This window comes from Dermochelys coriacea, chromosome 8, assembly GCF_009764565.3.
Source record: "Dermochelys coriacea isolate rDerCor1 chromosome 8, rDerCor1.pri.v4, whole genome shotgun sequence".
Classification (NCBI taxonomy): domain Eukaryota; kingdom Metazoa; phylum Chordata; order Testudines; family Dermochelyidae; genus Dermochelys; species Dermochelys coriacea.
In genome coordinates, this window is record NC_050075.1 from 33,916,701 (window position 1) to 34,205,058 (window position 288,358).

The 288,358-nt window shown below is 42.8% G+C and overlaps 2 protein-coding genes and 1 long non-coding RNA gene across 10 annotated transcripts; all 3 read right to left on the bottom strand.

The window, feature by feature from the left end:
- Positions 1-60,242: 60,242 nt before the first annotated feature.
- FBXW11 (F-box and WD repeat domain containing 11) lies at positions 60,243-181,947 on the bottom strand. 8 transcript variants are annotated; one of them, XM_038412875.2, is made up of 15 exons: positions 181,705-181,848; positions 171,604-171,683; positions 161,013-161,114; positions 123,387-123,449; positions 120,498-120,723; positions 99,303-99,489; positions 95,272-95,362; positions 79,887-80,024; positions 79,136-79,254; positions 77,848-78,097; positions 76,478-76,596; positions 75,661-75,771; positions 74,519-74,597; positions 72,748-72,936; positions 60,243-62,784 (listed from the first exon to the last, which is right to left on the bottom strand). In XM_038412875.2, the coding sequence occupies exons 3-14, from the start codon at positions 161,061-161,063 to the stop codon at positions 72,775-72,777; spliced, it is 1,596 nt and encodes a 531-aa protein (XP_038268803.1). In that variant the 5' UTR covers positions 161,064-161,114; positions 171,604-171,683; positions 181,705-181,848; the 3' UTR covers positions 60,243-62,784; positions 72,748-72,774. The 8 variants fall into 8 exon arrangements, 6 of the variants coding, with proteins under 6 accessions (XP_038268803.1, XP_038268802.1, XP_038268807.1 ...); XM_038412874.2 differs by lacking the exon at positions 171,604-171,683 and having other exon boundaries at positions 181,705-181,859; XM_038412879.2 differs by lacking the exon at positions 161,013-161,114.
- Positions 181,948-221,281: 39,334 nt separating this feature from the next.
- Positions 221,282-260,523, bottom strand: ETF1 (eukaryotic translation termination factor 1). Its single transcript, XM_043490487.1, has 11 exons — positions 260,381-260,523; positions 260,176-260,295; positions 237,466-237,641; positions 236,185-236,324; positions 231,917-232,055; positions 230,600-230,790; positions 229,908-230,037; positions 228,443-228,598; positions 227,752-227,816; positions 226,112-226,259; positions 221,282-223,413 (listed from the first exon to the last, which is right to left on the bottom strand). Exons 2-11 carry the CDS (start codon positions 260,259-260,261, stop codon positions 223,331-223,333), a joined length of 1,314 nt encoding a protein of 437 aa, XP_043346422.1. The 5' UTR covers positions 260,262-260,295; positions 260,381-260,523; the 3' UTR covers positions 221,282-223,330.
- A 22,981-nt stretch (positions 260,524-283,504) lies between these two features.
- LOC119860378 lies at positions 283,505-286,990 on the bottom strand. Its single transcript, XR_005294517.1, has 4 exons — positions 286,782-286,990; positions 285,715-285,811; positions 284,638-284,764; positions 283,505-284,419 (listed from the first exon to the last, which is right to left on the bottom strand). It is a non-coding gene; the product is annotated as an uncharacterized LOC119860378 (long non-coding RNA).
- Between the last annotated feature and the right edge of the window lie 1,368 nt (positions 286,991-288,358).

A 288,358-nucleotide genomic window follows, 5' to 3' on the forward strand; every position in this document is an offset into this window, starting at 1 on the left:
GAGCTACACTTGCCTTATTGACAACATTCAGAAGGATCTGATGACAGGAATGGAAGTACCCAAGGCAAAATCCTAAAGGACAAGAGTAGAACTGGTTGCAAAAAGATAAGGAATATTTCAATTGTTAAAAATCAACAAACATTAACATTTTTTGTTTTGATTGAACTTTTCCGTTAAATTTCTCTTTTCTTCTAAGAAAAGTTTCAAATCTAATTTAAAAAAAAATTTGTTTTACTGGAGGAGGGAAAAAAACTTCTCTCACTTTCCTTTTTTCCACTAGGGGAAAAAAAGGGGGAGAGGTTTTATTACCCACAGAAATGGAACACCACATTTTTGAAACAATCTGAAAAAAATGGAAGTCATTCATTTTGAAATTTTTCATCATAAAATGGTAAATTTTGACCAAAAGACAAAAATATTCAGTTTGAATCATTTTCCCATAGAAAAAACTTTGGCCAAATTTTTTCAACCAGCTCTAGAAGACAGTACAAATAGTTGCCCGATATTAAGGACAAAGCTGGGGAGGGGGAATTGTGACAACAGTGGTAGAAATAGGAAGTAAGTATCTGGGTTGCAAAGGGATACCTTCTCAGACAGATCCAGTTGTCTGCTGGAGCCATGTTGGGATAGAACAGAAGCTTCTCCTATTCGTGCTGGTGCTTTTCCTATTCGTGGACTGTGGGGGCCAATGCAGGGATACAGAATCACCAGGACACTGGGCTACCACAGCCATGCAGGCTCCCACCTTCAACCTGCCCCCTGCTCACTCTGTCCTGCCTGATAGTACCTCCTTTTTAGCAGAGCTCCTACAGAGGGAGCCAGAGATGGCAGAACCAGCTGTGCACCCGGTGTATTGGCTCCATGTGCCAGGGCTATTCCCCAGACAGTGGGGTTTTGTGGGCTCTGTAATCCTTTTGTGGCAGCTAGCTGATGCAACAGGGCCATAGGGCAAGAATTGGGCTCCCAGTGTTAAAAAGGGTTGGGATACTGACCCAGCCCAGGATTTTCCAAAGGCCTAATGGAATTAGGCACCTAAACCACATTGAAAACCAGTGGGATTTGAGAACCTAGCTTCTTCAGTCTCCTTTAATAAGTGGGGAAGTGGGATACTAGGAGGAAACACAAGGAGGAGGATGCAACAGGGGTGACATCCTAATGCATACTGAAAAAGTAGGGCAACTGGCTAGTTATCTTAGGTGCCTGTACACGAACGCAAGCAGCCTGGGAAACAAGCAGAAAGAATTGGAATAGTCAAGGAACTGTGATGTGATTGGAACAACAGAGACTTGGTGGGGTAACTGACATGACTGGAGCACTGTCATTGATGGGTATAAACTGTTCAGGAAGGACTGGTGGGGGAGAAAAGGTGGAGGAGTTGCACTGTATGTAAAAGAGCAGTATGATTGCTCAGAACTCTAGTATGAAACTGGAGAAAAGCCTATTCAGAGTCTTTGGGTTAAGCTTAGAGGTGAGAGTAACAAGGGTGATGTCATGGCGGGTGTCTTCTACAGACCACCAAACCAGGAGGATGAGGTAGACAAGGCTTTCTTCGGACAACTCACAGAAGTTGCCAGATCACAGGCCCAGGTTCTCATTGGAGACTTCAATCACCCTGACATCTGCTGGGAGAGCAATACAGCAGTGCACAGACAATCCAGGAAGTTTTTGGAGAGTGTTGAGGACAACTTCCTGGTGCAAGTGCTGGAGGAAGAAACTAGGGGCCATACTCCTCTTGACCTGCTGCTCACAAACAGGGAAGAATTGGTAGGGGAAGTAGAACTAGGTGGCAACCTGAGCAGCAGTAATCATAAGATGGTCGAGTTCAGGATCCTGACAAAAGGAAGAAAGGATAGCAGCAGAATACAGACCCTGGACTTCAGAAAAGCAGACTTTGACTCCCTCAGGGAACTGATGGGCAGGATCCCCTGGGAGGCTAATATGAGGGGGAAAGGAGTCCAGGAGAGCTGATTTTATTTTAAAAAAGCCTTATTGAGGGCTCAGGAACAAACCATCCCAATGTGCGGAAAGAAAAGCAAATGTGGTTGGTGACCAACGTGGATTAACAGTGAAATCTTTTGTGATCTTAAACACAAAAAGGAAGTTTACAAGAAGTGGAAACTTGGACAGATGACTAGGGAGGCCTATAAAAATATTGCTCGAGTATTCAGGGGTATAATCAGGAAGGCCAAAGCACAACTGGAGTTGCGGCTAGCAAGGGATGTGAAGGGTAACAAGAAGGGTTTCTACAGGTATGTTAGCGACAAGAAGGTGATCAGGGAAAGTGTGGGACCCTTACTGAATGAGGGAGGCAACCTAGTGACAGATGATGTGGAAAAAGCTGAAGTACTCAGTGCTTTTTTTTGCCTCGGTCTTCACAGACAAGGTCAGCTCCCAGACTGCTGCACTGGGCAGCACAGTATGGGGAGGAGGTGAGCAGCCTCCAGTGGTGAAAGAACAGGTTAAGGACTATTTAGAAAAGCTGGACATGCACAAGTCCCTGGGTCCAGATCTAATGCATCCAAGGGTGCTGAGGGAGTTGGCTGATGTGATTGCAGAGCCATTGGCCATTATCTTTGAAAACTCATGGTGATTGGGGGAGGTTCCAGACAATTGTAAAAAGGCTAATGTAGTGCCCATCTTTAAAAAAGATAAGAAGAAGAATCCAGGGAACTACAGAACAGTCAGCCTCACCTCAGTCCCTGGAAAAATCATGGAGAAGGTCCTCAAGGAATCCATTTTGAAACACCTGGAGGAGAGGAAGGTGATCAGGAACAGTCAACATGGATTCACCAAGGACAAGTCATGCCTGACCGACCTGATTGCCTTCTATGATGAGATAATTGGCTCCGTGGATATGAGGAAAGCAGTGGATGTGATATACCTTGACTTTAGCAAAGTTTTTGATTTGGTATCCCACAGTATATTTGCCAGCAAGTTAAAAAAGTATGGATTGGATGAATGGACTATAAGGTGGATAGAAAGCTGGCTAGATCGTCAGGCTCAATAGGTAGTGATCAACGGCTCAATGTCTAGTTGGCAGCCAGTGTCAAGCGGAGTGTCCCAGGGGTTGGTCCTGGGGCTGGTTTTTTCAACATCTTCATTAATGATCTGGATGATGGGATGGATTGCACCCTCAGAAAGTTCATGGATGACGCTAAGCTGTGGGGGGAGAGGTAGCTATGCTGGAGGGTAGGGATAGAATCCAGAGTGACCTAGACAAATTGGAGGATTGGGCCAAAAGAAATCTGATGAGACTCAACAAGGACAAGTGCAGAGTCCTGCATTTAGGACGGAAGAATCCCATGCACCCCTACAGGCTAGGGACCGACTGGCTAAGTGGCAGTTCTGCAGAAAAGGACCTGAGGATTGCAGTGGCCAAGAAGCTGGATATGAGTCAACAGTGTGTCTTTGTTGCTGAGAAGGCTAACGGTATATTGAGCTGCATTAGTAGCAGCATTGCCAGCAGATTGAGAGAAGTGATTATTCCCCTCTATTCGGCACTGGTGAGGCCACATCTGGAGTATTGTATCCAGTTTTGTGCCCCCCGCTACAGAAAGAATGTGGATAAATTGGAGAGAGTCCAGCAGAGGGCAATGAAAATTATTAGGGGGCTGGGACACATGACTTATGAGGAAAGGCTGAGGGAACTGGGGTTATTTAGTCTGCAGAAGAGAAGAGTGAGGGGGGATTTGATAGCAGCCTTCAACTACCTGAAGAGGGGTTCCAAAGAGGATGGAGTTAGGCTATTCTCAGTGGTGCAGATGATATAACAAGGAGCAATGGTCTCAAGCTGCAGTGATGGAGGCCTAGGTTGGATATTAGGAAAAACTATTTCATGAGGAGGGTGGTGAAGCACTGGAATGGGTTACCTAGGCAGGTGATGGAATCTCCATCCTTAGAGGTTTTTAAAGCCTAGCTTAACAAAGCCCTGGCTGGGATGATTTAGTTGGGGTTGGTCCTGCTTTGAGCAGGGGATTAGACTAGATGACCTGCTGAGGTCTCTTCCAACCCTAATTTTCTATGATGAATCTATGATTCTTTGAACATCCCCTTCCCATAAGGCCTGAATGGAGTATTTAAATGCCTAGGATTCTCCACTGCCTTGCATCATATATAGTCATGTTTTATACCCACCATGCACTCTCTTTGCATGGTGTAAATGACTGCACAATGCAGGGCCAAATCAAGCCTGGGTTGTCCAAATGGCAGGAATTCCATTCAGGCATGATAAGCTAAAACGGCCCACTCTGTGTTAGCAAGACAACCCCGGATGGGCTGGCATTAACTAAATGAGGGGATCAACCCACTTACTCAATATCAGAGCCAGGTGGCCAAAAGCATGGGAGGGGAGTGATTTCTGAGTTACAAGCCAAGCATGTGTTCTTACCATGGGGCTTGAATGTGTTTGGAGAAGATTTAAGACTCTCAGAGTCTTGGGACACTTTGAACAGAAAACACCCTGCTCTTGGCTGGAGGTGCTGAGACACAAAGCTGCTCTTGTTGGAGTTCTGAAAATAGTTCTGCACCTGTTATTTGCTGCAGCTTTGCCAACAAAAACGCCTGTTGGAGGGTGTAAATAACTTGTCAATAAAATAGACGAGGAACAAAGGGTCTGTCTCCACTCCTGTCTCTCCTGTCAAGGAAATAGCCCAGTCTAAGAATCCAAACCCTTGCTGACCACTCAGAAGCCAAGACAATGTGTTACTGAGACAGTGTGTTAAAAAGCAGAGAGTAAAAGAAACCAGACACACCATCAAAAAACATGCAAAAAAATGTGTTCCCATTACTTCTTCTATGTTAAAAAAAAATCTGGTGTCTATTTAAAAAATGAACTAAACCTGAATGTAACTGAATGACTGAAAAGGACAAGTAAGTGACAGTGGGTACATCACCCCACCTCTATGAGCCTCTCCTGTCTGTTGCCTGTCTTGTTTATTAGAATGTCAGCTCTTTGGGGCAGGGACTGTTTCTCACTCTGTCTGTACAGCACCTAACACAATGGAAACCTAATCTGAGTTGGGGCCTCCCGGCACCACTATGATGCACATAATACGACGATAAAGGGCATCTAATATTATAGACAAGACTTTCAAAATGACTAGTGATTTCAGGTGTGTCCTTTTGGGAGCGCTCAGCTTGAAATGCCATAAAGGGGTCTGGTTTTCTCAGGGCAGGCGATGGACATCTTCTGGAAATCAGGCCCCTTGTAGTGTGTCTCAGGTTGGGCAACCAGAAAAACTGAGGCTCCAAAAATCAGTAGGCAAACTTGGCCTGTGGTTTTGAAGCAGGGACAGGAAAGTCAGGCCTGTGTTTAATACAAGAACAGAGTTAAAAGGGCTATGGTTGGAATAGATATGGTGTGATGGGAGACAAAGAACAAAGATGCTCACAACATTTTTTGGGGTGATAGGTTTAAAAACAAGAAGGGTGTGAGCTGGTGCGGAGAGGTGTGTGGGAGCTGAAGGAGCAAAGCCCAGATAGCAGAAGGTGGTTATCTGTGGAATAGAATCCCAAAGACAGCAATGGAAGCTGTGATTGTACATCATGGGGAAGGTTTGCAAAAGTGCTCAGTGTTGACCTAACTCTGCTCCTCCTACTGAAGTGTCCCATTGACTTTTAATGGTAGCAGAGTGAGGTCAGTTTGCGGAAGCCCATCCACAATAGATGAAAAGACAGACTGAAAATGCTGGAGAGAGAACACAGAGCACAAATGCTAGCCAGCTAGCCCTTGAAGCATTCCAGAGACATGGCGATGTAAAGGGCTAACATAAAGCCAACTCCTCCTGTCTCTTCATCCATCACTCTGAATAGCTCCTACTTCTGTTGTTTAAGGGGAAGCAGACGTTCTTACTACACAGCACCTCAACACACATTGAGCCCAAGGATGAATACCTGGCCATACATTTCACATGCAAAAGATCACTTGCACAACTTTTTGTTGAGTTGGCATAATCTACCAACCAGATTTGAAAAGGGGTCTTATTAATGAGTTAGGGTTACCCATCAGCTAAAAAAACAAGGATGGCTGCAGGGGTGGGAAGTGATGCAGTTTTTCTATATTACATATTGTTTAAACGTTATCGGGCATCCAATTTAAAAAAAATCATAAAAATTACAAAAAGGTCCATAATTTAAAGAAAGTCTGATTTTGACTGAAATTGCCAAAAGTCTGGTACAAACAGTATGAGCTTGTCTGTACCATGTTCCAGTGTGGTCACGTGAATTATGCTAGATGAGATTGCATAAATGTAGCAGAAGCCAGACTTCTTGGACGAGAAGCCAGATATATATCATGCCCTAGTTGGTAGTCAGGAAGCAGTACACTGGACTGCCAGACCTGCCAGTGGCATCTGGCATGAGATGGCCATTGAGTAATCTCTCAACAAGGACTGTGGGAAGCATCAAAAGCATCTTTGCACAAAAGATAAGGCTCTGACCAAACATTAACTGACTGCACATTTTAAGGCAGCTGTAACAGCAATGATAAAACAAATATATGGGATGCACCCTTCAACAACAGATCTCTGCAAAGAAGCTACCACAATGTAGATGGCTGCAGAGGAAACTGCTGTCCAAGATATTATAAAAGTTGTGACTGAAAGAATAGCAAATCCTCTGAGCATTGAACCTAGAATGAGCCCAGACAAGACAGCACTTGTGAACATTGTAATGTCTGTTGGGGCCCCCGCCTGAAATTTCAGAAAGTTTGTGCATGATCAGAGAGAATAGCACATAAGAAATGAAGCAGTAGGTTGCAAATCTTTGATCCTATAAAAAGGCTTAATCTCAAATAATTTGGTAATCGCAACAAAACTGTTGAACAAAAGAAGCAGCAGACAGCACAAGCTGTAACTATTGGTCATGAGATATTCAACAAGCTGACAATTATTGTCCAGTCCAGATGTTGATAACCAGAGTTTGATGAAATATGAGCTGGCACCTGTCCACTTTCCCTCTTCAACTTGGATGGATCTCTAAGACAGACCCAAAAGAGCAACATGCTGTCTTACCTGGAGAAAAAAATCTGTCAACTGTTGAGTTACCAGCATCTGATGAGCCAACATTATTGACCTCACAATGCATCTGCAGATGGTGTGCGCTGAAACTGTCAAGTGCAAAACTTTGGGGACGCTGTCTGATCAGCTGCTGAACATTAGCCTTGGTCTAAAATGACAAAATATACCTGTTGGTGGTGACAATTATGCAAATGAAGAATCAATCAAATCTGCTGAGAGAGCCCACAGGGGGAATGTCCAAATACAAGAAGTTCAGAACCCCACTTCATTACCAAAGGAAAACTTAAAGACAAGATCAGCTTCAAAGAATAAATCAAACATTGCCAAATTTCTCCCAAGTGACTGGATTGTGAAGTGTAAACTGACATTATCACCTGGTCATGAAGTATACCTTGATGGAGGGTTTAACAACATTGCACGAGCAGTGAAGGTAGTGCCTGGCAAACATTCTTCAGTACCAGACCTCGAGGAAGATCACGAGGCAGCAGAGTCATGCATGTTGCTCATTCAGAGCAAACGCTTGGAGTAAACAGGGTACTAATGTGGAACTTGGACTCAGATGTTACATCTATGTGCCCAAGATATTGCTCTATTCTTGGAATAGATTAATTCTATTTCAAAACTTGGCACTGGCCAAAAGAGAAGAGATTCATTCCCATGCACAGAGTAGCTATGGAGCTGGGAACAAAGTGTCTCATTCTGCCAAACATTCATGCGGTCAGTGGATGTGACTCTACTTCAGCTTTCAGTGGCATGAGGAAAAAAAAGAGATGGATGAAGATAAAAGCTGAGAATCCCTAGCTCACGGAGGGTTTGAAAGGTCTTGGAAGCAATGCATCTCAGATAGAGGAAGGGACAGAGCAGTCTGGTATTTTTATTGTACTCTGGTAAGAAACTGTGGATAATGCGCACTACAAGTTGTTTTCTAAAAAGAAAATCAGTGAGAAACTGCCACCAACAATGGGCTCCTTAGGGGAACATCTGAAACGTGCAAATCTACAGTTGTACATATGGAATCATGCAACTATTCAGCATCTTCAAATGTCCATTGTCAACAATGGTTGGCTGATAGTAGCATGGGACAGCTTGGGCCTCACATGATGGTGCTGCCACTACTCCAGAAACCATCCTCACTTTTGTGCAGGATGGCTGTGAGAATACCCAGGCAACAAGGAGATGCAAATGCCACAGGGAAGATTTGGTATGAGCGCTGATGCCTGCAGCTGTGGCAGTGTGGCAACAGAGCATTGAACACGTCAGTCACAGATTCAGAGGGGGAGGAGAAATGTTTCAATCATCTGCAAATTACTGTGTCTATTTTTGTGAGTAAATATAGCTTGAAGGGGTTGCTGCATTAGACATTCAGTAGCTCAGTTATATGTAGGAGGTTACATAAGAGTACGTGGTTATAATTTGTAATTCACACGATATATTCATACGAGACATTTTATGGTCCTTCTGCTAAGAGTTATTACTGTTGTAAAAGCAGCTTACATGTATTGTCATAGTTCTCAGTGATAGTAAGACGATAATTATGGTTGTACCATGTGTGCAACTTATGTTTCCAGCCAAACAGCATCAAAAAGATGTTCTATAATTGGGGAGTAAGGGTCTTACTACCAGTATAACTTCATAAAAATTGCAGACAGAGAAAGTTTTCAAATCAGTCCATTGTACAAATAATGACAAATATTTTGATGTGTTACATCAGGGGTGGGCAAACTTTTTGGATCGAGGGCCACATCTGGGTATGGAAATTGTATGGCGGCCCATGAATGCTCACGAAATTGGGATTGGGATGGAGGGGGTGAGGGTTCTGGCTGGGGGTGCAAGCTCTGGAGTGGGGCCAAAAATTAGGAGTTCAGGGTGAGGGATGGGGCTCCGGGCTGGGGCAAGAATTGGAGTGCGGGGGTGGTGAGGCCTCTGGGGTGGAGCTGGGGATAAGGAGTTTGGGGTGCAGGAGGGTACTCCAGGCTGGAACTGAGGGGTTTGGAGTGGGGGGGGCTCCAGGCTGGGGCAGGGAATTGGGACATGGGGGAGAGGGGGTGCGTGAGGGCTCTGGCTGGAAGGTGCAGGTTCTGGCATGGGGCTGGGATGAGGGGTTTGGGGTGCAGGATGGTGCTCCGAGCTGGGATCAAGGGGTTCAGAGGATGGAAGGGGGCTCTGGGCTGAGACAGAGGATTAGGGTGCGGGAGGGGCTCAGGGGTGCAGGCTCTGGGTGGTGCTTACCTCAAGCAGCTCTTGGAAGCAGTGGCACATCCCCCCTCTGGCTCCTACACCGAGGCACGACCAGTTCCTGCCCAATGGGAGCTGCAGGGATGGCGCTTGGGGCGGGGACAGTATGTGAAGCCCTCTGGGTGCCCCTACACATAGGAGCCGGAGGGGGGACATGCCGCTGCTTTCAGGAGCCATGCGGAGTTGCAGCACACAGAGAGCCCCCAACCCCGCTCACCAGCAGAAGCTCGAGGGCCAGATTAAATCAGCTGGCGAGACAGATATGGCCCGTAGTTTCCCCATCCCTGTGTTACATGGTACAAACAAGCTCACATTGTTGTGTGACTACACTCTTTTGCTTGATCCAAAGGCAAAAAAGGATGGGGAAAATGCATAATATCTATCACCTGGGGATAAATATTTCCCAAACTGTACTACTTTAAGTACATAGTTGCATTATCATTGTATTTAGAAGCTTCCTGACAATGTTGGTCAGAGTTGAACTATATTTCTATGAGTTATGGTCCTTTTATTGATTTTATGATTTTTTCAAATTGGATGCCCGATAATGTTTAAACATTACATGATACAGAAAACTTGCACCACTTCCCATGTCTACATCCACCCTTGTCAAGACCATTAGATATGTGCCTAACATGGGGTAGCAATGAAATTTTTCTAGCTGATTGGTCACCCCTTAGTTCCCAAAATGGGTCTGGGCTGGCAGACTAGCATCTTTAAAGGGAAATCTCATTAGGAGTCCTGTCTCCTTCAGTGCACTGGCTAAGAAAGAGCATGGCCCAGTCAATTTCTGCACTGGAACGTTTCATGTGCAATAAATTTAAAATGCACTCGTAGGTGCAGGAGCTTCCAAACTGTGGAGATGGTGGTGGAAGAAGTAAAACTCCCACCAAGTCTCACGTGAATGTGTGTTTTCACTAACATTCCTGTTGGAAGTCTTCACACAACGAGCTGGGTCACTGATTTCATAGAATCATAGAATCATAGAATATCAGGGTTGGAAGGGACCCCAGAAGGTCATCTAGTCCAACCCCCTGCTCAAAGCAGGACCAAGTCCCAGTTAAATCATCCCAGCTAGGGCTTTGTCAAGCCTGACCTTAAAAACCTCTAAGGAAGGAGATTCTACCACCTCCCTAGGTAACGCATTCCAGTGTTTCACCACCCTCTTAGTGAAAAAGTTTTTCCTAATATCCAATCTAAACCTCCCCCATTGCAACTTGAGACCATTACTCCTCGTTCTGTCATCTGCTACCATTGAGAACAGTCTAGAGCCATCCTCTTTGAAACCCCCTTTCAGGTAGTTGAAAGCAGCTATCAAATCCCCCCTCATTCTTCTCTTCTGCAGACTAAACAATCCCAGCTCCCTCAGCCTCTCCTCATAAGTCATGTGCTCTAGACCCCTAATCATTTTCGTTGCCCTTCGTTGTACTCTTTCCAATTTATCCACATCCTTCCTGTAGTGTGGGGCCCAAAACTGGACACAGTACTCCAGATGAGGCCTCACCAGTGTCGAATAGAGGGGAACGATCACGTCCCTCGATCTGCTCGCTATGCCCCTACTTATACAACCCAAAATGCCATTGGCCTTCTTGGCAACAAGGGCACACTGCTGACTCATATCCAGCTTCTCGTCCACTGTCACCCCTAGGTCCTTTTCCGCAGAACTGCTGCCGAGCCATTCGGTCCCTAGTCTGTAGCGGTGCATTGGATTCTTCCATCCTAAGTGCAGGACCCTGCATTTATCCTTATTGAACCTCATTAGATTTCTTTTGGCCCAATCCTCCAATTTGTCTAGGTCCTTCTGTATCCTATCCCTCCCCTCCAGCGTATCTACCACTCCTCCCAGTTTAGTATCATCCGCAAATTTGCTGAGAGTGCAATCCACACCATCCTCCAGATCATTTATGAAGATATTGAACAAAACGGGCCCCAGGACCGACCCCTGGGGCACTCCACTTGACACCGGCTGCCAACTAGACATGGAGCCATTGATCACTACCCGTTGAGCCCGACAATCTAGCAGCTTTCACTGCTGTTTCAGTTATCCAGTCATACAGGAAAAAATACCACCCATCTTAAGTCATTAATAGCACACTCCGAATGACCAACAGCAAATAGTCAAAAGCTAATCAAAGCAAACCGTTCATCCACAGCCTATAGGCTGAAACAGTTTCACCTGGAGTATTCAGATAATTCCAGACAACATATTCACACAAATTGGAGTGTTTGCAGGAAACCAACTAACTGTAAAAAGGTCTAAATTTGTCAAATAAATGCTGTATTACAATTTCAAACACTTTAGCCAGCTCCACTCACAGCAAAAATTAGAATCTTAAATCTAGAAGAACATGGTGTGGGTGTATTGAAATATATAGATAACTAGCAACAGACATTCACAAGAAAACTATTAGTCTCTGAGGAGCTAGTGGACCCACAAGCCACCAGCAGAAATTTAGATCAGTTCTTTGGAATCTACACTATTGGGCAGAGTTCCAAGTACTCGGCATCCACAATTAGGCCAGATTGTCAAAAGCACTCAGCAGAACCCAGCATATATGGCTCTTTTGAAAATTCAGCCACTTATTTTGGTTCCTAGATGGGAGCTGAGCTCTGTTGAAAACCTGGCCCTAACCACTCGAAAATGACGAACTGGCTTTGGACCCAGCATTGTCTCTCTGTGGGCATAAGATGCAAGAGAAAAATGAAACTGTGAGGGCAAAAGAGATCCTGTCCAAGAACAACAGTCAGAAACTGATGTTCTGCTAACTTGCTTTCTAACTGGGCCTCCCTCCCAGTTCACCCCAAGCAGCACATGGCCTGAACTGCTGATGGATCAGCACCAGCCCACATATAGCTGTAAACAGATCCTATACAATGGTATTTCATTTTGTATTTTTCAGCTTGCCAGCAGATATATATATGCCGTGTGTCTGTGCGCGTGAGAGAGAATTTAACCCTGGAATAATAACTGCAACACTGCCCATATTATTTGTATTATGGTAGCACCTAGAGTCTCCAGTCAGGATCAGTGCCCAATTGTGGCATAGACAATTGACTTGCCTATGGTCACGCAGCAGATTGATCGCCAAACTGGACACTCCTGACTCTGAGCCCAGTGTCCAAATCTGCTAGACCATACTGCCTCTCATAACTGAAAAAGTGTACAACTCTCATGACAGGAGGGATACCTTCCCCATCACCTTCAGTTCTTCTCCATCATTGTGTTTACTACCCCACCATTTCTAGTATCACCTGCTGTCAGGACAGCCGGGTGACCTGCCATGGCTAGAGCAGCAGGGACAGTCTGTCAGAACTGCCAGGCAGCTGGGCATATCTGCAACCAGATAGTGACATTGAGCAGACTGGAGTGGCTGTGTTCATTAGGAGCTCATATACCTGCCGTGGGGTCACCCGGTTAGACCCTTGTTTGTGGGCTAGCTGAACCCTTAGGACTCACAGGGAATTACTTCACTTGGTTCATCGGGCTCAGAACACTAAGCCTCAGGGATGATGCAGACTGTAAAGCCAGAAGGGAACATTGTGATCATCGAGTCTGATCTCCTGCACATCGCAGGCCACAGAACCTCACCCACCCACTCCTGTAACCTTTGGCTGATCTACTGACGTTCTCAAATCATGATTTAACAACTTCAAGTTACAGAGAAATTGCTATTTACAGTAGTTCAAACCTGCAAGTGACCCGTGCCCCAGGCTGCAGAGGAAGGCAAAAAACAAACAAACAAACAAACCAGGGACTCTGCCAATCTGACCCGGGGGAAAATTCATTCCCAACCCCAAATATGACGATCAGTTGGACCCTGAGCATGGGGGAAAGACCCACCAGGCAAATACTGGGAATGAATTCTCTGTAGTAACTCAGATATTTGTTGCTAGCAGTTGCAGATCAGCTACATACCATCGAGGGCAGTTCCATCATACCTTCTCCTCCATAAACTTATCAAGCTCAATCTTGAAGCCAGTTAGGTTTTTTGCCCCTTGAAAGGCTGTTCCAGAACTTCACACCTCTGATGGTTAGAAGAAACCTTCATCTAATTTCAAGCCTAAACTTGCTCATGGCCAGTTTATATCCATTTGTTCCTGTGTCCACATTGGTGCTTAACTGAAATAAATCCTCTCCCTCCCTAGTATTTCTCTTTCTGATGTATTTATAGCGAGCAATCATATCTCCCCTCAGCCTTCATTTGGTTAGGCTAAATACGTCAAGCTCTTTGAGTCTCCTTTCATAAAGTAGATTTTCCATTCCTCTGATCACCCTAGCCTAGTAACCCTTCTCTGTACCTGTTCCAGTTTGAATTCCTCTTTCTTAAACATTGGAGATAAGAATTGCATACAGTATTCTAGATGAGGTTTCACCAGTGCCTTGTCTAATGGTACTAACACTTCCCTGTTTCTACTGCAAATACCTCGCCTGATACATCCTAGGACTGCATTCGCCTTTTTCATGGACATATCACATCCAGGTCAGAACGCTCACCACACCTCGAAATTTGATCACAGTTCATTTTACACCAAAGAAACACTCCGACAAAGCAAGACTCAGTAAAAGACTTCCATTCATATGCAACAGGCCAATCACGCAAGGGAAGACAAGGGAGCCCAAGCAGTCAGGGACACAGACGCAGAAAGGAGAATGAAACTGGCACAAAACTTCCAGAGTAACAAAGGCCAGACACTAGGTGAAACAGGCAGAGGTAAGAAATTAAAGATTTATCAGCACTGAACCACACCTCTCTGCTGCTTTCCAGAGGTATCGTTGCTGGAGAAATGGGGCTACTGTAAGGTTTACTGGCTATATACACAGTTTAAATTCATTTTCCTCATTTCATTCATACAAAGTCATTCTGCAGACATGTGGGGCCTAGCTGAGAATGATGCAGCCAGATCTTTGCTGGGCTCATTCAATGGCATTGCGTGGCATTCTGTCCACCGGCCATGTTAACCAATGCCCCATCTCATATGAAATACACCATCTCTGCTGCAAGTGCTCAAGCATGCTAGGTTAACATTTGCTCACCATGAGTATTACTGACATATCAGGGTACAGTCGAAACCAGTGCGGGGGCTGTGTCACTTCTGCCCTGCAACCTTGGTAAACAATGCCTTGCTAAAGTAGTTCCCACCTGGGCTGCTCACAAATAGCCTTCCAGCGTCCAAGCCACACCCCGAGTGTCAGTGTGTAACTGCAGCCTGCCACCTACACCCTGACTCTCACCAGCCTGGGTTGTATTGCAGGGTGACCCCAACACACATCCCTGTCTCAGATTTTCCCTCTGCAATGTATGTCCTGTACTGCCCAGCCCTCTCCTAGACAGTACAAATATATTAAGTCCATTATTCCTTTAAGGGAATACTATGCTGATTATTACCTTAAATAATTATTCAGACACTTCAATTTAAACACACTGGATTATATAAATGAGCAAAACAAGTTTACTAACTACAAAGAGATACATTTTAAGTGAGTACAAGCAATGAGATACAAAAGTCAGAAATGGTTACAAGAAAAACAAAGATATGTTTACTAATGCCTAACAAACTATAATACATTCAATCAGTTTCTCGCCACATTCTCCAGCCGATTACTGACCAAATTCTCAGATCAGGACCCCATCACCAGAGCCCAACGAATATGTCCTTTGTCTCTTTAGGTACAGTGAATGCGATGGTCAGGGAGTGGGGGAGGGGATGCCTTGGGGTGTTTGTCCCTCATTTTTAGTTTCACTCCGCCTCTGGAAAAACATTTCCAGCTGGGCACTAGGAGACGAAGGGTCTGTGTGGAAGAAGGTTCCCTGCTGGCTTTCTCTCACCTGTTTGTGCTACCTTTGTTTCCCTTCCTACTTGCTGACTTTGTTTACTGCTTAAATGCCAATTAAGACAAGCACATATTTCTTTATTTAGGACAGACCTGTTTGCCAACTTCTGCCTGGGCAGGGCTGTGGGGCTTGGAACATTTGTTAACAGCAGCATACAGGGGGAACTTAAAACTTCACATGCAATGTTGCCACACATTTTATCAGGACAACACTGACCAGCAAATTTGAGTTTTTAGATGATACTTTACAAGGCATACTTTGTACAAGAATTATTACAATCGTGTGTAGGGTGTGAATACAGGGATGTATTCTGGCATAAGTGAAATTCACACTCATATTTACTCCCTGTGAACACACAAAAGAGGCACACGCCTGGACAAGACTTGAACCTGCAAACACCCTGCTGAGTTGATGCAATTAACCCAGCGGGACTACTCACCTGAGTCACATTTTTCACATGCTTAAAGTTTGGAGACGTTGGCCCAGAATTTGAATGACTGCTCCTGAATACTCGTCTCCTGCATCCTCCCAGAGTGGTACTTTCCACATCATCAACTAAAATAATTTAGTACAAGGAGAAATATAGAAAAACCTGGCCAAGAAGTGGTATTGGGAGGGTTGTGCATGTGGATGCTGTTATGCAATTTCCCATTTTGCAGACCCAAGCAGTTTGAATTCTTTAGAAGCAGCATCCAATGTTCCTTGGTGCTTCTCTTACCCACACTCTTAATGCCACGCTTGTTGTAATTTGCATCCGCAGAGATTTACTAGACCCTGTACGTGGGGGGAAAACTAACACACTTCTTTGCCCTTGACAATGATTTCGAAGAGAAAGCTAATCCACGCTCCACCTAGTCCTTGCCATGAACCTGATTTGTTCTTCCTTTGTTCCAATTTTCTTTCCAATCCTTGTTAAGAGAGCCCTCCTGGAAGTTTATTGCCTTACCATGCTCCATGAAACGTGATCGTATTGGAGCATGGTTGGACATTTGCTGCCTTTCTGCCCAGTTCAGTGTTCTTAGCCATTCCATGCAGCAAGCACAGGCCAGTGGTACCATGCCAGAGGGATATTGTTTTACAGAGCAGTAAGCAGAGTGACAGCAAAAAGGAGACCTTTCTCTGAACCCAAGCGTAATGAACCTCTGGCTGTATCTCTATAGTAACAAGGGATCTCTGTTGGGATGGGGGACAGATCCACAATGGGGCTGCAGCACTGTACCTTAAACCCAGCAAACAACAGAGGCCAAAACCACCTATCAGAATCCCTTATGAAAACATTCTGTATAAAGAACAGATACTTCAGACACCGGGCTCCAGGCTGGCATGCTGGCTAACCACATGCCTGGCCTCAAAAACTCAGGAACTCAGCCCTTTCCATGCCAATCACCTTCCTTTACAATTCCTGGCTCACAAGTGGAAGTGCCCGGTGGAGAGCCCTGCTTTCTCAGGCCTTTCCCCAGCCTGCTTCTCTGAGAATCAGTCCTTTAAATTTGGCAGACACAAGCAATTGCAGCCTTAAAGTACCCATTTGGCAACTGCCTGCTGCTTTCCCCTGCTTTTCTAGCTGGCAAATATTCCTGTTGTGACCCTCGGTTTTTTTCTGCTCATTGAGGAGATGACACAGCCTCCCAGGGCTCCTCAGCACCAGCCCCCATCACCTGAGCTAGGGGAGCTACTCTTTGAGCTCAGAAAACAGGCTCTTTACCTCACTGGGGAGCCCAAGGCCCATGCACTAACCTGTGTATTCTGCAGGCCCTTCACTGTGGGGTTTCCTCTTATTTCACTCGCTCGCAAAGGTATCATGTCCGGGAGACACTCCATCTGGCTAAGAGTTGCTATGACTCAACCAGTCACTTCAGAGCAGTGCCCGCGGGTCTCACACCCTTCCACAATACTCCGAGGACCGGGCATCCCAGCGAGGAGCAAAGCTTGGGAACTGGGGGAGCGCTCACCAGCATGTAATAGACCATCGGGTTGGCTGCCGAGCCACTGAGCAGTGCCAGGCCAGTTGTGCCAGGCTATTCCTGGGGAGAGCGAGGGGAGGGTTTGTGCGTGGGGCTGACCAAGGGGCAGGAGAGGCAGGGGTGGGAGAGGTAGCTTGGGAAGATACCACAGAAGGGGTATTTTTGCTTCCATGGTCGATGAGTGCAGGTCGAACACATTAATGCAAAAAAGTGCCCGGCTGCCTGGAGTGGGGGAGTCCCCCTCAGGTGCCAGCCCCTGCCAGCCCCATTCAGGAGCAGCTGGGAGAACGGCTGGAGGAAGCTATCCCTAGCAGGAGCGAGAGGGATGCTGGCCGGAGCAGGGAATCAAGGTGCTGGCTGCCGGTTGTGAGCATCCCCTTTTGGGCTGCCCTGGGTGGCTGTGAGGGAGGGAAGCCTTCTGCGGCTAGAGGCTCCCTAAGCTCAGGAAGGGCCAGTCACGCTCCAAGTCGGCTCTTGCCCCCGGCCCTGCGGGGAAGCGGCAGGGCCGCCCTCACCCGCACGCAAAGCACGCAGCGGCGCGGGGCACCGAATTTCCTCGTGCCCCGCGCCCCCGTTCCCGCCCCCGCCAGACTGTAGCCAGGCCCGACCCTGCACCCACCGCGTGGTAAGTGGAGCGACCCGGCCCCAGGCTGCTCCGCGAGTGCTGGGGGGAGGAGGGGGACGGTTCCCCACTTCCCCCCCCCAAGTCTGGGAGCTAGGGGAGCAGAGCAGCCTGGGGCCCCAGGCCTCCGTGGGGGACGGAGGCTGGCCCCTTCCTGCGGGCTGGCTCCCCTGGCTTGGGGGGAAAGGCGGAGCCGCCCCCTCCCCCAGCACTCGCCGGCGGGGAGTCGGGGGAGCGGAGCAGGCTGGGGCCGGGTCACTCCCCTTCCCGCAGGAAGGGGCCCGCCCCCAATGGGGGGCTGCCTAGGGCACCACAATGGCTAGGAAGGGCCCTGGGGAGCGGCTCCGAGGCCTGGCTCACGGGGGGCTGCTGCTGCAGGGGAAGCGGCCCTTGATTTCTGCTCCGCAGGGAGAGCCCGACTCCGACAGCTCAGCACATTTCCAACGCAGAGTCACACGCCCCTATGCCTCTCAAGACCGCTGCCTCGCAGGGGTACAAGCGGCGCCTGGGCCACAGGATATCCCCCCTCAGGGCACGTTGGTCCCACCACATGAGAAGATTGCTCGGGGAGTGGGCAGCAGGAGGGGATGGGGAAGAGCTGTCAGCTGAGTCTGCACTAGGCAGTGCTGGGGGAGGAAAGCCTGAACAAAAAGCCAAGGAAGGAGAAGAGACAGCCAGCCTGGCACGAGAGGAAGATGATCTTGGCAGGAGCAGAGATGTGGAGGCAAGAGAGGGAGCCAAGCACAGAGCAGAGTTCATGCCATGAGGAGGAGCGAGGAAAGGGCAGATTCTGCATCTGTGATAGAGGACACCACCAGGGGGAATTAGAGAGCCCGGCAAGAAGCGTCAGAAAGGACCCCAGGGAGCGACTTCAGGGAACTGTTCCCCACAGCCATATAAAGGATGCAGAAAATGCTCCTGAATCTGCCAACAGCAACATCACCAGTGCAGACCACAGCACCTATTCCCTTCCTGAGGCTTCAGCTCGCGGATGGGGAGTCGGGTTACTTACACAAGGATACCTCCCAATTGCTCTTGGCCCAGGACAATTATGTGCTCTCTCCCCCGGAGGACTGTCATTGCATAACGCAGCCCCCCAGCATTGCAGCTAAGTTGGGGACAACACCATCACCCATATAGCAATGTCCTGCTAGCCCAAAATATGGCTCTTCCCACACTCCCAGCAATTCCTGCATCCAGCTCCAAAAAGTGAATGTAAAAAAATGGTAGGGTGTGGGGCCCGGGATATTGTTTGTCCAGGTTTTTACAGGTAAAACAGGCTCCATTTGCAGTAAAAGTTTCTTTTCTAACTGCCAAACCAACAACCCCAAGGTGGGTTCAGGCAGTGAACCAGGGCTCTTCCATGCATCAAATATCATACAGGTTTCACAGGCCAAATTAGACCCACAGGGATGCCTGTACAACTCCATTGCCATCACGTTGTGCCCTCCGGGATACATGTACAACCCCATTGCCTCCACATTGTGCCTCTAAGGATGCCTATGCAACCCCATTGCCTTTACATTATGCCCCTAGGGATGCCTGTGCAACCCCATGGCCTCCACATTGTGCCCTCAGGGATGCCTGTACAATTCTGTTGCCTGCAGTGGACTTGCCCAAGTGTGAGTGAGTGGAATGTAGTGAACAATTCTTTTGCTGTATGAAATGGAACAGAATCTGCCTCGCTTTAGGGAAGAAATTCAGCATGGGCCTACACCTCCTCAGTTTCATAAAGTTCCTTCTGGGAATATCCCCAGCCCATACATAGGACAGTTGTGCCTGTCCCAGCAGGAAGTATTCTGGGGAGGGAGGAGGGGTCATTGGCACCAGGGCCCATGCTACGGTAACTCTCAGAGAGGCTCTGAGCAGGGCTGGGAGCCAAGCTGGCCCCAGTGGCTTCAGGGCAGAAGAGGTGCATGGTGTCCCTCTCAGTCCCCGCACAGGGTTGAATTCAGGCCTCAGTCTTAAATGCACTGGCTCTGCAGGGCTACCAGGACTGAAAAGAAGAGCAAATGGGATTTCTGTCACTAAAGTGACAAGTCTGTCTGAATACATCCACCAAGAGTGTGCAGGTTCGATTGTGAATGCGCTAGCACATACACACATGCCCTGAGCCGATCTGACTGTGAATGTGAATACACACAGAGGACAGTTCTGACTGTGAATGTACACATATAGGACAGGTCTGATTGTAAATATGAGTGCACATGCACAGAGGGAAGGTCTGACTGTGAATTCACACACACGTACACACACAGAGGGCCAGTCTGGTTATGAACACATACACACGTGTGCATGTACGTGCACGCATGCACACAAGGGCAGGTTGGCTAAGTAAGAAAATGCCTTTTTGCGTCTTCACTTTTTAGAACACAACCGCATTTTAAACCGTAACCTCCATACAATATAAGGTGAATTGAATCCAGTCATGATAGTCCATAAGTCACTTTTAGGATTGAAAAAGGCTAGATTTAGTATCTGTCTGAAGATAAGGTTTTTTAAAATTTGAATAAAATCCCTTTCAGTCCATATATTGGAGAAGATGAGACTCTTTTCCAGTTCAAAATCTCTCCAGATGCACTTTCCTCTTGCATTTGAGCATCCAGATGGTCTTGTAGGAAGATTGACAGGCTAGCTTAATACAACATCATAGCTCAGATGACCAAAAGTCATTGAACTCTAAGTCCCACAACAGCAGCACTTCAGATATGCTGCATGTAGAGCGTAGAACGTTCATTACCATACACAAATGCAAACACTCTACATATACAAGGGGCACAAGCTGCAGCCGCTGTGGAAGCCATGATTTAATATCTTGGGGTTTGTGCAATTAAAATTTCAACCCTGATCTTGTATTAATACATGTGCAGAGGCCAGCTGGGTTTGATAAGGCTGATTAGAAGGGAACATTCTGAGAGATCTCAGGTCTCTTAGAAATACAATTTCAGTCTAATTCAATAAGCACATATTGGCATGGCAAACTGTGCAAGTGCTGGCAATGTATAACCTCAGTATCAGTCATCATCTGTCAGTAAGGTCCACCCAGGACAGGGGTATGCTCTATGTTTGAGCCAGTGTCCGCATCAGCAGTGTCTAATTCTGATCCACTGGCAGGTTGCTATAGAGTATCACTTAGTGTACTTAATCCTGGCTCAGAAGAGGAGGATGGACTAAATGACCTCTTCAGGTCCCAGCTATCCCTCCATTTCTATTTTCCATAGTGTGGTGCCATCTCTCACAGGGCCAGGCAGCTTTTCCCCATTGTTTTTTTTTTTTTAATGAGACCCCTTGTATGGTTTCTGACAGAGTCTTCAAGCTTGCTTCCACTTTTCTTAATCCAATGTCTGGAATACAGAGGTGCCTCTCTGTCTCAATCTCTCCTTGGCTGTGTTACCTGCCCAATCTCCCATCTCTGGCTTTAGTCTCTAGGTTGTAATTCTACAAACCCTAGCACTTCTTGATATCAGTGAGATGCTCGCTTGCTTGTTCTCACACACAGACATACACACAAACAGACACTACAAATAGCATATCATCTATACTAAGAAGACACAAAATCATAGATTCATAGATACTAAGGTCAGAAGGGACCATTCTGATCATGTAGTCTGACCTGCACAACGCAGGCCACAGAATCTCACCCACCCACTCCTACGAAAAACCTCACCTATGTCTGAGCTATTGAAGTCCTCAAATCGTGGTTTAAAGACTTCATGGAGCAGAGAATCCTCCCTCAAGTGACCCGTGCCCAATGGTACAGTGGAAGGCGATAAACCTCCAAGGCCTCTTCCAATCTGCCCTGGAGGAAAATTCCTTCCTGACCCCAAATATGGCGATCAGCTAAACCCTGAGCATATGGGCAAGATTCACCAGCCAGATACTACAGAAAATTCTTTCCTGGGTAACTCAGATCCCATCCATCTAATATCCCATCTCGGGGGATTAGCCCTATTTACCCTGAATATTTAAAGATCAATTAATTACCAAAATCACATTATCCCATCATACCATCTCCTCCATAAACTTATCGAGTAGAATCTTAAAGCCAGATGGATCTTTTGCCCCCACTGCTTCCCTTGGAAGGCTATTCCAAAACTTCACTCCTCTGATGGTTAGAAACCTTCATCTAATTTCAAGTCTAAACTTCCTGGTGGCCAGTTTATACCCATTTGTTCTTGTGTCCACATTGGTGCTGAGCTTAAATAATTCCTCTCCCTCTCCTATATTTATCCCTCTGATATATTTATAGAGAGCAATCATATCTCCCCTCAACCTTCTTTTAGTTAGGCTAAACAAGCCAAGCTCCTTAAGTCTCCTTTCATAAGACAAGTTTTCCATTCCTTGGATCATCCTAGTAGCCCTTCTCTGTACCTGCTCCAGTTTGAATTCATCCTTTTTAAACATGGGAGACCAGAACTGCACACAGTATTCCAGGTGAGGTCTCACTAGTGCCTTGTATAATGGTACTAAAACCTCCTTATCCCTACTGGAAATGCCTCTCCTGATGCATCCCAAAACCGCATAGCTTTTTTCACAGCCATATCACATTGGCAGCTTATAGTCATCCTATGATCAACCAATACTCCAAGGTCCTTCTCCTCTACCGTTACTTCTAATTGATGCGTCCCCAGCTTATAACTAAAATTCTTGTTATTAAGCCCTAAATGCATAACCTTACACTTCTCACTATTAAATTTCATCCTATTACTATTACTCCAGTTTACAAGATCATCCAGATCCTCCTGTATAATATCGCGATCCTTCTCTGAATTGGCAATACCTCCCAGCTTTGTATCATCTGCAGACTTAGCACACACCCACTTTTTGTGCCAAGGTCAGTAATAAAAAGATTAAATAAGATTGGTCCCAAAAATGATCCCTGAGGAACTACACTAGTAACCTCCCTCCAGTCTGACAGTTCGCCTTTCAGTAGGACCCTTTGTAGTCTCCCCTTTAACCAATTCCTTATCCACCTTTTGATGTTCATATAGATCCCCATCTTCTCCAATTTAACTAATAATTCCCCATGTGGCACGGGATCAAATGCCTTACTGAAATCTAGGTAAATTAGATCCACTGTGTTTCCTTTGTCTAAAAAATCTGTTACTTTCTCAAAGAAGAAGATCAGGTTGGTTTGGCACGATCTACCTTTTGTAAAACCATGTTGTATTTTGTCCCATTTACCATTGACTTCAATGTCCTTAACTAATTTCTCCTTCAAAATTTTTTCCAGGACCTTGCATACTGTAGATGTCAAACTAACTGGCCTGTAGTTACCCGGATCACTTTTTTTTCCTTTCTTAAAAATAGGAACTATATTAGCAATTCTCCAATCATACAGTACAACTCCTGAGCTTACAGATTCATTAAAAATTCTTGCTAATGGGCTTGCAATTTCAGGTGCCAATTCCTTTAATATTCTTGGATGAAGATTATCCGGGCCCCCCAATTTAGTCCCATTAAGCTGTTTGAGTTTCGCTTCTACCTCTGATATGGTAATATCTACCTCCATATCCTCATTCCCATTTGTCATGCTACCATTATCCCCAAGATCCTCTTTAGCCTTATTAAAGACTGAGGCAAAGTATTTGTTTAGATATTGGGCCATGCCTAAATTATCTTTAACCTCCACTCCATCCTCAGTGTTTAGCGGCCCCACTTCTTTTTTATATGGCTATAGAACCTTTTACTATTGGTTTTAATTCCCTTTGCAAGGTCCAACTCTACTCAACTTTTAGCCTGTCTAAGGTAGCTTTCCTTGCTGATCCCTCCCATCTTCCACTCCCTGTATGCTTTCAGCTTCTTTTTAATCACCTCTCTAAGATGCTTGCTCATCCAGCTTGGTCTACAACTCCTGCCTATGAATTTTTTCCCCTTTCTTGGGATACAGGCTTCCGATAGCTTCTGCTGCTTTGATTTAAAGTAATCCTAGGCCTCCTCTACCTTTAGATCCATAAATTCTTCAGTCCAATCCACTTCCCTAACTAATTTCCTTAATTTTTGAAAGTCAGCCCTTTTGAAATCAAAGACCCTAGTTGCAGATTTATTTTTGTTAATCCTTCCATTCAGTTTGAACTGAATTAGCTCATGATCACTTAAACCAAGATTATCCCCTACAACCATTTCTTCTATGAGGTCCTCCCTACTCACCAAAACCAAATCTAAAATGGCATCCCCTCTAGTCGGTTCAGCAACTACTTGATGAAGGAATCCATTAGCTATCCCATCTAGGAAAATCTGAGCCCTATTATTATTACTAGCACTGGTCCTCCAGTCTATATCTGGGAAGTTAAAGTCTCCCATGATCACGCAGTTTCCATTAGTATTTACTTTATTAAAGACATTAAAAAGGGCTCTATCCATATCCAAATTAGATCCTGGCGGTCTATAGCACACCCCAAGCACTATTGTAGGAGAGGCTCTAGTAGTTATCTTCCCCAATGTAATTTTTGCCCAGACGGACTCTGTCTTATCCATTGCATCGCTTCTTATTTCTTTACATTCTACCTCATCATTGATATACAATGCTACTCCACCACCTCTACCTTTATTTCTGTCTTTCCTAAACAGCACATACCCTTCAATACCTGTAGTCCAGTCATGACTACTATTCCACCATGTTTCTGTTATCCCTATAATAGCTGGTTTCACTTCCTGCACCAGTAGCTCTAGTTCCTCCATTTTGTTACCTAGGCTCCTCGCATTGGTGTATAAACATCTTAATTTTTGCTGTTTGGCCTCGCTCACATTTTGTACCCTATTAGGTACAGTCATTCTACAGCCAGTATAACCTATTAGACTGGTATCCATACTTCCCTTGCTCCTTATATACATTCTCCTACCCACGGCTGTATCCTTTTTTTCTTCATCTTCTTCCCTCTCAATGCTAAAATCTGGCGTGGAGATTACCTGGACATCTCCCAACCATCTCCCCCAAATTCCTAGTTTAAAACTCTTTATCAGTTGTGCCAGCCTCCATCCTAGAACTCTATTTCCTTCTCTACTCAGATGAAGTCCATCCCGAGAGAACGGTTCTCTGTCCATGAATGCCTCCCGGTGGCCGTACATCCCAAATTCCTCCTTATAGCACCACTGCCTAAGCCATCTGTTGACAGTCATAATCTTGTCACACCTTTGTTGCCCTTCTCTAGTAATAGGCAGAATCCCACTAAAGATCACTTGATTTCCTTAAGCGTCTTCCTCAGCCTAGCATAGTCTCCCTTAATACTTTCCAGCGAGAATCTAGCCGTATCATTTGTTCCCACATGAAGGATAATCATGTGACCATCACTGTATTTCAATCAAGTTCTTCCCCATCTCAGACTGAAATATGCAGGTAACCTTGTTATCCTACTTAGGGCATTAATCTGTCATTAACAATGTCTAGACACCTGTTAGAATGACAGCTCTTTTCACAAACTTTTATTCAGCTCGTCTCATGCAGAATTTGCCAGCGCAAAAGATGCACCGACTTCAACCAGTGACTGACTCGCCTTGTCCTGTTGCCCTAAAATGATCACCATAAAGGAAAGATTTATTATTAGTGTAAGGAAAATGGGTGGCCTTGGGGTTAATGCACTAGACTGGGACTCAGGAGATCTGGGAGTCATTCCTGGCTCTGCCATGGGATAGTCCCAGTGAGACCAAGGACAAGTCACTTAATTTCTCTGTGCCTTGTTTCCTGTCTTGTCTGTTTAGATCATAAGCTGTTCAGACTAGGAACCATCTGTGTGGGTTTGTACAGCACCTGGCACAATGCTTGTTGCATTATTTTTAACACAGTTTGGCATTTGGGGTTTTGCTCAAATTAAACCAGAAGATCAAGCTAATCCAAGCTTGAAAGAAAGCATCTTCTATTTGTCAATGGGTGCTGTGAAAAAATCAAGTAAAAGCCAGCCGGAAGTCTTGAGAGCAGGGAAAATTAGATTTGACCCAAGCAAAATAATTTATTAATTGGTAACTAGCAGCATTTTATTTGACATTAACTACAACTCAAATCTAGCTAGTAGGAAATGGCAGCCTTCCGTTAAAAGATGGAGGGATTTTATATAACACTAAACTACTCTGGAAGCATTTGTTTCATTTCTGATGGAGAGTTTCACCTATAAGAAGCCTACGCTGGTACGTGTTTAAAAAAATATTTCCATATGCTAGAGGAATGTGCACGGCTTGCCAAAGAAAGTGGTTGTTACAACAGCAGGCCAAGGCCTGTTTTTAAAGGAAAAACTGTTGCAGAAACTAGGTATGCACAGAGGTGCACTAAAGCAACACTAACTGCAGTGACCTTCAGATGACCTCACCCTCCTCATATTACAAAAATGAAAAGGGAGTTAGAAAATCTGAGGCTAATTAAACCTTTTTCTTTTTTTTTTTCCTGGAGACATGATGAAATTTCCTGAAACAAAAACTTTAGCAAATTCTATAAAATACTTCTAACTTTGGTGGAAAAATAAATGATTGCCTTTTTATCTCCTCATTCCTGAGGTGCAAAGCTGGCCCACTTCTGTTTGTGCAGATGGACTGGAGGGAAAACACCCAAGGAAGAACCGAGGGGCGAGATTCTTGGCACAAGCCATTAAGTGTGAAGTTATTCTCGGGGCTGCCTGTTTGTTTTTGCAGCAGGAATCATTAAGATGATCTGGAAAGCTGCTGTCTGGGAAAACGTGTGAAGGAAGGATTGTGTGTCCTGAAATGTGATTCGGGAGGAAAGCACTGTTTGTCAGGGGTGGGATCCCTGGGACTGACAGAATGAAAATGGCTTCTACAATGACCGTGCTCAGAACACACCTGGGTCGCTTCAACAGATCTTCACCTCTTAGAACTTCAGCTGATCTAGTTTAGAACTATCTCTTAGAATATTCGTCCAGTCCTTGAGGCAGGGATCAGTTGTTGCACAGAAAAGCATGGGTTCTCACTTCATCCCCTCCTCGATATGCCAGTCTACAGCTGCTGTCCAATAGGATGAATAATCATTACATTAAGGCACAGCTTTCTCAGCTGTGCATCAACGGAGCCACGGCCAATCAAGCCCTACAGCCAATTACTGGTATTTCTTTTATATAATGGATCTGATCCCACAACACCTTTTTGTGCAGAATTCTCCTTGATGTCAAGGCAAGCTCCTCAGAAGCACAGAATGGGGCCCAAGGAGGTGTTATTTGCTGTAACTAGCCATGATCTGACATCTCATTATTTGTAACTCCAATTCAGTGCACACGTACATTTGTGCACACATGCAATCAATCTAAAATAGCATGTGCTATACATTCTTGTGAGCAGCAGACTGGAAAATCAGAACGTGCATACAGTGCTGTTTGTCTGACAAAACAAATATTTAGGATGGGTACAATGAGCCCAGATGGCCTGTTCGAAGGAAGCAGCTGAATTCTCAGTTCAGCTCCCAGTGTCATGTGTTCACATATCGCAGTCACTGCTTTCTCTTCACTAATGGCATCAGCACACAGACTGCTCACCCTTACCCATTCAGGTCAGGGAAAGGCATACAGGCAGGGAATTCTCTGTGATGTTATTTCGTATAAAGGATAAAATAACTGCTTGTCGAGAAAAAGGCCATTGAAAAATTCAAGGCCTGCTTCTGATCTCAGAGTAGCCTAAGTAGAGATTGGTCAGGGTAAAACCAGTCTGAAATCAGCTTGACACCATGGGCTAATGAAGAGCTAGTTTGCAGCAAGATTCAAAATTCTCTTTACACATCCTGTTATCTACCATTTCCCCATGGCGCACACTGATGGGCTCCACTATGTCCCACACTAAATAGGCGAAAGGACATTGCCTATCCCTCTTTGGGTTCAAGTCTGTGGTCTCTGTCTAGCCTGCTTCTGCCCAGCACCGGCCACAAAAGCGTCCTCACCCCCAGCCAGCTATTGCATGTGCCAATGATACCTCCCCAGGGAGCTGGGCTGGCAGCAGCCTAGCTTGGGATGACCATATGTGATCGCACGGACAGCTGCACCTCTTGGCTCGTCTGCAGAGGCAGATTGATTTATTTTTATAACACAGGAGAAGTCTAAACTGAGAGAAGGATTCTGCAGTGATGCAAGCAGAGTAGATATGAATTCTCTCTTTCTACATTGCCGTCACCCTGCATGGATTCTCCAGTCAATACAGGCTCAGGATGGTGCAGTTGAAACCAGGCGGGGTCTCCACTGGGTTAGTTTTCTTAGCGATACACAGAAAAACTATGATACCGAATGTATAATTTGGACGGGCTCTGTCAGGAATGAGGACTTGCAGCTGTGCCTGCCCAGTCTCCAGGAAGCTTATGAGCATGGCCGAGCCACAGCAGGGCCGCCAGATTGACCACTACTCCTGACTGGCCAAGGAAGTCAGCAAGCCTGCCTTTAAGCCCAACAACCATCACCAAGCTCTGGCTGCTCAATGCACACTCCTACAGCTGCGATTGCTCCAGTGCCTGCCTTGTTCCCAGCCTCGCTCCAGCACTGCTCCTGCCCTGACAGTCTGCTGCAGCCCTACTGGATTCCTGACTCTGGCTCCAACCCCTTGGCTCCAGTTACTGGCTTTCTGACTCCTACCACTAGACCTGACTGCCCAAATCCCAATTCACAACAGGCTCTAGAGACTGGCGATCCAGTTCAGAGAAAATAAAGCAACTTCTCACTGCCAGCACCAAACCTTCCCCCAGAAAACAAATTCAACCTGGGCCTAATGGAAAGGTTCAAAAAGAGTTCAACCAACTTATTTCCCCCAGCTTGTCTACATTTGTACAGCGTGGCTAGGTGCCCCACTCCTCTGTGAAAGTCTCTCTCACCCCCTTGAGTGTTCTCCAAGTGCCTACACGTTCACTAAAGCAACCGTGGAGTTGGGAAGATTGCTCTCCACCCTTCCCTTACATAGAGAAGCCCACTCTATTGGGGCTAAGGCAGTTACAGGAAAAGAACTGATGTAAAGAGACAGGTCCTTGCATTTCGCTGACCGTAGAGCTTGTCCCAGTGAATCTACTGAAATGGCATTCCACAACCATAGACCAGATGGCAAGACAGCACAGTCCCCCTGAGCTGGTGCACCTCACCTCAGACACAATTAGTTCCAGCATCTTTAATGAACACAGCTGCCATGGCTGACCATGGTCATGGAAAGAGAAGCTGTCACTGAGAGCTGAGACCATGGGCGGTGGGTATCAAAGGCAGGGGGAGGCTGAGCCTACCTACACTGCCTGCATGGCCCTGCCCACAATCCACCCCAGACCCTCACCTGCTTCCCACCATGTTCTGCTGCAACTCTTCCTTCCCATGTGGTCAGGGCCCCGGGCCAGTGGTGCCCAAACCGAGGGAGTCATAGTCCAGTTGGGCGGGGACACAAGCTGGGGGCTGCTTGGGCCCCCTGCACCACGGGCAAGTAGAGGGTGCACCGTGGCTCCCCACAGCTGCTCACCTGGCTCTTATCATGGCTGGGCTGTGGCTCTGCCCCCCAGCCAGAGCCGGGTTGGAGAGAGCTGAGCGGGCAGCTATGGGGAGTCTGGGTCCCTCCATCAGCCCTGGGTGGGGAGCCTGGGACAAGGGAGGGGGTGCTTTCACCTCCACCTCAGTTGCTCCCCACACACACTTTTGGGAGGGCTCTGGTACCCTTGCCCTGGGCTGGGGCTAGTGGTGGTCAGCCTGCAGCCAGGGACTCTCCGGCCACCCGGCGCTCCAGGGTGGGTGGGGGACTGTGCTGCCCACCCGCCTGCCACACTCAGCTACCTGCCCCCCTGCTGCTCCAGAGGTCGGGCTGAAGGCCATGCTGCCTGTCCACCTGCCTTACTCGGGATGGGGTGGGGTCCCAGACAGACCAGGGCTAGTGTCCCTAAGCCCATGGTTCACTCACCGCCCATGGCTGATACACAGTTTATTGTGGGCCGTGAAGTCCAGATCAGCCCTTTACATTGGAGTCAGCATTGGCTAGGGAGTCAGTGCAGTAAGCAGAGCTCCACAGCGATGTGCTTGCATCACCCTCTGTAGCTCAGATTGGGGTGATGAGGCACTGCAAGCAGGACAGTTTTAGACAGACAGAAATTGGTCTGTGGAACCATCTGGAACTTCTTCATGGTAGTCAGTCACCTTCACCCCCAGGAAGAGCTCTGGGCAAGTCACACTTAGAATTAGAAAGCTTGAGGGTCCTCATGGTCAGTTCTCCCTGGGCCAGGAAATGTGCAGTCCCTGAGCCAGCTGCTGATGAAAAAGGCATTTCTGCAAAGCAAATGTTTACCACACGCTCACTATGGAGAATGCACTCCCGCTTCTTCATACCTCAGTTGTGCCCACCAGATTCCATCTCATTCTCATGATCCATTGCTCCCTTCATTTTGTTTTTGCTCTGATTTTTGATCATCAGCTCCTTGGGCCAGTTGCCCTGGACCAAATTCAGAGGGGATGCAAATGGTGGGGAAAGTCACTTATGGGTGAGTGTCTATTGATGCATGTTACACTCAATGGGGCAGTAGCAACAAGCAGCTGGGCTGCAAGGATTAACAAATATAGGTGATCTGCTTTGATGTACTTGAATCAGCCCAACACTCAATGTTCAGAAGCTCACCTATCCAGCAAAGCATGAGACCATCACCATAGTATCGAGGCTACACAAACAAAAACAATAGAAGTTTTCTGTCCACAGAACAGAAGGCAGAATGGCAACAGCATCCTGACCAGTTCCCTGGATCTTGCTTCCTAACTCCTGACTCAGTGCATTCCCATTCAAGAGAGAAATGTTTGCAGTTCAGGCCAAATCCTGGTGGTTTGGACTTTTCCCTTCACTTCTTAATCATCATGGTGTTTGCTCTATGCTGCAACAAGGGTGTGTCCCCTGGCCTGGAGTGCATGCTGAGAACCACCACGGGTGTGTGCACATCGGGAAGAGGTGGTTAGAATGTGTTTGAATATAACTGGCCAAACCAATCCAAAGGATCTGGGATCAATAGTGCACATTTCCAGCAATCCCAACCCCTCCCCTCAACCGGTTTTCCCCATCCCAAGTCTAAAGAACTGCTGAAGTACAGACAATCAGTCTGCAGGATGAAATGCGCATACACACATGCCAAACTAATCAGAGACTCACCATACTTAGAGACAAGAAAGACATGCTAGGTCATCTAGCACATCCACTGACTAGTGCATTCATTGCACTTATATCAGAACCCACGCACAACAAGATCCTGCATTTTAAACTGGATTCCCCCACCCCCAGGGATAGAGTGTTTTTACAGTGGTGACATTACATTAGGAAAATGATCAACGGGCAGTGGTCAACCTCCAGAATTTTTCAGAGGCCTCTGTAAATAAATATCACCGCCGTATTCAGTGTTCCCTGTCATAAGGAGAGAGCCTACTCAGCAATGTTAGTTAGTTAGCAAAGAGAAAATGAAGACACGTGTACCTCTGTGTACACAGATTATAAGGCCAAAAGAGTCCACTGTGATCATCTCACCTGACCTCCTGGATAGCACAGGCCTGAATTAATTCCTGCTTGAACACGAATGGAAGGAGGAGAGAATATATACTTAACACCTTGGAGAGCCAGGCTGTGAACTTCCATGAATTGACTGAATCTATTCAAGAAAACTGGTTAAAATGTTTCCAACAGAACTTTATTCCATTGGACAATGCTGATTATAGAAATCGCTGAGATTTCAACTTTTTACCGTATTTGACTACAGCTAGAGAGATTAAGGCAGATATACTTTCTTTCTGGGGGAGCTATGGCAAGCAGCAGGGGAGTTTATCACAAAAGTAACAATGACAACATTTCTCAAAGACAGTACGCTGCTTGCACAATGCTCACAATGGCTTCTTTCCCACTTCTTTTAAATCCCAACTCACTCATTTGGAAGAGGGACTGAATTACTCTAACTTTTTAAAGACAGGCAGCCCTCAAGTATATTCCCCTTTGTAGCATCTGATGAACTGGCATGAATGAGGGGTTCAAGGACTTCCAAATTAAATCAGACATTTCTTGCCATGGAGAGCAATAGAAAGCAACCAGCCACCCGCATTTGAGAACCTACACATTCCCCATGGTTTGAAACAGTAGCAAGCGATGCAAGCTAGAGAGGAGCTAACTGAAGCACAAGTTGTTGGGCTGAATGTAGGACTCACTGAGTGAAATTCCATGACCTGTGATATGCAGCTCAGACTGCAGGCAGATTGCAATGATCCCTCTTGGCCTTAATATCTATTAAATCTAAAGCACTCCACTGTGAAGAGGCACTCAGATCTGGCCCCACCAGATCCCACTTTGGCCTTTTGCTCTTCCTATCCAATTCTTTCAACTGAGAAAGCTTCGTTCATTATCAAATCTCAAAAGCAGGAGAGAGCATGTTTACATTCAGTTCCACCATAATGAGTAGTTCCAGCTCCTTTCTCAACAGAATAATTATAGAAGGAATTCACTTTTCTTATGAGCACTATGTTCCCACAAATTAAAATAAATACCCCAAGCTTTCTCAAAAAAAATTAAAATCTAAAACTGTGGAAAAAATAGACAAGAGATACAGACGTCTCATTTTATTTGTGCTACACTTTGCCAAGAAAAAGATGAAACTGCAATTCTTCTAAGAGTTCAGACAAGAAAAGCTGTTTCCACTAAGAAACTTCATCTGAAACCTGTCTGAAGATAAAAGGCCACCCAGTTAGTGAGCAGATTTACCGTACTGGCTACTGCAAGGGATGAGAAGATAGTTTATGGAGTTTGGCAGGCAAGCCACCTTGTTTGCACTGCTGAATGAAAGGGAAATTATTAATAGATTGATACATTTCACATGAACATGCTGGAGCTAAGGAACTTCACCACCTACTAGAAGAATCTATAAACAAGTAGTGGGAACATGTTTTACAGCTTGTTCAAGTCCGGAAGGGAAAATCTTCTACATTCTCAGTCTTCTTCCCCTCATTGGCAAGGTCAGCCAATTCTTGCAGTCACTGCTATGGATGGGACCCTAAGATGAGCACCAAGGATAAGCTTCCAATTATACACATCACTTTCATTTCTCCTTCAAAATTACTGATCATTGGTCTTCCAGTGGACATATGTCTGAATTCTTGGCACCGAGAACCTGAACTCTCACTTAAAGAAGCTCTTTAAAGGTGAACTGAAAAGTTGATACAAAGCAAAGTAAGGCACACTGGAAAATATAATCCCAAGTATACATATAAAACAATGGGGTCTAAATTAGCTGTTACCACTCGAGAGAGATGTTGGAGTCATTGTGGATAGTTCTCTGAAAACATCCACTCAATGTGCAGCAGCAGTCAAAAAAGCTACCAGAATGTTGGGAATTATCAAGAAAGGGATAGATAATAAGACAGAATATCATATTGGCTCTATATAAATCCATGGTACGCCCACATCTTGAATACTGTGTGCAGATGTGGTGAGCCCATCTTTAAAAAGATGTATTGGAATTGGAAGAGATTCAGAAAAGGGCAACAAAAATTATTAGGGTGTGAAACGGCTTCCTTATAAGGAAAGATTAAAAAGACTGGGACTTTTCAACTTGGAAAAGAGACAACTAAGGGGGGGATCTGATAGAGGTCTGTAAAATCATGATTGGTGTGGAGACAGTAGATAAGGAAGTGTTATTTACTCCTTCTCATAACACAAGAACTAGGAGGTCACAAAATGAAATTAATAGGCAGCAGGTTTAAAACAAACAAAAGGAAGCATTTCTTCACACAAAGCACAGTCAACCTATGCTCCTTGCCAGAGGATGTTGTGAAGGCCAAGAATATACCAGGGTTCAAAAAAGAACAGGGTGGGTAAAAATCAATGATTTTGGGGGAAAAAAATTGATTTTTTGATTTAAATCGGATTTTTTTGATAAAAATTTTTTTGAGGAAAAAACCCTATCTAAGGTAGTTTTAATTAAGAAATTATAGCTCAAAGATATCTCATCATGGAATAGGAATTATAAATTCTAATTCTATAGTATGAGACAACATATTCATGTAATGTTTAAGAAATGTTTTGTAAATGAGTTCCAATAGTTCATGGATTAGGGACCCAATCTTCTGGGATTCCAGGGACTTCTGTATATATTATTTAGGTTAATCTTTCTATCTAACCAATGGGACTCAGTGCTTAGTCTAACAAGAAGATACCCTCAGAGATGCTTAGTTTTGCAGTTCTCAAACTGGATTTGTATCTGGAGAGATAACATGCTTGTTAATAGCAAAAATATTTTTAAACAAATAAATATATAGAGTTGAGAAATAACAGACCTCCACCCTATTGTTCCTCTGCAAATTTGTGTACACAGAGTCAATCCCTTACCTCACTCTAAAAGTGCAAAGTCTCAGAAAGTTAAATGTATAGAAGAAGATTGTTGGGGGCGGAATAGATCTGGACAAGGAGAAGAAGTGTGGAGATAAATGTGAGAAGGGAGGGACAGGCAGTAGAAACAAAAGTGAAACTGTTTGAGCAGCATATTCCAGAAGTCTTGAGGTCTTTCTGAGTGTAGTCTTCATTGATTTGAGATCTCCCATACCATTCTCTCACTTGAAAGGAAAATCTATAATGGCATCAGGCTGTAAAAGAAACCCAGTTTGGGAACAGTTTAATGAAGTTCCTCTGCCTGTGGGTAAGACAGACATCTGTGAAAAACGCAAACAGTGCAATAAAAAAATGCAAGCCCTGGTTGCCCAAATGAAACATCAGGAGAAGTGTTCCTTCTCGGGAGGAAGCTGCGTTGAAGGTGATGAAAAGAACATGTCTGAACATACAGGATCTTCAGGTTTGTAAACTTTTTTATTACATACTGCTTTCTTAAGAACTGCCTGTCTTCCTTCTGGACTATTCTCAAATTCTCATGTTTGAAGAAAAAATATAGTTGTTACTCTCTGGTACTATCATTTTAAATGCAGCTGTGATAAATAAACAGCTGAAATAGGCAGATCTTCTTCCTTTTACAATTTCACCTTTAAAGTAGTACCGAGTGTCAGTGAATGCAATGAGTAATACTAAATGAGCAGTAGGGTAATAATAATTAAATAACTGCATTGACTTGTTATGTTTAGGAGAATCCATCCTCAACATATAGGATTCGGAAGACTATCCACCTTCAAGATCACCATCGTTTTCTATAGTGTTTCAGTCACATCATGTATGTCACATAGCCACAGTATATCACCTGTAGCAAAAAGGAAAACAAATCTCCATCATCCAGAAACAACTATAGATAAGTTTGTGATAAGAACCAGAAGATTACAAAAAGAGGTAACTGATGAAAAAATTGCCCGGTTTGTTTATGCAACAAACTCTCCTTTCTGTATGATTGAGAACCCATGCTTCATTAACATGGTTCAGTCATTAAGACCAGGATACAGTCCACCCATCAGAGCAGATGTCGCAGGCAATTGCTGGATAAAGTGTATGAAAAAGAAATTGAGCAGCGTGCAAAAGGTCTCAAGGGTAAAATTGTTAACCCGAGTCTTGATGGGTGGAGCAATGTCCACAATGATCCTGTTGTATGTGCTTGTGTGACAACAGAAGAGGGGAATGTCTTCCTTACAGAAACAATTGATACATCAGGAAATGCACACACAGCAGAATACTTACAAGAAGGAGCAAAAAAAGCTATAAGAAACTGTGAAAAAAAATTAAAATGTCTAGTATGCAGCTTGGTTACAAACAACGCTGCAAATGTATCCAAGATGAAAATAAATTTAGAAGAGAGTCCCAAGCTAATAACATACGGTTGCAATGCTCATTTGATGCACCTCCTTCAGACTTCAGTGTTCCAGAAACAAAGGCTAATGTTGAAATTGCAAAATACTTCTGTAACAACCACTTTGCAGCAGCTGCTCTGAAAAAAGTGGGAGGAACCAAGCTAACTCTCCCACAAGATGTGCGATGGAACTCAGTAGTAGATTGTTTTGAGCACTAGATCAAGAACTGGCCTAATCTGACAGTTTGTTAACAAAATCGTGAAAAAAATAGATGGCACTGTGACAGGCAAAGTTCTTGACATTCGGCTTAAGAAAAATGTTGAACACATGCTGAGTACCCCGAAGCCTATTTCTGTAGCCTTGTACAAAATGCAGGGAAATCGCTGTTTTATTGCTGACACTGTTGAAATCTGGAAGGAACTGAGTGAGATCCTAAAAAGAGAAGTGTGCAATGAGAGTTAAATTACAAGCATTAAAAAAAAAAAATCCAAACGGGAGAAGCACTATCTCCAGCTCATTTTCTTGCAAATATTCTCAATACTCGGTACCAGAGTCAAGCCTTAACTGCTGAAGAAGAGGAGCTGGTTAGGACATGGACATCCAGCAATCATCCCTCCATAACGTCAGCTATAATAAACTTCAGAGCTAAGGGTGAACCTTTCAAGAAATATATGTTTGCTGATGTTGTAAAGAAAGTCACACCAGTGAACTGATAGAAGTCACTTAAGCACTTGTATTCAGATACTGTTGAAGCGATAATCTCACTTTAAACAGCAGTAGGTTCTTTTGCCCATGTAGAAAGAATATTTTCTTCCTTTGAGCTAATTCATTCCAAATTGAGAAATCGTTTGGGACCTGAAAAAGCAGGAAAGCTTGTTTTTCTTTTCCAGATTATGAACAAACAGGAAAATGAAGGTGAAGACGACTGAGTTAGCTGCAGAAGCCAATATATTAAGTTTCTCATGTTGACCTGGCTGACAGTCAATTTAATTTTTGTTTTGTTTTTTTTAAATTTCATTTAACTATTTTAGTTCAAAACAATTTTAACAAAAACAAACCTGATTTTAAAAAACGAATGTTTAAATTCAAAAATTCATATGCTTGTTTTGTTAAAATATTATGTTTGCTGTTGAAGAAAAAAATCCGGAATACATAATGTTATTTTAGTTAAATAAAACAATTTAAATGTCTGTATGGTGATGCTGTCCTCCTAATACAGCATGGCAAGGAAATCCTCCATATATTAATTATTAACCTGTTGAATTGGAGATATTTATTAAGTCACTGGGAGGTGAACTATCTGCTTCAATTACCTTTGGTAAATGAAATAACGAAACAATCATTCATTTTCCGATATAGCTGTAAAACTAATCTGAAAAGTTTTATGTAATCACTTTAAAAATTTATGGTGTGTACCTTCTAAAAATGAAACATCTCTCTGAGTTGTGAAGAATATATATTAAGGTTATAACAACCAACAAGAAGGAATGTAGAAATCCATAATTAAATTGAGTCTTCCTGAAATCCACCCTGAAAAAGAACTAGATTCATCAATGGCTATTAAGCAGGATGGGCAGGGATGGTGTCCCTAGCCTCTCTTTTCCAGAAGCTGGTAATGGGCTACAGGGGATGGGCTGGTAATGGGCTACACTTGATGATTACCTGTTCTGTTAATTCCCTCTGGGGCACCTGGCATTGGCCACTGTCTGAAGATAGGATACTGGGCTAGATGGATGTTTGGTCTGATCCAGTATGGCCATTCTTATGTTGATGTTGCATAGGACATTGATTTTGGCAAGCTGAACCTGTGACTGATAGATCTAAAAAGCATTAACTTCTACTGCTTGAGCTAAATACCCAGACTCTTTACTTTCAAGGCTGTAGCAGATTTAAAAATCTCTAAGTACTCTAGCCAATAGAGGGAGACAAAGCCACATTTGGTTCAGAATACAGGATGTTTTTAGGATTTTTGCTCATACATTATTTTTATTGTTTAAAGGGATCTGATGAATTGGGGGGAAGTTTTGAGGAAGAATTTCCAAGTGTCTGAAGTGCAGGGTGCACAGAATCAGAGAGAAGATTCCAGGTTTGGAGACAACATGGAGACACTTGTAGGAGAATAGAATTAAGGGTCATAGAAGGAGGTTGAATACCCAGAGTATAAGGTCCAAACAGGAAGTTGGGAAGAGACCAGTGCTAAGACGCATGCAAAGCTGTGCAGAGCCTTGGCTGCCATTGGTAACTCCTCCTCATTTTGGTTCGTAGTCACTTATCAAGTTCAATATTCCTGTCTCTCCAATTCTTTGTCATCTCTTATAAATCGCTACGTATGAATGGGTCAATACAATAAAATAGTGATATGAACTCATATACTCTGCCCATCAGCTGAATGAAGAATGAATCATTGAGCATGCAGAGGTGCTGGAGGAAGTGCTTGCAAGTACTGTCGGAAGAGATCCTGGATAGGATGAATAGTAGAGCCTGGCAAAATTCCTGTCACTCAGGAAATTCCAATATTTTGACTTTTTGTCCCAAACTGGGACAAAGTTGAAATATAGTTGAAATATTGAACTCTTCTGCAGAACCGTAAGCTCTGAAAAAATTTGATTCCATTTCATTTTGGCTTAGTTCAACATTAATCTGTGTCCCCTTGAGCTGCCACAAAGCCCCATGGGAGGTGTAGTTCAATTGCCTGAAGCCTTCATTTTCTTATGAGTGAGGCTCCTCAGCAGACAACATCTCCCAAAATGCACTGTGGTCACGACTCCCAGAAAGGAGACTGTGGTGCATCATGGGAGATGTAGTCCAAGCAGGGAGTCCAGGTCATAGAGGAGAATGGGGCATGAGACAGCAGAGGAATCACAGTCCAAAGCAAAATATTCCATTTTGATTTTTATCAACAGTCGAAGTTTTTGGCAAAACTGAAATTTTCCTGCAGAACATTTTGATATTGTGAAAACTGCATTTGCCATTGAAAAAAATTGACAGAAAATTCCCCACCAGGCAGTAGCCTTTATGTCCAGTCATTCTGTACGAACTTGCTGCAATACCCTCCAGCAAAGTAGGGACCAGAGCATTCCTGTTCTGGAGCTACGCTGGCTTTTCTCAGCCAAGCTGCACTTCCCTGGGTGTTTTCCATTATATCCCTGAAATAGTTTCTAAAGCTTTCCCCACATCTCTTATAAAACTAACTGGCCTGTAATTTCCTGTTGGGAATCTGGCCCCTTTTTCAGAATAGTGTCATTATGTCAGCCACTTAGCCACGCTTCAGAGTAAGCTCTTAAAGAGTGTGGATTTATGAGAATATGCCTGTCCAACTGTCACTCCTTCCCCTTAGCACTCCTGCCTGTATCAGACAAAGCGATTTTCCTTGCCCAGTTGTCAAGAGTCCCCAGTGGGGTAACAGTCAATACCTACACTGTGCTTCCTTCCCAGACCTGAAGAGCTCTACAAAGCTCAAAACTTTGTACCTTCCACCTACAGAACTTGGTGCAGTAGAAGACCTTCACTCACCCACCTTGTCTCTTTCATATCCTGGGACCAGCATGGCTACAGCAAAAGTTCCGACAATTCCTACATTGTCCTCTTCCACCCACAGCAAGCAAGCCACAAAATTCATGTTAATACCCATCCTCTGCACCCCCGAGACCTGGAATGGTTGTCTCTTGTTGCTCACCCTTACCACTTAGACTGGAGACGATCGAACTCTTCATTTCCAGTATTATTTGTTATAGATTAAGTTCTTTTGGGGGCTTGCAATTTCTTCATAAACTGATCCTGCTTTTCTTCAGTCACATTGACTACTTGTAGGTAGCTTCCAGGGATTTAGAAGAATAGTTCTCAGAACATTGGTCTCTTCACAAATTGTTTGCTTTGACACACTGCCAGCCATCACTTAACTCACTTGGTATTGCTTCTGTTCCCTAAATGGATGTCAGAAACATTTTAAAACAGGCAAATAAAATGGCAAGTCACACACTCTCCAGTATAAATTGTTTCAGAGCAATAATTGTGTTTGCCAAGTATTTGTGAGACAAAAGCTAAGTTAAGATACTATATGATGAAGAAAGGCGAACAATCAAGGGGGCGCATGGCAGAAAGGGTTACAAGTTATAGCAGCAGTAAGCTGTCGATTTGCCTGGTGAGGGACATGTCCTGATGGGTTTGGAACAGTATCATGATGGGGAAGATAAGTGTTCAAAGGCTATGTGGAATACGTGTGTATTGATGAGGAACTTGGAGATGAGTGGAGATGACTGGGGTTCTCTAGAGCCTGAGGAGAAAAGACCGTTACCTTTTCCGTAACTGGTGTTCTTCGAGATGTGTTGCTTATGTCTCTTCCACAATAGGTGTGCGTGCTTGCCACATGCACCGGTGCCAGAAGTTTTTCCCCTAGCAGTACCCGTAGGGGAGCGCCCCTGGTGTGGCACCTCAATGGCACAGTATAAGGGGCGCTGCGTGCTCCCCCCACCTTCAGTTCCTTCTTGCCAGACAACTCCAACAGAGTAAGGAGGGCGGAATGTGGAATAAACATGAGTAACACATCTAGAAGAACACCAGTTACAGAAGAGGTAACAGTCTTTTCTTCTTGGAGCGATTGCTCATGTGTATTCCACAATAGGTGATTCCAAGCTATATCTGTTGGAGGTGGGTAGGAGTTCACAAAATCTCAAGATGGAGTACAGCTCTGACAAACCCGGCATCCTCCCTGGTCTGGGAGATGATCGCATAATGCGAGGTGAATGTGTGAACTGAAGATCATGTGGCAGCCTTCCAAATATCCTGAATGGGGACATGGGCCAAAAAGGCAGCCAACAAGACCTGTGCCCTAGTCGAGTGTGCCCTCATAATTGGTGATGGAGGGAGTCCCACCAGGTCATAACAGGTACAGATGCATGAGGTGATCCAGTTGGAGAGCCACTGAGTGGAGATCAGCCGACCTTTCATGGGCTTGACAGAGGCGATGAACAGCTGCAAGGACTTCCTGAATGATTTAGTCCACTCCAGGTAAAAAGCCAGAGCCTGTCTCACATCCAGCGTGTGGCGGCGGTGCTCCTCACTGGACGCATGGGGCTTGGGGCAGAGGACCGGCAGAAAAATGTCCTGACCCATGTGATAGGCAGAGACCACTTTTTGGAGGAATGAAGGGTGTGAGCGGAGCTGGACCTTATCTTTATGAAACACTGTGTATGGGGGCTTGGAGGACAGGGCCCTGAGTTCCAAGACCCACCTAGCCGATGTGATCACAACCAGGAAGTCCACCTTCCACGAGAGCTCTGACCAGGAGCACATGGCTAGCGGCTCAAACAGGGGCCCCGAGAGTCAGGCCATCATCAGGTTTAGGTCCCACTGTGGGACTGGGGGCCTAACATACAGGAAGAAATGATCCAACCCGTTAAGGAATTGGCTGGTCATAGCATGGGAGAATACCGTTTGGTCTTACACCAGGAGATGGAAGGCCAATATGGCCTCCAGGTGCACCTTGACTGACGAGGGTGCCAGGCCCTGGGCTCTAAGGTGAAGGAGGTAGTCCAGAATAAGATGGATTGGGGTGGCCACTGGGGAAACTCCCCACTCGTCCGCCCATCTGGAAAAATGAGACCACTTTGCCAAGTATGCTCGGCGTGTGGAGGTCGCCTGCTTTCTAGGACAACACGCTGAACTCCTTCTGAGCACATCCTTTCCTCCCTACCTAACCATTGAGCAGCCACGCCATGAGGTGGAGAGCCGCTAGGTTGGGTGGAGGAGGTGGCCCAGGTCCTGGGAGAGCAAGTCCAGGCGGGATGGCAATGACCATGGCAGGGCAACCTCTAGGTGAAGAGACCACTCGTGCTGAGAGGAGAAGTCCCTGCTTAAGCAATCCGTCCGCGCATTCCGGGTGCCCAGCAGATGGAAGGCCTGTAGGCAGATGTCGTGGGCTATACAAAAGTCCCACAGCCTGAGGGCTTCGCAGCAGAGGTCAGAGGATCTGGCTCCGCCTTGCCTGTTGTTGTAGAACATCAAAGCCGTGTTGTCCATGAGGACCCTGACCACCCGGCCCTTCAGGTGCGAGCAGAAGGCCACACGCCACCCATACCGCCGTGAGCTCCTTGACGTTTATGTGGAGGGTCAGATCCTGGGCTGACCACAGACCTTGGGTCTGAACATTCCCCACATGGGCCCCCCATCCTAGGTCTGATGCGTTGGACCAGTTCCAGCGACGGGGCTCTGCCCCTGAATGGGACCCCTTGAAGCATATTTCTTGGGGAGGACCACCACCTTAGGGAGGTGATCACTGGCTTGGGCATTGTGAGGACTTTGTCCATCCTGTCCCTGGCCTAGAAGAATTCCGAGGCCAACCAGAGCTGAACGGGCCTCATCCGGAGTCTGGCATGACAGACCACATACCTGCATGGCGATGTGTGACCCAAGAGCTGGAGGCACACTCTGGCTGTTGTCACCGGAAACCTCGTGACCGTATCGATGAGCCCCTTCAAGGTCTCAAACGTGTCCAGTGGTAGGGAGGCCCTGGCTGACGAGGCACCCAGGACTGCCACGATAAATTCTATGCATTGTACCGGGACTAACTTGGACTTGGTGTTATTTACCAACATGCCCAAAGTGGTGCATGTGGACGGAAGGAGTGCCACGTAATCCCGCACCTGCGACTGGGAGCTGCCCTTGACCAGCCAGGGGAAGATCTGGACCCCCCCGGCATCTTAGGTAGGCCGCCACCACTGACATACATTTCGTGAATACCCAGGGGGCAGTGGACAGACCAAACAGGAGGACCGTAAATTGGTAGTGTTCCTGCCCCACCATGAAACGGAGGAAAAGTCTGTGCCCCTCAAATAAATGAATGTGGAAGTACGCATCCTGCAGATCGAGGGCACCATACCAGTCCCCGGGATCCAGTGAGGGAATGATGGAGGCTAGGGAGACCATGTGGAACTTGAGCTTCACTATGTACTGGTTCAGGCATCACAGGTCCAAGATGGGCCTGAGCCCCCCTTTGGCCTTCGGGATAAGAAAATAGCAGGAGCAGTACCCTTTGCCTTTGAACTCCCCCGGTACCGCTTCCACCACTCTTAGGCCCAGGAGCCACCCCACCTCCTGCTTGAGCAGAGCTTCGTGTGAGGGGTCCCCCAGGAGGGATGGGGCAGGGGATGGTTGGGCAGGGAGGAAGTAAACTGGAGGGTGTAGCCCCGGGAGATGGTGTTGAGGACTCATCGGTCCGAGGTTCCTCTGGGAGGAAAGCACGCAACCGATTGGAGAAGGGAAGCTTTATTGAGGGTGGATCCTTGATGATAAATGGCAGGGCCAAGGATGTACGTCCCACCAACTCCTTCCTCGGGGGTCTGGAGAGGGAGGCCAATCATCCTTCTGAGGCTCCAGCCACCAATCAAGTCCCCACTGGGGCTGAGTCAGGGGCCACGGCACCCACTGGTACCATTGGGCCGGCCACAGGGCCGGGTGCCGCTGCACCTGCTGGAGAATCAGATGTCCTGAATGGGGACATGGGCCAAATGGGGACATGGGCCAAATGTCCTGAATGGGGACATGGGCCAAAAAGGCAGCTGACAAGGCCTGTGCCCTAGTCGAGTGTGCCCTCATAATTGGTGACAGAGGGAGTCCCACCAGGTCATAACAGGTACAGACGCACAAGGTGATCCACCTGTGGCACCAGCAGAGCCGACTGCTCAGCCTGGCTGGCACACCCCATTGATGGATGACTATGAAGTGAGGCTGGGCTGACATACAACCTGCCGCTGTCCCTGCACTAGGAGAAGCGACTGCACCAGGAGGACCAGTACCGTCAGTAACAGCTGCTCCATGATCGGCTCTGGCGGGCGGACTGGCAATCGACACCCAGGGCTGCAGAGGCGGGGCCCTGGAGCAGGACGACGAATGGGAATGTTGTCGATGTTCATGTCAGGACTAGCTGTGATAGCCCCTCCTAGGCGAGGACCTTAGGTGTCATCTGCTTCAGTCCCACCAGTGTTCGCTCCTCGAGGCAGAGCGGTGCCGAGAGTCCTGATCAGGCGGAACCCAACCAGACAGCATGGTGAGTGTCGAGGGTGATCCATGTGGACTTTGCCCTGAACTGTCGCTGGGTGGCGAACAGCGTTGGGAACGTTCCCTCGACCGAGACCAGTACCAAGCCATGGGCGACTGTGGAGATCCCAGCGGTGGCTTGCCTCTGGCGCGCGGGACCAACATCAGCAGTGCTCCTGATACCAGCATGGACATAACATCCCTGGCTGCCTGCAAGGCCTCCGGCATGGAGGGCATCCAGACATCTGGGGAGGCCTGCTCCAAATGGGCCAGGCTACTCCACTCGACTTGAGTTGGAGGCCGAGAGGCCAGTGGGGATCGAGGGCTGCCTGACATGGGTCTAGCCTCTGTCCCAGGTAAACTTCGGTGCCACGGCAAAGAAGGCCTCTTCCTAGCCTCCTTGGTGCATCCCGTGGACAGGGAGTGGTGGTGACTAGTTGATGGCACCGAAGGATCACTGCGCACTGACACTGCGGTGCCTGGTGCAGACTCAGAGCAGCGCGCCAGAGCCAGGGTCAACACTAACTCCATCAGAATAGCCTGGAGCCTAATGTCCTTTCTCTCTTAGTCCAAGGCTTAAATGACTTTCAAATCTTGCTGAGATGGGTTTCCCCCAAACAGCATAAACAGTCCACGTGCAGATCACTCACTGGCAAGTGTCTACAAGCGTCACACTACTTAAAACCCGAGGTACGGGGCATGCCCCAGCCCAGGCACTCTCACGAAAATAAACTAACTAAACAACTAACTAACTATAGGTACCAACAATGAACAAACAAGCAGTTCTGGGGACGAGCTACAGCAAGGCTGGAGCAGAGTAGTTCCGACGAACCTTCGCTTGCAGCAAGAAGGAACTGAGGGTGGGGGGAGCGTGCAAAGCCCCTTATACCGCACCATGGAGGCGCCACTGCAGGGGTTGCTAGGGGCACTCCCCTACAGGTACTGCTAGGGGAAAAACTTCCGGCACCGGTGCACATGGTGAGCATGAACACCTATTGTGGAATACACATGAGCAATCACTCAAAGAAGAATTAAAGCCTCTTACTTCCCCTCCAAGCACCTCAGCAAGTCAACAGGCCAAAAATCCCTTCAGCCAGTGACAATTCCAGTCCCTTGGCTCATATCTGACTGTCTCCTCAGGTTCTAGCGAGATTGGGTACAAGCTACCTATTCCCTAAGTGGTTCAGGGATTGGGAATGCAGCCTTTACACCACAGGTCTCTTGGTCCTTGTCAATCAGCTGCTGAATGTTCAGATCTGTTACCAGCTTCTTTATACACCTCCCACTCTGGAGCTTTGATTGGCTCAGCTCTCACATAGTGAATGTGTAGAACCTGCAGGACTGCTTGCGTTTAATGGAAACTTTCTGTGTAGCTTGAGGAAAGGTACTCAGCATATCTTGTAACGGCCACAACCCTCCTAGAAGTCTCTGGGCCCTTTTTACTATGTTGCCTCAACCTGCTCTCTACTTGCACATGTGCTGGGTAATAGAAGATTCAACTACATTCCATGTCTCCTCCCTACTGCTTCTCTCCTTTTCTTTCATCTTAAAAACAAATTCAATGCTGCATAACATCATGTGGGTTATATCACCACGCAGCCTCCAAATGGTATTGGCCACTCTTGATTTCAACAAACAGAGTGCAGTAGCACACTCAAATCTAGAGCTAAAGGACACTGCATCCCGTTCTCAGGCCCTGCACTGCAGTTCCCCAGGAAGTCTTGCTCTTACCTTAACTTTATTCAGCTTCAGAGCCACCCCTTCATTTATTTTTGAAAATCCCAGTGATGCCTCTGAACACACATCATGGGCGTGATTGTCAAGAGGATTAGAGAGAGACCATCCTGCCCAGGTACAAGACTATGTTTTGACATCATACAGTCACCATGGCATCTCCACTAATATGCTAATTGCAAGACCAGTGGCTAATGAAGAGATGTGCCTCCAGTTTCTGCGAACACCACAGCAGAGCCCTCCTTTGCCTCACCTCTGGGACATTTTATAAATTATGTTTTAATTCTAATGTGCAGCTGTGAAGCACCTAGTTCTGGAAGAGCCCTACTGTTCTCCTCTCCCACGCCCCTGTACCAGGAGGTTCTTTTATGAGGTACCAAACTAAGTCTGTTTCCTCACCCCATGTAGCAATGGAACACATGTGTCAATGTGAACACACTTACCCTGGTTTAAATATACTGCTTGGCTGTTTCTCATAAACGTTCCTTGTGCCCAGAGTGACACAATACCTTGTGTCCAAACGATGCCATACTGCAATCTTCTCCTCCAAGAATCTGTTGTCTGGGCCACTTCTTCCTCAGCACGGACATCCAGCCTAGTAACACAACAATCTTAAAGGGAGGAACATGTAATAGTAGAGAGATCATTTTGACAGACAGCACCATGCATTACTTCTAATGAACCCACAAGAGTCACCCTTCATCAAGCAGCTCACTATGTACCATTTTGGTTCTGAAACACATACTATTGTTAGAGGTTGGGATACACCTCAGAGAAGCTGGTGGGTAGTTTAATGTGCTAGAAACAGTTGAGCTCCTTTAAGGAATAATTGCGGTCTCCAATCCAAACCAAAAGATGCAGGTCACTGCCCAAAACAAAGGCACAAACAAAGGCTTGCCTACACTTAAAATGCTATGGCCGCACAGCTATGCCGATGCTGCTGTAGCACTTCAGTGTGGACACTACCCACACCAATGGAAGGGGTTTCTCCCATCAGCATAGGTAATTCATCTCCCCAAGAGATGATAGATAAGTCTATGGAAGAATTTGTCCGTCAACCTAACGCTATCTACATGGGGACTTAGGTCCTCTTAACAACAGCCGACATAGTTAAACTGACCTAATTTTCTAGTATAGACCTGGCCTTTGTGTGAAAGAGGCTTGGAAAAGTGAGCAAAGAAACTCTCCAGTTTGATGCTTCCTGTGTTCAGGGAAACAGGACTTAGTACATTTTTTATAAATAAAACTGCATCAAAGGTACACCTTCCTTCCTCACAATTTTTCCTCCCAACTGGAACCACCCCTCCTTTCCCCACCCACCCGCCCACCCACACTTCCAACTTTGTGGCTGGCTGCTCGGGTCAAAAGAGGAAACACTTTACTCTGGGGTTTCTTACCTGGTTGGCATAAGGAGGAAGACCATGCATGCCAGTGTTCTCTCTACTCCTGGCCCACTCTTAGCATTCTGATTTCCGTGTTTCAACTACTTCGTGCCTGAACAAGGGATCCAGAAGATTGTAGCCCAACAGAAACAACTGAGGTGAACTCAAACAGCATTTGCCCCCTAATGTGAACCAATTGCAACAGGAATGAGATAAAGCTATGTTGACAAATACATGAAGAGCAACATACAGAGAAAGAGCATAGAGCAGCCTGGACACAGCAGCTTGAGTTTCACACTTAGCGCCGCAAATCTGCGCTGCTTTCTTCCAAACCTCCTTCATTGTCTATGGCTGCAGCCTCCTCCTGTTTGCAGTATGAATGAAGGGCAGCTGGCTGAACTGGAATCCAGAGCACATGCTGGCAGGGAAAGAGGAAAGCACTTTGAAGAACCTGCCACCTGCATCAAGGCCATTTGCACCTGCAGCGTTCATGGTTTCTGGATAAACAGATAGGCATTGTCCCCAGAAGTGTTCTTATGCCAGCCCAGGAGAAAGCACCCCTCCTGCTACAGTCAGACTTGGTCATAGTGATCTGCCCATTCACGATCTCCAGGCTCCATCACTAATACACTGTACCTAGGAATTAAAACCTTTGAAAAACAATCTCCAGTTGGTTCAGAACCCAGCAGTTGGCTTGCTGAGTAGGACAGCATGCCAAGACCACATCACCCCAGTATTCTGCTCTCTTCACTGGCTTCCTGTGGAATACCGGATCAGAGTCCAGGTTTCAGTCCTCATCTGCCAAGCTCTCCATGGGTTTTGCCCAAGTCACCCAAAGGACTGCCTCACTCACTGTGATCACAGCCTCCCACGATAGTCACAACCTGCCAGCCAGGAGAGAGGTAGGCTTGCGCAAGCAGGAGGCAGAACTGTGTAGGCACAAATGAACTCAGAGTAATGACTGATAAAAAACAGACTACAACCCCTGCCTAGATATTCTCTTATTACTAACACATTCCAAAACTTTTACACTCTGTGTACAGGAGTTAAGGGAGTTCACATTTGCAAGTTACTGAAGGAAATTTGCTCTCAGTCTGACCCTATACATTTTCCTCTCGTCACAGCATTTCCAGAGCTAGGAGTAAAAGGACTGATCTCTGTTTACAAAGGGGGATAGGTTGACAGATAAAAGGAAAGTCCCATAGATCCTTTCAGCACAGGAAGATTATGTAATATTTCCTGTAAGCTTGTTTGCACACTTTTCTATGCAATTTAGGGAGGAAAAGACAAATAGGTTGTTCCAGATGCTTCCTTAATATAGTTCATGAAATGACTGAGATGTGCTTTGTGACTTTAAGCAGTGTTTGTTCATGAAAGATGGCAACCGCTTCTGAAGCCAGTTTGCTGTATCCGATCTACTTCAATTGGATTAAGGAACAGTTTTTATTTTTACCGTATGATATTTGCCTCTGATATGCTGGTTTGGTATGAATGTATGGTGAAAGCCGGATAAAGAATTGATTGATGCCTAAACAATTTTTCTATTCAAGAGTATCTGATATGAACAAAGAAGAAAGGAAGAATGAAAAAAATCATCAAGTTATGGCCAAATCTTGCAGTATTTACTCCAGCTGAACTCCCACCAATGTCCATGTGATTTTTGTCTGCATAGTTGGGAAGTGCAGTTCCGTTAAATATAAATGGGATATCCAGGAAAAGAGACAAGTCAGCAAAGGGTTAACACATCTAAATGGGAAATGGTTAGCTGTAAATTTCTCTTCTCAAATAGCACATTTGGCTAGCAAGGCCTGCTAGGGAGAGGAAGGTCAGAAGAGCTAAGAAGCAGGTAGAACCTTTGGGTACTGTCTGCTTACACATAGTGAGAATGGTACTTGCATGGTTGAGACACATTAAATAAATATTAACACAACGGCCTATGCACTAACATCTGTCACATTCTGGGGTGCAATCCAGATGAGCATTGGGTTGTGTCACCACCTGCCCTTTAGTTCTGGGTGTCTTAAATGCACTGTGGCTGTGGCTCACAGCCTGAACACAGATGGCCTGTAGCTACACATGCATTGAGTGTGTGTATTTAGCAGCACTGAGTCAGCAACTCTGATTCTAACTCTTGACTTGTTACATGCCATTCAAACTCTGGCATACACCAGGTCTGGTTACATCTGGCAAGAGGACCCCAGCGCTCTTACAGTCCCAGATTTTTCCCACACAGTCTGCCCTGATGTGTCCTGCCCTCTCCTGGAACACTCAGAGAAATAAGGTTTGTTTGCACATCTAAAGCAGTGGTTCCCAACCTTTTCTCTGCCACGGCACACCATAATACCTTTAATTATTTTGAGGCATGCCACCATATTGTCTCCAAATGACCTCACACCCTCTTACTGCCTCAATTTAAGCTGTTTACCACCCTTGCCATTCACAATTAATGACTTTGGTTTATCATCAACTAACAATATTATTATGTATCAAGACTTATGGTATTATCTTTTCCTCTTTGAGGCACCACTTCTTTTGTATGGCTTTGGAAGTGAGCAACATCAGATACCAAACTTCACGTCAGGGATCCAAGCCTAGCACTATCTGACATAGAATGGAACTCTGAAATGCTGCCCTGAATTCGATGAACAGAGCAGCGCTGCACATCGTGACTCACAGGCGGATGAAGGACTGCAACGTATATTTAAAAAATTAAAAAACAAAAAAAAACCCTGCAATGAAACATCTGAGCTTGTCTTGATGCTCAGAGTCATTTAATCCTGGGAAGAAATGCTGATAGCGCTACTCTGAGCTCTCACTCCACCATCCTCAGACACTGTTTGTTCTTGATGTAATTCAGGCTTGAAAAAACTTAACTCGCACAGGAATGTTGTTGAAAGGAGCAACAGAATGGAGAAAACATGGTCAGAGATTACAGGATATTTGTCTGCCACCTTCAACCCAAAAGAGTCCAACAGCATATCATCAAAGCTTTATTTTCAAAGTGTGGTCCATCCTTAATTCAACAAGCTGGCCTGGAGCAGTTATTATAACTTCTTAACGCTTTGCATTGCAGAGAAACTCCAGTTGAAATCTATATTAATTGAAGGAAAATATGCACTGAATTTTTCTCCAGATTTTTTAAGTTCTCAGAAATGATTTTGACCAAAATACTGCTGGCAGGATCTGCTGCATTTGCCAACGGGCCATTTCTATTGTTCCTTTTGCTACTTTTTCATATCAGAGAGGTAATTTAGACCTAAACCCATGCAGTTTATCTGTGCTAGTGAGAACATGCTCACTTCTATCTTTTATTTTCCTGTTCATGTCATTGATGTAGCAGAATATGTCAGCAAGGTAAGCAAGCTTTCCTCACCATGTCATATCAGCGATCAAGTCTATGTACACGATTTCTCCAAAGTTAGGAACATTTTGATCTCCTCTCTCAGCTCATATAAGCATGAGAGAACTTTTCCATGGGAAAGCCAGCACACTTCAGGGTGCAAAAGTAAACTCTGGTGCTCCGTTTCCTTACACAGAAAGGAGAAAAGGCGTGATTTTAAGGGCCACGATTTTATAAAGTTCCATCTAACATCTTTACTGCTCCATCTAATACTAAAGACAGTTTTTCTGGCAATGTTTTGGCAATAAGAGCTTCACGGTGCAGCAAACAGTGGGTCACCAACACATCTGGGTTTTGTTCACTGACCTTGCTTATAAACCCCTTCACTTAACCAGTCGTGGAGGCTGCCCCATCAATGCAAACAGCGAAGTTCTCCTTCCTCAAGGTAGGCTGTTGTCACACTGAAAATTTCCTCTCCAGTCATAAGACCTGGCAGTTCTTTACAAAACAAAAAATTGTCTTTGAAACTGTCTCCAACGTACCTGTCATTAGCCAAGAGTTGAGCCTGGCCACTGATATCCGTTGATTCATCAAGCTGCAATGCAAATTTTCTGCTTGATTTTAATTTTTCTCGATGCACCATCACTTGACATGTCATCAATTAGCTGACTTATGTTATCTGAAAGGGGAACTTTTTCAATTTCTTTGCCTCCACATACACCTAATGTTACTCTCAATTCCTTTGCATGCTGGTAAAATTCACATCTGCTATCATATGTGGCTTTTTTGCCTTTGCTACAAGCTCAGCAACCACATAGTTGCTTCCAGTGCTTTGTAAGAAACAAATAGACTATCATCAATTGCACTTCTGAAGAGATAAAATGCCCAGGTTACCACTTTAACTGGAGTTAAAAATAACTAAGTCAAACACAGCACTGGCTTGGTATAGATTAAAAGTAAAAAACAAAAGAAGGTAGAATTTTAAGTGAGTTCAAGTATAAGGGATAGATTTTGAAATGGTTACAAGTAAGTGAAAAATGCTTTCTGGTGGCTAAGACTTAACAAAAAAAGCTACAGCCTTGGTTCAAAGCAGTTTCCTTACCAATCTACCTCCGAGCAAGATGGCTGATGCTCTGGTCAGGATCTGTCACAAAGTCAAAAGTACTAGATTTGTTTTCTTATGAGAGAGATATTTTGTAGCTTTTTGCCCCTCTCTTTATAGTTCAGTGAATCATTGAAATGGATTCTTCTGAAGGCTATCCCCCAAAGAAAGTTAATTCAAGCTGGGAAGAAGGCCACATGGAGTCTCCCCATGAAGGACGTCTCATGCTAGCTTCTTCCCTTGCAGGTATTTGCTAAAATGCAAACTGGTCTGTTTCCTGCAATATCGTCCCCTGGTTGGCTTGATGATCCTATTCACCTTCTATGAAAATATATTCCCATTGTCTCTAAATGTATCTTGGAAATACCTTCAAGGTGGCACAATCACGTTCTTTTGACTAGAGTGGGTTAATTTTAGCCCTGTCTGGCAGACACACTAAGAACCTAACTTTCAGTATATTCCTAATTTGAATTTGCACTGTACATATACCACACAATCGTATGAATGATCAGTAGGATACGAGTTTTTTATTAATGTCTTACATGACACCTTTTAGAACACATTATGGCATTAGAGAGTTGGGATACACCAGGGGTTCTCAAACTAGGGGTCGGGACCTCTCATTAGGTCGTGAGGTAATTACATGGGGGGGGTCGCAAGCTGTCAGCCTCCACCCCAAACCCTGCTTTGCTTTCAGCATTTATAATGGTGTTAAATATATAAAAAAGTGTTTTTAATGTATGGGGGGGGTCATGCTCAGAGGCTAGCTGTGTGAAAGGGGTCACCAGCACAAAAGTCTGAGAACCCCTGGGATACACTCAAGTGGTAAGGCCTGAAACTCATGACCACATATCAGTAAGCCCCTGCTCTTTTCCACTGGAATGCTGTCAGGGTCCCAACCACCCTTTCCTGAACTCTCTCTAGAGATTGTCCAGACATAAGGGTGGGCCCTGGGTAGCCAGAAATGGTGAGAATGGATTTGCTACTTTTGCCACATCTGCCAACACAATATTAGTACAATTACCGGTAGGCAGTAGACAACTACACGCATGAGGTGAAAAGGTTTCTAACTGGTTATATTCTTGTCACCTCATGGTTCCAAGCACAGTACTGGAAAATAGTCCAGTTTGTCTCAGTGGTCCACCAAGACGTGGTCTCTTTCCATATAGCAAGTAGTAGTAGAGTTTGTTGAGTGTGCCTTCATCCCCACTCCCTCAACATTGAATGCTTCAGCAAAACAATTTGCAATTCCTCCAACAATGAAGTCTCAAATCAATTCCTTCCCTTCATACTCTGCGAGTGTTGGCAACAAAATTACATTCCTTTTCCTCTCTCTGCATTTCTGCAGTGCTCTCTTACATCTATTTCATGCCCCTAGTCTGTAGTGAGCCAGATTTGTGCAGAAGGGTATGGATCTGGTGCCCTGGGAAAGATATCAGATGACACCTTCAGCTGAAATGTCCAGAGCACCCTCATGACTCCATTGTCCAGGTAGTCCACGCAGCACTGCTTGGACTGACATTGCACCTAGCTGAGATAACCCACTGACGTGACTGATATTGGAAAAGGGGTTTTTTTTAATGGTGAAAGAAAAGCAGGACAGAATTGGAGATGAGCAGCATGGTTGTGTCCAGTGGAAAAACATTTAAAGGCAGCGAAGCAGAAAGGGAGATTTGTGAAGAAAAATACACTGTGGTAGTGATGTGGGGGAGATAACTCAGTGAAGACGAAGAACAAAAGTGCTCTGTTCTGCACCTGCCAAGACAAGGAGATGCTCTAGCTCAGTAGTTCCCAAACTGTGGCTGGCAAACCCAAATGGGGTTGTACCACCAGCAGATGGGGTCACAGCAATCCCTAATGTGGAGGATGCCATTTTGCTCTACAAAATGGCTTCCTCCACACAGTGTGACCCTGCACTCAGCATACGTATGAGATCACACTGCGCAGAGGACACCATTTTGTCCTGCATTTGGTGTGACCTCACATGTGGTGCGTGCAAGGTCATGTTGCGCAGAGGATGCCATTTCGCTATTCAAAATGGAGCCCTCCATGCCGTCTAGGGTTCTGACAGAAAAGATTAAATTAAAAAATCTGACCATCTACACGACCAACCTCTTTGGAGAGTTGCTGTTTTTCTAGCTATTGCACATGCTTATGCAGCTGCATTTTGCTTTGAATAACTTGTTTATGTGGACACACACATTTGTGCCTAAGCAGATGTTCCTACCCTGACTCTGCCTTTCCAACATGCTAGTTACACTTCTTTATTTTTGGTTATTTCTCAGCACACTCAGTGCCAAAATATCCAAGACATGTTAGCATAAGGACTCTGAGCAAGCAGCTCTCATTCCATATTCCATGCCTCCATGTGTCACCTTCACAAGACAAACAGAGCTCCAATAAAGCAAGACCTGCAGCACCATCACGGTTCTAGGGGAGGGAGTCTCAAGTGCCTTGCCCGTCCCTTATTGTCAAACAAACGTGTTGAGGGAGGAGAGGGGCTGGTATGGAAAAGGTTGTGAAGCACCTATTTAAGGGTATAAGGAGGATTATAATTAAATATGAGAGACTCAACAGTTTCTTACAGAACATTACAGAGAACCAATGCTGGCTCAAAAGCCAATTTGCTGCTGCATATAAAATGTAGACCCTAATTCTCTACAAAACCTTGTTTATTTGCAGGGTCATGTCTATACTATAGAATTCTAGAAACAATCCACCCCAGTGCTACCATTTGTTCAGTGGGACTTCCCAGAAGACACATATGGTGCAAGGAAGCTAGTGAATTCTCCATCACTTGAAATGTTTAAATCAAGACAGATGTGCTTGTAAAAAAAACCAGCTACCTACCCTTTGTAACTGTTTTACTTTGAGATGTGTTGCTCATGTCCATTCCATTCTAGGTGTGTGCATGCCCACGTGCACAGCTGTCGGAGACTTTTGCCATAGCAGTATCCATAGGGTCAGCTGTGGTGCCCTCTTGAACGCTGTGCTCATGTGTCGGTATATTAGAAGCCATCGACCCTACGCCCTCTCAGTTCCTTCTTGCTGGCAACTCCAACAGAGGGGTCAGAGGGCAGGTAATGGAATAGACATGAGCAGCACATCCCAAAGAACAACACAGTTATGAAAGATAGGTAACCGTTTTTTCTTCAAGTGCTTGCTCATGTACACTCCATTCTAGCTGACTCACAAGTATCAACAGAGGTGGTCTCAGAATTCAGAGTTTAGTGGCTTGTAGTATTGCCCTACTGAAACCAGCATTGTCCCTGCTGGGTAAGTGCATAATGAGATGTAAAAGTGCGGACAGATGACCAGCTGGCCACTCTACAAATGTTCTGGATAGGCACTTGGGCCAGAAAAGCTGCCTTAGAGGCCTGCACCGTGATCAAGTGGGGACAATCACTGGGGGTAACACCTTCACCTGGTCATAGCAGAAGCAAATGCAGGTGGTGATCCAAGAAAAAATTATTTGAGTGAACACCGGATGATCTTTCATCCTGTCGGCCATCGTGACAAACAATTATGTCGACTTGCGGAATGGCTTGGTCCTTTCAATGTAGAAGGCTAGTGCCCTCCTGACATCTAGGGAATGCAGCCTACACACCTCCTCTGACTTACGTGGCTTTGGGGCAAAGAAAGGTAAGAAAATGTCCTCATTTGTATGAAACAGAGACCACACTGGGCAGAAAAGTTGGGTGCGGCCGCAGCTTGACCTTGTCTTTGTAAAAGACCGGACACAGGGCAGTTCCAAGGTGAGCACCCTAATCTCAGAGACCCGGCGAGTGGATGTTACCGTGACCAGCAAAGCGACCTTCCAGGACAGAAGAAAGAGAGAGCAAGAAGCCAGAGACTCGACAGCACCAGATTCAGGTCCCACAGAGGAACAGGGTTCTTGACATGCTGGTAGAGGTGCTCAAGGCCCTTGAGGAACCTGGCCATCATATCCTGGGCAAAAATGGACACCCTCAAGTGGCGGATGGAAGGCCAAATAGCAGCCAAGTGGACCTTGATAGATGAAAGGGACAGGCCTTGGAGCTTGAGATGCAGTAGGTAGTCCAGGATTAACTGCAGTGAGGCCCGCTCAGGCCAAATGCCTTTATCCGAGGTCCAGCAGGTGAACCGCTTCCATTTGGCCAGATAAATCACTCTGGTGGAGGGCTTTCTGCTGACCAACAGGACCTGTTCGACATCAGCCAAGCACTGCTGCTCGTGCTCATTCAACCATGCAGCAGCCAGTCCATCAGGTGCAGCATTGCCAGGTTCAGATGCAGAAGACTGCCATGGTTTTGGAACAGCAGGTCCAGCCAGAGCTGGAGCTGTAACGGTGCAGCCACCGAGAAATCCAGCACTGTGCCAAACCAGTGCTGGTGCAGCCAAGCCGGTGCTATGAGGATCACACCTTCTCCCTGTCCTGCTTGATCTTCGTGAGGACTCTGAATTAATAGTACTGGAGGGAAGGCATAAAACAGAGCCCCCAACCATGGGAGCAGAAAAGCGTCTGACAGAGAGCCTCTGTTAATCTCCTGAATTGAGCAGAAAAAGTGGCATTTCCTGTTCTGTCTGGACGCAAATAGGTCCACTTGGGGAGTTCCCTACTTGTGGATGATGAAGCTGACCACTTCCGGATGGAAGGACCACTCATGACAAGATGAGAAGGCGCATGATCAGCTTGTCCTTAGATGCCGGGGTCTTAGCCAAGTCTGCTGCCTGGTGCGGCGCCTGTTGACCTACTCATTCTTTAGCTGCCAGGGCCGCTTCATGCAATGAGGGCCCTGGGAGAGACCGGGGACCCCTCCACTCCCTGGAGTTGGATCCCTGGTCAGGCTGGGGCGGGTGAGGGTCTGACCTCAGCAGTACCCCCGTGAAGCTCTGGGGCAGGCACATGGCCTGACATCAGTCCTTTGCCCAAAGCCCTTTTTCCTTCTGGTGCCAGGGAGCTCCTCTTCTTTTGCTGCTTCTTAGACACCGGCGAGGGGGAACAGTATCAGGCAGAGCCCGGTGCCAGTGGTACACTCCACACCAAAGCTGAAGTGCTCAGCATGGGGTCCACGTGGGAGAGCTCCCATGGAGGACAAAGCACAGCCTCCATAAGGCGGGCCCTCAACTGGATATCCTGCTCCTTTTGGATTCTAGGTCGAAAGCTTTTAGATTCGACACTTGTCCTTTCTATGGGATTCTCCCCAAATACTTCAAGCAGCTGTCGTGGGGGTCACGGATGTCAAGCATGGTTTGAAGCTGGGAGAGCAGGGCATGCCCCACTCCAGGACGAAGTCCCAGTCGGGATTCTAACTACCAACTAACCTAACACTTAACTTAATGGCTGGCTAAGTACCTACAAACTATATACAAAGAAGATAAAGGCTGTAAAGAACTGCTAATGCTCTTGCGATCAGCAAGACAAGGTGCTCCAACCAACCATCATGGGCGATAAGAAGGATCTGAGAAGGCGTAGGGTCGGCGGAGCCTAACATACTGATGCATGAGTGCAGCATTCAAGGGGGCACCACAGCTGACCCTATAGATACCACTAAGGCAAACGTCTCCAACTGTGCATGTGGGCACACGCACGCGCGTGCGTACACACACACACACACACCCCTAGAATGGGATTGACTTGTGCAAGCACTTGAAGAAAAATATAGCTCAAACAGAAGTTATGGGCAAAATTACTGGGTGATTACTCAGTGAATCCGTGGCCTATGGGATGCAGGTATGTGATCTCACTGGTCTTTTCTGGCCTCAAAATTTATGAATTTATATGAACACTTGAGATCTTCCATGTACATATGCAACACTAGATCAATTTATTAGACCTAGAAGAGTTTGAGGAGGCAGCCCTGGCTGTGGGTTCCCCCTCTGAAATGTATCATCTCCCAAAATCCCACATGCAAATGTAGCCTGAGTGCTGGTTTTAGTTTATTTAGTTCTGATAAGAAAGGGGGTCACATTAAATACATTGATCAAATTCTATACAAAGACCTGATGTTGTTTTAGCACAGATCAAACTGATGGGTTAGGGACAGGGCCATGCAGGAAGGATTATCAGGCAGGCACTGAGTAATTTACCTCTTCCTACTTTATAATAAATATTCATACACAACTTGCCCTGAACATCTCACTGGATCCCCAGCTCCTCTCCCACACGAAAATAAGCACTATAAATGACCTCCAGACGTGATGGATCTTTTCTTTTGTCTTTGGTCTCAAACGAGCTTCCCCGGGAAATGGACAACATTCTGGTCACTACATTTATACCCTTAAAAAAAAAACCCCTAATCGGGAGACCTGACCTATTTAAATCTTCATTGCCACAGTAAGAGAGGTTCATCAAAATCTCTTAAATTGAAATAAAACTTAGTAAAGATCCTTGTCCTAGCACCTTGCTGGGATGTGCACTATTAACTAGCTCAAAATTACATTTGTAAAGTAGCCAACCTCAGTTTGTGGTGACTTGAAATGAGATTTATGGGAATTAAACTGAAATGAACAATTGGAGCATCCGTCACTAACGCCAAATATTCTTTGTTTGATATTATAATTGGAAACCTACAGTTCTAATTCACAACCCTATTAGAGTAGACCGGGATAGGCAACCTATGGCACACGTGCCAAGGTGGCACACGAGCTGATTTTCAGTGGCACTCACACTGCCCGGGTCCTGGCCACTGGTCTGTGGGGGCTCTGCATTTTAAGTTATTTTTAAATGAAGCTTCTTAAACATTTTAAAAACCTTATTTACTTTACATACAACAATAATTTAGTTATATATTAAAGACTTACAGAAAGAAACCTAAAAACGTTAAAATGTATTACTGGCACGCAAAACCTTAAATTAAGTGAATAAATGAAGACTTGGCACACCACTTCTGAAAGGTTGCCGACCCCTGGACTAGACACTGAGGGCACTATGTTTTCACCTGCAAGTTTCAAAAATCTCTTGGGTTGCAATACAATTTTAATATAATTCACATAAACACAGCACCTTTCATCTCTAAATGCTTTACAAACTATGTACATACACTGCCTCTGAAAGCAGCCAACTCCAGGGTGTCTGTCTGCTGATGAGCAGATAAATTAATGCACAGCACACTCAAGGTAGAAAAGAAAATGTTGATCAAGGAGATCAGGGAAAGCCCCTTGGTCTTCAGGCATCAGATCATTAATATGTACACACAGCAGATGGGACGTTGTTTTCAAGATTAAACCCACACCATCATCCCAGAGCTCTCACAGTAAACCCTTCTTTTCCCCTGTGGAACAATGGTGTTTCTTACACTGGACTAATCAGGAGCTCTGAAAAAACCTTCCAGCAATGAACAAATGGATCTAACAACCACCTAGTTATGAAAACAGATCAACATTTGAGACTTGTTTTTTTCCAGAGGTTATCAAGGGGCAACTATACACAGTGCCCAGTAACACTGAAATTTGACAAAGGAACAAGTAGGGTAGAAGTGGAGGAGGAAGAATTGAGTCCATGTCTACTATGAAGTGTGTGTTTGAATAGACAAGGCTATCTCAGACCTTGACACTGGATTATGTTCAGTCTCCTTTCCACCCATTTCCAGATGTTCCTAATTTTTGACGGCAGGATGCCCTGTGCTTTGAGTCTGATATTTTGGGCCACTATTGCTGCATCATGCATAGCACAACATATCACTCTCAATTATGGTAAGAAAAAGGAGTCAAGAGGAATCCTGAGATCATACAAGAGTGTGAGTATGTCAAGCAAAGATGATGTCTTGACTAATTTAGTACAAAATTCCACTGGGAACAAGGCAGAAATATCTGATGTTATTTTGTATCATAAATAGTGCTGACTGCTGAGAAAATCAAAGGCCAACCTAGTAAGAACCAGATATAAAACTTTTTGAAGAAGTTTAGTCTGAGTACATCTAGACCTAGAAAGTCTTACATTCTAGGATTTTTTAAAAACAAAACAAAACAAGAAATCTCACATGCTTAAAAGGCTTAGTCAGGTAAAGTGACTCATTGTGCCTTTCAGACTGATTTAGAAAAAGTAGTGTTTTGTAACCTTTTACTGAGAACCTCTAATTTAAAATGTGTTAAAAACATTCAAAATTATATACATAGGGATCACTTCCCTTTCATTGAAACACATCCGTATTCAGAGTGAAAGTCAAGAGTTATTTTGAACATTATCCAACAGTCACCAGGATGGGACATGAAGAATAAAGTTACCCAACTGAAGTTATAGGGGGAAATTTAGGGAGATGGTATGTAATTAGCAAAACTGGGATCTAGCCAGGACACTAGTTTTAGGAAAAGGTTCATGGTACCTTTAATAACCACTGAGGTTATGACTTCTTTTCCGTCTTACCCCAAAAATGGCACCACCCGCAAAAAAGTGATCCCCAGTACCAAGTGCAAGTATAGGTAGGAAGCTTGTACAGTATTATGCCAACTGCACAGATACCTCTGTCAGTGATGAATTAACTAACACCCAATATTGACCAGCCATACAGGTTAAATTTCCAACTTCCACAACTTTGTATATAATTGCTTCCAGGTGTCTCTTCTCTCCCCACACCTTCTCACTCACATCAAACCGCATAGCCAATTTACAAGGTTCACAGCAGGACAAGGCTTCTGTGTTGTTTTTGGTCACAGTGCCACCACAATTGGACATTGTGAATTAGCAGCAAGCAAACTCCTCTCTCTCTCTCTCTACTGATGTCACAGCTTAAGTAGAATGTGGTACAGATTAGAGTCCCTGATTGTCACCAGCATCACCAACTGCTTGGAGAACCCCTCAGAACTCAGTTGACAATTTTGTCAATGCATGAGGCAGAGCAGAATCTTACTAAAGCAGGTATGTTGAGTCACTTTTCTGATCATTAGCACACTTGAAGCGCTGCTTGTGAAACAGTCTGGGCAAGGAACAAACATGTTGAGCTCAGTAAGACGCTGATCTGTAGCTAGTAAACAACTCAAAGGAATTAAGACAAACATTTTATAAAAGTTTTAATACATTCCAGGCCATGCAGTTATGCCTCCCCTCATACGCATGTTTCAAATTCTAAAGTATTTGGCCTTCGGTCTTATGCGTCATACCACTCCCAAGCCAGCACTGAATTACTACACATCATTATATTATTGGTTAGAAGCACTGAAGTGCTAGAAAAGTTTTTATAACATAATACAATAAAGTATAGGAACATTGTATTAAGAGCATTAGCTTTGAATTAGCATTTGAAGGAATGTACATTAAGCTTGGATTAACTAATGCATAATACTGACATTGGGTTAGATGACATTACTTAGCAATTTATTGGACAAATGAAGTTCAATTTTTTTATTAAGCACATTCCACGGTACAAAGCTTTAGATCATGAACAATATCTGTACAATTTAACAGTTTCAATCAGCTGTTCATACACAAACTTTCCAAACGGGTCATTGGCAAACATAATTACAAGTTAGAATTAGACTATCCCAGTGCTTTGAAACATTAATATAGCAGTAATGTACAATTGCTCAAATATGGTTAGCAAAACAAAGTCCAGAGTGCAGCCAGGAGTCCCAGGAGCCAAGTTCCTTGGGTGCCAATCACAAAGTCCACTGCTATGTTACACAAAGCACAATCAAAGAAGGTGAGACTGCATGTTCAAATACCATTATCTCCCAAGGAAAAACATGAATTTAATCTTACACATGCATAAAAAAGGACTCCATTCTTCATAAACAAATAGATTTTTCTTCAGGGCTGCAACTGATGTCTTTTTTTAAAAACAGTTTAATATTAAAGCTATTAGATGAAAAGGGTAAAGTAAGCCACTTTCACAAACTACTGTCAAGCTTACCAAAAGGTGATCTTACAGACGCTTATCAAAGCATGATATCTTCTGTACTTCACGAGGTTTGATGATCTCAAAGAAATAAATATCTTTGTAGTAACAAGTTAAAGGGAATTCCCTAACAAACACTGATCCCAATAGCTCTCTCTCAATGGAATAGAGGACTAACTGTAAGTTGCACTTTTCTAACATTTCAGTAACATCTGATGTGCACTTCATTCTGAATTTGCCTGACAAAGGTGGATGACATCTAACCATGGCTGTTGCACTGGAAGTTTAGTATTAAATCACTGGTCATCTAAAGTGTTACCGACATTCTTTAACTCCCCTTAACCAAAAAAGGGAAAATCTGAAACCGAAAAGTGCTGCCAATAGAAAACGAAATACACAACAAATGATAGAGAAATCACTGTCTACCTCTGTGACAACATATTTCTCCCCCAGGACAATAGGTACATCTTACACACACTTGGTTTTAGTGCATTTTCAAACTAAGCATTAAAAGAAAACTACTGAAAACTGTAGTCATACATGGCAACTTAATAGGACAACACTATAAAGATGGCATTTATCAGGGTCTTGCTTTCACAAAGAAAAATATGATTAAATAAATGTGACTGTATAAATTAGAGACAGGAGAACCATGACAACGTAAGAAGGAACTAAGACATTGCCTAATAAGGACATGCTAACAAAGAGAAATATTGACCATGGCATCACAACAAGGTCATAGTGTAACAGCTATTGGTAAGTGATCTTAAATTCAACTTTAAGTCTAGTCATCATAGTACTTCCTTGAAGGGGCCTCTACCCCACCTCAATTGTTACAAGTTACGTATTTAAATAAATTTAACTTTAGCTGATGGCATTTTTTCCATTGAGCAGCCAAACTAATGCTATGGAAGGACATCTGTAGGCATGTGTGGCAATCTACCAATTTAAAAAAAAAAAAAAAAAAAGAAAGAAAGATGTTTTGTAAATACTGCGGCACAAAATATAAGATACAGAACATAAATTAAACTTTTTTTAATTTTTAAAAAGTTTAGAAATTACATTTTAAAATATGTAGTTCCCATTAAAAAAATCCTAATGAATACTGAAAATTCCTTTTGCAGAGAAATATTTCTAGGTAATTCATATTAATCCCTTCAGTGCCAGTAGTTAGAATGTCCTGCTGCCAAGTGCTAACACATTTTGTATTAGTGTGTAGTGTCAGGAGATCCTGACTTCTAGCACCCGGAGGTTAAACTGTTACGTACATTGTATCTACATGCTTATACAGTATTTGAAATTATGAGGCAAGCACACATGGGAAGATTTTGTTATACCAAACATTAGGAAGAGTAGGACGGTTGTATTACAGGGCAGTTAAAAGAAAAAAAGACGGTGCTATACAACTAGTTTAGATAATCTAGCCTGATTTACAGGTAATGTTTAAATTAAAAGAAATTATTGGTGCAGAAACAAGTAAACTGTAATCCAAAAATATTACTGATAGATTCAGAAATATTTCTAATAGTCCAACATACACCCCTATCAAACAAAACAGGCTCTGAATTTGTCATGAAGTCTAAAGGAGCATGGTGACTTTGAAAGCAAAACTCTGTACATTCTGGGTATGTGTTTGGCACCCAAATTTCACTGGAGAATATTTTTCTTTAAAGTCAGACAAAAGTGCAAAGCAATATAAATTAGGCCAAGTCCTTTCTTGACTTCTGATTTATTTCTGGAAAACAAGCCATCATAGTTCAGTTTATATGGACAATTTACACATGAAGCTTTGGATTTTTCACTGCAGTGAAGGGCAGGCTTCTGATTTTCATCTACTTGAAGTCACTGAATTTATAGTAAATTCCTTAGAGAAGACCACTGGGGATTGAAGGGGAGCAGGAAAGATTAAGAGAGATACAGAATTGCGCTGTTTTGCATCTACACAGCATCTATAACCAATTCTGACTTTAGCTGTGAATCAACATCTTCAGGCATGTAGTAGCCAGATATCCAGTAGTTCAAGATTGTGGAACCCTGAAAAAGATAAAGACAAGCTGAAACAATGGAAACTATAATCAGGCCAAATATAATCTATTTGTAGACATGTCAGAAGTTATTTGGTATCCACCACAGAACACCCCCCCTAGGCACTCTGAGCACACATGAAGGCATTAGCCTGCTAAAATAAAGTGTCTAAATATGCCAATCATTATAGCACAGACTCCTTAGAACAAAAGTGTTAAAGGGACCAGGGTTCCTTTAGAATGACACGATCAGTACAGGGTACGTCTACACTGCAATTAGACACCCACAGGTGGCCCATTGATCAGGGTCTCAAATGCCTACATCGCAATTAAAGAGACCCTTAGCCTGAGCCCTGCAAGCCAGAGTCAGCTGGCATGGGCCAGACAGGTGTCTAATTGCAGAGCAGACATAACCTTAGAGGCTCAAGAGGTGACAATACCACCACTATAGAGCATCATTTTAATTCTATTGATTGTGGAACCTGGACCATACTTTAAATCAGATTTGTAAACGGATTGGGATTTGCACCCTTTTAAGCTTTTGAAAATTCAGCCCGATAAACATAGCAACTTTGAATTAAACTGACCTTTTCCTTACATGTGATATAAAACAAAAGTCTTTGCTAGGTCTTTAGGGATAGACTGGCAGTGGAGGAGGAGGAGGAGGAAGTGTAGTAATTGGCACCACAGGCCTCGTTCAAGGTTGAAACTTACCTTATGGAATTTCAACCTACTCTTAACACACCTCGGGAAACAACCCTCTTCTCCATACCACACAACACTATACAGAAGTCACCTAAATATTATCCATTTTCATTAAAAATATACATAGGTTATATCTGGTTGGATTGAATTTTTAATCATAGGTCTAAATAGTGCACTGGGAAAATTGGCTTGTGAAACCATTCACTTTTTTTTTAAAATCAATCTAACCATGTAAATTATCCTTTATTCTATTTTAATAGGACTATTAAGTTCAGTTACTTGTTATATTTATACATGAAAATGAGACTTAATGATCTTGAGAAATGAGCCCACAAATCAGATAATTAGAATATTTCCCCAAGAGCTACCTTTTCACACAGTTATATGATTACACTGTTTGATTAAGTAGCTTTTCCAAACTGAAAATTCTTACTGTAATTAAGCTTAAAATAATTAAATCTAAGGTTAAATTTCACTTTCCATTCCCAAAAAACATGCTGCAGACTTTGATGAACTGCTCTATTCATGAGACTTTCATAGCTGAAAGTTTAAAACATCTTTTTCTCCCCAGTGCTTAAATATAAGAATATTAGACTATCATATGGTAACAATTTTTATCATGTTACAATAAACAAAAGGAATTCAACAGAAGGCAATAAAAAACGTTCTTATAACCCCCTGCCAGTGCTGTCAAAAATGATCCACTTTGAAGAGGCATATACATTCGGAGACTTGTAGAAATGGGTTCAAAGCTTCTTTTGAGAACGCAGAGACGTAGAGTGTTTGGGAGCATATACAATTGTTCCATTAAATATAATAAAATACTGGATATTTTACAGTGATATATTTTATGTAGATTTGTTTTTGATTTCTGATTATGAAAAAAATTCAGGAAAATGACACTGTGGTTCCCAAGAAAAAATTACATAACTACCAAGACTAGTCAACTTCAAGGATATGCAGCTTTGCATGTTTTTAGTTCTCTGTGTAATAGGACAAGTCAGACATATAAACTGCTCCAAACTGTGTTAAATGTATGGAATCTGCAGGGAAGTTGCTAACAGTGCCAAAAACATTTCATTTTGCACCAACAAATCTTACCATAATCAAAGTGAGTTTGCAAGTGAGGGGGCAAGAGAAAGAGTGAAAATAAGTCATGAGACTGGTGCACTGCTGACCAAATGGAGTAAAATGCATAGGAGTGGATTGAAATAAACTATACTGGACTTTTAGATGCCTATGTATTTATACTTCTGACTGGCATGAAAAATATGATAGTGCTTCCATGATTGGAAGATAATATAACCCTCCCAATCATATTTCAGCACAACCTTTAAGCCATTCAAAAACTATCTATACCTTGTTGGGGGGAAAATATGTAATTGGTACATGTCAGCTGGTGGATTGTTTTATTTTGTCACTAAGAAAGTGTAGTTTTCCCACCAGGTGGATTGTTCTAAAGGCTTCAATCAATCAGAAAAAAGGAAATTGTTTGGGCAGGGTGTAAAGCACATGGTTAGCATTTGCTGTTTCCCAAATACTGACCCATGAAACCTGTAGTATGAAAGCCCTCCTGTTTATGGCAAATGCAATTCCTTTAGGCTTGATCCATCTCCCATTAAAGCCAATGGTAGTCTGTATCCATTTTAACAGGAGTCTGATCACATCCTTAGAGGCACAACCAGTGGCAACTTTAGGTAGGTCAACACCATCACTGAAGGCACTGCAGTAATATTGCAACAATTCAAACAAATATGAATTTTTAAACACTGTAAACCATAGGTGGGCAGTGCTGAAGGAACTAGCTAATAGGGGCTCTGAAACTGCCCATTCTCCTGGTCAGGCTGACATTCCTTTTAAGCTTGTTGCCGACCTGGTACACAAAATGAATTTATTAGACAGAGAAAACTAATAGTCATTTTCAGACCTCTGGTCTTCTCCTTTAAGGAGAGTATAAACAGCCAATAAGGGAGTTTTATGCATGCCAACCTTTAGCTGTCTTGCAGCACAATTCTTAATTTCTCAAAACTTGTTCGTGTACTTCTACAGTTTCCTTTAGCCAACACTTAACTTTTTCTATATTATAGTGTTTAGATGATTAATATTATTTAGAGTGGAAGTTAACAGAAGATAGATGTACTCAAATTAATGAATGGTGTAGGAAAGGTAAATTAGGCACTCCCATTTAGAGACCGCATAATTAAAGATTGTGTGGGCAACCATAAAACTGACATTTCTTAATTCGAGTGACTGATTTGCAACCTAATTTTTCTAACCTTTTTAAAAAAAATTGGTCATTTCTTTGAGGTTTGTTTTCTTTTTTTAAGGAAAAGAGTAACAATTAATAGCCATGCATTGTCAATGGAGCTTGAACACTGAGCCTTCAGCATTGCAGCACCCACTGCTACCCCTTGAGCTACAGGTCTATAACAGGAAGCAGGAGAAGGCTATTATTCTATAGGGGATAGATTGCTGGCTCCGGGGTGTTGAGGAAGCCCAGCCTACCCTGGCCCTCTTTCTGTCCTTCTCCACTCAGGGGGTTGAGGGAGCTCCAGACCAATCTGGTACCCACAGAGGAAGGGAAATGGGTCACTGGGTTCAGGTGGATGGAAGAAACCAGCCCCTCTCTCTCTTTGGAATGTTCATGAGATCTGTTATTAGTTTAATAGGCTGCCCACATTTTCCTGAGGCATGCAAGTGGGAAGAACTGCAATTTATAATGATTTACATCTCAACAAAAGCAAAATGGAATTTCATGAGGCAAAGAAAAAAGGCATTTCACTAACAAGACGACTACCCCCTAGAAAATATCAAAGGTCTTCTGCAAACTATGAAATAACTTGTGGAACTCATGGTTACAACATATCAAGGCCATGAGCTTACCAAGACTTAAAGCAGAAAAAGACATTCATATGGAATGCAGTGTTGTTGTAGTCGTGTTGGTCCCAGGATATTAGAGAAGCAAGGTGGGTGAGGTAATATTTTTTTATTGGACCAGCTTCTGTTGTGTACCTCAAAAGCTTGTTTTTCTCATCAACAGAAGTTGCTCCAATAAAAGATATTACCTCACCTACCTTGTCTCTCTCATTTATATGGACGAGACTACCCAGTTACATTTGATAGGAAAACACTTTTTAAAAGATAAAACCTCATGATTTCGGGCATAAGCCACACTACTACTAATCACCTCTGGTAAGAAAAAGAATTGCCCTATGGGCAAGCTTACTCCATAACTGTAAAAAGAAAAGGAGTACTTGTGGCACCTTAGAGACTAACAAATTTATTAGAGCATAAGCTTTCGTGAGCTACAGCTCACTTCATCGGATGAAGCGAGCTGTAGCTCACGAAAGCTTATGCTCTAATAAATTTGATAGTCTCTAAGGTGCCACAAGTACTCCTTTTCTTTTTGCGAATACAGACTAACACGGCTGCTACTCTGAAATCCATAACTGTACTCTGTGAGGTGTCTGATCTTCCTGTAAAGCATCTGGTACTGGCCACTGTCAGAGACAGGATACTGGATTGGATGGGCTTCAGGTCTGACCTGGTAAGGCAACCTCTGTTTCCAAGTCTCAACATTCACTGCTATGTATATAGACGTTCCCCGGGTTATGCAAGACCCGACTTACGCAAATTTGCACTGACAGAAAAAGTTCCATAAGCCAGAAATAGCATTTTCAAGTTGCGGAAATATTTGTGTAATGTATGGGTATACGTTTCCAACTTACAGAAAATTCAAGTTACGCAAGGCTTTCCGGAACGGAACGATTGCATAAGTCAGGGGGGTGTCTGTAGTATGAAGTGCAACTGTTGGCAACCACATGACTGACATAAGAAAAATACTCCACTGGTCTAGCAAATGGATCTACAGCAGAGTTTTTACCCAATATACTTAGACAACTAAATATATATTGACTATTGCAGAGAAATGGAAAAGTCAAACTTCATGCGAGTCTCTTCTGATGGCTTCAAACTCTTCTTAACATGATGTATTTTTTCCTTTTGAAAACTTTTTTTTTTTTATTACTTGTGGTTATCACAGGGAATTTTCATTTATGATTAACATTAGTTAAAATGGCATACATCTCAGTTTACTGGAGACTGATGGGCAGTGCTGGCTAGTTCCAGAAACAGAAAGGTAAAAGCCTCAATGAGGAGCACAATCTAATTGAACTCTAAAAGGCTCGTACTTAGTTTCATAGAAAGTTGTGGCCTGTTATGTGCAAGAATACTTTTCCCAATGTTACTATAATTTACAAGCATGCCTCCATTATATAACAGTTTCCACATGAAGCATTTTAAAGTGCTATAGATAATTAAAGCTCACAGCACCCAAAGAAGGTAAAAGTATATAGAAAATCTTGGCGTACAGGTCACTTTATGTTCTCTGACAAAGGGCAGACTTGCTCTGCAAAAAAATCTCTCATCTTCATACTACTAATGTAGAAAGTGGCATTATGTGACATGCCCAAATTCACACAGAGTCAGCAGAACAGCCCAGGAAAGAATCTGAGGCTGGAATATTGAAAAGTGCTTCATGTTGGCCTTACGCTGCTCTCCATTGAAGTAAATGGTTAAACTCACAGCATCATCAGGACAGCTCTGAGCACTTCTGAAAGTCCCAACTCCCAGTCTCCTCAGTCTAGTTACTGGATCTGAGGTTCCTCACACACAGTACGTGGTAAGATTTAGGCTCTGAAAGAATCCTCCCATTTCTAACCAGAAAATGCACAGGTAGGAGGCACAGAATACTTGCCAAAAGTACCTAATAAAAATTCTGATGGACAGTAGTTAAAATTAATGGTAAAAACATGTTATTTTTAAATTGTACAAATTTTTAAATTGTGTGTCATTTTAGAACCTTTGGTTTAACATCACTCAGCACGGTGGATAAAAATCAATTTTTTAAAAAAATTTTAAATAGATTTTTTTAATTTAAATTGGATTTTTTATGATGAAATGCTTTTTGAGGAAAAAATCCTATCTAAAGATAGCTTTAATTAAGATATACCTTTGAGTTATAATGTCTCAACATGGAATAGGGATAATAAATTCTCATTCTATAATATGAGACAATATATTCATGTAATGTTTAAGAAAAGTTTTGTAAGTGAGTTCCAATAGTTCATGGATTAGGGACTCAATCTTATGGGGCTCAAGGGGCTTCTGTATAGATTATTTAGGTTAATCTTTCTATCTAACCAATGGGACTTAGTGCTCAGTCTAGAAGACAACACTGTAGTTCTCAAACTGTGGATTTGTGTCTCCAGAGAACATGCTTGTTAACAGCAAAAATGTTTTTCAATCAATTAAATAAATAAATAAATAAATAAATAATGTGCAGAGGTGAGAAATAACAGACCTCCACCCTATTGTTCCTCTGCAAATTTGTGTACAAAGAGCCAATCCCTTACCTCACTCTAAAAGTGCAAAGTTTCAAAAAGTTCAACGAATAGAAGATTGCTGGGGGTGGAATAGATCTGGACAAGAAGAAGAAGTGTGGAGATAAATGTGAGAAGCGAGGGACAGGCAGTAGAAACAAAAGTGAAACTGTTTGAGCAGCATATTCCAGAAGTCTTGAGGTCTTTCTGAGTGTAGTCTTCATTGATTTGAGATCTCCCATACCATTCTCTCACTTGAAAGGAAAACCTATAATGGCATCAGGCTGTAAAAGAAACCCAGTTTGGGAACAGTTTAATGAAGTTCCTCTGCCTGTGGGTAAGACAGACATCTGTGAAAAACGCAAACAGTGCAATAAAAAAATGCAAGCCCTGGTTGCCCAAATGAAACATCAGGAGAAGTGTTCCTTCTCGGGAGGAAGCTGCGTTGAAGGTGATGAAAAGAACATGTCTGAACATACAGGATCTTCAGGTTTGTAAACTTTTTTATTACATACTGCTTTCTTAAGAACTGCCTGTCTTCCTTCTGGACTATTCTCAAATTCTCATGTTTGAAGAAAAAATATAGTTGTTACTCTCTGGTACTATCATTTTAAATGCAGCTGTGATAAATAAACAGCTGAAATAGGCAGATCTTCTTCCTTTTACAATTTCACCTTTAAAGTAGTACCGAGTGTCAGTGAATGCAATGAGTAATACTAAATGAGCAGTAGGGTAATAATAATTAAATAACTGCATTGACTTGTTATGTTTAGGAGAATCCATCCTCAACATATAGGATTCGGAAGACTATCCACCTTCAAGATCACCATCGTTTTCTATAGTGTTTCAGTCACATCATGTATGTCACATAGCCACAGTATATCACCTGTAGCAAAAAGGAAAACAAATCTCCATCATCCAGAAACAACTATAGATAAGTTTGTGATAAGAACCAGAAGATTACAAAAAGAGGTAACTGATGAAAAAATTGCCCGGTTTGTTTATGCAACAAACTCTCCTTTCTGTATGATTGAGAACCCATGCTTCATTAACATGGTTCAGTCATTAAGACCAGGATACAGTCCACCCATCAGAGCAGATGTCGCAGGCAATTGCTGGATAAAGTGTATGAAAAAGAAATTGAGCAGCGTGCAAAAGGTCTCAAGGGTAAAATTGTTAACCCGAGTCTTGATGGGTGGAGCAATGTCCACAATGATCCTGTTGTATGTGCTTGTGTGACAACAGAAGAGGGGAATGTCTTCCTTACAGAAACAATTGATACATCAGGAAATGCACACACAGCAGAATACTTACAAGAAGGAGCAAAAAAAGCTATAAGAAACTGTGAAAAAAAATTAAAATGTCTAGTATGCAGCTTGGTTACAAACAACGCTGCAAATGTATCCAAGATGAAAATAAATTTAGAAGAGAGTCCCAAGCTAATAACATACGGTTGCAATGCTCATTTGATGCACCTCCTTCAGACTTCAGTGTTCCAGAAACAAAGGCTAATGTTGAAATTGCAAAATACTTCTGTAACAACCACTTTGCAGCAGCTGCTCTGAAAAAAGTGGGAGGAACCAAGCTAACTCTCCCACAAGATGTGCGATGGAACTCAGTAGTAGATTGTTTTGAGCACTAGATCAAGAACTGGCCTAATCTGACAGTTTGTTAACAAAATCGTGAAAAAAATAGATGGCACTGTGACAGGCAAAGTTCTTGACATTCGGCTTAAGAAAAATGTTGAACACATGCTGAGTACCCCGAAGCCTATTTCTGTAGCCTTGTACAAAATGCAGGGAAATCGCTGTTTTATTGCTGACACTGTTGAAATCTGGAAGGAACTGAGTGAGATCCTAAAAAGAGAAGTGTGCAATGAGAGTTAAATTACAAGCATTAAAAAAAAAAATCCAAACGGGAGAAGCACTATCTCCAGCTCATTTTCTTGCAAATATTCTCAATACTCGGTACCAGAGTCAAGCCTTAACTGCTGAAGAAGAGGAGCTGGTTAGGACATGGACATCCAGCAATCATCCCTCCATAACATCAGCTATAATAAACTTCAGAGCTAAGGGTGAACCATTCAAGAAATATATGTTTGCTGATGATGTTGTAAAGAAAGTCACACCAGTGAACTGATAGAAGTCATTTAAGCCCTTGGATTCAGATACCGTTGAAGCAATAATCTCACTTTGAACAGCAGTAGATTCTTTTGCCGGTGTAGAAAAAATTTCTTCCTTTGAACTAATTCATTCCAAATTGAGAAATCGTTTGGGACCTGAAAAAGCAGTAAAGCTCATTTTTCTTTTCCAGATTATGAACAAACAGGAAAATGAAGGTGAAGACGATTGAATTAGCTGCAGAAGCCAATATATTAAGTTTTTCATGTTGACCTGGCTGACATAGTCCATTTAATTTTTGTGTTTTTTTTTAAATTTCATTTAACTATATTAGTTCAAAACAATTTTAACAAAAACAAACCTGATTTTAAAAAACTTGAATGTTTAAGTAAATCAAAAAATTCATATGCTTGTTTTGTTAAAATATTATGTTTGCTGTTGAAGAAAAAAAATCTAGAATACATAATGTTGTTGTTTTAGTTAAATAAAATAATTTAGGTGTCTGTATGGTGATGTTTTCCTCCTAATACAGCATGGCAAGAAAATCGTCCAAATATTAATGATTAACCTGTTGAATTAGAGATAGTTCATCTCCCAATGACTTCATAAATATCTGCTTCAATTACCTTTGGTAAATGAAATATTTTCTGATATAGCTGTGAAACTAATCTAAAGTTTTCAAAATAAATCACTTAAATTTATAGTGTGTACCTTCTAAAAAATGAAATCTACATCTGAGTTGTGAAGAACATATATTAAGGTTATAAGAACCAACAAGAATGCATTAGTGGTCTGGTCTTCACTTGGGGGGATGGGGGAGGAGAGAGAGAGAAATCGATCTAAGGTCTGGTCTACACTGGGGGAGGTGGGGGGAATCAACCTAAGATATGCAACTTCAGCTACGAGAATAGAATAGCGAAGTCGGCATATCTTAGGTCGACTTACCTCACGACCTCACAGTGCGTGGTAGACTGCCGCCACTCCCGTCGACTTCGCTTCCGCCTCTCACCATGGTGGAGTACAGGAGTCGACGGCAGAGCGATCGGGGATCGATTTATCCCGTCTACACTAGACATGATAAATCTATCCGCGATGGATCGATCACTATCCCCCGATCCTGCGGGTAGTGTAGATGTACCTAAGTTACACAACTTCAGCTACATGAATAACGTAGCTGAAGTTGACGTACTTAGATCTACTTATCGCAGTGTCTTCACTGAGGTCAGTTGACAGCTGGCGCTCCCCCGTTGACTCCTCCTGTGCCCCTCACCCTGGTGGAGTACCGGAGTCGACGGGAGAGCGCTCGACAGTCAATTTATCGTGTCTAGACTAGACATGATAAATCAACCCCCGCTGGATCGATCACTGCCATTGATCCTGCAGGTAATGTAGACAAGCCCAGTGATTTAAATCAAATCCACCCTAATTCTCAGTTTGAAATTTATGACAACTGAATATCTTTTTAACCAACCTAGTTGTAAATATGTTGCAAAAATATAGTGATTAGTACATCAACTACCTGATTAGAGGCAGGAGGAACAGCAGTGAAGATGTAGAAAATGCGTTAGATACTATGATGTTTCAGGCTTTAAGAATCAACGCCTGATACCACAACACAAAGGCTTCCTGATCCAAACAGCAGCAGCATCAACAGCAGATACATTGAGAGAACTCAGTGACAGCTGATATATAAATTACTATGACCAGCACCAGGCAAATGTCAGTGAATACACAAGTACAGAATACATTGAATATAAAAGAGTTTACCTTATGAGGCTAGTAAAGTGCAGACTGTTATCTGGAGATGTAAGTGTATGTTCTGGATGGAGAGCGTGTCTCGTTCTGGGCACTGGGTTGCACATTTAAGAAATCCCAAATCAGAATTGTGTCATCATGGGAACTACTAATGATCTGAAATTCATCAAACTGGAGTCTAAACACACGTCCTGAATGTTCCTATAAACAGTAAGAGTTCAGTTAGTAGGCCAGGAGATGGATCATCTTTCACTAATTTCATACTCAAACACTCATTTGGACACAAAATTGAAGATGAGTTTTGACTTGCTGGTCAAGGTTCATACACAGGTCTGAGAAGAATTACTGCTAATTAAATATTGCAGCAAATACAGTGGCTTCAATATAAAGTTTGCATAGGCCATGAATTTACTATGAAGTTGAGAACCAGAGAGAGAAAGGCTGAGAGAACTACAAGTAAGCTGGACAGATTGCCAACTGAGAGTAAGCCACTTAAACAAAAAAAGACTGGCTAGTGCTGACAAGCTGTCAGGGTTTATCTGCTGCACAAAAAGATTTTGTATATTAAACAGTGCTGCTACTTAAAGTATTGTGTAGTCCCCATAAGCCACTTCCTAAGCCATTCCAGGCCCAATTATTTGTAAAAGTTGGCAGTGTTTCAATATGCGCTCTTGAGAAAGAATTTTAAAAGTGGCCCCTCCAGAAACTCTTCAGAGAAACAGCAATACCAAAATGGCACCATGACTTTGCACTAGTACAGGACCCTGCAAAGGTCTGTGCTTGGCTCTGCTGATCCACCATAGTAAGTGATGGCATTGTACCTTTTTAAAACTGTTTAAAGAACTGGCCAAAGTTGCCATACTGATAACCCAGTGACTGGAGTCTGAAGTGAATACATACAGTAATTGAATTATACTCAAAGAGTAAGAGGTCAGTGGAGTCCCCCTGCCCATTCAATACTTGATCTCTATGCCAAGACTGCTGATAAGGGAACCAATTACAGTTTTTGTGCTGCGGGCTCTTCTGCAGGACATAGATAAGCCAAGATCATTTCACATAAGCCATCAAATAGATACCATGTAAGCAATGACTTCTGCTCACTACTGACTCGTACAAGGTTCAAGCTGTGAATCTGGAGATGAAATGCTCTGTATATTCAATGACCAATACAATAAGCTACCCATTTCCCTATTATTGCCATAAATCAAAGCCTTTATTAAATTAAAAAAAAAAAATCTAAGGTAGCCACTTAAAATATGGTAGTAGTCTTTGAAATGACTAGAGTTCCTATGGTAATCGCACCACAAGATCCCCTCCCTTCCTGAATCTATTCTTTCCATTTTTACAATTAGGAGAAAGGGTTAAGGAAGGCTGATAGTATTCCAAATTGTTTCCATTTAACTGAAGTCCATTTATTTAAAGCCAGTGGTACAATATTTATATGATATTACAATACCACCCCAGGAACCACAATGATTTGGATGCAATGTCATATTGATTACATTTTTAGACCATTTGAGAATACCAAGCCAGAAGAGCTTAACATCTCAATTTTTCTTCTATGCTCAGAGTCAACAAGAATTCAGTGCACAATGCAGCATGCCCAATCCTCTTCATTTGTTCCCAGCTTTGGGAACAGAGCAGAAGTTGCAGAATGTGTTAAATTTCTTATGTACCCCAAGACAATGCATTTGCAATAAAATTTAACATTAAAATGTTCACTTTTGCCAAATATAAAATAGTATAATTGTGCAAAACCCCAAATGTATCAATGTTTACATACCACCAATGTTCGCAAGCATAGTGTGCTGGCTGGGGCACGAGGGTCAAGAGCAGCTTGCAAGTCCCAAACTTTAATTTTGCTATAAAATGAAACAAGAGCATAAACAGGATTATTCATTTCTGCATTTGAGGAATATTTTGCATATGAACTTAAAACTGAGAAGACCTCAAAGTCTAGCATACTGCCAATGAAATGCAGGGAGAACAGCCCCTGGGAATCTATTTAGGATTACAGATCCCAGGAGAAGGGTAAAATCAAAATAACCAATTCAAGCTGAAAGGAGTTCCTGACTTGCCTTCAACAGACCTATGCTGTTCACTTGAACTACAATTCAGCCCAATACCAGAGGTGACAAGCTAACAAGGAGAATAAAAGCAATGGGATAATCCATGTCCCTGTACAATTTCCTTGAATTCACTGAATGTTAGGCCATTTTCCTTTACACTTTCCTTTCCTGATGCTCTCATAGCAGCCCCACACCACTATCTTTAAGGCTCTTATCAGAGAACAGGAAATATTACAGCCTCTCTGCTGGACTGTGCTGCTGCAATTTCAAAATTTTGTGAGCTCATATATATTATATATATATATAGGACCTCAGAATACAGTTTCCGTGCTGGTGTCTAGTATAAAGGCAGACAGACCTGTTGGGAAGTAGGGAGTTTCTCAAGGAGTGATGTCTATGGGGAGGAAACAAAGTGAAGTGAAATGTCTATTCATAACAGACACTACTTAAAACAAGCTATTTGCCCATTCTAACTAGCTTGTGCTGTACAGCAAAGCCATATAAACTTGATTAGTAGAATACTTAATTCTGCAGGGACCTAGAACTACCTACCTACCCCTATGAACAGAATTAAAGAGCCCTAAGAACAAGTTACTGGAAGGAGCTGCAGAATAAAACAGAATACATAATATTGAAAGGCTACATTCAGGATATAGGTAGTCTGCGTTATTGAAATCTACAGGAAGTGGGCAACACCCAGGTTACATGTAGATCTGTCATAACCAGATCACTTAGACAGCAGGATGCAAACCAAAAGAGAATCCTCATTATGTGTGTTCGGGATGAGAACTTTCAGAAGTATGCTTTACTAAGAGATACATGAATAACTTTCTCAAAGAATGTTCGAAACACGTACCCATCATAGGCTCCACTAACAATTCTCTTGTTATCAAATCTGATGCATCGAACCAGTTCCTCATGGCCTTCTAGTACTCTTAAACAGGCACCACATTCAATATCCCATAACCTTAAGAAAACAAAAGAAATGGATCTTTGAGAAACTCTCATGTGACACTAGCGCTCCAATCCACTTACTCATGCTGCAATTTCCATTTTAATATAATCTTTATTGGTTCTCTGAAAACTAAAACCATACTACATTGCAAAAAAGGACATCTGAGGCCCCTGTACACAGTCCCAAGAAGGGAGTACACTGCAACTCAGACACATTCCTAGTCAGTCTGCCCCACGGAATTGTATCGATCATTTTCCAAATTAAATGCATTTTAAAAGTAAAGGCTGGAAGCTTGACTATTTCAATATAAATGAATTTTATTGCTGAATCCATCTCCCTTTTTATTCTGCACATAAAGCCATGTGTACCAGAGGTATATGTAGTAACTGAAATAACCTGGTGCTTTAATTGGATCCCCAATTTCTCCAATGATCTTCAGTTCAACAGACTGTATTAAGATTTGTAAATTACATTTTTAGATGCTGACATCAGCCCAACAGTTTGTGAGCTGCACTTGCTCGAGTATGTGTTATATATTACCTGTTCCCTCCTCAGCAAAGGTTGCCTGTTCGAATGCTGACAAGATGTATGAAAAGCAAAAAGATTACTGTGCTATTAAAACGTAGGGCAGGTTCAAGAGACCTAGAAAAAAATCCTTTTACACATTTGCAAGTGCACATTCTCTCCAATATGCTGTTAGCAACTGTCTTCTACCCACCTAATGGTGTTGTCTGATGATCCACTCACAACTAGTCGATCCCTGTACTGAAGACATGCAATGCCACGCTTGTGCCCATTTAGAGTACGAACAAACTCACATGTGCTTGTACTCCAAACCTGTGAAGAACATTAAAAACATTCAATTTTGAGAGAGCTTGAGGTTTTATAAGTTAAACAGAAATTATGTTCAAACTTCATTAAAAAAAATCAGGACTCTGAAGAAGTACTTCGAGGGGAAAGCTGAATGAAAGCTTAGACTGTAAGCTCTTCCGTGGCTAGGACCATGGTGTATTTTGTATTTGTACAATGTGCGTTACAATGGGGCTCCAAACCCAGCTGGGTCCTCCCAACACTGCTATAATACATAAAAATGTTCAAATTGACTAAATCATCATAAATTTAAAATATTAAAAACGTTTAAACTTTTTGTAAAGCAAGCAAGCATTGCTCAAGTAATTTTAGAATTCTGATTGAATTTAAATGTTGGCTGGTTAGTAATCAGATCACAAAACAACAGGCTTCTAGACACAAAAGACTAGTCTGAATATCATTAACCTATTTTTTACCATTGACATGGCCAACAATCTACTGCTTATTGAAGACAAGGCCAGACACACTTGACTGGAGGCTGAGAGAAGAGTGTTTGGGGGTGGAAAGACTAGAATCAATGTTAAATGAATTGTTTAGAATCTTTGTGCATTTTTTTTAAGAAGTTGTAAAGGTTCTGTAAATGGGTCATTTTCCATAACAATACAGTACCTTTGGCAGGTGTCAGACATAACTTTGCCAGAAAAAGCTCTTGGCACAGTTTAAATCAGCTGTGGTTCTAGAGAGGGAAGGATGGAAACATCTTTGTTATATAGTAAGTTTGGGGAACTACGATGATCTGGCGGTCTTCAAACAGCATTTTAATCCCTCAAACATGGCAAAATTTGGTTTAGTTGCAGAGAAGGTATGGTGGGGAAAGGTGGCTGCCTATAAATTTCATGTCTAGAACAGAATTGCTAATTTACAGAAAACACAAATCATTTGGAAAAAAAAGCACAGAAAAGAACCATGTTTAATTTTCTAGCCAATTTCAAGACCTAATCGTGAGTAGAATTTAAGTTTTTTATAACTTTATAACAGAAGCCACAAAAAATGTTACAAATCAAGTTATTTGCATAAAGGCTTTAACATCTAACAGGAAGTGATAGATGAATGATGAAGAAATAGCCACAGAACTGCTCACGTACACATTTGGGAATTGGATTTTAAGCACACATTCAACAACTCTTTTTCTGAAGTGGAATTTTTAAAACTTTTGGGCACACATTTTGATTTGTAGTTTCCTGAGTAAACAGAGCAGGGCTCTTTCTTCTAACTTACTTTAATGGTCCTGTCACCTGATGCAGAGACAATATACTTGTCATCAAAGTCTACAACATTAACAGCAGCACGATGACCAACCAACACACGACGCAAGGTGATATCAGTAGGTGATGCCATATCCCAAACAGCAATGGACCTGTCCTTTGAACATGTCACCATTAAGCCATTACTGAAACGTAGATGAAGCACTGCCTCGTTGTGATGAATCAGTGTGTTCAGAACTTCGCCTGTGTTTACATCCCAAACTCTGGTGAGGGGGGAGAAAAATGAAATTTATCCTGAATTAACTGACATGACTACACACATTACAAACAGGAAATGTTCGCAATGAAGAGTGGTCTGCTAGTCTGAGGGACAGCCCTCCTCAACCATTTTATCTCTCTGGCTGCCCAAAGTTGCTAAGTCTCATGGCTTGCTTCCAGAAGTCATTTTAACAGACAAAGAGGCTTATGTATAAAGGACACAAATCAAGCAAAGGCTGACAGTGGATTACACAGAGGACTGGTAATGAGATACGAATCTTTCACCTATATGAAAGATGCCAGTTCAAGCCCAGGTCAGTAGCAACTGGAAGTTACTGCCATCCCATGGCTGTCCACTAGTTCATGTGAAACGAAGATGTGGTAATCTCCCCTCAATTCTTAGTGCAATGGCATCCACATCACAAGAGAGACCATAAATGGCTCTCTCAGAGATTAAGAACTGATTGGACATGGTGAATGAAGTCTCCTCCAGGCCAACGCAACACAGAACACTCCAAAGAAACCTGCAATGACTTTGACTGTGCTGTACCTGGGGCAAGCATTGCCGTTTCCAGGGCTGTCACTACAACCCCTTTATTAAGCATTAAGATCACATAAAACTTTAAACCTAAGAATACAAGAACGGCCAACGATCCAACATCAGTATGCTATCATCAGTGGTGGTCAGATGTTTCAGAGGAAGATGCAAGAAACCCTAAATTGGGCAATCATGGAATAACCCACCCAACATCAAAGTTTCTTCCTATCCCAGTCAGATGTTGGCTTATGCTATGAATCATGAGGGTTTACAGTCTTTCAAAACTTTTGAAATTCAAATCCTATAAGTATGCAACTCTAAAGCTTGGGGATGCTAGAAAACACTGCATACGGTCTTACGTTGTATCATGTGCCTAGCCTTTAAAGGCACAGTACTATATTTGTTTTGTGGAGTGGTCCTTACACTTTAGTACTTGCAGTGGATTATTTGTTTTGAGTGCCCCTACCCCAGACTTGAGTTCATTATGCTAATACTTGAAGCTCACCTCACTGTAGAGTCCGAAGATCCAGTTACAATGACTCTCTCGTCATACTGCAGGCAGAGAACGGACCCAGTGTGCCCTGTTAATATTTTCAAACATTCCAAGCTTGTTTTATCCCAAATCTGTCAAAAACAAAGATATGGGTCGAAATTTTGGCTTTCACTATTGTGAAGAGAGGACCAGTGGTGGCAAAGAGAATCAATGAGCAATCCAGCATGCACATTCTCCTGCAATTTCCAGGTGTGGGCCTTGACTTCTGTTTTTATGTTCTCCTGCCTTGCCAAGGAGACAAGCACATGCTGGACAGATCTATGAAACTGCCAACCATGAGACAGAAGTTTGTCATTCATAAGGAAACATTTTGTTTCATAGGGAAAGAGCAGAAATTAGCAATAATCCAAACCATTAACAAAATCATAGGATGCAGCCAAGCAACGAGGCACAAGCCATCTGTTTATAGTAAACCTGATTTCATAGAAGGTGTTGATTTTCAATCTGGTCAAAATTGCCATGCGTGGCAATCCACACCATTCATGAGACAAAACACAAGCAGGGATATGTTACCAGCTTCCCCTGCGAGAGCATGCAAAACATGCCATTCTCAGAAAGTGCTGCACAAACACTGTCCCACAAAAAGACAAGAGAGATGGGCCCCAAGGAAACAAGCAGCACATGACAGCCTCCTTTCCAAGTCTAAAGCCAAGACAGAGGCAGTGGCTCATCTCTCTAAATAAAGAGGAAGGAAATATATTACCTTAATGGAGTTATCCCTTAGGCCACTGATGATCTTTTCATCATCATACTGTAAACAGTAGACACCTTTGCTATTTTCAGAGCGACACTGAATTCTTTGCAAGTTGTGTCGTCCACATCGCCAGTTAGATTCTATAGTCTAGAAAGAGGAGGGAAACTATTTATACCAAGTGATGAATAAAGCTGTGTATGTTTGTTAAAACCATGACTTCTTGGACAAAACTATGACTGGGATTTTCACCTGGAGTAAAATTCCTCCATGAACCCTGACATATTTGGTTCTTTTGAGACAATGTACTTTCAATTTCCAATAGCAAATACGTAAAATAGGACTAATTAGAATTATGACTTTTGCTTTTTGTCACGACAAAGCTATAACTTTTCCTCATTGTTACACCCACCAATCTTGCACCAGGATCTCTAATGCTTGACTTAGATATCTTTCTATAATGGGAAAAATTCAGTTTGCTCATTTAATCAATCCCATCATCTGATATCGGTTACAAAGCCTCTGTTTTTATAATTTAGGGACATCACACTACACTCAGTCTCATTTGGGAGAGTGAACAACAATACAAATTTGTTTAAAGTCCAAAATGGAGGTCACATCTGTTTTGAAAACTTCAGCTAATGTGTCAAATAGCAACATATAGCAACTGATGCTGTTTTTCTTAGGAACCAACTTTGTGAAATGTTTTTGTTATATATCTCATTTTAAACCCTGATGAAAACCAAGGGAAAAAAAAATGAAAACATGAAATAGGGACTGTTATAAAAAATGAAAATTAACTATTGGGAAATTGCCTTTAAATTCTTTATCAGATGTTATCCACTATGTGTTCTTCCTAAAATTCGCTTTCAAATATGAAGTAATTCAGCCTCTCACTTTGATTTTGTGGTGTACATTTTGCTGGGGAAATAGAAAATTCAAATCTGGTATATTTTAACAAATAGGCCGTAACCAATTTAACATTAAAAGCAGATTTACATTCCATCTTTTAATCAACTTTATATTGGCAAGAGGACACATGCTGAGCCATTTCAAAGAAATCAGGAATCTTGGTTAGAAGATTTATAATAGTAATCATAAAAGAATCAGTGCAGTGGAACAAAAACAAAATCACAGAACATATGGAATCCCTAGATACATTGGGATATTTCTTATTCTCTGTTAACACAGAAAAACAGATAAATCATATGACAGATTACAATGTTTGAAAGAGAAAAAACACGTGAATGGGAATCGAGCGGTTGATGAATTGAAGATTTGTTCTGGAGATCTTACTTATCGATATCTTGATGCTATGCTCAATTTATAATCTCCGCTCCCCCCTCTAACCTATCAGGGCACTCCTAATAAAGCACCTCATCTCTGAATCAGAGTTCTGAACTACGTTTTGTCCCTCCTTCTGGTTTTCCCCCAGAAGCCTGCAAAACCATCCAAGAACAGAACACTAATTTTTCAAGGACAAATCAAGACAAATTTGATTTCCCAATTAAAAAAAAAAATGTTGCTGTCCAATGGTATCTCATAAGGCACTCTAGGGAGACCTATTTACATACCTATTTACCCCACCAACACTCTTCCTGAAGTGCCAGAAGGGTACAGTTGGTTTACACGAGATGAGATGGTGATAAGCAAAACAGCAAGCTATGCTTTCAAATCATCCACTTTTTTCCTTGTCCTTTGGTGAAATTTACAAGAAAATTAAGGCAGGAAGCCAGTTTTCATTTTCAGATCAGCAATACCTGTCAGCAAATGCTTCCAAGTTTTTCAAACTGTTGGTCAGCAACTTGTATGTTGAGCATTAAATAATTATGTTCTGCTTGTATGTATCGAGTTTTTAACGACCATGCCAGATTTAGCCCTGGGACTCTATTGTAGTGCGCCTGGCAGAGATCAGATTGTGCATTACAATATTTGTTTAGGTTTGTTTGGTTTGGGGTATTTTGCAGGGGAAGAGGTAGCCATTTAATTTTTGGTTTACAATATTTAGCTATGTTTATTTTAAAAGGTAGTATCACCTGCCCACTGCAGGGCAATATCATTTAATGTTCTGGGAAACAGAAGACAAGACATTCATTTTAAGTCAGTCACTGTTTCTATTTAGTTCAATGCTCAAAATTTCACCATTGGAAGCTACTTAATAAGGTTACCATATGTAAATGTTGGCTACAAATGAAGGAAACTGAAATATTATTTATACATTTGTCTGAGCACTATGAAGCAGTAAGTCACGTGCAGGTGTATATTTTAATTCTATGAGTCGATGTCATTTCATTTAGACATTATGTGGTGTGGCTACTGTGGGAAAATATTTCATGTTTTTGAGAACCTGTAAAATCCTCTTACACGGCATAAATTTTCAATATACTGGGAAAGTAGCCACGATACACAGAGAATATACAGCAGCATTATAATTGGCAATAGAGTGGAAACAGATGTGAGTATAGAGAAATAACATTTTAGATGACAAATACAGCTGAGTGGGTGGGCAACTTGGAACACCCTCTACAAAGGAGCATGTTAAATACAGTACTTGCAACCATATAAAAGCTTCTTGCTATATAAAATTTCAGTTACTCAAAGGTGAAGCTGACAAATATTTCACCTGCAACCTCCTTAAGCAGATATTTTAAAATAAATTCTGTGTATGCAAAGTCGGTAGGTATTTGTATGGAAGGCGTTATTACATTTTATGCACTACAGCAAACATTACGGAATTAATGCTACAGAAATCCAAGATTTCTTCACATACAAATTACAAAACCTCTGCCTCTTGTTACCTGTAATTTTTATATGCATCCCCTCAATAAAGCTTCAAATTATAAATAAAACCTCCTCTAAACTCAGTTCCCAGAACTACAAGCCAGACAAACTTAAATGCAGGGAAATACCAGTTTCCTACAGCATATACACACCCACAGTTTCACACACTTCTATAACCAAAGTCAAAAACAGGAGAATCAGTAGCTGAAAGGTTTCAGAGTAGCAGCCGTGTTAGTCTGTATTCGCAAAAAGAAAAGGAGTACCCGTGGCACCTTAGAGACTAACAAATTTATTAGAGCTGAATTATTTATCAGTAGCTGAAAGTAGCTATCAAACACACTGTACCCTCACAGGATAATAAACTAGAGGAAAATATCATCCAACCAGAGCAGATAATTTAAATCAAGGTAATTTGGAATCATTCATTTTAATCATGAAAAAGAATAAATCAAAAAGTTGATTTGGTTTTGTTTCCTAGAAAAGTTATCTCCAAAAGTTACCCAGAAAGGAAGATGGAAATATCTGGGATATGCTAGGAAAGAAGCCAGAACATCTCCCGATGGCATGTGTATGACTGGTCATCTAGAAGAACATGAAAAAAGGGATGTCTGAAAGAATCCATCTGTCGAACAGTACAGAGAGAGAGAAAACTAATAGGTTTTAACAGAGGATATGCGAAGAGCGGCCCAGGATAGACAGGGATGATAGAGCCTTGTTAGTTCTTTAAGCAACGCCTGACTGTAGGGAAAGCCTTCAGATTCAGAAGCGTTCTTTTTCCTGGTTAAGCATGACAATATTTATATTATCCATGGGATGTGTTAAAAATATAGATTATCCACCAGCTAGGTTACTGTTCGTTTGTTTGATAACACACATATTTGACTTCATTATATTTTGACCTGCATATGTCTTATAGTAAAAAGTGCACTTGGTTCACCCTCAGAGGCAGAAGTGAATTTGTATCCCCTGCAGCACAGGTAGGAGTCAGCCACTGGTAAAGGGCATGGGCAGTACCATTTCCACGCTTCCCTGGGGAAACCGTTTTAAGTTCCTTCAGTTTACTTGCTAAAACATTAGTAACAGTTGTAGGGATTTTCCTCCTAAAATATTACAACCTTTTCTAGCAATGGCAGCTGAAAACCTGTCATCCCATCCCTACTCTGAGGCAGGACCAAGTATCCCTAAAACCACCCGACAGGTGTTTGTCAGGTGTTCTTAAAAACCTCCAATGACAGGTTTCCAAAATTTCCCTTGGAAGTCTATTCCAACACTTAACTATCCTTACAGTTAGAAAGTTTTTCCTAATATCTAACCTAATTCTCCTTTGCTGCAAATTAACCATTAATTCTTGTCCTACCTTCAGTGGACATGCAGAACAACTGATCACTGTCTCTTTGTAACAGCCCCAACATATTTGAAGACCTAACAGATCCCCTGGACCCCATAACTTCTTTTTTGAAGACTGAACATGCCCAGTTGTTTTTATTAAACCCATCCTCACAGCTCAGGTTTTTGAAACCTTTGATCCTATTTGTAGCTCTTCTCTGGACTCTCTCCAATTTGTCCACATCTTTCCTAAAGTGTCACACCCAGGCCTGGACACAGTTCTCCAGCTAAGGCTTCACCAGTGCCAAGCAGACTGGGACAATTACCTGTCTTAGATACAACACTCTTGGTAAACCACCCCAGAATTAGCTTCTTTTTTTTTTTGGCAACTGCATGTTGGCTCATATTCAATTTATAATTCACTATAACTCCTTTTCAGCAGTATTATTGACTAGCTAGTTATTCCACATTTTGCATTTGATTTTCCTTCACTTTCCACTTGTCTTTATTGATTTTCATCTTGTTGATTTCAGACCAATTCTCCAATTTGTCACAATCCTTTTGAATTCTAATCCTGTCCTCCAAAGTGCTTGTGACCCCTCCTCCCACCATGGCATCACCTGCAAATTTTATAAGCATACTCTCCACTCCATTAGCCAAGTCATTAATGCAAATATTGACCAGTACTCAACCCAGGAGAGATCCCTGCAAGACACCACTACATACATCCTTCCAGTTTGACAGCAAACCATTGATCATTACTCTGACTATAGTCTTTCAACAAGTTATGCATCCTATCTTACAATAATTTCATCTAGACCACATTTTCCAAGTTTGCTTATCAGAACGTCAAGTGGGACTGTGTAAAAGCCTTACAAAAAAGGTACATCAAATTTACAGCTCCCACGCCCCCCACGAGGCCAGTAACCCTCTCAAAGATGGAAATTAGATTTATTTGGCATGATTTGTATCTTGATAAATCCATGCTGGCATTTGCATATTATCCTATTATCTTCTAGGTGCTTACAAACTGACTAAATTTGTTCCAGTATCTTTCCAGGTATTGAAGTTAGACTGAGTGCTCCATAATTCCCTGGGTCCTCTCTGTTCCCCAAGCCTTAGCGCCATAAGAACCTCGTGGCTGCTGGGAATCTTTCCACTACTCTACCACAGCCTCAATTTTTTGGACCTTATTTCTGTGAGTAGGTCTGGTGTCTCCCTCTCCTGTAGCATTTTCTGTGTAACTGCAGAGTTAAATTTATATGATTCTTGCTGCATCACTGCCCCCAGGATTCTGAAGAGGAAAAGAGAAAATGAGCAGAGTTGTCACTTTCACTCAGCTACTGCTTAGGAAAGGTAGAAGCAGCAGCTATGTCACTGGAGCTGTATGCCTGCAGCCAGAACCATCCCTGGGGTATGGCAAATCAGGGTGGCTGCCCCAGGCCCCATGCTCTGGGGGGTCCGCGTGCTTTGTGAAGAGGTGGACAGGTGAGGAGCCTCCCTACCAACCTCCCCTCCCCCCAGCGCCTCCTGCCCACCGGCGGGCGCCGCAGATCAGCACCTCTCTCTCCCTCCCTCCCTGCACCTACCATCGATCAGCTGTTTCACCACATCGTAAGATGCTGGGGGAGGGGAGAGGAGTGAGGGCGCAGCATGCTCGGGGGAAGGGGCAGAACTGGAGGGAGGAAGAGGCTGAGTGGGAGTCGGGCAGGGCCGGGAAGAGGGGGGCCTTGGGGGAAGGGGTACAGTAAGGGTGGGGCCTAGGCAGAGCCGGGGAGCACCCCTTGCCAGCTAAAAACTTGGCGCCTATGTCCCAGGCCCCACACCTTCCTAGGGATGGCCCTGCCTGCAGCCTCATTAAATGCATGCATCAGGTCACATTCATGAAGTTCTCTTCACAAGCACAAGAGAATTTGTTTAACTTTTAAATATAAGCTTATATTCTGTAGAAATTGATGGCTAAGGGTCTACTCACCAAGAAAGTTCCCACTTTGGAACATGGGTAAACCATTAAGTGAAAATACAAGTGAGACTGTCAAGGAGGAAAGGGAAGGATTAGCTTAGAAAAATGACTGCAACCAATTTGTCCTTTTGAGTAATGAAAAGCTGTTTTATCGTAATAGCCTCCTTCAGTAAAATAAATTGAATACATCTCCACTGGTATAAAAGGTTCAATAGGTAAACCTGGAGAACATAAGATTAAATTAAAAATAAAAAACAGTATGAAATCAGCTAGGTAGGCTGATGACTTTTAGAAGAGCTAGAAACAACTAGCTTAATAAAAAACTTCATTAAGTTACTTAGTAATGTTCCCTAAAACGAATTTCTATTATTCCGTGCTTATGCCCTTATCTAGATGTATCATACATCTAGGTTCAGAATAAGTTTTTTTTAAAGTTTTAATAAGGACATAAAAAGGTCACCTTTGCTGAAAATGTACAAGAAAACATTCACTATGAGTGAATCAAAGGCTTCCTGTCTTGCTTTAATAACCATCTTGGACAGGATAATCAAGATATGCTTTCAAGAACCGTCTGCAGTAAAGCAAGGCTAGCAATTAGGGAGATAATGCTGAAAGCCAAGCTAGATCCGAGTATGACATGTGCCTGGTTTAATTTTGGGTAAATCATGCTTACATTACATATTCAAAGATCAGAAGAGGACAAAACATGGCAAAAGGTAAGAGAGTCTAAAAAATTCACTAAATCAACTCACTAGAACAGTGGAAAAGCTTTACCTTGTGAGTATCAGGACCAAAGTCATTAAATTCTGCAGAATTTAAGACCTAAATATTAAAGCTGTTATCTGAAGGCTTGAAAAAATTACTACAAAACTACAAGATAGAGGGTTACAGCCTGCTAGCCAGAGAGAGATAGTAATATGGGGGACTGCAGAACACCAGCAATGTATTGGTGAGTAGACCTACCCCCAGCCTCTGGAAAGGAGAAGAGTACTAGAAATATCAAAGATGTATACACCTGCACTGAGGTTGAGAAAGAAGTGGGAGGCAGACCTGTTGAAAGTCTCTGGATACAAGGGGTAAAAAAGGGTGATGTCATGGTAGGCGTCTAATATAGACCACCTAACCAGGAAGAAGAAAGGTATGAGGCTTTTTTTTTTTTTTAAACAACTAACAAAACCATTCAAAACACACAACTTGGTGGTTATGGGCCCTGCTATATTATTTTCCCAACAGATATCTGGGTAGTTGAAGTCCCCCCTCACAATCATTCTGGAAAGGCATATTGAGTGGGCTCCCGCAGAGATCTATCCAGGGTCTGGTTCTCTACAATATCTTCATAAATGATTTAGATAATTGCATAGAGAGTACTTATAAAGTCTGCAGATAGATACCAAGCTGGGAGGGGTTGCAAGCACTTTGGAGGGTAGGATTAAAATTAAAAATGATCAGACAAACTGGAGAAATGGTCTGAAATAAACAGAACAAAATTCAATACAGACAAATGCTAAGTACTACACTTAGGAAGGAATAATCAACTGCACAAACACAAAATGGGAAAAAGAAAAGGAGTACTTGTGGCACCTTAGAGACTAACAAATTTTAGTTTTCTTTTTGCGAATACAGACTAACATGGCTGCTACTCTGAAACCTGACAAAATGGGAAATAACTGCCCATAACTGTAGAAAGGATCTGGAGGTTCTAGTGGATCACAAACTAAAGATGAGTCAACAATGTAATACTGTTGCCAAAAAACAAACAAACAAACAAACAAACAAAAACACAACACACCACAGTGAACATCATTCTGGGGCATATTAGCAGCAGTGTTGTAAGCAAGACAGAAGAAGTAATTCTTCCACTCTACTTTGCACTAATAAGGCCTCCACTGCAGTACTGTGTCCAGTTCTTGTCACCACACTTCTGGAAAGATGTGGACAAACTGGAGAAAGTTCAGAGGAGAGTAACAAAAATGATTAAAGGTCGAGAGAACATGACTTATGAGGAAAAACAGAAAAAACTGAATGTAGTCTCAAAAAGATAGCAGTCTTCAAGTATGTTAAAGACTGTTATAAAGAAGAGAGTGATAAATTGTTCTCCTTAACCACTGAGGACAAGACAAGAAATAATGCACTTTAATTGCAGTAAGGAAGATTTAGGTAAGACATTAGGAAAAACTTCCTAACTGTAAAGGTAATTAAGCTCCAGAATAAATTACCTTGTGAGGCTGTGGAACCTCTGTCATGGGAGGTTTAAGAACAAGTTAGTCAAACACCTGTCAGGGATGGTTAGATCGGGGGTGGGCAAACAACGGCCCGCGGGACCATCCTGCCCAGCTCCTGAGCTCCTGGCAGGGGAGGCTCATTCCTGCCCCTCCCCCACTGCCCACCCTCCCCTGCAGCAATGCCGCAGTGCGGCTTGTGCCCGTCCACCTCCCAGGATTTCAAATAAGCCTGTCCTGCTGCTCTGAGCAGCATGGTAAAGATAAGGGTACAGCTAAGGGGGAAGGAGGCCCCGGTGGGCAGTCAGGGGACAGTTGAATGGGGCGGAGGGGGCCGGGGGGGGCAAGTCAGGGACAGGGAGAAGAGGGGGCTGGATAGGCATGGGAGTCCCAGGGGACCTGTCAGGGGGTGGGGGTGTGGATAGGGTCAGGGCAGTCAGGGTTGGATAGGGTGTGGGGTCCCGGGGAGGAATGGTTAGGGATGGGGGGTCCCAGGAGGGGGCTGTCAGGGGACAAGGAGCGGAGGGGGGGTTGGATGGGTTGGGGATTCTGAGGGGCGCAGTCAAGGGGTGGGAAGTGGAAGTGAGAGGCGGCGGAGGCCAGGCTGTTTGGGGAGGTACAGCCTTCCCCACCCGGCCCTCCATACCGTTTCGCAACCCCGATGTGGCTCTCAAGCCAAAAAGTTGGCCCATCCCTGGTCTAGATAATACTTAGTCGTGCCTCAGTGCAGGGTACTGGACTAGTAACCTACTGAGGTCCCTTCCAGTCCTACATTTCTACGAATCTACCTTTTGTTGATCTGTTGTTTACATCACTGAACAGATAGCAGAGGCAATGCAGATTTCACTTTGCTTGGCTATCAGTTTAAAAACTTTTAAATAATTTAAATTACATCCAAATAAAGATAGCTGCTCAAATGATGCAATACTGTCCCTGGTAACGACTGCAAACTGAAAAGACCACAAATTACCTTTTTGAAGAAGCAGATATCAAGGTAAGTATTTCCCAGCAAGGATTCTAGAAACCTTGTATTTAAGAACTCAAATATATGGAAATTAAATCAACATGCCACCTTCCAGACATAAGAAGTCATGCTGTCTTGACAGCAGGGAGAGAAGATCGATAGCTGATTTATTTATTTATTGGTAATGTGATATCTGAGCAACATACTATATATACTCGTTCATTAGCCCGTTCATTTATAAGCCGACCCCCCAAGATGGATAGGTAAAAATAGTAAAAACTTTATGACCCTTTCATAAGCCAACCCTATATTTCAGTGGTTGGTAAACTTTGGCTCCCGGCCCATCAAGGTAAGCCGCTGGTGGGTTGGGACGTTTTGTTTACCTGGAACGTTCGCAGGCACGGAGCCCCTCAGCTCCCAGTGGCTGCAGTTTGCCATTCCCAGCCAATGGGAGCTGCAGGAAGTGGCACCACTTCCCGTAGCTCCCACTGGCTGGGAACAGTGAACCGTGACCACAGGGAACTGAGGGGCTCCATGCCTGCAGACACTCCAGGTAAACAAAAAGACAATGTATTAGATATTCAATTCAATAATTTCATAGAGTTTTAAATCATCAAATTTTGGTGTAGACCTGTTTATAAGCTGACCCCCGCTCTTTGATGCATCACTTTTTTACCAAAAATATTCGGCTTATGAACGAGTAAATATGGTAATTTAATCCCTTCCAGCTCTCCAGGGGAGATTTTTTTTAAAAAAACCCCAACACCTGACAACCCAAGGACAAGGAAAATGGGGAGGGCAAGTGTGAGAGTTACTGCAATGATATATGCATCAATAATAAACAGAACAGCTGACAGTACACAACTATCCAACGAAGATTAACATCACTATTTAATAAGTGATTCTGTGATACCATGAAAATATAAAGTTAGAAATATACTGAACTAGATACTTACGTGGCCACCTTGCTGTTGTCTGAGCACATCCTATGTGCCTAAAAACACACTCAAGCATCCCCCTATTTGTCAACAGTTTCATTTAAGGAAACTTAACTACCCTTTAAAAAACCTGCCACTAACAATAAGCTCTCAAAAGGAATATAACTTGGATGTATACAGCTGGCCAGATTTCTCAACAAATTTTCAATCATCTCACTCCAATACTGTAAATGTTACTACAAAAATGTATTTCCTTTGAAATTACGCAGTAGAGCTTTGGCAAAAAAACAGTAAAGATCTTTCCCCACCTAACCTTAGTAAAGACTCCACTGAAGAGCCTCTTTCCTCTTCATGTTTTGCCTCTTATGTCCAAGATTTTAAAAACTAGCTTGTATTTTTAAAAATATGAACTCCCTTAACTTTTGGAAGAATACATGGAGTCTATTTGATGGCCTGGCCACGTTCTTCCCTAAATTCTTTGGGGGAAAATCTCATTTGATAGTCTCATCATAATTAAGTAGACTAGTTTCCACAGAAGCAAGATGAAGGACCTTCCCATGTATTTCAGGATATGAAGAACATGTACAAATAATCTTCTTGACAGATCATGAGGAATAGATTATATTTGTGCTAATTCTAAAGGGATAAATTGGTCCAGCTTCATAGATCATATGGAAGAGGGGATTTGGTGTTGTGGTATCAAAACTATAAAACTTACCCTACTATTTGGCAATTTGCCTATTATTGTAGTCCATTTAAAACAGTTTATCTGCACCACAATATTTGTGGACTGTTTCCAAGTACAGGGTTAACTGGACCAACTCAGATGATCTCCACACAAACAAATGTTTTTTCCTGTGGAAAGGTAGGGATCACAATGTTTAAAAAGGATGATATTATAGATATCAGGTAGATATTATAGAACAAGGTTTGAAGTAAGAGAGCAACACTGCTTTTAAAAATCAGCAAGGATAGAAAATCCTTCGGACCCTGAATGGCCCCTAAGATGAAGTCTGGTTTTTTTACAGCAGTTTTCTGCATGATCTTTTGAAGAATTCAAGAATGGAGGTGATGAAATTAAATCAGGCCCTGCCCCTCTAACTCCTCCCTTTCGCTAGCAATACCTAAAGAAAAGGGGTCCAAGTGCTGTAGCTGGCTTTTTCTGTTGCAGACTTTCCGATTGAAGGACTGTGTGAACAACTTGTTCTGAGAGTCCACAGGGAGAAAGCCCTTTACTAATCATATCTTACAGAGACATTTATTGGAAGAATTAGAAATGATGGGACCTTAAAAAAGAGAAAAAATTATCCGACCCTTACTACTAGCTCAAGAAATTCAGGGTACTAAAAGCATCGACCCTAATCCAGGATGGAAACATCTGGAACATGGGAACATTTCCCAGGGCTCAGATTGAAAAGAAACATTTGAGCATTGAGAACAAGTTCCAAGTTGCACAACTCCTCAACCCATCTTCATTCTCCCCTCCAAATCAGCAACTTTGCAGGACCAAGACTAGGAAAATTTTGCTGGTATAAGCTGAATGTTTGGGATTCTGGAATTGAGAGTTTGCTTTACAAGGGAGACTTCATATATTTAGAAGTCTGGACAAAGGCATGTCTGTTTCCTGAATATGGACAAGAATTCCAGAGTGAGAGCCTGTAACTGAAAGACCTGGCTCCCTTTGAGTAGTTAGCTTAAGTTTCCTGGACAAATAAAGATGGCATGTTAAGTAAGAGTGAAAAGAAAAGGAGTACTTGTGGCACCTTAGAGACTAACAAATTTATTAGAGCATAAGCTTTCGTGAGCTACGGCTCACTTCATCGGATGCATCCGATGAAGTGAGCTGTAGCTCACGAAAGCTTATGCTCTAATAAATTTGTTAGTCTCTAAGGTGCCACAAGTAGTCCTTTTCTTTTTGCGAATACAGACTAACACGGCTGCTACTCTGAAACCTGTAAGTAAGAGTGAGCATCTGATGTGGCCAACACTCATGTGGGGCTTGGTGGATGGTAGTCATCCCCTTGAATTCACCTGATGTCGCTGACAGCCAGTAAAGAGTACAGACTAGTGTTTTATAAATTTACAGATCTTAAGGTCAGAAAGGACAGTTATGACCATCTAGTCCAGCGGTCCCCAACCTTTCTGTGGCCGAGAGCACATTCATGCCTTCAGAAGAGTGTGGGGGGCAGTGACGCTTGTCAGCAGTATTTCGGTGGTGACGCTTCTCCTCCAGAAGCGCTCCTCAGCGGCAACTTCTGTAAGGTAATACTCCAAATTCAGTGTATAAACGTAAGCACCTGTTGCCAACTATAGAAATACCACCTTCAAAGCCAGATTCTCCTCCATTTCTCTGCCCACTGACATACCAGCTACACCAACAGTTGCCCAATTACCATACACATATGCCCCCCAACACAATGTACCACACCCAACCAACTACTCAGTATAGTTAAGAGACTACAGGAGAGAAACATTACATACCACATATCACTTTCACCAATACTTATTCCAACAGAAGCCTCAGTCACAGACAGCCACCTTATCCCTGTACATTTTACAAGTACTACACAGATTCCAGAGGAACCTCATTTAATGAAAGATGTGACAGGCCAGGACCAGATGTATTTTGAATGGCAGTTATGGGAGAAGAGTTACAGTTCAATAGAAAACTTTGAGTCTACATTTCCAGATTTTGAAACACCTGGCATCTTTGCTTGTTGTGTTGGGGGGTTTTTTTGTTCTGAAGATATAAACTCTCAAAAATATCCATGAAAAAAAATAAAAAATTAAGTACAGTGGGTCTATTAAGGTGGGTTTTTAAGATATTGTTTTGAATTTACAATCTTAAGTTTAATTTTCTCAAAAACTTGTTACAAGAAAATGTCTCCATCAGACTTAGAGATTTCACTGGTATCTCCCCCTCACTTTGTAAGATCACTTAAAACATGGAAGGTTGGATTTTTTTTTTATTATTTTTTTTTTTTTAAATCAGATGTCAGGGGAGGTTTTGGCTTTTTTTTTTTTTTTTTTTGGCTTTTATGGCTGTTCATTTCCTTTCAGTTAGGGTAATCAATTTCAAAAGTTTCATATCTCTAACTCTGGCAAGTAACAAAGATGCACAAAGGATGCAAGTAATAAAGAGAAGGCTAGGAGGATCTGACAAGTCATCTTGCCACAAGTATTTTAAGGTGTATGGCCTGAGATCCCTTGCTGCACATCCTGCATGTAATGCTCCAGAACACTTCCACTATCAAAGGCATTCCGACAAAAATGCCCCATTTATAGTTGTCACTAGGATCAACATAGGAAGAATCAATGTCAAAAACTCGAATATAAAGTAGTCTAATTACTATATCATTTAAGGACAGCCTCAAGCACTTTGTATTTTCACACTGCTTTTGTTGTTTTTTCTTTACTGGGGGGTGGGGGGTGAGCGCGCACAGGCTGTAAAGTGTTTTCCTCCTTATCTGGTGGCTGCAATGGGGTCATCAGAGAGACCTATTCAAAAAGGTTCCTTCCTTTGAAGATACCAATCTTTTTTGAGGAACTCTTTTCCCTTCCTCCTTGGAAGGGTACTCAACAAACAGCCCACTTTCAAATGTGATCTCAGTGTTTACCTCTATCAATACCCCCAATACATTTCAGGGTGTTTTATTGCTTAGAGTACTGGCATAAGATCTACCCTCACTTCTTCCAACTAAGAATCTGTATATCAGCCCAAATCTTAAGATGGCTCCACTTGAATAATCACTTACAGAATTTTTAGGCCCAAATCCTGCTATTTTTCCTACTTACTTGAATAGGAACAGGATGGATCTGGCTCTTACTACTGGAGAAGGGGGCTCCAGCAAGAAATAAAACTGAAGCAATGGAGGGAAGCCTGCTGCCTAAGCCAGGTCCAATCACAGCAAAGCAAGGGTTAACCAATACCAGAAGGATCTTATTTCAGGAAATCAACTTCAACCATGCTGAAAGAACTTGTATGCAGAAAAGAAAAGGATAAAACAAGCTATCTTACTACACAAGTATGTAAAGGTGTATGGTGCACAACCAACAAGTACTAATATCATGGCTCTTTTTGTTTTGCTTAGGCTTTATTTTATGTTCAGATTTATACTTGAAAAAAAATCATTTGAATTGTTAACAGTAGCTTATTAAAATATATATTTGAAAATGAGGGTTACAGTTGATTTGTGGGGCAGCTAAATTTTACAGTCAGGTTGGAGTTTTGAGTAATTTTTTTCATGAAGTGCCAGTCACACAACGTCACATTTGCCATAACAGAATGATTCCATTAGTTCACATCTGCCTTAACCAACAAACACATGTTTCTTCACTAATGAATTTTGGACCAATAACTTTTATGTCCATCACCTGGCTGAAATAAATGCATAACAGTTTTTGGTCTAAGTAACACATTTTTATGGCAGATACATAGCTAACTGGATAAGACTAAGCTTTTCTTCTAGTATGTGAACACCAAGATGACCTTAATCTGTCAAAACATATGCTGAAAAGTAAATGAGCCATAACTTTGAAGCTCTTTTACAAGGTAAGCAAAATATCACATATTGTCAAACAAAAGAAAGTCATTTCTGCCTCATCTTTATGCCTAAAACGCACTTTGTTATAACCATATTGTAGACTCTTACTACAGTCACTCAAGAAAGACGACAAAATTCTGCACTCCTTGTAAGAAAAGCTATATTTGTTATCTTGAGTCTCTTAAAATTAAGGGCGGAAATGAAAATATTAAATAGATCTTGGTATTTGAATGTTTAATATTAGAAGTTTAAATCTGGACTTTTAAAAAAGTTAGGATAATAAATTATATAGAAAATCTGGTTTTACAGTATGCATGTGATTGTCTGGGGGTGAATGAGACTATTAAATATTATAATTCCATTAAGTCAGACTTCACAATTCATTTCTGAAAAGTCCCAAAATCTTTCAGAAAAAGAAACATGCTTCTAATGTTGACATTAACAAGTTACCTTAATATTGTATTTACTCTATCCAATAAATTACTGCACGTTTACCGCATTTTCCTGGCAAATGAGAATTAGTACTAGAAATAGTGTAATCAATAACAAAATACATTTAAAAACCATACTGTTCAGGAATATATATCAGAGTAAAACTATCAGGAAAATGTACTAGCTTGAAAAAGTTATTTGCATTGAAAAAGTTGTGTTAGAAAACATACCTCTATATCCTGTATTATCTTCGGGTATAATGACCTGTAAAATGAATTTGGAGGGCCATCTGTGGGTCTGTTTTTAAACAGGTACTGATCCCTAACAAAGAACAAAAAAAAAAAAAATGTTATATTTTCCAGTATGACATGTTAAACCAAAAATCCCTGCACGATGGATAACTCTGCACTAAGCTACAACTTGGCATATACGTTCTCAAACAATACTTTTGATACCTTAAAGTCACTTAACCCACGCAAAAGACAATGTCTAAAGGGCTATATACCTCAATAACAGCTGTATTTTAACATATTTGAGGTTCAAAAAAGGAAATCATTTTCTTTCATTGTGTTCAGTAAATAGGGATTTGCTATTTTGACAGGCTTTTTTAGATCCCTGGGTTTCCCACCTTTGCCAGGTCTTGAGTCAGAGTCAGCAGTTTCACAGTCATGCTATTATGGAGCGCATTAAAGCAAGATGCTAGAGAGGAACACACTGAGGGACCTCCCCCTCTAGTTTCAGAGACTTGCAAAAGATGGGAAAATCCAGTTTTCCCAAATCTGGAACAAAGTATTACCAAGAAAGAAATGTTTCAGAAAAGGAGTACTTGTGGCACCTTAGAGACTAAAATTTATTTGAGCAAAAGCTTTCGTGAGCTGCAGTTCACTTCATCGGATGAAATGCAGTGGAAAATACAGTGGGGAGATTTTATATATACAGAGAACATGAAACAATGGGTGTTACCATACATACTGTAATGAGAGTGATCAGGTAAGGTGAGCTATTACCAGCAGGAGAGGGAAAAACCTTTTGTAGTGATAATCAAGGTGGGCCATTTCCAGCAGTTGACAAGAACGTGTGAGGAACAATGGGGAAATAGTTTTACTTTGTGTAATGACACATCCACTCCCAATCTTTATTCAAGCCTAAATTAACGGTGTCCAGTTTGCAAATTAATTCCAATTCAGCAGTCTCTTGTTGGAGTCTGTTTTTGAAGTTTTTTTGTTGAAGAATTGCCACTTTTAGGTCTGTAATCGAGTGACCAGAGAGATTGACGTGTTCTCCGACTGGTTTTTGAACGTTATAATTCTTGACATCTGATTTGCATCCATTTATTCTTTTACATAGAGACTGTCCGGTTTGGCCAATGTACATGGCAGAGGGGCACTGCTGGCACATGATGGCATATATCACATTGGTAGATGCGCAGGTGAACGAGCCTCTGATAGTGTGGCTGATGTGGTTAGGTCCTATGATGGTGTCCCTTCAATAGGTATGTGGACACAGTTGGCAACGGGCTTTATTGCAAAGATAGGTTCCTGGGTTAGTGTTTTTGTTGTGTGTGGTTACTGGTGAGTTTTGCTTCAGGTTGGGGGGCTGTCTGTAAGCAAGGACTGGCCTGTCTCCCAAGACCTGTGAGAGTGATGTGTCATCCTTCAGGATAGGTTGTAGATCCTTGATGCACTGGAGAGGTTTTAGTTGGGGCTGAAGGTGATGGCTAGTGGCGTTCTCTTATTTTCTTAGTTGGGCCTATCTTGTAGTAGGTGACTTCTGGGTACTCTTCTGGCTCTGTCAATTGTTTCTTCACTTCAGCAGGTGGGTAATGTAATTTTAATAATGCTTGATAGAGATCTTGTAGGTGTTTGTCTCTGGCTGAGGGATTGGAGCAAATGCGGTTGTATCTAAGAGCCAGGCTGTAGACAATGAATCATGTGGTATGTCCTGGATGGAAGCTGGAGGCATGTAGGTAAGTACAGCGGTCAGTAGGTTTCTAGTATAGGGTGGTGTTTACTGTGCTAATAAGCGATGGTCATATAGTGTCCAGGAAATGGACCACTTGTGTGGATTGGTCTAGGTTTAGATTGATGGTGGGATGGAAATTCTTGAAATCCTGGTGGAATTCCTCAAGGGCTTCTTTTCCATGGGTCCAGATGATGAAGATGTCATCAATGTAGCACAAGTAGAGTAGGGGCATTAGGAGACGAGAGCTGAGGAAGCGTTATTCTAAGTCAGCCATAAAAATGTTGGCATACTATGGGGCCATGTGGGTACCCATAGCAATGCCGCTGATTTGAAGGTATACATTGTCCCCAAATGTCAAATAGTTATGGGTGAGGACAAAGTCACGAAGTTCAGCCACCAGGTTTGCCGTTACATTATCAGGGATACTGTTCCTGATGGCTTGTAGTCCATCTTTGTGTGGAATGTTGGTATAGAGGGCTTCTACATCCATAGTGGCTACAATGGTGTTTTCAGGAATATCACAGATGGATTGTAGTTTCCTCAGGAAGTCAGTGGTGTCTCGAAGATTGCTAGGAGTGCTGGTAGCGTAGGGCCTGAGGAGGGAGTCTACATAGCCAGACAATCCTGCTGTCAGGGTGCCAATGCCTGAGATGATGGGGCGTCCAGGATTCCCAGGTTTATGGATCTTGGGTAGCAGATAGAATACCCCAGGTCGGGGTTCCAGGGGTGTGTCTGTGCGGATTTGTTCTTGTGCTTTTTCAGGGAGTTTCTTGAGCAGATGGTGTAGTTTCTTTTGGTAACCCTCAGTGGGATCAGAGGGTAATGGCTTGTAGAATGTGGTGTTGGAGAGCTGCCTAGCAGCCTCTTGTTCATATTCCGACCTATTCATCATGACAACAGCACCTCCTTTGTCAGCCTTTTTGATTATGATGTCAGAGTTGTTTCTGAGGCTGTGGATGGCATTGTGTTCTGCACGGCTGAGGTTATGGGGCAAGTGATGCTGCTCTTCCACGATTTCAGCCCGTGCATGTCGGCAGAAGCACTCTATGTAGAAGTCCAGTCTGTTGTTTCGACCACATTCTACAAGCCATTACACAACAAACACACTAACCCAGGAACTTATCCTTGCAACAAAGCCCGTTGCCAACTGTGTCCACATACCTATTGAAGGGACACCATCATAGGACCTAACCACATCAGCCACACTATCAGAGGCTCGTTCACCTGCACATCTACCCGTGTGATATATGCCGCAATGCCCCTCTGCCACGTACCAGATAGTCTCTACGTAAAAGGATAAATGGACACAAATCAGACGTCAAGAATTATAACATTCAAAAACCAGTTGGAGAACACTTCAATCTCTCTGGTCACTCGATCACAGACCTAAGAGTGGCTATCCTTCAACAAAAAAACTTCAAAAACAGACTCCAACGAGAGACTGCTGAATTGGAATTAATTTGCAAACTGGATACAATTAACTTAGGCTTGAATAAAGACAGGGAGTGGATGTGTCATTACAAAGTAAAACTATTTCCCCATGTTTATTTTCCCCCTCCACCGCCCACTGTTCCTCACACGTTCATGTCAACTGCTGGAAATGGCCCACCTTGATTATCACTACAAAAGGTTTTTCCCTCTCCTGCTGGTAACAGCTCACCTTTCCTGATCACTCATTACAATCTGTGTGGTAACACCCATTGTTTCATGTTCTCTGTGTATATAAAATCTCCCCACTGTGTTTTCCACTGCATGCATCCAATGAAGCGAGCTGTAGCTCAAATAAATTTGTTCGTCTCTAAGGTGCCACAAGTACTCCTTTTCTTTTTTCAAGAAAGAAATGAAATTTTGAATTCTAATTAGACATTTTGCAAAAGTTTAAGTGGCAATATTTAACTTGACAAAGTACCTAACAAGCATATTGAGTAGCTTTCTGTACTCAGTGTTGCACGTTACAGTTCAGAGGTAATATGGATTAATATGCAAAAAACTGCTACAGTGAAACTTTGCAGAGTAAAATTTACCATAAGAACTCAAAAAGTGAAAAGCAATAGGGTTGGTAGGGAAATGGAGCAAGGTATCTGATGAAAAAGGGAGCAAATTAAATAAGTACAGATTTTTAATATAATTTATGACCCCCTCCCTTCCTAACCACCCCTCACCCTACACTTTTCCATAGATTTCAGAGGACCAACAATACCATAAGTTTACCTTTTGGCAGAACACTGGATTAGGGACACTTGTTACGAATAGCCTACAAAGCTTGGTGAATTAGTTTACATATTGTAGTGGTACTTACCAACCCCTTCTTTCAGAGAGCCCTTTCCACAGTGGATCAGTGCGCACCATTCTCTCAATCAATTTTTTCCATAGCATTCCCTCAGAGATGACTCTCTGCCATTCCTTACACACCAGCTCCGCTGCACAGAGTGATCTGGCATCAAGATAAGAAAGGATATTTTCTGCTATGTGATCTAAGCCTTGCTCTACAAAAAAAAGAATCAAAATGTCAGTCTTGACAGTAAACCACTAAATGATCTCAGCTTGTGTGTACACTCAGGAAAAAGATAACGTGGTTCTACTTAAGGCACTAGAGCAGTACTAACACAAATATTTGTTTTATAAAAAGGCTTAGTTCTGTATCATTATGGATAAATTACCTAACATTGCACAAGAAAATAAAGTGGCATTATGATCTAACAAATCAAACTTGAAAATGAAGTACTAATAACCTGAGAAAAACACTCCAACTGCACTGAAAATGAAGCTTAGGAGTTAGATAAGAAAATACAACTACTAGTAAGGAAGCACTGAATTCAAATTGGCACAAGAAGCAACATTTTGAACAAGTTAATAATTCTTTATCCTCTATTTCTAACATCTTTTGCATAGCAGAATTCCACTGTATGAAAGCTGGGCTATGTGAGTAAACCAGGATTCAGCACGATGCATTAATAGCACAACAATTATTCTGCAGCTCCTGGACTTCAAATCATGGACCTTTTCTGCTCCATGTTAATTCCACCACAGATGTGGGGCAGGAATGCTGAACTCTTTTTCAGAATATTATAGTTTACTAAATGACAAACACAAATGAAACATTTTATATTTCTCTTCCCTTACCATTCTTCCTTTTTATGATTAACTCCTACCCTGGCAATGTAGAGTAAGTGAACACAGTATCTGATCAGATTCCTCTTGAGCAAATGCAGACATATCCTTGTGAGATGGTCAGGAGAAGTATTGGAAAGGATGCTGTAGAGCAGCATTTCTCAACTGTGGCCACCGCGGCCACCAGGGGTTTTTCTTGCGGCTACAGCCTCCTGGGCAATGATTAGGGAGGAGTGGAGAGTGGCAAAGCATTCACCCCTTCCCAGGGGCCACTACTAGGCCCTGCTTGCCTCTGGAGCCACAAACACCAGAGAAGCAGACAGCCAGTGTGACTCAGGCTTCTGGCTTCAGCCCTGAAGCGTTGGGCAGCAGGATCTGGCCATGGGGCTTTGGGTTCCAGCAGCAGAGCTTCAGGCTCCATCCCCCAGTCATGGGGCTTTGGGCTCCGGCCCCAGGCTCAAACCCCCATCACCCATGGCCTCCACTGGCCTCCCCAGCCCTCTATTGCCCCTGGCCCCAGCTGCCTCACTACCCCCCTCTCTATTCAGAGCTTAATTTATCCCCTGGCTTGCCAGGGCTGAGTAAGTCTGCTGTGAAAAGCGATATTAAACATACAAATATCAGTTTTCACAGGAGCAGACTTGCTAGCTAGCAAGTCTAAAAAGAAAACAGCAACCAAAAAAACAAAAACAAAACAAAAAAGAGAAGACTCTGCAAAGCACCTTATTTTGTTTCTATTCTGTTTAGGTCCATAAAGAATAGAGACATCTGTACATTTTTATTATTGAGTCTGAAAAAAACCGTACATAAATTACAATGATTTGGACATATGCATATTTATTTGTTTTTCCGAAAGTAAAATAAATATTTTAGGAAAAATTGTCAAAGCAGCCACCAGAAAGTTGGTGGCTGCACTCTAAGGCCACCAAAAAATTTCTTGTTCGAACCCCTTGTGAGAACAGGGGTTCTCACAAGAGTTCTCTCCTTGTGAGAACACTTTCTAATGTCAAGGTTAAACACATCTCTTCCATTAAGACGTTACCACAACCTGAGAACATGCTGCATGACTACTCCTGAACTTGCTTCAGAAGCTAAGGAGGCTGGACTTGACCTCTGTCTGTCCCTTCCAGCCCTACATTTCTGTGATTCTATAATTTATATAGAAGAATTTGGATAAACCTAATTTGACTTGATAGCTGCAAAATCTGCATCATCATCTTTAGAAAGGGCTTTGTTATTGATTCTGGATTGCATGGATATCATTTAAAACTGCTCAATAGCCATTTCTTCTGCCATTTCCTCTCTTCCCTTTGCCATTCATTAATTTCCACAAAGCTTGCCTAATTAATATGCAGTTCAGTGAAGGACTCTATAAAAACATTCTTAAATAGATCTCTTCTTAAATTAATACTATTTTCTTTGCTCTTCAGCATTGCAAAGTTTAAACTAGGCCATCAAGAGGTACAGTAGCAAGTGAAAGAAATTGTCACCCAGAAGCTTTTACACTTGGCAAAGAAATCCTTGACATATACGATCTGCTACAATTTGACATTCTATCTGCTAAATCTAAGGTATCTATATTGGAATTCTCTGATTAGTGAATTTTTAATATGGCAGAAATCCAGGCTCTTTGAAATGAGTAATGGACCTAATAGTGATTTCCCAGTGGACGAGTCATCGACCTCTCTTAGGAGGCCTTTTCACCAACCCACCAATGATGCTTAAGTGTACATAGTCTTCTGAAAGTAGGATCCTAATTCTTTTAAAGGCTAATCTGAAAATATATCCCTGACCTGCTATCTAAATTGTTTCTACCTTTGTTCAACTGTAAATGAGCTCAATTTGCTTACTAGCTAGTACTCTTGATAGAAATTAATATCTAGAGTAAAGATAAGATGCATAAGGGAATGCCTGCAGCACCCCATATAAATAATCAAATACACTGATGTATTGGAAAAGCATTGGGTACATCTCCACTGACTTCAATGGAGTTGTATGTATCACTGACATTACCCAAAACACCTAAAAGTTTAACATTGTAGTCCAGTTGTTGAATAAAGATTACCTTATCTGATGGGTTCTGTTATGAGGGAACATAGTATAGAACAATGACCTGTATCTGCCTAAGTAGGTGAGCTATATTCTGGACATGTGTGTTTGAACTTTGGTAAGAGATCTACAAGGTGTGTCCAAGCAAACAATAGTCTAAAAATGCAGCCACTGCAATATGCCTCTTCCAGTAATCAGAGCTTTCAAGCTAGAAATTAATGTTCTCAGAATATAATTACATCTGCTGCAGAGTGCATGACAGCAGCAAGTGTAATTAGAAAACAATGACCACCTGGAAGAATGTCTTCTCTCAATTGCTAAATAAATGCATTAACTTCCTTGGTCAAGCCAATATTTGAATAAATGATCTGGAAACTTGGAACTCTAGGGAACAGACTGAGAAATACAGAGCTAAACATATTTTCTTGATACGACTTCTGGCATCTCTTGCAGCCAAAGAAGGGAGCTCTGCCAATGGGCTCTCATTTGGTATAACTTTGCTTTACTTGTGAGTCTCTTGACTCCATTGTCACAAAAATGGCATTGCTAAAGTCTCTCTTTGGCCCGGGAAGTTTAGGTTTGTCAGAATTTAATGGTAAAGGATATGATTTAGTCATGGATTCTGTGACTTTAATGGACCTCAGTGAATTCTTTGGCTTCATCCCCCGCCGGATTGGCTGCAGCCGGGGCTGGAGCTCCCCTCTCCCCAGCAGCTGTGGGCTGACGCCAGAGCTGTATTGTGTGTACTCCCCCTTGGGCCTGGGCCCAGCGCTGTTCTTCCCCTCTTCCCCAATTGCCAGAGCTGTCCCCCCAAGCAGCCAGGGCTGGAGTTGGAGCTATCCTCCCCCCAGCAGCAGCAGGAACTGTCAGTCATGTGTAATTTTCTCCCCCCATCCCCTACCCCAGTGCTTGGGCTCTTGGTCAGGGCTGCCCCGATAGTTATTTTTTAGTAAAAGTCAAGGAGAGGTCGACGGCTTCCATTAACTTTTGTTTATTGCCTGTAACCTGTCCATGACTTTTACTAAAAATAACTGACAAAATCATAACCTTGCTAATGAAGTACCATTTTTGCCATCAGGAGCACTGGCGCAAGCTTATGAATTATCTCTGAAGAGATGATGCTGGAGTAGTATCTGTTCTCTCTCTATAGTTAGAGGTATTTAAATTGTAATATTATGCTGCCTTTATAAAGCCAAGATAAAGAGTGATACCCAGCTCTGGGATTTATGATACAGTAGTTAAGGCAAAATAATTCTCTGGTGACATTCTGTGGATAGTTACCTGTATCCTTGGAGAGAGGATGCTAAGGTTTCTCAACTGGTTCTCAAACTATCAAATTCCTCAACATTGCATTTATTTTTGGTCCAATTAATCTTACCAAAACATTTGAGTTTAACTTAGTCTTAAGAACATGGACTGCTTTTGTGTTTGGTCTAGCTGTAGAGATTTCTTATAAATATTGCTACTAGTGTAAATCATTCAATATTTGCTTTCTGATGACAGGCTCAAGACAATGAACCATGAGCCATTATAATTGTCTTGTATTTAAAAACATCATTCAAATGAATGGAGTAGGATAACTAATTCTGATTTGCCTCTTCTTAATTTACAAAGGGCTTGCCTACACTACCCCTTAAGTCGATGTAACTTTATTGCTCGGGGGAGGAGGTGTCAGCCACTAGGTCAGTAACCCTGTCAAAGAAGGCAATTAGGTTGATTTGGCATGGATGTCAAGAAGAAATCCATGCTGGCTATTCCTTATAACCCTATTAACCTCTAGGCGCTTATAAACTGATTGTTTAATAATTTGTTCCAGTATCTTTCCAGGTATTGAAGTTAGGTTGACCAGTATGTAATTCCCTCGTTCATCTTTGTTCTCCTTTAAAATAGGTACTATGTTTGCCCTGCATAAAATAATAGCTAACACTTCCGAGATCGCTTCAGCTAGTTCCTTAAGTGCTTTGCTGACTTGAATACATGCAACTTATCTATATATTCTTTAACCTTGTCTTTAGCTATTTTGGTTTTAAATTTTTCCCCCGGTTGTTAATATTAATTGTGTTGAGTGTGTGGTAACCTTTTAAGTGAAGACTGATGCAAGAGAGGCATTAAACATCTTAGCCATCTTCATGTCATCAGTTATTAGCTCTCCTTCCCTGCTAAGTAGAGGACCTATACTTGCCTTCATCTTTCTCTTGCTCCTTATGTATTTAAAGAACCTTTTATGTCCCTTGCTAGGTGTAACTCATTTTGTGCTGTAGCCTGATTTTGTCACTATATGTTTGTGCTATTCTTTGTACTCCTCCTCAGCAATTCATCCATCTTTCAACTTTTTGTAGGATTCCTTTTTGATTTTCAGATCATTAAAGAATTCCTGATGCAACCATACTGGCCTTTTACTATTCGTCCTATCTTTCCTATATCACCAAGTTCAAACAAGCACGCCTTTTTCAGTAGGAGGTTCCCAACTTTCGTTGCCTCCAAAATGGCAATTCCCTTTCTGATTATGGATCTTCACTCATCAATTATCAGGACTGCACCAATATCACCAGCTATGTCAGCATATTTAAGCAGACATTTGAGGTGTTCTATATAATATAGCACAATCATTATGGTAAACTTGTTCTTCCAACCTGCACCTGTCCCACTAATTCTAATACATATTGCAATTCTAATTTTCTAAATCCTGCTTTTCTTTAGGACAATTTTGCCAAAAGACCATTCTCTCATTTGATTGTGCTCTTATTTCATTAACTTTTTGCGAAAATTCAATCATGAAGTGGTCATTTTAAAAAAGTTATTTTAAAATAACTGATTTGATATAGTGAAATCAAATGTAGTAATTTGTAGCAAACAGTAAGAACACCTTCACAGGCTAAAAATAAGGAAGGCAATAAAGCTGTACTGACTGGACCATTTTCAGATTTTGATGTTGTGGGAGGTGGAGGAGGAAAGGGGAAAATATACCCGTATCTTAGAAGGGAAACATTTAATATAGTTGTAATATATTTTTTTTGAGATTTCAGTAGAAAACTGCTAGTTAAACATCGCTGCTTAAATTGACTTTTTAACAAGCTCAGATCAATAGCCTTAAGAGTACTTATACAGAACAACTACATCTAGTGTCTAATAAATTAACGCAAGGTCATAGTCTCATTGCAGGATACTAACCATCCCCAACACACAGGACAAGCACATCAACATTAGACAAAGGAAAAATAAAATACTTTTTACATTAGCATTAATAACTCCCAAAGTGAATGGAGCGCTGGATATGGCGATTAATCCTTTTACCCCGATACCGTAACATAGGAATTACTGGGTAAACCACAAGGCTCCCAGGCTCCCATTCCACTGTATCGTTTTCATCTCAAAAGCCTCTATACAGCCCCTGCTCCAGGTTCCACCCACTGACCTCTCCAAACTACTTAGTTTTCTCTACCCCTGTAATTCCACAAAAATAGAGGGTAAAGGTGTTAACACACCTAACAGTGATGGTATTTAGATAAATGGTTATGTAAGCAATGAATCCACAGACAATTAAAAGGTGATATAGTTCTGTTTAGCTGATAATTTAGTTGTATCACACCCTGCGACAACATTAAATACAAAAACTTTGGGATTAACTGTGAAAACTGAAATCTACAGAACATTCTTTGTAATAGACCACAAAGTGCATACATAACCTAGTGTTCTGAAGGAACTAAACAAGTTATAATAATGCAAAAGCACATTAAATTGCTGGACCATCTAGCCTCTAGAAGTCATTTTTAAAATGAGTTAAATGAGTCTGGTGCCCACATAAGTAGTTTTTTACAGCATCAGCAGATCTAAAAATTCTGAATTTGTCAATCCCTACCTCCAAAACTCCAGTTATCTCCCAGTGTAAACTATAGAGATGTTATCTTTCCCTTCTAACATAAGGGTACTTTCTACCAACTGCAGCTTGCAAAAGAACAGAGGCACTGGAGCTGTCTGCAGACTCAGGAAAAAAAGAATGCATCAGTTAAACTAGGTTCACATTGGAAGGTTATCTTCACAACCACAAGAAATAAAACCTTTTTTTAAAATGAAAGCTTAGATGCTGCAAAAGTTGATGCCTGAGAAAGTTTCCTACTTGTCACTGACAAGTGGACTTTCCAAACCCAGGTTAGTGAAGTTTACCACAAAAGCTAAATGCTCCCTTTACCATTACAACCCTCATTCTCAATCACATAGCAATGGTACTGCACTCACCTATGAGAGCAATTACTAACAGGTGAATGAACAGAATATCATGTAAGGCTGTTAAACATGTGTAGGATGCATAGTCCAGGTGATGAATGATTACCAGGTAAGAACCAGAGATTGAAATAAGATACAGGGGACACTACTGGGTTAGTGGTAAAACAGGCACATATTTAAAATTACATTTTTGCCCTGCAGAACACCACTTATCTTGACTTTAATTCTTACAGTCGGGGGAATTTGTAACCAAATCTACATGCAAGCAGGAACAGATAAACATTCGATCAGGAGGGAAAAGGTTAAGAAAAAGATTAACTTATGTCAGTTAACCCAAAAAGGTAAAGGTTTACATAAGTTCCATTTGAACACTGCATTTTTCTTTTTGGGACGCAGGGGTGTTAGTAACTTTATGATTAACCTTAAACAAACATGCATAATTGAAGTTTATCCAGCAATTATTCAACCATATACCTGAAGAAAGGTGAGAGCAGACACACTGCAGACATTGATTTACTTTACATTTTTGAGCAACGCAATCAAGTGCCAGTCTTTCAAACATGGCATGAAATGTATCTTCCTTCAAAATGTCAAACAGAGAAATAATTCCAAATGGAAAAAAGTGACAGGGCAAATATATTACGAAAGTTCATATTAAGTTAGCATAAAAGTTAAATCTTATACATTTATCTGTTACTGCCATCTCCTGGTAATAAACAAAATTATGCTCCCTAAAATAAACTGGAATATTTGCCTTATTTTATGTTCTGTAGAGCTATAGTTAACTGTTTTAGCTACTGAAATAAATTACACTTTAATAGCATGAGCTCATCAAATGCGAAAATGTTTTACTACTAGTCAAATGTACTTATGCTGTCTCGTACATGAAAACACTAAATGTAAGTATTTAATTTTGAAGCCCCTTCCATGGTTAAGGGGCCAGTGCCACTTTTATTATTTTCTCAATGGCACAAACATTGTAAAACTGAGCTTGAACAAATTCAGAGAGCCTTTTTCCAAAAGGAAAAAACACCTTAGTTTTCAAAATCAGTTAAGGCTGTTAAATGACAACAGTGGACTTATCACTCAAAAACAAAGCATATAAAAACCAAAAGCCTCATAGATTTTACACTGCTTACATAATGAAGTATAAAAACTTATCTGAGAAAACTATATATTTAAAGTGTATTAAAAACTGCTGATGTACATTAAAATTAGTTATATCCAAATCTCATATGTAGTACATGCATATGTAATTTATATATAAGAATGAACATACTGGGCCAGATCAATGGTCCATCTGGCCCAGTATCCTGTCTTCCAGCAGTAGCTAGTCCCAGATGATTCAAAGGGAATGAACAGAACAGGACAATTTATTGAGTGATCCATCATCATCCAGTACCAGTTTCTAACAGTCAGAAGTTTAGACTCCCAGAGAATGGGGGTGCGAAAGCATATGCTTTCAGACAAGAGTGTTGGGTTTAAATTTTGAGGTTAAAGATGGAACAGCATTTTGATCATAAGGAAGTTTGTTATGTAGTGATGAAATATGCATTTCCTTGTACTTTATTAGAATACACATTTATGTTCATTATGCAGACAGACATTTGTGAGGTCCTTAGACATTTCTTTCTTTTAATCACTTGGGGTTTTTAAGTGATGTCATATTTATACTATATTTAGCAATTTAAACTTTTTTAAAACAATGTTTTTGGTTTTGCAATTTCTTCTAATTGCATCTTCTTGTGAAAGCAAGACTTAAAAAAAATTAAGTGTGTTGAATAGATCATTAGATTATTAAATCAGAGTGAAGTGAGCTGATGGAACTAGCAGTAGTAAGAAAACCATCTTTCCATCTCTCTTCCATCTCAACATCCATCTCTCTTCATTTTTAATATGTCAACTTGAACGATGAAAACTCATGCCTAGTTTTCAAATAATGAGGATTAAAAATATATGAACCTTTGAACATTGTCACTTATACAAGTCAGTGTCCAAAGCTATCTAATGTTTCAAATTTGGTAGAGTAATGATATTTCGATGGGTAGAAAAAAAACAAAAAATCATAAGCTTCATAAAAAATGTCTCCTTCCTGAAATTTTAAATCTTAATCTCAAAAATGCTTAAATTATTCAAAAAATTTCAACACATTCCACTTGTCAAAGAAATATAAACCCTAAAAATCAGACAGCCTGATATTTTAAATTTTGAACTACAAAGAAAAACCAACAATCAGCCTTTTGATGGAATCTCTGGCTGCAACCTGGGCATGGGTGCACTACCAAGTTGGTGTCATCTTCTGCAACATCTAAGTTTCATTTTAAACAATCAAGTTTCTAGCCATTATAGCTTAGAGAGAACTTTCAATACATGAATTGAATGTGAACCGTTGCAGTGATGTCTCCCCAAGCCCACAATGTTTCCTGTACTGTAAAATGAACACTCAGGGGAAGATGCTGTTGCATGCAGCATGCAATCCTACCACCACTGAAGTCAGAGGCAAAAAACTATTTATCTGAATAGAAGCAGAATCCAAACTATCCATATATTTCTAATATTTTAGTCCAATCATAACTTTAGACAGCAAGAGTCTTCACGAAGATTTGACTATGCAAAAAGTTTGAGGGGTCAACAACAAGTTATTTTGGAGCTAAGATACAAATGTTAGACAACTTTGTAGGAAAAAAATTACTAACTTGTACTTGAAAACATAGTTGGTTAATTTTATTCAGACTTGACACGAATTCTCGTTTGCTTGCCCGAGCAGTTGTGGTACTAATTAGGTCAAAACTATTTTTCAACCCAAAGTTAAAGAAGTTAAAATAAGATGTTAGAATGGAAGTTAGATCCAACCAGCTACCATCTTTCCAGTCGCAGAATTAAGACACTGATGCACATTTCATGATCCACATCCACATCTCAGGTGACAAAGCACACAGCTGCAACTCACCTGAGGTGTATATTAATGGACCAATACCGATAAAACATAGTGGTGTGTCCTATGGATCCACTATGAAATTAAACTAGAAACAATTAAGAGTTTACTGATTTAACTGTCGCTGATGTTACACACAATGAAATTCAATTAAGTCATTAAGAAAAAAATGCTCCTTTTTAAGAAGGGGGAAAGAACTGCAGTATTTCTTTGGTGTTATCAACATACATCAAGTTTCCACTCTGGAAAGCCACCTGTAGAGTGTAATTACCCAGAAATGTTTTGCCCAGTATGCCTTCTTGATTCTTCAATTTTTTTTTTTTTTACAAGTAATTCACATCATAAATATAATGTCCACATTTAGTTATATCAAATCAAACTAAAAATGTGAACATGTGTACTTTATTCAAATGAATTCAGCAGTAACATGTCCAAAGCCTAGCTACTACGACAGGCCCATAACAAGTACCTTGACAGCAAGCAGGAATCTCTCATTCAACTCATATTTTAAAAAACATATGTAGTTCAGATCCAGAATATCATCAAAAGGCTACAAATACACATTTTACACTTCATGTCTGTTTACAGATTTAAAAAACAAACACACTTGGAACTGAAAGAGACCATAAACTAAACGTTTTCCTTAATAAGCTTGTCTAGCATTTATTAGTATACTTTCAGAGAAACAAAACAACATCACCCCCCTCAGAGAATGTTCTGGTAGTTTTATATAGAACAGTGAAAAGGTACAGCTGCTGGTGATTATAGGTACCAGAGGAAGGTTTGGTTTAATTTCAATAATAAATTAAAACAATTAAAATCCACAGAGATTTCAAAGCTCAATGTGTAAATATCACTCTGTATGAAAATGAAACCCAAATGCGGGATGTCAATTCCATGCAACTGACTAAAGCTGGATATGAAACAGTAGCTTAGATCATGAGACTGCACAGAGTTTTGTTATTTTAGAAACAAATTTCAAAGAACTTTGGCAGGATTTTACTTGCTCAATACAGTGTACAACTTTTTTACATACAAAACAGCTGCAGAAGGGACCTTATTTTTCTAGGCAAAGGCAACAAGATATTATTACAAAGGTCGAAGTTGCATGCTAAAAAAATCCATGATTTGCATAAGAACATGCAAAGTATTGTAAAAATTTAACTTTCATTTAATCTTTATTAATTAAGGCACAAAGGTGAAATCAGTTACCTTTTATTTTTAGTTAATGTCTTTTTACTACAAATAATATTTGACATACTAAAAGAAACATGGTCAGCATATTTAGAAGAATCAGAAGCCTTTCTTAATCAGCCTGAAAACTGTAAAAGGCAAGTAACATGGTATTTGCAACAAAACTGATTTGATAGAATATTGCCAGAGACTATCTCCTTTGTGAAGTAGTAAAGATTTGCCTTTAGTTTGAATGATATACCATTTTTCCTTTAATAACAGTACTTACTAACCACAACCTAACCCTGTAAGAACAAACCCTGTAGACTAAACATTCTACCACTGCTTTTTGAAAAGCATACCATAATTATCACTTTTTCCACTGAAGAGAAAGGAAACCAGAGACCGCAAACATTTTCCATTTTCCTAGCATTCGCACAGGTGTAAAATTTAGAATGGACATTACCAAGCAAAGACTACTTAAACTTCCTTTGAAGTCTGAAAAAGGGAGCTTAATTCTTTCAGACAAGTTATTTTCAAAAACAGGTAGTTTGTAAGAGTTATCTTTTAACATAGTTTTAGCCAAATATGGGATTAATTTATAACAGCTCAGAGCAAGCTGCCTGGAACTTTTATATGTAAGTTATTCATGCACTACATAACTATATGTTTTCCTGATATTTCTAAATTTTCATCACTGCAACAGCAGCACCACACATCAATCTCCCTGCCCTAATCACTCTTTACAGAGAAATTCATCAAGGCTTAACACAGTTTAGTTAAGATCCAGAAAGTAATCTAGCAATTTCTAGTTTAACTGCATTATCCTGTAGATAATGCAGATCTTTCAAGAGACAAAAGGTATACATTGTAATTGTACTCTGAAGATATACATCATACAGATCATTCTGTGCACCTGCATACAAATGAAATTTAAGACCACCTCAAAGCACTAAAAACCCACTCTGCATCCAGCAGGGGGGTATGAAGCACCAGCCTCTTCACAACAACGCAACTACAACAAATCTTCAGTTCTACATAAAGGTGGGTGGGAGATGGTTAATCTTTTTGGATGTGTATCTTAAGCAGAACAATTACAAGTAATTGTCTTTTTTCTAAAGACACTCAACAAATAAAGCTCTAATGATCTCTCTATGAAACTACATGCAACATCAATGAGAAACTACAAGCAGTATGAAGTGTAAACAAAGCGTACATACCATGGTTTGTGAAAATAAAGATTTGTGTGGGAGGGAGTTGAAGTATAACTGTAATAAATTTTACACCAGAGTGGATGAAATTTACTTACATTCCCTGGATGAAACAGATTAGATTGTTGCCATAGTTAGGACAGACATGCAAGCATGAGAAAATATCAGCTGGAACTAATGCCACCTGAAGTAGTGTTCATAGCACTCAACAGTTTAGCATAAAGTTGCAGCCTGAAACTCACTGAAAGTTTGTCACTGTATCATCTGGAAAAATGATCTTCCATGTCCAAAAACTGAGTTCACAAGCACAATGGCCAAAAAGTTGCTTCTATAAACTTCATAATGATTCCATCATCCCATTACAGATGGGTTTGTTTAGATTTTTTTTTTAAATTAACTAAACCTTTTGATATATTCATGCAAGGATAAGGGAAGACACGCAGTGAAGGACTCAGTGTAGGTGTAGCAGTGTCGGTCTCAGGATATGAGAGAGACACGATGGGTGAAGTAATATCTTTTATTGGACCAACTTCTGACAGAGACCTGAAGAAGAGCTCTGTGTGATTCCAAAGCTTCTCTCTCTCTCTCACCAACAAAAGTTAATCCAATAAAAGATATTACCTCACTGAGTGAAGGAATCTAACAGGATAAGAGGTGAGGAATGTAATCAAGCAATTTATTCGGGGCAAGTAAAGTTATCTATTCCTTTCCACTCAAATGTGTACATTCTTTTTATAGGCTCCTGTGCAGCAAGAACTCAAGACATCTTCTCAGAAACAAGCCCATCAGCTTTTAGTCTCTCAGAAGCCATGCCAATAGAGAGCGCAATTCCAGGCCGGAATGTAGAAAAGTTCCCCAGTTCTGTGTGATCAAATATGGCTACACATGCATCTTGGTCAGCAGGAGATTAATGAGACTGCAGAATCCTTGTCTTCTGCTCAGCTTAGTCATGACTCTTACAACTTGAAGTAATGAAGCAAATGCTTATAAGCCTCCCTCCCCAGTGGATGGAGATGTTTCTCACCACAGCAGGAGAACCTGTAGTGTGTCACCCATCTGACAATATGGCTCATTTATAAAACATAAAAAGTAGTTTCATGGAAGTTTTGCAACATCTCCTTCCTCTATGGATACCTCCTCGTGAAATGAGAAAATAGGAAAAAAGTTAAATACTCTACCAATTTGAATGTTATTTTTGCTAGCATTCTCCCTCCACTCCTTCAAAGTATTAAGTTCTGTGAACTATCTGAGCCCCCATCTGACCCCTACTGATCTTTCAGTAGTTGTTTGTCAGCCAGTAGTCAATTTATAGATAAGTGAGTGAGTTAAATTCGGAATACTGAGCAGCTCCCAATTAAGAGACTGAAATGGCCACAATGCAGCTTGGCTCCTTAGGGTGAGGGGGCAGTTTAAAATTGCCACTTTCAACCTCTCATTCCTCCAACTCCAGCCACTCACTTCCCCACACATCTTTTCATCCCTATCCATTCAGGGTGAATTATCTTTTATAAATCACAACTGAGAGTTTTTAATTAAACAGTGCAGGCGATGGCCTGCAATCTCTTCCATGCTTTTGCCCATTAAAATATTAAAGAGTGATTTGTGGAAAGTAATCCACATTAGGACACACTGTATTGGTTTAAAAATTCAAATATTGCTTTAGTTTCTTCAGTATTATTTTCTATCTTTCCAGTCTTGTTCAGTGAGGAAGCAGCTAAGTCAGGGATGGGCGAACTACAGCCCGTGGGCTGCATCTGGCCCTCCAGAAGTTTGAATCCAGCACTCGAGCTCCAGCCGGGGAGCGGAATCCGGAGCTTGCCTTGCTCTGTGCGGTTCTTGGAAGCAGTAGCATGTCCCCATTCCAGTTCCTATGCATGGAAGCAGCCAGCTGACCCCCGCCCCCAACACACACATCCCCAAGCGCCATACCAGCAGCTCCCATTGTCTGGCACCGGCAGACGGGGTAGCTCGCAGAGCTGCCTGGCCAGGCCTCTGAGTAGAAGCCAGAGTGGGGACATGCCGCTGTTTCTGGGAGCTACTTGAGGTAAGCACTGCCTGGAGCCTGCACCCCTGACCCCCTCCTGCACCCTAAGCCCCTGCCTCAGCCCTGATACCCCTCCTACCCTCCAAACCCCTCGGTCCCAGCCCAGAGCCCACACCCCTTCCTGCACCCCAATCCCCAAATTCGTGATCATTCCTGGCCCGCCATACAATTTCCATACCGAGATGTGGCCCTTGGGCGAAAAAGTTTGCCCACCCCTGAGCTAAGGAGCTACTGAGACCTGCTCACAGCCTGTGGTAACCAAAGAGTCAACACCCCTTGAGAGAGTTTCAGCCTTCCTACCGGTTCTACTTTTCGCAATTGGCACCAACTTCCCATTTAATAACATTCACTTCCAGATGACTAAAATTTAGTTTTTACAGTAAGCGTTTTGTTAACCCTGCCAACATCCCCAAAAAGTTATACTGAACAGTAACGGCTTATACAGTGTTTCAGTTCAAGAATACCTGAGCAGAAAAGGGAGGAAAAGAAGTTGTAGATAAAAAATTGAAATGGGAGACTGATCACAGGTTCAGGTAGCCTCTGCAGTTAGCAGCTGTAGGATTTTTAATATGACTTCTTAAAAAACTGAAGTGGGAAGAAGTCTATCATTTTGACATTTGCCCACTAAATATAATGGATATAGTGATATATGAGCAACAAGGTCCCAACTGTACCTGCAGCATGGCCCAGACTTCGAACAGCCAACTGAAATTATAGAATCAGAGGACTGGAAGGGACCTCTAAAGGTCATCTAGTCCAGTCCCCTGCACTAGTGGTAGGACTAAGTATTTTCTAGGCCATCCCTGACAGGTATTTGTCTAACCTGCTCTTAAAAATCTTCAATGATGGAGATTCCACAACCTCCCTAGGCAATTTGTTCCAGTGTTTAACCATCCTGACAGTTAGGAAGTTTTTCCTAACATTCAACCTAAACCCCCCTTGCCGCAATTTAAGCCCATTGCGTTTTGTCCTATCCTCAGAGGTTAGGAAGAACAATTTTTCTCCCTCCTCCTTGTAACAATCTTTTATGTACTTGAAAACTCATGTCCCCTCTTTCTTCTCTTTTCCAGCTAAATGTATATGCCTAGTGATTTTCTAATGGCAGTTGGAGCGCAATGAATTTCTACATTCTATTGCTGGACTGATGCAAGACGTCTCCTTGAGCCAACAGCTTTAGAATTTTGAACCTGGAGAATTTCTAACTTGATCACATCCAAGAGCTGGGATAGGTTACGATGGGTATCTTTTCAGAAAACAAATACGGAGTGACAAGTAAGAGGTAAAAACCCTTTGGGGGACTCTGAAAATGTATCCATACGTAACATGATTAACCAAATGTTCTTTACCCTAAGGGTCGCACAGCTTATTTATAATATGTCTGGTAAGTGTTCTAGTATAGATATGTTTTTCAAATGATTAAATCAGAGCCCAAAAGCATCTGGCACAGATGTTAAATTATTGTGTATCTTTGTTTAGCTTATTCTCATCTCTCCACAGCAGCAACATTTTTTCTGGATGCAAAGAATGTTTCTATAAAGCAGGCCATTCACACAACATGAACGGTCAGTTCCATCTTAGGCTCTAACTTTGTTAAATATATTCATTTTAATCCAAACCCTAGTGCAAGAAAACCTTCCCTTGCAAACATGGATGAGAAAAAGGTGCACACTTGCCCTTGTTGATACGCTTAATTTTCAGTGAGCCTTTTGCTACAGCTCTTCTCAGAGACCAAAGGTTTACAAAAGATGCTGTGCACTGCAAACTAGGTTCTGACGATTGAACATGCACATCACAGACCCAGAATAATTTTAATACTTATTTCAAGCCATTCACTCCTTATACTCTGGTATCTAGACACAAGACAAATTGTAATAAACTTCAAGTAATTTCTCTAAGTCTCTTGTGCAATTCTGCCATTTTTAATCTATTTCCTGTACAACTGAAACCAAAATGGCAATGTTTGCAATTGATCTGATTAACTTCTATTATGTAAGTGATTAGAAAGACTAAAAGTTTCAAAGAGGTTTGCACTTACGTTTGACTTGTTGGGGTAAATTAAACTAGATAAAAACAAATATTTTGTATTTATTATTTCGATTCTTAAGTCTACCACAAATTGCAAAAAGTTAAAGACTTTAATGTCTTAAATGACAAGTATTTAGTATAACAACTTCCTATTTTAAAATAATTACAGAAATAAAGGAATTAACGTCTTAAATTCTTACGGAATTAATCTGTCTCCAAGAATGAGGATAAAAATAAAATTTGTCTAAAAGAAGAAGAAACATCATACAATATATGCCCTAACATTGAACAATGCCATACAGTTTATATCTTGCAGATAGTGTTAAAATGGTTTGAATCAATAGCTTTCACATACCACAAGTTCAGGCAGGGCAAGATCTCATAATTGCAGCTCTCTAAGCCAGCGTCCTTACCTCTAACTATAAAGCATAAGGAATAGCAATGTAAAATGTTACAGCTGGAACTCTGCATCAAGAAGAATCTATATTTTAACATACAAAGACTAATTCACATATATGCCCTGATCCTGCAAGTTACAATGCATAAAATGAACGCTTGCGCTCCATGTGTTCCACAAAACTCAGTGAGGATCTTTGTGGATGTAGGGATCTGCTCACACATTGAAATCTGAAGGATTGGGGCTCTAATAAGCAAAAACTAACCAATTTTAAAATGGCAAGTTGTTCTGAATGAATGACTGGATAAGAACCTTCACACAGTGATATGACAATAAAAAAGTATGTTTGCACAGATCCAAGACAAATACCCTATACACAATTTTTAAAATATCTCCAGAAGAGCTGGGTAAAACAAACATCACAATGCTAGGCATTTTCACAATACATAACAGTAAAATAAACTGAGTTTAAGTCATGAATTTTTTTTTTGGATACTTTAATTAGCTGCTATTAATTTAACACAGCTGCTACTCTGAAACCTGTCTTCAATTGCATAGTAAAAACTCTTTACATATAGTAAATACAATTCTACATGACAGTTAAAACAGTCCTAAAAAATTAGGACTAGTTTTTTAAGGGTATGTAGGTATGGTGCCTAAATATCTTTAATAACCAGATCTTTAATGATTAATGGTGTGGATTTTGTCAAGCCTGCCTTTTACAAAGCTAGAGGATTTCAACATTTGGGTCAATATATCTGGGGTGGGTATTCTCTATCATCTATGCCACCTTCAATAGATTTCTTTAAGTGGAGATTACTTCCCCCAGCCCCCGCCATATATATTTACTATAAAAACATTTCTTCTAGTGTTCCCCAATATATATTCTGATCTACTTTCAAAAAGGAAAGTTTGCTAGATTTAAAAGACAATGTTTTCCTGTGCATGACAAAAACTTTGTATAAGAAGCTCATAGTAAATGCAATATACTAAAGTGATTTGATGAAAGGAAGGCCAAATTCAAAGTCAAGAAGGAAAACAACCCTGTTTTTCCCCAATGAAGCTCTCATTGTTTATGCTGTATCTAAAAATGAATACGTAAAACAATGAGATTTTCTCCAATCACACTAAAAAAAAAGCTAAAACCTAGGACAAGCGCAATTTGTACCATAAAGCTGCTTCATTCAATGTCACGTCTGCATTACAGCTGTCAGAAACATCAACAATCATTTTTTGAACAAAAGAGCAACTATGCAAAGCTGATCCCTGTGTGTGTGGAAACACTGAACTCCTTAGAAGAATGTTATCTTCAAACGAACAGGACTTGAAGTTAGCATTTTATTAACATTTTTTAAGGTAATTGCCATCTTTATTTTCTGAAAATGTCATGCATTTTCCAACGGAAGTCTGAATTCAAAGTGTACATTGATTTTCATGCTCACAAGGTCAATATTTGCCTAATAGGAAGATCTTTTTTTACATACATTGTTTTATTGATAGTAAAAGCCTTGGCAGCAAACGTTTTAAATAGTCTTAATACAATTCAACAAACTAACTTACAGGATAACTTTGGCTGCAGCTGACCAGAAAATATAAGCATTGGTATGCCATTTGTGGAAAGGATGGGGAAAATGAGAAATAGAAGGTCAAACATTGGAGGACATATTTTAATGTATTTAATATAATATACAATAAATATAAATGTGTATATGTAAATAAGAGGACTTATATGACTCTTATATGAATAAGTGATCTGGATCATTACAAATCCTGGTAACAGGTATCTAGATTTCACACTGAAGTTCAAAGTAAAGCAGCTGCAAACTCAAACTTGTGTTCAAAAATCCACTTTCTTAACTGAAGACCACTCTGTATAAACGCCTTGACCAGGCAGGCCTGATTTTTAAGTTGCACACTTTTTAAATATCTCCAAGGAAAATATAAAGCAGATACCCACTTTAAAAAAAAAGATACTGGGGCAGGAGATCTACGGTATCTAAAAACCAAGTGGTGTCATTTCTGCAGAAAAAGCTAGGAAATTCACTAAAAAGAAGCAACCCAAAATTAAATCAGATTGAAAAATCTTGTATAAAGCTAACTTCTCATAGTACTGATCTCATCTTTCCCCCTTCCCTTCATATTCTACCTTTTTTCCTTCTGTATTTTTTCTTGTCCGGTTTTTTAATTTCCCTTTTTTTCTTCGCTCCCACTTTGTCCACAACTGCTGAAGCCCAGACCCCCACCTTTCCTGTTGGAATGGCGTCCACTTTAAATATGAGCTGGCATCTCTGGGACAAGTAGAAAATTCTCTCTGCCCAGTGGAAAAAAATGCAGGCAACAGCAGTGTGAAACGGACGTGTACCTGGTTGGTTTCACGACTTTGCTCCCCGTTTGTAAAATGGGCATAATACCTGCTTTTTCATCCCTTTGTCTGTGTTGTCTCAAGACTGCAAATGATTTAGGATAGGGACTGTTTCTTACTGTTGTGTATGTACAATGAGGCACCAATCTCAAATGGGACTGTTAGCCACTACTGTCATACAAAACACCACCACTTTGGTGGTGAACCCTTATATGAAGATTTGAAGTAAGTGAATTATGTATAACTAACTAAGAAAAATACCAACATGAATGTTTATAATCAAAACTAGATTCCATCTCATAATACATCATTGGCTCCTAGCGTCTTTTCTCTTCTCCTTTCCTCTCAGTTTCTATGGTGTCCCTTACTAGGTTTTCAAGTTTCCCAGAGGTGCTGAGATCTTAACAATATTCTGCATGCCTAGAGGGAAGCAGTTACAATTTTAGTTGGGAAAAGGATAGACAGAAGGAAAACAAGAATAGTGCTGTTTGCGTTCTTATACTCATCCAACTCTGACAGATTCACCCTTTCAGCACTCCATCAATTCAATCAGCTGCCTGTCACTATCAGAGTTTCTCAGTAGCTCAAGCCTGTTCGATTCAAACATCAGAAATCATGGTATGTTGTGCTGGTGTCATCTGACAAATAATAAGTACAATGATGTGCATAATCTGGTATTCTAGCTCTTGTTTCTATGACTGCTCAATGCAGAGGACAGAACAAGAGATGGTCAAAGCAAACAAGGGAGAGAGAATATACAAATACGGGAAAACAGGAGAATGTGAAAGGCTAGGAGAGGTGCAAGATTACAAAGAAAGAAAACTGACAGCTGTTAAGTAGAGCAGCTCCTAATGTTATACTAACAAAGCATTTGAAGAAAATTTCTTTGACTGACTGACTTGTGTCACTTTCATCATGACTGCCTGGATTTAAATTAGCAGGCTTTTCCAATAGCTGGGTAGACCAGGTTCTGGATAACTTCTCAATGTTTCATTAGTTACTGGTTAAACTACATCAACTATTCGGGACCCCTCCATCAGGTGGTTTCTTGAATTCCTAAAAGACAACTAGTTTCTCTCATATCCAACATATCCTGCAGTGATTCTATTGTATCTACTTTTTTTATCATCATAAAACACCACATGCTGAATTCATTTTATTTTTTTTTTTTTTTTTTTTTTTTTTTTTTTTTTTTTTTTTAAAGGTAGCTGCCTCTCACTATCAGAAATCAGACCAAAATCCAGGGAACCAACTCCTTGTTGCTCCTGCTCAGGAGACTGAAATATAAGTTGCCTGCCAAGCACAAAAAAAGTCTAAAGCTACAAGGATTATATGCACCTGGAACAGTAGTGCTCCATCCTCTTTGTGGACTTGCATAGAGTATGCATAGGTATGAACAGTCTGTTAACATACAAGATACTGAGGAAAGGAACCAAACTTGAACTGTATAAAAATTTTACAATTAACTTTTTTGATTAAGAGTCAGTAGCAAGAAAGCCCAAATGTCTAGACTAGTTTATCAAAGCAGACAGATTTAAGTTCACTTTTAAAAAAATATTTGAGAAACCTAGGACAAAACAAAAAAATGCAGTATAGGCTTCACAAATTAAAGCCATGCAGGCTAATGGTATTTTCTACTTTAAAGGGTTTGCTATGGAAAAGAAATCTAGGATAAAGTTTGCATTTGAAAAGCAACTTTTACAACAATTCAGATCCAAGTAAAACACAGGCTGTTCTTTAAAACATACTAGTTAAACTATATCTATGTGGAACAATACTGGCATCCAGTGGCCAGTTCAATTAATCACAGAAATGGCTGACAAGTTATTCTCATACGTATTTACTCAACAGGCAAAAATAAAAATATGGTGGCTGTCCAGAAAAATGTACACTATTTATAATTTACATTTATCTATAGCAAAATATACACTTATCTCCCAATTCTTATAGATACATTTGTTACCTGGTAAAGCAGTGATGAAGTCCCGTTGTAACATGGGCTTCAAATAAGAGTTAATATGTCCATGCTGATAGTGACACATTCGTGAAATAAGGTGTTCCACAAATTCAACCTGATCTGATTCAGACCACTGGTCAAAATATTTAATACACAAGTCTTTTTCCTTTTCGTAGTTTCCTTCCGATGGTCGTTTCCTTGAGACTATCACGGATGAAGTTCCATTACTTATCTATTTTTAAAAAAAGATATAAAAGTTAATACTTATGCATGCATAGTCAGGTAAGAGTAATCTGAACTCTGAAAAAGGGGCTGAGAATGCAAGGAAGTGCATCTTAACAGAATGAAATTTTAAAGTCTATAATAAAAGCGATCTATGCAAAAACATTAACTTGGACATTCTGCTTTCATAGATGAGATTACTGAAATTATTTTTTTCTTATATAATTATAAATTATCAATTACACTGAAAAACAAAATCTCTTCCCATTTACAATTATTTAAAGAAACAATGAAGTGCTCATTCAACATAGGGGAAAGACTCTCCTATTCACACCACTACTTTCTACTGCTGTATTCCTTCCACAACTTCTATTGGTTTCAATGGATGTAATTATACAACACAAAACAGGAAAAAGATATGAAGTGCCGATAATGATTAGAAATTAAAAATTGCACTGCCCATTTCTTGCCCCATCATTTAAAACTGACAGGAATTTGTAAATTATATATCCTTTCCTTACGACAGTCCACTCCTGCCACCTGAGAGTGTGCAAATGCCAACACCTAGGACCACGAAATGGGACCTTGGTTTTTAATTTTCCAGTTGGGTGCCATAACAGATATTGCCATGGATGACACACCACTACAGAATACAGATGTTAATTTTTTTCACTCAAGAATAGAAGAAAGAGTTTAAGGCCATACTGCCTACTTCCATGATACTTCTTGGTACCAAACATTCTCAATATTTGGTAAGAATTTCTAACCATCACTGTGCTTACACCACCACCTAGTGTTTGAATCACATAATAAGCACTATTATAGGATGACAAGACATCGTGCAGTTTAGGCAGGAAGTGATAGCAAGAAACAGCTCCACTAAGATCTATAGTATATTGACAGCAGGCTAAGCTTCACTGGTACCCTGAAAATGTGAAACTAGAGCTTCCAGATCTAAAAGTGTTACGCATTAATCCACTATGCTATATGCAGACACTTAGGCCTTATCTACACTGCTGCTTACAGCACTGAAACTTTCTTTGCTCAGAAGTGTGGAAAAAACATCCCCCTGACCGATGCAAGTTTCAGTGTTGTAAAGTGGCAGTGTAGATAGTGCTACAGTGCTGGGAGCCACGCTCCCAGAATTGGTAGCTAGTCCCCTCACTGAGGTGGTTTTATTACAGCGCTGGGAGAGCTGGAGCCCCGACTACACAGCCACATTAAAGCACTTCCACATACCCTTAGATGTGCAAATTGATCCACAGAGCATTTCAAGATACGTCTGCAGAGTTTGTAGCAAAAGCAGGGATACTGCTAATTTCAGTTTGCTCAAGGATTCCTTAAGTTTCCAAAAGCCTCTTGAAACTAAAGAATAAATACCACTTAAATCAGCAGAGTGGTTGTTTCATGCCTTTTTTTGCTGGATGTTGCTCTAGTGTACAAGTTGAGCAAACCTCAAATTTGCAAGACCCCAAATTGCACGGGTAGTAAATACAAGGGAGGACAGAACTAAACAAGTAAGGGATTGCTTGTAACCTCAACTGTCTTCAGGGAAGATCTGATAAACATGGCTACAAACCCCATCCAGAAAGAGAAAATAAAGAGAATAGAATTGAAGAGGAGCATGTAAGCAAGCAGCCACACACATCACAGTCTTCCTCTTCCCTTTACATTTTCACAGAAAAAAAGCATAACTTTCTGCATATGTGGTGTGTGACAAGGTCTGAAAGGTTACGGTTTGAGCAGTGATATCTCAAAAAGCATTTGTTACTGACATTCTCCATTTTATTCATCTACCTCTTCTTTATACATGACAATAGTAACACATACCACACCATCCTTTGGATTATTCCTCTTGTATAGGGAGTAAAGTTCATAGCTAGGGAGATGACTGTTTAAATAGAAAAACATCAGCACACAAGGAGAAGTTGCCCTATAATCTGTGTGTGGTTTTTTTTGTTTTTTTAAAGAACGAGGTTTTATGGACAGGCAATTTTGACTGTTTATTTTACTGGGAAATAAATCCATAGATTTACGGATTGCTGGTCTCTCAGGCCGAGACCATGCGATTGCCTTTACACAAGGTTTCCTCCTTGTTTTAGAGTCAACTCTAGTCAAAGCCGCATTCCTTATAGCAGGTTGAACTTCTCAGGAGAAGATGACCGATTACTATCTGGCAATAAATCGATCAAATTAAATCCAGAGGTTTCCTGGTACTGTGTTTCAGAGCATAAAGGCAGCAAGCTTGGAATACATACTCACCTTCCTCTAGAGAACAATATCTGTTACGTATATTTCACCACAGTCAGTTTTCCTGCAGTGGTAGGACAGTGCTAGACCTTGTTCCTTCCATTTATGGCCATTGCACTGTCTCTCTATTTTATGAATTTGTACTGAAACGTGTGTTTTGATGCTGAAATTATCTCATTTCAAGGCAGAGTGAAGAAAGTTTTAAAAATCTGGAAAGAACAAGTCATGTATAAATTGTCCATCACTGTCATCTTCTATCTGAGGACTCCACTCTGAGCTAAATATACGATGGCATCAAGTCTACTATGTATAAGAGGAACATTCAATTTGCAGGAGCAAGCTCTCTCAAAGGCAGACATATTGAAAATGATGCCAACTATCTATATCTCATTTACTGCCTTCCCTTGTGAACCTCAGTCATACCTGCCATAGGGTATTTTTCTTTGGAGATTCATCTTCATTCTGATCCTCCATTACTGATGTGTTCTAGGAAAAAACAGAAATATTATTTGAATTTTCCTCTGCACGTGTTTAAATTTTGTGGCAATTCCATGCCTGTGCAAACATTTTCAAAAGAACATCTAAAAAAGATAAAATCTTATTTTCCTATCAAACATTACAAGAGATTTCTAGTCACATAAAACCTAGATACTATAAATGTTAAGATTTCCAATGAACTAGAGTATGTTCACTGATTCCATTTACAGTAAAGACAATTCCACTTCTGACCTCTCTTCAGTTTCCATCAACAGGCTCTCATCTAGCCTTTTTAATGATCTCAATGGGGAACAAATCCATTTATGAATTAGAATTAATCTCCCTCAGGTGAACAGGAAAATTGCTGAAGTGATTAAACAAGCAGCTTCTGATGTGAAGTCAAAATACATACATCTAGGGTGAAAAAAATCCAGTCAGTACACCCTCTTATACATGTAATAGGATCATATATTAGACATAAAAGACCTATCAGGAGTGCAAGATTGTTCTCTACAGACTATTTTGTAGCCGATTGCCATTTACAGTTTTTAATGTCCCAAGAGATTTGGCAGCTGCCATTTCCCTTTACTTCTATTTTCCTTAAAGAATTCTGATATCTTTTTCTCTTCCATCTTTACCAGTACATATCTCACTTCAAACTTCTCTTCTCCCTCTTTACCTTTCCACTTTCTCCTGTTTTCTTCCCTTCCCCCCCTTTTTTTTTTAAATGGAAAACCTGACCTCCGCCCTCCCTCAACATCCATCCTCCCCTCAAACTTTCCTTCTCTCAATTCATATCTTCTTTTCTCCACTACCTGCCCACATTCACTCACTCGACTCTGCCTCTAAAACTGAAACAGTCGTGCATTCTCTCCACAAATCACACTCTTGAATCCCAACTTACTCACTGCTTCCCCTCATACTCTTCAATCACTATTCACTGGACTCACCCTACACACCCATTCCCTCTCCTCCCCTCCATCACTCATACCTACAAGAAACTGGCCAATTGATAGGTAAAGGGGCTGTCACGGAAAGCTGTGTATTTTTTTAAAAATGAAAACTATAGATATTTATACACGTGTATATTTTGATGTTATCTCTCTTCCTGTCTCCTTTATATATCACTTGTTCTGTGGAAAAACATGGAATTAAGATGAGTTTTATACCTACTTCCACGTGTATATTTTATCCTGCTTCCCTGCCTTTCTTTTTTTTGGCCGGGGGGAGGGGGCCTTCTTCCATTATGAACTCTCTCTGATAAAAACTGTACACGCAACTGTTTAGGAGCCACTCCCCCTTCCAGGGTACTAGCTATGTTCTAAACACATTTACCACCCTTCGCTCCTGCTCCACACAATTTTTGTCATGTGATAATAGCGAATCATATAATGCAGCTTTATTTCAACACCAAAGGAGGAAGCTTACTAGAAAAATAAAACAGCATCACCCATAAAGCTACACTCACAGACCCCCCTTTTAACTGTAAGCTTCCCTCAAACTTATTTGAGTCCCTCCTGCCTGGCCTGCTGTTACAGAGAAATGGCGTATCCCACTTTTGAAGAATTACATTGTGAATTGCCAGCAAGAGGAATATGCCTAGAAGAAAAAAAGCAAACTCATCTGCTTATGATGTAAGCAGCAGAGATAAATACAGCAAAAAGTGGAGGAGGAGGAGGAGTCCAAATACAAAGGCAGTCCTATTTATATTTGTTTAAAATTTTCATACACTTCAAGGTGACACACATATGTTGAGCACAATTACACTTGAAAAAGCTACACACCTTTGCCTCATGTTTTAAAATTATCATCTCATTTGGATTGTGTTATCTGGTTTTTAAATGCAGCAGCACTGTCACCAATGTAAACACCTCTTTTTATGCATGATTCTATTTGCTACTGCACAGCCATCCAGAAGGAGCACAAATTAATTGACAATAATTACTGGTACTCTGCCCATCCATACCAATAAGTGATACTGGAAGACTAACAAAAGTCCAGTGAGTTGTCAAGGATAACAACACAAAGCCAAAAATATTCATGAAGTGGAAATTTTGCAGGAAGTACAGGTGCAAATGCCTAAGAACTAACAACAATGGAATAAATTAGTTGCATCTGTTAAAAGAAGAGTATATAACATCTCCCTTTAAAGATGAAATATAAATGTAAAAAAAGAACGGTTAGTTTTACATGCTAGCATAGTAAAAAAACTCACTGGTAACGGATCACAAACAACTGAAATGAGAAGTAGATTGAATGCTCTTTTAATCTGAAAAAAGAAAAGGAGTACTTGTGGCACCTTAGAGACTAAAATTTATTAGAGCATAAGCATAAGCTTTCGTGAGCTAAAGCTCACTTCATCGGATGCATCCGATGAAGTGAGCTGTAGCTCACGAAAGCTTATGCTCTAATAAATTTGTTAGTCTCTAAGGTGCCACAAGTACTCCTTTTCTTTTTGCGAATACAGACTAACACGGCTGCTACTCTGAAATCTTTTAATCTGATGACTTGGGGTTGGTGTATTCAGCAGACCAGCCCAGGTGAAAGATAAAATGTTGCCACTCCCCTCAAGAAGTCCAGCATATTTGAATCAGTCTTGTTTCCCCAAATAATTCAATTCTGAGCTGCCATCCCACCTGGACTCGACTCCCACTACTTTCCTGCTTCTTGCTCCCCCCCAATCTCAACGCAAATGGCTCAGAGGTCATTTTTCCTCACTCCCCTTACCACCAAGAAAAATGAGCAGTGACTAAAAGGTTGTTCTGCTCACTTACTCCTTGTCTTCCATAAAATGAACCAATAGCTCCACAGCCCCATTTATTCAAGAAATAAAAAATTATAGTTATAATAAATCTTTGACTGTACACTCCCCAGAGCAGAGACTGTCTTGACACCTGTCTCTTGTATAGTGTGGAGCATGCTGTAAGTGATGTATTTAATTTGCAGATCCTTTTCAAGGACACTGCCATCTTCAAAACAAGATGTATTAGTTTGTAATACAGTCAAAGAAATATAAAGTTGTGTTTCTCTCCCTGGCTTTGTATTTGCACTTGGCTAACATTTAGCCTTTCCCCACTTCAATGGTACACTGCCAGTTTGTTAACTTTTCAGCTTATATACCATAAGAGTTTATCTAGGACAAAAGGGTGTCCTAGGGAGAGTATATTTAATACATGATAGCTGATTACATGGAAATTTCTAGGATTCAACTCAATCAGCTAGCATGTGTTAAAAATAAACAGTGCCTGGTTTATTAGGATAGAGGTTTAGAATGCACTGGCTAATACGTTATATCCATAGAAGTCTGCTATTGGAATGTGTTAACTAATTGGACTAATAGGCAGTGGTAACGATACAACTCAGTTCCTCTGGAATCTAGAGACTATCCCAGTATTAATATATACATAATATTGTCTACGAATCTTTTAAGTTAAATTACTAGAATGCATGTGGAATTGCCACAATATGGAGTTAAAGCGTATACTTACATCCTCTCTCATAATCCTGATCTTCCTTGTCCTGTTCTGACTCCTAGTTTTCCAATCTATCCCTTTTATTCCTATGGTCTTCAATCCTTACAGAAACTTTGTGGAGCCTTGAGACCCTTAGATGGATCCCTAGGCACCTAATGCAGAAACTGCAACAGCATGCAAGTATCCTAGGGCACATCTTGACTGTTTAGGTTCTGAGCTCCACACAGCTAAGCAGTAAGGAACAAACTATACAAATGAACAACAGAGACAGATGAAATGGAAGAGTTATTGAGTTGGAAGGCAAAACTTTGATGTCTCATGGGTGTGGGAACTCCACAGAATATTATATGGAAAGGAAGAGGAGGAACATAAATGAGAAAAAAGGACACGGGAAACATTGAAATGAACATGCTTTAGAAAATTGACAAATTCTATAAAATTTACCATGAAAATTTTAAATACATCCCTTCCCACAAAACTGATAAGTTTTTATTAATTCTATTTAGGTTATCAATAAAATCTACAACTCCTAGATAAGTGGTAAGAATTTTGTACAGGTGGGTTAGACCATTGCCCATCAAGCCAGAAATTCCAACTGTGGGAATAGCAGATGCTTAACAAACTGGTGAAATCCCCATAATGCATGTAACCAATTGAACAATGTTTTGAGTATAGGTGGATACAAGCGTCATTATTAGCCCCATGCAGCAATTAATTTATGCCCTGAAACATGCAATTGAGTGTGCTTGGTATAAACTACAAGAGGATGCCATAAAATTACACAGTTAACCAACTTGAATTTGTTTATACACAAGACAGAAAAAGGGGAATAAAACAGAAAAAGGGGAATAAAACAGAAAAAACAATGCAGATGAAAAGCACAGTAATGAATTATATTATAAACCCAGTATAGCATAAAACTGAATTTTAGTTAAATATAGAACTTTTTGCAAAAAGAAAAGGAGTACTTGTGGCACCTTAGAGACTAACAAATTTATTAGAGCATAAGCTTTCGTGAGCTACAGCTCACTTCATCGGATGCAGGTGCATCCGATGCACATACAGTGCACACAGGACTGTGCACTGTATTGGGCTGTTGCCTGTAGGAATCCTGTGTCATTTGCTGCAGAAGTTAGAAGGTGTAATGTGAACAGAACGGGAGAATGCTGGAAAAGAAAGGATAGTCTTCTGGTTAAGGCACTTAAATTCTACCCTGGGAACTAGATTGTAACCCTGCCTCTGCCACAGCACTTCTGTAAGATGCTGGAAAAGTTATCAATAAAACATTTCACAGGTTCTAATTTAACCTTAGCCTCTGTGCCTCAGGTCTCCATCTGTAAAATGGGGATTATCCCACCTTACTTCAAAGGTCACCTTACCTCTGCATTTCCTAATTTCTAAGCACTCGACTTCACAACTTTAATGTTGGCTTTTTCTAGGAAAATACACAAGGGCAAAATATTTTTTTCAAGCCAGAGATGCAGAGCCCATCACTACAGTTCTGCATACTCATAGCTTCTGCTGTTGTTGCTTTAAGTATAGGAGAACCTGTTCAAATAGCCTAGTGGACTGACAGTTGTGCGAACCACCAACAGTAGGCTGGTTCAAATATTCATTTAGAAGACACTAAGTATCTATGCCAGATGAAAAGTTTATTTCTACAAGATGTTTTGCATTTATAAATTCACTTGCTGATTTAGTATGGTCTTTTATCTTTCAGTTAAAAAAAATCAAGCTCTTTAGGAGTGTTTGATGACCCCAACTCCTAAGATCACAGAAATGAACTCCCTCAGGCACAGGAAAATAGGCCCACATGGCCCTATACATTTGTTTAGATCACTAAAGCACAGGTCTTAATTCAAGTGTATGAAAACAAGGGAAGAGGAAATGCCCTATTTTTTGTTACTATATTTCCTTAAGCTTATGCTCAAATTTGTTAGTCTCTAAAGTGCCACAAGTCCTCCTTTTCTTTTTGTTGTGGATGGGTTAGAGTAAATGGGTTAAGACCAAAGCAGACCGTAAAGAACTTCAAAAAGATCTCACAAAACTAACTGATTGGGCAACAAAATGGCAAATGAAATTTAATGTGGATAAATGTAAAGTAATGCATAAGGGAAAAAAATAACCCCAACTATACATACAATACGATGGGGGCTAATTTTGCTACAACTAATCAGGAAAGAGATCTTGGAGTCATGGATAGTTCTCTGAAAACATCCACGCAACGTGCAGCAGCAGTCAAAAAAGCAAACAGGATGTTAGGAATCATTAAAAAAGGGATAGAGAATAAGACTGAGAATATCTTGTTGCCCTTATATACATCATGGTATGCCCACATCTTGAATACTGCATACAGATGTGGTCTCCTCATCTCAAAAAAGATATATAGGCATTAGAAAAGGTTCAGAGAAAGGCAACTAAAATGATTAGGGGTTTGGAAAAGTTCCCATATGAGGAGAGACTAAAGAAGCTAGGACTTTTCAACTTGGAAAAGAAGAGACTAAGGGGGGATAGGATAGAGGTATATAAAATCAAGTGAATAAGGAAAAGTTATTTACTTGTTCCCATAATTTAAGAACTAGGGGCCACCAAATTAAATTAATGGGCAGCAGGTTTAAAACAAATAAAAGGAAGTTCTTCACACAGCACAGTGTCAACCTGTGGAACTCCTTGCCTGAGGAGGTTGTGAAGGCTAGGACTATAACAGGGTTTAAAAAAAGAGAACTAGATAAATTCATGGAGGTTAAGTCCATTAATGGCTATTAGCTAGGATGGGTAAGGAATAGTGTCCCTAGCCTCTGTTTCTCGGAGGGTGAAGCTGGATGGCAGGAGAGAGATCACTTGATCATTACCTATTAGGTTCACTCCCTCTAGGGCACCTGGCATTGGCCACTGTCGGCAGACAGGATACTGGGCTCGATGGACCTTTGATCTAACACAGTATGGCCGTTCTTATGTTCAAAGTCCATAGATGCCACCTAGCAGAGAAATTCTACTATTGCAGTAGCTCCAACCTCAAGGTTACAAATAGGTAACTACTGGCACGAATGGAGATCTGCCAGTATTTGTTTATACCAATCAATGAAGTGATTCACTTGCTGTCTTGGCAGAAAGAATTTTACTCCTGCATTTAATGGCAGGCTACAGTGGAAGGAAGTGGGCAGAGATTCTCTCTTAGTTGCAGTTAGAGTGGGGAAAAGAGAAAAGGAATTATCCAATTAGCAATAATCAGTAATGAAGTAATAAGGCTATATCTTCAATGCCAAAAAAGGTGTTTTTAAAGCAAAATAACTAATGCACACTAGCTATCTTGCTGTAAAATCCTAGAGGAGATGAGGTGCAGACAGTTTTTACAGCAGACAGTTTTTTTTAGGTTGGGTCAAATGTGGGGGGCGGAGGTGGAGTGCTGACCTCTCCTAGGCCATGCAGCAGTAAAAACTCCCTGAGCCTGTCTCTCCACTACTTTTTTTCAGCACGATAATTAACACTGGTTACTTATCTTGTTGTAAAAAAAAAAACCTACCCTTTTTGGACAGTGAAGACTAAGATAAGACTCCCTCGTTGAGAAGGGGAAAATATAAAGTGTAAAAATAAGTCAATGACAATTGTTTTTAAAATTTTGGTTCTATCCATTCGTTTGTAGTTACTGTTTATACGACACTTTGAAGACAAAAGTACTAAGCTTCGTTAGGTTAATGTCAGGGTGGATTTGATTTAAATCACTAATCAGGAAGACTTGATTTACTCATGGATTTCTACACAAAAGTGCATTCTTGGTGGTTGTTATAACCTTCATACATATTCTTCACAGATAGGAGAACTTCATTAAAATATTCCCAAACTGGGTCTCTCTTACAGCCTGCTGCCATTATAGGTTTTTCCTTCTAATGAGAGAATGGTATGGTAGATCTCAACTCAATGAAGGCTACACTCAAAGACCTCAAGACTTCTGGAATATGCTGCTCAAACAGTTTCACTTTTGATTCTTGTGCATGTCCCTCCCTTCTCACATTTATCTCCAGGTTTCTTCTCCTTGTCCAAATCTATTCCACTCCCAACAATCTTCTATACATTGAAGTTTTAGAGAGAGGTGTACACAAATTTGCAGAGGGACAATAGGGTTGAGGTCTGTTATTTCTCAACTCTATATATTATTTATTTTAAAACATTTTTGCTGTTAACAAGCATGTTATCTCTGGAGACACAAATCCACAGTTTGAGAACTGCAAAACTAAGCATCTCTGATGGTATCTTCTTGACTGAGTACTGAGTCCCATTGGGTAGATAAAAAGATTAACATAAATAATCTATACAGAAGCCCCTGGAACCCGGTAAGATTGGGTCCCTAATCCATGAACTATTGGAACTCACTTACAAAGCTTTTCTTAAACATTACATGAATACATTGTCTCATATTATAGAATTAGAATTTATAATCCCTATTCCATGATGAGATATCTTTGAGCTATAATTTATCTTAATTAAAACCATCTTTAGATAAAATGTTTTTTTGAGGAAAAAAACTATCAAAAAAACCCAATTTAAATAAAAAAAATCATTTTTTTTAAATCATTGATTTTTATCCACCCTGGTTAATATCTTCCACTTAAGTTAGTTGCAAACTTATCCTAAACTGAGATAAGCAAATGCTAAATGGCTTTAAGTGTGCATTAGGGGTTTACACTGGTTTCATTGGATCATATTTTTGTATTTCTTGTTTAATTGGTTAGTTTTTCTCTCACAGTCGAGGTCCAAGTCCTGGGCTAAATAAAGGATACAGTCAGAGTTAAAGATCATTATCAAGTTGTACTGAAATACAGGCTGAGCTCTTCCTCCCTTGCCCCTATATCTCCCAACCCTCTGAGGAATAGCCCCTCTTCCCATACCCCTTCTCTCTCACCCTAATGCTGCATGGCAATATTTAGTCCCAGTGCTGCAATCAGTCCTTTTTGTTTACATTATATTTTAAAATCTTTCCCTCCACTCTTTCCCTTTTCTCTCCCCTCCTCACCACCCACCCCACTCCACCCCGCCAACTCATCACCAAATCAAAGTTATTTTAAACCTCTCTCTATCAGGGGCTAATGAAACCAAATTAGGAAGTGGGAGAGTTGAAAAATCATTTTTTTCCAAGTTATTCTGGGTGATAGAGGAAGATATCCTTCCTCAGAGCAATGAGCAGCAAGAATGTGAGAAGTTTATACTCCTGGGGGAATTCTGTGCCACTGTGTGCGTGCAGAACTCATATCCCCCACAGATTTCTTTACTTCCCTACAGAAAAATTACTCTCCCCAGCAGTGTGGGCATCTTTTCAGGGACCCAGAGCAGACAGCAGAGAGGTAAATCACTGCAGGGGAGTGGGGGACGCCCCCACTGGTGGCACCAACTCTGTAACAGGCTCAGCTGCTAGTCCTGGCTGGGCTAGGGGAGGACAGGACTTGCTCTTCCCCTAAAAGGAGCAGCCAGGTCACATCCACCCCCAGAAACCTCCTGCAGCTGCAGGAAGTTCCGTGCCCTCCCCAACATCGCTCCTCAGCTACAGGGAAAAGGATCACCATGCAGCGAGATGCTCCCCCCTCCACCTAATCCCGCACATCCGGAATCCAACTTGCCGAGCTTTCCTTCCTCCCCCTCCTCCCCCATAACCCTCTCCACCAAGCCCCCTGCACCCGAACGTCCACTCCACTGAGCTTTACCCCTACATCCGGAGACCCGCCCTTCACACAGACACCCCTGCCAAGCCCCACCCCTCGCACTCAGACCCACCCACATCCAGACCCGCACCCAGACAACCCTCCAACAAGCCCCCACACACAAACCCCCACTCTGACTACCTCCACCCTCGCTGCACCTGGACCACCTCAATGAACCCTCCCACACCCAAACTTCCACCCCACTAAGCCTCAATCAGCTGCACTGAGCCCCGCACCCCACCACAGCCCACTCCCCCAGCAGCCTGAGCCCCCCACACCCAGACTCCCCCACTGAGCCCCAGCCATCTTCACCTGGATTCCCCAGCAGAGTCCCATTGCCCCTGCACCTGGAACCCCTCAACGAGTCTCTATGCATCCAGTTCTCTCCCACACATGGCTCCCCACTGAGCTATCCGCACACAGAACCCTCTCATCCCACACCTGGATCCCCCCCCACATTTGGATCCTACTGGGTTGAGCCTGCCTGCCCACACTTGGTGTGCCTGGTGCAGAGGAGCAGTGCCCTGGGGTGTTTCTGGGGAAAGCCTGGTCCTTGCGCTGTGTCAGGATCAGGTGCCACCTCACTGCTGAGTCTGTGCCCCTGGGGAGGGGGGACGACGGACACAGAGGGCGACTGCAGGGTGATCTCCCAACACCAGGCAGCCAGTAGCCTGTGCTCCCCACTGCCATAGAATATTAGGGTTGGAAGGGACATCAGGAGGCCATTTAGTCCAACTCAAAGCAGGACCAATCTCCAATTTTTGCCCCAGATCCCTCAATGGCCCCCTCAAGGATTGAACTCACAACCCTGGGTTTAGCAGGCCAATACTCAAACCACTGAGCTATTCCTCCCTCCCTCTCCATGCTGGAGCCTCTACATTTATTCGTTGACAAATACAATTTGCAGAATTTTCAAATATTGTGTGCAGTTTTTATTTTTTTGGTGCAGAATTTTTAATGCTTTGGCAAAGAATTTCCTCAGGAGTGAATGCCATCCTGTAACACTGGTTGGCAATCTATTCTATTTCAATATAGTTATCAGCTCCTTAACTTTCAGCAATCATACAATTTGTCCCAAAGGCAGGCTATGGAAAAGTTATTCTTCAGACTAGCAATCTGTCTTTCATACCACAAAGGACAAGATGTGTGACACTACAGGGCTCTTTAATCTAACACACAAGGACAAACAAGATCCAATGGCTGGAAATGAAAGCTAGAAAAACAAACTGAAAATAAGGCACAATTTTAATCTTATTTTATGTTTTTTACAGAGTAATTGGCCACTGAAACAGCTAACCAAGGTATAGGATAGATTCTCTGTCACATGACATTTTAAATCAGAACTGGATGTCTTTCTGAAAGCAAATCTCTAATTAAGTGGTTGGTTTTCAACCCTTTTTCATTTGTGGACCACCCTTAAAATATTTCAAATGGAGGTTGTGACACTGCACCCCATATTCTTCATACTGATATTATGATGACATGATGACATAATTATTATGTATTTTATGCAAGATAAGTCATGTGAGATATTGAAAAGGTTATGATTTACTAAATATGATTATCCTACTTGCATGCATGTATCATTTTGCATTTGAAGTTAAGAATATTGTCTATGTATCTATTACAAATGTGTTTACACATAGGGAACACCCACTAGGCAGAATGCACTCAGTCTAGAGAAAACAATAGGCCTTAGAAGAAGCTTATCTCCTGGGCCGGGGGGGGAGGGGGGCTTCATGAGGAGGCTACAAACAGTCCCCAAGTTATGGCTACAGGGACATGTGATCACGTCATCTGGTGCAGGACTCCATCTTGGGATACCAATGTGCTTCCACTGACTGGTGTGGAAACCAAGCTTTGACACAAAGGGTTCCCGCCATATACAAATGCTATTTAAGGAAGAGGAGTGACATCATTGTGGTTCTTCACCGACTTCACATCCGAAGAGACTCTTGGAAACACCTAAGGAACAGAGAGATTGAACTGGGGGATGTGCTGGACCCAGGCTAAAGGGATTTTTAGCCTGTGAATGGAACACCTGGGGATTTTAAGCTGTAAGCAAGTGCTGGCCCCTTAAGAATCTTCAGCCTGCTTGTATCATCATTTAGGGTGAGAATTTGCTATTTATATCCGATCTGTGCAGTATTTTAGGCTTAGCTGGTGTGTTTTGTTTATTTGGTAAGTAATCTGCTTTGATCCGTTTGCGATCCCTTATAATCACTTAACATCTATCTTTTGTCATTAATAAACTTGTTTTTGCTTTGTCTAAAATCAGTGCCTGTCCTCTGGTGTCCATGCCTTGTCATGGTGGGACAGCTTGCTTGCTCTAATTATCCCCAGAGTGTGTTGGTGAGGGCTTTTTGCTCCTAGGAAGTTCAACCGTGCCGGGTTGGTCTGTGGGGGAGGGGCCAGAAAAAAAAACAGACACCCTGGTCCTCCAGGTTGGGAGATGAACACAGGGCTGACAACCCTGTCCCATAAAATAAATAAATAAATAAATAAATAAATAAATAAATAAATGTATGTATGTATGTATGTATGTATGTATGTATGTATGTATGTTAAGGAAACAGCAATGGAGAAATCAACCATGACTGTGTGTGATGGCCTTCAGGAGTCAATGACCTGTACGACTGCCAGTGGTGAAAGCCAAAAGGAAGTCACTGGCATGAAGACTGAAGTGCTCAACACCAAGACAAAAACCAAACTTGGTTTTTGGAACGTACAGACAATGTACGAAGCAGGGAAGCTAGCTCAGGTCACAGCAGAGATGAGACGCTACAGCTTACACATCCTGGGTGTCAGTGAAAGCAGAATGACAGGATAAGGAAGATTAACAGCAGCCTCGGGAGAAACTTTGCTGTTTTCTGGACGGGATGATGGACAACACTAGGAGGGTGTTGCCATCCTTTTGAAGAAGGGAGTGGAGCATTCCTTGCTTGAATGGAAATCCATCAACAGCAGACTCGTAGAGCCTGATTGAAAGGGAAACAGAATATCACCGATGCATCCGATGAAGTGAGCTGTAGCTCACGAAAGCTTATGCTCAAATAGATTTGTTGGTCTCTAAGGTGCCACAAGTACTCCTTTTCTTTTTGCGAATACAGACTAACACGGCTGCTACTCTGAAAAGAATATCACCCTGTTTCAGTGTAACGCTCTGACAAATGACAGTGATGAAGATGTAAAGGACAAATTCTACCCTGCGTTACAGGCCGAGTTAGAGACAGTACCATGCCACGACCTAACTATCGTCATGTGAGACCTGAATGCCAAGGTCGGTAAGGACAACACAAACAACAGAGCAATGGGAAGACACAGGTGTGGCACTATGAATGAAAATAGACAAAGGCTTGTTGATTTCTGTAATATGAATGACCCAGTCATTGGTGGAAGCCTATTTGAACATCATGAAATTCACAAAGCTGACATGGTGTTCTCCGAATGGCAGAGATAAGAACCAGATTGTCATTGGTCATGATATGGTCAAATGGCAACGCTCACTGACAGATGTAAAAGTGAGAAGAGGTGCAGATGTTGGCAGCAACCAACAACTTGTGACAGCCTCCATCAAGCTAAAACTGAGAAGTATGAGTCCACCAAACAAGGAACATAGACATTATGATATTGACAAGCTAAAGTCCCTTGTAATACAGAAAGCCTTCGTTCTGCAGTTAAAGAACAGGTTTCAAGCACTTGCAGACCTTGATGAAGAGGAGGGGAATGCAGATGGAGATCAACAAGAAGTGGGACAAAGTAACAGCAATTTATAAACAGAGCAGTGAAGCCTGTCTATGCTACAGTTAGAAGAGAAGAAAGGAGTCGATTACACCCAGCACATGGAACACCATAGAAACCAGATGAGCCCTTAAGAAAAAAGTTTTTGACACAAAATCCCAGAAGCTAAAGGACAACTACCACGAGCAGTATAGCAAGGCACACCGGGAGGTCAAATGCCTTGTGAGAGCGGACAAATGGCATTATATTGATAACCTGGCAACATAAGCAGAGGATGCAACTGCTTGTGGTGAACAAGGAACCATCTACAAAATGACGCAGCTTATCAGTGGTAAAAGGCAGATGCCAACAAAACTCATGAGGAACAAACAAGGACACCTACTAACAACCGAAAAAACAGGAAATGTGCTGGACAGAGCATTTCAAAGAATTGCTGAACAGGGAGCCACCTAAAAAGAAAGCAAACATCCAGGAGGCAAAAGATGATCTCGATATCAACACTGAAACCCCAACTAAGGAAGACATCATTCAAGCCATCAAATCCTTTAAAAATGGGAAAGCTCCTGCAAGGATAACTTGAATGCAGAATTGTTCAAGCTAAATCCTAAATTAGCAGTATCTATTCTGGCCCCTCTATTTACATTAGTCTAGGAAAGGGAAAAAGTGCCAGATGAGTGGACCAATGGGGTTACAGTGAGAGATACCAAAGAAAGGAACTTTCAGTGATTGTAATAACTGGTGTGGTATCGCACTTTTATCTGTGCCAAGCAAAGTATTGTGTAAGATCACAGTACAGCATATATCAGAGGCAGTTGATAGCATTCTCAGAAAAGAGCAAACTGGTTCTCAGAAAGAGCGAGGATGCACAAACCAGGTCTTCACTCTACAAAACATAATAGAACTGTGCTTAGAATGGCAACAGCAACTCTACATAAATTTCATAGACTTTGAGAAGGCTTTTGACAGTTTTCACAGAACCAGCCTATGGCGCATGGAATTCCTTTCCATATATTCAACATTATCAAAAGCTTCTATTTCAACTTTACATGCAGTGTTGACCACAGTGAGCACAGTTTTGAAGTCAAAACAGGAGTACGTCAGGGGTGTGTCATGTCTACAATCCTCTTCAACTTTGCCATAGACTGGGTAATGCGGCATACAACTGAAGACATGCCAAGAGGCACTAAATGGACACTCTTCTCATCCCTTGAAGACCTGGACTTCACAGATGATGTCGCTCTCCTATCACATACCCAACACCATATACAAGAAAAAAAACTCGACTCAATGCATTCAGCCAGCAAATTTGACTGAAAATCAACTGCAATAAGACAGATATCATGACCTTTAATATTGCCTCACCATCACCAGTACGGATAGAGGATTATGTTCTCACCAATGTAGAAACATACTTGGGCAGCACCATCAGCCAGGACAGTGGAACAAACCAGGACATCCGGAACAAAATCAATAAAGCCAGGAACACCTTCAGGAGCTTAAATACAGTCTGGAAATCATCCAAATACAACACCAAAACCAAACTCAGGATTTATTAGAGCTGCGTACTTTCAACACTACTTTATAGTGCAGAATGCTGGGGAATGAGAAAGTATGACATGTCCAAACTGTCTTCATTCCATACAACCTACCTCAGAAAAATCCTCCCTATCTTTTGGCACAGAACAATCTCAACCAAGATCTATTGACACAGTGCAGCCAAGAGAATCCGAGTACCATCATTGCAAGGAGGCATTGGAGATGGATCGGTCATGTGCTTTGGATGGAAACTGATTCCATCACCATAATAGTAATACAATGGACACCTGAAGGCAAGCAAAAAACGAGCCCACCCGAAAACAACATGGCGAAGAGCTGTGGAAGCTGAGCTGAAAAACCTGGGGCACAGCGGGGGAACCACTGAAAGACTTGCCAGAAAGAGAGAGGAATGTAGGAGCTTCGTCACTGCCCTAAATGCCAGAGGCGTAATAGGAACATGATGATGATGAAGAAAACCAGTGTGGGTGGAAATCATAACTCAGCGCAGAAAGTTCTCTCTCTCCCCACCCCCCCACACATTGAGGGAGGAGGCAAATTTCATGAGCTTACGCTGTACAGTTCCCTGTGCAGAGCAAGATAGTATAATTTTGGGTTTACACTCTGAAGACAGGGATGTGCCTGAGTAGCTGGGAAGTTCCTTAGCTGGAGCCTCCCCATGCAGAGCTGATCACAGCATCTGCATGTAATGGCAGCTGGGTGTATCCCTACCTGTATGTGTGCTGATGGAAGAGCAGGCTGGAGCCTGGAAAAGGGCTTGGCAGGCTGATCACAGCAGTACAGTGGAAAGGGAGCCCAGGCTGGTGGGTCAAGGGGGGCTCAGTGGTACCCCAGTTCCAGGTGGAACCCGTCACAGAAGTGCAGACCCCTTTGGAAATCTTAGTCATAGTCTACGGCCCCCCCAGACCACAGACTGAAAACCACTGCTCTAATTCAACCACAAGCTGTGAGCTCAGTGCACAATGTATTAGGTGATTGTTCTACAGTCCATGTGATGCAGGTCAGACTAAATGATCATAACAGTCCCTTCTGGCCTTAACTATCAATGCTAATGAAGTTGTTTAAAATCTGGCAACATTGCTTAAGATTTTCAGAAATGATTAGTGATTTGGGGTGCCCAACTTGAGACATCTTAACAGGTTCTGCTTTTCAGAAAGTTCTGATGGGCAGTCACCCTCCAAAAATTAGACCTTTTTAGGGAGTATCAAAAGTTGGGCACCCATACATTGACTCAAAATCAACAGGTACTTCAAAATATTGGCCATTATGTTTCTCTGCTATGAAAAAGTAATTTATCTTTTCTGAACTGAGCTCAGCTGAGTTTGGTATCTGCAAGCCCTCTCTTCATCCTAACATACCCAAAGTCAAAGGGATGCGGGCAGGTAATTTTACACATTTTTATATGTTAACAAGTTATCTGTTTAATTTCACTGTGATTTGATATCTGGTAATTAGCACTGTATGTTTTAACTTTGTTTCTAGAATACCAGCTCTTGGCATATATCACTAACAATTTAATATGCGTATTTTATGTAAACATTTAAATTTGCAGATCTGATTCAATATTTAGTAAGCCTGATACCTCACTGTCCATTTCAGAAGTCCTGTAAACAGGTCATTGCATTTTTTTCCATCACTGTCCCTTTTTAGAAGGATTGTTGCAGCCAGCAATAGACTCAAAAAATGCCAAATATAATTTATTAAAAACCTTTTAAAACATACTTGATCATTTCTTGCCATGTGTAAGTTTAAGGTACTGTACTAAGCAACAGGTAAATTTAGTGCTTTAAAAATCTGAGTGGAAAGCTTTCAAATATTGCCCCCAGTTAGTTTCAGATATACTGGAGCAAGAGATCCTTTTAGATGATTAGTGCAGAAATTTACGATAGTAAAAAGGGCACAACTGTGTTTTTTTGTTTTACTTGATTTTTAAAGATGCATCCATAGGCTAGTCATGAACCTCTATTGCTGCGTTCACTTAAACTAAGAAATTCTCAGTAACAGTATTCATTCCATTTCTGGACTGGAAACTTTCACACAAAAGATTACAGATACCTCACTCTCTGTGTCCCACTTAAAGCCACAACAGAAGTAACCTCTAGATTTTGGAGTATGAATTTTAAAAGCTAAAAAACATGCTAACCTGTAAAGTAACATTTTTAATAAGATGCACTTTACTGCTGATGGGCAGCGTGCGGAAGGTTGCCGACCCCTGGACTACAGTAATAGAATGGGTAAATGGCTTTAAACGGGGCAAGATCAACTTGAAAGAAAATTTTTGTTTACTATTGTTTCAAGTGTTAAGACGGAGACTGGAGAAGATGACCAGTCAAGGTCCTTTCCAGTCCCACATTTCTACAATTCTATGATTACTTTAACATTAGACAATTTTTTTTTAGCACTGCGCTTCTTATAGCACTTTATATAGTCAGTTTCCCTATATATTCAGTTAGTTTCTAGCTTGCTAGCATTTTTCACTCAGTAATGAGGGGGAGACAGAGCATTTAAAAAGATAGGGAAACATGGGTATTAAAACCACAGTAGCTGGTTCCAAAAGCAGGTATAGTTCCTGAAATTATTTTTTCATTTAAAAAAAAAAATCAGAGTTCAAATTGACACTGTCCCTTTAAATATCAGATTAAAAATGATCTCCTAATTACTTCCCAAACGAGATCTGTCTGAGTAAGAACTGCAGGATCAAGCCTAACACATTCAATACATAACGGTATTTCAGATATACAAGAACTGGGGTTTAATACACGTGATATTCAGAGTGGCTGGGGTAGAGAGATCCGGGCTCAAACTGCTTGTTTCTATCACATTAATATGGTGTTATCTTGCACAAGGACAATCAGTACTGTACTATATAACTGTAGCAGCTGATGAGTCATCCCTGCACAATTGATTACTGAACCATGAAGACCTGCAAAACTTGTAGACTACATACACTTTGGTATACTGCCCACATGTGACCACAAATTTCCTTTTAAAATGTATTTTTCCATCCCTACCTCTCAAAACAAAGCATTACAGTCTCATGCAGAATCGCCTTATTCCCAAAGGGAAAATTATTTTAAAATCTACCCGATACCCAAGGTTAATTTTTTTAAGCTTAGTTCTAACATTTTTCATAGTGCCTACTACCCAGCTCAAGCTGAAGGTTAAAAAGGCTGATTCAACACAGAAAACTCTTAAATATTAATGGCATCCAGATGTATATGGCCAATCTATGATACTCACTAACAATACTGTACCAGAATCTCAGCAGGTCACATTTGCTTTGCATCAGCAGCTACCACAGCAGTTTCTCTCCAGTAAAACTCTAAGCAATAATTTTCTGTTATCAAATTCATAGACACTCATCGTTTATGTGGCTAAAGCCTGTCACACACACAACATGCATACTTCCAAGAAAAGATATAGATTATTCTCTAATCAGCTATCCAAACAAGACATTTAATCAAACTCACCCTATGAAAGCTTTGCTACTATTGTCTAATGATCGACAGTCAAGCTCTCTCTGGAATTAAATTCCTTAAATATATGGACACCATAAAATTATCTAGAAAGGTTTCCGTAAAAGGATGTGCAACTTAATAATAATAATACTCCATTGTTGCCTAGAATGGAAAAATGTATCACTCCACATAAAATAAAAATGTTTTAAAGCAAAGCATTAGCTTCACAATTGAGTGTAAATACTAACGGTATCGAAGATTAATGGAATATTTAGTTATGAAATTGATTTTCTACCTTCACACATCACGCAACTACATTTCAGAAGGGGAGAGGATAGGACATCGCAATTTACAAAAATCAAAGTTATTTCAAGATTTAGTTCCCTGAATTATTTTTATTGAATTCAACATACTATTCCCAGTTCTCCTGTGTGAAACAAATCTGATAACCTGGCTTCCTGTGGTTTACCTAATTAATTTTTCCATACAATTTCCAATAAACTTTAGAAACAGAAAATACAGGCCTTTTAAGTATTAAGCAAAGCACTATGGTGGAAAACAATTTCTATTAGATGCATGTGGCAATTTAGTTTCAGGAAAGACTTTAAATCCATCAGCTGCATAAAGGATGAATTCAAACTAGTGTAGTAAATGGGACTTGAGTTGTGGATTGCCAATTATGCCTCCTTTCCATAAGCATACTTTTCCTCCTCCTAGTTTCAGGCCCGTTTATATACACACCTATTTAAAATATTGGCTGGAAATTAAAATGCGTTCTGTAGGATTAACTTAAGATACATCTGTCAAAAAAAAGGATTTAAAAATTAAATGTAAGTTTTTAAAACTAGTATTTTATAATAAATGCTTTCTGAATAGCAAGAGGAAGTATGTTTAACAGTTTTCAGCAACCTTTTAATTTCCCTATAAATAAATAAAGAGCAAAGTAGAAATCTGATGGAGAAGTACTAGATTAATTTAAAAACTGATTATACTTATTGGTTGTTAATCAATAAAAGTGGCAAAAGTAACATCAATTTTTGGAGGTGGTTCACGTGGATTTATAGATATACTCTATTACAGAGAAACAACAAGGAGTCCGGCAGCATCTTAAAGACTAACAGATTTATTTGGGCATAAGCTTTTGTGGGTAAAAAAAACACTTCAGGTGCATCTCTTAGAGATTATTTTGCTTTTCAAAAGTCCTCCATATTTTAAGTCTAAATTCTATTAGAACTTCCATACTAAGGCATATCTAAACCAAGGAGGCAGAAAGAACAGGCAGCCCCTCCTACACAATACATAAATCTGTTGAAGCGGAGTGCAGTTCAACATCCTCCTAATACTCTCTTGGAGGCAGAAAGGCAAATAACTAAGTCCTCGAATTTAGGAAATATATTGGTCAGGATCGGGGTAAATATATTTGCAAGCTAAGGGGCCTTGGCTGAAGATGTGAGCAGTGTTTCCTAGGTCCTCTTGGGGGATGTAGGCTGAATCCATGGTTCAGGTTATATGTGAAAATGAGCTTAGTGATCTCATTTTAAACCCCACTTGTCCACAAAACCACCAGTCTGCCAACTGGCAGAAAATACACAATCAAGAATGGTCCAGGATAGAACATATGCGTGCTTAGGAATGCTGTATAAGGAAGATTGAACAGTGGTTGCCTGTATTAAGGTGCTGCTATAAATTCCCCAATTAAACAGGCACAAAATTCACCAAAGTTAAAAAAAAATTATTCCAGATCACTATTAAACAGTTTCTTTTTCCCAATTTATGATGCTCTTAATTTCTGTATACCTACTATCAAAATATTTTTGATCATATTCTTCCATTTTATAAAATTTACAAAAAGCCAGGATCTCTGACGCAGTTTTATTATTATGCCCATGAACAAAATGGTGCTGTAGGGAAGAAAAATACAAATAAGAGAGGAGTACAAGCATATAACTAAGCAAACGACTTGAGTGACAAGAACATACACTACATTCTGGAAAAAAAAACAGGTGAACAAAAGATAATTTAAGTGATTCAGTGTCACATCAAAACTACCACATGTATGCAGTGTCAAAATTTCACTGTAGTATTTAATACTCCTGGATTGAAAAGTCAAAGAAGCGACAGTTTTAACTATATATTCAAGATTGTTTTCTTTACAGACACCCCAGTTGTTCTTCCCAGTTTTCAGGCTCAGATATTTGAACTCTTTTCCTCCACAACCCCTCTCCGTTTCCCTATGAAGCAAAATTGCATCCGCTGATATTTGTTCTTGTTCCTTTCCCCTCCTCCCAGTGATTGGCAGTTTAAATTGGTAATGTAAAGAGATAAGAATCTATAGTTACTTTATCCAACCTTTGGGGTGTACTGTGTATTGGTTTCCCCAGTTTCCAATCAACCAAATTCCAGAATGCAAATCCTTTTTGCTAGTCCTCATTTTAATTTGTTCATTTTAAAAATGTTCTGTTAGAGTAAACAAGTGTGGGAATAGAAGGGGAGAGGGAAGTCTATATAAAGATGCAACAGTATCAAGAGTGAAATATGAATAATGCACAATAAAAAAAACTAGAAACAGTTGGCTGTTCCAAAAATAGGGCCATGTCTCCTATAAATCCCATTTTTCTCTAAAGACATGTTTAGACTTAAGCTTCATGTCCAGCATGGTTCTTTGGATTCTTGTAATAAGGTTAGAGCAAATATTCTTTCAGCGTTTTATGCCTTTTTACGTTAGTCTATTATAGATTTGACAGTTCACTCATTGAGTTGTACCCGTCCATGATATTCCTCTCAGCCACAGCCGTCTGGCCAGTCACCAATGTAAGTATACTTTTGTAATCATGGCTAGTTGGGCATCCAAAACCATAGAAAATTCCTAAAAGACTTTAAAGCCGTGGACTGACAATTTAAGGACAGATGCCAACAGTGGGCGATGTTACAGAGGCTCCTAATTCTACAGAGCCCTTTTTTCAATCTTCCTTGGGTTCAGCTTTAGCTGGTTTTTCTTCATTCAAGTGAAGATTTTTTCTAGGTATTAAAGCTGGGTGACTGGACTCTTTAGATTTAATACAAACTAGATGAAGGAGGCCCACATACTGCAGGCTCTTCAGCCCTAGTCAGCTCATCACATCTCTCATCAGTTTCAGAAAGATGTTGAATTATACGGGTAAAAAGAAAGCACTGAGAGACTCTGGAGATCGATGAACAGTTAGCCTATCTCTGGGTTCAGTCTGAATCATTTCAAGAAGCTTTATGTTTATCACAGAGCTTTTTGGACACAATGGACTCATATGCCACAGAGGTCCAACAAGATGAAGAGGGATACAGTTCTCTTGTCTATGAACAGGAGGATGTTATTTAGATCAACAACTGCTTGTCTGTGCCATGTCCTGATCTGGAGTCTGACACAGATCCAAAATAACAGCTGCTAATAGGTTGCAATCGAGCATTTTTGCCAGCTTCTTCATTAACCAACTTAGAAAAGTTAGCTAGTGACTAACAGTTAGTTAGTGACTTAGTGACTGCAGGGTGGTCTGCAAAAGTCTCATGTTTAATGGCTGGACTGTATATTTAAGAGTGAATGGCAACTTTCATAGGATGTACTGACTACCTGTTAGGAGTTCCAGGTATTATCTATACTCTTACCATTCAGGGATGACAGGGCCAGAAGTAACAGGTGGCTGTCCCAATTGTGTCATTTTTCAGAGTAGCAGCCGTGTTGGTCTGTATTCGCAAAAAAGAAAAGGAGTACTCGTGGCACCTGAGAGACTAACAAATTTATCTGAGCATAAGCTTTCGTGAGCTACAGCTCACTTCATGAAGTGAGCTGTAGCTCACGAAAGCTTATGCTCAAATATAATTGTGTCATTGTTTCAACAACTGCTACGTTTGTGAATACAACAGCTTCTTGGAAGGATTGCTCTTAGCTTATTCTTGATGGACCAGGAGATCATTCCTGATCTGGGGGATGATCTTCTGTGAAATAGGGTTATTCCTTTCAGTAAACGGTGCTGTGCTCTGGGATTGAATATATGCAGCTTGGGTTTACAGAGTGATTTCCAGTTTGGAAGTTTCTGTAGGACATGGCTTTGTCGTCTTTATGGCACTTTTACAGCCATGACAAAGGTATGGAGAAACTGTGTTCAAATATCAGACTGAATTTTTGATGCATTCACTTGAGCTTAATGTCCTGCATGGTTCTTTGGATTCTGGTGATCTTACAGAAATATCCTTCTGGGATTTTATGCGTTTTTCACTCATCTCTTCAACAGATTGTTATATGCTGGAGACAGAGGGTATGATTTTCCCAATTGTGTGCACAACTGTGCATGCAATTACCACAATCATACACAAATGACAAGCTATTTGGATTTGGCTCATTGTCTCACTAGTTTTGTTCTTCAACTAGAATAGGCCTTCAAGTAATAGTTGCTGAACATCTTATAAAATCAGAGAAACTAAATCCATTGTTATTCATTAACAAATATTTTCTGCAATGAGTTCCATGAAATATTCTCAAAGGAAACCACTTAAAATAATTAAACCTTAATTTTCTATGATACAAGCAATATTTAGAATTTAACTTTTCTGTCCAATTAAAATTTCTGTTTAAAAACAGGGCCCCTAGCCCACCCCACATAGTGTTCTGATACTCTAAAGTTGTCAATTAGTATTAATTCTAGATGATCTATATAAATGCATTAACCTCCAACTTTAATCCCGCTACCATGACACAATCCTACAATTAAAGATTCCACAGCCACGTCAAAAGTAGGGAAGATCAGGTCCATTTCTTTAAACTTTACGTATTAGTCATCATTAATAAATCTGTGTGTTCAGTAGCCTAACCCAAGTGCAACACATAATTTTTTCCCCTCAACACAGAAATCATATTCCCTAAAAACACTTGTTAGATTATCTCCTTATTTATTAACTAAATACAAAGACCTTGATTTTAAAAGAGTAGAAACTTTTTCTTTCCTTTATTGGCTTAATTTTTACTCACTGTTTCCTCCTCTACAAGCACCTGACTAGATAAGGAATTCTTTAAAGGGCATTTCTCGGCAGACATGTTCTTCTATTATTTTTATTAGTAGGTCTGACTGCATTAACACGTTTTTCTAAAACTTGCAAACTTACAGCTAGAAAAACACTTAAGAAATCAAAAGGAAAAAACATGAATTTATATAAAGTATTTCTAAGATGCCTATCATGACAGCATCAAACAGTAATGGAATGTGTTGCTTTCAAAGTAACTGCAAAAAGAATATACATGTGAAACTCAATCATTTCCACTCCTCCCGAATATCTATTGAAAATTAAAAATTCTTCAACATGTTCTACAATGGGATTTTATTAACAGTGTACATTAATATCTTTTTCCTTTCACAGAGGCATGTCCTTTGCCCTGCCCCATAAAAAAAAAAAACAAGCTCCCCAGTCCTCCAGACTGGTATCACAGTGACTGGCCAAATCATGTCCACTAGCAGAAGGATCTAGTTACCTCTGCAAGAATTTTAATCCTTGCTATGGACTAAGTAAGCATACACTGGGATGGTAATAGAAGGAGAGCCTGTAAAGGCCACGGAGATACAAGATGGCCCAATGGAGAATTCCTAGATAGTCACTAGAAACAGGATGAGATGCAGATCACGGCCTCTCTTGCACCGAGAAACATATGTACTTGCATTAAGACTGAATGATCATGTCTGTCCAGGCTTCCAGGTGGATAACCGCAAGGGTCTGAATTGGCTTTTATTAGAAAGCAACTATTTTCCAAAGTGTGGATCATATCCCCATTTACACACTTCCCCTTTCCTCAGCCAGGGGAGGTTTAACATCTAACCACTTCTTAGGAAGACCACTAGGGCAGACTTTTATATAGACATTTTGGGATAAGAAATCACCCAAAAGATACAGCCCTGCCCTGAAATGCTTTCTCCTGAAGGCATATGGCAGAAATCAATGGAAGCTAAGATGGGCATGCACGGAAACTATAGACTCCTGTCCAGTGGCCACCAGGATAGTCTGGAGTGTTTCCATCTTGGATTTCAAGGTTTTGGGACATGCTTGTTCAGAAATGTGAGGTAATGAACTGCTCTACTGATCACTAGGGCACTAAAACAGGATGTGATACAGACTACAGCCTATCTTGTGCTGAGGAAACTCATCTATGAAGAATCTGAAGGTGGTGTGAAGGAAGCTGATGCACATCTGATCACTTCTGTGGGGTTTTATTTTTTTAGGATGGAGACAGGAACAAATTTATGTTAAGGATCCTGACCAATTCTATTAAATCTTTTTGGATTGTTTCTAAAACTCACTTGCCTGATGTGGCGAGAAGCCATTTCTTTTCCACGAGGAACAGGTTGTTCTCCCACTTTGTAGTGAAAACTTTGGGAGTCAGACTGTTTAGTCATGAAAGTACTCTGTCCAGAAAATTCACATCTGGAGCAAGCTTCCTCTGCTGTATCAGTTTTATCATACTTGGCTGATAGGTTTCGACAAAAGTTTGTTCAGCTGTCTCTGTTATATTCTATTAGGTTGAGAAAGATCTCTGAACTTACTGAAGGATTCTACCACCAGTTAGTCAAGCAGCTCCCCAAAGACCTCTCTGCTTTAATATACTTGATACAGCTAGGAGTTGAGTGCAGTTGCCTCCTTCCCAGGATCTTAATCACTCATACAGGATAGCGCTACATGGCAAGGCCTTCCCAAGAACTGCAGTGTATCCAGTGAGTTGAGAGAAACTTTGGAACAGACTACCTTTTAAGTCCTTTGAGTTTTCTTAGCTTTACAATGTAGGGCTTTCAAAAAAAGCATCTGTCCATCCAAGAATGGCCCCAGAACAGCAAGCTGACACTATTAATGCTTGTAGGGCCATCAAGGCTACTTCCTACCTTCTCCCAAATGAGCATTCCAGCCTTCTGTCATGCGTTCTTTTGGTAGGACATCTGCCAGTGTGTATGCAGGGTAATGTACGAGTCCAATTTCAAATCCTAAGGGAATTTCTTCTTTCTTTGTTTCATTGCCTTATCTTCCTGCTCCTTCTTGATTTCTCCTGTGGAAGTGATAGACCAGCAATAATCTTCTCGGGCAGAGCAGTCTAAAAATACACCTGCAAACATTCTGTTCTGCATTTCTTCCTTCTCTCATGACAGAGTTGTACTTCCTCTCAAGATAAGTACACATTTTTCCTAGTGCTTTTACTTTTGGTTTTCCTTTCTGTGATCTGCAAAGCAGTTTGTCACAAGAAGGCCGCAAAAGGACAATGATAACCTACTTCGGATTTTATAAATTGCACTCCCCCCTTTGGCTAATGCCTCAGTTTTAGTTATCCCAGTCACACTGTGGAATGCCAAGGTTGAAACAGCATTATACCAGTTTTCTCTGGCAACTGGCCCTGTAATTATTTCTACTATTCTGGGGTGCCTGAATATTCTTTTTCTGGATTTATAAAGGGAGAGAAATGCAAGATACACTAATTTTTCCTTAATGGAGTCGGAGGATTTAGGTGGGTAGTCCTTTAAATCTCTGGTGATCCGACCTCTTCATACACCAGAGAAAAAGATGCCTCTGGATTATTGGGGAGGATCTCAAAAACATGATACCACCACTGAATATGAGGCTAGATCAGATGGTAAGAATCTCCTTCTTCCAGTAAATCTTGATTCAGGCTGGGGAGGGTGTGAATTTGAGCGTCTGGCTGAGAGGATCCTAAGCAATACAGTGACTGGCACACTACTGGTTGAGAGTTGACAGACCTGAAAGGCCTCTTCCACACTAGCTGTCAAGTCTATTGGGCTAGTTTTGCTTTGTAATTTCTTCTTCTTTTGGGGGATGGGACAGGTTTTTGCTGGAACTGAGGACACAGATCTGCTGGAGCTGCAATCAATGGGAGTGGAGCTGCTTATGGTAGTTTGTGTTGCTTTTGAAGAACTACCCATGGATCACTGATCTGTGCTTGAGAAAGTAACTGGGGTACATTTTTCTGTAGAGGCTTCCGTCTTCAGATTCAGTGACATGCCCTTTCTAGGTTGAGAGAAGGTGAAAGCTCTGGGTCTTAGTAGAAAGAAAGTGGACAGAAGCTCATTCTATGAAAGGGGATAAGCTGGAGCAGATCTTTGGTTTATTTTTATTCTTCTGTTTGGCCTGGCACATTGAAAAATGGCTGGTGCAGAAGGGAGAAGTTCAGTGATGTTTCTCAGTAGGGAGTCAAAGAAACAGTCTTGCCCTAGGCACACAATTCTGCACAAAACAGCCCTACATGCAAATAGATGACAAAACAGCTAATTGGTAAATTGGTAAATAAATTTACTAAAAATTTTAAAGAATTCAAAGGCAGCAAAGAGGTCTATATCTGCACACTAACAGCTGCAAAGGCAGCGCAAACTGGAAGGCTGTTTAGAGGGAGACAGCTAAGTCCTTGACAGGACTGGTTTGGCTCTCAAAGCTGCAAGCAGGATGAAGATCCACTGAAAGGCCCTTCGTTCTGCCTGTGCAAGTGTTACTCTTTGTAAATTTACAACTACTTACATCAGGTGAGTTAGGTAGACTTTGTCAAGAAATTTACAAATTAGCAGTTTGACAGGCAACCAAAAACCCCACCACCTAACAAAGGCAATTGCAATTACCACCACTTGTAAGATGGCTGTACAGTGAAGACTACACATCATCTGGAAATGCTCATATTTATATATGAGCAACCTAGCCACATCTTATACCCCAGTGTGCTGTCTCTACCTGCTCCATCTGCATACCATAGAGGGTGATGAATGCAATCTGCTCCATTTGTTACAAATTAGGTGGGATTTTCAGCTGCCTAACGAGTTACTGACGCAGTCCCCTCAAATGGTCAAAATTTGGCCATTGTCCCAGTAAGGATATTTGTAAACTTAAAGAGCATTGGGGAAAACACCGAGATATAAAATGTATACAAGTGTTAATACAAAAGGCTTCCTAACTTTAAAACAAAAATCACAGAACAGCATCTCTGTTCTTTTGGTCAGGAAATATACTGAAAAGGATGCTTTAGTTCATGGTAAGATGCTAGGGCAGGAGGACAACTAGGTACATGGTAAGACAAGTAGAGCAAATAACCACTCTCCTCTACTTAAAAATAAACAGATTTATTTAATTAAAGTCCCAAGTGAAAAGAATCGCAAAATGTTTAAAGAATCACTGGAGGAAGTGCTTTGACAGCACTTAGTATGATCTACTGTCTGAAACCAAGAGCAAAGGAAGAATATGAGCTTGTTAGTCCTACCTTATACATTTGTTTATTAAATGAGTAAACAGAGAGCAGTAGTAAATGGCAATATACCAAATCCAGGGGAGTTGTCTAGTATTTTATCAGAGATCATTGAGAGATCCAAACTTATTTAACATCTTCAGCAACAATTTAAAAGATTGAATGCATGTTAATGAAATCTGTATTAAAAACATGAGGACACCAGAGGCCTACTAAAATCAGAAATACAGGTAAAAAGAAAGACAGAAAGAAAGAGGAGGTTCTGATCAGAATAAGATAAGGAAATCCAGATTTTCGGGCGGGGGGGGAAATCAACAGACAGGTACAGCTGGGAGTAAGAGAACCGGGAAGTAATAATGCTGAAGGACTGGGAAATACTGGACTAATTAGACATGATTTTGCAACCTGATCTATCCAAAAATAGGCCAAAGCAATTTGGGGCCATATAAACAAAGGCATGTCATAGGGCATGGAAGTAAATAGTTTCTATACACAACTCTGGTGATACTGCATCTTCATTACATTTAGTTCTGGTTCTCTCTGTCCCGGAAAGAGGCAGACAAATTAGATGGAGTTCAAAACAAAGGACTAAAAGGAACTGAGGCAGAAAGATTAAGAGAACTACTTAGATCTTGGCTAAACAATTATTATGGGATAGGGATATAGCCAATTTATTTGAAGAGTGTATACTCCAAGAAGGAAGATTTAAGTCAGTACAAGGGAGAAATTAGGAGAAATTCTGAATTTCAACTGAACATAAATAGATATCCTTATAGTGAGATATTAGACTGTTGAACACCCTCTCAAGAGGAATGATGGATGCACTATTGGGCAAAGCACTAGAAAATGTTCTAAAGACGCATGTATCATGTAATTCCACATGCTGTTCCTACAGTTTAACAACTACAATCATAAAATGGTTCTCATAGGAAGACCTGTGATTAAAATAAATTACGATTTCTGAGAAAACTGTAAATTATATTCACTAATTTGCTCCTTATTTCACCTAATGGACTGACAGCTATTATATAACAGTTGTCTCTGCTTCCTTGTGGAAGACCGACAAAGGCAGTGTTTCAAAGATTGGCTGGAAGGGCAATATGTCTGAAATCCAAGCCCTGTATAATCACTATAATCACCAAGACCTTAACTTTTTCCACACTGTTTTGGATAGGACAGCAAATGGAATAAAGCATAAAGCACTGCTATTGGACCAGCATTGTGAGAGGATATACGGAGCTACTGCCTCTTGTTCATGGAGTAGAACCTGTGAATCATGATGGACTGCTTGGATGTGAACAGGTGCATAACTGGGAGCTCAGAATTCCTAGGTTAGCAATTTAAAATGTCACTAGGGAAGGCTCAGGTAGTTCTACCTCCTGCCTACTTAATCATCTATAGAACTGATCTTTTTTTCCATGTGTACAAAAAATCTTTTAGCTCATTTGAGCAGGAAAACTGCTTTCTTGAGCAGACAAGAGGATTTGATGCCCTCATTCATTCAAAGATCATAAGGAAGGATTGCCCATTATCACCAAAAGATGGTGATGTTTCAAGTGATCTTTTAGGGAATGCCAGACAGATGGTCCAAGCTCCAGTGAATCTATATTCCAGGACGCCTCTTGCTAAAGCCAGCAGCCCTGCAGCATAAATTAAGACAAATGAGCTCCCCATTCAAACATGCAGGCCAGGTGTGACCAGATTAGAGTTAAAAGTCCTGACTTGAAAAGGTCCTTCGAAGATCTCAGGAGATAACTGCAGGTAAAATCAAATCTTGCTTTGTGAATGTAAAGAGGTCTGCAAAGATTTCTACTGCCCACTATAGTAAAGATCATCTGTGGACTTTGATCTATGTTAACTTTGCCTATACGCCTCAACAATTATTGGGAGTGGACCACATCCACCCTGACTGAATTGGCCCTGTCAAAACTGGTTCTCCACTTGTAAGGTAACTCCCTTCTCTTCATGTGTCAGTATGTTTATGCCTGCATCTGTAATTTTCACTCCATGCATCTGAAGAAGTGGGTTTTTTACCCATGAAAGCTTATGCCAAAATAAATCTGTCAGTCTTTAAGGTGCCACCGGACTCCTCGTTGTTTTTGGAGGTACAGACTAACACGGCTACCCCTCTGATACTTTCCCTTATATTGAGAGGCGTTAGATATATGTCCTGAGAGACAGCATCCATTCCAGAATTTCAGTCTCTCCATTCTAAATTTTAGTTTCCTGCAATATTTGTTCACTGACTTCAGGACCACAACTGCTCAATTCTGCCAGACTGCCTGGGAACCAAAAGAAAGATGAATAGGTCTCTTGGTAGCATTCCCTTTTCAAGACTGATGAATTTAAACCCATTTGGAAGTATTTATCTGGGAAGAGGGGAAAAATGGAACATGTTTGTTTTGTAGATCTTTGAAATTTTATGGGAAATGGCCAGCAAAGGCTATACATCTCCCATCTTACCAAAAAGGTGAAGGCACAGTTTCTGAATACCAGAAGAATCTGTTCCAGAAAGGCCCCAAGTCCTCTAAATGATGGAGGGCATTACCCACTGTTCTTGTTGCAAAATGGTTGTCTGTTGAAGCTGGGTCTGCCACCTGTCCTGGTCTACTGTCCTCAGGAACAGCACCTATGACCTGTGGAATTTTGAAACATAGCTTAGAAGGGCTGCTTACTTCTGTAAGATCTAAATTCTCCCCTGTTGCCTGGAAAATGGGACAGACCTTCATCTGCCACCTCAAAACACTACTTTGTCAAGGAGTTCCCTGGTAATCCTATCCTCAGCCTATTTAAAAAAACAAAACAAAAACAAAACAAAAAAAACCACATATATTCTACCTGGATGCATGCCTATCAGGTCCTAATCTCAGCGCTGTCTTCTGGCTGCTTCATTAACTGCTCTTGGTCTGGAAGTGAAACAGAGTCTAGGAATAAGTTGGATACAGAAGCAGCAGCTGAGAAAAAAACATCTAAAGCAGTAGTGCCTTCAGGTCTGATTCTTACTGATAGGTAGATGTTTAAATACTTTCCATCTAGGCTCAGATGGAAAACAGGTAGATGCAAGAGAGGCGCTATAGTCACAAAATCTAATAATCTGCCTTTTGAAGAAATAACTGCCTCTACCGAGGCAACAGCTACATCAACTTTAGGAGGGTCATGAAGCTTTGGTTTAGTTTTTGGCCTTCTAATTAAGATTTATATTTGAACATTCTAGTCAGATTTGATTACATCTTCCTGCTATCAATATTAAACAATGATAATCAGCATTTCAATATTAATTCTCACAAAACCCTAAAGATGTGTAAAATGAATGATAATTCTTACCTATCTGCTCGAGGCCATGGAGGAAATCATTAGCAGAATCAAAATTACTACTCACTAGTGCTTGGCTTCTAACTGCATATTCAATCCACCTGATTAAGTTTTTATTTAGATTTGGTTTGTTACTGCTACAAGACTGGTTCTTTATCAACTAGGATCAGAAGATGCCAGGATACGTAATAGTGAGTGATGACATGGATTGAACTTTATGTCCAATTCAATATCTAAACATGAAACTAACTGCCTCTGGCAGTTTTTAATAAGTTTTCCTTCAGTTGTCTGGATGGTCATAGAAACCTATTTCTTAAAACTGCACAACCACAAAAAAGCACTTCAGAAAAGGCGCACAAACTGAGCTGACACAGACCACCAATTATCACTTTCCAACTTGCGATATTAAGCATGGAAGGAGGGTTTGTAGGGAAGCAGCCTGTCTAATGACACCTTAAGGGACTGAGTCAAGAGGACTGGTTTCTGTTCCCCACCTACTACTAACTCACTGTATCTTTAGGCAAGCCACGTAACCTCTCTGTGCCTCAGCTGGTCTGCCTAAAATTGGCTTGATAACATATCTCTAGCTCAAAGGTATATTGTGAGAGTTAATGTTCATACAACTTTGTCAGCCACAAATGAAAGGCTCAGTATTTCATTTTTAACTGAAAGAATATTTGTTATGATTAATATATGAAAAGTTCCATTATTTGTACTGACATTTGGTGTTTGAATAATAGACCCAAATACCACATTATTATTTTGGGAAGCTATTTTTGTTATGAAAGAATACCAAAAGAGAGCTTAGGCAAGTGAATACTAAATTGCACTTTGTTGTTTAACAAAAAAGCAGACTCTCTCTACTTTGTTTTAAGAGTGATAGTGCTGAATCTTCACACTACTAAGTTTTCATTTGCTTTACAAAATACACTATATGTATTAAATACAAAAAGCCAAATTGCTCAGGGCAAGTAGGATGCTTTACCAGGAAAGTACCACCTTCTACAGAATTTAAGAATCCATTTAGCTTTCTAGACCTTACTACTGTGCAGAAAACGTCCAAATGTAAACTGAGTGTAAATCAATATAGTGCCATCTTCCTAGCAATACATCTAAATTTCTCAATTACCCCTGCAGCTGCTCCTAACTTGCTAATGGGCCTTGCCAGTGTTCATGGATATTCAGAACCCCCTTCGACAGCAATGAAACTAACAAGAACTGAGTCAGTTTTATTCTGCTGCTGCTTGGGAAAGCTTTAATAGCAGAGAACATAAAACTGATCTGATATGGCAAACCAATGCTTCATCTAGCCTGTCTCTGACATTGGCCAGTCTCAGAGCTTTAGGGGGAGTATACAAAACAAAGCAATTTTGGGGAGTCTTCCACCAGTCTTCCCCTCCTGACTTTGGCAGTCAGAGGCTTAGAGTCGCCACAAACATGGAATTACATCCCTGACCATCGTGGCTAATTGCCATTGACAGACCTACCCTCTATGTACTATAGTTCTTTTTTGAACCCAACTATAATTTTGGCCATCACAACATCCCATGGTAACGAGTCCCAAAGACTGTACGGCAATTAATGGTAAGGCAGACAATTAACCCACTGTCAGGGGGGAAAACCCAAAAAATAAGGTATGGGGAGGGATACTGTATTGGAGATCCCCTGTTGGAAGGGATAAAATACTGGAGACACTGGAGGCTGATATAAAAGTTGGAGCACCTTAGCAGGATCCACACTGAGTCCCCAGATAAGATACTACCATCCTCCCCTTTCTGGAATATTGGAGAGGCAAGCTGGCTTTTCACATGGGCACTGGCCCCCCTTGGATTCTTTATCTGTTCATGGCTAGTAAGTTTAGCCCTCTGAAGCATCTGTTTAAGTTTCCAAACCTTGTGTTGGCTGCACAGTGAGCATAGGAGTTGGAAGGAATACTGATTGAATAGTTAAGTACTTTTTGTGTTATTTGACCACCTCTTGCTAATCTACAAATATATTTCTTGAAATTTGAATACTTGTGATGTCTTGCTGCTGTTGTACTAGCCCTTGTAAAGTCAGATTTTAAAATAATGAAATAGAAAACTGAGTTACAATTAAATATAGTACACAATATTTTACCCTTTACAATGCAGGAGCATGGCTTTCGAGAAGCATGGCATCAACTTTTTCTCTCCCTGTCTAGGAGGCATCAGGTAAAATTTTCAAGACTAAGATAAATTCCCAAAATTCTGGATGTTCTTACATTAACTACTATGTTATAAAACCAGAAATAGAACTAGCGGCTCAACACAAGTAGGTCAAGTTTACTGATCTCTCATTTAGGTCCTGGATACTGCAATCAGATCCATGCCAGAGGAACAACTGAAGTCCATGGTTTTTTGCACAGGTGCAAGGGTCCACCTGTGTGGATTCAATTCCAGGGTAACACCTCTAGATGGTAAACATTTTGGGTGCACGGACAGTCTATTTTAAGCTTGTAAAGTGGCCAAGAAAATGGGGCCCCAATATTTATAACGAACAAGCAAGTACTTACATAAGGCATTTCTATTATACTCATCTTAATAATAAGCGCCAGATGACAATATTTCACTTAGTAAATGTGACTGAGAATCTCTAAATGATTTTAAATGTATTGAGCAATAGAGTAGCATGGTACAGAATTCAGCTTGCAGAAATGCAAAATAATCCATGTTGGCAAAAAATAATTTTTTTCCATATACACTGATCGATTCAACTTGGAAAATCCACAATGACATACTGAAGATGCTTGACTAGCATGCCACAGCAATTAAAAACAATACATTTGCCTGCATGAAAAAAGCATAGCAAATAGAGGGGAACAATGGTCAGCTCTCATTTGGATAATAATATCCCGTTCACTGGCTTCAGAGGACTTTTGGTCAAATCCTATGGCTGGATTTGAAGAGGGTTTGGTTAATTTTATGAATGCTAATGACATTTCTCATTATGCAAACTAAGGTCAGAGTAAATCTAATCTCAGGATTAATTTTTTAAGCTGATCATACTTTACTCTTGAAGCGTTATACAATTCGAAAAGGTCAGATTCAACGAGGGCTCACTGAAGTCATTCTTCAATCACAAGCCGCTGAGTATTCACTTCTTCCTCATTCTGGTCTATTCTCTCATCAGTGCAGGAGGTTTTTGTGCACATAATACAAATAGGAGTTACCTACGTAACTTTTAAATTCTCCTTCTGAAACTGCAGATAGTCACTGCCCTACTATTATTTGTCCTGTAGGGACACGAAGCATGGCTAGTGCATATACTCCAATTCTTTTTTACCTGAACACTGATTTTTAAAACAACATAGACATCTAGCCTAGAAAAACTGAAGGACAATCAATGTGTCAGCTACATAAGAATGAAGAAAAAAAAGTCAGTTTCACTTTCAGATTCCCAGTGTGGCAGTATTTGGGTTGCAGACATCAGAGGGTAATTACTTCCTTAAAAACAAAATGTCTTTTTTTTGGGATGCATACCACTTGTTGATTTTGTAAAAGCTGGTTTTTCCAGAAATTTGTTGGTTTGAGTCAAATATGAATTGTCAGTGATCCTTAAACAGGACCCTGCCAAATCTTATGCCATTTACAGACCCCACGAAATTATACCACACACTTTCTACACCAACTGTCAAAAGAGTTTATCCAGAACAGAGAGATACCGAGTAAATGCTCAAGCTCACAAGTTGCAACATACAGGACTAATGCCAGGGAGGAATTTCTACAGAGTAGATCTCCAGAGTTGAAACAGGAATCATACACTGTAAAAACATTTCTATCCCTGCATACAGTACTGAACCCACTCTGGCCAACTGCACAATAATCCCATCAGTGGAGATGGAATCTGAACATTCAGACATTATTGGATCTTATTAATGCCATCCGCTAAAACTAACGGATACTTAATACAGCCTGTGTATGTTGCGCTCTGACACTAACATTTCACTGCAGTTACATGTAATGACTATTTGACATGGCAGCTAAAATTAAAACAAACTCAGATGAGAGCTCACAAATATTAAGTATCACAAATTGAGAAAATGTTTAAGGGATTCATGATGTATGTCCAGACATCACAGATTCACTAGCTAGTATCTTGCATACTTATAACATGTCACATCAATGATATCGCACAGATTTCCAGATTCCAATGTGATAATCAATATACAGTATATTTCTTAACGTGCTCCTTTAGTGGTGAACTATAGCATAAAAAGAAACATGGCCAAAGTGAGTGCCCAATATAATGAATATACTGCACACAAGCTAATAGAAATTTAAACTAGAGGAGAATGTGTATCTGTAGAATTTATAGAGCACCATACCATCTAGATGTCAGATGACACTACAAAATGTTATCTAGTAATAGCTGGTTTCAGAGTAGCAGCCGTGTTAGTCTGTATTCGCAAAAAGAAAAGGAGGACTTGTGGCACCTTAGAAACTAAAATTTATTTGAGCATAAGCTTTCGTGAGCTACAGCTCACTTCATCAGATGCATTTGGTTGAAAATACAGTGGGGAGATTTATATCTGTGTGTGTATATATAAATCTCTCCACTGTATTTTCCACCAAATGCATTCGATGAAGTGAGCTGTAGCTCACGAAAGCTTATGCTCAAATAAATTTCTTAGTCTCTAAGGTGCCACAAGTACTCCTTTTCTTTTTCCTAGTAATAGCTCTGATTTTGTATCTCTTTTGTATTTTCACTAGTAATGATATCCACTGGACATCTCATATGTATTCTTGTATTAATATTGTGAATCGCTTTAATAAAAATTCAATTATGGGCAACACCACTTGGCTATGTTGATTTTTTGAACATACTGATTGATGACTGAAGTGTCTGAAGAGCTGATTACAAAGAGGTTGCGATAGCTTTGAAGCTATTTGAGATTCAATGGTAAAGGATGCCTCGCAGGATCTGAACCTTAAGTCTGCTACGAGTGAATGGGTGTAAACCCTGTGTGAAATAACATGCAATTTGAACTTATCAGCTAGGTTGGGCTGTATTTCTGAACGTTTACTTCTGCACCATGTGGGGATCCTTCAATAGTTTCTCCTTGAGATCTGAAGCCCAGCAAACTGATATCTTAAAGGGTCCAGTAAGGTAAGTGTTGCTTTAGACAACCTTCCCATTCTGAAACCCAAACTTCTCAAAGTGGGTCACGAGGGTGGCTGAGAGTTGTGATATCAAAAGGCCTCTCAGAAGCTGGTGAACTAAGGGAAGAGGAGCAGCTCTACCAACTATGAGGAATACTATTTAAAGGTGGTACACAGGCAGCTGCCTCAGCCCCACTGCTCAAAGCAGTCAACCACTTCCTAAACTTATTCACTACCACCTTCTAACAAGCCTTAAAACAACAGTACTAGGCCACAGAACCCACCACTACTTTGCACCACCCAGCAGATTTCATCTCCCTCACCATTGCCTTCCAGCCCCTTCAAAAAACCAACCATGATTTCTTTCTGGGAACCAAATTCCACAATACTTCACAGCCACAACGGATTGTGGGTGTAACTAAAGGACTGTGGTCATGACAAAAACCTGCAGCTGATTTTGGAGTCCCACATGGAAAAACTGAGAACCCCTGCTGTTAAACTCTCATTTTATATAACAGTACAAAAAATATTTCCTCCTACTTCAGGATGTGTCATGGGTATGGGATAAGGTGGAGACTGGCTTGTATTAAAGCCAAATCATGAATACAATAACTCAAGCACCATAACACTATGGACTGGAATTTCCATTTCAGGCAACCTATGGTTAAGTTTTACAATGTTAATCCATCTTGGATTATGCTATCCAACCCTAGACACGTAGCAGGGAAGAAATTCTCTTAATTCTCTTACTTTTACATTGGGTTTATTAGCAGTGCTTTCAAACACAAGTCTTCTGAAAAAGTAATACTTGAGTTTTCCTATTATTGTTTACATTTGTGTTGAGATAGAAGCATTCTGAAACTTCAAAATGAGAACCTCAAATCTACCAGAACTAAAAAAAAAGATGGTTTATTGAAATAAGAGGTCATTTTCAGAAAGATTCTTATTTCATTGAAGGGTGTTCACTTAAATTCAAAACAGAATCTGAACTGCTAAGACTTCTATTCACAAAAACAATTCCTTACGTTCTTAAATTCCTGTGCACATGAAACGGGTTGCACCACTGAACTCTGCTCTTGTTTAATATTTTAAAAATACAGATAGAGGAGAGATGCTGATAGTATATATTTGCACTATTAAACATGTTATGTATTAGTGTATAGTACTTAAGAAAATATTATAGAAATTACTACATATGCTCTGTATTTCTTTTCAAAGTTATGTTTCTTGTGGATTCAAAACATTTCACTCGTACCAAAAATACAAACTACCTTTTTTTTAATTTGCTATTTTGTAAACTTGCTCTGCCCAAACAAACAGAAATTCTCCCCTCATCCAGTCACTGCCTATAAATTAGGCAGGATTGATTTACACAATTTACTAGAAATGAAGAGCAAAGGAATTTAAGATTTATTGGTCTTGCATTTATAGGAGCTCCCATCTTTACCATATTATCTTTTTTTAAATCAAGAACTATATAAATAAATAAGTCAAAACAACTCTAGGACTGTCTGCTAACAAAACTATTCTGTATTCAAACATGCACAATAATGGTAACTTAATGATGTAACCAGGACCACACTAATAAAAATCTCTTCCTCTATATGAAAAATCAAAAATTGTATCATAGGCCATTTAGGACATAAGTAGTTTTTAAAATAATTGGCAAAGCTCATTAAAACAAGTTTTTAAACCAAAAATGAAAAAGCAAAAGGTAACAGGCAACATGCACAACTATACTATTTGTATCACAACTTCAAGCAACAAACAAAAGCTTACCACCCCCGCCCCCCGAAAAAATAATCAAGTTCACACAGAGTTCTCTTGATTCCTACAAAAAGTTAAGTAGAAGATTTCAGAGAAGGATGCACAAAAAACGTTTAGCAGACTTAACAATTTGATTAAACAGAGCCCGGAAGGAGTTTAACAATGTTCACAGTATACGCATAACACATTTACAACAAGAAAGAAGAAAGGCACCTGGAGACATCTGACACTGGGCATGCTCTGCAGGCATCTCAGTGCGCACATGCTCTCTACCAGGTTGGAGCAGCCTAGCCACAAAGACCTTGGCACAGAACACTGCAGGGTGACAAAAAGGAAGGAAGAGAAGAAGCAGTTAGATGCCACAACAAATCACTTAATGCAGGCAACTCATTAGTATGTTAAAGTGGATACGTATTTGTTTACTTCTATGTTAATCAACGATTAGGGGCCAATAGCAAAACTACTGAAGATTCTTTTAAAATATGTTATCCCTCTGTCACATAAAGCCTAACAAGTTGATTTACCCAATGCTCACTCCTAGCACCTACTCGAATATTATAGCCTACGATACACAGTACCAGAATTGTCACAATTCATTTTCAACATATTCTGCTCTTGAATTAGTTCAGAATCTTGCATTCAAGCATTGTTACGGTCAGAAAAGTGACTACATAAAAGTGGCACCTTCTTAATCTGCTTCATGTGTGTACTCAATCATACTTGCTTTAGTATAAATTTTTATGAATTCTTTTTAAATTTTGCATTGTCCTAGGACACAGAACAATGGGCTTGTCTTCACTAGAAAAGGAGGAGTCATTAAAATACAAACTTGAGGCACTGGATTAAACTAACATGTATTACACAAGACTTAAATCAGACTTTAGGTCTACCCATGTGATTATGTCAAACACGACTTGCCCCTGTTTAGACTGGACTGCAAAATCTCCTTTAAACATCATGTTAGTTAATACAACCACTCAAGGTCACGGTCTAATTTGACCACATTTTCTAATAAAAAGAAGCCCAAGAAAAGAGCTGAATTTTATTCTTCCTCAAATATAATTTTTTTTAAACAAAAGTATAAACTGCAGAGCAAAATTCTGCTCTCAGTTATACATGTGCTGCTACTCATTGAATGAATTACTGAGAAAAAAATAGTGTTCCACCATAGGCATAAGTGAGGGAAGATTACTGGTAATGACAAGCCAGAAAGAATGAGCTCAGCTACCAGATTCCAAGTTGATGACACTGGTGGTTAGAAAAGAGACTTTTTATTGCAAACTGGGGCAACATGTGATGTGGAAGTCACACAAAACTTTGGAATCTCATTATGCCATATTTCAGAGAGTCAATTTTCAGGATTTACCAGTACACTTAAGATACAGAAAAAGTAATCAAAAGGATTCAGTTATTCACTACTGAGCAGCAGGTAAACCCAACTCTAAGATTGGCACAGTCCTAATTTTCAATGGCTTTTCACATTCACAGGTGCCCTATTTAGCTTCTATTATAAACACCAAGTCACATTCATTTAAAAACTTGCCAAATTAGTTTGTATATCGAAGTTAAAGCAGCCCATTATGGAGCCACAGATGAAAACCTTTGAAAAGCAGTTATTGTGCCAATATTCAGAAGGGGTATCCAGAGCAAGAGAGGTTAAAACCATATTTTCTTATAAGTTCCCTTATGTTTTTTCATTCAAAATTAAAATTCTTTACACTGTGCTAAAAAATAAAAGTTATAAAGGCCAAAAATTCCATGATTATGGCCAACCTCAGAACTTACTCAAATTTTCTCTTCTACTCTGTGAGCCTGAATGTATTTGGGCTGTGCCTGAAAAGATATGACTGAGTAGATGCATACATCTCATTTACAGATGTAAAACTACAAGTGTTACTACTCCAAAGGCGGCAAAATAATTTTGCTTCCAATACTCAAGCATAATCATATAAATTTGTATTAGTTTTTGGAAAGTTCATATTTAAAATTTGAAAAGAAAAAAAGTGATTTTCACTTACTTACCTACCGAATTTCAAGTCTGGAAACCTATGTACCCCCACCTAAAGCTTCACTTCCCAAACTGTTTTAAGCGATTCATTGACTATAGTAGGGGAAGCTCAAAATCCTAATCTCAGAAAAATATTGGCAAGTGAGTTAAAATTTTCAAAAATAATTTAGAATAAAAATGTGTGATCTTTAAATCTAAACATTCATTCTAATAAAGATGTAGGGTATTAAACTTAACACAAAATTTGCAGCTCACCTGAAACTCCACTCTCTGGTTTAGTGGCTTCTCAAAAAATTCTCAGGTAGCGTGGTGAACTGCACACAACCACAGTTGGCCCATGTCAGCTGGCTCAGGCTGCAGGACTATGTAAGTGCAATGTAGACATTCAGGTTCGGTCTGGAGCTCAGGCCGTCTCCACTCTTGGGAGTCTCAGAGCCTGAGAATCTACACTGCAATTTTATAGCCCCTCAGGGCAAACCCCATGAACCTGAGTTAGCTGATCTGAGCCCTGAGACTCAGTGGAATAGGTTTTTTAATCACAGTGTGGACATATTTAGTGGTTTATATATCTGATCCTATATGAGGGAAAAAATTTAATTCCAAAACTGATTTTTGGCATATACATCCATATATACTTTAATGTCATGAAGCTTGTCACTGTATGTTAGTGACTGAAGCAAGTTCATAAACATCTCAGGTATAGTACAAAGTTTTAAAAAATTTTGGACACTTTAGTCTCAATTTGAAGAAAGTCAGTCCAGTTTCTAGATCAGTTACTACATTTGTGTTTGCAAAATGCTCTAATTAAATGACTGAAAGAGTATGAAGTTTTGGAGAGCCACATGCAATTGATAAACTTTCAAGTTAGTTAAACCATTCGGCAGAAACATTTTTTATTTTCATGCCAAGTTTAAGTTTAAACAAAGACCCTTGGCTATAGCACTATTATGCTTTACTAAACGAGACAGTTTCAAATAGTGCACCTAAGATTTCACAATAAAACAGGAAAATACAAGTGAAATATTTATGCACTTCAGTACAAAGAACAAAAAAGTGTCATTTTTTAATCTGGTGTAATGACCCACTGTCTACAACTGGAGGCACAGAAGACCTATCACAGTCAATGTAATGAACATGAAGTTGTTTTACCTTTTGCTTTCTAGTAAGAATTTGGATCTAAGCTGGTAGTTTCCACATTTTAGCCCAACAGGACCTTAGATAGCTGTGATGATCTAAAACTGATGATCTCAAACCGAAATGGAGAAAGGGAGGACTGAAGAGAAAGATGCATAACGGACAGTAAAAGTGAATTTGGTGGCATTTTCTCAGACCATGTCAGATTTGTCCACCACAGGAAAAAAGGAGAAGTAAACATTTATTTCTGGGGTCAGGAGCAGAGTTCATCTTAGACATACTTAATGCCAACTATTAATTTTCTATTTGGTGACCAGATAATATAGCACTGTATTTATTAAAAACACCTAACAGTTAATTGCACCCCAAAATCTGCAGCAATGAGCCATCTCTACATGAGAGACACTAAACCCAATAGCACGGGTACAGCACTTTAAAACAGGATTATTGGCCACAGTGTGGGGGAAAATTTCCACAGCTGAGTCAACTTAGGTTTCTTACTGCAGAAAATATAGTTTCATACTCCTAGCTACTAGCACAGCAATTCCAAAGCTCCAGAGAGAGCAACAAAACGGGTTAAAAGTATGACAAGACTTACAAGAGAAGAGATTGAAAAAAACTAGGGATACTAGACTGAAAGGAGAACAGTTTGATAGGTCTTCATAGAATAATTTATTACAAAGCAATGCCACAAATTGGTCAGACACATTTATGCTTAGAAGTCACTCAGAGTTAATGGCTGAAAAATGTAATATTCAAGTCAATACTTGACAGCGTATAGGTCCTCTGCATAATTAACTGACAGATGGTCACAATCAAATTGTAAATGCATTTATAAGTGAAACTGATGTGATGACCAACATTTGGAGTTAAGTAGGCTAAGATAAGGCTAATCAAATCTCATGCTTCAAGACATAAAATGACTACCTTTGTGTGGGGTGGTTGGTCAGGAAGTCACACACTCCTAAGTACAGTGTCACACAATTTTCCAGATGAATTATTTTATTTGGGGGTAATAGGGCTTACAGATTGTTCCCTTTTCCTCAATACTATTCTTCAAGTATCAGATATAGATCAGTATCAGAGACAGAAAAATACATTGCTCACCCATTGTTCTGATCTTTCAGAAGTCCCATGTTCCTAAAATAATCTACATTTAGTTCACTCTGATTAAAATCAGTTAACCTCCTATAAACAATAATCAACTAATTTGGTTGTCTGACACCAGAAGGGGCACTTTAAGATCTTAATATTTAATTTTTTTTAATATAAAATTAGGCTACCTGTAGAAGTGTTTGCTGCCCTACGATCCATCACAGCAAACAATAGGATTGGAACATCTCATGATGTCTTGAAAGGTGGGCAGTTAGGACTTCTCAGGTGAGGATTCATGATGTGAAAATTTTCTCTCATTCCATATATACCAGAATTTGTCTGTGGCATCCTTAAAGGGGAGGATGAAAACTGCTTCCCTTGTAAGCTTTGTTGTTTAGGGCACCAACAGTTCTAGAGCAGTTATATGCAAACAGTGTTGCTATTTTGATTTCAGCTATTTTTGTTAAAGAACTCTCCAAGCCAAGAAACCTTTGGATTCAAAAGTCAAAAATTAAAATTCATCTAAAAGTGGAAGATCAAAATGTGTCTGAAACTTTTACAATCATTTGTAACTATCAGACTGTTTATTAACATCCCCCAGGGATAGCTCAAGGAAAACGCTATATTAAAAAAAGTGTCCCCCAAAGTGGAACCAATACTCATTCTGTATCCAACAGTGGTAACATTATACTGCTATAGTTAAGGGTATCAACATTTTTATTATAATTCCTTTTTGTTTAAGATTTTATAAGTATTATAAACTTGGCATTGAAGATCCCAACCTGCGGATGATTCTTTTAAAGTACGCACACTTTAATCAATTAAGCTCTCAAGGTACCAGAGTACAGAAAAATATTTAGGGTTTTGGACATTTGTTTCTATGCCAAAAAGAACAGCTTTGTCTTTAAAAATGAGAATTTGCTGACTTAGTCCAAAATGGACATGATCTTTTGGTATTTTAGAATGACAAAGATAAAGACAACAAATCATATGAGGTTTAAATAGTAGGTAAAGCACACTACCTCATTTTTAGAGGTTTAGGTTTTTTAAGCTATAGGTACCTGAACAGTCTATACACAATCTATCCACATTCTAGAGCTGTCAATTTCTTTTACAGTTTAATATAAGAAAATTAAACCAAAAGTCCATTCAGTTATGTTAAGAGTCACATTTAAAACCAGAGTCTGAAATGTCATCCCTAGCCCACTCTCTTGTGCCAATGAATTAGTCAATCAATAGCTAGTATTCTGGATTTCCCCATATAGAGATCCATATTTGCAACATTAAGCTACAGTAGGAAAAGTTAAGCCTTCGCTTTCCCTTGATTTGTGGATACAAAGAGATGCATGTTATCACAGTCTTCTGTAACTTGGTGAGGTTTAATTTGCTTTGGTTTAACCTCAACACTAGTGGAACTGGAGCTGCCTCGGCTAATCTTTAATGCATATATGTGCATTAGCACTCAGCATTGGAAAAGTAAGACTCGTGGGTTAACTGCTGCTACTTAAAATACTGTTCTAGGTCTGGGATAGAGAGAAGACCTCTTCACTGGTAGTCTACAACGAGTCCTCTTAACAAGGAACACTAAAAAGAAAGCTTTGTCCTAGAGTGAATGAAAACAAGATATGGCCATTTCTGAAAGAAATTCCATGATCACAAGTCGAATTTTAATTTAGGTTTAGACCCCTCTCCACCCCTCCCAAAAAAGCAGAATAAAATCACAGAACAAATTGTAAAGTGATACTGCTATTCAAGGGCCTTCAGTATTTTACACCCAGCAGGGAGTAGTCACCAGCTGCAGTCAATCTCCTTCAGTTAGCTGAGGTATCATCAGACCTTATCTCGCATTTTTACCTTACTTACGTGACTCACTCAATATAGTCATAAGCAGAACTAGTAGGTATTGAAAAGAAGTATTTTGAAGATTTGCATGTGGTGGGAGAGTGCAAATTCTATTAGAAAAGTATGCTTATAAACTGTGTATTCACAAGTAGCAGCTTGGCTTGATAATGATGCATTCTTTTATGCTGTGCACTTAAATACACAAAGTTCAGGATGTCTTATGCAACCTATTTCTATTAAAATGTTCTAAAATCCATGACAATTTATGTCAGACCAACAGTACCTCTTCCTCCTTTAATATCAAAGCCACATGTGCACATGCAATGTAAGCACATAGTCCCCAGAAAGTATTTTTTGGAATAGTGGCATCACATTACCACCTACTCCTAAACAAAATGCAACTGGTATATCCAGTCCTAAGTGTCTACATTCTAAATCGAATGTAGTAAACATGGTATTCAGGCAATATTTCCAAAAACATGTGAGGTACCAAATGCATGTTATGAACAATGTTCCCTCTAATTTTTGACAGGCCATGTGCGCAAAAAATTTCTTCTGTGCAAATTGTTGTGCTTCTGTGCAAATTTTTGTGCACGGTGTTTTGCCATCTGCACGGGGCTTAGGATCTGTGTGCGCGCACACACGCGCACAGCTTAGAGGGAACAGTGGTTATGAAATCAAAGTTCTAGTTCAACTCAGGAAGGGCATTTAGTTACCTTCTCATTTTATTCACAAGTCAAGAAAACTCTCTTTGTACAACAGAGTCAATTTACTTTGCCATTTTAGTACTTGAGATTAACTAAAATACTTCATGACTGAGTTTCTCAGAAGCCAGCGCATACCTACTCTGTTGCAATCAACCAAATTAATCTTAAAGACTTTGTGAAAGTTTGTCATTTCTTTATTGTTTAAAGTGCTAAAAAGATTCAAGAAACTGCTCACTGAGTCTCATCCATGAGATAATAGTCCAGTTAAACCAAATGACAAGCATTCAAAAATCAACCCAGTGATACAACTTTCCAAATGTCATTCAAGATCTGTGTATAATTTCCTTGAACTTTGTGAAGATTCTTACAAAAACATTAATAAGTTAGTTTAAAGTAAGCTAAAAGTAGAAAGTAATTTGATCTATTAGACAAGTTCTCCCTATTACCAAACAGTTCAACACAGGACAATATGAATTCACAGAAGGGTGATCAATACTGCAGTCCCACTTTGTTCCTGAAGATCAAAGTACATATTTGCTACAAAAGGAATATAATTTCAGTGGGGGAAGAGATTTAAGTGCTTTTCCTTGAGTGTAAAAAAAATCTTACTCCATTTTAATTTGTTCATCAGGAAAAGACTCATGAGATGCAATATCTTGTTTTCATAAAGACCCAAGAGGACTACCAGAGAAAACACTAATACAATTACATCAATGTCACTAAGTGGTATTAGCTGAATCTTGAGACAAAGCTGTATTTTCCAACATATATTACATCTAAATTAAACTTACTTTCCTTCACACACAGGAACCCCAACTCTAATAGCGTTCTGAACATTCAAAAAAGTTATGTTCCCTTCTAGACTGGCAAATCAGTTGTGTTACATTAAAATAGTCTTTTTGGAAGGACAAAATGAACTGCAGTACCTTACTCTCTCAGACACCAGAAAGAGTGGTGTCACCTACCTGTCTGGAAACAGTGTATCAGATCTGAAGATAAGATGAAGGGTGGAAAGTGGAAGTGTGGAGTTGTCAGATGACCTAGCAATGGCTTACTGCATAGCAGTTAGGCAATTAGAAAATTGTTTCATAGAATCATAGATTTTAAGGTCAGAAGGGACCATTATGATCATCTAGTCTGACCTCCTGCACAACGCAGGCCACAGAATCTCACCCACCAACTGCTGTAACAAACCCCTAACCTATGTCTGAGCTATTGAAGTCCTCAACTCATGGTTTAAAGACTTCAAGATGCAGAGAATCCATCAGCAAGTGACCCGTGCCCCACACTGCAAAGGAAGGCGAAAAAACCCTATGGCCTCTGCCAATCTGCCCTGGAGGAAGATTCCTTCCCGACCCCAAATATGGCGATCAGCTAAATCCTAAGCATGTGGGCAAGACTCACCAGCCAGACACCCAGGAAAGAATTCTCTGTGTGTGAAAATGGTCTTAAAAGTTATGGTAGAGTTAAAGAGCAGGCTCAGGATCTCTCATCAATGGGCTTGTCTATCTTAGGATTTAAAGGTGTGCTAACATTTGATAGCAAACATGTTCTAACAGTCTTGCAGACAAGGTAGAGCGTATTTAACATTTGCAAAATTGGTTAAATTAAAGCCTCAGTTTAGCACATTATAGCACATAATACTTTCAGGTTTTGAATATTGCAGGAAAAAGTTTAAACACATTGTAATTTTAAAAAGTTGTGAAAGCATTTCCACTGGTGTTGTATTTTATAAACACTTATTTTTAAAGATTTGAATACTGGACAAATCTTAGGTCCTGAACCTTCAACATTTGTATATGTGGTTAACTTTACAAAGCAAGTAGAGCCACTCACTTCAATATGAATAGTCCTTTTTTATCTTTCAAAAATTGAATATAATTTCATACAAATAAATGTGTATTAAAATCCCATAAATTCAAGTGATTAAAGTATTCTTGATTTGCAAGAGTAGCTCATTTTCTGATTCAATTTTTAAATTATTTTAAATGGTTTGCATAAGGCAACCAGAAATGTAGTTTCCCTATTTTGATTTCTTCATTTTTCAAAAACCATGTCAGGTTCATTGCTGAATTTTCATGGTTTTACAAAAAGAACAGACGACTACCAAATATGCCATCAGTAGCATATTCTCCACCAAAAAGAAAAGAAGTATTTGTGGCACCTTAGAGACTAACAAATTTATTTGAGCATAAGCATCCAATGAAGTGAGCTGTAGCTCATGAAAGCTTATGCTCAAATAAATTTGTTAGTCTCCAAGGTGCCACAAGCACTCCTTTTCTTTTTGCGGATACAAACTAACATGGCTGCTACTCTGAAATATTCCCCACTGTAATTCCAGATCTAAGTTCAACCACAGAGGTACATGGGACCCAAAAAATCCACAACATGTGATCTTCTCCAATTTCAAACAGCAGCAAATATTTCTAAAATTCAGGTTAGCCTGAAAGTTTCAATTTGTCCTCCATAGTTCAGAAATTGATAATACAACAGAAAGAAACATACCCAGGACTTCCCTCATCCTAACCAAATAAGATCCAAGGCAGCCAAAATAAAATGAAACCCAAAAGCTGCAGACACCAGTAAGGAAAATCATTAATTTATATTTTAATCTGTTAAACCTAACTACAATTTTTCATATATAAATAAAAGACTACAGACCAAGGAAATGAGTGTATAAGTCAGCAAAACAAGAAACATCACACAAGAGCACAAGACCTAACCACAAAAATTACTTCTATATTAAAAATTGATTACCTTAAGAACTGTTTTAAATACAAGTAATGATTCTCTTCAGAAGAGAATACACAGAGATGCCCAGAAGTATCAAACTTGGATGGCAGTTAAGGTTAAATCAGATGTAAATCTAAAAATACAGGAAATGAGAGATTCCTGAAAAGCTAACAAGGGGTGTGTTGTCCTCAACACGCTGAGTTTAGTGTTACTACCATTAGGAATTATACACTAATCTGTTGCATATGAGAGGACAGAGGATGAAGAGCACTGGAAATATATGGAATACCTTGTCAAGAGAAGTCTATAAAGTTATTTAGGTGAGAATAAAGCTGGATGGCAGCACAAGTAAAAGGCCTAGATAGCCCTCTGCTAACTTAAAACAAGTACCCTTTTTCTGTCCAGCAATCTCCTGTATACTTAAAATAGATCCCCACCTCCCTACTACACACAAATACCTTTGAGGGCTGTTTAAAAAAAAAAAAAAGTAACACTGTAGTATTTTAGAGATCTTTTAATCTCTTTCAGAGAGAAATCTATTGTAGGTCACTTAAACTACAACTGAGCAAAAGCAATTTGTTTATACCAATCTACTGTAAAAACAACAAAAATTGCTCATGAAAGCCAATCATTCGAACTGGCTCATTTGTGTTTTATAAACTAACTACATTCTAAATGTAACTTTTATTAAGAGTTTAAAAATGTCATACAACAAATGCTATCTACACTAGAATTTCTAATTGTGTTTTAGCTCGTCAGTACACGCACAATTAGAAACTGTACTGCAGACAAAAAAATATTTTTTCCTTGTATAAATTAACAATTGTAAATTGTAGAGAACACAATAGTACACAGTTAAAAAAAAACATAGGATAGATAAGCCTTAATTGTTACAAACAAAAATGGTCCTGAAAGTCTGAACTTTTTTAGCCCCTCCAAAAAAGCCAGAGTATTTTTTTTACTCCAGCTGTTTTCTTGTATACTACCTACTTTGAACATCCATGCATGCCTAAATATGGTTTTCTATTTCACCAGGAGATATAAAGTTTATGGATTGTAGTCTATTCTAAAAATGTACCCATGAGTAAAAGTAACTTGCTAAAAAGTTATACATGTATATACAAACGTATTTATTGTTTTTAAACTAAACACACACAGTAAATAGCTAACTTTTTTCATCCTCTAATATTTTCAGGGAGATAATGCAGAAAAAGCAAAATGTTGAACTTTCAGACAAATGCAACTAAGCAGAAGCAGTAAGATATAGTACAGGGTAATTTCTTACCTGAAACTTTGTTTCTGAGCTCCAGATCCACCAATCCAGAATGAATGGGGATTCGAATGGGGTTTCCTTCTCAGACTTGTCTGTCAAAAGAGAGCAGCCAATCATCTTCAGCTTGGTGTACCTACTTCTTTCTTGAACGAAATCCCAATTACGTACTCCTAATGCTGTTAGAAAGACAAGGCAACCTATACAGCTTACCATGACTCCAGTTGCAACTAAATTTAGAGGGGTCACCGGATTGGTGGATCTAAGACAAAGAAACTAATTTACAGAGAAGAAATTGCTCTTTCCCATGCCCTGAATCAACCAATCCAGAACAAGTGCTTTTAGGTCAAAAAAATCTATTTACCAAGATTAAGAGGGATGAGAACAAACTAGAACTCGGAGAATGAAGCATGTGCTAAAGCCTCAACTACCATTTACACCCAGGAAATATGTTTCATTAATTAATAGAAGGTTAATTTACAGGTTTCCAAAACAGACATCGCTTCTTAACCCATGATGCTGGTTCTCTCTCAAAATGTTTTTCTACTAAACTGCCTCCACACACATGCTTTGAACCATTTTACTATAATGATTCTTGACCTTTTTCTGAGTCCCAAAACAAATTAAATTTTTCCTGAGTGCCCCTAGTAAGAGGTAACCTTAACAGCTTTTCTTATCTGAATCATGCCAGAGTTCAGTGTATTTGTAGTATCACTGTCTTTCTGAAAAACTAGTCATAGAAGACTGCAAGGTAAGATAAACCATTCTCTTAATCAAGATAATTATTAGAAAAATTTGTCCTTTATACTGCCAAAATCAAATGACAAAGCCTAAAATCAAAGGCAGTTCATATGCTACCTTTAGGTGTATATTCAGGTTATAAAGTGGGTTTAAGTGCAAACCTATTAGAGAAGAGGTTTTCAAACTGTGATCTGTGAACCACCAGTGGTCCGCGAGCTCCATTCAGGTACTTCCCTCTAAGGTGCGCACCTGGACAGCCACATACAAGAGAATGAAGGGCCACCCACCTAATTAGTGGAGCTGTGCAGGCGTAGCTCCACTAATTAGGTGCCTGGACCCTGGAGAAGACACACATGTAAGGTGAGGTGCTGGCCTTGTGGGAGGGAATAGGGAGTAGGTGGGGGGGGTAGTGGGGTTAGAAGAGGCATGGGGGAATTTGAGATGTGCAGAGAAAGAGGCGACTTTCCCCAGCTCCAGGGCTGCGGCTGCTGGGCAGAGATGGTCCTCCTTCCCAGCCTCAGCTCTGTGGCGGGAGAGAAACCGCCCTCTTTCCCAGCCCCAGCTCAGTGGCTGCCACAGCGGGGGAGAGAGGGAACATCCATCACATTAGAAAGGTAAGACTACTGACATCAAAATATGAGTTGTGTGCTTTTATTTGTAGAACAAAAAAAAAAGTTAATTATTAAGGGGTTTTTTTATATATATAGTGCTTTTATCCAAAGCACTTTATAAATAGTTAGCTAACAGTACAAACAACATTTGGAAAGATCATTAAGTGGTCTGCCGACACTCAGCAATTTTAAAGTGGTCCACACACAAAAAATTTTGAGAACCACTGTATTAGAGGAAGCCTTCAAGAACACAACCACTAGAAGATGAATTCTGCAGATCTCTTATTGAGCCTCTTGCACCACTGACTGTGGATCTGTAACCTAAAGAGACTGAACTCCCTTGGTCCAGATATTGCTTAAAAATGTAAAGTTTCAAAGATAATTTTTTAGAGTATCTATGTATCCTCACATTAGGAAAAGAAAATTTTTTCTAGAACTTGGGAAGATACTGTCAGAGCCACAGAAGGGTCATATGTTCCATTACTTCAGCTTTCCTCATCAACCCCTCCCACACACCAGTGCATTGATTGTTCTAGTATCTCCTCAGGAAGTGCCACATTCATCAATACAAGGACTTTAGAGAAAGATGGGAGAAAAACAACTGCCATTCACATTAGTTATGTGTACCACTAATTTATCAAATCTGATACTGCCTGGAACCAACCGGGGAAAGGATCTTCTGCACCTTTGTGTACATTTGTTACTTATTGCAGACATATCAATAGGTCTGCTGCAAAATAACACTTCAAGACAACAAATGGACTTGAGAGTTTGACATTACGTCCAATCTAGGATTTCAAAAGGACCTCAGTAGTTGCCATGTACATCACAACTAAGCAAGCCACAAGATGTCTAGGCATATGACTCTCAAACATCAAGAGCACAATATAGCTTCTCAGGTAGAAAGAAAACCACCTGAAATACCTAAATGAACCATTTCTCCAAGCAACAATGAGTCAGAAGGTCATGAGAAGAAATGACCAAGTCACCATGAAAGCATCTCCAAAAAGTTCTGTGGAAATACGTTTCAGCGTTGGTCTCAATTTCTTTGGAAGTGAAAACCTGCTTCATAGAGACCCAACTTGAATGTCAAAATTTCCTTGTTAATTTTGGTTGCCTGGGCAGAGAAATCTTCTTGTTTAACAATTCTAATCAAAACTATAAACTCTCAATGAACCAAACTGATAAACTTTTTGCCATACAGAAAGATTGAAGATTAAAATTAACATGTTGTACAAATTGCTGCCAGACTAAATATGCTATGTTCAATTGGCATTATTACATATTTTTAAAAGCTCAGTAAGTTGTTAATAAAATGAAGTCATTTCAGCCATCACCACAGAAAAGTGTACATCCACAAATGACATACAAGTTGTGAAGATCCATAGAGACTAGAATTTAATATTCAAGAATAGAATTTATCAAAACTAGAATTACTGATGCAGCTGTATGGCTCACAGAATTGATACAATATTGTGAGCGTTTTACCTCCAAGTCACTGATTCAAAAAAAATCAGTTACTTAAAATTGATCCTTAACAGCAATTTAGCAGCATAAATAAAAAGACCCTTGTTCAGTTCCTAGTGAACAGGTGCCTACATCAAAAAGACCACCACAATTTTTACCCTTATTTGTAAAAAATGGGCCTTGGTAGCTAAAATACCTTCTAACCCCTAACGATGAAGGTTAAAGCACAAGTGCAACTATGTGGAAAAACTTGGATTACTACTGCCAGGGCTATAGCTGTGTGTGAATAAACAGGTGTCTTCGATTTCCCCAGCTTCTTTTTACTGGAAGCAAATTTACTTGATTTTTATGAAGTTACTCCTTTCTCAAACCAGTTTTTTTTTTCTTTTTAAGTATGACATGCATTCAAGTACTTTAGCACAGAAGGTATTGGTCATCTACTACTAAAACACTGGGAGATAACTTGTGAAAAACACTACATGGAACATGATAGGCTGTACAATATAGCAAAGCAGGTTAACCAGAGTAGTCACACCAGGGAGATCACAAACTGGAGGAAGGATTTTGTTATGCCACAGGCTTGCAAAATGTTTACAATCTACCATAGTTTAATAAAATGTCCTTAATGCTAACATGGGTGCATATGGGAAGTATGTCCCCCCAATCAGAGAAAGAACAAAGTAGAGATGTATGGTCGTGCCCACTGACGCCATCTTTTCTCCATTAAAATTTGAAAAGTTCAGAGAAGTGGATATTTTCTACAAGTAATGAGCCACTAACAATACTCAGCTGCAAACGTCACACTAAGAATTTAGAGAATATAACAATAAAACATAGATAGTAACATCAGTATAAAAGAATGTCACTATAGGAAAAAGCAGGAACATAATGAAGTACGTTAATAAACATACATTTAAAATTACTCCGTGTACATTCCTACTTTTCTCTCTTCCCATTTGTTTCCTCACTCCCTTCTTTGAAAAAAAATCATGTTAAAGCAGCACTCCCTTACCTCTATGCTTCCTTATTCTCCCCAATCTTTTCCTTTCCTGTTGGCATCCTTACTATACCATCTACTTCATTTAGAACCTCTGAGCTGCAAAGTAAGAAGCAATAGCAGTTTCACTTTGCACACCATGCCACAATGCTTAAAAGCAGTAAGAAATGTACCACTGTAGGAAAAAGGGCTAAGATTAAAAGGTCAAGATGCCAGTGCAACAGTGACTTCTGAAGTCGATAACATTACTGCAGTAAAAAATATGCATCAAAGAACAAATGCCAGATTGACACATCACGTAGCAGGAGTGTTTCAGAGGACAGGGAAGGAAAGGAGGAAAGAAAAAAGGGTACTGCATTCAACCTTCAAAACATATCCACAAGCCCCATCCATGGCACAACCTGCACTGAAGTAACCAGGAAAGATCATGCAACCAATACCAGAAGTTCAAATCTGCAGTAATGCTCAGAACAATCCTGCTTAAGGATGTGGATATTGTCATTGTCTGTCAACATTGTCTGTGAAATATCCAAGGTACCCAGGGATATACCATGCACTTCCAATCAGTTTTAGAAACAGGAGAGGTCCAACTGAAAGTTTCAGATCATACAAGTGCAAGATGATCATAGGAATGCATTGGCATGTAACTCCATAGTTCTAGCAACACTGTGGTGGTGTCCATCACGTCTACAACCAATATTTTAGATCAGGGATTGGCAACCTTTGGCACATGGCCCACCAGGAGAAGCCCCCTGACAGGCTGGGCCGGTTTGTTTACCTGCCATGTCTGCAGGTTCGGCCGATCGCAGCTCCCACTGGCCGCAGTTCGCCGCTCCAGGCCAATGGGGGCTGCGGGAAGCAGCAGCCTGCACATCCCTCGGCCCGTGCCACTGGACTGCACCTTAAAACCGTTTAGAAACTTAAGCTGGTGAAGAATGCAACTGCCCACTTGCTTAACAGTGTTTTGTACAGACAGTATATTACAGTGCTGCTCTGAGAGCTGCCTGAGTTGCAGATTAGTTTCCAGGTGGAATCTTGAAGGATTTTTATTTTTTAAGTCCTACATTGTTTGGGTCTCAGGTACCTCCTCCAGTTGTGATCATCCAGGTAGCTTAAGCTAGCACCCACCTGGTTGGAAAGAAGCTGATGATGAGGTGTGCTCATGTGAAACACTTGATTCTGGAATTCAATTGCCTTCTAGATTGAAGACCTTCAGCCCACATTGCATGGGTTTTCCAGGAGCAGGAGAGTTTTTAGCAGGAGCTTCAATTGCAGTTCACTTATTATTTACACTGAGGCACTTAAATGCTAGGCTGTTTGTAATAGATGGGCAGAAGCTCCAGGCAATAAAAGTAATTTGTTAAGGAGGATACGTTTCATAGATACATTTTCAAAACACATGTTTAAGAAGGGTATAAACAGGTGCTTTTCAAATCTTAAATTAATCTTACTTCAATCTGTCCTTCTATAACCCTTCCACTCCACTGTTATGTTAAATTTAGACTGTAAGCTCTTCAGGACAGGGATCTGTATTTGTAAAGTGACATGCACACCAAGAGTGTTGTAGAAATACTGAAGATAGCAAGATCAGCACTTGAAAAATCTTTGAACATGCTTGGCTGCCTACCTTGATAAACAAGTCTTATGGATCCACCAAGATACCCACGGCCTGAGAATAAGGATTTGTGTTTGCACCTGTAACCAGATCTTATGGTGCACCATTAATCTTACAAATATGTATTTTGTTTTATATTAGATATACAATATTTTCCGTTCTAGTGCCCCCTTTCACAACCACTCATGCAAATCACAAGTCGCCAATAAATTTTCTGCTACCCATTAAAAAACATGGTGATAAAATAAACAGTGCAGCAGAAAGAAAAGGACACTTAAACAGAAAACAAAATACACAAGTTGTCATCAATCATCTTTGATAAATATATATTTCTAGTAATGTCAAATACCACAGAATGGATTTTACTGAAAGGATAATGAAACTGAATATTATATTCAGAGTTTAAATTCCATTCAGAACTTGGAGCCAAAAATACCATTTATCAAAACGGATGGGTGAAAATTTTGCTCGTTTTCATAACTTCTTCGGATGAAGTGCAGAAAATAATTTAATTTCTTGAGAGTGGCAGGAAGGTTAAGTTTACCTAACTTTACAAAGTATAATTCAAAAGTGTTATTTTTATGTGCTCATGGAAAGTTAAGGATAGAAAAAAAACCTTTTGGACCACTCTAGTCAATTATCTGTTCTGCTTACTTCCTCATTGCATATTTTCTAGTGATCTGTCCAGTCTATACAATGCATTTCACCAAAACTGGGTAACTACTACTTTACTATGATATTTGATATTAAAGTCATAGCAATTGTGTTAAATTCATTTTCATAGTCCAGATGGCACATCTGCTAGAGTCTAGAAACAAGTTAGACTTCCAGGTTTCATATTTCCAGAGTATGTTCTCCGAGCAATGTACTCCATGCCTGCAAAAGAGGCTATTCAACCTTAGCTACTACTACCACATAAAAGTCCCAAAGTAACATTGCTAGATGATCGACCTTCTTCACCAAAGGTTAAGTACTAGTAAAGTTAATAAGGTCAAGGTGGAAAGATTTGCAAAAGTAAAATAAGATTATCTAAAATACAAGCTGCCCTATAGAATGTTTAAATAAATGAGTATAGGCAGCACACTCACTAAAGCTTATTTGGAGCATAACAGATGCAACTTAGAAACCTTAAAATATTTCACACTTAGCTTTACAAACAGAACCATTATCACACTAGTGTTAAGATTTTTTTTAATAAATGCTATCAAGCTAAGGAACAATTGAAAGCTAGAACATCATGTTCTGAAACTCTCGTGCTATTAAAATATTGATACATTATCTTTTGTTTATCCCTGAATTCAGTCACTCAGAATTACATTCCAGTTGCTACTGAGAACACTCACCAGACATTTGCAAAAAAAATAATAATAATAATAAATAATAATAATAAAGTCACACGTATAATCAAACACATATTCATTCCCAGCCTTTGATGCAGTAACCAAAATGCTAACTGCTATACCAAACAGGGAAGCACAAAAAAGCTTGCCTTTATAATCTTAATGCTTGTATCTTATTTCACTTACAAGAAACATTCTAAAATGTAAAAGTGCTGAAATAAAGCTTGTGTTTTAAAATGGTCTCCATTTTAGAGATGCTGGCTAATATTAAGAACAGTTGACAAAAAAAAGCTTGCATATTCTATTCAAATGGCCTTGGCTATTCTTTTTCTATATAGTGCTTTTCATTTGTGCTTACTTTACAGTTCCCAGTTTTACACAGATTCTTAAGTCTAATATCTCTTTTGAGAAACAAGGCAAAACATTATCAAGTTGTGAAAAAAATGTTTGTTTATGGAGACTGTAGATTCAATATAATTTTTAGCTCAGGAACAGAAGTATGTTTTAATACTGCCTTTATTTGCATTAAAGTAAGTGTAAAAATATAGCCATATTTACAAACTGTTTTCTATGTAATAATTTTTTTTCTCTTCAGCTTGTTAAACTTTATTTTTATTAATTTTATAGGAAACAGCAGCTCTGGCTTTTAGCCCCACACATTCTCTCTTTACAAGCACTGCAAGTGTATACATACATTAGCCAAAGTAACTGTACATTTTATTGGATTCCTATTGCGTAACACAAAGAAGCTTTGATTTTTGTTCTTTAAGGAGATCCAAAATCTTTTAAAGTATTTTCTAAAAATCCCATCATCGCTTTTCTCCCCATTTCCCAGAAGTGATCATAGCTAGGTTTGCCACAATTAAATCATTCAGAATTTTTATTTGCTTCTGTTAGTTAGCAACACAGAAAAAAAAGAAATTATTAAAATGGAGGTGAGGAAGTCAAAAGACCGCCAAGAAAGCTAAGTAAAAGAACTCTACCTACCTGGCTTAAACACCCGTTAAATTTTAGCACACAACCACCATGAGTAACCACCCATTCATTATATGATGCAAAATAGCCACTAGAATTCAGCTTGCATATTTTATATGCAATGCTATTTGTTACTTGTATCTACATAAAACTCATTCCTGAACAACTAGATTTTTCCTCTAACTGATGCCTTGACTGGTATCACCAGCTATTGTTTGTAACATTACAAGCCATTAACATGAAGGCAATTCTGATGTCATCAACATTAAAATGTGGCACCACTAAATAAGTAAGGATCAAGGAAGTAAGTTCATTAGAATAGCTATTTAGCAACAGACCTCCCTGATCAGCAACAATCAGTTAATGAAATGCAGAAAGCATGACAGTAAAATGACTTGCAGAGAAGCTCTTGAATTTCTGCTACTTAGTAAAAAGAACAAGATATAACAATGCTCAGCCATGATGTGAAATTTTATAAAGGGAGTTCACAGGCTTCCCAAACCAGGCAGTTTGCTCTGCCTATATTACTAACAGCATGTGGAAGTGCCTAAAAAATGCTAATTTGTGTCATCTTATGCCTATACAGCACCTAGCACAATTCCAATGGTCAGTTAAAGCATGCAAGAGAGATCTTATTATCTACATTATTTGTATCTCTGAAAGAAGATTAGCCATACTGGCTCAGACCAATAGTCCATCTAGTCCAGCATCCTGTCTTCCAAAAGTGGACAGTGCAGATGCTTCAGACGAAATGAACAGAACAAGGCAATTATCGAGTGTAGCGGCTAGGAGTCCCAGTCATGGACAAGACCCCATTGTGCTAAGCAATGTACAAAAACAGTACAAGAACAGCTATGCACCATCACATTCAAATTTCTAATTAATAGGTAATGTTTAGTGCAGGCAAACTAGTACACAGAAAATATTAATCTTGATCACTCATTCTAATCTTCCCCAGCCACTAATTTAAAAACACATTTTCCCCCCTTAAAATTATCTTATCGTAATTCCTCTAATGTTTTGTGACTGCTCTTACTATTTCTTTAAAAAAAAAATCTCCCTTCATCTTCCCCGTAGCCAACTTTCTGACAACCTAAATTTATTGGCATTAACATTTAGTCTTGTGGTACATCAACTGTAGTACCCAGGTTTTGTTAAGTTACACAGTTTGGAGAATTATTTACTGCATTGAACAATTCAAAAAAGGTTTACTGCTGCTGCTGTAAAATATCAATTAACTCAGTAAATGCTTGCTCACTGAAATAAAAAAAATCTCTTTTCAAACAAACTAAAAACTTCAGGCTTAAGGAGTAAAAATAATTCCAAAAAGATTTAATATAAACTAATCACTGTAAAAATACAGTATTAATTACAAAATATATTTGGTTGAAACAGACCTGAATGCTAAAATTCTTTACATTCTAAGACAAACCCCTTTACATACTTGGTAATTAATTTAACCAAAAATACCGGGTAGCAAAGACTGTTTCACTATAATCTACACTCAAGAGAAAGTTAAAAAACAAGATGCTGCATCTCAGGAGGATCTCCATGAACAAAAAAAGGACAATGACTAAATTCTGAACGTCATCTTGTTTAAAAAAGCATTTGGTTAGCATTTTTTTAATATATGCCCACATAATCCATGCAGATCAGCAATTATTTGTAGAATTCAGTAAATCTTTTAAACTACTTGTCAAATCCTAAAAAAATAAAACCAATCACAGGCCCTTTTCAACAGCTCTCATAACGAAGGCTTTGAGAGCCAGGTTGGGGGGGGGGTCTACATTTTTGGGAGGGGAGTGGCTTATGTGTTGAGTGACAGGACGAGGTTATTCTGAGGAACAATGAATGGGAGTGGGGGGAATGTGGGGACAAGAGCGGGACTAGAGTGGATGCCAGGAAGGGTGCGGGAGGCCCGTTTGTTGAGCTTAGGAAAGGCAGGGGGCTCTCAAAGCCCAGCCCTGCTCACCAAGCCGCCATGGGGGGGGGGGGGGGGGGCCGCAGAGGGATGATCCTAATCTCGCACCTTCCACAAGGCCCGGGCGAATTCAAATGTCACCTTCGCTCGAGGCGGGTAGGAGGGAGTCCCCCCCCCCCCCATGGCGGGCTTTAGTCCCAGCGCCCCCGGCTGCAAGGGTTGGGGCCAACCTCCTCTCCCAAGGCCTAGGCTCGCTCCCCCCACGGCGGGGCCTACTCCTGGTTCAGCGCGGAACCTACAGGCCCTCTCCGCCCCGCCACTCTCCTGCCGGCGGGACGAAGGGGAGCCCCGGTCTAGAGGAGAACCTGGAGAAGCGGCAACAGCCCCCCGGGGGGGGGGAGGGGAGGGCTGTTCCGGTCGGCGGGCGCTCGGGGGGGGGGGTCACTCACCATCAGCTCGATAGTCTTGTCCTCAATCACTGAGTCGGGCTCCATAGCGACGGGCGGCTCCTCGTCCCCTCCCCCCCCCCCCCCGCGCCTGCCTCCCGCAGCGCGGAACCGAAACCCAACTGGCTCCTCAGGCCGCTGCCGCACCGCCAGCTGCTCCCTCCCTCCCCCCGCCCGCCGGACGGACGCACGCACGCTGTAGCCGCCGCGGCGTACCCGCGCCGCGTTCCCGGAACAGGAAGCGCCGCACCAACGCCCCCTACCTCTCGAATCGGAACGCCCTCAGAGCCTACAACTCCCGGCAAGCTCCGCGGCCCCTTCCCCACACAGCGAGGAAAGGACTACAATACCCAGCAGGTATCGGGCCCAGAGGCTATCCGGGGAAGCTGGGCCAGGAGCCCATCGTAGGGTATGCTGGGAGTTGTAGTCTTTTGAAAGTAGGGCCAGAAGCTATCATGGAGAATAGGGTGGGGTCACAGCCTCACGTGCCTCTTACCCTCCCTGCGTGTATCACCCCATCACATGGTACTCAAATCAGTCTATTTTGCAAGCATTTTGGACCTTGGGACCTGGCTAGCAGTTGAAGTGCTCAATACCTCTGAATAGCAGGATCTTTATCTTTAACTGTGTTAAAAAGCAATATACAATTCTACATTACTATATAAGTAATAAGAAATAATAGTCTTTTATCCTCACATAGGCCTATTCTCTGATGCCTCAAATCTCCTTGACACCAACTTAAACAAAATAGATCTCCCTCACTTTGATCCTTTCAGAAACTACCTCCATGGAGCCACCTAGCATAGGGAGCAGGAACCAGGTAGGTCCAGAGCACTACTGTGCTCTGGCTTTTCTCAGTTGAATATAGCCTCGAGGGGGTCATAGGCAGATTAAGTGTAAATTACATCAGACTTTCTCAAACATGGGCCTGAACAGTTTCTGGGTGGGACCTGAAATTCCTGTATTAGTGTTTCAGAGTAGCAGCCGTGTTAGTCTGTATTCGCAAAAAGAAAAGGAGTACTTGTGGCACCTTAGAGACTAACAAATTTATTAGAGCATAAGCTTTCGTGAGCTACAGCTCACTTCAGCAAATGCATCCGATGAAGTGAGCTGTAGCTCACGAAAGCTTATGCTCTAATAAATTTGTTAGTCTCTAAGGTGCCACAAGTACTCCTTTTCTTTTTGCTGTATTAGTGTAGTTGTATGCTCTTACATTTGAGAACATTCAAATTATTACATAAGGTTTGATGTTATAGTCCCTGGGTGCTCACTCCAGTTTCAAGTGCAGTGTCTTTCATGCACACAGCAGGGCTTCAGGAACTGAGCAGGATTGCAATTTAGTGACTCCTCCTGAGTGTCGGGACTATTGTAGCACCTCCCCATCACCCTCAGTGCTCCTAGTATTGGTGCCCAGCTAGTATGGATCTGCCAACAAGGATAGAGAAAGGAGCTGGCAACATCCAACTGCCTCTCCAACCCTTGCCAGAAGGGAACACCATTGTAGGGGCAGAATCTAAAGAGAAATAGGAACTTAAAGGGTAAGAACAGAACAGGAAAAGTGCTTAAAAAGGGGCAGTGATTAAAGTAGGTTGAAACAGGAGCAAGAACTCTCCTTAGACTTTCAGCAGCACCAGCCATCGAGGAGAGAGGGATCTATGCTCCCTCCACTGCCCCCCTTACTTCAACCTCTTCTGAAGGGGGAAAAGAATGAGGGAAGCAGAGTCTCAGAGGGGAATGGATTGAAGGGGTATAATGGGAAATAAAATGGATGAGGCTGCTCTCATTTGCCTCCTACTCAACGCCTTAAAGCTCTCCCACCACCTCCAAACACCACCCCATCTGGCTGCCTTCCACTCTCCTTCCTGCCCCAGGTTGCCCCAAGTCCCTCCAGTATCCTGCTCTGCACTAGCTACCTTGTTTCTCCCAACCTTAGCCCCTTTTTTGGCAGCTGGATAAAATGAACAGAGAAAAGCTCATCCAGGTCACTCAAAGATATAAGACCCTTATTGTGACATTCTATATGTTGGGGGAGCCCCCTGTAATCCCCATATTCCTCATTTTTATATAATCGTGATCTAACATATAAAGCATGCCTTGTAAGGTACCACGGAAAAGGTTATGACCTGCTGAAAGTCATTTCTCTATCCATATATGTATATCATCAATGCATATGAAGTTATGTGAATGTGTTGTATGGTTGTCACTAAAACATACTGTAATTTTGGGAATCAGCCAGATATTAACTTCCCAGAGACAACAGCAAGAAGAGTAATCAGTGCCCAGTCGGGGTGTCAATTGTCCAGCAAGTGAGCTACAATTCAATGACTCACCTACATGAGGCCACACCAGGGGAATTGCTCAACTTTGCCTGGAGACTCAGCAATGCCCTGAGACATTCCTGGACTTGCATTCTCCAAGCACAAAAGAGACTACAGGGACCCCATGCTTGGCCTTTCTCCTTCACCCACCTACACTGTAAGCAACAAGGGTGCTGAAAACTTGAGACTCCAATGGAGGGGACTGGCACAGATTTCAAAGGTGAAATCGGTATACTGTGAACTGCAATATCCAGTGAGATGAGAAAAACTGCTTTATCTAGATGTTGCCCGGTCTAATAGGGTTGAGAGTTTAGACTGTATGGTTATATTTTATTTTATTTTGATAACCAAGTCTGACTTTTTGCCTACTACTTAATATCACTTAAAATCCATCTTTTAAAATCCATTTCTATGTGATTCATGAGTGGTTCTGGGAGCATTCATGCAATCTAGCTGGGTGTGGGGTCTCCACATGTGGTTGTGCTAAGTGATAACAGCACCTGGAGGGGTTGCTGCTGGTCACTATTAAGGCATTGTGAGAGACAGCCCAGGCTGGAGAGAGTTCGGAGGGCACAGCAGTCCCACACTCCCAGACTGCACCCCAGGAGGATCCTGTCACACTTATAATTTCAGACAGTTTAATATTCTAGTATTTAATTCAGAATGGTGGTATATTTGGCCTGAGTCCCAATTTCCCTTTTTCTGTATTTGGGGCAGCAATGGAGAACACAAAGATGACTATAAGCCCCCTTTACTGTGGTCTGAGAGCAGCTTTATGCCAACCAGGGAAGCCCCTAAACAAAGGAGTGGTTGTAGATGGCATTTCTGCCCCCTTTCTACAGTCAGAGGGATGAAAAGCTGCCTTAGTGTAACTGAGAATTAGCGCCCATTAGCCCTAGATGCTGAATTCAATTACCATTTCCATTCCTTTTGGCAACATACGGTTTATTAATTGTAACATTCCTGGCATTTCTTTTTTGTAACTTTTCCACTATCTTTCTAGCAACCCTAACTTTCAGGTAAGGGTTTTGACTGATATTCATCTTAATGGTACAGTTGAATGTTTTCTCTTCTATCCAAAATGACAGTTGAAACAATACAACAGAGCTTTATGTCCAGATTCCTTAAAGACTTAAGCACACACCAGTACAGCTGGAAAGTATTAAGATATGAGATTAAGAAATTGAGGTTACTGCTAGCTCCATCTGTACACAGGGTAAAGGGATGTTATTTGTCATACCCCTTAAAAAATCAATTTCACTTCTTGTTTATAGTGAGTTTCACTTTGTTTCTTAATTGTAATATTTGTTTGTTTAAAGGCAATTGTTTTCATTGACATATATATTCTTTTTATTGATTCTTTACCATGTAAAAAACTAAAGCCCATGGTGAGAGAAAAAGCACTGACAGAATATATAAGTAAGAAAAAATACTACTACACTGTAGTTGCTACTGGCTGAGCTTTGCAACCTTTTACCAGTGACAATCAATTAAAAGTATACAGAAATATTTATGAGTCAGGAATGAAGGGCTAAAAGCTATGAATAGTTAACTCAGTCTACCTTATACATCCACGTTGTGAAAGAAACTGTCCCCTAAATCTATGGAAGGTATGTCCCATGGCCATTTTGTGAGAGTGTATAGGTATGTCCCATTCTGTGAGTATTTTTATATTCATCCCCTGTGTATGCATTTGAGTTTTGCATGGTCCTGGTTCTAAGGGCAAGTGATGATTGAGTTTAGTCCTCAGGATGGAGACAGTCTGCATAAAATGTGTAACCCTTGCAAGTAGTACGTTTCCAGATGTCACATATGGGCTTGCATAAAAATCCAGTCAGAAACTTAGGATAAGTTTTTTCACCATGAACTGCAAACTTGTTGCTAGCATCATTTTCATACCCATTGCAGTATTATCATTATTGGCATCCCACCAACAGTGGGTGAAATTCATGTGTGTGCAGAGGGCTAGCACAGGATCTGTTGTTACCGGAAGATTTCTATTCGAATTATATTAAGCCAATGATGTTTGTATACAAATGCTGCTTTTAATTCAAAATCTTTTATTTTTAATTAATCTATTCTGGTAATTAAGGTTGTGGCCCGCCTAAAGGAATTTCCAGGAAAAGCCGCAGTTGGCTAACTTTCCCTTGAAAGGACATGGATACAGCCCTCTGATCAAGAATAAGTAAACAAGCAGTAAATTCTTCAAAAACAAAAGTATTTATTTAGAAGTGATGGGTACAGTAAAAGAGTAGAGACAGAGATAACAGAGTTACAATTAAAAAGGGAATGAAGCAGCGCAGCAAATAACGACAACACTACAATTAAATTTTCAATTAACTCTACAGCACATAACAATATCATCGTTCAATTAATACTCTATACCTTATAACAATATAGCAATTAAACATATAACGATATATTAACTAACATTCAATAGTAAACATGTAAAACTAAACATCCAGTAAGCACTGGCCTGGCAGTTACTAAGTGAGTAGGGAGAGATCTCAGACCACAGGCACCCAGCTTTATTTAAAAGCGAAACCCATACATGCTAGGATGGTAAATAAAAAAAGATTGGAATTACAAGGGCTTTTTTAACAATCGCTCTGAACTGTCTTAGAGGTCCTTCTGCTCGGTCTATGTTTTGAGTGCAATGTTTAGGGAGCGCCGGTAGCAATCTCCTGCAATGGCTGCAGTCTGATGAGGCTTCCTGCTCCTGAGGTAAAAGGTGGCTCCTCAGGCAGAAACAGCAGGTGGCTGTGATAGCTGCTGCAGTGGCTTCTGCTGGCTGGGTGGCAGAAGCAGCCGTTGCCAGGGGCAACCCTGGAACCTTAGGTGGGCGGCTGCTACTTTGCAGGCAGCTCCTTCTTTGCAAAGTTCCAATGTTTCTTCTTTGCTAGCTTCTTCTGTATAGGCATCTTCTTACAGGTGTCTGGCAGCATTCCACTCTCTTGCTAGTCCGTTCCCTACAGAACTTTAGCCTGCTGGCTGTCGTCCTTATATACAATTTGCTCTCCCAAGCTCAGCCAATCAGCTTTCAGCTTTCCGTAGCTCGGCCCACTCCATAGACTTCTATGGAGCTACAATGTATCTCTATGGGGATTGGGATGTTCTCCTATGTCTTGATTGCATCACCCGGAAATGATGCAATCCTATCATCCCTATTCATTCCTATGGGCTTCAATGCATTCCTTTGGAGGTTTTCTTAGCTGATCTTTAGATGAATCCTAGCTACTTCCTGTCTGGAAGCCTCGTGTATTTCTATGGACTACAATATATTCCTATGGGGTTTCTCTTAACTGACCTATGGAATACATAGCGGTCATCCTATGGGCTCCAATGTATTTCTATGGAGTTATGCTTACTCATTCTCCCTAGGAAGTGGAATTTGCCATTGCATTCCAGGAAGCGAGATTGTTACATCATAGGCAATGGACCCCCTATGTGCCCTAGAAGTGGAATCTCCCCTGATATTACATCACTGTATAGCCGACATTACAGAATTTCCTAATTTAAACTATTTTTTTTAATTAATTAAAGCTCTCAAAACTAATCACTACTCTAAGCATCCCAAAGGGTCCTGACACTATCATCACTCTTTGTATGTCCAATTAAGCAAGTTATAATTTTCACATATTTAAACCCCTTCCCAAGATTTTTCTGCAAACCTTCAATTTAAAGTATTATAAGGCATTTCAGGCAACTGAGGCAAAATTTCTCGCCACACTATGGAAGCCCTCAAAATCAGCCTTAACTTAGATGTTTTGCTAGCCTCTGCCGAGGGATGAATTTCCTCCACAGGGCTGCAGTGAAAGTGATTGAGATATCTGTCATTTCTACACAGAGTTTTGAACCTGGACCTAGAAATCTATTGATATGAGGTTTTAATAAAAGTTTATTTTTACCAAATGAAACTGGGAGGGTCATGTTTAAGTTCCCAACATTCTTTTAACCATTTCATTGTCATCCTTATTGCTTCCTTAGTAATAATGCTTTCCATTTCAATTCACCCTGTAATTCAGAAGACAAAACAAAAACAAAAAAACCCCTAAAACTTGTCTTGTTTAAATAAAACAGTTCTTGCTACCACAACCAAATATAGATGTGAAAGGTGATTCCCCATAAACTGAACAACATACAGTGGTAAAGCTCAAGTTTTATTTGAGCACTGCCTTCTACTGGATGGAGTTAGAAATGCTTGCTTCTGTCAAACTTTATACTGCTAAAAGCTAATAGATTGCTCCTTAGTTCAAACAGTAGAAACCTGTGCTTTTGGAGGAGGAAATTCTGAATTAGATCCCTGCTCTTGCCATGAAATTCCAAGTTGCCATGGTTGTCAGAGTCCTAGATTACATGAATTTATTACACTTGTCAGAATTGAGAACTGAACTCTTGTGCAATGCCCGTTCTTGAAGACAAACTGTCTGATTAGGGCAGTACATAATGCATTGACTGTTGTGTGTGTACCAGTGCCCTCTATTGTATGAAATGAGGCATGCTTAAATATGTGTCTTAGACCTTATATTGCTAACATCCAATGGAGATTCTCCTTTAGCTCAAGTGGTAGCGGCCTGTACTTTTGGAGCAGGTGTATCTAAATTCTATTCCCATTGCTGCTCTTAAGTTCTGAGTGAGCCTGGTGCAGCTTAGGGTCAACTATAAAGATCTAGGTGGCCAAAGATTTGTTACAATATTATTATTGACTGAGTACTGAGAGTGCTCAGCTTCTAAAAGCCAATGGCTGATCCTTGCCCTGAGAAACTTTCAATCTAGGTTAGATGCAGACAGACAGACAATGGGACGAACACAACAGCTCAAAAAAAGAGGAGGTGCAGTGCCCTGACACAAACCACACTTACAAGGAACGATTAAATTGCTTGACCACAGGATGGTGTCCCAGACAGCTCCATCGAAATAACTGCAATCTTCATTCTTAGCAATGAGCTGCTTTTTCAAACATTTGCCAAACTCTTTAGTGTCTGCATTCCGTTTCCAGGCACCCAGCCTGCTAGCAAAGAGCCAGGATCATCCTCTACCAGCTCCATCATGGTGATGCAGAGTGACAGATTCAGCTCAAGCATCTGCAGACTTTGGCTGAGAAAAGGCGGTTGGAGGGACAGTATGTTAATAAGTCTGGAGACAAAGCAGTGATGATTAAAACTCAGGTGCTTTGGGTTACCAAGGTCACACAGGCTCAAATCTGATGATGCAGCAGGGACACAGTGCAGCTGTAAGCACTGGAAATTAGGGGCAAAAAACATCACAAATAGCAATCTGCTATAACAGTGTACCATTAATTACACTGAAGCCATGGTGACAACTGACTTAGTAACTTTCATTCTAAATACTTTCTTAACAATTATCTTTGGGGCTGAATTTTTTTATATTTCTTTTTAATTCTGAAAGTCGTTTTTGGTGCTGTGGTGTGCGTGGAAAAAGGCTAAACAAAAACTGTTCCATCTTCTTTATTGGGGAGGGGGGCGCGGCGGAGCAGTTTTTGATCAACAGTTCTTTTCAGATGCTTTTATCCCCTCCTAGTTTTGTTTGACTAACACCCCTAAAGAGATTTGATCTAACTCTTGGCCAGTGCAGTGCAGAATCCTCAATGAGGAATGTGTGCTTTACTATATTAATGTTTCTTTAAAAATGGTTAGAGTATGAAAAAGTGAAAATAGCATGTGCAGACTCTTTTCCTTAGTGATGTAAGTGCCTGCTTCAAGTCCACAGGAGGGTCCAAGAGGAATTTATTTTATTTATTTAGATGCATAAAAATGCTACTAAAGGTGCCTAGCCATGCACAAAAAAAATACATCCTAAATGCAGCAAAAAAAATCCCCTTCCTTCAAACAATTCCCACCCTTAAAATTATAATCTCACACACCCACTCCTATTTTCAACTGCCTGGGAAAAGAGATGAGCCTAGCAATGTACCCTGAAGGTCATCAGATTTGAGCTATTTCAAACCAAGTTGGAAGTGAATTCCAAAGCTGTGGGGCATTCACAAAGAAAGTCAAAGCACTGTGTTGTGACTGTATCAGAGTAAAGTTGAAACACTATTGTCACAACACAGTGCTTTGACATTATCAAAACAAAATGTTTAGGTAACTGTCAAAAATTTGGACAAAATCAGTCTGTTCCCACAAAACACTGATTTTGTCAAATCATTATTTTTTGAGGAAAACTGATGCAGCAGAAATTTTTCAGCCAGTTCAGTTATCCATCATTATTTGTGCCTTTTCCGTGAGTAAGTATAAAGGCCTTGTGTTTCTCTCATACACGAAGACATGCAGAGAGGACAAACAGAAACAGGACATGCAATGTGCGTTGGAGGGGACCAGCAAAACTAGTGAAAGCAAGGGATCCCCAGCTAACCACACAGAAGGACTCACTCTGTTCATCTCCAACCTCTCGCCCTACAATAGCTAGTCTGGCCTAGTAATCAGACTGCCGTTGACTGAAATCGCAAACCGTTTAAGGAAGGAAATGCGGTTTCAAAGCCCTGTCAACTTCGCATAACTTTTACTTTTACTGGACTTGTTCTAGGTATAGCATATTAGTGGCTAGGAGTCTCCTCCCTCAACACAGGTCTTGCCCCCATCACTCTCCACCATCAGGCCAGTCAAAGGACTATGCAGATTGTATTAAATGGGTGAAAGACAGTTCAAAATGATGAGCACCCGGCTTAGCTATTTTTTGCCAGTGCATGGCCCACCAAATATTTCTATGGTTTTACCTCCCTTTACATAGTGTGGCAAAGTGACCAAAAGGATGGTGAAACTCCATGCAGGTACTTTGGAGAGAATGGAACTCATGGCTAGAGAACGGGGACTTGTCATTCCTAAGTGGCACAGCTACTTCATCTGCCAATTCACCTCTGTTTTGTCATATTAATCCTCATTAGTGTATGTGGACTCTGATACTAAGTGGTTCGTCCATGGAATTTTAAGTAGCTTTCTTGGTGCAGGAAATTTAGGATTCTAGAAGGATCTAAGGTTTCAGAGTAGCAGCCGTGTTAGTCTGTATTCGCAAAAAGAAAAGGAGTACTTGTGGCACCTTAGAGACTAACAAATTTATTAGAGCATAAGCTTTCGTGAGCTACAGCTCACTTCATCGGATGCATTTGGTGGAAAAAACAGAGGAGAGATTTATATACACACACACAGAGAACATGAAACAATGGGTTTATCATACACACTGTAAGGAGAGTGATCACTTAAGATAAGCCATCACCAACAGCAGGGGGGGAAGGAGGAAAACCTTTCATGGTGACAAGCAGGTAGGCTAATTCCAGCAGTTAACAAGAATATCAGAGGAACAGTGGGGAGTGGGGTGGGAGGGAGAAATACCATGGGGAAATAGTTTTACTTTGTGTAATGACTCATCCATTCCCAGTCTCTATTCAAGCCTAAGTTAATTGTATCCAGTTTGCAAATTAATTCCAATTCAGCAGTCTCTCGTTGGAGTCTGTTTTTGAAGCTTTTTTGTTGAAGTATAGCCACTCTTAGGTCTGTGATCGAGTGACCAGAGAGATTGAAGTGTTCTCCAACTGGTTTTTGAATGTTATAATTCTTGACGTCTGATTTGTGTCCATTCATTCTTTTACGTAGAGACTGTCCAGTTTGGCCAATGTACATGGCAGAGGGGCATTGCTGGCACATGATGGCATATATCACATTGGTAGATGCGCAGGTGAACGAGCCTTTGATAGTGTGGCTGATGTGATTAGGCCCTATGATGGTATCCCCTGAATAGATATGTGGACAGAGTTGGCAACGGGCTTTGTTGCAAGGATAGGTTCCTGGGTTAGTGGTTCTGTTGTGTGGTGTGTGGTTGCTGGTGAGTATTTGCTTCAGATTGGGGGGCTGTCTGTAAGCAAGGACTGGTCTGTCTCCCAAGATCTGAGAGAGCGATGGCTCGTCCTTCAGGATAGGTTGTAGATCCTTGATGATGCGTTGGAGGGGTTTTAGTTGGGGGCTGAAGGTGATGGCTAGTGGCGTTCTGTTGTTTTCTTTGTTGGGCCTGTCCTGTAGTAGGTGACTTCTGGGTACTCTTCTGGCTCTGTCAATCTGTTTCTTCACTTCAGCAGGTGGGTACTGTAGTTGTAGGAATGCATGATAGAGATCTTGTAGGTGTTTGTCTCTGTCTGAGGGGTTGGAGCAAATGCGGTTATATCGTAGCGCTTGGCTGTAGACAATGGATCGAGTGGTATGATCTGGATGAAAGCTAGAGGCATGTAGGTAGGAATAGCGGTCAGTAGGTTTCCGATATAGGGTGGTGTTTATGTGACCATCGCTTATTAGCACCGTAGTGTCCAGGAAGTGGATCTCTTGTGTGGACTGGTCCAGGCTGAGGTTGATGGTGGGATGGAAATTGTTGAAATCATGGTGGAATTCCTCAAGAGCTTCTTTTCCATGGGTCCAGATGATGAAGATGTCATCAATGTAGCGCAAGTAGAGTAGGGGCATTAGGGAACGAGAGCTGAGGAAGCGTTGTTCTAAGTCAGCCATAAAAATGTTGGCATACTGTGGGGCCATGCGGGTACCCATCGCAGTGCCGCTGATTTGAAGGTATACATTGTCACCAAATGTGAAATAGTTATGGGTCAGAACAAAGTCACAAAGTTCTGCCACCAGGTTAGCCGTGACAGTATCGGGGATACTGTTCCTGACGGCTTGTAGTCCATCTTTGTGTGGAATGTTGGTGTAGAGGGCTTCTACATCCATAGTGGCTAGGATGGTGTTTTTAGGAAGATCACCAATGGACTGTAGTTTCCTCAGGAAATCGGTGGTGTCTCGAAGATAGCTGGGAGTGCTGGTAACGAAGGGCCTGAGGAGGGAGTCTACATAGCCAGACAATCCTGCTGTCAGGGTGCCAATGCCTGAGATGATGGGGCGTCCAGGATTTCCAGGTTTATGGATCTTGGGTAGCAGATAGAATACCCCAGGTCCTGGCTCCAGGGGTGTGTCTGTGCGGATTTGTTCTTGTGCTTTTTCAGGGAGTTTCTTGAGCAAATGTTGTAGTTTCTTTTGGTAACTCTCAGTGGGATCAGAGGGTAATGGCTTGTAGAAAGTGGTGTTGGAGAGCTGCCTAGTAGCCTCTTGTTCATACTCTGACCTATTCATGATGACGACAGCACCTCCTTTGTCAGCCTTTTTGATTATGATGTCAGAGTTGTTTCTGAGGCTGTGGATGGCACTGTGTTCTGCATGGCTGAGGTTATGGGGTAAGCGATGCTGCTTTTCCACAATTTCAGCTCGTGCACGTCGGCGGCCCCTGCTGTTGGTGATGGCTTATCTTAAGTGATCACTCTCCTTACAGTGTGTATGATAAACCCATTGTTTCATGTTCTCTGTGTGTGTGTATATAAATCTCTCCTCTGTTTTTTCCACCAAATGCATCCGATGAAGTGAGCTGTAGCTCACGAAAGCTTATGCTCTAATAAATTTGTTAGTCTTTAAGGTGCCACAAGTACTCCTTTTTTTTTTTTTAGAAGGATCTAAAACTCTTTTACAGAGAATAGAAATGCAGTTAGGCTTAATTCAGTGGGCACTGGCTGATATGTAACTTCCTTTGGTTCCTTTGAAAATCCGAGCCTAATTATTTCATCTTCTAAACTATAGGCCCTATGATTTGTATTTCGGTTTGGAAGGATTAGATCTTTATTGGTAAATAGCAATAAACACTGCTGACTGTACACACGCAAACCAATGAAAAAATATTTCCATCAATAAAAATCAAAATGTACAGATAGACAAAGAAAGAAAAATGCTGCTTGAGAACCTGGAGTTTGATTTAAGGATATTTACTTTGTATATTTTCACATGTGATGTTGAGAATTTGTATTTTCACAGGTGTAAACCTTATCTTTTTGAATCTCAATGTCACCTGCCATGAAATAATTATTGTCTCACTCTACCCTCAGAATTTCCCCCACTGTGAAAATTTAAATTGATAAAAATCAGAAAAAAAAACTTTAAAATATAGATATTATCCATCAAAATGATACAAAAATAAGCATTGAATTCTGCCCATGCATTGCTGATTGGACAAGGATCAGAGGTCACCAAATGGGCAGTAACAAGTTACCACACTAGAATACAAGGGCAGCTACATAGCAAATGAGCCTGTTTAGAAAAATAATTGTTTAAACATATAGCTGATGAAAGGATGATATCATAAATGTTATTGTAATGGCAGAGACAAGTGCACTCTGAGCATCAAAATGTTTATTTCCACCTTAGGGGAAAATGTGTTTTATCTGAAATGTGATGATGCTGATGGATTTTTAAAGCACTGAAAAAATGAACAGATTTTTAATAACTTCTTACTAGTGCCTAATAATAGACACAGTAACTCCAGCCAGACACTAAGGGATAAACAACCGTTTCTCATACAGAACTCATATGACATAAGGTAACTAGATTAGGAGACAGATTACTGCAAGTGAGGAGGAATCAAAAGAACATTGGACTTTACTAGGATAAATCTGCAAAGCCCAAGCCTTGCAGAAAATGAATCCTGACCAGTTGTTTGACATTTTTCTCATCTTTACAAGGCAGAATTGAAATTATATAAAATACAGGATAGTGCACACAATAGCCAAAGCAACAGTGCTTGTTAGTTCCAACATTAGTATCACATTATCTGATGTCTAATGGAGCTCCTGCAGGTTAACTGATCCCTCTCTGACAAGGAATCTCCACACAGAAGAATTTACAGCTCAGAGCCAGGATTTCTGGAGTGGAGAAGAGTGTATTGGTGAAATGTGCAAAACAAAAGCTCTTTTGTGATAAAGTGTTTGCTGCTTCAGCTTGAATAAGGGTCATAGAAGGCCTGGATAAGTGGAACCAGTGCCATTGTGCTCTGTGAGGTAGCTCCAGCCATCAAGAGAGCATACCTAAGTATAACATCCCCCTTGCAGGCCACGGTGGGGTCTCTCAACAAATGCATGGGGGGATTTGGGAAGTAGGGGAGAGGCAAGGATATAGCCAATGAGTTTATGACTGTATGGAATCCACTGGTCACATTATGTGTAGAAACCTACCAAATTTACAGCTGAGAAAAACATGTCACAGACTATGAAATCTGGCTTTTGTAGGGAAGGGGAGCTTGTACCGTGCGCTGCGCTCCAGCTGCTAGTCTTGGCCGGGATGGGACTTCCTCTTCCCCTGCAGGGGCCATTGCTGTAGCTGGGTCAGACCTACCTCTGAAGGCAGTGCACCCGTGGAGCTTCCTGCACCTGGGGGAGGTTCCTGGAGTTAGGTCTGACTCAGCGCAGGAGCGGCCATGCAGGGGAAGAGGAAATCCCATCCTTCCCCAGCCCCGCTGGGACTAGCAGCTGTTGCCTGGCACATGGTAGAAGCCCCCAGCTGGGATGCGCCCTGCCCTGCCCACCCCAGCTCTGGCCCCAGTGCTCGTGAGTTAAAGGGGCCTTTGGTTGGCTGGAGGGGGAGTGGGGGAGGGAACCACGACACTCCTGATCATGGGGCCCTGGGTGGTCACCCACCCATAAGGCCAGCCCTGCCCCTCCCCCAAAATTGAAGACCCCTCCCATACCCTGCGACCCTCACTTCTGTGCTGCTGCTGGCTGCATTGCTGGCTTCAGAGCTGGTGCCAGGCCAGCAGCCGCTACACTCCCCAGGCAGTGCAAAAGTAAGGGTGGCAATCCCATGACTCCCTTTTTGGTCAGGACCCCCATCATTACATTTCAAATGTAAATATCTCAACTGGTGAAATTGACTATTTTAAAAATCCTATAACTGAAATTGACCTAAACAGACTATGAATTTGGTAGGGTCCTAATTATGTGTGTAGTCAGCATGTAGATGATGCTATGTCACTCATGATTCTGCCTGCATGTTAGGAGAAAGGAGTCTATCTCCCCAGCCCCTGTGTAGGTCCTGGACACAAAGTCCTTTTATCCTTGCTTTGCTCATTTGACCAAGATTTGGGCATGACATACCTGGAAAGGGTCGGGGAAAGATTTGTTGGAAGCTAGAAATTAAGTGACCCTGAGTATGTGGATTTGTATGTCTTACCCGTTGCCAAAAATGAGCAGGCCCCTCCTCAAAACACTGTTCCTCTAGTGCAGTTTGTATGGTCTTGCTGTGCAAACAGGGAGCCCAATCTTCAGCTGGCCATTGAAGCCAATGAATGTCCGAATGTTGAACGGTACTAAATCCTTCAAATTGCAGCACTGGCAATTCATCCCTCCAACTCCAGATGCTACCACTTAACATCTGTGTAGCTGATGGACAAGACATCCTGCCAGATGTAATAAGATGTTTATTTCAGAGTAGCAGCCGTGTTAGTCTGTATTCGCAAAAAGAAAAGGAGTACTTGTGGCACCTTAGAGACTAACAAATTTATTAGAGCATAAGCTTTCGTGAGCTACAGCTACAGCTCACGAAAGCTTAAGCTCTAATAAATTTGTTAGTCTCTAAGGTGCCACAAGTACTCCTTTTCTTTTTTTAAGATGTTTATGTGACTCACCTCTTGAGAGAGACTCCACTGACGGATTGGAAGAATATATGCCAATTTTCCCCCCACTAGGCATATCCACCTTACAAAGCAAAACAGTAACAGTTCATGGGAATAGCTCAGATGACAGGTGAAAAAGGACACAAGAAAAACAAATGCAATTTAGCATGTGAAGTCTTTAGTTAGAGCACCAGGAGAATGATGGATTAAACCACCTGTGAATCTTGGTAAGAGAAAGAAAAACCACCAGCGTATTTTTTCCCTTTGTCTGAGCTATTTTTTTCAGGTTATTATTTTCATCTATTAAATTTTGCAATGGATTATTGCCCTGGATTTGCTCACATGTTTGCTCTCAGACCCCGGCAGTGTTCAACCAAGACTATCAAACATCTCTTCTGTGGCAACAAATGCAAGCTGGATTGCATCAAGTCTTTTTCCAATGCCCACAGAGTAAAATAAATCCAAGGCAGTTTGAGATGTAAGATCCCCACTGCCCTTTTTGGCATGCAACCACAGGTTTCACCTTCAAACAGATGGAAACTTTGGAAATGAATGCCCGTTCTTTTAGCAGACTTGGGTGTACTTTTACATATTTATAGCATCTCTTTAATTTCCATAATAACCTATATTATGAAGGAGGAGATTAAATACTGTACTGGCTGGTGTAGGGAGGAGGGGTTTGGATTCCCGAATCATTGGAATGGATTCCGTGCTCAGTGCCTGTTTGGATTACATGATCTGCACTTGAACTGGAGAGGTACTGATCTCCAAATTAACAGATTGGACCACATTCTCTGCCCTGCTCTGTCCCCTTTGTGTTACTTTGGAGATGGAAAGAGTCAGAGACTGTTTCTATCTCCCCCGTTCAGGATTTCCCCAGTGTGGGGTAGGAACTGGGAGTTCCCAGCTGGTGTAGAGCTGGTAGTCAGCTCCTATGCTACCCCTCCTTTTGGTCCCAACATAGGGGATGAAGTGGAGCTGTGGCCACAGCATTATGTTTCCCAGCTGGAGGATGGTTGTGGAGGATCGTTGCCAGTTAAAAGAATTTAGAGCAGCCCCCATGCTGCTCCAAATGTTGCTGAGGCTAGTGCAGAAACGTCCAGAATGTCAGGTAGCTGTAACTGGCTAATGTCCCCGCCCCCCACACACACACACACATCCCTCTGCTGCACCAAACTGTCACAACAGAGAATCTGTGTTACATTGGGTATGACAGCACTTCTAGCTCGGAGTGTAATTCCCTACATGGCTCTCTGCACGCCCAAATGGTGCCTCCCATATCTATACTGCTAAAAAATAGCAATGTAGCATCTTGCTGCCTCCTTATTGCCACAGCCTTTCCTCATGACAGCAAAGGGGGCTGCCGAAGCCTTTCACTGGTGGGTGTCACTGCCGTATGCAGCTCCCAGTGTGGACACAGCCTGCCTTTCACTTTAGCATGTAGTTACACGTGTAGTGCCTGTACTCTACATGCCCCCGTAAGTGTAGACACAGTTCTGGTGAGTTTCAGTAACATCACCTTACACATCGCTTCGGAATTTGGTCCACTAAATGGAGATGAGCCAGATATAATAAACAAGGCAGAAGCTGAAGATCAGCAAGAATCAGATCATATCAGGATTGAAATGTAAAGGAGGGTCTGCAGAATGGTCAATCACATACATTGGACTTAAAGAAAGCAGATGTTTAAGGAATGCAAAGTGAGCTAGAGAAAATTGGATGGAATTTCATGCCTGCGAGAAACATGAAGAGCAGAAGAGGGAAGTGTTTACGATCCAGCTGGGGAAGACGAAATCAAAATCCAACCCAGTCAAATAAAACAAAAACCTAACAAGGGACTAGAGGCTTATGTGGCCAAGTAGGAAGGTAAAGAACAGCATGGAAGAGACAGAGAGCATTTCAACATATGATGAAGCTAGGCGAGTTACAAAAAAAAAAAAGAGACATCACGATAGCCAAACAATTGAGGAAATACATTAAACCCAATTCACCCCAGTGCAACTGTATGGATTTTAGTGGAGTCATGCCAAGAATGAATTTAGCCCTTAATGTTAAACATGCTCTTGTCTGAGTGTTTCCCATTTTCATTTATTTCTCAGAGCTCTAGGCATTTGCACAACTTAGAAAATATATAGTCACAAAAGGGTCAGATTTACAAAGGGATTTAGGTGCCTGAAGATGCAGCAAGGCACCTAGTGAGATTTAGAGAAGTGTCCGAGTCCCATAGATGTCAATGGGAGTAAAGCACCTAACCTGCTTAGATGCTTTTGAGTATCACATTAAGTGCCTATCTGCATCTTTAGACACCTAGATGTCCTTGAGGGCATCCCAAAGGGCATAAAAATGTAAAAAGCCTCAACCCCGACCTACTGAGCTAATCAGCTAAACCACACAATATAGGAAACAATTAATGCTCTTCTCCCTCTACATCTAACACCAAGTCCTCTCCCTTTTCCTCAAAAGCCGGAGGAAACAGATGGGTTTTGCAGCGCATCCTGAATAGCAAGAGTTTCAGGTTTATTTGGAACTAAGCCAAAAATGGAGTTCCAAAGTCCTGGGATCTATGTAGAAAATACCTAGCAGCAGCCACCTCCCTGTTAGACAAACCTCTGCTGAGGCCAATATCAAACAGAGGGAGAGGGGACCTCCCAAGTAGATAGGACACATTAAGACTCAAAACAGAACTTCACCAGGAAATCAACTGGCAGACAGTGTTCATGGAAATGCCACTCTTCCCAAGCAAGCAGCCATGTTAGTCCAAGTCTCTGAAGTCTTAAGGTGTAGCCCCACGTAGAGCACATCTGGTTCAGATAAGACAGGCATGGATGTCATGGGCATACGGAAGGAACCACAATCCATGGCTTCTCACTACAACTCCCAGCCTAGGAGCCTGCAATGCCCTCAGAGAATAATAATTCTTGGCCCTTCCATAGCAGTTTTCACACAGGGATGTGAAAGTGCTGAACAAACATTAATTAAGCCTCACAATACCCTGAGACGGAGATGAGCCTTAATCTTGTGCAGAGGGAAACACTGAGGCACAGAGTGGTTAAATAACTTTTCCAAGTGAACACAGCAAGTCAGTAGTAGAGATGGAAGTAGAAGAGGAGGTTACTCACCTGTGCAGTAACTGACGTTCTTTGAGAGGAGTGTCCCTGTGGATGCTCCACTCCAGTTGCTGGTGCATCCCTGCACCTTCGCTTGGAGATTTGTACAGCAGTACTCACATGGGCTGCGCACACGCAGTGCCTGCCTCGTGTGCTGCTGGTGCCTTAACAGCGTGTGGGTGGCTGTGACTCCTCAGTTCCTTCTCTACAATGGAGACCATTCCAAACTCTGAAGTAGAGGGGAGGAGGGTGGGTAGTGGACAAGTAAGTACCACTTTTTTGAGAGAGAGATGTCCCTGTGGATGCTGCACTCCAGGTGACTGAAAAGCAGTATCTCTAGGTTGATAGGGACTTCAGATCTGGTGAGAAAGCTGTGGACAGCACAGCTCTGGCCATTCAAGTGTTAGTCAAGGGTCCCTGAGGAAGGACGTAGTGTTTGGGAAAGGGGTGCTCCAAAGCCCAGGTGACAGCCTGGTAGATGTCTATGAGGGGAATGTTACATAGGAATGCAACAGACATTGACACAGAACGGGTAGAGTGTGCCTTAATAGAAGTTGGAGGATGTATCTTCTTTAGTTGGTAGCATAAACAAATGCAGTCTGATATCCAGTTAGATATTGTCTGGGTGGATATCGATTTGCCCTTAGATCTCTCTGTGATTGAGATAAAAAGTTTAGGTGAAGCCCTGAATGGCCTAGTTCTATCCAAATAAAAAGACACTGCTCTGTGCACATCAAGTGTGTGCACTGCTGTTTCAAAAGAGTTTGCATGCAGTTTAGGAAAGAAGGCTGGTAGATGGATAGGTTCATTAAGGTGGAAGGATGAATGTACCTTTGGGAGAAATTTGGGATGCGTTCGAAGCATGACTTTAGCCTTAAAAAAAGATAGTGTAGGGTGGGTCAGCCATGAGAATTCCAAGTTCTCCTACACGTCTGGCAGATGTAATTGCCACTAAGAATGCAGCTTTCATAGATAGGTGTAGTTGACAGCAGGATGCTAGTGGGTCAGACGGCTTTTGTGTCAAACATGTGAGTACCAAGTGGAGGTCCCATGGTTGAGTGGGTGGTCTGATGTCTGGGTACAGGGTCTGGATGCCTTTGAGGAATCTTTTTGTGATAGGATGTGTGAAGATAGTGGTGTCACCGATCTTCTGGTGAAATGCTGTGATTGCTGCCAGATGTACCTTTATGGAGCTGAAGGAGAGCCCAGATTGTTTGAGCTCCAGAAGGTAGTCCAGTATGACTGGAAGAGGTGCGGAAGTAGGAGCGGATTGCCTGGCAGAACAGCACGCCATGAACGTAGACCATTTATGGATATAGGTGATTAATGTAGATTGTGTCCTGCTGTGTAATAGTACAGTTTGCACCTGCTCAGAGCAGCCTAGTTCTTTGAGGAGCCATGATTTGCGGTGGAGCATTCCTATGTTTGGGTGGCATAGATGGCCCCTGCATTGGAACAATAAGTTCAGAAGCAGGGGGATGGGAGATTAGTGGACAAGTGGACATCCGTGTTAGAAGTGGGTACCACAGCTGTCTGGGCCATATGGGGCAGGTCAGACTAGGTGATCACAGTTGTCAGAGTTCCTTCCCCACTCTGAACTCTAGGGTACAGATGTGAGGACCCGCATGAAAGACCCCCTAAGCTTATTTCTACCAGTTTAGGGTAAAACTTCCCCAAGGCACAAACTCTTTGCCCTTGGAGGGTACGCTGCCACCACCAAGTGATTTAACAAAGAATCAGGGAAAGGACCACTTGGAGTTCCTATTCCCCCAAAATATCCCCCCAAGCCTTACACCCCCTTTCCTGGGGAGGCTTGAGAATAAACAAGATGAGCACAGACCAGGCTTGGGTTTTTAAGACCCTTAAAACCCAATCAGATTCTTAAAAAACAGAACTTTATTAGAAGAACAAAAAAAGATAAAACACTCTAAGATTAGAATGGAAGATAATCTCACAGGCAGTCATATTCAAAACAGAGAATCCCTCTAGGCAAAACCTTAAGTTACAAAAAGACACCAAAAAAAAAATACACATTCCCTCCAGCACAGCGAATTTCACAAGCCAAAAAACAAAAGAAAAATCTAACGCATTTTCTAGTTAGATTACTTACTAACTCTATAGGAGTTGGATTGCTTGCTTTCTTGATCTGTCTCCAGCAGAGGCATCACACAGACAGACAAATCCTTCCCCCACCCCCAGATTTGAAAGTATCTTGTCCCCTTATTGGTCATTTTGGTCAGGTGCCAGCCAGGTTACCTGAGCTTCTTAACCCTTTACAGGTAAGAGGATTTTATAGTACTGTATCAGAGCTTCTTAATCCCTTCCCTTTATATTTATGACAACAGTGGTCACTTCTGGCTTTATAATTGATGAATTAGGAAGATGGACACAATCTGCTGTAAGTGACTGCTTATTTAAGACAGGGCCTTTACCAACACATGGCACGCTGAAGCAGAATGCTCTTGGTTTCATCTTCCTGAAGGGCAGCTCAGCTTTTGGGAATTTGGGCAACACAGTTCTACACAGAGACTGCTTTTATACCACTGCCTATCTTGTGTGGGACTATTGTTATAGCATCCACATCTCATCACGGGTTTTAACTCATGCACAGAACTGAGGCAGGCTTTGTAGTAAGCTTACTGGCATGTAAGCCATGGAAATGTATAAGTTTTTCTTGAGTTGTTGAGAAACTGGATAGTTCACCTGTTGGGCTGGTTCTTGAGATGGTTAAATCCCCATACAGAAGATCACAAAAGGCATAAATATACAATTATTAAAATGAATAATGAAAACTGCTTGTAAAATAAATTGTGGCCAATACTTACAAAGCAGATGCAGCGGGGGCTTGTTCCTCCTTGAAATGAGATAAAAACAAAGGGCAAGAGCAATGCGGAGACTAGTGCTATACATCCTGGTTTTGGAAATGAATGAACAGAGCATCTTATTGAACTTCTGGAATTAAAAAAAAATATGCTGCTGTGTATGTTAAAAAAAAAAAAAAGGCGATCTAGAGGCAGCGGCTGACCAATTCCAACTCAGACGAATGATCCCCTCTAGGTTTACTTGGGAAATGCCATTTGTCCCAGGGCGGGCTTGGGAGGAAAACCAAATCTAAAAAGCGAGCATCTGCTGGAAACCGTGTTTTAGCTGAACATTTGAAGGAAGCACAAAATACTTGGTGAGCAAGGAACGCAATTGCTAAATTGTCTTGCAGATCCCTGACCTTGAAGAGACCCCAAACCAACCTGTCTAGCCCCCTCCCCAAATTACCTTCCTTCCAGCCAAGTGAATTCTGTGTGCTACATTGCCGGAGGATGCTTATATAAAAGTAAAATCTGCAGTAACCATCAGCTGCAATAGGCAATAATCTTCAGCAGCTATATTAAAGTATCCCCAAGGATTCCTGTACACGTGTTTTACTTTTAAAAACCAGCCTCAAGTAAAAACCAACTTTTGCTGGTCACCGAAGATAAGCTTTGGCATATAGGATGACCAGATAGCAAGTGTGAAAAATCTAGACACTTTTTTTCAGGGGGGAGGGGTGGCGGAAGTATAGTTGACATATATAAGACTAATATTGGGTCATCTAGTCACCTTATCAGCATCCAGCGTTTATATTTTATTTGTATACATAGTCTTGCAAAATTGGCAAGAAAATGTACCAGCCAGGACAAAAATCTGCTAGCCCATCCCAAACATCAACGCACACAACTGGCCCCCACCATACTGCACGCACATCCAGACATTGACTTTCTCACAAGCTTGTGCACACACATGCACACAATTCAATAGGTGTTAAAATGCACTTTACACTTCCAGACCAGGGGCAGCTTGAAATTTGTAGTTTTATTTAACTTAGTATGAAAACAAACACACCTAGATTGCATAAGCCCCATTGCTTCTCAGGTCTTTCAGGGTACATCTACCCTGCAATTAGACACCTGCGGCTGGCCCACGCCAGCTGACTCAGGATCCAGCTAAGGAGCTGTTTAATTGCAGTGTAATGCTTGGGAGACCTCTGGGACCCTCCCATCTCACAGGGTCCTAGAGCCCAGGATCCAAGGCGAGCCCGGATGTCTACCCCACAATTAAACAGCCCCTTGGCCTGAGCCCCATGAGCCCATCAGCTGCAGGTGTCTAATTGCAGGGTAGACGTACCCTTGGAGCACATCCAATTCTGCTGCTGCAACCATTTTGGCCCCCTCAGTAGACCTTCAACCCTTAAAGGGAGAGGGCACAGCTAAATCTGACCCTGTATAACACACACACACCCCATTGCCATGCACACTCTACTCAATCCCCTGGCTCAGCCAGACCCAATTCCTCTGCTCTCCCCTAAGACCAGCGGCAACTCTTCGCAGCTGCCTCCTCTTCCCCAGCCAGGCCTCGTCTCTTCCCCTGTGCCAAGTGCCTCTGTGTTCCCATCGAAGCCCCAGGCAGCACTGCGGCCGCAGTTGCTGTGGAGAAGCCCAGGGCTCTGCGGCTCTAGCCCTTCCTTGCTTAAGGAGGGGACCATGAGAGTTGCTGGGATCTTTTTTCTTCCTTTCCCTGTGCCTAAGTGGGCAATGCTAGAGCTGGGCATGCAGACTGTAGCAGCGCAAAGCAGCAGCTTTCTGGGGTTTACCTTCATCTGGCTGGGGGCAGGAAAGAGGCCTAGCCCAAGGGAGGGAAGTGTAGAGGAGCCTTATGTCAGTCTAAGGTTCATGGAGCCAGGAGGATGCAGCTAAAGTAACGGCAGATGCACCTCCCTGCTGCTGGGCAGTGGAGACAGAGTGAAGCTCCCCCTATAGGCTGAGCCGCATAACCGCAGCACCTGCTGCATTGGTTGTACTCCATTGTTTTATTTTTATTTTTTTAAAATTTGCAACTGGAAGTGGCAGAAACTCAAAGGAAACTGAGATTTTGCAGGAGCTGCTGTGACTGGTTCTGCTCACCCGGGGAAGCATCAACTGAGCAGGGTTTCACAAAGCTGAACTTATCCTCATTGCAGAAAGACTGGTCATTACCACCTAGTCCAGGCGGAAATTCAGGCTTAGAATACACTGGAGGAATATACAATTATATGATATCAGCATGAGTCCAGGAGCTGTAAATGTATGAGTCAGGGCTGCTCAAAGTTAGGGTTGCCAACTTTGGTTGGACAAATTCCTGGAGATTTCATCACATGACCATCTTTAAAGATTAATCTTTAATCCCTGGAGATTCCAGGACAATCCTGGAGGGTTGGCAAACCTACTCATAATTGCTTCATCTTGGGGCTGTTGAGTGAACCAAGAAGAGCCCACACTGCAGCGTGCTCCCAAGCCTCTTTCTCCCTCTGCTGACAAACTAGTTACGGGGCCCTGTTACACCACAGGAGCAGCTCAAAGGGGCCCCAGTGAGACCATCTAAAGAGCAAGAACACCCCATTAGTGACCATTCATTCCACCAGGTGAGGGACTCGTCTCCTCACCAGCAAAGCAGGAATCCCAGCAGTCTGAAAACTGCACACAAGAAGAGTTAGCAAAAGGAAAGAGCATCAGAGCTCTGGAAAATCCCAGGCACTGGCTGGCCACCAAGGGGGTCCCATCATTTATAATAGTAACACAAGGGTGTGGGCCAAATTGGTTTGGAGACAGCAGGCCCAATTCTTTTGACTGATTTCAGCGAAGCTGCCCCTGCCATGTTCAGCTTGTATCTTGCAACATTAACAAACCTTGAGTGCTATAGAGCAGTGGTTCTCAAAGCCGGTCCGCCGCTTGTTCAGGGAAAGCCCCTGGTGGGCCAGACCGGTTTGTTTACCTGCCGCGTCCGCAGGTTCAGCCGATCGCGGCTCCCATGGGCCGCGGTTCACCGCTCCAGGCAAATGGGGGGCTGCGGGAAGGGTGGCCAGCATGTCCCTTGGCCCACGCTGCTTCCCGCAGCCCCCATTGGCCTGGAGCGGTGAACCGCAGCCGGGGAAGCCGCGATCGGCTGAACCTGCAGACGCGGCAGGTAAACAAACCTGTCTGGCCCGCCAGGGGCTTTCCCTGAACAAGCGGCAGACCGGCTTTGAGAACCACTGCTATAGAGCAACAAAAGAGCTTTGTGGGACAGACACCTGCTTCCTGGAAAGGAGACACTTCTCTTGTGGGTGTCCACACTTTGAAACTCCTTGTTTTTAGAACCGTATCTTTGGCCCCATCCACCTCTGTATCCCTTCATTTAATTGTATCCTGGATGCTGCTTTTCATGGAGCCTTTCCAAAGTGACTTAATCCATCAAAATCTATCAAAGTCAGATCTACTAATGTTACATCTCAGTGAAGAGACCAGGACCAATTTAGCAGCCCTTGGGAATGCAGCAAAACAAATTAAGTGCTCAAAAATTGCCTACTAGTGTGAAAAGAGAGAGGCACTTCCTCTATGACAGCAGCTAATTGGAACCATTCAGTCTAGAGACAAATCTGTTTTTATGTCATTATTATTATTTACATAGGATCCTTGGACTTACCACACCAGGTCAGGTCGTCTAGGCGGTGCTCCTGTCTCCAGCATCTGTTGTTTCAGGGGATTGCAAAACCAGCATTAACCCACATTACAGCTTGTCAATGGGGGCAATTATCTACATGGCGGGGAAACAGCTTCTTGAGCCTGGCAAGTGATCAGCTCACACCCTACTATAAGATTCTAAACTGTAGCCCATGTCCAAATGGGGCTCTGCCGAGCACTTGCTGGTGTGGTTTGTAGAGAGCTGGCTGCAGTGGATGCTTACCCGTCTCCTTGTTCCCATCTTTTGATTAGTCTTTGGTCATAATGCCCCTGCTCTGTAGTTGCCCAATGGAGCTTCAACAACATTCAACTCTCAAATCACAAACCACAGACATCAAGAAATTGAATGATAAAACAACAAATCGTGTCCAAACCCTCAGCACTATATTAAAAACAGATACACAACTGAAGACAAAACCCTCACTCCATGCACTCATCCCACTTCACAATTATTTACTCTTTTCAAAAGACTGAATTCAAGTCAGTCAAATGTCAGTTTAAACTGTCAATAAGGAATAGGGTGACCAGATGTCCCAATTTTATAGGGACAATCCCGATATTCGCGGCTTTGTTTTCTATAGGCACCAATTACCCCCCCACTTCTTGTCCTGATTTTTCACCCTTGCTATCTGGTCACCCTAATAAGGAACCCAAGAGCCTCCTAAATTAGGGACTGACTTGCACAAATGCAATTTCTTCAGCACTACTTGTGTGGCAGAGCCCACAGCAGAGGTGGGCAAACTGCAGCCCATCCTGCCTGACCCTTGAGCTCCCAACTGGGGAGGCTAGCCCCCGGTCCTTCCCCTGCTGTCCCCCATCTCCTGCAACCGCAGCTCTCTGTGCCACCAGTGGTCTGGGTGGTGGGGCTGCAAGCTCCTGCCGGACAGCGTGGCTGCAAGAGCTGTCGGCCTGCCCTGCTGCTCTAGACTGCGTGGCAGCATGGCTGGCTCTGGTCAGGCGGTGCGGCTGCCAGTCCTGGTGCTCTGAGCAGCATGGTAAGGGGGTGGGGTGGGGTTGGATAATGGCAGGAGGTACTGGGGAGCAGTCAGGGGACAGGGAGCAGTTGGATGGGGTGGAGGTTCTGGGGGGATAGGGATGGTTGGATAGGCATGGGAGTCCTGGGGGCCTGTCAGAGGGGTGGGAGTGTGGACGGGGGGGGGGAGCGGTTAGGGGCAGGGGGGTCCCGAGAGGGGGCAGTCAGGGGATGGGGTTCCAGGGGGGGCGGTTAGGGGCAGGGGGTCCCGAGAGGGGGCAGTCAGGGGACAAGGAGCAGGGGGGGTCTGGATGGGTTGCAGGTTCTGAGGGGGGCAGTCAGAGGGTGGGAAGTGGGAAGGGGTGGAGGCCAAGCTTTTTGGGTGAGGCACAACCTTCCCTACCCAGCCCTCCATACAGTTTTGGAACCCCGATGTGGCCCTCAGGCCAAAAAGTTTGCCCACCCCTGGCCTACAGCCTCCCTTGCAGGGCCAAAGGAGAACAATTTATCAGGCATTTGAATCAGTCGGGGCTAGCCAAACCAAAGACAAAGGTCTTGATTCTCAGTTACCCTAGGCCCCTCAACACTGCTACCGTGGTGTAAAGGGGCCTTAGTGTAAATGGGAATCAGACCAAAAGTTTTAAATAGTCTCATGACAAATTAAGCTCTCTGTATTAGAGGGGTTTCATTGCATGGCAGCTCTGCCGGCACAACCCCACCAGTTCAGCTGTTATCCAGAGAGTCTTACCAATAAAAGTAGAGATAAAACTTATATTTCTATTTAACAACCAACCCAACAGAAGCTCCCTCCAGCAGTTCTAGACTTAACTGAGCCCCCGTGAGACGCTTCTGAGTGCCATGAGGACGTGCTGTTCACTCGGGGGAGTAAGAACAGAGTGGATTGAGAGAATGCCAAGGCCTGTTGTGGGGGGAGCTGGGATGGTAAGGCTTGGCTGATACGTAAATTGCTACTTTGTCTGTATCTGAGATCCAGTCATTCATGTCCCTGACCAGAAGAGGCTTTAACAATAGAGAGGATGGAATTTGCCTTTCCCTTTACCCCATGGTCCCAGAAGGGATTAGAGAGCAGGCCAGCCAGGTTATTGCTTCTGCCCATTGCTTTGCTTAGCATGTTATGCTCATGCGCTGGTTCACTAAACTGCTCTAGATCATTTAAAAACCAAGCCTCAGACCAAACCCCATTGAACACCACCTACTCCCAGCACATCTATGAGCAGGGGACATGGAAAAGGGAGGTGGAGCTTTAAAGGGATTGGTTTAAACAGGAACACCGGCAGTGAAAAGAGCATGTAGGGAAAAAACAAACAAACAAACAAACAAACAAAAAACCACACAAACATTTCAATATCCTGTTCCAGTGTATTGCAGGGAACTGCAATTTTATTTTAGCTCTGAACGTCCATAAAAAAAAAAAAGTACTCCCTCTGGTGCCCTTCAGGATATTTCAAGCATTCTCCAGTGACCAAAGCATGCTGGCAGTTCTGCATAATGCTTAAATCCAATGGATCCCATATTAACTTACAATATAAATGCACTGGCAACAATCTGAGCTAACATGAAAATCCAGAAATTTACTAATAAGGAGCAGACTGATTTGATAAAGGACAACACAAACAGTTAAGCTCTTCCGGGGCCCGACCATATTTTCATCTGGCTTTGTACTGTACCTTGCAAAATAGGTTTCAGAGTAGCAGTCGTGTTAGTCTGTATTCGCAAAAAGAAAAGGAGTACTTGTGGTACCTTAGAGACTAACAAAATTATTTGAGCATAAGCTTTCGTGAGCTACAGCTCACTTCATCGGATGCATTTGGTGGAAAATACAGTGGGGAGATTTATATACACACACAGAGAACATGAAACAATGGGTTTTATCATACACACTGTAAGGAGAGTGATCACTTAAGATGAGCCATCACCAGCAGCGGGGGGGAAGGGAAGGAGGAAAACCTTTCATGGTGACAAGCAAGGTAGGCCATTTCCAGCAGTTAACAAGAACATCTGAGGGACAGTGGGGGGTGGGATGGAGGGGAGAAATAACATGGGGAAATAGTTTTACTTTGTGTAATGACTCATCCATTCCCAGTCTCTATTCAAGCCTAAGTTAATTGTATCCAGTTTGCAAATTAATTCTAATTCAGCAGTCTCAGTTATGGGTGAGGGTATTATATCTGCTACCCAAGATCCATAAACCTAGAAATCCTGGATGCCCCATCATCTCAGGCATTGGCACCCTGACAGCAGGATTGTCTGGCTATGTAGACTCCCTCCTCAGGCCCTACGTTACCAGCACTCCCAGCTATCTTCGAGACACCACTGACTTCCTGAGGAAACTACAATCCATTGGTGATCTTCCTAAAAACACCATCCTAGCTACTACGGATGTAGAAGCCCTCTACACCAACATTCCACACAAAGATGGACTACAAGCCGTCAGGAACAGTATCCCCGATAATGTCACAGCTAACCTGGTGGCTGAACTTTGTGACTTTGTCCTCACCCATAAATATTTCGCATTTGGGGACAATGTATACCTTCAAATCAGCGGCACTGCGATGGGTACCCGCATGGCCCCACAGTATTCCAACATTTTTATGGCTGACTTAGAACAACACTTCCTTAGCTCTCATCCCCTAATGCCCCTACTCTACTTGCGCTACATTGATGACATCTTCATCATCTGGACCCATGGAAAAGAAGCCCTTGAGGAATTCCACCAGGATTTCAACAATTTCCATCCCACCATCAACCTCAGCCTGGACCAGTCCACACAAGAGATCCACTTCCTGGACACTACGGTGCTAATAAGCGATGGTCACATAACCACCACCCTATATCGGAAACCTGCTGACCGCTATTCCTACCTACATGCCTCTAGCTTTCATCCAGATCATACCACACGATCCATTGTCTACAGCCAAGCTCTACAATATAACCACATTTGCTCCAACCCCTCAGACAGAGACAAACACCTACAAGATCTCTATCATGCATTCCTACAACTACAATACCCACCTGCTGAAGTGAAGAAACAGATTGACAGAGCCAGAAGAGTACCCAGAAGTCACCTACTACAGGACAGGCCCAACAAAGAAAATAACGCCACTAGCCATCACCTTCAGCCCCCAACTAAAACCTCTCCAATGCATCATCAAGGATCTACAACCTATCCTGAAGGACAGCCCATCACTCTCACAGATCTTGGGAGACAGGCCAGTCCTTGCTTACAGACAGCCCCCCAACCTGAAGCAAATACTCACCAGCAACCACACACCACACAACAGAACCACTAACCCAGGAACCTATCCTTGCAACAAAGCCCGTTGCCAACTGTGTCCACATATCTATTCAGGGGACACCATCATAGGGCCTAATCACATCAGCCACACTATCAGAGGCTCGTTCACCTGCGCATCTACCAATGTGATATATGCCATCAGGTGCCAGCAATGTCCCTCTGCCATGTACATTGCTCAAACTGGACAGTCTCTACGTAAAAGTATAAATGGACACAAATCAGACGTCAAGAATTGTAACATTCAAAAACCAGTTGGAGAACACTTCAATCTCTCCGGTCACTCGATTACAGACCTAAGAGTGGCTATCCTTCAACAAAAAAGCTTCAAAAACAGACTCCAACGAGAGACTGCTGAATTGGAATTAATTTGCAAACTGGATACAATTAACTTAGGCTTGAATAGAGACTGGGAATGGATGAGTCATTACACAAAGTAAAACTATTTCCCCATGTTATTTCTCCCCCTCACCTCACCCCCCACTGTCCTTCAGATGTTCTTGTTAACTGCTGGAAATGGCCTACCTTGCTTGTCACCATGAAAGGTTTTCCTCCTTCCCCCCCCCCCCCACTGCTGCTGGTGATGGCTCATCTTAAGTGATCACTCTCCTTACAGTGTGTATGATAAACCTATTGTTTCATGTTCTCTGTGTGTGTATATCAATCTCCCCACTGTATTTTCCACCAAATGCATCCGATGAAGTGAGCTGTAGCTCACGAAAGCTTATGCTCAAATAAATTTGTTAGTCTCTAAGGTGCCACAAGTACTCCTTGCAAAATAGGGGCCTCTTGCTGCTCCTGCAGTACAAGTAATTACTGCTGATAACATACTGAATTGTGATTCAGAATCTCTCCTTTCCTTGGTGCTCACAAGACCCCTCAGCTGGTCAGATCATTACACCCACTGAAGGCAAGTGGTGACCAGAACACATTTTCAAGGGCCAGCACGAGTTCAGTTTCATTCTAGGGGCCTGAATCAAGACAGAGGAAGTGATTCCTGTGAAATGCAGGGAGATTCCACATTAACATTCCACATTGGGGGCTGGACTTGCTGACCTCCTGAGGTCCCTTCCAACCCTGGTATTTTACGATTAAGCAGTGTTTGGGGGAAGCGAAGCCAGCATCACAGCCCCCACATGCCATCTGCCTCCAGGGGATGGAGGTTAGAGACCCTAGTTTCAGGATTAGGCTTGGGCCAAGGAGAGCTGTCTACATCAGGCCCAGCACCGTGGCATTCGGTTGCCACAGATTGTGCATCGCAGGAGGTGCAACTATAAGGTGGGGGAGGGGGAACATCTCTTCTTACCACCATTTTGTTTTGCTGTAGATGCCCCTCGCTGCAGTGCAGGATCATGCAGTCTCCCACCTGGGTCTCCCCCACCCATTGTTTCCAGGGTGGTTGCACATGGGTTCGCTGAAGACTTTGTAACTCAGACAAGAACAAAGCCACGCTGGGAGGATGAGTGGCGCACAGCAGCCGCTCAGTTCTGTGACTTAGAAATACACACACTCTCTCTCTCTCTCTCTCACCTGTGACATCTGCAGAGCAGCATTCTACAGCTGCAGGTCCATAAGTCTTTTCACGGCCCCCTCTGTGACATTGTGGCTACCAACAGGAGCAAAAGCCCAAGAACACTGAAGTTTCCATGCAAAAGGCCTGGGGGAAACTGGGTGTTCCAAGGGTGTTTATGGAGCATTAATCTGGGTCGAAGAAAACTGCTGCTGGGATGGGTTGAGACTCTTATGTAGAGTAGGTGCTGCCTCGCATTCCCAGCCATTGCACCTCATCTCCCACTTAATCGGACAACCAGACCAAACTGGCAGCAGGGTGTTCGCATACAGGAGAGGACGCCTGGTATCAGGCAGGAGCTGGAGCGCTAAGTCTTGTGTGCGGCCAGGAAGTGATTAGCAGAGGAGCATACAGTCGCTGGTATTTGTCTGTGCAGCTCCATGAGGTGTTGACTCTTATGACAGTACTTCCCAGCTGCCACAAAGGTGAGTCTCTATCCAGACTCCACCTGGATGACTGGCGGGAGTTGCCCTAACCAGGCAGTGTTGCCCTACTTACCTACTCAGTATTTTGAGGAGAAAATATTGAAGTTGGCTGGTATTCAGGCTGGATGTTGATTGGTATTCAGGCTGGAGAATTGCCTTTGGGTGGGGATCAGGAATGTCGAAGGGAGATTGCTTTAGGGCAGCTGCACGCAACTCACGCAGCCTCACGAACACAGGAAAACAACGAGGGGTGGGACTGGAGGGGGAACAACAACGCCCTTGACTAGACAGAGGCCTGCCAGCTGTCTCAGCCACAAAGGAATGTTCTCTTCTCCTCCCTCTGGCTGCTTAATCTTACCCTTCTACCTGTGCTTCCAGCGGCCCCTGCTCAGTACAGTGCTGCTTCATTCCACCTCTGCCATCTAACTCCTAGACCAGGGGTGGGCAAACTTTCCAGCCCGAGGATCACATCTGGGTATGGAGATTGCATGGCAAGCCATGAATGCTCACGGAATTGGGGGGGTTGAGGTGTGGGAGGGGATGAGGGCTCCAACTGGGGGTGCAGGTTCTGGGATGGGGCAAAATGAGTTCAGGGTGTGGGAGGGGGCTCTGGGCTGGGACAGGAGGGTGGGGTGTGGGCTGCAGCTGGGGATGAGGGGTTTGGGGTGCAGCAGGGAACTCCAGGTTGGGACCCAAAAGGAGATCAGGAGGTGGTCAGGGTATAGGCTCTGGGCAGTACTTACCTCAGGCAGCTCCCAAAAGCAGCAGCACGTCCCCACTCTGGCTCCTCTGCAGAGGTATGGCCAGGCAGCTCTGCATGCTTCCCCATCCGGAGTGCCGCTCTGCAGCTCTCATTGGCTGCAGTTCCCAGCCAACGGGAACTGCAGAACTGGCGCTTGGGGTGGGGGCAGCGTGTGGATCCCCCGGCTGCCCTGATGTGTAGGAGCCAGAGGGGACACATGCCACTGCTTCTGGGAGCTGCACGGAGCCATGGCACATAGGGAGCGGGGCAAGCCCCGAATCTTGCTCCCAGCTGGAGCTTGAGGGCTGGATTAGAAGGTCTGATGGGCCAGATGCAGCCTGTGGGCTGTAGTTTGCCCAGCTCCGTCCTAGACAGTTTCCCAGCAGGAGATAGTTTCAGAGATGGACTGGACTGAACTTCATCCCGGAATGAGGCTGCCCCAAAGCAGGTCAGACTCAGAGCTTTGCCCCTTACGTCTCCCTCTTAATATTCCCAATTTCTCTTCCGGCACCTGTTCTTGTGCAGGGCAAGACACAGCTTCCGAGTGAAATAAAGGCAGTAGAGACTGGCACTGCAGTAGGTTGGTTACTGCTACCCCAAGGGGCAGACCTGCTTTGGCATAGGGTGGGTATGAAAACCCTCCTCTGCTGGGTTTCAAACAAGCGTGCAACCAAACCTGTGCACACCTGCTGAATCAGAGAGGTTGCATCTTCACTGAACTTTTGCTTCCCACAGGCAAAGCTCAGAACAAGTACACTGCGGCTCTGATATACAGATCCAGTAACAGCTGCAAAGTCTATGCAGCCAATCACAACATGTATCCACCTCTTGGATGGGAATTGTTCTAGGCCAGTGGTGACGAGGCTATGTAATAATTTAAGCATAGGAAGGTATAATGGTTTTATGAACATGGTATGTGACCTGGGCGGGGAGGTGAAGTGAGTATATATCTGATTTAAGACATGCCTGTATGACTTCTTTGATCTTCCTTAGTAAGGAGCTGTGGGGAAAGCCAACGGGGAAGTGGCACAGTGGATCTAGGTAAGCAACCTTCAGATAAACACTTAGATTTTCCTATTGGCTGGTACCCCTATTTCTTTTGAGGGGTTGACTGGTACCCCTATTTCTTTTGAGGCCCTTATATCCAAGGAAGAGGCAAACTTTGCTTTGCCAGGCTAGGACTTGACTCAAAACAACTTTTGATTCTGCCCTTGAGAAGGGGGAGGGAGAAATGGTTTGTTAAGGGAATGAATGACAGCCAGACTTCTAGGAAGCCTGCAGCGGTGGCGGGGTGCGAGTTGGCAACAGGCAGCTTAGACCTACAAAGACCCCCCCCCCCCCCGGAAAATTATTGAGATGCCAGCCTGAGGCCAGGGGGACAGGGGTGCACTTAGCTCAGTAACTGACACCATCTAAATACCAAGCAGGGCGGTGCTGCCAACATTTCAACACCTCACCTACAGAGATGCAACAATTCCCACATATACATAATACTTCCCCCACCACCATCCCAAACACCTCAAGAAACAGCCCCACATCCATTTTTAGCCCTTCTGCTCCTAACGCTACCCCAGTACCTCAAGGTACCATGTGCTTGCTTCCTTCCAACCCAGCCCTTAATGGAAGCTTCTCTAGTGATCCCCTCAGCAACTGGCTCCTCTTTTCTTCACAGGTCCAACCCCTCTTCCTTCTCACATTTGGGATACACTTTAATGCCATTCCAGCACCTCCCACAGAAGCCCCCCCAAAGCAATTCACATACAAATGCGAAAGTGTTCTCAGACTTCCAGGTTGCAACATATCAGAAGAGGACATGGATTTAGCAGAAGGGACGTAAGGTGATTAATCACGACGGTGCAGATGGACAAGAAGTTGAAATGTGGGACATATTTAAACAATGGCAAGCAGACTAGCTAACCAATCCAATTCACGGACCTCTTTCCTGACTAGTTCAGGTAGTTTGAAAGTAGACTAGACTAGAGGGAAAAAAAACCTGAACGTCTCATCTGATGCCCAATTAAACAAATGCAAACACATCCAGGGAAAGGAGCCAGTGTACAAGTGCTGCAGATGGCCAGTTTACCCTATCTAAAATAACAGTGAGAGTGTGAGGAACTCACCTTTACTAACCAATTCTGTAAAGGAACCCAGTGCATGATGGTTGATGAGAAGATACATGCTACATTAGAGGTACTCTGATGGGCATGAGTTAAAGCCCTTCACAAAATTTTAGCTACTGAATCATCAAGATGCATTCCCAGCTAGGCACAAAATTAGTTCTCTGCATATTGAGGCAGCCCTAGCAGAAGCAAATAAGCAACAAATGCTCAGAAGACTACCTGGGTTATTTTAAGGTCAGATGGAAGATCCGAGCCAAACTATTAAGTTACTTTTTCAAATCTCTGCATCTCAACAGGGTATCGATGCAAAAGGATGATAGGAACAGGATTTTGGATCCCAGCCTGATTCTACCACCTTCACAGTGAATTAAAATGCTCTCTCAGGATGCTCTACAAGAAGTTCCCAACATGTCAAGAGGTAAATCGCTCTGCTAGTCATTCAACAAATGACATTTGAACAAAGAAAGTGGTGGATTCTCCATCTCCTGATGGCTTCAAATCAAGCTTGGACGCCTTTCTGAAAGACGTGCTTCAGCCAAACACACAAGTTATGCTTTAGTCAGAAACAGGTTAGGCTCAGTACAGGGGTCACTGGGTGAATTTTAGTGACCTGAGCTATACAGGAGGCTACACTGGGTCTAATGGTCTCTTGTGACCTTAAGATTTAGGATTCTACACAGCTTTGTCTGGAAGTGTACACACTCACCGGCGTTCCATCAGACTCGAGTCTGCATCCCTTTCCAAAGCATTGCCAGCTCTGCAGATTAAATGCCAGTGATCACAAGTCTGAGGACACTCAACTTTTGGATATTACTTTGCTGGTGAGTTAAACCAGCAGTTCTCAACCAGGTGTCCAGGCTCCCAAGGGGGAGAACGCTGTGAGCAGGTTTCAGGGCATCTGCCAAAATAAACCAGACAGCAGGGCCAGTGTTTGACGCTCTGGGGCTCAGGGCAGAAAGCCAGAGCCCAAGCCGCACGGGGCTGAAGCCAAAGCCTGAGCAAGCCAAAGCCTGAGTTACCCCCCAACACCAGCCCTGGCTTTTAATCTACTGGATATGCAGAAAAGTAGTTAAGGCCCAGGTGGGCTGTGGAGGGTTTTAATAGCATATTTTTTGGAGGGCACCTCAGCAAGAAAAAGGTTGAGAACCCCCAAGCTAAACAATGCTGCCACCCAACAGATTCAGAGGGATTGTAGAACAAAGTTGCATTGGAGCTACAGCAAGACTGACACGGATTGCTGCAGCAATTACCCCCTGCATAGGGGAGACCAGCAAATCTGCTCTGGACCTGCCTTTGGTAGAGACAATCCCTGTGGGTCACAGGAGTCATGGCCTTGAATACACTCACTTGAATAGGACTCCATCCCAACCCCTTACAGCAGCCTGATTCTGCTGGCTCATTAATTCTTCTGGAGCGTTTGTATTGAGGAGCATGTACCTTCCGATTGTTATTCTGCTGGAGGGCTGCTAGATGTGTGTATAGAACTACATGTCCACAGAGCTGCATTTTTGCCCATCCACTACATTTTCTAGGATCTGACTGATTTGTGCTGATCTCATCTTGCATGGATATTTGAATGAAAACAAATATGACAGGCTGTTCCACAAGGACACCTGACTATGCTAGTCTTGATCTATGAACTTTGAGTAACAATTGACTTCATAGCACAGAGTAGAAGGATCATAGATTCATAGATACTAAGGTCAGAAGGGACCATTCTGATCATTTAGGAGGTCGGACTAGATGATCAGAATGGTCCCTTCTGACCTTAGTATCTATGAATCTATGATCCTTCTACTCTGTGCTATGAAGTCAATTGTTACTCAAAGTTCATAGATCAAGACTAGCATAGTCAGGTGTCCTTGTGGAACAGCCTGTCATATTTGTTTTCATTCAAATATCCATGCTGATGCCAGTCTCCTTAGACCCACATACCTGAAAAAGACAAGGACTATTAAATCATCCCTGAGCTGGAAGATAAGTGGTTGATTTAAGGACACCAATATCAGGCCCAAGCACCAAGTTCTCCAGGGCACTAGTGGAACATGGGATGCAGGCAAAATTTGATTGTGATACTACCTTAAGAATAATGACAGGTTTCAGAGTAGCAGCCGTGTTAGTCTGTATTCGCAAAAAGAAAAAGGAGTACTTGTGGCACCTTAGCGACTAAAATTTATTAGAGCATAAGCTTTCGTGAGCTACAGCTTCCACCAAATGCATCCGATGAAGTGAGCTGTAGCTCACGAAAGCTTATGCTCTAATAAATTTGTTAGTCTCTAAGGTGCCACAAGTACTCCTTTTCTTTTTACTTTAAGAATGGGTGAATGTGTGAAGTAGAAGTCCATCTTAATAGCTCCCACAAGAAAGCATGAGGCAGCCTGGCTTGAGTAGGCCACTTGTGACCCCTGCACGTTTGTGGCGGGAAGGCAGCTGGAAGGGATTAGGGGAAAGCTCTCGGCATACTGTTGCCTGTAAAAGGTGACCATGGGCTATTGCAGTCACCTCTGTTGATAGAGACAAGACCAATAAGGAACAGCATGTATACCCAGCCAGAGATGCATTGGCAACCAGCAGCAGCATGACCAGAGGGCGAGACACAGCACTACTTGAGGCACAGGTTTGAATTCTATGGATTATGGGAACCTCATTTGTTTGATACAGGAGAGGGCTGGTGGCCTACCAGAGCTAGGATCCAAGGAGCAGTTGGTGTTGACTGGGCCACCAAGTCCTCCTGCTGATCCAGCACTGACATATGCCTGCACTTGAGATCTCAGCCGCATCTTCCCCTGCTTGTTTTTGCTCTGCTGGGTAGCTGAGGGTGAAGCAACGATAGCATTCGTCATCTTACGGAGTTGCCAGGCGCAGGTGGAAAATGCCAGGAAATTGCTCCCAGCAAAGAGTGGGTGGGAAAGATGAGCAGGGGCTCAAATAAGCTGATAGAAGAAGAAAAGTTGCCAGTCTCCTTGCCTGGCAAGGCTGCTGGGAGCACAGCAGGCCATAAGTGCAAAGAGGTGCCTCGTGGTGGGCTTGTCTAGCTGGCATGAGGAACAAGGCAGCCCAACAAGTCAGAAGGTTATTTTTCTTTGCAGGAAGAGAAGGAAGCCATTTTAGAGCCAAGCTGGTAGTTTAATAGGCTCTCTGCTGCTCTAGAGTTGGGATCAGGGGATTGGAAATTACCTGCTGCCACCAGGAGGAGGATCCAACTGGAGAGTTCTCCAGAAGCAGGAGCCAAGCCCTTACTGGCAGCTCACAAATCTGACTCTGCCTCAGATTACAGAGCAGAGGAAAAGCCCACTACAGAACAGCAAAACTGGATGAGTGAGATTAGCTGGATCAGCGATGCATAGTTTGGAGTGTTGATATAAAGGAACCATGGCGCCAGTAGTCTGAAGTCACCATTTGTCTGCCACAAGAGACTGGTCTAGCAACCAGATTTGATGGCTGTTAGTGTAAAGAAAAAGTTACTGCCAAGCTGGAGTTCAGACGCCTGCCCTAGCTCCCTTAGAGGAGACGTAGTTTGTATTTTTATGACAAGGAATCACTAAGGATTACAACGTGATCTCTTATTTCCAATGTAAGCCCCCCAGAAATTTCAGGCTATCACTGCAATTCACTTAAGAAACAGACACTCACTCATTACTAAAAAGAAAAGGAGTACTTGCGGCACCTTAGAGACTAACAAATTTATTTGAGCATAAGCTTTCGTGAGCTACAGCTCACTTCATCGGATGCATTCAGTAGAAATTACAGTGGGGAGATTTATATACACAGAAAACATGAAACAATTGGTGTTATCATTCACACTGTAAGGAGGAGAGTGATCATTTAAGATGAACTATTACTGGGGGGGTGGGGAGGGAGAAGAGGAAGAAAACCTTTTGTAGTGATATCAAGTGAATCAAGGTGGACCATTTCCAGCAGTTCACAAGAACTTCTGAGGAACAGTGGGGGGTGGGGAAAACAACATGGGGAAATAGTTTTACTTTGTGTAATGACCCATCCACTCCCAGTCTCTATTCAAGCCTAAGTTAATTGTATCCAGTTTGCAAATTAATTCCAATTCAGCAGCGTCTCATTGGAGTCTGTTTCTGAAGTTTTTTTTGTTGAATAGCCACTCTTAGGTCTGTAATCAGGTGACCAGAGAGACTGAAGTGTTCTGACTGGTTTTTGAATGTTATAATTCTTGACATCTGATTTGTATCCATTTATTCTTTTACGCAGAGACTGTCCAGTTTGGCCAATGTACATGGCAGAGGGGCATTGCTGGCACATGATGGCATATATCACATTGGTAGATGTGCAGGTGAACGAGCCTCTGATAGTGTGGCTGATGTGATTACGCCCTATGATGGTGTCCCCTTAATAGATGGTGGATACAGCTGGCAACGGGCTGGAAATGGCCCACCCCGATTATCACTACAAAAGGTTTTCTTCCTCCCACCCCTCCTCCCCTGATGGTAATAGCTCATCTTAAGTGATCACTCTCCTTACAGTGTGTATGATAACTCATTGTTTCATGTTCTCTGTGTATATAAATCTCCCCATGTATTTTCTACTGAATGCATCGGATGAAGTGAGCTATAGCTCACAAAAGCTTATGCTCAAATAAATGTTAGTCTCTAAGGTGCCACAAGTACTCCTTTTCTTTTTGTGAATACAGATTAACACGGCTGCTACTCTGAAATCACTCATTACTGAATCATTTCAGCACCAGTACAGCCAGCTGCTTAATTCTGAAATGCCCAATCCTGCACCTGGCCAGAGGTGTGTCAATGAACAGCTGGGGAAGACCCAACTGGCTGCTGCAATCCCATGCCTGACAATGAAGGCTGTTTGTGCTGTTTCAGCTCATGCTGCTTTCCCTTCCTTGAAGGTATAATCATTCATACAGTCTTCTTCCACCATCAGACAAGTTCCACAGCAGTGAAAAAAGTTCCCCTTTATCTTCTATTAAAAAAATGATCCCATTTTCCACTATTCCAAGCTAACACGTCAATTACTTGGTCTTTCCTTAAACCCTTGCTGTGCTAGGAAAACAAGCCTCACCTCATCCAGAGATCTGTAACAGGTGATGAGATCAGTCACCCAGGACAGCAGTCCTTGCTAATCAACCCCAACCTGCCAGCTCATCTTCCATACAGAAAGACATTTCAGTACGATAACTAACCCATGACAATAGCACTACTCAAAAGTTACAATGCAGCCTAATATCAAATCAAAGCTGGCCAATGCAAACAAGCTTCAATTGCAGTTATCCAAAAGAGTTTGTTTAACTCAGAGTACAACAAAAAAAACTCCTGGTGCCCCTGCATTTCATCATGAACAGGGAAGCTTAAATGAAAGCACCTTTTGACCAAGAGTACTTCTGCTATTTTACAATCATTGCCCCCTCTACTGAAAATGTGATCACCTACTAACTGGGACGGCCCTATTTAATGTAACTATTCAGGACAGAAAGTGAACACCGCTGACCACTGGAACAGGATGGCCCACAAGTACTGGGCACTATCCTGAACCGAATTTACCTTACTCAGACTAACACAGGGGTGAGAGAGGACGCGGCTGTTAGAAAGCATTGATAGTTTGCTTTGATACAGGACTAGTAGGAATGTGATTTCTGCATGTCTTTCAACAGCATGGCCACCAACTGTTCTGCAGTTGTCCCAAGCACTGCCCAACACTTACCATGCTCAGTTCACAAACAAGCAGCCCACCTTTAAGAACTGCATTTATCAGTGTTCCAGAGTGCTCGCATTTAATTTGTTTTTTCCTCTCATGCTTTTAATATTCTACATTTTAGCTCAACATTAGGGAAGCCAACCAAAGACCAGTGCACTCTGGGCTGCCAGTCGGGGAAGCTTTTGTGCTAAATGGAAACAAGATGCTCTCTATCTAGGTTTGAGAATTGAATAAGGTTGTTTGACTAGGTGGCCTCTGCTGAGAGTTCATGAGACCAGTAAAGCAACATCGCCCCCTGTAAGAGTGATTACTGTATAAAAGAAAATCAAGAGTCCATGCTATATTCTTAAATATGGTTTAATACTCTTCTCCATTTCTGTACATCACAACACCAAGATATCACTGCTTGGGATCTCTCTGCAGAGGCTATATAGTATGCGAAGGCTAGGATTTCTCACCCACCTTTTAATGTGTTTGTATGTGTAAGTGTAATACATATCAGTATATATTGATACACATCAATATATAATGCAATATATATCACCAAAGAGAACACATTGATTAAAGAAATACAAAAATTTGGCATCATTTCCAAACTTAAATAGTAAAAATAAAAACTACAAAAAGGAGCTGCATATCCTAAATGTATCATGTGAAACAACAAGCAGTATATTCAAAAATGTAAATTTACATCCAATTTTTCTGGTCTTGTCATGTCACATTAGACCCATTTACAATGGCAAAATCCAAACATACTGCTTCAAAGACCGCAAACTCACTGGCGCTTGGGTTTTGTGCAAATCTATAGCAGACCCAACTGTAAAACTTTCACAGACTCCAGCTTTGATGTGAACATCCGTTGTAGACAATGGCAAACGCTACCTGTTTGCTGGGTTATAAAACAGCAGTACAAGTTATATTGCTCACATTGACAGTCATTTTGGACCTCTAGGAGTACACTGACAGTCAGAAGCTATGTTTTAAGACAAACATTCCCCTCCATTCAAGTGAAACAGGATTATTGGAACGATATGCAAGTATGCCACTTGGGAACAAAAAGCGGCTTCCAACCAACATGCTAAAAGTGGCAGAGGAAGAATCAGTGAAGGACAGCAGTTAGGCACGAAAATGTCAGAGTACCCATCAGAAAACTGCTATCCCAAGAGAACAGAAAGGTCTTGTGCCAATGCTGATTTTAACCTTTGGCTCTAGGTAAACGTAACCATTTCTACAATTTCAAAATGCATTCTATTAACATGCATTACAAAGACATCGCTTGAGAGTCTGGGTATAATCAGAAGTTTGAACCCACTTCTAAGGCTAGACTAGACTTCAGTCTCAGATGTACATGACCACCTGCTGATCCATTATGAAATCCTTGGTGCTGGGGAGTTGGGATTTCCCAATGGGGTACCTTAGTGTTCAACAGTAGCGTCAAATGTTCCAAATCCACCAGTGCCAAGGGTTTAATCACAGTCACATCTTGTTAGTTGCTCCTGTGAAATACCTGCTTCCATTTATGGGTTCACCAACAATCAAATTCACATAATCAAGGAAATTTTATGCAGTCCTGAAGCAAAAATAAGAAAATCTTACCAAAAAAAAGACCCAAAGGGGTTCCATCTTACTTCCCTTACATCATGTGTTTATTTCTGTCAAGACTGAAAAGAGTGAAGGCCACACCACTCAATTCCCAAATTAAGCCTGCTAAGACTCTGGCAGCATTTCCATTGCAATCAATGAAGTGTGCTTCCTAATTTGTACAAGTAGCGCTTTTGAAAAATGGATTAAGGTAAGAGTTTGGCTTGTCAAAGCAGCTCCCCAAGCTATCTGAATTTTCCAGCCACACCTTGTCACTGAGTGCCTTTTCTCTTATTCTTCCAATATTAATCAGAGAAAGAGTGTTTCCAATATCTCACTACATTTCTTCTTCTGCAGTTTAAGTTGAGAATGCCATGTAAATGGGTCATGTCACTGCAAAATGCAGCAATTGATTTTCTCCAATCAAAATAAAAGAAACAAACCAGTATGATCTTACTTCTATTAATTTTTGAAGGAAGAAGGTTTACAGCAGTTAATGTATCATGACGGTTAAAAAAATCATTTTCATAAAATACAAGAGCAACCAATTTCACCATCGAGTAAGAGTAAAAACTGGGATTCTTTTAAATTAGTCCGAAGTGGCATATAGGAACTTAGTAGTTTGCTGCTGTACTGACACTATGACAAATCAAAGTGTAGGGTTTTGTTTTTTTAAATCCAATGCTTATGGATCAAGTTCTGGAAATGTTCCAATTCTAAGGCAGGGATCTGTTGTGTTTTCCACCATTTGCTCCTTGGGTTGGATGCTGGAGGGGTGAGGCACGTTTTGCCGGACCCAGGTCGACTACCTAGTAGTCATCAAGGTCAAAAAATTCATCGTCTCCTCCTTGGTATTCCATTCCCTGGAAATCCACTCGGTACCGCAAGATACCTAGTAAAAACAAGACACCTTTTAGCTTCTTCCTAGTTCAGTGTACTAGAAAGGGCTCAGTACAAAATACATCTTACAATACACTGTGATCCATTTAACATATGTGCTAGTCAGCAATTTCTGGATCATCTCAAAACTGACTTGCACCATGGAGGATGGAGACCACGATTTTTTTTTTTTAATTTTATTTTTTAAAAACAGAGTCTAGTATTTGGTCTGTGTGGAATTAAGATGCTATAGAACAAGGGTAGTTCTATAGGCGGACCACAGGCCAAATCCAAACCGCCAATGGACCATGAAATCTATTTACTGATTATTATTGCAGTGTGAAAAACGTTTCTCTGGCATCTGGGCCTTGACAAAAAATAACTGCCTACCCCTGCTATAGGAATTTTAAATTCTTATTGTGACGCTGCACTCTATGATTTTATGAAAATATGCTAGTAAGTGTGAATATAATGCAACTAGAATATGCTTCATGCAAAAGGTCTATAGTAAGGTATCACTACAAAGCTTATAATCTACGAGTGTGGTCATCCTATTTGTGTATAAATGTATCACTCGTATCTGAAACTAGAAATATGAAATACAACTCTGAGGGCCTATTGTAATTATGCAAAGTGTGGCCATTAATGGTGGTCTGGAATCTTGATGGCTCCCATCAACTAGGACGATTGTAGATAGGTATACAGGAAGACTTACAAGTAAACATAGCTGTGTGCTGGCAAGTGGGTAATGAAGTCTTACAATGACATGTGATCATGTCAGTTGAATTGGAATCCATCTTTAACCTGGTGCTTTTTCATTTAGAAGGAGGGGTGGGAACCCAGAGAGACAAAGGATTCCCACCTTGTGCAACAGATATATAAGGGGGTGGAACAGAACAAAGGGGGCTGCAGTCATGAGAAATCCCCAGCTACCACCTGAGCTGGAACAAGGGCTGTACCAAGGGAAAGAATTGTGCCCAGACTAGGAAGGCATCCAGTCTGTGATAGCAGCTTACTGAAACATCTCTGAAGGTGAGATTTTATCTGTTTTCAGTTTTCTTACTGTATTAGGCTTAGACTTGTGTGTTTTATTTTATTCTGCTTGGTAACTCACTTTGTTCTGTCTGCTGTTCTTGGAACCACTTAAATCCTACTTTTTGTATTGAATAAAATTATTTTACTTATTAACCCAGAGTATGGGTTAATACTGGGGCGGGGGCAAACAGCTGTGCATCTCTATCAGTGTTACAGAGGGCAAACAATTTATGAGTTTATCCTGTATAAGCTTTACACAGAGTAAAACAGATTTATTTGGGGTTTGGACCGCTTTGGGAGCTAGGCATCTGAGTGTTGGAGACAGGAACACTTAAGCTGTTTTCAGTTAAGCCTGCAGCTTTTGGGGGATGTTGTTCAGACCTGGGTCTGTGTTTGCAGCCGGCTAGTGTGTCTGGCTCAAACCAGGCAGGGTACTGAAGTCCCAAGCTGCCAGGGAAAACGGGCTCAGAGGTAGTCTCAGCACATCAGTTGGCAGTACCCAAGGGGTTTTCTGTGATCCAAACCGTCACTCTTATTTCTTCCAAATATTTTGTGTGCTTCCAAGTCACTAGACTTCCAGGAACAGAACTCTTGGCACAGAGAAGCAGCTAGAGCAGAGGGACCTTCCTTGTAAGGTCCACTGGAGACCCCATAACTGAGACACTGGACTAGTCAGTACTCATGGCAATGTAAAGTGACTTGGTAGTCCCAAGCTGGACAGCCAACTGTCAAACCCTGCTCCACTTAGCAACATTGCTAGCAGTTTCTGAGACTGATCTTCTCCCCCACCCAACACCCGGAATATGGCTGAGGCAGACTGTACAGGGCAGGGAGCCTAGTGTGGATGTGACCCCACTATCCATTCTGCAGCTAAAAGACAGGGTACACACAGACAAGTTGCACCGGTACAGCTAAAGCAGTACAACTCCTTGGCTTGGATGCAGTTATATTGGGATAGTTTACTCCCATACAGAAAGGGGAAGAAGCTATAGTGGGTATTAAAAAAACCTTTGTACTGGCATAAATGGGTCCACAAGGTGGGGTGTAAAGGTGTAACTAGCTATAAAAGAAATCGCCCTGACAGTTATTGCAGTATGAAATCGTTTAGTTTAGATTAGGCCTTCACTTGAGAGTCACTCATCAGCTCTGAATTCATCTCCCCCCAAGGCGGGCCTAGGTAAAATGTCTGACCACTGGGGTCATGAGCAGAGTTCTATTTGACAGAGTAGTTCCCTGCCCCAAGTGCTCTGAAGGCCTTGATCCTTAGCAATGCTTGCTTGAGTGAACAATAATCAGGAAGTTCATCCTTCTAGGACTATGGGCACTGGAGTGATAGGGCAATAGTGTCATTTTTCAGCTGGATACAAGGGGAGCCAGCATCATGTGACCAGCCACCTCTCCACTGAGAGCCAAAATGTGCTTCGTGGACCACCAGTTGTTCCTGGGCCACAGTTTGAGATCCCCTGCTATATGATGTAGTGTACACAAAAGTTGTTTTACTGAATGGGGCCCTTACTACATAGATAATTAAAGACAGTCACGGATTCACTGAGCAGAGAGAAACATGATACTATAGGAACGTAGCCTCTCCTATTCTGACTTCAGAACCAGACTAACAGCAAGTTACATAGGGCCAATGTTTTCGGCTTAGCCTAGTTTTTCCTCTTGCAATTTACCTCCAATTCCTCCAAATCCTTTCACAAATTGGGATCCTTCCTGTGACTTGTCTGTAACAATTTCCAACGTTGCTCCAAATTTCTTGTAGTTGTTAGCAAACCATTCCAGAAGGGGCATACTTTCTATCAGTTCGTGTTCCTGGCCAGTCTAAAGACAAAGAAAAAAAAAGTAAGGCCTGGTCTACACTCAAAAGTTAGGTCAACAGCTATGGCACTCGGGGGTGAAAAATCCACACACTTGAGTACCACAGCTATGCAGATCTAACCTGTGACGCAGACCTAGCTATGTCAACAGACGAATGCTTCCATCCACCTAGCTACCATCGCTCAAGGAGGTGGAGTTCCTACAGCTACAGAAAACCCCATTGCTCTAGGAAGCGTCTGCATTATGGCTGCTACAGTAGCATAGCTACAGCGCCGTAGCTGTGCCACTATAGCAAGCATGGCTTAAGTGCTGTTTCTTTGACTTCAATTATCATGGCATCTACTGAGGGGTCACTTTCGTCCCAGTTCACATTAACTTCACTCTTTGGTCTCACAAAAACAAAGACCGTTGGTGCTGTCAGAGTCCTGGCTCTGTAGGCACACCATTGTTTAAGCATGTAGCTGATGCCTGTGGTACACCTGAAGAGAGGCTCTGGTGCTGGGCCTGCTAGTGAGAGCTCAGAAAGAGGAAGTTTTGGAAGGTCTTGTCTACAATTAGTTTCCACACTTGGGAGTGAGTGCAGGGGAGGGAATCTGAGGCAGTGGGAAGAATGTGGCCTTTTTAACCAGACACCTTACAAGCATCCCATGAATGCTCTTCATTTTGAGGGCCCTGAACAGCGTGTGTCCTAGATGAGCACTAAGGCAGAGGGATCAGTGGTTTAAAGGGGGGGGGAAGGTATAATGTGTCTATCCACCGACCACTCTCACGACACAGAGCCTTGTGCCACCACCACCATTAGGGCCCTCGGCATGCACTCTAAAGAGCAGCCATAACAGCAAAACAAAACAAGACGGAAGTGACTACATTAGCCATGTGGACAAACTGCAGCAGCTCAGTCTCTTTTCAGTGCTGTTTTTCCCAAGGGGATAGGGTCCTGCCTGACTTTCACGACAAGTAGATGAAAGGGGAAAGTTGTATGGAAAAGCACTTAAGGTCCTCTAGTTAAGGATGGGGAATCATCCCCAAATGCACACACTATGGTGGATAGTTGTCCACCAACCCTAGCATATCTAGGGGGCGATGTTTCACACTGGTGTAAACTGCTGCACAAGGTGCAGGGCGGTGAAGAATGGACCAAAAAGAGCATGTGCTCAAGCAGAAGAGCTAGATTCAGTTGTGCTCACCTAGTCCCTTTTACTTCATCTTTCAAGCTCATTTGATCAGAGAATGAAGACTGAACAGCAAGAAAATCAATTAGGAAAAAGCCAACAAGGTGAGAATCTGGAGTAACATTCAAAGCAAATAGGAAAGACTGCAGCGCAGCCCATCAAATCAAGACTTTGTAAGGAGCCAGAGAGCATAATTTGGTGCGAAACATTTGAGCATTAGCCAAGTGTGGAGCATTAAGCATAGTTCAAGTCAATCAAAGCCCTGCACCTGTACAGCATAATCATCCTTTCTGAGTGTACTACAAGACCAGGAATTGAAATACCTCTTTATCTGTGAAGTGGGATTTATCTTTCTCTTGTTCTGGTGTCAAATATAGAATCTTCTCCTCTGAGAGAGAAAAAAAAGTGTTAGAGATTTGATGCAACTAGCAGCAGGCTAGAAACTCTGTAGAAGACAGTACAACACAGGGGTCTTAAAGGTCTCTGAATCCCTTCTTTTGTGTTTTGGAACGCACAGTGCAAGACTGCACATGGAGACTGAGCACATGAGGTGCCAAGTCAGAAAAGGTCTTTGGACATGTAATGCCCTTGCTGGGGTAGGAAGAGAATTTTGGATCTGGCCAAAAGGAGGATGGAGGAATGTGGGTGGTGGTTGGGGAAATGGGCTGGTGGCTAGATCCCGCAGGGTCAAGTCAATCTCCCACTGTATTCTGGAAGTGGGAATACAATCACAATGCAGGGTTTAACATTATTTCACAAAGCTATATCCTGCTTAGCCAAGTCCCCCTCCCACCATTGCTATGCAACCCCACCCAGTCTCTGCTTGTTCCTCCTCCCATATCATCAGCAAGTAGGGAAGTGACAAACTAGTGACTGTCTATAGGATTTCTATGAAAAACTCCTTAAAGGGAGGTTTTAAAGCACAGGCTCCTGCCTAACAGCAGAGTTCTCCCAAGGAACACTGAACAGCTAATCCCCTCCAGGCTCCTAGTCCAGCTCTGAAGTATGACATACCTTCCGTGCCTTGGCAGTGGAGAACGTATCTCATTATATCCAGATTTTCATAAACTATCAGTATCTCTACTGCTCCCATTTCCAAAGCTTTCAGTGTGTCTTCAACGCCAAAGCAGTACTTCCCCGTGTCCTGACTGATTTCATCAAAGTATCGGCCTGCATTCGAGACATACCAGAGAAACACTCGTGAACACAGATCATGTCATGTGAAGTTTTACTAAGCCTCATTTGAAGAAAAGCTACTGTAAAGTGAGACTGTTTTGTGCCTGGCTACACAGGCCACTCATTAGTATTCCGGGCAGAATTTGAATGATCCATCACCAGCTAGGGAGCTGGCAACATGTCACTTGGAGCCCTTAGCTTGGAAGTCTCAGTGCCAGCTAGGCAGCTCTCTCAGGAGCACTTCGAAGTGAGATGGAGAGGCTAACCTAACACCGAGCCACCAACCACAAGCAGGCACTAAACTTTATTCCCCTTCAGTGTAAGGCAGCTGCTGTTACAGTCCCCCAGAGTGGGTCTTACTAAGCTTTCCTACTGGTGTGTGACGAGAGGATCATTTCAGTTGCAATTTCAAAGAAAAGCAAAAGTCTAATCCTCATTTTCTTGGAGACGGGAGAAATCAGAGCAGAGGAGTTTTCCCTGACTGTACTAGGAGGCCTGAGAAATTAAAGCTGGCCCTGATGAAAGGATAAAGAATAGGGTAGAATGGATGGAAAGATCACAATGGAGGCGAACTGGTAGGAAAAGGAGAGCAATCTCCATCAGCAGCTCCAGCTGTATTTCCATGAGTATTTAAGGATCCAGTCATTCTCTAGCATGCTATTCACAATATCACATCAGTCTAATATTGTTATCGAGGCAGGTAACATCCAACGAGCTGTTTAGTCTGTACAGGTGGGGGGACTCCTTTTCGGATGCTATGAACAATGTGTTACAGCCAGAAGGGACTGTTTTACAGATGGGGAGCTGAGGGAGAGTTGAGGTGACTTTCCCAAAGTCACACAGCAAGTCAGTAGCAGGGCAGGAATTGAACCCAGGTCCAGTGCCTTAACCACAACTCTCACTCCTCTTCAGTACTCCATATGTTGACACACTTGGGGGTCTTTGACTAAAGCAGCAGCTGATAGTGCTTCAGTGTGTCACAGAGGACCAAACCAGAAGCATATGTAACTGACAGATACCAGGCCAGCTGCTGTGATGTCTCACTTCACACCACATGCATTCAGAGGACTGCTCAGAGGGCACTTTTGTGGCAAGGTAGAAAGAAGAGCGCAAGATTTATTCCAAGCTGAAAGCAGTGTTTGAGGTGGTGCTTGGAGAATGGAGATCAGTGACATCCCCTTCTGCCCAACTTTCACATGAGGACTGAGCTAGTGCACTGAATCCAGCAGCAGCACTGGGGTGAGTACTAAAGCAGGATGGGTATCCAATTCATGAGAGGCTAGCTTTGTAGGCCTATTCATACCTATTAGTTTCTTCTCTTGAATAAATTTCACATTGGAGAGGACCTCAGTGGACAACTCAATTGCTTGATTGAATCCATTTTCTCCACCATATGAGATATCAACTAGTTTCAACACTTTGGACTGCAACCTCTACATACAAAGAAAATCAGTGTTAGCCAACCTATTGAGCAGCACTGCCATAAAACTACTTCAGAAACCCATCAGAATAAAAATCCTGACAAAAGCTACACTGGTAATCTGACTTCCGAACCTCTGCATGGAAGTGAAACAAAATAGTTCTGAACATTAAGTGTATAACTACAGCTTTCAGAGTGCAGGGCCAAACAGATCAAGTTTAGAGGAGTTGAATTCTACCAAAGCCTCTGCTTTTCGCTTTGGAATAACAAAAAAACATGAATTCCACTTTTAGCCAGAAAAGACAAGCATCCCATCAGGTATGCTCCATTACTAAATGAAATCCTAGCTCCTTACAGGTCATTGGGATATAGCTCGCTTTCTAGAAAGGGGCCCCCCTATAGAATACAACAATTTTACATTTTAATTGTATTCTTACATTAAGGTACTTTAGTTGGGTTTCTCCTGAAGAGCATGTGTTAGCCATGAGCCTCTGCCACCATGAGGACATTAGTCACAATCCTTAAGCAGGTAGGCTGTAGGTTTCATTTAGCACAGGAAGTCCACTTTCACTTACCTGATCAAACATGTCAGATTGACTTAGTTCAGTTTTGAAGTCAGCTGATCCAGCTAAAACGAGACCAGCCACGTTCACCTTATCACCCGAAATGAACAGCTGCACAGCCGTCTCTGCTACCTTCCTCACATAGTTGTGTCGCTTTTCCATCCTCAAACGAGCAAAACGCAAAGCAGATTGACCTCCTCTACCTTTCAGAGAGAACAGATGGGATGTAGCCATTGAGGTCTACTGCCAGAGTACCTGTTGGCATGTGGCCCCAACTGGGCGTAAAGCAACGGAACCCAAGATATGATGCAAATTAGTTTATCACAAGCAGAGATAAGGGAACTCAATTAAAACAGCAAAGAGTGAACAGGCAGGACCCACCCATCAAGTGACTTTCTACACGTCTCCCACATGAAAGCATGTCACAAGAAAACACTGAAGGATGACTAAAGATTTGCCTGCATTAAGGCCATTTGCAGTAATGTAACTGAATTGATAGTTCCCCCTGCACAAGCTCTTCTTGGAGATGTGAGGCTTACAACCAATGCAGTTTACTTTGGTACGTCACCAGACTGTGCTGTATTAACTTAAGCCTTGCTACATACTAGCACGGTGCCTCTGCAGTAGGGGTCTGTACGGGTTTAGCTACATCGGGGCAAGCTTCCTTAATGTGGATACCACGGTGGCAAAATTAGTTGAAACAGAAAGACAGTTAATTAAGATGAAGCAACTGCTGGTTAAGTACTTAATTCACGAATATTTAGAGACAAAAGGAAGATATTTAAGTTAAATATCCTTGCTTACATTAGACTGAACATTTAGAAGTCTAGTTTACTGAACTCTGTACCATTAAACCTTTTGGCATTTCTTGTCGCTTTGACAGCGCAAGGGTCCAAGTCAGTTCCACTGGGGTTCTCATGCAATTGGTCAGTGTCTGAAATGCACACGCTTTCAGGGCAAGATTCAAAGGCACTTTCAACTGCAATTTAAGAGCTATAGGTCTTTGTTTTGGAAAATTCATTTGTGAACACCCAAGTTTGGGGTCAAATTTGACCGGAAAGTGTCCTTTTATATGGGTCATGTTGATTTGCTAACAATTTATGAGACAGAAGATGGCAGGGAAATGGACTACAGGATTTGGACGCTACTGGTTTCATTCTTTCAAATGTGCCTATCTCTTAACATTTCATTGTCTAAGTCAGCTAGATATTTCTTCCTGAGTGTGGAATTACACACTGCCTTGGCATCACTAATTGTACTTTACATTCCTGTCCCTGCCTCCACATTCCCTTTCTGCTCCAGGCAGTTAAGATCTTTGTTACTGATTACCATGCTTCTTTGGGAGATCCACAGTGAATTTGTGCAGGACTTCTCTTGTGTTTCCTTGAAGAGTTCCGAAGAGTGCGCCACTACCATCTATTACGATAAAACCAAACTTGCTGTCATCAGACAGTAGCGCTGTCAGAGCCTGAAATGTGAATACAACATGCTTAGTAATAACCACTATCAGCCAACATCAACATTTCGGTCTGATTACTAAGCAGAGCAGCAGTTCATTAAAGGAGAACACCAGGCACAGTACAGATCACCGAAACAATGGTTTGGTGATCAAGGATATTTTTATGAAGCAGTCAAGGTGAAATTGACAAAAAATACCCGAGAAAACTCTTGATTCTTGGTTACTTTCTTGTACCTGGTACCACTGCTGGAGCAAGATGCCGGTGCTTTGAGTCAGACACAAGTTGTCCCCACCTTTTGCAGTGCCATTGACTAAGTGTCCATTGCTTAAAGGGACAGGTTTAGCAGGAGAAAAAACTGGAGGGTTACCTCTGTGTATTAAATTAGCTCTTCAAGTTAAAATCCTATTCTATTTGGATGTGTGGAGAAGGAGCTAAACTAGTTTTCCTAATACTTGTGTCTGGGGGATTATGTCTTACGTAGTCCTCTGATCTGGCTCTATCAGTGCAGTGCTGTTAGGTTTACTTTATTAGTCACCAATGCAGCCCAATCTTTAGCTCGGCTGCTATCAAGGAATTTCAGCTTTATCACATGTCTACCAGCAAGAGACTCACAATGTTGACAGTTACGAAATCCATGACAACAGCTCAGCCTTACAGATTAAAAGGTGATTAGTAATAACAGTTCTATTGATTTATTTGCTATGGGTGGAAGAGGGACACAGCCACAACACCTATTGGAAGGTCAGGTATCTCAAGCCTCCTTCCTACTGCAGCGGAGAAGGTTAAGCAAGGTCTGATTCTCCAGCATGTTCTGAGTTGACTGTTCCCTTCTGAGCCAGCAACCCTTAGAATGGTTGCTCACTGGCTAGGCCTTATCAATTGCCTCCTTCCAAAAACTGCTTCCGCTTCTAGTTTATGGAAAGCAGGGAGGAATATTTTAAGTAGACAGTGAGCAAAAATTAGCATTTTAAGTTAGATTGTTTCTCGCCCAATCATAATCCAGGAGTTTCAGAATCTAACTGGTACCTGAAATAAATTTTAAATTGACAAGTTCTCAGCAGCTTGTTGAATGCTGGAGAAATGATGCTGTTAACTCGCTATCACAGGGCTTAAGCTGTCTGCATGTCTCCCAGAGTAGACTATTGGACTGAATGGATGGAACAAAAAGCATTAGTCACCTTTATCCAAAATCCAGTATTTGAGCTAAATATCAGGAAAATAAAGGTTTAATGGAGAACCTGGGCCAAGCTAAATATTTTTTTTATTAATTTATGAGGGGTAGTAGTAGTAGTAGTAGTAGTAGTGGCTTATTACATTGCAATCTATTTAACTGGGAGAGAGCCAAGCGAATTGTGTGACCACGAAGAGCATTCCAGCCAAGGTATCAAAAAATCATAAATCCACTATTTAGACATAGATTTTAAAGTTCAAACCCTTTTGGGAAGTTACTTCAATTTCACACATGCAATAAAGTATCTTGAGGAAATCTTAGCAGATCTCATGATTGCCAAGATGTAAGTGACTAAAATCTGTGTGTTCTTGATTCGCTCTTATTTTAAATTAAGTATCAAATGGTCACGAGTGATTTCCCCTTCATCACTGCTCTGTCCTGGATTTTATTTTTCTAGTTATAGAGCCTAATGGAAGGGCCTCCTGCTTTTATTCAGGCTATTCCTGCAGCCTGGGTCTCTCTTGCTGCTCCATGACCTCTATCCACTTCTGTTTGCCAAAACAAAGGTGCCACCTCCTGTATCCCAGCTGCAAACTGGGATCTCAGGAGTCAAGCATTGCACCTTCCATTTCACCCATCAAAATGAATAGCAATTGTGACATCCGGACGTAAGTGACAATTGGCACTATAAAATAGAATACAACATGCTCTTTCATAGGTATACGGATTCTGCACCACAAGCAGAACTAGGAAAACTGGAACTAAGCACTACCTGGTGGAGATGGGCGAAGCAGACAGGCAAAGGAACAAGGTGCTATTATGTCACTTTCTAGCTATTACAATTTTCCAAAGTAAATGACATTCTCTTGCTGACCAGTGCAACTCCAGCTAAGAAGTTATTTGCTGGGCTACTGCTACATTTTTCAGAAGGAGTTTAGCCCACTGAAGCCAAATGTTCTAACTTTGTTGGAGGCCTCAATATCTGCGACAGATTGCAGACTACTGTTCCTGTCTCAAACCTCAGGGTTCCCACACAGTATGCTGGAGCAGTTGCCATGTCTCATGCCTTTGTATTCCCGGTCTTTCCCATTTCCTTGGGTTTGCTTTTTTTTTTTTTTGTGGTTTCCCTTCCCTTCTTCCATATGGTCTCTTCCCCAGCTGAGTGTGAATTGGAGCTTCTAGCAGCCCTGCCCCTCCTGGACAGCAGGCTGGTGTACCACCTAGGCAGGGAGACTGCCGCCAGTGCCAGCAACTCCTGGCAGGCCAAAGGGGTGTTTGGGAGTCCTCCCAGGAGTAGTATATCCCCAAAAGGAGAGGTGGGATTGGAGTAGGTCTTATGTCTTGTACAAACAGAACAAAAAGACAGTCCCTGCCCCAGAGAGTTTATAATCCACGAGGCTGGCAATGGACCTTATCACCATTCGGATGTGACAACCCAAGCGTGAATACTGAGTGGAGAGCTACGGTGAGACTCTGACATGCATGTGCACCCAAATACTGACTTCCTACTTCAGATGCATGCTTTCATTTTAGATGCCAGGTAAGTATACCTCAGAAAGATGCATGTAAAATTCACAAGTGCAAAGTGCAGCCAGAACTCTGCCATGAACTTTAAGGCCTTTGCAAAGTGAAAACACAGCCAGGAAGGACTAAGTTCCAGCATGCCATGCCATGCTCCCTTCCTGGTCCAGGTGGAAGGGACCTCAACACTGTTTTCACAAGGGTGGCTGCAATCTGCCTCAGTCATTGATGAAACTCAGTAGGGCAGTTGCCAGAGTAGTAATTAACCCTCTGCTGTCAGAGGATAGACTGGTGCTTGCTAGAAGTGTAATGAGTTTAGGCAGGCCAAGGTAATACTTATGCTAAGCTAACTGGCTTCAGCCTGGTCTTTACTTGACATGAGTGTTGCTTGCTAAATTCATCCTTATGAAGCTGTTTAAGTCATGATTACAGCTGCTATGTAGGATAAAGGTGATGTTGTAGTGTGTTGAAGCCCACAGAAAAGAGGAAGTTAATCAGTACAACAAAACAAGATACGGACAAAAAATCCCTGCATTGAATGGTATGATCACAGTAAGTAAACCAATTGGCAGACAGACATGAAAATTGCATGGACAGCAAGAGTGATGTAAACTGAAGCCTGCTCATGTGTACCATATGGGTTATGTAAGAATGCTTAATGTTGATTGGATGGTCAGATAATGTGGAAAAGTATAAATATGCTGAACCATTGGGGGATAGAGGGATCCTCAAAGGAGGATCCATAGTGACCTGCCTATGCCTCAGGAGAAGGTAACTGATAGATAGAGAGAGAGATATATATTATATTATATATAAAATCTGTCATTCATTGCTTTTATAGTAACTGTAAACACAAAGCCATGCTTTTGGTTCAAACAAAGGTTTGAATTAATAAACCTGAATGGCGTGGCTCCAAGTGCATGGTAATCCTCACCCAACATGCTGCACCATTTTCTCCAGCAAAAAGAACTAGGAAAGCTTGGCAGCAAGGTGTGTGTGAGAACTAGTGACATTAGCAGATGCATCTTAACTCTTTTACGAAGCCTCACTTCAAGCATGGCTTTGAATGAAGTCACAGCACTCTGGTGCTAAACAAGTCCTGCCACCAACTCCAAAGAAAAGCCTGTGGATTATACAAACTCAGCCAAGTTATTCACTTTGGTTATTAAGATTAGCTGCAGCAGAGTTTGAGGACACAAGAACTTTGGAACTCTCCATGAGAAAACCCCGATCAACAAATATGCATTTCTGAACACAAGCCAGTTATAAGTCATCCCACAGCATTTACACAGAGAGGCTGGTTTCCTCTGTTAAGATCTACTGCTCTGGGGAGTCTGGATACAAGTACGATATGAATTATTTAGTAAGTCTAGCACGGCTGTTTGAAATGCATCACCATGCTTTGGCTATGGCAAGACCTGTGAGCAGTACACAATCTCTCCTACCTCCGTATGGAATTTGTTGTCGCACAAATACAACGATGTATTGATTGGTTTGAAAGGCTCAAAGTCAATGTTCACTTTCTTTTCTTTTCCTTCTTCTGTCACAATAGTTCCACAGTAAACAACCAGACCATTTGGAGGTACTGTAAAGGACACGAAGTACCATAATTTTAGATCACCAAATATTACATTCAATATCGTTTATAGTGAACACCAGGATTTCAAAGATCTGAGGACATATAGATTTCAAATTTACCCACACACTACTACAGGAGTTACCACCCCCCCCCCCCACTACCCACCCCCCACCTCACTTGTTTCTTCAAGAAACCTGAAGGACTAATTTGTGTGTGTTCTCATCATAGCTACATGGGGAGCAATGCACAAATGCACTTCTAGAAGCTAGCTAAAAGGACTGAGCTTGCCAACAGGAGAGTTATTTATTGGCAACTTGATGAATTATGACGACAAAGTCTTCCCTGGGACCAAGTTAAGAACATGTACCCAGCTGTTAAACCAGCTAGAAGGCAAATATTTATTGTGTGGAAGTGAGTTAAACAGCATCACCCCATAAAAACTCTACCAATTCCTACATGGCAGCTCTCCTACAGCTGGCCTGATCCCATAGCTCTTATTTGTGTGCACAGTCCTACTGGAATCAGACTACTTGCTTGAATAAGAGCTGCACAATTAGACCCTTCTCCAGTGTACACCTTGATGGCAGGCTTTATTTCCTCCCCCAAATTTGCACATCCATGTCACATTTCATACACGGAGAGGCTAAAAGATAAGCCAAGGCCAAGTTAAGCAGGAAAGCATGGATTTAACATTGAAGAAGCCACACCATTTTAAACTGTTAAACTTTCAGAATTGGGCCCACAAAGACAGCCAAAGAAAAAGGCAACCAGGAGCCCACTCATGACAGTGCTCAGAGGTCCTCGCAGTGAGGACTGGGCCCCACTGTGCCGGCCATTGTACCAACATGCTGGAAATTGCATAGGCTTACAAAAGGTGCTAGGGTTTCAAAGCAGTGAATTGGAGGAGTCCCGCCCCTGCCTCCTCCCTGGGTGACTTGCTTTAAACATCTTGATGGCAGGGGAGAAAGTTACTAGTGCAAAGCAGTAGAAGGATGGAGAGAGGCAGCAATAGACAACATGCCTGAACAGCAACTTATGGTCTGCTTTGGCCAGGTTGCTGTAACAGCCCAAGCAAATATCGTAGTAAAGACAGTTTGCCTTGGGGAAATGTTTAGCAAGCAGGAGTCCCACACAGGCGATGTGTTACCTTTGTTATAGAGTTTGAGTCTTTGCTGTACAGACGTAATGGCTCCCAGTACTGAAAGGCGATTCACTCGAGACTTTATGTTTGACGCGGTACCAAACTCATCCGCTAACATTTTTGCCACTCGTGAAATCTGGTCTTTGGGGGGAATGATCAACGAAATCATGCTGGTGCCATTGCTGAGGAAGGAAAAAAATGGGGTTAATCACAGAAATTAAGATAGCACATATTGCTTAGGGTAGGGAGAATATAGGAATGTCTTTGGTACGAACAATGCCCTAGGACTGTGGTTTTCCAACTTTTTTTTCTGGCGACTCAGTTGAAGAAAATTGTTGATCCCCATGACCCAACGGAGCTGGGGATGAGGGGTTTGGGATGTGGGAAGGGCTCAGGGCTCGAGCAGAGGGCTGGGGTGCAGGAGAGGGTCAGGGCTCTGGGCTGGGGGTGGGCATGAAGGGTTTGAGGTGCAGGAGGGGTTCTAGGTTGGGGGGCTCAGAGCTGAGGCATGGGCTTACCTCGGGCAGCTTCTGGTCAGTGGTGCTACTAAGGCAGTGGAAGCGACCAGCAGCAGGTCTGGCTCCTAGGTGGAGGCACACAAGTGGCTCCGTGCATCTCTTGTCTGCAGACACCATCCCCGCCAGCTCCCATTGGCTGGGAGCCAGTGCTTGGGGTGGGGGCAGTGCGTGGAACCCTGTGGCTCCCCTGTCTAGGAGCCTGATCTGCTGCTGGCCGCAGCGTGGCATCAGAACAGGTAGGGACTAGCCTGCCTTAGCCGGGCAGCACTGCCAATGGGACTTAATGGCCCGGTCAGCAGTGCTCACCAGAGCCACTACAATCCAGTGCCTTACATTCTGTTACCCAATACTGGGTTGTGACCCATAGTTTGAAAACTACTGCCCTAGGACAAGATGGGCATGTCACCTCCCCATTCACACTGTGCTCATTCTCCTTCCACCACTCACTGCTTGCTGTCTAATAGGACTAAACTCATCACACAAGAATTTTGGCTCCCTGACTGTGGCACTATTAGCAGATTGGTGTGCTAACAAATCAGCATTTGGATCAGCCCCTGCCAATAAGTAGAGTCAGGAATGTAGATCTGACAGAAGCATGCTTTTCCAACCTGGTCACGGATGTGACCACATCCAACCTGGATGTGGAAATGGAAGGCAAATGAGAACTGTGTAAACAAACGTCACACCTCCACATTTCTCACTGCCGGGTCATCTTTTAATCAGTTCTATTTGTTCTCACAGGACAAAGGCTAAGGAGCAAGATGATCTTAAGCTGGTTTCAGTGCCTCTTTCCACTTCAGTTTTTATACAAAAGTCTGAAGTGAAAATGACTCAGGAAAGAACAGTTTGCAGAGTAACCACAAGCCCCTTCCCATTGCACACAACCATGGAAGCCATTTTAAGCTAATGAGTTTTAAACAAATAGGTACATGATTGCGAAGCAGCTACTAGACTGTGCGAGCATGTCTGCTTGTTCAGTATTGCTACCTCCAAGCGTTCAAAAAAAAAAAAAAATCATGAGACAGGCCCCCTAAAGAGTCACAGATTGGCTTTAAATGGGATTGGGATTCTTTTTTATTTGGTCTTCTGGGTTGAGCCCTCTGGGGTTTACTTTGAACTTCTCTAGCCACAAGGGCTGAAAATTTATTTCTAAATGAAAGTGAGATTCTCTCATAATCCACAGGAATCCAGGAGCTGGGACTTGAAGACAGATACCAAGTATCATGAGGTTCAAAGTCTTGAGAGTTAGAGCTAAGTACAGGGGGCTCCTCTTTTCTGGAGCCCCCATCCCCGTTCTTTTTTAAACTGACCCACTAGTAACTGCCTGGGACGAACAAGAGATGCATGTAGCGTCTAAATGAGTGAACTACCAGAAAAACTGGACATCCCTATATTTTAACTATAATTAGTGTTACTACCGACTTTGCCAAGCAAGAACAGTTTAAGAGCCAGATTGGTTTTTGCAACTCAGTTTGGGAGGGAAAGTAGGTGTAATTTTCTCATCAGCTCTCTCTTCGGATTTTCACGCACTAGCATAGTCCTCCAAAGTGCTTAGCGACAAACACACAAGGGAAGGTTTAAAAAAAAAAAAAAGCATAATTTCCATTAGCCTTTGAATGAACAAGTGTCCTTGGTGTTTTCCAAGACCTACATTTTGGGCCAAGTTTGACCCAACAGCATAAGTTTAAACAAGTCCCTAACCTTAAAAACGACTAATTGGTTTTAAATATCCCTAACCACCACCACACAGAATCCAACAGCTGTGAAGAGTCATTTGCATGCAAGTTATTCCTTGAAGGGAACGTGAGCAAGGGATCTGCAAGTGCAGCTCTGACCTCCAGGTCACAGCTGCCACAGAATACTTCATGCCACTCTTTCAAGCAGTTAACTACCTCACTAAAATGGCATGAACCTGTGGGAGACACAATGGTCTAACACTCCCAGTGTTCTTTAAGAGAAAGGCTGATGAGAATAGGAGCTCACTTCAATGAATGCTACCTTTAGAAAAACAGCTACCTCCTCTGAAAGCACCCTGAGACACCTGGAGACTAGAAATCTCCCTAGTTCACACTATTAGTTGAAAACAATTTATTTGTGGCATGAATTAAGAATAGTCCTACTCCAACAGGGAGGAAGGTTTTTTGCCACATGCAGATCTATACACTTTGTGCCCTCCTTTCTAACGGCAGAGCCTTGGAGATTTCACACAAGTCTGTCTCTCCCTCCTCCACTGAGAGCAGCAATGGGAAAAGATCATAGGCTGATGCAGAAAAGTGCCCTGGTGTAGAACAAAATATGGAGAGAGCACTTAGGAGGTTCCATAAGTGTGCTCCTGGCCCGGTATGAGATCATCCATAACTGATGGATCTTCAGTGAATGGCAGAGATCAGCCTTCACATCCCAACTTCATTGTTCTTTCCCCATCAACCCATGTTCCTCACCTCTTCGCCTAGAATTTCACACACTATCTTAGAGCGTGCCGTTGTTCCTACTCTAGCTTCAGACAAAGATCTGCGATACATAGGTACTGGCACAGCTTGCCCAGTTCCTGCTACCATTCCCTTACAGCTCTATGTAAGCTACAGCAGCAAGCAGATCAGGCAATCCCACATCTTGCAGGCTTCCCTGAGACAGGAGCCATCACTGCATGCTGGATTACCCATCAAATTTCACGCTGGCGTGACAGATTGTTTGGACAACCCATGGTTAAGGGTATTGGGGAAACTACAGTACATTGCCAAATTACCATGCCACCTGTAAATCGTATCTCAACATAGCAGTAAGGAACCCCATTGCAATGAAACACTCATGGCCACATTTAAAACAGACTAGAACATATGAGACAGTGGGTATCTTCCCACTATCTTTGGCCATAATGGCACAGCCGGCTTCAGAGATCCTTGTAGTCGGCTACTGCAGCTAGCAATACAAGAGCAAAGGTGCCTAAAGAGGAGGGAGAATGCACATCGAATTGCTTTCCTCAAGCCAAAGTTTGATTAGCATTAATGCTCTGCTTTATACCCAGGACTTCAATGAATTCTGCCTTCCCAGTTCATGTGAAAGCATGCTAGGTGCTTTCCTCTGATTGGATATGCTTCACTACCATTCACACAGTGAAGGCCATTTCAATGTTAACCGGTTCCTGCAGAATCATGTAAGACAATTTGCCATTAGAAAGGCATTGCACTGAAGCTGGCATGGAAAAACAGACAGCTCAGTTATTCAAGTGTCATTTTCCAGTTTACTGAGCCATCTCTGCCAGACACTACCATGACTATTCAGGTCCACTCAGCAGTTTATGCCGAACAGTCTGCTGCCATCTGCTGGGTAAGTGAGTAAAGCAGCCAAATTACTTTTCATTAAAAAGGAAGGCAAGGAAGGTCAGACAACCCAAATGCAGTAAGTCTTAACATTCTGGGTTCAGAGCGATTTTTTTGCTCTGAAGTACTTTCACTTACCCGAACTGGGATCCATGAATGCTTTTGAGAGACAGGCCCATCAGCTTCTGTAACTTAAGAAAAGGAGTACTTGTGGCACCTTAGAGACTAATAAATTTATTAGAGCATAAGCTTTCGTGAGCTACAGCTCTCTTCATCGGGTAAGTGAGCTGTAGCTCACGAAAGCTTATGCTCTAATAAATTTGTTAGTCTCTAAGGTGCCACAAGTACTCCTTTTCTTTTTGCGAATACAGACTAACACGGCTGCTACTCTGAAACCTGTAACTTAATACTAACTGGACCTAGGAAACTAGAAATCTAGTAAGATGCCAGCTCAAAGCAATAGCTTACCACAGGAAAGCTTTCCTGTCTCAGAGCAATTACATATCTGCAACTCATCATGCTGCTACATGGCCAAGCTATTCCTGTAAATCCAAAATCATATCTGTGAGAAGTCATCTTCAGATAAGCACGGTTCTTTCTGCAGTGATATGCACTGTATCTGGGCTCAGAACAATCACTTTTGCTAGCAACCCTATACTGTCACAGCCAGACTGCCCCAGCACCAGAAGACAAATATTTCTACATACCCCATATTTTACTGGGCCTCTGACTGCTACACCAATTGTGTGTTCTAGACAGAATTATTCTTCAAGTTATGTACAAGAAACTGCAAATTGGGAATCCAGGTAGGAACGTTGTCTAAACAGGGGCACAAAGTCCACCAACTACTTACATGACTATGTAACTGTATTTAATACCTAGATGGCATGTGGCAAGGCATGAACCCCCTACTGTAGCTGCAAATAGCTGTGCTCCACCAAGTGTTTGCTACAATAAACTTTTCAATACAGTGAAATTTAAGTATCAATGCCTTGGCATGAGACATGAAAGTTGTTTGATTTAATGAGTGTTCAGACTGGTTGCTAAAAGCATGCACCACTGTTTTACAACTCCAGCTGACTCTCAGTTACCTTCCCCCTCATAGCCACCCATGAAAGACCAAGACTGAAGAGAGATTCCCTCCTACTTAGCTACACATGGGACTTTTCATTTAACTGAAAACAGTGATTTTAAGAATTCCCCTGATTTTAGTGTACCACAACAAAAGCTATGCTAGACCTGCTAGAAGGATGATACTAAGGCCCTTTGTACCAGGCATTTGTAAGCCATTAGAGATAGTGTCTCCTGTTAACGGGCAGGTCAGTTTGACTACACAGCAGCTTTCCGGTCATCCTCTCAATGGCATCTGTTCATCTGCAGTCACAGTTCAGCAGCGATATCACTGCACTCAGTCTGAAGTACTCTGGGACATTTGCTCCACAAAGAGGTGGGCGCCTCTGGAGCATGCACGTAGAGAAGTAGCAGATGAGACAATGAACTTGGGATACCCTGCTGTGCAGAGGACCAGCCACACACACATACTAGGGGGCTCTGAGTTTGAAACCCTTCCTCCATCATTTCAGGTTTGAGGCTCCAACATGATCCTATGACACAACTGCCAGGAATTGAGTCACTAGGACAGTGTAACATGACTTCTATTCTCCCTATACACGGCAAGTTGTTTTAAGGTTTTAAACTGTAAACTCCGAGGGAGTCTTATTCCTAATCCTGGCGTCTTATTACAATCATGGAATTTCTATATGGCCACATGGTGCTATACAAGAGGAGTCTAATAACTGTAGGAACACATGAGGGTTAGCGTTAACACTTGCCACTCCCAATAATGGATGTGCTCTATTAGGTCATTAGCCAAGTTCTGCAAAGCAAAAAATGAAAAACTGAGCAGCACAGATTTGTGCCCTGCTGATCAGGCACAGAGGCATTCAGCAACAGCTTGCACTTAAAGATATTCCTGCTCCCCATAAAATCCTCTTGCACCTCCCAGTCGGAGTATCCCCAAGTGCCTCATCCATCTCACTGCAACCTCTGGGGGCTGTTGTGGAATCTGCAGGGCCAGAAAAAATGTCTTCTGGGCTCTCGTGTGAAGCAACAGTGGAACTTCCAAAGCAGACATTTTAGACAATTAGTTTGGCATGGCTGTGCTGAATATCCAGCTTGGGGAGCTGCCATTCCAAGCTGTGCTCGTTTCTGTGTCTTTTCTAGTCAGTCTGAAGGAAGAGCACAGCCACCATATGAATGTTCACAAGACAAGTGGGACGCTGCATTGGAGTGAGCTGCCTTCTGTACTTGTAAAAGGTTACTTTAATTACTATTGGCAATTGAGCTTCCTGGCAGAGGTGGCCATCTTGCTGAGAAGGGATTTGGTTTCTAGGCAGAGCTGAACAGGTTTTCACATTTTCAAGTTTCAATGGATAAGCCAAGCTGGCAATCAGTTTAGTCTCTTCCAGAAGGGGTCCACACAGCCTCCCAAACAGCATCACCTCAGCAAACTGGCTGCCTCTTGCCCTAGACTCCAATGAGGTTTGGTACCGCACAGATCATTCGTAGTGACAGCGATTCTTACCTCAGCACCTTTCAGAGAGCTAGGAGAGCAAGCAGCGATCACAGGTGGAAATCTGAGGAGCAAGGCTCACTCTAGGCTGCCGTACTGACCTGATGCTGGCAAGGGAGGATAACTGTTTATAACCAACCTTGCTACATAAAATAGGAGTTATACTGAAGTATCAGAAGAACCTTTGTTAGATACCACAGAAAAAGCAACTGAGCAGTAGCTGTTCCACAACAGACAGTTTTACTCTACCACCACAAGGTGTAATGAGCTGATATCAACAAACGTAAAGAATGCCAGTAGTCAGAGCTGGTGAAGAGCTGTGTGGAGCTCGAAAGCTTGCCCTTTTCACCAACAGAAGTTGGTCCAATAGAAGATATTGCCTTCACCCATCTTGTCTCTCCAATAACTAAATGCTGTCAGTCAAGTGCAGAGTTGGCTTGCTTTAGTTGAAGGTAATAAAAGCTGGGAGCAATGTTCTCAAAGGGCTATTCTAAGCCCTTATTTCTTTAACTGTAGGAGACTGCAGAGAGCCTACCACAAAAAAGATGTGCAGATAAGTGATCCCAGATACATACTGTAGCTCGAAGACTTGCTATTGAACTGTCAAGCCCAAACACTGCTATCAGAAGAGTCGCCTTCCTGGATGTACAAGTGTATTTTCTCCCTCCGAAAGTGACTACAGAATACAAGCAAAGTCCCTCCATGTTTAATGTGGTGGCAACGGGCTGGGCAGAACTACTCCCCACTACCATACATAATTGACTTACAGGTTACACCTCACTGAGGCACATGTCCCATAGCCAAATGGGAGATTGATGGAAGCTGTGTACTGAAAGTTTCAGTCAGTACTGCATGTTCATCCAGATGTCCACACTTCTGAATGATCAATAGGCACCACTGGCCTCCATGTGTTTGAGGCTCAGCAAATGTCCATTAAATTCAAGAATCCAATACGGCAAAAACAAGGAATGCTACATTAGTGGGGGGAGGAAGGCTCAGAAAAGGCAGGATTCTGCAAATATACAATATCTGGAAACTCACTGACTTGACACTGCCTTGCCTCTCCCATGCCATACTGCCACAGCTGCAGTGAGGCCCCAGAGCTTGATCCCCTTGCTCAGGAGCTGCTGGCAGTCCTGTAAGGCCTCCTCCTTTCCTTTGGAATGCTCTGGCCTCCCGAAGGTCTGAAATACCCTGAATTTGCTGACCTTCCCGGCACAAAGAAGAGACTGCGTTGGACTGGTGTTTAGTGGGAAAGTATAACACATGTTGACCACGTGGCTCAGAATCAAAGGATTTATGGCAGGGTGGGAAGAAGAGGTGCTGCGCCGCTCTGGCAGAGTTTTACTTTAACTTTACATTTCTATGCTCAGAGTGCTGGATGGGTGTTCAATGTGGATTTTGCATAAACAAGTCTCAATAAAATCATTGCTAGTCTTGGTTTTCTTGTTAAACCCGTCTTATACACATACCATTTTACTGAATACCGATAGTCACCGTCAACTAGGCAATGCCCCAATTCTGTTCAGTCTGTTTTCTGCACCTAGCATTATAGGATGAGTACCTGACAATGCTATCCTACCTACATGGCACCCTGAAAGTCATGTTTTGGGAAGCATGCAGACAGGGCAAGCATTTCCCAGATAGGCACCAGCACTGCCACAGAAACAAGGAGAGGCAGTGTCAAGTAGCCACTGCCCAAACCCATTCAGGATTTGATAGACCAACATCACTTTGAAACGCACCCAATAATAGAAAGCCTGGCTCAATCTTCAAGGAGCTAGTATATTCTGTTGCCAAAGAGTAACTAAACACAACTTCCAAGAAGAGAAGTGAAAATGCTTTCTACAAAACTGGCCCTTCCTGAGGTGGTCTCAGCCCATCAGGAACTGGCAAAATGCCATGTGATCCATTCCAAGTAATCAGAATCTTGAAATGTCCCTTGAGCAGCAGACAAATGATTCACAGATATCTAAGGAGAGCCAAGAAATTAGCTAACAGTTTGGACAGGGCAAGTTTCAAGCAGCAACTGATGGGCCCCAAATACAGGTTGAGTTCAAACCCAGGTCATCTGGAGCATTTACTCACTGTAAGTGACAAATGTTTTGCACCTCTCAATATAGACTCAGTAAGAGCCCCATGTTCTCTTGCATCAATACATTACCGTTTGTGTGGGTTTCTCAAGTGCACCAAGATGCAAAGCACTACCGCATGTTCTGCACAGCGTCCTTTCAAAGGAAGGCTGCGGGAGATGCCTGTGCAGCATCTTCGTTGGACCATGTGGAATGCGCTACTCAACTACCGAGAAAAGGGCCAGTTGCTAGGTGGAAGGAAGTTGGGATCAAGTATCTGATAGCAGCTGGGAAAGAGAAGGACCCTCTGCTTGGGATTGTGGTGGCAAAAGTATGATCTGTTCCTTCTCTAACTGTTGCTCTGGGTGTAAGGAGGGAGAACTGGAATTAGAAGGAAATGGAATTCCTTGCCCTGAAAGGCACTTCTGATATGTGCAAAGCTAGTACCTCAGCTGCCCTGTAGTACCCCACTCCACCCTGTGGCAAACTGGAACAGCTTAGAAGCACTGAAGGGAGTTGCAATGCTTAACAGCATTGTGGACTGAAGTGACAGCTTGGGCCCAGCCTCCCACAACATAGTTCTCACCCTGTAAACTCAATCCCTGCTTTTATTCAACCCCATGTGCCAGATTAGGCAACATTAAACAAAGATGCCACACCGAGGATCATTTGGATTGTCCAACCTCCCCCACTTCCTCTATCTCACCAAGGACTGCCTCAGGTAAGAGATGGTCCCACCCCATGGAGGGGAGTTCTGGAGAGAAGCTGCGGGAACAGTCACCAGCTGCTGCACAACCCTTAGATGCAAGCTGGGGAGCCAAGCACTGAGACTGACAAGCAAGAGACACCAAGTGGCAAGGCTCTTCTCTCCCAACCCCTTGTCTAGGCAGGGACCCCACTCCGACCTGTGGGAGAGAGCCCCACAAGGATGAGACAGGTGGCTGTCGAGTGAAGGAGCAGAGGCGAGACTGCTTACACTCAGTGAGATGCTACCCAGAGGCAATGCTTCCCCTGAGCAGCTGCTGGCCTGCTGCAAGCAATGACTCCTGCACTCAGCATGCATGGCTCATCTGCGGGAGGGGGGAAGAGAGGAGAGGAGGTGATAGAAGAACAAGGTCATGTACCTCCTCATACTTTCATCCAGCAGGAACTAGGCCCGGTGCCACTGCTGGGCTCTTGTAACATGTCAGACCCACCATCTCCCCTGTGAAGCCTCTAGTTTGGCCTCTTCTCTTCGCCCACCCCTCTGGCGGTCCCTAAGCTGCAACTGTTGCTCTGAAAACTTCTGCCACAGCTCATCTCCTCACTAGATCCCAACTCAGGTAATGCCATTTTGCTGCCATGAATGCCCTACCATTCCAGCAGACTATGGCATTTTTGGCTGCCCATGTACTGCTGCAGAGCACTGACGTATGATGGTAAGGAACCACTGATCTGCCCGTGATAACTGCACTTCATTGGTGGGTAAAGTGCTCTCTCTATATCCCCTAGCTCCCACACAGGGGAGCAGAAGCTGAATTAGTTACTGCCACTTTGCTGTATTCACCTTTCAGCCAAGGATTTCAAAGCATCAAGGTATGGGCATGTTCTGAGCAGAACCTTGCAGGCCTGGAGAACCAGGGTTCTCCTGGAGCAGTGAGGCAGATATTGGTAACCCATGTGAACATTTTTATACTTCAGACACTTATGACTCACTAGCAGACTTAGTTCTGCCACCATACTCTGCCACCAATTACTGTACTTTCCAAATTCAAAAGATTTTAGCTGCACTACACTATTAGGCCAGTCAGTTTGGAGCAAGATGTATCCTGAATGACTGGAGCAAGAAGGCCAGATTTGCATATTCAGATGTTTAGGCCTCAGGGGTACACAGGGAATAGCGAAGTGACTGCAAAGTACTCACCAGTAAGCACAGCAAGTTGTCCCCTTCTCAGTTTCCCACTCCGACCTCTCACTGTGTCTATCTTTCAGATAAGTCAGTTTCAGTCATGATCTGTTGGTGAATGATGCTCTGTGCAAGAACCATGCTGTTTGGTAGTGCTTCATGCACCATTGTGAAGGAAGATTACAGGGCACAGAGGTCACTCCAAATGCTTCTCTTCAAGCACTTTCCTTGACATCATGTGGTGTAGTTTTCCCAAACCCAGAGGCATCAGAGCTTGGCAATCAGATGCACCCCAGAGAGTTCTTTACACTGATTGCCAATGCATCAGCTATGAAAGACATGCAGCAAGCTGTCCTGGAGCTCATCTGCACAGTTAGCATAGCTCAATAGAAAAGTTAAGAGCAGGGGAAGGAAAAAGCTTGAAGAAACACTTCTGGAATTGACAGGCAAGGAAGGCAATGGGCAAATGGCCAGCTCCCCTTGACAGTTACACACACGGCACAAGGAAAACTGGTGTCCTGGAAGACTAGTTAGAACAGGGGTCTTGGACACCCACCCCATGGATTTATATTTATCCAGTTCCATGACATACTGCAGAAGGCAAGCTCTTATTTACAAGAGCGTAATGCTGCCTTAGAAAGAACCAGCTCCCAGGGGTGAATCACAGCCACTCAGCATTTGCATATTTAACTCCTAAGCCTAAGGACAACACAAGGGCCAGCATCCAAGTAACCTAGCTGCACAGTTGGGTAACAATACACATGACCAATAAGCCAAGAGCAAGCGTAGTACTCAATGTATGCCATCACTCTGAGTAACTAGAATCATTGTGGATAGTTCTCTGAAAACATCCACTCACTGTGCAGCGGCAGTCAAAAAAGTGACCAGAATGTTGGGAATCATTAGGAAAGGGATAGATAAGATGACAGAAAATATTAGATTGCCTCTATAAATCCATGGTATGCCCACATCTTGAATACTGCATGTAGATGTGGTCACTTCATCTCTAAAAAGATATATTGGAATTGGAAAAGGTTCAGAAAAGGTCAACAAAAATTATTAGGGGATGGAACAGCCGCCGTATGAGGAGAGAATAATAAGATTGGGACTTTTCAGCTTGGAAAAGAGACAACTAAGGGGGGATATGATAGAGGTCTATAAAATCATGACTACTGGGAAGAAAGTAAATAAGGAAGTGTTATTTACTCTCTCAGAACACAAGAACTAGGGGTCGCCAAATGAAATTAATAGGCAGCAGGTTTAAAACAAACAAAAGGAAGTCTTTCTTCACACAACGCACCATCAACCTTTGGAACTCCTTGCCAGAGGAGGTTGAAGGCCAAGACTAACAGGGTTAAAAAAAGAACTAGATAAATTCATGAAGGATAGATCCATCAATGCCTATTAGTCAGGAGGGGCATGGATGCAAAACCATGCTCTAACCTACCGGTTCTCAAACTGAGTCAGGACCTCAAAGTAGATCAGGACCCCATTTTAAGGGGGTTGCCTGGGCTGGTGTTAGACTTGCTGGGGTCTGGGGCTGAAGACTGAGCCCCACTGCCCTGGGTGGCAGGACTCAGGCTTTGGCTTCAGCCAGCCCTCCTTAGCACTGAAGCTCATGGCCTTTGGACCACCCACCCAGGGTGACAGGGCTCAGGCAGGCTCAGGTCCCCCATCGTGGGGTCTTGTAGTAATTTTTGTTGTCAGAAGAGGGTTGCGGCGCAATGAAGTTTGAGAATTTAACCTGAAGTCTGGCTACCAAAAAAGGGACATACCCTATGCAGTCTTTCTGCAAATACTCCTTCTCATCAAGAGTGGGCCAGCTCACACAAGATACATTTAGCCCTCCCTTCAGCCTGGGCTAAACAGCTCATAGCTTTGATGGGCTCTCTGGTCGAAGATGGCCAACATCAGGATTCATAAAGCACTCTTTATACACGCATCCGATGAAGTGAGCTGTAGCTCACGAAAGCTTATGCTCTAATAAATTTGTTAGTCTCTAAGGTGCCACAAGTACTCCTTTTCTTTATACACTGTAACTGAAGTAGCTGTTTAGCAATCCAATTAGAACACAGAACACAAGAGTAACCATAACATAAGGAAGTCTACTTTCATTGGTGCCTCTTAGCTTGAAGCACAAAGGGATCTGTTAACAGGACAAGTTTATTAGGAACAAGGGAAACTGACATGGAGAGCTCATGCTGACTATCAGTGTTAGTCCTCTATCTTTTCTTCAAGAGGAAAGTGTCTCTTGCTAACCTGCAACATCTCTTTAACAGGTCAATAGCCATTACTCTACCTCCTACAGAGCTCATAGCAGCAGGACACTGTATGCAAAGGCAGAGAGATTTACAGAGACTCCAAAAATCTGACTAATGGGACAGGAATTAGGTTAATGATGATATGTAACTTAAGTTATGGAGTCTAAAGCTTCTCCTTAAGGTTAATAGTTATCATAAGTTGTATGACTTTTAATGCACTTCTCTCATCTACCAGAGCAGTAACTTTTCAGAGAATTCGCTAGAAGCTAAGCAACCTCTCTCAAAGAACAGATTTAGGTGAGCCTACAGGAGAAATAGAAAACATAGAACTCTTCTCACATGCTGCAGACTTGACTGAGGGACCCTCAGCCCAAAACAAGAGACTTATTTTCCCTTCAGTAAGGTAAATCTCATGTAGTGTTCCTGGTGGATAAATGTCTAATAGTTGGGACCTAACTCAAGCCTTCTCTCTCAGGTTGAATATGGAGTCATTTACTTTGGAACCGCCCCAACCCTGATGCAAGAACAGGCAAAGGGGTTTATTAAAGGTGAACCCACCACGTTACAATTCCAGATTCCTCTGTTCAGTGCATGGGAGGGGTTGCATGGGAGGACGCCTAAAGCTTGATGCTTGGAAGCAGAAATGCTCCGAGACTGTGCAGACGGGAGTACCTTTATCTCCTTCCTGCACTCCTCTGGCCACATAAACATTCCAGAGTCCCGTTTCCCTCCCCACTCACCCCACCAAGCCTCAAGACAGATTGTGATAGGGGCTGCAAATCCCTCCAGCCCACAGAGGGAGACAGGGAAGACTAGAGGGCTTGGAAAGTAGCCCTAGTTAATGTGCATATTGTCACACTCTTCTCCCAAAGTCCTGCTGCGGGATGACAGTTGTGTCCTGTTTGCAGTCAACTTTTTACTGCATTTTTTAAAATGCAGCCTGTTCCTCCACCCCCACTCCAAATGCCATTAGATATGCTTTTCCTTCCTGCCTTCCCATCTTGGCACTCTCTTTTCCTCTGCTATTACCAGTGTCCATCCTTCCTCCCCATCACCTTAAACCCATTTTGTTCCCCACCATATATTGCCTTCTACACCTCCCTCCCCTGAATTTTCAACCCTGCTCTTCTAACTTTGCTAATCTCTCCTTGTCCATTTCCCACTCAAACCTACCCCTCACAGAGTGAGCAGTTTGTCACCTAATGTCCACAGGATTACATCACAATAAGTGGCTATATAGCTCAGGGGCAGCGCCTAGGTGATACACCAAACCACACTGCCCTAGGAGTGCTGGGATTCCTATCAGGGTGCCATCCCCAGACAACTTTGTAGCCTTTTTCATACAGATACTTCCCTCCCACCTCTGGCTGCTGTTCTATGTGATCCTCTCCCCTCCCAAAGCTCTTCCATTTGCTGCATGAGTGGTCTCTGCTAACCCAGCCTTCCCCAGTCTCAAATTTCAGGTTCTCCTCAGTGAGCAGTCCACTGCTGGCCTCTATTGCTCAGTTTGCCCTGCTGCAGCAAGGTAAAGCCTATTGGATTTTTTTAAAAAAAGAGTTTCACAGCTACCCCTGGGGGATGCCCAGCAGCAGAACCAACGGACAAGGCTCTGGTCAGTTTGCACTTTGCTGCATTTCGGTAGAGTTCTAAGCAGCAACAGCACAGGAGCTGGATGGCTGCAGTGCAGGCTCAGGAAGACAGAACTGCTTACACTCCCACTCACTTTTGGGAGCTTTTCCACAAACACAAGGGACGCTAAGAGGAAAGCTTAGATTCTGCGGAAACGGATAACATTCAGGGAAAGCTGCAGACTCAGGACTGGGAAAATTTCCTATTCAACTGGACAGAGTGAGTTTTCCAGCTCCCACTCACCAGGATCCAGAGGTGGGGGTAGGGCCAAGATGGAAATGAGGATGCCAATTCAGGCTGCAAGGGCTTTGCTTGTGGGGAGAGTGCCAGAAGAGTGTGCACAAATGAGAATGTTACTGCAGTTTGTTCCTTCTTAAGCTTGGCCTCCACTTGCATGTTTATCAGTATAACTGTCAGGTTTTTTTGGGGTTTTTTTGGGAGGAAGGTGGAGTTTACTGAAATAGCAATATCAGTACAAACCCTCATGTAGATGCAATTATACTGATATAAAGGTGCCTAATACCAATTCTCCTACCCATCCGCCCAACACAGAAATAACCAGGGGGGATCCACACTAGGGAGCGCTGTACTGCATTAACTAGACCAGTGTAGTTGAGGCAGCATAACCCAGTATTAACAAGGCCTTATGCTATGCCTGCTATTGATAGTGAGCCATTCACAGCCAGGAAGATCTGTTGTTTCGATAAGTAGTTTAAATACTCGTGTTGCTGAATTTTGATATATTCTTTATTATATTCACCAAAACAGACACAAGACTGTCTCTCCAGTGCACACTAACAAAACGCCAGCATGCCCCTATGAACCTTTTCCTTTAGCTAGAGCCCTGTCCTCACACAGGACAAGAACTAGGCAAAGTGTAAAGGGACACCTCACTCAGAACGGAGCGCCCATTCATTCATACAGGAGCGCAACATCAGCAGTTCAAGGTTAGTGCTATGCAGCATACAAAATCCCCACTACTTAATAGAAGTTATGGGTCATTTGTTAAGAAGCCTGTCATGCCAATATTACACCAACTATTAAATCTGCCTTTTCTCCAGAGCCAGCAGGGTATGTGAACTTCCAGGGGGCCCACAAAATCTTGCCAGCTCACAAGACTGGCATTATACGAGCATGCACCAAAACAATGCATGTAGATCTAATTCAAGCCCTCCCAGCTTTGACAATGTGCCATTACCCAGAATGGATTTCAATTAGTGTAGCACAGGACTGGAAAGCAATGGCAGCCTGAGGCTACTCCTGTAACTGGGCCATTCCACATGGGTCAGTAAGTTGCCTGATGGGTCACAGGAAAATTCAGAAACAAATGGCAGCTTTCTGCAACACATACTGGGTACCACCTTTTGTTAAGTTATAAGTATAACCAGTTTTGAAACAGATCAGCTATTAAGTGTGCTATTTTGCAGGCATTCCTGCATGCAACTTTGAACCTCAATCTTTTTACCTCACTTTTTATTTACTGTGTTTACTTTCCTACACCTAAGACATGAAAAGACCTGCTGGATAGCATGCATCTCCCTGCAAGAGCCTGCACTGCTCTGCCTTCACAGGGATGATCCAGATCACTAAGCCCCCCCACCCCGGGTGGGTTTAGTTCTTAGGATTAGGTGCAGAATTGCTTCTGAACAGGTCAATTTCTCTTTTTGCTATGAAAGGAAGCATCTGCTTTAGTTCCCAAGTGAACCCCTCTCTTTAAGGCTATTTATTTAGTTTGGAAGAAATGCAAACGTGATCTATCATGGCCCAGTAAAGTTACTATAGAATCCTAGAGGGTCGGGGTATTCCAGTCACTTCACTGGCTACTGCCCTCAACTCTTACCCATCCATTTGTCAGCCTTACTTGTGTTTGCAGACCATATCAGCCCCCACAACACTCCTTCCAAGTTTCTGCTTTGCCCCCCATTTCAACAACATTTAGTAAGATCTATTTCCCCTGAAAGGGAATCCCTCTACTCGGGTGCAGAGCTGCTGCTACAGCTGTCCCTCCATCATCCTTCTCTTCCAGCCCTATAAGGATGGAGTCACATAAGGGCTCACAGGCTCAGTAGTCCTGAATGCAGTTGTTGGAGATGATTTCCTGGCTAGTAAGCATTCATCCTCATGATAGTCTCCCTTCCCCCAATACCCTCAGTTTATCTGATGGTTTTAGGTGGCCAACATGCTCATGTCATTAAGCTCTGCTGTACAGGCACCATCAGAAGTGTTCCTCCTTTCTGTAGGGAGGACAGCTCCTCTATCAGTCCTCCTTTGTACTCCCTTACTCTGGGTTTGAAAATCCATTCACCCCCCAAGCAGGGCAGCAACATCACCTGAGCTTGATAAGAGCGCGATCAAGATGGCCTCCAGAAACTGAGCCACTATTCAGGTTTACCAAGCAGCAACAGTTGAAGTTAATGAGTCTGGCAGTTTCACAGCTATCTAGTTTAGCCACCCTGGTCACCAAGAAAATTCAAAGATTGTGTCAGCTTTATACGGCTAGTGGGAAAGCTGTGGGCAGCAACAGAGGCAGGCAAGGGAATTATTCAAAGGGAGAGGGATGAAAGAAGACCAACCAAATAAAAAAAAAAAAGAGGCTAGGGAGGAGTACAATGGCCAATACCATTTCTCTCTGCCCTCTGCAGCAACCAGACCACAGTGGATAGGAATAGTTAGAGCAGTGGAGACACCAGCCCACAGCTGCAGCAGTCAGGAGGCTCAAAGAGAACTTCTCTCCCAGCACATTGAGAATGTGAAGAGTCAGTTATACAAGAATGCAATAGCCAAAGATGATCCAAAAAGATGACCAAGCACTGCACCTTGGTAAGAATTTCAGCACTCTCCCCTTCCCTTGCAGCTGGAGGTGACCAGGGGCTGGGTTTCTCTCCAGCACTCACCTTACTGGCCCCCAGCCCGTCTGCCACTGGCTAGTAGTAGTTTAGTCACCAGGGTCACAAGTACCTAGGTTTTCAGGCCCTGCCTGCTCTCACTCACACAATAAGCAGCAGATAGGGAATGATGAGGGAGGGAAAGTAGCTAAGAAGTCTGCCTCATTAACTTTTACAAGATCAGTTTGCAGCTCATCCAACTTGGGAGAAAGGGGAGTAACTAATAATCAGACATGGCTAGTTTGGACCATCAGACACTCCCTGACCAGAGCTGTTCCCTTCCAGCAGGGAAGAGAAGAGAAATTTGATTCAATGGGTACTTAACTAGCCAGATGCTGATGAGAAAGAGAGAAGGGTCCAAGGACAGCACCTTGACAGGAATTCCACCACCTTTCCAGGAACTGGTATTGTCTGGGATGTTGCCCCAGATCTCTCTGGTGGGACCCCTCTTTTGTACTGGCCTCTGCCTTGTCAGCATCTGGTAAATATGGAGTCCTGTTCCATTCCGTCAGTTTTCTGGCCACATCCCTGCTGCTTACTTCATCTATTCCACTGACATGATAAAAGTATTCCCTGGCATCGCACTCACTTGTTAACCCTTTTGGGAACACCCTGCAGATTCATTGAGAATTTACAAGTGGTCAAAAAAGAGCCAGAATAGCTTTGCCATCATTTGTCTACTTATTACTGAGGTGGGTCTAGGTCTGTACAGCACAAGGTAACACCCAGCACATGGAACTGGGCCAGCTCTTTTGGTTACTGTTTACCGCATCTCCACCCTTCTTACTAATGCACTTCTGAGTCCCTACCCTTTGCATCACCCTGTTTCTCCAGGACTATGCCTGCCACCCACCCATCCTAGAATTCTCAGAGCTGGTCCTCCAACTTCACAGGGAAAGGAAATGACTCCTAAGGACAGAAAAAGCCTGTTCCACTGGTTCAATTCTCTTGTGCTGAAAAACTCTGCACTCCCAGGTAGTTGCTGAGCCTATCCCCATCTGAGGAGCAGCGCAAGATATAATGTGTTCAACAGGGATCAACTTATGGATTCCTGCAACCAACACATTAGAGCATAACTTGTCCTGTCTACACAAGGCTCTTTACAACACAGTTAGTTAAATTGTTTTTAGAAGACCTCTCTCAGTCTCAGCCCCTCTGGTTAACATGTTGTAACACACACAAAGGGTATGTCTACACCAGCATTTCTCAAGCTGTGGGTTGGGACCCCAAAGTGGGTTGCAACCCCATTTGAATGGGGTCACCAGACTGGCTTTGATTTGCTGGGGCCTGAGAAAGAAGCCAGAGCCCCACCTCCTAGTGGTGAAGCCTGAGGACTTCAGTCCTGGGCAGAGGTGCTCAAGTTACAGGCACCCTGCCTGGGGCTAAAGCCCTTTGGCTTCTGTCTACCCACCCATGGCAGTGGGGTTTGGGCTTTGGCCCTCTCCCACTCAGGGCAGCAGGGCTCAGGCTTCAGTCCCCCCTCCTGGGGCTGTATAGTAATTTTTGTTCTCAGAAAGGGATCGCGGTGCAATGAAGTTTGAGAACCCCGGTCTACACTATGGAGCCTATGCCAGCATAGCTGTCAACGTACCCCTGGCGTAGGTGTAGCCTACACCCACAGAAGAGTTTGTCAGCATAGGAACAGCACCTCCCTGAACAGTGTTAGCTACATTGACAGAAACCCTCTTCTGCCAGCACAACTACATCTGCACTAAAGGGTTTGTTGGCATAGCTGTGTTGGTCAGGGTGTGCGTTTTCCCCCCACCAGCCGGACCAGGGTAGCTATGACAACTTTTAAGTGAAGACTAAACCAAAGTAAAATCCTAATGAAGACATGGTAGCTGCAGTTCTAACGTGTTGCAGAGCTAGATGAATCCTAAGATCTGGTGTTTTCCTGACCTGCTAGCACAAGTTTAAGTTAGACTGCCTTGTCTTGACTAGGATTTTATTATATATTAGCCAACACATAATACGCTCCTCTTCCTCCATCCACTGTGTCCCTTATTTCTCTAGTCCACAGCCTGGTGCTTTGCACCAAAACATTTTATTTAGAGGGTATTATCCTTTGTGCAAAACTCTTTCCCCCTTAACTGCATTCACTCTCTTAGTTTCCACGCTGCCTTTTTTCTGAAACTCATGGTTTCTGTGCTTAGCTGAGTTCTCTCACTATTGACCCTTGCAATAGTCATCTACTGCAAACAAAGAAACTCCAAAGAACTACCTTTCTGGACTAACCCTGCTTATGCCAACACACTTTGAAACTGAGAACCAGAATGCTAGTAGAACATGATGGCTAGTAAATGTTCCATGCAGCCCAGCTATCATCAGCATCTCTCTAAACAGTGAGGGATGCTAGAGCACAGATGCTGACTTCACAAGCAGTTTAACAGGAAACTCCAGCACACACCTGTACCACCCCATACCTGCTTAGTTTCCTGCTGCATTCTGAATTCAAAGATGCAAGCTGTCTTCATTAGCTACACAAGAGCTCTAATACCCATAGCTCTCCCAACCATGCAGGGCTTGAGCTAGTGCATTAATAATGCAGCAGAGACTTGGGCTAGCCACCCGAGCTCAGACTCATGGGTTTGGTGGGCTTGAGCATCCAAGCTGCTGTCTGGGCTGCAGTGTTCACACAGCTAGCACAAGTGACTTCCCCTGGGGTAGGCAGCTCGCTCCAGGCTACAGTGTAGACATAGTTCAGGCTCCTATGGAGCCAGACTAGATAATCCGCAAAAATACGCTGGTCAGTCACATTAACCCAGGGCCATAACCACCCCCAGGTAAACATACATGAGACCAACACAGCTCTGAAGAATAGCTCAGTATCAGCTGGTGATACTGGAACAACTGGAAGGAAAAATATCCCACAGATCCCTGAACTGGAACAGACATTCAGTGTTCTAGATATGTTAGTCTGTATTCGCAAAAAGAAAAGGAGTACTTGTGGCACCTTAGAGACTAACAAATTTATTAGAGCATAAGCTTTCGTGAGCTACAGCTCACTTCATCGGATGCATCCGATGAAGTGAGCTGTAGCTCACGAAAGCTTATGCTCTAATAAATTTGTTAGTCTCTAAGGTGCCACAAGTGTTCTAGATGAATGTGGGTATGTAATGACTACTTCACTAAACACACCTAAAAGTTTGTCTCTTCTACCAACAGTAGTTGGACCAATAAAAGGTATCATCTCACCCACCTTGTCTCTGTAAGATCATCCAACAAGGGGTGAAGAACTGCTTCTTTTCAACATCCAGGCCAAGAAGCTTCAAACAATTTTTTTTTTTTGGCACCTAAATTGCTAAGGAAAAGCATTGGAGAAAGGGCCTGAGGCACAGATGGACTCAGTGGCTTATAATGTAATGTGACCATATATTTCTGAGAAGAGTTAGCTGCCAGCTTTTGGGGGTGTCAGGGGTTCTCACTCTTTTACAGCAAGTCAATCACTTTTTGGCTGTGGTAATAAAGAGAAAAGATCCCATTAGTCACTCACACCAAAGAAAGTAGAGAAAGTATATAAAGCTTTACCTAGCTGACTGCAGAAGAACTGAGCAAAAGTCAAACCCTGCGCCCACTTTTCTCCAGCATGCCCCCCTTTTATCTAGGGTAAAACCCAACCCAGCATTAGGACTGTCTGCACAAGCCTCCACAAACCCCAGACTAGAAGCTGACATTCTTAAAATCCAGCTGACACGACAACTGGGCCATTAAGAGTTCCCAACTCCACCCCATTCAAGAGGAGGGCCGTGCCCCTAGAATGCTCAGCTTGGTGCTCTTGCAGCCACCAGGAAAAGCAGCGCTCAGACAGTTCCCCACTTCCCTTAGATGTGCAGGATTAGTCTTCAGTGCTGAAAAACACAGAGGGGCTGCAGTTTTTCCATAGGCAAACAGCAGTAGAGAACTTTTGCTTAATGAAGCAAGTCATAGACCTACTGACTGCAACACAAACCTATTTCCTAGGTTCACAATGGTACCTTGAGGAAGACACTGCACTTCTCTTCCCCCCGCCCTCCCCCCAAAAAAAGAAAAAAGAAAAATCAATTCCATGCTTTGCTTTTGTAATTAAACTTTTATCGTTGTGTCTCTACAGGGAGCACTTCACTCTCCCTCTTGCATTTAAAATACTCCAGCCTTTAAACACAAAGGTTTTTATTTTCAGCCGAAATCAACTGAAACATTGAGGGCACCTGCTTGTTTCAACAGCCTGTTTAGATAGATTAGAGGCTGCTAAAGAAAGCTGAAGCTTCCTCTCTCCCCCACCCTTCCCAGCTGGTGATACTGGAACAACTGCAAGGGAATGGAAAATATCTTACAGCTCCCTGAGCTGGAACAGACATTCAGTGTTCTAGCTTAGTGTGGGCATGTAATGGTTACTTCACTATACACACCTAACATTCCCCCACATTTTAGCTCTGCTGAGAAAATGCCAGCTTTTAGGAACTGCATCTCAAACCACCTCTGACCAAAACGCATACCACATGGCAACTGCCAGACTTACTCAGTGATATGTGCACATCTCGAGTTACAAGCTACTAACGCTAGGATAGCTTACTTTCTGCCAAGAATGTATCCAGTTGCTATTAGTATATGCCAGCAGCTACTTAAGGTATCACAACCAGCTTAAACCTCCTTTCCCCTCAGTTATTATCAAGAGAGTCTCTGTATCTGGACTCCCAAAGCATCACATGTTGCACATTTCTGAATTTCTGGGCAGTTCGGAGAGCCCACTGTTCTAGATCCCCAACTTTATCTAGACGCCTATGCAGATGTTTAAGGGAGAATGCCACAACACACAGGGAATTTACATGAGATCAAACCATGAAGCCATCCAGTCCAGTATCCTGTACAGCAGCACTCAGTACTTACTTCTTCAGAAGACGCTGCAGGACACCCACAAGGGATTATTATGGGGTCATTTGTCCACAGGGGAAGACTCATTGATTTAAACCCCAAGACACAAAAGTTTAATTACCCTGATCAATTCCACCTTATGTTTTGTGACACCCTGGCTGTCCTCACACAGGGACATCTTCGCCTTCAGATCCCGCCAACCCCTGTGGCCCTTCCAGTCAGGAAGCCTCCAGCCTGTCAGCAGGGCTCCAGCACCGATGAGCATAACATGATCACCCCGGCACCGGGCCTTGGCAGAGCTGCCAGCGGCTCCTCACTCACTGCCCGCCCTGCTCCCCGACGGTGCCGCTCCCAGCCCGCGGGAGCCACGCACGAGGAGAGGAGAGGAGGGCGGCCCAATAGCCTGTCCCCCTGACCCTCATCGCCCAGGGCGGAGCAGCCTCAGGGGCCCGCGGCCCGGGAAGCCTGGCGCCGGCGAGGCCCCCTCCACCCGGGTGGGGCTCGCTCTGGCCCGAGCGATTCGCGCCCGGCCCGGGGTGGGTTCAAACGCTGCCCCGCGCAGGCCAGCGGCGGAGCCCAGCCCACCCCCGGACCAACGGAGCCAGGAGACCGAGCCTCCGCCCCGCCGGAGTGGCGGCCGCCCGTCCGCTCCCAGCTGGGACGGGGGAGCCCCCACCCCGGCCCCCTCAGCCCCGGCCCCGCCCGCTCCCCGCTGCTGCTCACCCGCGGGCCGCCTCCAGGCTCTTGATGAGCTTCTTGATCTTCCAGATCTCCACGTTCCGGTCGGCAGCGCTGGGGTCGTCCGCCATCTTCTCCTCCTCCTCCTCCTCCTCCGCCTCCTCCCTGCGGCGGCCGGGCCGGCGGACACAGAGCACAGCGGTTAGTCCCGGCCCGCGCGCCCCGCGACCCCGCCCGGAGCGGCGCTCACCTCAGGCCCTGTCCCCCCGGCGGCGGCGGCGGCTGCTCCCTGCGCGGCGGCGGGGGCGGCTCGAGGCGGCTCTGACGTCGGAAACCGGCTTCTCTCCCCCTCTCCGCGCTGCATGTGTTGCAATCCGCTCACATGGGGCCTGTGACATCACTTCCGAGGGACCCCGGAGAGGGCGGGGAGGAGAAAAGGGGGCGGGACCCTTCGGCTCCGCCAATCGGCGCCTTTTCGGTCGCTCTCCGCCATTGGCTGGTCCCGCCGGGCCGCGCTCTCCCCATCGCTATTGGCTGGCTACCTCAGACCAGCCTCCGCCCCCCCCGTGCAGCGCATGTCGGGGTTTGTAGTTCTCCGGGCCGGGAGGGGGCGGAGCTGGTCACAGAGGGAGAGGCCTGGATCTCGCGATGTCTCAGCAATGCCGCGTCAGGCCAAGTGGTGGTTCTTAAAGGGCAAGGCGCACGTGTGGGGAAGCATCAGCTGGCGCGGGAGGGACCTGCTACCGGGCCAGGGCGGGTGCTGCCCACGTGGCGGGAGCTATGGAAGCAGAGAGGCAGGCACAGCAGCCTTGCGCCCCAGTCCCATTGGGACAGTGCCACACCTCCTGCTTGATGCAGGCGGGGTCCAATCCTGCCCTGTCCTGCTGGAGCCAGCCTGGCCACCCCCTGCCATGGGACTGAGAGTGGGTGGCAGGGGGTGGCCAGGCTGGATCAGACCCCCCGGCACCCTCTGGTTCTCCTCACGCATATGTGTCCAGCTGAGCGCAGCGAAACCATGCAGCCCAATGGAAATCAGTGAGAGCGAGGCGTTTAAATACCTTTGAGGAGCTGCGCCTACATAGCTCTCCTCATACACACACACACACACACACACAGAATCGTGTTAGAACCACACTGCTCAGGCAACGTGCTGGCACGAGCACAGAGCACATGCTTGGAATGCCACCTCATTTTCACTGGTCATTATTTACCATCATTCCTTCCCAGTGCCCTCTGCACGAAAAACGGAGCTCTTATTGCTTCTTCGCTGCCTATATGGAGCTGTTGTTTCCCACACATGGAGCCATAGAGGATAGGTCCATCAATGACTATTACGCAAGATGGTTAGGGATACAACACCATGCTCTGGCTGTCTCTAGCCAGAAGCTGGTAGTGGATAATAACAGGATGGATCACTTGATGATTGTCTGTTCTTTTCATTCCCTCTGAAGCACCTGGAATTAGCCACTGTCGGAAGATACGATACTGGGCTAGATGGATCATTGGTCTTACCCATTATGACTGTTCTTATGTTCATAAACATCCACAAAAACATGTCACACACCCACTCAGTCACTGATACTTGGAGAATTGCTAGTCTGACAGTAAATGTGGCCTGACAGGGACATAGTTGCATCAAGTTCCCTATGTCAAAATGACTACACACCAGCTGGAAAACCATTATCCTTGCTCCACAGATTATTAAGGCCATGGGGGACAATTATGATCATCTAGTTTGACACCATATCATACAGATCAGAGGACTTCACCCAATAATTCATCTCCATTGCAGGAGTAAGAGGAATATGCAGCTGGGGCCTGTATTTTCCAGCTGCACATTTCAACTGATGTATGCCCTGGCTGACTAACAAAAGGCTGTTCTACTCAAGGATTCCTTGTCCAGGATTGGCCCTTAAGTTTGTTAAGTTATTGAGCAGAGCAAGAGGAAACTTGGTCTTGCAGTGAAGACTCTGGACTGGGAGTCAGGAAATGTTTCAATTCCTGGCTCTGCCTTAGACAACCTGCATAACCTTGTGCAAATCAGGCTGTGTCTGCCCTGGAAAACTGCACCATTGCTAGCTGAACCAGTAAAAGAGCACTGTTGTAGGTACCAACCTTGCAGTGTACTGTCACTACATAATCTGCTTTGGGAGACAGTTGCAGTTTTGACCCACATCCATCGTAATACTATACTACACTGTTGCAATCACAATGCTCTGTGAGTATTTATTCCACATTTCCTGCTACAGCTCCCAGAAGCAGTGGGTTTCATTTAGGCTTTTGAGGACACAGTGAGAACTGGGAGAGAAACAGCCTAACTCTCAAAATTCCCTGGGAACTCTTATCGGTTTCTTGGTGTCAGGGTCTTTTCAAGCCATTATCTCAAAATGGGAGCCAGGGTGAATGTTCAGTTGCTCACTAATTGTTCAGATAAAAAAGTAGATTTCTGCTAATTTTTTAAAAGCCACCCTGAAGTGCCTGAGGCGGCTTTCGCAAGGTGTCATAGACCCAGAGACTGAGGTCAGCTGCTCATCACACTGCTCACTAGTAGGGACTGGTCAGGCTCCCAGCACCACCCCTGGAGCCGCTGGTGTGCCACACTCATGGCTAATGTCTGCCAGGTGGGGTACTGCTTTTGAGTGTGAACAGTGACCATAGACAGATGGGACCATGTTCTTCTTGATATCTGGGATGACAGCAGCTTGCCCTGACGTTACACCCCCAGACCATCTGGATGAGAGCCCCATGGAAAAGTGCTATGTGTGCTGCTAATAACCTGGTACATTTAGTAACATACCCAGTACCAGTCCTCGAAGAGGGATGCTGGACAATACAGGCCACTGGAGCCAAACATGTATCTTAATGGACTTCTTTATTCTGTAGATCCACACAGCCGGGTCACCTGCAGTGATCACTGTTCTGCGGAGCTCAGCCATTTCTACAGGCCCTACTTCTGCATTTTTAGCTTAAATATAAGAACCACGTTTTGCCTTTCAGCTCAGGATCTCAAAACTACATCTAAACACTCATAATTAAGGGATGCTCTAGTCCCAGTTTGTGGACTTTTTTTAACTACGTTGAGTTAAATCAGTGTAACCCGCTCAGTCCTGTCCACAAAACACTTGCCAACTAGATTACAACACAACCAGCTCAAAGTATCTTAAAGGTGTTAAACTGCTGGAGGGGGTTCAATGGCGTTCAGCTAACTAGACTGAAAAAGTCACCTTTTTTGTCAGTGTAGGCAGGCCCATAGTGTGGACACTCTTAAACCGAGTTAATTTAATCAGTTTAGAAGCCAGCTGACTTAAAGCAATGCACAAAATATGTGTAGACCAGGCTCACAACCCCACTCCTATCAGATCCATTTCACAGATGTATACAGTGATGAATGATAACGAGGTTTGTCTGTGGGTATGTTCACACTATGTTTTCTGTAACTATGCCAGCCTAACCCCCTAGTGTAGATGCAGACTAGTGATGGAAGGGGGTTTTCCATTGGTGAGCGAACACCACCTCCCCAAACAACACTAGCTACGTCGACGGAAGCATTCTTCTGTCAACATAGCTGCATCTATGCTGGGGGTTAGATCAGCGTAGCTGTGGTGCTCAGGGAGTGTTTTTTCTTACCTCTGACCCATGCATCTATAGCGACCTAACTTTAAGTATAGATCAGGCCTGAGGTCGTGCATTGAGTCTGCAACAGAGTTTGGTAACACAACCCAGGAGCCCCAGCATCAATCTACAAATCAGTTCATCCCACAGGCTCCCCTCCTTAGCCCCACAGAAAACCCACCAGAGTTCTGGTCCAGCTTAACTAAAGCTACTGAGTTGTCAGATTTTAGAATGGTAGCCATATTAGTCTGTATCAGCAAAAACAACGAGGAATACTTGTGGCACCTTATAGTCTAACAAATTTATTTGGGCATAAGCTTTCATGGGCTAAAACCCATTTCATCAGATGCATGGAATGGAAAATACAGGAGGAAGATGTATATAGCAGTACATGAAAAGGTGGGAGTTGCCTTACCAAGTGGGGAGTCAAGACAATTCAATTAAAGTGAGATTCTGTGTGGACTCCTCCTGAAGGTCCTAACAACAGACTGGACTTCTACATAGAGTGCTTCCGCCGACGTGCACGGGCTGAAATTGTGGAAAAGCAGCATCACTTGCCCCTTAACCTCAGCTGTGCAGAACACAATGCCATCCACAGCCTCAGAAACAACTCTGACATCATAATCAAAAAGGCTGACAAAGGAGGTGCTGTCGTCATCATGAACAGGTCGGAATATGAACAAGAGGCTGCTAGGCAACTCTCTGACACCACATTCTACAGGCCATTATCCTCTGATCCCACTGAGGGTTACCAAAAGAAACTATACCATCTGCTCAAGAAACTCCCTGAAAAAGCACAAGAACAAATCTACACAGACACACCCCTAGAACCCCAACCAAGGATATTCTATGTGCTACCCACGATCCATAAACCTGGAAATCCTGGAGCCCCATCATCTCAGGTTTGGCACCCTGACAGCAGGATTGCCTGGCTATGTAGACTCTCTCCTCAGGCTCTACGCTACCAACATTCCCAGCTATCTTCAAGACACCACTGACTTCCTGAGGAAACTACAATCCATCGGTCATCTTCCTAAAAACACCATCCTAGCCACTATGGATGTAGAAGCCCTCTACACCAACATTCCACACAAAGATGGACTACAAGGCGTCAGGAACACTATCCTCGATAATGTCACGGCAAACCTGGTGGCTGAACTTTGTGACTTTGTCCTCACCCACAACTATTTCACATTTGAGGACAATGTATGCTTTCAAGTCAGCGGCACTGCGATGGGTACCCGCATGGCCCCACAGTATTCCAACATTTTTATGGCTAACTTAGAACAACGCTTCCTCAGCTCTCATTCCGTAATGCCCCTACACTACTTGCACTATATTGATGACATCTTCATCATCTGGACCCATGGGAAAGAGGCCCTTGAGGAATTCCACCAGGATTTCAACAATCTCCACCGCACCAGCCTGGACCAGTGCACACAAACGATCCACTTCCTAGACACTACAATGCAAATAAACGATGGTCACATAAACACCACCCTATACCGGAAACCTACTGACTGCTATGATTACCTACATGCCTCCAGCTTTCATCCAAACTGCATCACACTATCCATTGTCTACAGCCAAGCGCTAAGATACAACCTCAATTGCTCCAATCCCTCAGACAGAGACAAACACCTACAGGATCTCTATCAAGCGTTCTTAAAACTACAATACCCACCTGGTGAAGTGAAGAAACAGATTGACAGAGCCAGAAGAGTAACCAGAAGTCACCTACTACAGGACAGGCCCAACAAAGAAAGTAACAGAACGCCACAAGCCGTCACTTTCAGCCCCCAATTAAAACCTCTCCAGCGCGCCTTCTTGTTAACTGTTTGAAATGAGTCACCCTGATTACCACTACAAAAATGATTTTTTCATCCTGTTGATAATTGCCTACTTTAATTGAATTGTCTCGACCCAGCATTTGGTAAGGCAACTCCCATCTTTTCAGGTACTGCTATATATATCTTCCTACTTTATTTTCCACTCCATGCATCTGATGAAGTGGGTTTTAGCCCACGAAAGCTTATGCCCAAAATAATTTGTTAGACTATAAGGTGCCACAAGTACTCCTCGTTGTTTGTTTTTTTTAGCTGTCAGAGTACAGTACTGTTTTCAGTATCTCTGCTGTCAGGCTGTAAAGTTCCACGGGAGACAGACCAATCTCTATCACCTTTGTCACCTTTGTCCACTTGTCCTCATCCACCCCGCCACGAACGCAAGTCGACACCACACCATTCCATTTTGTTGCGAGCACGTTCTTTCCATTTCTGGCCAAAGGGGTCTAACAGATTCTTTTGTTGCTGCCAAAGCCAGTGTCCATTGTTCCTATGAGGCTGGGCTGGGTTTGTCCCATCCATGCCCTGACGAGGTGTGAACTGCCTCTCTGTTCTTGGAGAATTTTTGCATGGGCTTTCTTTAAGCCATGAGAATACATTTTCAGCCTCATAACTATATACATGAAATTATAACCTATAACCTTACTATTACATTACTGTAACAATTACTATAACATCACTATAACAACCATGCTCAGTGCATCATGAGCCTTCCAAAGACACCCAACATGATAAAGTTTGCATTGGATACAACACAATCATTTTATAAATATGAACATTAGGGTGTAGGGTGTGTTGCCCCCCCCCAAGTACAGAGTGTCACACCCTCAATGTGAACCAGACGTGTGAAATTGGCAATTACAGGGATCACGGAAAAGGAAGATCTTGGATGGATGAGGTGGAAACCTGGCTGGATCAAAAGGACCATTCCTCCACAAAGAGATTAGCAGAGGATCATACAGAATGAGCCTCCATGACTGGCAACCTCCTGTGATGAAGATGCCACCAAAGAAAAAGAAAAAGGAATTCACTGTTGATTGCTGAATTTCTTGGCTTTTTGAGTTTAAATCCCAATCTTAACCATCGACTGATGAAGGCTTTTATTAATGAGTGTCCATGTTATTTTCTAAGGTAAGAGAAACCAGAGCAGGGGCCGGGAGAGCTGAGACCTTGCATATATCTAAGACCTTGTCTAGACTGCCAAGGTTTCTTGCCAAAAGGCAGCTTTTGGCGACAAAACAGTGGATGTGTATACACCGCAATGCCCCCTTTGGTGACAAAACTCCTCTGTTTTGGTGACAAAATAAAACCACCTCAACAAGAGTCATAATGCTTTTTACGCACAAGTTTTGTCACCAAAGTGCCAGTGTAGACACCACGCTTGATTTTTTCACTGTAATTGGCCTCCAGAAGGTGTTCCACAATGCCCATCATGACTGCTGTGGTCAGCAGTTCCAATTCTGCTATCCTGAAGCCAGGTAAGCAACTGTCCACCCCTCTTCCTTTAAAGTCCTGGGAGTTTTTGAAATTCCACTTCTTGTTTGCTCATCTTCCCAGCTGACCACGGTGGCTCCACGCAGCAAACGCTCTCCCGCTTGGACTAATGGGGAGCTGACGGATCTGCTCAGAATTTGCAGACAGGAGGCTGGGCAGTCCCAGCACTCCAGCCATAGGAATTTCAATACTTACGGGCAGATTTCTCGAAGTGTGCGCGAAAAGGACTATGAGTGGGACACACTGTAGTGCACAGCAAAGATCAAGGAGATGAGGCAGGTATATCAGAAGGCAAGGAAGGCCTACCATTTTTTATAAGGAGTTGGATGCTATCCTCGGCTACGACCCCATCTCCACCACCAAGAGCCCCATAGATACTTCGGCAGGGCTGGAGCCAGCAGAAAGTGGACCTAGCTCTGAGGACCAAGTCATTGATGAAGAGGGGGAGGAGGAGGAGGATGTAGAGACCATGCAGGATTGCCCAGTGGTACGTCCAGTCAGGAGCTGTTCACCCTGGAGGTGTCTAGCCAGACTCGGCAGTTGCAATTTGGCAAGCAAGAAGCAGGAGAGGAGACCCCTGGTAAGTGGTTTTGCTTTGTGAAGTGCGGAGGTGGGTTGAGGGCATAGATATGTACAAGGCTGGCTGTGTTTCTGTGTGCTGGACATTTCCCCATGCAGCTAGACACTACGGCAGAATAAGGTGTTGATGCACACTGAGATTTCACTGGAATCCTCCAGAGAGATCTCTAGGAAACTTTCCTGGATGCACTTGCCAATCATCTGCTGGAGGTTCCTTGGCAGAGCTATTTGTTCCTTCCCCCATTGAAGGAAATTTTCCTGAACCATTCTGCAATCACTTGCGCAGGGACCAAAGCAGTACATAGGCAAGCAGCATAGGGACTGGGGTGGAAGCTGCAAGTGTGTAGTAAATGCACTCTTTCTTCCCTCAAATCCTCAGGAATGAGATATCTGCCATAATGACCCCTGCCTGTGGAAAAGGGTGGGAAAATTTAGAATACTGTCCCTAGTCAACTGCACCACAACTCTTTCATACTGATTATCTCCCCATGTACAATGCTCCCCACCCCGGGGTAAACTCACCATGCTTGGGGTGTTCATCGGCATGTGTGCTTGTCAAGGGTCAGTGAGAAAGTGATTGGTATATGTGATGAAGCGGGACTGTTCTTAATGTTTCCTCTGAATATTGTGGGGGTGCCTCAGTTTCCCTTATACAGTTCTTAAGTATCTAGGTGGTGGGATAAGGGTGTATGATCATTGCAGAGCCCTAGAGGGCAGGTGTGTGCAGGGATCTGGACACAGAGAATGGCCAACACCCTGTTTCCTGGCAACTGATGGCCTGGGCCCTTCCCTCCTGCAAGGTGAGAGCTAAAGGGTTGGAGAGCAAAGGAATCAGGTCACCTCCTGGCCTGGGAAAGGGACAAAGTCCGGAGGAGGAGCGGCTGGAGAGAGTTTCAGTTTGGGATTGGCTGGGGACATGGAGTGAAGTGCTGACGGGGTTGCCTGGCTCACTGCCCCCCAAAATGGACCCGGCTGAGGGGTCCTGTTCTCTGTACCTACAAGCTCTGTTTTAGACCATGTTCCTGTCGTCTAATAAACCTTATGTTTTTTTGGCTGGCTGAGAGTCATGTCTGACTGCGAAGTTGGGGTGCAGGACCCTCTGGCTTCCCCAGGACCCCGCCTGGACGGACTCGCCGTGGGAAGCGCATGGAGGGGCAGAGGATGCTGAATGCTCCGAGGTCAGACCCAGGAAGGTGGAAGTTGTGTGTCCTAAAGACAGTCTGCTCACAGAAAGGAGTCTCCCCCAGAATCCTGACTGGCTTCGTAGGGAGTTTCAGAGCATTGCCTGGGGACTCCATGATAACTGGTGACAGAGGTGGGATGTACTGCACCCCGTGGATGGCGCTTCCTGCAGTAAGTGACTGGGGAGCAGTAAAACGAAGGGGGATTGATGAGGACCAGGCGTGCTGAAGGCTCAGAGAGGAGTGGTTTCGGGGGGCGGTTAACCCCTGGGAGTGTGTGACCAGCGAGAAGGACTGTGCAGTAATGCTCCTGTCCCCAGCCAGACGAGGGTCTTCATGATCGGGTTCCCCATCCGGGGATCGGAGACAGACGGGATTGGAGCTGAGTCCGAGAGAGCAAGAGGACTGTGAGAGACAGCGAGAGCCAGAGAAAGAGCTGCAGGAGAAGCGGTAGCAGCATGAACTGGCGGTGGTGGAGCGGAGAGGCATAGGGGACCTCCCAGGGGTGAGTGGCGATAGACCCTGGGGTGCCAGTTCTGCAGGGAACCTTGATACTAAATTGCTGCCCCTGGTTAAGGAGGGAGGGGATATGTATGCCCACCTCACTGTCTTTGAGCAGGCTGGCGATTTGAACCAGAGGGATCCTGCAGAAAAGCCCTGGTGCCTAGCTCCCTTGCTGGGTCCCAAGGCCATAGACTCCATCAGCCAGATGGGTGAGGAGGTGGACAGGCTTCCACTCCTGGTCCCAACCTATATGTCTGTGTGGAGTTTCCTGGGGTCAAGCCCCTCGGACCTCCAGTGGGAGCGGAAGGTGATGGTCAATGGGGAGACATTCCTGTGGTGGCGAGATCCTGGGACAGAGAGAACTGTTGTAAGACCCCTGGTGGTGCAGCCTCAGATGCTGAGGGGGCTGTGTGACGGTCCCAGGGATGAAGCCCTTCACCCTGCCTATGGCCCAGATCCCTGTGCAGGAGGGGTGGGGCTGGCTGGTCGTTGGGGTTCTCCAGGATATCAGCTGTGAGACCCTGTTGGGGAGTGACTGTGTCTCTTTGGGACAGGATCCAGGCCCTGCTCCTGTAACGGCCGAGGGTTTGAATTTGAATCCAGGGAACCAATCGGCAGAGAGGGAAATGGTCAGTGAAAATGCAGATGACTTGGCTGGCAGCGGAGAGGAGCTGCTAGGCTTGGGCTACCTGCCTGCCTGTAACCAGACCCCTGGGGATGGGTGGGACAGAAGGATGTTCCCTACCCCCTTGCACACTGGAGAGGGGGCTCAGGGGGCTCACACTGGCTCTGATGCAGTGAGAAAAGCAGCGAGCTCGCTGCCTACCCCTGCTGGGACAGCAAGGGCAGCACTGAGCACAGTGAGAGCTGAGACCCCCAGCTGAGTGCGGGGAGACACAGGCAGGGCAGGGTATCTGTTGGGAGTGGCAAGGTGCATGGTAAGGAAAGTCTGGATGAGCCTAGGCAGCCTTGTGAGCTGATGGCTTTGTCTAGTCAGCAGTGTGGGAAGGCGAAGATAGTGGAAGATGAGTGTCCCTGTACCTTACCTGTTAGCTGGGTGGAGAATTGTGACAGTGAAGAAAATGTGCCTCTGTCTGTCAGGGGTATTGACTTGCCTATGGAGGGAGCTATCCTGGTCTCCAAACAGTTGTCTGTGAACAGCCTTGTGTGCTGGGACAAGGGGAAGGGATCCCAAGCTGTGTGTCTGGTAAAGGAGAAAATGTGTCCGGCTCTTCTTTGTCTGTGGAGCAGACAGAAGGGGCCTTTCAGCCTGTGATGGTTGAGAATAGTGCAGTTGTCTCAGAGTTGGTTCTGGATTCAGCTAAAGCCCAGGACGGGAATGGTCCTAAGTTTGTGTTTGCTAGGGAGAATGGCATTGTTAATGTCATCATAATGTTAATCCAGTTAATGTCTATGTAAAATCCCAGAGACCAGACAATTCTGGTGCTTGTATTTGCCTGTTGCTAGTATGTGGCTGGGAAAGGGTGTAGCAACTCTGTCTGATCAGGGTGAGATCCTAGCCAGGGCACAAGGAGAGCATAAAGGTGATTTGATTGTGTTACCTACTGAGGGTGTGGAAACCTGTAGCAAGAAGGAAAAGATTCCTGAACTTTGTGTGGCAAAGGAAAGGAGAATGCTTCTAACCTTTTATCTAGGAAGTCTGTAAGTTTGCCTGAAAGGGGATTGTGTAGGAATCCACCTGATGGGCCAGAGGTGATTCTGGATGTAAGTGAGACCCAGAAAGAGTCTGTTGTTGCTCAGGAAAGTGTTCCTCTAGAGCAAGCCCTAGGTAAAGAGGGTAAGGACAGAATTTCTGTGAAGGGTGAATTGTTGCATAGAAAAGCCCCCGGGGAAAGGAATCCTCATGGTAGTCTTTTCAAGCAGTTTACTGCAACTGAAGGGTGTGAAAGTGATTTAATCAAGAAAGTTTCAGTTCCTAACAGCCAGAAATTATCTGTTGTGAATGAAGCCACTGACTTTCCTGTTGAAAGATCCAGTGTGGATAGCCTTGAGAAGGTCTCAGATGGAGTGAAAGCTGTTAAGAAAGTTAAACAGTCCTATAACCAAGTGGCTGTGTTTGGCCAGCTTGTTGGGGAGACAAGGCTGTTGAGAAAGGACTGTCTCCATGCTAGTTCTGTAAGTGAACAGTATGTGGCCCAGGTCAAGATGGGGGCTCTTAACCAAGAGAGCCCGAATTGCAGCCCTCCAGACTGGAGCGCTGGGAGAAGATCCGATCCACTTTGACCCCCTGGGGTTTTGGGGTGGCAAAAGGGCACGGGCCGCATAAACCTTCCCACATGTGGCATGCGAGTATTATCGACCACCCCCGACCTGAGGGAGGGTGTGAAACTGGAAGGGCGTAAAACTGGAAGGGCCTGGTGTAACTCCCACCAAGGAATGGAAGAGATGCTGGGGCATCCATGGGAATGTTGGTGGGTTCGAACTTCCCCAGGTCACCAGCTAAAGTGACCCCGCTCAGTTGAGTCTCGAAGGGGGGAGAGATGTGACAAAGTGGGACTGTTCTTAATGTTTCCTCTGAATATTGTGGTGGTTCCTCAGTTTCCCTTATACTTATATAGTTCTTAAGTATCTAGATGGGGATAAGGGTGTATGATCATTGCAGAGCCCTAGAGGGCATGTGTGTGCAGGGGTCTGGACACAGAGAATGGCCAACACCCTGTTTCCTGGCAACTGATGGCCTGGGCCCTTCCCTCCTGCAAGGTGAGAGCTAAAGGGTTGGAGAGCAAAGGAATCAGGTGACCTCCTGGTCCAGAAAAGGGACAAAGCCCAGAGGAGGAGGGGCTGGAGAGAGTTTCAGTTTGGGACTGGCTGGGGACATGGAGTGAAGTGCAGATGGGGTTGTCTGACTCACTGCCCCCCAAAAATGGACCCGGCTGAGGGGTCCTGTTCTCTGTACCTACAAGCTCTGTTTTAGACCATGTTCCTGTCGTCTAATAAACCTTATGTTTTACTGGTCGGCTGAGAGTCATGTCTGACTGCGAAGTTGGGGCACAGGGCCCTCTGGCTTCCCCAGGACTCCACCTGGACGGACTCGCTGTGGGAAGCGCACGGAGGGGCAGAGGATGCTGAATGCTCTGAGGTCAGACCCAGGAAGGTGGAAGTTGTGTGAGCTGTGTCTCCTGAAGACAGTCTTCTCACAGAAAGGAAACTCCCCCAGAGTCCTGACTGGCTTCGTAGGAAGCAGTTCCAGAGCATCGCCCGGGGACTCCATGACAGTATATTTCTAGAGGTGTATTTTACTGTATTGTTTCAATGCTGTGTGTGTGCTTTTAAGAATCATGCTTCTGTGTATTGTTCCTTGTGCTTCTGCAGATGTGGCCTTGAAAGGTACTCCTACACACTGGCCGAGCGCCTCCACTGGATAAGAAAGTGCCCAAGATGGAGCAAGGATGACATGTTCCAGGAGGTGATGCAATGCTCAGATTCCAAAAACAAGGAACGTGGACCCTGGAGGGAAATCAAAAGGCAGGACAGACAAGAAAATGAGGCCTACGCTAGGGACACAACAGAGAGGATGATTAAAGTTATGGAGAAGCAAACTGAGATGCTACAGTGCCCCATAACACTCCAGACTGAGCAGATGCATGCCTGCCCTCCCCTTCAGCACATTCAGAACTCTTTCCCATGTCCTTCCCAAACTCCACTCACAAGTTCCTTTCCACTGTCTGGGGCTTCTCGCTATCCCATTCACTCCACCTCCACAAATGATAGCTGGACTTACGCATGGTTCTGAAAGTTGGCCCTCCCCTGATACCTCCTCTCCCCCCAAGAATTTCTTTGTGTGTGTGGTGCTGTAGTGGTTTTGTACAATAAAAGCAAAATGTTTTGAATGATATGAAGTCTTTATTGGTCTCCTGCAAATTGTGATAGCCGATGGTAGCAACTAATAAACAAGCAGTTAAGTTATTTGCTTACATTGAATCCTAGGCCACAAAGGCTTCCTTACAAAACTTGATTTCAATAAGCATTGTAGTCCAGAGCATAGCAATATACATTACTGGTTCTCATCTTCAAAGTAAAAAGAACGAGGAGTACTTGTGGCACCTTAGAGACTAACAAATATATTTGAGCATAAGCTTTCATGGGCTAAAGCCCACTTCATCAGATGCATGCAGTAGAAAATACAATAGGAAGATATATATATATATATATATACACATACAAAGAACATGAAAAAATGGGAGTTGCCATACCAACTCTAATGAGACTAATCGATTAAGGTGGGCTATTATCAGCAGGAGAAAAAAAAATCTTTTGTAGTGATAATCAGGATGATCCATTTCAAACAGTTGACAAAAAGGTGTGAGTAACAGTAGGGGGAAAATTAACATGGGGAAATAGTTTTTAGTTTGTGTAATGATTCATCCACTCCCAGTCTTTATTCAAGCCTAATTTAATGGTGTCCAGTTTGCAAATTAATTCCAGTTCTGCAGTTTCTTGTTGGAGTCTGTTTTTGATGTTTTTTTGTTGAATAATGGTGACTTTTAGGTCTGTAACTGAGTGCCCAGGGAGGTTGAAGTGTTCTCCAACTGGTTTTTGAATGTTATAATTCTTGACGTCTGATTTGTGTCCATTTATTCTTTTGCGTAGAGACTGTCCGGTTTGACCAATGTACATGGCAGAGGGGCATTGCTGGCACATGATGTCATATATCACACTGGTAGATGTGCAGGTGAGCAAGCCCTGATGGTGTGATTGATGTGATTAGGTCCTATTATGGTGTCCCTTGAATAGATATGTGGACAGAGTTGGCAACGGGCTTTGTTGCAAGGATAGGTTCCTGGGTTAGTGTTTTTGTTGTGTGGTGTGTGGTTGCTGGTTAGTATTTGCTTCAGGTTGGGGGACTGTCTGTAAGCGCGGACTGCCTGTCTCCCAGGATCTGTGAGAGTGAGGGATCGTCTGTCAGGATAGGTTGTAGATCCTTGATGATGCGCTGGAAAGGTTTTAGTTGGGGGCTGAAGGCGACGGCTAGTGGCATTCTGTTACTTTCTTTGTTGGGCCTGTCCTGTAGTAGATGACTTCTGGGTACTCTTCTGGCTCTGTCAATCTGTTTCTTCACTTCAGCAGGTGGATATTGTAGTTGTAAGAATGCTTGATAGAGATATTGTAGATGTTTGTCTGTCTGAGGGGATGGAGCAAATGTGGTTGTATCTTAGAGCTTGGTTGTAGACAATGGATTGTGTGGTGTGGTCTGGATGAAAGCTGGAGGCATATAGGTAAGTGTAGCAGTCAGTAGGTTTCCCGTATAGGGTGGTGTTTATGTGACCATCGCTTATTAGCACTTTGCCTCAAAGGCTCCCTGATTCAAATAGCCTCCCATTGTGCCTCTCTAATAGTCCTGGTGTCTGGCTGCTCAAAATCAGCTGCCAGGTGTTCTTCCTCAGCAGTCCACGCCTGAACAACCTTTTCACCCTTCCCTTCACAAATATTGTGCCACATGCAACACGCGGCTATGACCATGGGAATATTATCCTCACTGAGGTCTAGCCTGCCATAAAGGCATTGCCAGTGCACTTTAATCTGACAAATGCACATTCCACAGTCATCCTGCACCTACTCAGCCTGTTGTGGAACCTCTCCTTACTGCTGTCCAGGTTTCCCGTGTAAGGCTTCATGAGCCATGGGAGTAAGGGGTCTGCCGGGTCTCCCAGGATCACTATGGGCATTTCAAAATCCCCTACGGTAATTTTTTGGTCTGGACAGAAAGCTTCCACTTGCAGCTTTCTGTACAGGCCAGTGTTCCTGAAGACACATGCGTCATGCACCTTTCCTGGCCACCTGGCATGGATATCAGTGAAACACCCACGGTGATCCACAAGCATCTGCAACACCATGGAAAAGGTACCCCTTCCTATTGATGTACTCTGTCACAAGGTGGTCCAGTGCCAAAATTGGAATGTGTGTGTCATCTATCGCCCCACCGCAGTTAGGGAATCCCATTGCCGCAAAGCCACCCTGTATTTCATGCACATTGCCAAGAGTCACAGTCCTCCGCAGCAGGATGCAATTAATGGCCCTGCACACTTGCATTAACACAGCCCCAACGGTCGACTTCCTGACTCCAAACTGATTTGCAACTGACCAGTAGCAGTCTATCGTTGCCAGCTTTGTCACTGCGATTGCAATGTGCTTTTCCACTGTGAGGGCAGCTCTCATGTGGGTGTCCCTGTGCCGCAGAGCGAGGGCGAGCTTAGCACACAGTTCAGGAAGGTGGCTTTCCTCAACCGAAAGTTCTGCTGCCACTGCTCGTCATCCCATACCTGCATAATCCCCTATCACTCAGTGCTAGTTTCTCCAGCCCAAAAGTGACGTTCCATCATGTTCTGCTGCTCTGTGAATGCCAGAAGTAATCTAATGTGGCTCCTATTCATGTCGGACAGCACATCAGACAACTGAATCCTGTTGAATTTGGAACTTCAAGATTAACTGCACTGCCATTAGTGATGTACCAGTGGAGAGTAGCGTGGGATCCATTATTTCAGACAGAGATGGCGGGGCAAGCAGAAAACAAGGGACATTGGAAAAAATGCTGCAAACCGAAGGTGGAAGCACATAGAATGCTGGAACAGAAAGCAATGCATCATGGGACATTGAGCCAGGACCCACGATGTGCTGCAATCCCCTCCGCCTTCCCACAAGACCTAACAGCAGAATGTGAAGAGCTGAACTGTGGGATAGTGCGTTGATCTCACTGTCAATGCTACTGCCCCAAGTGTGGACACGCTATGCCAACAAAGGAAGACAATGTGAACATGCAACAATGATTTTCTTTTAGTGCTTTTTAATTGTCAACCAAACTTTTGACGAAAAAACGCTGCCAGGGTGGACATAACCTAAGTGCTCCACAATCTAGTTGTGCTAACCCCTTGGAAAAGCAGGTTCAGTCAGGCCTAGATCCTGTCTGTTCATGGTATTCTCCAGTACAAACAGGAGGAGAGGGCGTAAATTCAGTTAAGGTTGAAATTTCCAGCCTCTATGGGGTTTGCTTGCTCCCAGCCATGTCAAAGAGCTAAAATGATAAACAATTAAATAATTAAAGTGTCAGCATCAGGCTTTAGAGTTGCCACCCTGACGAGGTTAATAGTGGTGGGGCCGTTCACACTGTTTTGTCTTTACTGCAGAGTAAATTGGATGACTGGCAGTCAGCTCTGAGTGCCAGGTTAGCCTAACCTGGGTGCAAGCAGCTACAGTGCAAAGGCCTGCCAGTGTTACTGGGTATGTCTGCACTGCAAAAACAACAACATGTCAAAAGAAAAGGAGTACTTGTGGCACCTTAGAGACTAACAAATTTATTTGAGCATAAGCTTTCGTGAGCTACAGCTCACTTCATCGGATGCATTCGGTGGAAAATACAGTGGGGAGATTTCTATACACACACAGAGAACATGAAACAATGGGTTTTATCATACACACTGTAAGGAGAGTGATCACTTAAGATGAGCCATCACCAGCAGGAGGGGGGGAGAAAGGAGGAAAACCTTTCATGGTGACAAGCAAGGTGGGCCATTTTCAGCAGTTAACAAGAATGTCTGAGGAACAGTGAGGAGGTGGGGTCGGGGGGAGAAATAACATGGGGAAATAGTTTTACTTTGTGTAATGACTCATCCACTCCCAGTCCGTATTCAAGCCTAAGTTAATTGTATCCAGTTTGCAAATTAATTCCAATTCAGCAGTCTCTCGCTGGAGTCTGTTTTTGAAGTTTTTTTGTTGAAGGATAGCCACTCTCAGGTCTGTAATCGAGCGACCAGAGAGATTGAAGTGTTCTCCAACTGGTTTTTGAATGTTATAATTCTTGATGTCTGATTTGTGTCCATTCATTCTTTTACGTAGAGACTGTCCAGTTTGGGCAATGTACATGGCAGAGGGGCATTGCTGGTACATGATGGCATATATCACATTGGTAGATGCGCAGGTGAACGAGCCTCTGATAGTGTGGCTGATGTGATTAGGCCCTATGATGGTGTCCCCTGAATAGATATGTGGACAGAGTTGGCAACGGGCTTTGTTGCAAGGATAGGTTCCTGGGTAAGTGGCTCTGTTGTGTGGTGTGTGGTTGCTGGTGAGTATTTGCTTCAGGTTGGGGGGCTGTCTGTAAGCAAGGACTGGCCTGTCTCGCAAGATCTGTGAGAGTGATGGGTCGTCCTTCAGGATAGGTTGTAGATCCTTGATGATGCGCTGGAAAGGTTTTAGTTGGGGGCTGAAGGTGATGGCTAGTGGCGTTCTGTTATTTTTTTTGTTGGGCCTGTCCTGTAGTAGGTGACTTCTGGGTACTCTTCTGGCTCTGTCAATTGTTTCTTCACTTCAGCAGGTGGGTAATGTAGTTGTAAGAACGCATGATAGAGATCTTGTAGGTGTTTGTCTCTGTCTGAGGGGTTGGAGCAAATGTGGTTATATTGTAGAGCTTGGCTGTAGACAATGGATTGTGTGGTGTGATCTGGATGAAAGCTAGAGGCATGCAGGTAGGAATAGCGGTCAGTAGGTTTCCGATATAGGGTGGTGTTTATGTGACCATCCCTTATTAGCACCATAGTGTCTAGGAAATGGATCTCTTGTGTGGACTGGTCGAGGCTGAGGTTGATGGTGGGATGGAAATTGTTGAAATCCTGGTGGAATTCCTCAAGGGCTTCTTTTCCATTGGTCCAGATGATGAAGATGTCATCAATGTAGCGCAAGTAGAGTAGGGGCATTAGGGGATGAGAGCTGAGGAAGCGTTGTTCTAAGTCAGCCATAAAAATGTTGGCATACTGTGGGGCCATGCGGGTACCCATCACAGTGCCGCTGATTTGAAGGTATACATTGTCCCCAAATGTCAAATAGTTATGGGTGAGGACAAAGTCACAAAGTTCAGCCACCAGGTTAGCCGTGACATTATCGGGGATACTGTTCCTGACGGCCTATAGTCCATCTTTGTGTGGAATGTTGGTGTAGAGGGCTTCTACATCCATAGTGGCTAGGATGGTGTTTTTAGGAAGATCACCGATGGATTGTAGTTTCCTCAGGAAGTCAGTGGTGTCTCAAAGATAACTGGGAGTGCTGGTAACATAGGGCGTAAGGAGGGAGTCTACATAGCCAGACAAACCTGCTGTCAGGGTGCCAATGCCTGAGATGATGGGGCGTCCAGGATTCCCAGGTTTATGGATCTTGGGTAGCAGATAGAATACCCCAGGTCGGAGTTCCAGGGGTGTGTCTGTGCGGATTTGTTCTTGTGTTTTTTCAGGGAGTTTCTTGAGCAAATGCTGTAGTTTCTTTTGGTAATCCTCAGTGGGATCAGAGGGTAATGGCTTGTTGAAAGTGGTGTTGGAGAGCTGCCTAGTAGCCTCTTGTTCATAATCCGACCATTCATGATGACGACAGCACCTCCTTTGTCAGCCTTTTTGATTATGATGTCAGAGTTGTTTCTGAGGCTGTGGATGGCATTGTGTTCTGCACAGCTGAGGTTAAGGGGCAAGTGATGCTACTTTTCCACAATTTCAGCCCATGCACGTCGGCGGAAGCACTCTATGTGAAGGTCTGTTTCGACCTTCAGGAGGAGTCCACCCGGAATCCTTCTTTTTGTAGTGTTGGTAGGAAGGTCTCTGTGGGTTAATATGTTGGTCAGAGTTGTGTTAACAATATTGCCGGGTGGGTTAAGGGAACCACTGTTGTGGCCCCTTGTGGCATGTAGTAGTTTCGAGAGTTTAGTGTCCTTTTTCTTTTGTAGAGAAGCAAAGTGTATGTTGTAGATGGCTTGTCTAGTTTTTGTAAAGTCCAGCCACGAGGAAGTTTGTGTGGAAGGTTGGTTCTTTATGAGAGTATCCAGTTTTGAGAGCTCATTCTTAATCTTTCCCTGTTTGCTGTAGAGGATGTTGATCAGGTGGTTCCACAGTTTCTTTGAGAGCGTGTGGCACAAGCTGTCACCATAGTCTGTGTGGTATGTATATTGTAATGGATTTTTTACCTTCAGTCCTTTTGGTATGATGTCCATCTGTTTGCATTTGGAGAGGAAGATGATGTCTGTCTGTATCTGTATGAGTTTTTTCATGAAGTTGATAGATTTCCACTCTATACGGCTAAATTCAGTGACTTGCATCATGTGCCAGCAATGCCCCTCTGCCATGTACATTGGTCAAACTGGACAGTCTCTACGTAAAAGAATAAATGAACACAAATCAGACATCAAGAATTATAACATTCAAAAACCAGTCGGAGAACACTTCAATCTCTCCGGTCACTCGATTACAGACCTGAGAGTGGCTATCCTTCAACAAAAAAAACTTCAAAAACAGACTCCAGCAAGAGACTGCTGAATTGGAATTAATTTGCAAACTGGATACAATTAACTTAGGCTTGAATAGAGACTGGGAGTGGATGCGTCATTACACAAAGTAAAACTATTTCCCCATGTTATTTCTCCCCCCCACCCACCCCCCCACTGTTCCTCAGACATTCTTGTTAACTGCTGGAAATGGCCCACCTTGCTTGTCATCATGAAAGGTTTTCCTCCTCCCCCCCCGCTGGTGATGGCTCATCTTAAGTGATCACTCTCCTTACAGTGTGTATGATAAAACCCATTGTTTCATGTTCTCTGTGTGTGTATATAAATATCCCCACTGTATTTTCCACCGAATGCATCCGATGAAGTGAGCTGTAGCTCATGAAAGCTTATGCTCAAATAAATTTGTTAGTCTCTAAGGTGCCACAAGTACTCCTTTTCTTTTTGCAAATACAGACTAATATGGCTGCTACTCTGAAACAACATGTCAGTGAACCTCAGAGCCCAGGTTAGCTGACTCAGGCTTGTGAGGCTTGCGCTAAGGGCTAAAAATAGCAGTGTAGACGTTCCTGCCCGCAGAATCAAGTTGGGGTAAAAAAATCCCCTGAGTCTCCATCCACTCTCCCACGGGCTGAAAGGGTCGTTCACCTCACACCCCAGCTAGTCCTGGGCCTCTTGGCTGAAATTGCTTATAAGTGGGCCAGTTAGTTCCATGCTCATGTTGTGTTGTGTGTGGCAGTCACCAGCCCACAGCAAACAAAGTAGAAGACATTTCATGCGTTTTGTTTATTTGAATTTCTTCCCTTGTTCCATCAACAGGCCACTGAGCAACCATGAGCCAGTGACCATTTAACTTCAGTGTTGCCCTGGGCTAGCTTTGAACTCATGACATACAGACTGGATGCAACACAGCTTTTGTAGAAGACTACGAAAGGGGAAGGAGAGCCTGATGGTTAAAGCATTATACTGGGCCTCAGGAGAGCTGGCTTCAATTTGCAGCTCTGATATAGACTCCCTGTGTACCTTGGGTAAGTCGGTTTGGCCCAGCTCCACAAAGCTATTTTGGCTCCTAACTCCCATTGGCTGCTTTGTGGATCTGGCCCTTACCTCTTTCTGAGCCTCAGTTAGAATCATAGAATATCAGGGTTGGAAGGGACCTCAGGAGGTCATCTAGTCCAACCCCCGGCTCAAAGCAGGACCAATCTCCAATTTTTGCCCCAGATCCCTAATGGCCCCCTCAGGGATTGAACTCCCAACCCTGGGTTTAGCAGGCCAATGCTCAAACCACTGAGCTGTCCCTCCCCCCATCCACTTCCCCATCCTTTGTTTAGCTTGTCTATTCAGACGATAACATCTTTGGGGCAGGGACCATCTCTATGTAACAGCACCTCATACAGTGGGAGCCCACTCTCAAGTCCTAACAATGGTGTCCAACCAGAGCGTCCTGGAATTAGATCAACTATCGTCTCACCTGCAGTTAAGGCTTCTGCCCTCATAGGAAAGGACAGCATTAGAAACATTGACTAATGGACATTAGAGCTGGAGAAGATCTCCTTGGTCATTCAGTTTTAGATTCATAGATTCATAGATACTAAGGTCAGAAGGGACCATTCTGATCATCTAGTCCGACCTCCTGCACAGCGCAGGCCACAGAATCTCACCCACCCACTCCTATGAAAAACCTCACCCATGTCTGAGCTATTGAAGTCCTTAAATCATGGTTCAAAGACTTCAAGGAGCAGAGAAGCCTCCCTCAAGTCACCCATGCCCCATGCTACAGAGGAAGGCGAAAAACCTCCAGGGCCTCTCCAATCTGCCCTGGAGGAAAATTCCTTCCCGACCCCAAATATGGCAATCAGCTAAACCCTGAGCATATGGGCAAGATTCACCAGCCAGATACCCAGGAAAGAATTTTCTATAGTAACTCAGATCCCATCCATCTAATATCCCATCTCAGGGGATTTGGCCTATTTACCCTGAATATTTAAAGATCAATTACTTACCAAAATCCCATTATCCCATCATACCATCTCCTCCATAAACTTATCGAGTAGAATCTTAAAGCCAGATAGCCTTCCAAGGGAAGCAGTGGGGGCGAAAGATCTATTCCAAAACTTCACTCCTCTGATGGTTAAAAACCTTCGTCTGATTTCAAGTCTAAACTTCCTGGTGGCCAGTTTATACCCATTTGTTCTTGTGTCCACATTGGTGCTGAGCTGAAATAATTCCTCTCCCTCTCCTGTATTTATCCCTTTGATATATTTATAGAGAGCAATCATATCTCCCCTCAACCTTCTTTTAGTTAGGCTAAACAAGCCAAGCTCCTTAAGTCTCCTTTCATAAGACAAGTTTTCCATTCCTAGTAGCCCTTCTCTGTACCTGCTCCAGTTTGTAGCAGTTGCTTTTAACAAAGTAAAACTATTTCCCCATGTTTATCCCCCCACCCCGAATGTTCTTGTCAACTGCTGGAAATGGCCCACTTTGCTTACCACTACAAAAGGTCCGTCCCCTTCCTCCCCCCCCCCCCCAATAGCTCACTTAGAGTGATCACTCTGGTTACAGTGTGTATGGTAACACCCATTGTTTCATGTTCTCTGTGTATATAAATCTCCGCACTGTATTTTCCACTGAATGCATCTGATGCAGTGAGCTGTAGCTCACGAAAGCTTATGCTCTAATAAATTTGTTAGTCTCTAAGGTGCCACAAGTCCTCCTTTTCTTTTTGCAAATACAGACTAACAGGTCTGCTACTCTGAAACCTGTCATTATGGATAAAACCATCCAATCAGAGGAGAGCCAGCCAGGGTTAGTGCAGCACCCAGCAAGGGGAATGAGGCCAGTACAAATCTCGTGACCATGCAACTGCCCCCAGCCACAAGAGATTTGAATTTGCACCTTCTCCTGGAGTCACTGAACTTTGGCACAGGGTAAAGGAATCTGGCGCACGTGGGCGCACACAATCTAATCAACCCTGAAGCCTTATAAACTGCTCTTTCCCCGCAGCACGGCTCAGTGTCAGCCCACCGCGGACTGCAGGCCCTGGGAGGGAGGAATCAGCAGCTGCCAGTTCCTGCTCCTTGCCAGTACGGGACCATTCTCTCCAGAATAATCTAGGCTGTTCTACCAGGTCCATCTTGCCATTCCTCTAGTGGCGGGGCTCCATCACATGCCTGGATGAGAGTCTTCCATGGTCTGACACATGTTACATGTAGGGAAGTATCCTCTGCGTAATTCCGTTCCCCTTTGCTTCATTCGAATAGCCCGAGCACACGTTATGCACTGTGGGTGAAACGGAAGTATGCGTCTGGCACAAACACAAGCATTTGATCTTGAATTGGCTCCCAGCACTACCCGGCCCTAGCTTGGGTTAACGTGAGTGAAAGATAAGCCATGGGAAACGGCTGAGTGCCTAGAGCAGGGAAGCTCTTTGTCTAGAGCACAGAGCACTCCGATTGTGTCTCTGGGCCCCCAGACAGTACTATCAGAAGACCCCATTCAACTCGCCCCACCCACCCACTTTTAAAGCTGCCCTTTTTGTTTGATAGCTTTTTAAATTTCCAGGGTGGTTCCTTCACCTGGCAGCTAAATAGAGGCAGAGCTGAGAGACGAGAGACCTTCTTACTCTGAAGACAAGAGCCATAAACCTTCTGCCACTTTTATATTATGTAAAGCCCATCATTTCCCCCAGCTGGGTGATGGGCTGGGGGTACAGATCTGGGGTTACTATTTATAATTGTCAGCTGGTGTTGAGGAGCAATACGGGTACTTTGGTAATTAAATTAATATTTTAAAATGATGGCATGGCACTGGTGGCCCCAATCCAGCAAAGCACCTAAGTATGTGCTTAATGTAAGCCCTGAGTAATCCCCATGGTTTCACATGATTAAAGTTATGTTCTTATGCTTTGCTAGATGGAAGCTTTCAGTTCTGTCATTGTGTAGGTCCTGTGCAAACAAGGGATAAATGATTTGACTATAACTATAAGCCTGTAATTATGTCAAAACAGGGCACAGTCAAGCTAACTCTTGAAGTCTCATAATGCGAGACTTGGGAAAGCAGGATCTCTGTCTGAAGTGGGTGGGAAACAACAGCGCAAAGTCAGTGTGACTTAGCCTTGAGATAGCAATGTTTTGAGAACAGAAGAGAGACCGAAGTGAGAAAATGCTGGAATGGGCAGGACATAACATAAATAAACTGCAGATGTTTTCAATTAATGCTTGCGGCTTATTGCTTGTACTTTGGAGAAACTGAGGCAGAGATGCTCTCTATCAGCTGCATTTCTTCCCTTGCAATTGCTCACATAAAGCTGTCTCTGATTTTGTTGCATTCCAACCTGAGAGGATTTATTTTCTCCACAGTCCCAATTCCCTGGTATAAAACAGGAATGATTCGGCCCAAGCCCATGTAGTTGGCAGCTTCACTTGAACCAGGTAAAACTGAATATACTTTCCATAGATGATAGTAAATACTTTGGTGTTTTCTAGTGTGGATAATTATATCCTGCCTCACTCATTTCCCCAAGTGGATTCAATAGGATACAGTCTTCTTCACTTCTTGCTCTAAGAAGTTGCTTTGTGTTGCTGTGCACTGGTAAACAATTGATATGTTCCACCCCAGGGCTGACTGCATTTTAAAAGGGGGAAAAGTGATGCCTCTCTGTAATTAATCTATCATCTTAAGGGCCCAATTCTGGTGCGTGGAACTCCTATAGATGTCAATGCATGTAGAGGGCTGTCCGGATCAGCTCCTTGCTTTGGATGTCTTCATGATGAAGGATGAATGATATTAAATTATCTGTTTTCCTGTTGAAAACCCAAATATAAAGACAAAACTGAGTGGAGACTATTTGCACTAGACCCTACCTCAGTTCTCCCCCCCCCAAAAAAAAAAAATCACCTTCCAAGAGGCAGGACAGTGCACCAACCATTCTTTAGTGAAATCTTTCATGTTATTCCCAGGCACACCTTCCATAGCAAAGTACTAGATAATGCCTACATCATGTATACCCAAAGCATCTCACCTCATCATACTTCCTCACTCCTCTCCATGGACAGCTAGGGGAACCAGAGGTGGCTCCTGAAATTTTTGGCACCTATAATGTGTTTTGTCTGCTTCTGTGCATACAACGCTAGGCAGTAGCACTGCACCTAAGAAATCATTTCAGACAGAGAGAGTAAGGCAGTAAGCAGACTTCTACTGCTGGCATGCCCAGGTTCCTGAAAGAATTGCACCACAACCAATCAACAGCATTTCTCCCATGTCTTATTGCCTAGACAAATAGGCTACTTGCAATAGTGCCATCTGGTGACAGAAAGACAATATCACCACTCATTCTCCTTCCCTGCAAAGGGGAGCCAGAAAAATCACACCCCACTAAGTCTGTTTTCTTAGTGTTCCCTATCATATCTGAATGAGTGAGGCACATTACAGTGACTGGTACTCCAAGTGCTCTCCTCCTGATTGGCATGCTTCTTCCACAGGCCCAGCCAAGCCAGGTGGGACACAGCCCTGGAATGGGGAGGGGCTGTCCCTCTTCTGCAGCACAAATTCTCCCCTCCCACACCTGCCTTTTTTTGGAGTTTAGCTGCAGTGATTCAGTGGGACTTTTACACCCCGAGAAACAAAAATTAGGTCTGAAGACTCCCCTTTGGAAAGTGCAGTATATTAAGGCTGCATTATGCTCCTGAAGGTCACTGCAATGTACAAAGCTCACCCAAATTGGCGGGTGTATTTTGTTTGCAAACACGTCCACAGATGTGCTTGGCGGCTGTGGCTGTGCCAGAAAACATTGTATTAGCTTAAAACCATGCCACAGTCTCATTGTCATAGACACGAGGAAGGCGCAGCAGTTTGCAACCTTTATGCATTGCTGAGCATTCAATGGCAGTGCTGTAGAGTTGTTAGAGGCGGTGACCCCCCAAACAGGGTCTGCAACATACAGGACCCCGATTCAGCAAGACAGTGGGGGGGCCACATTAAATGGCAAACAGGGAATTCTGTGGGAAGGAGGCTCTCAGCAGAACCCTCAGGAAATGGGGGTGGGAGGGAGGGTCTATTGCTTTTCACCATAGTAGGGATGAGTGGCTTACACACTTACTGTTTCACTAAAGGGCAACTTCTCTTTGCAACTGTTTCACAGAGCACGTCAGGATGCTGCCAGCTTCCCAGGGAGTACAGGAGCCTAGACTGGGGTGCTGTAAAAAAATTGCAGGTGCAGAATTTATGGTGTGTGCCATCCCCCCTCTTCTGGCTGCTGATGGTTCTGCCAAAATGATCAGTAGTGAAAGAGTTAATGTGCCCATTTATATTGTTCTGTTTGGGCTTCAGAGGAACAGGGACACATTTACAATGTGCTTGTAGAGCCTCTAGCACAGTGGGGCCCCAGTTGGCTGCCCCTAAGGCTCTACTGCAAAATAAGGGTTGAACAACAAATAGTCTATAGAGATGCACGGAGCAGTTCACCCTCTCAGAGCTATTGTTTCAGGTGGTTTGCAGACTCAAGCAGGAATTACTGCATCACTTTACAGGTGGTTCACATTTTCATCAAGGCCATGAGGGCTAAAAACACCATTCTATGCTTAACTGAAACGTAGCTTGCAGAACCCCATCCTGCAGCATGCAGCTCGTTGCTGCTACAAATGCTGAAACTGCAAATCACTGAACGCACAGGGCCCTGGTTCTAACTCCCAGCCCACCATTCTGCACCCCACTGGCAACTACATCTCCAAAGTGTCCTCAGGGGTTAACCCCCTGTGTGACTCCCTGCTAGCCTGCCTAATGCACAGAGTCATGCACACACCACATTGCACACAGCTCCTGCCTGGGTGACTTTCAGATGGGGCAACCTCCCTTGGGGCAAGAAACAAGGTGCAAAAAAAAAAAAAAAAAATCCAACCCCACCCAACCAAAAACCTACACCACACCAGGTGAAAGAAGGGATGAGACTAAACCGGAAAAATGGGTGGAGGGACACAAGTCTTCAGCTCCCCCTGTAAACCCTGGCTGCAGGCCAAGTACAGCACCATGAGGATGCATGGTGCTATATCATAGGCAATGACTATGGTGCATTTGGATTTCAGCAGTGCCCCCATACCCACCCCGCTGAGAGCAGGGCCTCATCAGACTGGCAACTGTACAGACACAGCCACGCCCCCAATAGCTCACCATCATCCTAGAAAAGACAAAGGCAAGAGGGGAGACTGAAGCACCAAGCAGTGCCAGGAGTTGCCCAAAATCATTCAGCTAGTCAGGAGCATAGCTAGTAACAGAACATAAGCCTCAAGCCAGCACCCTCCCCACCACAGCATGGGGGGGGGGTATGCCAAATGGTTGGCACAGTGGCAGTCAGGAGCAGTTGCCAGCATAAAGCAGGCAGTAGCCAAGTGCTACTGCTGGGCTTAAGAGCGGTCCTGGCAATGCTGTTCAGCCAATCAGGCGATCTGACCCATTATGGGGTTCAGCTGTGGTGAGCAGCTGCTCCCAGGCCCAGCTGCACACCCCGTTCCTGACACAGACCGCCCAGCCCTGATAAGCAATACTGATCTACAGTGATCAAATATGAATGGGAACCTGTATCCCCTCATCTCTAGGGTGCTCCGGACTTGGGGCGAGGAGCACTATAGAAATGGCCAGAGGTGAACTTGTTAAAGCATGAACCAGCCTAGCAAAAGGCATCACTGAGGATATTCCAGGTCCAGTTTACAAGCTGGGTGGTCAATCCAGCGGGTCCAGTGTAGGTCCCCAGACAGTCCCATGTACTTAGCCTAATGGCCCATCTCATCCCAAACTCCATTTTCTCTCTGCCAGCAGGTATTTTGCCCTTCCTGGATGCATTTGATTCCATCGAGCTAGGGAGCAGGACAGGTTCATGCAGAGGGCCTGGGCAGTACTTGTGTTTAGTGAATTAGGGCCCCAGCACTTGGTGCCGTCCATGGCCTGGGGGCATCAGAGTTCTCTGGGGGAGAAGGTCGTGTCCCGCTGTGAGTTATGGCCTCCAGGCCAGAGTTTGCAGCTCAGACACCATACTGCCCTCTGTGCCCCACTGCTATCAACAGGAGATTTGCTCAAAGATCACGGGGAGGGGAATATGGCCTTGTGAAGGGCCTGACCTCGTTAGTTATTGTTTGCTCAGTGTCTTATTTTCTCACTCAGCACCCCACCCCAGGGGAAGGTGCGCTCCCCTTCGGGCCCACCATCATTCTCTTCCATCCTCCTTCCCCATGTCTCTCACCTCCCAGTGCCCACAGAGCAGTAAATGCATGACACTAGTGCCTAGAGGCCACAACCAACCTGGACCATTAACTTTTCCAGAGCAAAACCTTCTGCATCTCCTCATGGTTTGGTACCAGGGCAGTCAGCCGGGTCACTCGTCATCCCTCATCCTGACTCCACACAGGGCTGAGTCTAGCTTTGGTAGCTCTCCATGAAAGATAACACGTGAGCAGCCTGAAACTGGGTGAGCCACCTCCCAAGCACCCACTCGTGGCCAAGGGTGGCTCTGCAGCACCCTGCCTCAGTTTCCCCTTCACTCAAGCTCCTCACTTACACCACAAAGGTTTGCAGCCAATAACAACACCCCTTCTTGGAGGCCAGTTTAGTAACAAAAAATAAACTCAAAACCAAAGTCTCCTCTGCGGGAGACTCATGTGGGCAAAACGCCTCTTCCCTGATGGTGTCTGTCTGTCTTTCGGAAGTTCCTTTCTTTCACCTGTCCCAAGACAGGTACAACTCCTGCTCCCAGA

What these genes read in the sequence shown, in the direction of transcription:
- FBXW11 (XM_038412874.2), bottom strand. Translation starts at nt 181,749, where the DNA reads ATGGAGCCCGACTCAGTGATTGAGGACAAGACTATCGAGCTGATG. An exon ending in CTTCATCACTGCTTTACCAG is followed by an intron (nt 99,490 to 120,497) that starts GTAACAAATGTA and finishes TTTTTTTTGTAG; the next exon opens with AGCAAGGCTTAGATCACATA. An exon ending in TCATCAGACAACACCATTAG is followed by an intron (nt 75,772 to 76,477) that starts GTGGGTAGAAGA and finishes TGTTTTCTTAAG; the next exon opens with GTTATGGGATATTGAATGTG.
- ETF1 (XM_043490487.1), bottom strand. Translation starts at nt 260,261, where the DNA reads ATGGCGGACGACCCCAGCGCTGCCGACCGGAACGTGGAGATCTGGAAG. An exon ending in AGCCTGGAGGCGGCCCGCGG is followed by an intron (nt 237,642 to 260,175) that starts GTGAGCAGCAGC and finishes TTCCTTCCTCAG; the next exon opens with CAATGGCACCAGCATGATTT. An exon ending in AATCTGACATGTTTGATCAG is followed by an intron (nt 230,038 to 230,599) that starts GTAAGTGAAAGT and finishes CTTTGTATGTAG; the next exon opens with AGGTTGCAGTCCAAAGTGTT.